This window comes from Anabrus simplex, chromosome 1 (genome assembly GCF_040414725.1).
Source record: "Anabrus simplex isolate iqAnaSimp1 chromosome 1, ASM4041472v1, whole genome shotgun sequence".
In the NCBI taxonomy this organism is placed as follows: domain Eukaryota; kingdom Metazoa; phylum Arthropoda; class Insecta; order Orthoptera; family Tettigoniidae; genus Anabrus; species Anabrus simplex.
Genome location: NC_090265.1, coordinates 383,504,146 through 383,745,467, shown reverse-complemented (window position 1 = coordinate 383,745,467; position 241,322 = coordinate 383,504,146). Strand labels below are relative to the sequence as shown.

Here is a 241,322-nt window from a genome sequence, read left to right as displayed (position 1 = left end):
TAATTTCAACGATTTAAATCCCTCATATCTTTGATTAATGTTAAAACTTATGGCACATTTTATATTAGTCTTTGTAAATGTTCTTTTCTCAGTTTAATAAAATTTATATTTGTAAAAGTTTAAAAATATCATTCTTCTAATTTATTAGTGACGTTGTATTCCTCTTATATTTGAAATCCCTACTTATAAATGCTTCATTTAATGCCCATTAATGCGGACGCACCATCGGCCCGTTTTGCTTTAAAGTCTAGTCGTGGTTACTGTGAAGTAGGGCTGATGGGACTTCGATTCTAGGGTTGTTCTTCGAGGATCTCATCATGCATTTTCCATTCAGCTAATGCACTTACGAATTATTATTATTATTATTATTATTATTATTATTATTATTATTATTATTATTATTATTATTATTATTATTATTATTATTATTATTATTATTATTATTATTATTATTATTATTATTATTATTATTATTATTATTATACACTGAAGCCCTAGACAGGTGCAATATTATCTGCGCACTTTTTAGTGATAGATTTACACCCTTGTGCAGAAGCGGTCGACTTTGGTTATCTTCGAGATTCGCATTGGCAACCTTTGAAACAAAAACTAAGAATCGCTTATCATCGCTGTGCGCCATCTGGCGTACACTTTAAGTACTCGTACTGTTGTTGTTTTGCACAGCAAAGCCAAACTATAGAATTCATGCTAGGAACACTTTTCGCAACGGGAAATGTTAGGGGAGAGTCCTACAGTACCGGCCACCTTAACTTTTTCCCTTATAAAAAATAAAATGCTCTACGGTATGAGATTTTCCTACAATAATCTTGTACTTTACTAAATGCTTTTTCAATGTAAGGGTGTGATTTCCCTAAAATCTTACCGAAAGTTAATAATATTTAAAAATACAACAAAGCTTAATTTCCATGGACTACAAAAACCTTCTTCCAGTACCGGCCAGTTACTATTTTCTAAGATATATATGTCTAATACATTACTTATATCAAACAAACACAGAAAGAACTCGACAACACATAATTATTGGAATTGGCATCCACTAAATTCAAGTTTGGTTTATTTTTTGCAATAATTACAAATAAAATACAAAATGTTCCCGTGGTCTACACATCCAACATGCGCACAGTCTTTGCATTTGGTACACTGCACCCATTCTTCATCCAATGACTCACGACAAATAATGCATGATGTGTCTTCTTCCATTTCCTTAGTATTTACATAATAATCACAATAAAACTGCTTTCCGGCAGTTTTGTTTTCTTTGTTGAATTGGTGAGGTACTTTTTAATGCTCGGCCAAAGCGAATGCTAACTGTACATTTTTTTCCTGCCCAGGGACATAAAGATTTTCTAGATCCTTCATATAAGTAACCAACTGATTTTACATATGGTAATAAAAGGATTTTTTAATTCTTCCCATCTGAGGAGTTAGATCCACAGCCACACCCACACTAAGAGCTCTCAGACGATCTCCTAACGTACTTCTTGGCGCATAAAAGCCTCAGCAGCTTGCCTTGCAGTCATTTTGTTATAAATAATTTAGTTCAGTGCCATCTTCATCCCGTCCTCGATCCACTTTCATTTTATTTTACCCCCTTTCTCTGTCATTTCACTCTGGAAAGTGATAAGAAGTGGATATAATTTTATTTCTTTAAAAGTCCTATTGGCCGGTACTGGAAGACATATGGTTGGCGGGTACTGTACGACACTCACATGAAGGAACTTCCCCAGCTGGAGATTGTTTAAGAGACGATGTCGTGAAACTCTTACCAGCTATAGCGTCCTCAAAGAATGTATATAATATATAAGTAAAAACAAAATCAACAGCTTACCTGGAAATGGACTACCTGGGGCTTGAAAATAACTTTTCGCGCGCGATCGTAAGCCGGCCAATGTACAAAACTCACATCTCACACAAGACTTAACGCTAAACGAAACCCCCAAAGTATGACACGCGGGAATGTAGCATCCTTCATATGCCACCTGTAAGCTACTGCCATATAACACCTAAAACGAGAAACAGCAATGGCCGGTACTGCCAGCCGGCCGGTACTGTAGGACTCTCCCCTATATAGTATTAAATATTGTGTGTGTGACACACTTGTTTGCTTAAAATAATAAAGGTTTATAAAATTCATATCGATCGATCATATTATCGATTCAATTCAGATTTCATTTCCATTCAGTTGGCAGTATTAACGGAAACCTTCTTACTTCTCCAACGAGTACAAAAATCTATCACTAAAAAGTGCGCGGATAATATATACTCTATTGCAATAATACTGTGCACGTTACCGTAAGCAATGCAAGCTCTGAAAGATCGTTTTAATCGTTGCATCTTATAAAACATGGTTGAGGACAACCATGATGGAAAGTAAACTTGTTGGATTGCGTTGTTGTTCATTCATAAAGACATTATTTTAGACCCACATCAAGTGAAGGAGTGGTTTGCCAAAACTGGAAAACAAAGGATGGTTTTGTAAACAGGAATAAATGCGACATTTATTACTGGATATCCTTATCGTCAACTGGGGTTATTTTGTAACAAGATGGGTTACTTTGAGTTGAGATGCAGCATTAGTTTCCTGAAAGAGAACTATTCAGTACTTTATCCGCCAATATAATATTACAGTTTCACACCCTGTAATTTCCCCCCCCCCCCACATGGCACTACAGCCCTTGAATGGCCTTGGCCTACCAAGCGACCGCTGCTCAGCCCGAAGACCTGCAGATTACGAGGTGTCGTGTGGTCAGCACGAAGAATCCTCTCGGCCGTTATTCTTGGCTTTCTAGACCGGGGCCACTATCTCACTGTCAGATAGCTCCCCAATTCTAATCACGTAGGCTGAGTGGACCTCGAACCAGCCCTCAGGTCCAGGTAAAAATCCCTGACCTGGCCGGGAATCGAGCTCGGGGCCTCTGGGTAAGAGGCAGACATGCTACCCCTACACCACGGGGCCGGCACACCCTGTAGTACCAAACTGTAATTATCAGTAAGGCTTCGAATTCGAGAAAGAAGAGTTCTGTGTCACAATCTTATCTAACCTGTCACAAAGAAGCCATGATTGACGGTGGTTCCTTGTAGTCTACTTTCTGGCATCCCTGTCCAATTTTAGACTCTATTAATGAAAACGATAGAAAGTTTCAGAGGCTGTTGAGGAAGTGGCAAGAGAATATCTGAACTAACGTAACATTTGTTTGGTGGCTCTAATTTTATGCATATCATATATTGTCTGTCTGTGTGTGAAGTCATCCTGAAGGTTGGGTGGATCCTCACCCTCTCGTTCACTGACTGCACTGTATGAAGTTCCTGGGTGGATAAGGTGTACTAGGCAAAGTGAGGAGTGAGGTGGTTAGCCATTGCTTTCCTTTACACTATACGCAGAGCATATTAAGTGGAGAAAGTGATGTGTTATTTTGTACAAGTGATTTATTTATTTCTTGGTTATTTTATTGGGATTATTGTTAGGTTATTAGTATTTCTATTTCTCTGGTTTACTTTTTATCTAGCTAAAATTAGTTATCCAGTTTTGTGTTATAGATAAGTTATTTGTACTTACGAAATAATTATGTTCCTTGGCTCCTTTATAGTGGAGTCTATTTTGTTTTATGTTGTTTATCTTAATGAGTGTAACATCTGTGGGTCAATGGTAGTGTGTCAGCTGTTTGATCTCAAGTCCACGGGTTCAAAAACCGGTAGACGTAGTCGAGTTTTGAAGGCTCTATAAAAGAAAATCCTCGGAACTCCATGTCTTACGATTTTGACGTGTTAAAGATCTCTGGTGCCAAATTTGGTGTTTACCCTGAAAAATTTAAAACTCAGCCATAGGTCACCCAGTATAGTTTTGGTTCACTAATGTGATCTGGCCAAGTAACGGAACGGGGAAATTGCCACTCGCGTAGTCTAGATGGCGTCATCTCAATATGGCTGCACCTGGAAGCTGAGGCCATACTTGTACTTGAAATTCCCCACCCCTGTTGTTTGCAAATAAAGCATATTGGTTGACTTCAGTAATTCATTGGTTTACTTCAGGTGTTTAGAAGCACTTTCAGATGCCTTCAAAGTGTAAGGTTAATTATCTTTTTATGATGATCCGGAATCCCGGACTTCTGCCAAATTTTCACATCTGCTAGGGCTCATTGTCAAAGTTACCACACCCCCCATCAAAAGCTGTTCCCTGGATGTGCCCCTGAATCTTGTGGCAACCTCCGTGTGGGGGAAATTGTAATCGTAGTATTATATGGATAATTCATGGAGTGCAATGCAAGTAAATATTATAGCTTATGGAATCAATCCAACCATCAGAATTCGAGACTGATGTGGCACAGTCAGTAGAAGTTGACAAAGCGAAAAAGAACAGATATAACCTTTCTTATAACCTTCTTATAACCTTTCTTATAAATATATAAATATTACCTCAAGAGCCTTGAAGTTGTAGGAGATTTTTTTTTTGCTAGTGGCTTTACGTCGCACCGACACAGATAGGTCTTATCGCGACGATGGGATAGGAAAGTCCTAGGAGTTAGAAGGAAGCGGCCGTGGCCTTAATTAATGTACAGCCCTAGCATTTGCCTGGTGGAAAAAGGGAAACCATGTAAAACCACCTTCAGGGCTGCCGACAGTGGAATTCGAACCCACTACCTCCCGGATGCAAGCTCACAGCCACGCGCCCATAACCGGATGGCAAACTCGCCCAGTATGTGGGAGTTTTGGTCATTGCTATAGGTTAGCGACTTCTTTCTTTACCGAAGGAGTTGGCTATGCAGCTCGGTCCGTGTAGCTATTACGTTTCATTCAGGAGGTGATGAGTTTGAACCCCACTATTGGCAGCTCTGAGGGTGGCTTTCCATGGTTTCCCATTTTCACATCAGGAAAATGCTGAGGCTGTACATTAATTACGGCCATGGTCGCTTACATACCAGTCTCTTCCCATCGTCGCCAAAAACCTGAGAGCCCTCCATGTGTCCATAATTGCTAAGGCATCGAATGTGATATGACACCATAGTTAGCCCGTTCGAGTCACTTTGGATGAAAAATGTTCACCATCAAAATTTTGTCCAACAGAATAGGAGAAGTCGTTCTATACAATTTCTTATCACTAGATTGCGTGCTAAAAGCTTGAATACAGTTCCAAACCTCTCAGAGGCATACCCAAGGAGGAGGGGGTTACTGGGGGTTAGACTCCCCCCCACACAAGGACATTTTACAAAAAAGAAAATAAACAAACTGACAATAAGCAATAAACTAAATCAACATTCAATAGCGAACCCATAATTCTACGATGAGAAAAATATTTTTTATTTTTCTCAATATTTATTTCAAATCAACAAGCTACTTTTATTTTTGAGGGCACCCATGTTGCGCTCCTAGAGCCTCGATGTCGCGTGGGAACGATCTCACCCGCGGCAAGCTCGTGAAATACCGTGACACCTCGGCGGACTTCGAGTGCCCGATAATTCTTCAAATTCACGGAATTCTGCGTGACGAGAGATTTTGGCAACACAGTAAATAAAGAAATAAATAATCTAAATTATTCTTAAACTCTACGTGAAGACAGAACCCCCATGGTAAAATATAAAGGCAGTTAAGCCTAAGTACAAATCCGCGTCAGATCAGTGGACTAGCTCCACGTGCCAAGGTCAATGGATGAAGAAAACCCGCGAAACGCCCGGGCAGAAATAATTCATTTCACCTGTTGCGAGTGTGGTAAAATTATGAGATTAACATCCAAATAAATCACAAGTCTGTCCGGAATTCTGGAACAAGTTTCATGAAAATCGGTCTATTGGACGCGAAATTAGCAGATTACGCAATCAAGCTTAGTAGTGTGTGTAGCGTCCCTCATAAGACTATAAAAGGAACCCCCCACTGCATATTTTTCAGTGTCGATCTGGTTTTTGAAGCGGCGGTAGCTTACGCCCGTCGTCAGCATAAAATTGTACGACATTGATCTATGAATAACTTAGTACATGTTCGTGGCTGAGGTCCACATCTTCGGTTAGAAAGGGAAGGTGATAGAAATTTTTCTGAACTTTTTGCCGACAAACTGTGAAAGCATAGGCGTCTGTTAAAGTACACAGCAGATTTTATTGTATCACCTCATATGCGTTTGAAAGTGGTAAGAGAGTTGGGAAGCTAGTCAGAGTAGTTCTGATTTCGTTATCTGTTGAACATCTGTTGTGTTGGGGTGACAGAGACAACCCTGGGAAGAAAGTAGACAGTCGCAGTTGACTGCAGAACGAGGGAGGTTAGTGGTACAAATAATAACGAGGAAAGTGCGTGATTTGTGTTGTAATTTAATATCGTGTGAAAAAGGCAGTGTTTGTAAGATCGATATGTTGGAGAAGATGATGTTATTTGTACTAATGTGCGGCTAAAAGCACGAGGTCAGCTGGCGACAATGTAGCCAGAATACTGGAAATGACGCCATTTGCAGGTCTGTCTATATTTGTATTATGTTGTAGTTAGATTTTATTGTCTGTCCCAACAAATTTTTCAAGATGATTGTCGGGTTGATATTTGTAATTATCAGGCGAAAAGTGTTATAATTTTTGGTCAGCGTGTGAAAATATTAGTTTGTAAATTTCACGTCAAGAAACTGTAAAATGCGACGTTTAAATCTGGTGTTAATGTTCTATGAGATATTGTCCAAAGTGAGGAAAATGAGGAAAGCTATAATGGTAAAATAGTCGTGGCGAATGTCTTAATTTCAAATATCAGTTGAATTCAGAAATGTTTGTCAATAATAATAATAATAATAATAATAATAATAATAATAATAATAATAATAATGTCTACCGCGGGATAAAGAAATTTTTCTATGTTTAAAGTGCATTTAACCAGTATGTTTTACAAGGATCGCAGGCATTTAGAAAATTCCAGTGAAATTCGATAGAGTTATATTTATTCATGGGAAGTACAATTTTGGGACATCGTGTATGTCGATGATGCGGAAAATCGCGGTGTGTTTTTGTATTCTCGAGGTCAGAAAGTTGTAGTAACAATCAAATAAAGAGGTGTATTTTATATCGGTTATTGTTTTCACCAGAGGATTGAAATATGAAAAGGGTCTTGGAAATATAAGAAAAATGGATTGAGAGCGAAGAATTTATATATGTGGAGATGAGAGGGATAGGAATATTGAAGGTGAAAGGGAGTCTGGATTTTAAGTGATACCGCTGGGATAAGGCGAGGAGAATGAGTTTGAGACAGGCTATGTTTGCCGAGAAAGTATTTGGGAAACAGGCTGTATTGTGACAGGCTGTAGTGTGTTCCGCTACCAATCCGAAATTTGAGACGACTACTGTGTGAGGCACCGTAGATTTCTAGTAAGATCCCAAGTGAAAACGACTCTAGTAAAGGTTAAAAATCTTGGTAGTAAAAGTCAGGTGACTAGTTACGTAAAGCCCGTATGAACATTAAGATAATGTGACCTCAAGGATAAAAGAGCATTTAGAATACATGGTTGGTGTTGTATTGAATTTCGTTTCACTGGATATGTCATTGATATAAATATTTGGAATTGACGGTCGGCGATTTGAGAGTTTCCAATGCGGTGGTAATGATTATTATTTTGAATACATCCACTAAATGGTAGACGTTATTGCTTCCCTAAACACTTCATTGCACAGGTTGAGATTGTGTTTGAGTTGGAGAATTGTTCGTCACGTATATTCATTTTCGAGTTCACGTATTGTAACGAGATGGAGACTTACTGCATTTTCCGACTTGCATTCGTTTAATAGTAAGAGACGTGGTTCCGTGTGTATTGAAAAGTCAGATTTGGTTTTAAATTGTTAGTTCGCCTGATATGCTAGGGGATGCGTATTTACGACCCATTTTTACGCCCGACCATAGATTTAGGACGTCACATGTTATCCTTGGAGTTACTGATGATGAGACGTCCTAGTTCACGCCCAACGATAGAATTTGGAAGGTATCATGTACATAGAGATTAGTGTTAGAATGTACAGATTTTAAGTGAGCCCGACGATAGGTCTGGGATGTCGGCTGTACATACTCAAGTCTCAGATTAGATGTTTCTTTTGTTTTTGTGAAGTGACCTGGGCGAAGGTAGCATCTACAGTAAAATATGAAATATGAAGAGGGTTAGATCGATAATAATGAGGCCAACGAGTGCGTAGCTCCAACAGCTGGAAGGTGTTCCCTAAGATAACGGGGCCGCTATCGGCAAATGAGGGTTGTCCAAATATTGGATATCGATCTGATGGTGATTAAATATTTTACTGTAATTCTCCATGCGTGTTGAGTTTTAATGACTTCGATATGTTATTTTATTTTACGGACTTAATTGTTTTGTCGGTCTGACGTCCGTTTCGCTTTGATAGTGTGCATATTGACACTCAGTGTATTAGTGCGAGACTTGAGCTGCGAATGTGGTTTCGATTCGTCAGCCAGTAATATTATTTTATTTTCAATCTTTGTCGTACTTTCATTTTATACGTAGTTGAATTCGATTAAGTAATCACTTTATAGGTAGTGTGTTGGGACAAACAATAAGTAGATGGATCTGTAATGGTAGTCATTGTTTTTTTTTAAGGAAAGAATTCCTCAAAGTTGTATTTTTAAATGTGGACTGGTAATTTTATCAAGCGTAACATAACCATTTCTAACCTGAAAATCGGTTTGATAATACTTTTCAAGTGATTTACCACTTTTTAATTAACTTCAGTGTTTGGCATTTCTTCTAAATGCGTGATGAATAAGTGTTTCCTGCATTTCGCAGCTTTGTTCCTTCAGAACGACGTAACGTAAGATCCTCGTGGATCATGTTGTTGTGGTTCCTTCCGAACAGCTGTTTGGGTGATGCACATTTAGCATCGGGATTACCTTATCACTTAAGGGTGTCATGAATGACAAATACATGGTGGAATTTTATTTCAATTGTGAATGATGCTGTTAACTCGTAGTGAACACCACGCTTTCCCATAATATTTCGCAACCTATCCAAAGCAACTGATAGTCAATTTGGTTCGATTAAGGGTCCATTCGGCGGGTGTTCCGTATCCGTAAAGGGTATTCGACTGGTGGATAACCTTAATTGAGAGGAAATCAGGCGTTCTATTTGTTGAAAGTCAGATTTTCCACGGATCGTGTGGATTAATTCTCAGTTCTCGTTTGGAGTAATGGGTGCTCCGTTTTCAGGTCTTCCCTTTTTCAGCTTTTCAGTTTCGTTGTCCACTAATGTATTAATTTCTCCGAAGCAACTCTTCGATATTGTGAGAAATAAATCAACGCTATGCAATGTGACTGCGTTTGAAACATTCAATTATAAATAATTTATAATTTTCTTTATCTCAAGGATTTATATTAAAATAATAATGTTGTCGTGTCATTTCGATTTTAATAAAAGTTAGCAAGCACATATTTGCTCCTCATTTCAAGTAGTTAGGCTCTCTTCTGAACCCCATCGTTTGGGTAAGATCGTGACCGAATTTATTCCCGCAACGACCCATGATTTAAGAGTTCTATATTGTTCTACCGTAGCAGCTGTGGCCGACCAACGATGGAATGGTAAGTTCAAGAGTTCAATAGATATGTTGAATCTCCTTTCTAAGAAGCCTTGGAAGTTGGATTTTAGAACTAAGCATACCATTTTCTGTAAACTTGTTGACCTTGATGGTATTGTTCTTGTTTTGTATTTTAATATAAGATATTTTAGTGTACTGCAATCTGAATGTTAACACAATTCACTTGTCAGTGTCCTTGTTATGACAAGCCAAGCATGCGCACCTTCAATGTGTTTTGTCATAATTTTGAAACTATGATCTCCCTCCCCCATCGGCCGATCCTGGCCACGCTACTGAAACCTCTCCACAGTGTTAATACGGAGTAAGGGCATATGGCGCTGTTGATGGCTATTCGTCCGTTGGATGGAGACGTTAAGCTTTGAGCAAGACCCCATCCCATGTGCTGACACCAGGTTTCACCCTCTTCCTACATCATTATCATCATCTCACACCCAGATGTGCGGGTCGTCAAATAGAAAGACTTCCACCAGACAAGCCGAACATGTCCTCGGATACTCCCGGCACTAAAAGCCACACGCTAATTATTTTTTTGTTAGTGGCTTTACGTCGCACTGACACAGATAGGTCTTATGCCTTTAACAGCACTGCCAACTCGCCCAGTACGCTAAGTAATAAACTTGTCTTAGTTGGTGCAATGTTAAACCACTCGAAAAAGAAGGAAATCGTCTTATTCATCCACTTCTGCAACAAACTAAGAATCGGCAAAGGTATCAATCATATTGTTACCCGCACAGCACTGGAGGAATCATTCTGGTTGAGATATCATTTACATTCATCTTCATATCAATATACTTAATACCCTGTAAATAACATTTAAAAAAAATTCATATTTCATTTCCTTTGTTCATAACTGATGTGGAATGTTAATTTATAAATTTGTTGTACTATTTTAAATTCTTACGGTCACCTGTAATTTCAGGCAGATTAACAAATTTAAAAATAGCGTATTTGTGATTATAGCAGCCATTTTCTGTAACATAAACACATATAATAGATGTAGACATGATAATAATCTTTTGGGCTTTTATTGTGTCAAGAAAACAAGGTGAAATTTGTTTCACAGAGAACTTTGCTCCGTGCTTTCAGAAGAAAATCTTGACTGTTCATAAGCAAGACTTCTCCAATAATGAAGGCTTGAATTTATGAATGGTTTACCGTTGGTCTATAGTAAGTGGTACTCTCATTCATCACTAGATGGCTCATTGTATGCTGGCCTTCCAAGTGGGAGCTGATGACACCGTCAATTTTTTTTTTTTTTTTTTTGCTAGGGGCTTTACGTCGCACTGACGCAGACAAGTCTTATGGTGACGATGGGATAGGAAAGGCCTAGGAGTTGGAAGGAAGCGGCCGTGGCCTTAATTAAGGTACAGCCCCAGCATTTGCCTGGTGTGAAAATGGGAAACCACGGAAAACCATCTTACGGGCTGCCGATAGTGGGATTCGAACCTACTATCTCCCGGATGCAAGCTCACAGCCGGGCGCCTGTATGCGCACGGCCAACTCGCCCGGTCGTCTAAGTTCTAATTGAGATGTTTCTTGTTACACAGTATGTGTGTTGTGAAGTAAGAGCAAGGTTATCAGAAGAATCAGGGATGAATGTGGTAAAAAATGAAATGGTGTATGGCTTTTAGTGCCGGGAGTGTCCGAGGACAAGTTCGGCTCGCCAGATGCAGGTCTTTCGATTTGACTCCCGTAGGTGACCTGCGCGTCGTGATGAGGATGAAATGATGATGAAGACGACACATACACCAAGCCCCCGTGCCAGCGAAATTAACCAATTAAGGTTAAAATTCCCGACCCTGCCGTGAATCGAACCCGGGACCCCTGTGACCAAAGGCCTGCACGCTAACCATTTAGCCATGGAGCCGGACGATGAATGTGGTAAAAGAAATAAATAGAAATAAAAATAATAAAATAAAATAAATAAAGGCCAACGACTCACAGGATAGAGAATAGAACAGAGTTGAAGAATATAAACTGTGTAGGAAAAACAGAGAATAAAGAGGGGGAGTTAGTCGGGGGAGGGGGCATAACAGTGTACACAACATACAGCCTGGAATACAGCGGTGGTTCGTGACATTTTACTCTGGCAGGGCTGTGCCACCATCTCTTCCCCCTCTCCAATTGGTTCAGTTTTAAGTGACCAGCAACATGGTACTTTTGGATGAATAATAATGTCCACCTCTGTGGTGTAGTGATTAGTGTGATTAGCGGCCACCGCTGGAGTCCCAGGTTCGATTCCCGGCTCCGCCATGAAATTTGAAAAGTGGCACGAGGGCTAGAACGGGGTCCATTCTGCCTCGGAGGGTCAACTGAGAAGAGGGGGTTCGATTCCCACCTCAACCATCCTTGAAGTGGTTTTCTGTGGTTTCCCACTTCTCCTTCAAGCCAATGCTGGGTTGATACCTAACTTAAGGTCACGGGCGCTTCCTTCCCTCTTCCTTGTCTACCCCTTTCAAGCTTCCCATCCCTCTACAAGGCACCTGTTCAGCATAGCAGGTGAGGCCGCCTGGGCGAGGTACTGGTCCTCCTCTCCAGCTGTATCCCCCAACCCAAAGTCTCACGCTCCAGGACACTGCCCTTGTGGTGGTAGAGGTGGAATCCCTGCTGAGTCTGAGGGAAAAGCCAACCCTGGACGGTAAACGGATTATGAAGAAAGAAAGAGGGAAAGAAAGAAAGAAAGAAAGAAAGAAAGAAATAATAATTATAACAATATTATTATTATTATTATTATTATTATTATTATTATTATTATTATTATTATTCGATGACACATGCTGAATAGAAATCTGCTTGCACTACAACATTAATGAATTAATTAATTAATTACACTACAATGGCATTTTTGCACATATATTAGCAGGCTAACAGCTAATGCAATCCCTACTGCTATGGCACCGCACTGTTTCACTGATCACAATCACAAGTGATAATAATGACATTCATTAAAACAAATAAACAGTGCACTCCCGATTTTATCCCTACTTACTCAAATTTCAAAGCATGAAAGCATATTTAACAATTTGACCACCCTACAAATAGTGCCGTCACGTTATGGTTACATTTTGAATATTTATTTTAGCTCTTTTATAGAACTGAATTGTTTAAATAGTCATTATAATGGAATTCATTTTTTTAAATGTTTTTGAATTAATCTCTAACAAGAATTAAATGCAAGACATGGGGAAAAAGCCCAGGTAAAATGCAAAGTGATTAGCGATGTTGCAAAGGGCTCCGTCATTCAGCACTTACACCTACCTGCACTCTTCCTTCTCCGTTACAAGCTCATATCATCCTTCCAGGCTCCTCCCACACTCCACACACTTGCTAATTCTAGGGACCTACTGAGGGCTCTGCCGGACAGACCATACACCCACCTGCACTCTTCTTTCCCCTGACAAGCCCATATTGTCCTTCCAGGCTCCTCCCACACCTTATACACTTGCTAAGTCTAGGGACCTACTGAGGGCTCTCGTGCCACAGTCTGGTCACCTCAAGACTAAAGAGAAAACATTGTGCTTGCTGGACAGCAGCCACAGTGTGAAATCCTTTGCCATTTCCTTGAAAATAGAAAATCAAAATGTTTACAGCCAAGATAATAAAGATAACATTGTATAACTGAATAGCACACCTCATGTTCAACTTCACTACATTTGTCCATATCTTTATGTACTGGTAAACAATTACAGAGTTAAATAACGTTACATGTTTTTTTAAACGGTGGTGGGGCGGTGCCCAAAAGCCCTCCATGCATGAACTGCCACTGTTGATATGAATCCATCTGGTGATGAGAAGAGTACGAATTTGGAAAACACCAAAATGAAATAACAATAGTAAGGGACGTAAATCCTTAATGGGTGGCAACGACATGTTACTTAATTGATAGCCAGTATCCCTGTTGAAATTGTTAGGATTTTTACGTATTTCCAAAGCTTCCTGTATTATTCTAGACCTATAGTGTTTAGTGTGGGTAAGAGCTCGAACATCTTGGAACACGACATCAATACCTGATGATACGGCATAGTCAGCTATTGCAGACTTGTCTCACTGATTGAGACAGATATTTTGTTGGTGTTCCTTGATACAAGTTCCAATGGACTGGCATGTTTGGCCAATGTATATCTTGCCACAAGTGCAGGGAATTTTGTACACCCCAGGGTGTAGTAGTGGGGACAATTTGTCCTTGTCAACCTCATGGTGAGTGTTGTGAGAATGCCCTTTTTTGTGCTGGATGGTGGTGAGAATATGCATGGAGATAGTAATTTGTGTGAGTAGGCTTATGATAGATGATATGGTAGACATTATGCCCTAAGGAGCCATCTGTTTTCTTTCTTACTAGAACATCCAAGAAAGGAAGGCATCCATCTAACTCCATCTCCATTTGGTAGAGGATGCTGCTGATTTAGGGGGTTTAGAAATAGATGAAGTTTCTCAGGACCTTTAGTCCAGACCATAAATGTATCATCAACATACCTCCACCAAATCATAGGTTTGAAGGGCATTGAAGCAATATCCTCTTCCTCAAAATGCTCCATAAAGAAATTAGCCACTACCGGCAAAAGGGGATTTCCCATAGCCACACCCTCCGTCTGTGCTTCTCAGTCTTAAGTGCCATATTCCTAAAAATGGTAGTTTCAAGTAGTTATCTACTCTGCTCAGCCATAGATGTCTTTATTAGTATGAAGCTTATGCATTTTGATTTTGTCAGTTCCACCATCAACAGTTTCTTCCACAGAATTAGTCATAAGGAGAGGACTTACTAGTGTGAAGCTGTGGTTATCAATTCTGGAAGCAGCCAGGAATCAAAGCAGCCAACTCATCACTTTCACTATTCAAGACAGTTGTATTAAATCATCTCCTTTATTTTTTTTCCCCTCCTTCAATTTGAAGGATGCTGTTTTGAGGGTGTTATCCTTAGAGGAGAAAGAAAGAGAGGGGTTGGATTTTTGATCCCACAAATAGTGAGGAAAACATACAGTCAGCCTTGTGCAGAGCCCTGCATGCTGCAGTAAGGCTAAATATTCCAGAGGGTGCCTAGTATCTGGAAGTGGGCATCTGGTGGCCACTCACCCAGTAGCAATTCATCACCTTGCTGCAACCCGAAGCATGTAACTGGGGGAGAATGAAAATAAAAACAAAAAAACACACACTAGTGCGTGCATACTCGACAGTAACAGAAATGAAATTTCAAGGGTGTGAGAATAGAAGTGGAAAAAACAATAATGAAGAAAACAGAGTACAGAATCCTCTCAGACAACTTGGTGGTGGGACACACCTTATTAGTCTCATTCTATTCCGAGTCCAATTCATCATAGATAACCTTGAGGTGGCACATGAGCCTTCACACCAACTTTAATGTCTTGGTGTCCTTAGAGAGAGGGTTTTTTTTTTGTTTGTTTGTTTCTTCTTCATCTTTAGCAGGTTAGGCTTTAAAAAAATGTCGTTGAAGAGCCAAGATCTAAATTATCATCTAAAGGCTTAGTGAAAGTTTACATCAATATTAACTCTGGAATTTTCCACATCTGTTGCTGAATATACCACCAGCAAGCAATCTTCTTCATTAGTCTTAGAAGCAAACAATTGACACATTTATAGAAAAAAATAATTCTATGCAGAAAAGCATATACTTTATTTTAATTGGCTTTACGTCGCACCGACACAGATAGGTCTTATGGTGATGGTGGGACAGGAAAGGGCTAGGACTGGGAAGGAAGCAGCCGTGGCTTTAAATAAGGCACAGCCCCAGCATTTGCCTGGTGTGAAAATGGGAAACTAAGGAAAACCATCTTCAGGGCTGCCGACAGTGGGGTTCGAACCCACTATCTCCTGAATACTGGATACTGGCCGCACTTAAGCGACGCAGCTATCAACCTCGGTGCATATACTTTTGAATGGAATGAATATTAAAATTACATCTTTTGATAAGGATAGAGACTGCATTGAACACAGAGGTTACAAACAGAAGTCTTTTTATAGACAATACATGATTTTACACTTCAAGATCAATGTCAATAATTTATATCACAACAACTGAAAAATCTTGAGGTCGTCATCATCATTTCCCGTTTCCAGCTTCCTGGGTCAGGTTATGAATCAAGGACCTCCATAGCTGCCTGTCTCTCCACCACTCTTCTAATTTTGTAAGTACATCTTCTGGTTTTCCTCCATAGCAAGGACCTCCATAGCTGCCTGTCTCACCACCACTCTTCGACTTTTGTTAGTACATCTTCTGGTTTTCCTCCCCTCTTCTCTATGTACTCCCACACTGAATCTGTCCGTCCCTTTTGGGGCCTTCCTCCTCGTGGTCTCCTTCCTGATAACTTCTCTGGAAAAGCTTTTCTTTTCTTTTTTTTTTTTTTGGCACTCTTTTCTCCCATTCTCATCATATGCCCATACCACTTTAGCTTTGTGAATGGGAGAGTGAGTGAAAAACTTGAGATATATTGGCTAAATCAAGTACTTCAAACCTTTGAATATCAGACAATCTTACATAAAGAGGAGGGAAGGTCAAAGTTGGTTTATGCAAATTCAATACTTTATTGTCTGTTATATTTCTTACAATAAATAAAAGATTTTCATTGGACATTTCACATATTGAGACACATAAAACACCTAAATATGAATTTTAAGCATAAAAGTCTGTACTGGGACATTCTACAATGAATATCAGTGATATCCTGACTTGTTGTGCCACACCTTAGCTAACAAATAAAACATAATTATTAAGACATGTATTGAAGGGCCAGGCTGAGTGTAATTTTCATCATATTGCCTTTTCAGATGTAATAAATGCTGAGTGTAATTTTAATTATATTGCCTCTTCAAATGTAATCTCCTAAATCAGTTTCACTTCCAAATGATGAAGAACCAAAGTTTAGAATATCAATAAAGGAATTTAGAGTTTGCAGCCAACATAAGTTACATTTAAGAAGAAAGGGATAAATTCTGTATAAGTGTTCAGTGTTTATTTGCTTCAACATTATGAAAAGTAAACTGATAGCACATTAAAAAGTATACAAATTTAAATTAATAATGCAGACTTTGTATTTCATAAGTCTTTTTTGTTAATATAACATACAATATAATTTATTTATAGGGAAGGGACTGCCTGACCACAGCAGTAAAGGCGTGCTCGGTTCACTCGGAAGGACATGGGTTCAATTCCCTGTCAGGAAGCCAAAAAATTTAAGTAACATGATTTCCACTTCCAGAGGTGCACATGGGTCTGAGGTTCACTCATCCTACTGTATACCAAAAATGAGAACCAGGTTAGTTCCTTGGGGCAAAGCCAGCTGGGCGTAGAGCTAACCACTTTACCCCACTAAGTGCCAAGGTTACAGATAGTGGATTTACCTTCCACCCATCCAGGCAGTGGCGGCTCGTGATAAAATCGTCCTACGTGCTACAAAAAAACGCTAAATACGCTGTTTTCAGTCTTCAGTGCAAACAGGATCTTGGAAATATAGATCCTCACTAAGAACACTAGTTTAATTTCACTTGATATACACTGTAGTGGATAAATAATTGGATAAATCTCCGTATGAACTTTAACACTAACACAGTGATAGAAAAACACGCACCAACAATATAACCGCGAGATCCAACACCGCAGAAAGCAACTGAAAGAGCTGCCAACCAACTGAATCATTGAGACCTCCTCTATTACCAGCATAATTTACCTTATAAAGCGGTATAACATTTAGGGTCAGTCCAAGATTCTTTGACTCACGTACGAATTCCTTATATTTGACACAAAAGGAAGATGGATATTGGTTGGTTACCTTAATAACAACGTTATGTTTGCGATAGATTGTCCCCAGTTACGCTGTACATTTGAGCCCAGACGATGCTGCTCTCTAGTGGCAGAATCGCTTATTACGTTCAACATCAGGGTAGCAGGAGGCATCGAACACTTCTACCCCCTTGCGGGAGGGCAAGTAACTATAGACGGGATCAGTGAAAGTTGATCCCGGTTGATGGTATACTCCACCGGCTACGGGGAGTGTTGCAAGCTTGGCTGCGCCTGCGTATTGCTTCCTCCAGGCTACAGGCCAGAGCTCATTTCACATGAGCACGAGAGGAGTTCCCCGGGAGAACAGAGCTAGGTGTTCGACAGATCTCGTCCTGATTTTCACAAAACACAAATTCATACCGTACTCAAAACAAAGAAAAGGCACCAGGATAATTGTAATGATAATAATGAATTCCTTACAGTTCCAAGCTACGTGCTGGAGCCCGGTAGCACGTATTGACCGGCCGCCACTGCATCCAGGACCTTCATGGCTTGTACGGAGATGACTTTGCTATTTATAGGGAACTTTATTTAGAAGGCATATATAGTGAATGAATCTTATTAGGCACTCAATTTTCATAACATGGTAATTGACAATATTTTGACATTTATAATTATGTTTCTGTTTAATCTTATAAGTCACCCTGTATTGTAATAGGGGCTGCCTAGATGAAGTACCAGTAGTTAATTCATTCTTGATTCACCTGGAAGGACAAGGGTTCAATTCCCCATCAGAAAGTCAAACAAATTAAAAAATGAGATTTCTGCTTCTGGAGAGGCACATGGCCCTGAGGTTCACTCAACCTACACCAAAAATTGAATACCAGGTTAATTCTTGGGGGCAAAGGCAACTGGGCATACAGCTAACTAATCTGTCCAGCAGAGTGCTAAGGTTCGAACAGTGGAAGCCTTTACCTCCAAGGACCTTTGTAGCCTGCATGGAGAGAGCTTTTCTTTTGCTTTGTATGTAATTTCTTTATTATTTGAAAATTAATGTAGAGACTGAAGTACTGGTATACTGTTTCTTTATTTTTCAGGTCCTATTCAAAACTGATGATGTTTATTGAAAGATATTTCAACCAATGTCTGCTGGGCTGAATGGTTCAAACAATAGAAGTGCCAACCTTCCGAGCCTAAGTTAACAAATTCGATCCTGGCTCAGACCAGTGATATTTGAAGTTTTGTTGGTTTTTATTATTATTATTATTATTATTATTATTATTATTCTTATTCTTATTCTTATTATTATTATTATTATTATTATTATATTCAGTGGTCCAGCACCTCCCAGTGCCATAAAAGTTCACATGTGCTGTTGGCTATGTGTGGTCTGGTGTTATCATGCAACAACACGGCACCTGTTGAGAGAACTCCAGGCCATTTTCAGTGAATTGCTATCTGCAATCAGTCCAGAGTGTCAAAGTAAACAGCAGCATTCACTTTCATTCTCCTAGTGAAGAAATCAATCATCTGGACCATCCTGCCTATAGCCTTGACTTGGCACCCAATCATTTTTCATTTCTTCAGACTGTTGAAAAAGCACATAGGCGGTAAGCAATTTAACAATGATATGGCTGTTCAGCCTGCCATCATGATGTGACTTCAGGGACTGGATGCAGAGTTCTTCCATACCGACATGTATGCATTGCTGTACCAATGGAACAAGTGCTTAGATGAGAATGATGACTACATTGAATAATAATGCATATCAGTGCCTTACTACTGTGTATTATTATTTCTTCTCCACGCATGCTCTGGTTACCTTATTTATTGAAGTGCCAAAGGCAGGCATTTATACAAATGGAAGTATATAACTTTCCTAGAGGACTGTCACTGTATTGTAGCATGAAGGAAGCTTGCAGTGATGTCTCAGTGGTGTACTAGCTGCCAGCATCTTGGAAAGGTGTGACAATTCAACAGACAAGCTCACACCCTCATTGAGGTGAAATGCTGGTAACTTCACTATGAAAAAAGCCTAAAGTACTTCAGTACTTTAAAGAACAGCTTATTTTTTAAATCTTAGTATAAATACTAGGTACACAAAGATTCATAAAATGCTAGTGTTTTTTCTACAACAAAACAGAAAAAAAAGACAATTCTTTGGCACAAAGAGCCCACTAACGGCATTAGCTTGCCAAGTGGGCTGCTGCACAGCCAGGTAGACTGGAGATATTGCAGTGCCAGGCAGTCAATGTGACCATAGTCTAAGCTGTATCGCTTTGTTTTTGTGATAAAGTCCTCTGTTCCTTGTATCATGCAGCTCGTCCTTTGGTCTCAAGGCTGAGTGAGCCCCATACCAACCATCAGTACAGACCTTGGGGGAGGCAGGTTTCGAACCCAGTATCTCTGGGTAATACATAGATATGCTATCCTTACACCAACGGGCTGAATTAAACTTCTACAAACACCTTCAAAACAATACTAAAATTATGAGCATATTTCATTTTAAAAATATTATTTTAAATAAATCTAGCATGCAGTCATTTTTCATATTCCTTGTAATAATATTCATGTTCTAACATTGATTTCATTTACTTGTACCGTATTTCTACTGCCAACTTTGTTATTGAACTTCCCTTGGTCTATTCTTATTCTTTTCAAACCCTAAGGGTATGAGATTTGTGAGACTTCCACTGTTCAATCTTTTCTGGCCCTTCTGCCCTTAAATTCCATTCTCTTTCTAAAAGTTGTAGCTATTCTTCTTTCTCCCTCAGCTGATGCTCTGAGAACTGATAGCCTTGTTAGTTTGTCCTTTAAACCAACAATCATCATATCTGATTATAGATTCTATTCATTCTATACAAACTTTTGGCTGTGAATAATAACTTCAGCACTTAAATCAAATTTACTTGTTTCAAATCCTGGCCATAGTGATTTACAGGAGTTGTTTGCCATCCCTAGTATGGGAGTATCTTTCTCAACTAAAACCCCAGCTAAGTTGAGATGTACCGGTATACATAATAGCAGGTGCCTCTAAAACACTGTTTATTGGACACTTCTACAACAAAATATGAGATTGTTGACAATGATATATGTCTGTAGCAATTAAAAATGTAAGAATCTGGCAACTGTCATAAATGTTCTTACATATATTATGAAGTTAGAATAACACATATTTTAATATTTCAGCCCCTCTTGTTTTGAGAGTCTTCCTGATAATGCATTCTTGACTGAATATTTTGATACTATAGGACTAGACTAACTCCATCTTAGAAAAGTACGTTAACCACTTACCCAAAAGTCATCATACTCCACACTACTCATTAGGCAAGATTAGGCATTACGCATTTCAGCTTGACTATACCTTAAAAGTATAATATTAACACTCACATTATTTCCTTTTAGTAACTCTAAATTTGTATATTTAGCACTACTTCTACTTTGAAAACAAAACTTTATACAATGTACTGTGTGTGAATGTTGTTTTCTTCTCTGAAGTACTCCTTTCACAGTAGGAAAGTTACAGTAGTACATCAGCAATACATTCTTTATTCAGAATGAAAATGTACGTGAAAACAACACAAAAGAGAGCCATATTAATAGGAGTACAACCAAGACTTGAGTGATATGATGCATCCAGAATAACCTGAAAAAGTCAAGTACATCTTAGTGTTGGCATTGGCACTCTGAAAAGTGACAACTTATTATAACTGAGGTGCCTAGTATCAAACACGGACATGTGCCACCTATATCAAAATTGAGTTAAGGATCGATCATTATGGTATTTTTAATGCTCTCTCTGAATTAGTGGCTCGTATCTTTCATAAACGAGCATTTGTACTTTATTTTTATCATAGAAATATGCAGTTTCTTTCATAGTCGGACACCTCCAAACGTAGTTTCTATCAAAAATGGACATGCCCGTTTCAGCCAATCAGATTGCTACAAGTGATATCAAACTGTCATGGCAACTGTTCGTTTACATTCTCTTGTCGGTGCGTGCTCGGAAGTTTAGTGTTCATGCTTTTTTCAGCATTTTACTTATAAATATTTGAGAAAATATTTTCCTTTAATATGGAAGACAATGTTTCAGAGTGTCCTGAACTTGCATATGTATAATGAAGATAGAGAAGTGGAATTGCAAGTAAAGGAAGCCTACTTTCGGCACATTTTTAATACCAGGTTCAGTTCAGGGTTTTCTTCTCCAGGCACAGATGACTGCACTACATGCTTGGAACTAGAGCAATGTATTAAGTTTGAAAAGAATGAACAGGAAAGATCAACCTTTAATTTTGAAGAGAACTATCCACAAAAAACGAGCAGAGAATTTTTATCGACATCTGAGGGAAAAAGAGGAGGACCGTTTTTTTAATGTCCTATGATTACCAAAAGAGCCTTGTTTTATCCTAATTAAGTGATCATTCAGCTCATTATTCCAGACAACTCTACTTTTACAATCTGTCTGTTGTAACAGGCACCTCTGAAAGCAAACTGCGCCCTGACAATGTGTCTGTTTATACGTGGCTTGAGAATGAGGCAAAGAAATTAGAACAGGTATTTCCAATTATTCAACACTCATATTTGCCCTCAGATAGGATTTTTGGACTCATTGAGAAAGACCTGAAGAAGATGACGACCATAATAAGTCCAGATGAATATCATGAGGTGTTCAAAAGGTTCAGCACAGTGAAAGTGACTGGACAAACCTGGGAACCACTGAATAGGAAAGAACAATTACAGATTTATCTTAAATCAACTTCATTTCAAGATTTCACAGTGTAAAGAAACTGTACTCAGTTGCACAAAAAGAGGTAATTTTGTAGTTAAAAGTGAGGTAGGCTACTATTTGGGCACATGTATTGAGTGCAAGATCACAAATGCAATACAGGCAAGTCTAATGTTTTGAATCCTTTACGCATTGATATTGGCATGAATGAAAACCCACAGAAACTTCAAGATGTTGATAAATTACGAGGTAAGGGCTTCAGAAATAGAAGAAATTAAATGCCTCTCTTAAGTGGCATGTTGAAGTCAATAATAAAAACAGTTGTAGTGAAAATGAACAAGCTGTTAATGATTACGAATGTGATTGTTTTGAAGAAGTACAGTGAATCAAGAACTGAAATGAATGTTAAAATTGTTAAAGTATAAGAATAACCCTATTTTTTTCTTTCATATTTTCATTAAATATCTTTTAAAACAGAAGTTTACTTTCGTGTCATCCTGCAACTTTCATTCCAAATATTGAGATAGTTTGTTTCAAAAGTGGACAATTACATGGATTTTTGTATCAAAAATGGACAAAAGCCAATGTTAGTTTAAAAAATGGACATTGTCGTATTTAAACGTGCTTTACATTGCCTTAGAATGAAATTCTTAAGTGTCGACCATGGTTTTCTTGTTCGTAGGGTTGGCAATATGGCACACAAAAATTTTCACACTCATATTGGTTGGTTAACATAGAGAAACAAAAATGTGGCTCCACTGAAAACTTAACAAAATTGCTTTTGTCCATGTTTGATACTAGGCACCTCAACTTATTATTAAATTAATACTACAGAATAGCACTATTCCAAGTCAATTGTTGGAAATTTCTATGAAAGTTATATTTAAGGATCTGCTAACAAGAACACATGTGAAAAATATAATTGGACAGCATTAAGCAGAAAGAAACCAGCCCCAAAAATTATAAAAAATATGAGTTAGTGGTATGTTTGAGTGTGGTTTGCCATTGCCTATTTTCATCAAAAGGAGCTAGTCCTAGATCCATTCATCATTAAATACCATAATATTCTTGTTAGAATATGTTCTTTGTATGAAATTAGATGTTCTCAATATGAAATACAACATTTCTATTTCAGGAAGAAAGAATGAGGTAGTCACAACTTTCAGTTTTATAGAAAAGGGACACTTTTCTATTCAATTAAGGCCAGTGATTCTTTTAACCATTTTATTTCAATGCAAAGGAACCATTGATTTAACTTTGACTTCTGTTTTATCAGAATCTACTCCAAGATGGTTGGTTCCTTTCTGAATAATAATTAGTAATTAAGTATTCATTTCTGATTAATGTTGTCTAATTAAATGCTGGATTGTGGTAGTGTTGATTGTTGTTTTAAGAGGAAGTACAGTATAACATAGCAACCATCCTCAAAAGATGGATCCTCCATTTGACTCAATTTTATCTGTTAAACCTGTGCGTTAAATTTACATTTTCAAAATCAGTGTATGATTTTATGTCTGGTCTTAGAGAATTAAGTTATGAAGGGCAAGATAATGCATTTGTAAATCTGGAAAAGGCCTTTAATAATATTGACTGAACCACGTTTTTTAAAGGTTGCTAATAATATTGATTGAAGCAAGCTCTTTAAGATTCCAGTGATGATCAACATCGGGTACCGAGAAAGAAAGATTATCTACAATCTGTACTAACATCTGACTGTAATGATAAGAACTGTTGTGCGTGATTATTTTGAACATCATTCTTTCTCAGTGGAAATGTATGATTACCTCCTTGTCATTCATTCAGCTGTTTCAGTTCACAGTGAGATTCATAAAGTTCAGTCCAAAATCAACAGTGCTGTGTATATATCGGATATGTACTGTGTATTCCATTGAACTTATTTTTCAGACCTGAATAAATGTACTTTATTGTTCTTATGATAGCTGTATACAATTTGCATGTAACATCCATCACGATACTGTGCAAATACAACGTACCTACATAAATTAAACGTCGAATTACTACTATTCCAGAAAATCCCTGTACAGTAGCCTATATCACTACCTAGCACAAGTCATTCAAATTAATGTTTTAAAACGTGACCTCAATTTAACATCACTCTATTTAATGCATCAACTACATTCTGAACAAACTATGGTGTTATAATGAGGGATAACTATATCGCCAAAAGAGAAGGACCATCGTGAAGGGTGTGAAAATGAAGGAGCTCCCAGGCCTTGCAAATCTAACACTGTTGGGGTTGGAAGATAACAAGAGTTGACCAATGGAGGTGAGATAGGAAAGATTAACACAAGGAGCCTCACAAAAGTAAGTGTAAGCAATGCCAGACTCACCTAGGGGAACCATGATCACCAACCCACACTCCCAAGTTCAGAGCACTTGATCACCCTTTCAGTCACCTCTTATGACAGGCAGGGTATACAAGGGGTGTATTCTATGCCCTCATCCACATGCTGTTGTTGTGGTAAATATGCTGGTAATCTCTCTGACATGGTGAACTCATCGATTCTCTACTTTGTACCGAGTGAGTTGGCCGTGTGGTTAGGGTAGCGCAACTGTAAGCTTGCATTCGGGAAAGACTGGATTCGAACCCCACTGTCGGCAGCCCTGAAAACGGTTTTCTGTGGTTTCCCATTTTCACACCAAGCAGATGCTGGGGCTGTACTTAAATTAAGGCCACAGCCGCTTCCTTTTACTCCTAACCCTTTCCTATCGCATCATCATCATAAGACTTATCTGTGTCGGTGCGACATAAAAGCAAATTGAAAAAAAAAACTCTCTTCTTTATTCCCGAGATGTATCTTCAATCGAAAAATGTGAAAAGTTCATCATGATCAATTTTTCCATTACTATTTTCTTTTTTCAGCCAAACGGATCCAACAACAAGCCCTTGTAGACATATTGTTAGAGGTATTTGATACTTTTAACAGAGGTACAAAATTGTATACTGATATCATATAGTATATCTGTAATAATCATGATTTATACTGAATAACCCATTGACTGTCAATGCCAAACTGGCCAACTGTGTAGGCCCTATTGTCTCCTCTACTTAGGATATCCATTAACATTTTCTTCGACTATTTCTCTTAAATGTTTTGAGAAATTTTTGCAAAATGCACTTTGACATCCCACTTTGGATATGAGAGCATATGATGACAAAGTGGATTCAAGATCTAGTGGAAATCCATCTTGACCAAATAAACATTACCATTTTAAATTCACTTATTTGTAGCTTGTTTCCCTTTGCCCATGCTTCTAACTTGCTGATGATTTCCTATAGGTCTTTCAGGCTGATTTAACCAAATACCATGTCATCAATGGTACAGCAATTTATTTGATAGTACGGCAGCCATCGTGGGTACCAGTATCTTTTAATGATTATGATCGTACAGAGTACAATTATATTCAAAATGAAATAATTCTACTGACTTTTTAAGAAATTATGGAATTTTTTTCAGGATATTCAGATGGTTGATAAGGTTTTTGTACAAATTGCACCTCCTAACTTTCTGTAGTTCAGGAGGTTGAGTTTTGTGAAAGTTACACATTAGCATTTTATAGTATATACATTTATCAAAGAAGACATTCATAAGGTCTTAATATTCTTAATATTTAAATTATTTAAATAAATTGATCTTAATAATTAGTTTCCAACTTTATTTAGTGACATTTGGTCTTCCAGTGTGGTCTTACTAACATAGCAGCTTCTCACAAAATTTGCCCAGGTCTATGTTTGGATCTGTCACAAATCAAGACCAGCCTGAAGGAGTGAAAGAGTGTTCTTTCAACCTTCAGAACTGAACTGAGTTATCTTAGAAGTGGTTCCTGGGGTTCTTCACTTCAATCCAGGCAAATGATGTGATGATTTCAAATTCTACTGGTAGGCTTTCCACTTCAAGCCCTGGTTAAGAATAGAAAAACAATGAAGAGACCACACCACAACACCCAATATCATACAGACTTTACTCATACTAAGTATAATGTTTCAATCCTGTTACATGCAGTTGCAACAAGAACTGTGATATTGTGCAGCAAGTATTTTTTTTTTTTTTTTTCAAAAAGAATGTAATCTTCAAACTTACTTTTTCATTCTCCTCCTTGCTTGGGGCAGGGAACTGGGATGTTGATTGAAATTAAAGCTTCTTATACCTAAGATGTAGCTCTCAAGAACAGCAGGCCACTCTATGTCTTTGACATCAAAATTAAAATTATGACGATCTTCTGCATTCAGGATGTTAAAGAGGCTACGCATATTATCATCCTTGAAATGCCATTGGTTTGTTGTGAAGAACTCAAAGTCCTTAGAAGTTCTTTGAATTTTCAACTGCATAGATACCAATCTATAAACAGAGATCAAATATTCCTTATAGAATTCCTTAGATAACTCATGTTTTTTCAAAATCTAACTCTACTTGAACTTAGCCAAACAAGTAGCAAGTCAAGTACTGTTCAGACACCTACTTCACACACACACATATAGATTTAGCACCTATCCCATATTTCAGGCAAAAATGATGTGCCACATATTATCTGTTGTTCTTTATTTTTCAATAACAAAATTTAATAACAATGATTCAGTAGAGAAAAAATTAGAGGGAAGTTTCTTGCAATTTTATGTGAAGCTCTAAAATATCTCCACTACTCCTATGAAAAAAAATGAAATGGTGTATGGCTTTTAGTGCCGGGAGTGCCTGAAGACATGTTCGGCTCGCCAGGTGCAGGTCTTTCGAGTTGAGTCCCGTAGGCGACCTGCGCGTCGTGATGAGGATGAAGTGATGATGAAGACAACACATACACCCAGCCCCCGTGTCATTGGAATTAACCAATTAAGGTTAAAATCCCCGACCCGGCCGGGAATCGAACCCGGGACCCTCTGAACCGAAGGCCAGTACGCTGACTGTTCAGCCAACGAGTCGGACACTACTCCTATGATTTATGTGAAGACAATGCTGCAGCAAAGCTACAAAATTTCAGTTTGAAAACAAGAATTCGTTTTTCTTGTCTGAAAGGGGCAGTCAAAATGTCTTCAGTTAACCAAAGAGGTGAAGAGTTCTGCATTTTTGGAGACATCCTGTTGTACATCCTGGAAAGTGGTGAAAACACAATGCAGAAGTGGGTAGACGAGTTTGCAAAGCTCATTGAAGTACATGAAGAACTTGTGCTTAGTGTACCTGGTTCAAATGCGTTTGTTGAGCATTTATTCTCCTTGATGGCAATTAAGTGGACTGATACAAGAAATAGAAATACAAGTTTAGTGTCTCTAATAAAGAGTGAACTTCTAATTTCAACAAATATGAAAATATCAGGTCAAGAATTCCATACCATAATCAAATCTAATTCTGATGTTTAAAGGGAGCAAAGTAAAACCAATGTAATTTAAATCTGTTCTGAAATAAGCAGTATCCATTATTTCTATGGAATGTCTGGTATTTTCACTGACATTTTCCTTATTTCATTTAGTAAAAGATGGCAACCCTGCACACATGCTAAGTATTTTTGGCACACGTTTTCTGGATAGATTTGTGTACGGGGGTGAGGAGAAAGGAGGAAGCTCTCCTGATTCCGGTAGTGCTGCCAACTGAATGGAAATGAAATATGAATTGAATCGATAATATGATCGATTGATATGAAGTTTCTAAACTGTTATTATCTTAAGCCAACAACTGTGTCACACATACATTACATAACATTTCTCGATGTGAATCTTGTTCCTAGCATGAATTCTATAGTTTGGCTTTGCTGTGTAAACAACAACAATACTAGTACATAAAGTGTATGCCAGATGTCGCATAGCTATGCATACACGACTCATAGTTTGTGTTTCAAAGGTTGCCAGTACGAATCTCGAAGATTGCCGAGGTCTAACGATTCAGCACTAGGGTGTAAATCTATCCAGAAAAAAGTGTGCCGATAATAATCAGGTCTGTTTTAAAAATCTCAAATTCTTGGCATCATCCAAGGCAAGTCATCTAGAATCATGCAACAGAAAGTTGCCAATCACAATCTCAAAACTAATAAAAATTAAATAATTGTAGGAAAAGACTAGAAAGAAAGTTACCCTCTTTTATAATGAGTGCTTTAAACTTATAGTCCATGTCAGGTCTGAAAAGCTGCATTGTTCAGTGTTTGAATCATGACACTGATAGTAGCCTGAAAAGGTAACTTATTTCAAGCCTTGACATATCATTCTCTCTATGTCCAAATAATGGGATATGAAGATAAAGTTGGAATTCAAGAGGACAAGTTGGGGCAAATATTTGTTTATAGGGATTGGAATAACTTACCAAGGGAGATGTTCAATAAGTTTCGAAATTATTGAAGAAAAGACTAGGTAAACAACAGATAGGGAATCTGCCATCTGGGTAGCTGCCCTAAATGCAGATCAATGATGATTGATTGCAATATTTACAAAATATCTATGGTCATATGTTCCGAAGCCTTGAAGCAACCTGAGACACATTCTCAACAATGACGCAGACATTCCGAGGCGTCTGCATACCAAGCCGACCAATCAATGGATTGAACTACGATTCCTTCAAGGAAGTATCAAGAAATATAAATAAATAAATATGTTCCACAATAACATAGGTTAGTTTCTACACACATAACTTCACAGGAATGATGACCAAATATGTTCCAAACCTCCAATATACAGTAGCTCAAGAACAACAATTATAAGGAAAGCAGTAGGGAACACTGAAGATAAAAAATAAAATTTTAAAAAGGCAGATTCAAATCTGGCAAAGGTAGTAGGAGGTTTGAAGTCTATTTGACACTCCATGTTGCACAATGTTGGCATGTAAAAAATCTCTGGTGACATATTTGGTTTTTATCAGACAAAGTTAATTAAAAACTCAGTCATAAAATCTATTTCTCTGTCATCTAGAAGATCAAAACTGAACATCAGAGTTAATTTTCACCAAGAACTGATGATGACTCCAAGGGAGTCGAAACCAGTTTTCTTATAATTTAATATATTTTTGCAATGTGTTGAAAGGTGGAACATCCCTCAAACTCTACATTATTAGTTAAACGTCAACACGGAAATGAAGATCATAACTTACAAACATCAGAGTTGACTTGCAGGCAGCCTAAATGGTGTCAAAATCAAAATGCCTGCACCCCGTAGTTGAGGCCATACGATTCTTATTGTCTTCAGAGGCATGAGAGAGACAGAATTTTGTACTGAAAAGAGATTGTTAACATACCAGATACTAGTAAATCTATCAATATTTAGGTACTACTGTATTAAATGCTGACTGACTGTGCTCAAATTCAATTAGCAGTCTTGGCCTTAGGAAGCAAGCACATTATCAGCCAAGTCACACAGCCAACATCAATCGAATGATCTTTGAATATTAGGAATGTGGAGTCGAAATTGATGATGAGCTACTCCAGATCTGATGGTGTTGGATTAGAAACGATTTGGACCAGAAAGTAAGTGAAAAGATGAGGACACTCACACACAATAAAAAGGTCTGTGGTGGTTGTAGGATTAATAAATTGTTGACTGAAACCTTCAGTGAATAAATACAATTTTTTGAGTGTTTTACTACTGTATTAATCTCATAAACCAAATCAGCTTGAAAACGTATAAGAGAAATATCTCTTCTCTCCCATTTGTTAACTTATAAGGGCTTAAAAGCACATAGTGTACCTGTATAAGGTCTTGCAAATGATATCCTAACAATAGACAATTATGTATAGAAAGGAAAATGTAAGGAACCCACGATAGGATAAGTAGCCTACATGACATGTCAGTGTGGGAAGAAGGAACAACAGGAGGAGGAGGTGAGGATAAACATGAAAATATGAAAGGACAAGGACAATCTCCATATCTTCATACACTGTAGTTGTCAGATAGATAGGCTGTCTCCTTATCCATCCTAGATTTTCTACAGCTATTCCTTCTCAATTCCTGATGAGATTGTTTCTGCTTCCCAGTTTCATGAAGAAGGTAGGTATCGATGCTCATCTCAGCAGCTCTTCAGTCACGATGTGGGGATTGTAGTGTAAGAAGAAAGCCAGATAAGGACAGAAAATAAAGGAAATAAATAAAAATTAATACAGGTAGTCAAAGCCTAGAAGCATACAATGAACAAACAAGAAGGAAACAATCCCAACAGTAATGGAAAAGAATATACAAGTGACCATTCAAGTCATAGATAGAAATGATAGAAATACCCACTCATTCACAACACTCCCACACGTGCAAGCATACACATTCACCCACATACACCTGTACTTGCACCCATCCTTCTTGCAATTCTACTTTATACAAGTTATATACATCGCATATGGGTTTCTATTTACATATACATTTTCTTTACGTCACGGAGGAAGTGAGGAAAAGGAAGCAACTTTACCTCAGATGGTAGAAGGTTCCAGGGGTACGAGCAACCCTTGCGTAAAACCCATTTAAATATGAGGTTGTTCTAGCGAAGGGAGGGACAAGAGTAACTCCTTGGTCTCTTTTAACAGAGCGGTAATTAAGCTGCAGGTGGTGGAAAGGGGAGAGATGTGTGTTGTCTGTGTTGTCTGGGCCATCTAGTGAGAAAATAAAATATTTTACTTTGCACAACTTATTTAAAAAACAAGAGAAAAATATGAATATGAACATTGTGTAATTTTTGTGTATTCCTTTCGGTATTCAGTAATTAACAGTAGCTTTTATCTGTTAGGGTGTTGTAGGATAAAAATAGAATACGTCTAAGTAATATTATAGTGTAGTAGTATATTAATTACCTAATTGTCGTGTGATCTTTGAGCACTATCCTATACAATATTTCTTTTCGTTCATTTCTTTCTTTCTTTTTTTTTTGCACAAAGCAAGTTATTTTATTTTTCATTTCCATTTTGACCATAAAGAATGGCTAAAGAGTGCAAGTGTAGGAACTGTGGGTGTGGCGAGGCATTGAGGGGTATGAGGGAGGAGTTGGAGAGTTTGAGGAAGATAATTAGGATTCTCACAGAAGATAGGAATGAAGGTAGGCCTCCCTCAAACAATGTACAGGTCACAGCAGGTGTAAAAGAGGGATGGGAAGGAAAGGGGAGAACTGTAGAAGACAGGTGGTCTAATGTTCTAAGGGGGGAGGAGATTGCAGGCTAAGAGTTCTTTTCAGGATCAGAATTCAGGACAGGTGTCTGTGAGAAATCGGCACGAGCCACTCGAGGTAGAGCAACAGAGGGAAGATGAGGAACAGGGAACTTTTGCTGAGATGTGTGGAAGTACGAGGAAGGGAAAAGGTAGGAAAGGGAAATGTAGAGTAGAGGATAGGAAAAGACAGGTGGAACAGGGGAAGGAGAAAAGGAGGAGGAAGTAACTTCTGCAGCTATCAGGAAAGATAGGGCTGACCAGGAGGGGAGGGGATCAAAGGAGGTGGGTAGGGTTGAGGCTCTGGTCATAGGGGATTCCATCATTAGACACGTGGGGAAAGTGTGTGGAGGAAAGGGAAACAGGGTAGAGTGTTGTCCAGGAATTAGGTTGAAGCAGATGCTGAGAAAAGTATAAGAGAAAGAGGAGGGGAAAGAGAAGGTGGTAGTGTTTCACATTGGTACCAACAACGTAAGGCAAGCTAATATAAGTACCAACATAGTTGGGGATGTGTGGGATCTGGTAAATGCAACAGGGGTGAAGTTTAAGGAAGCGGAGATTGTTATCAGTGTAATACTGTGTAGGAGGGATACTGACTGGAGTGTGACTGGGGGTTTAAATGGGTATGTGGGAAACTGGGAGTGAAATTTCTAGATCCTAATGGATGGGTAGGAGATAGGGATCTGCGCTCAGATGGCCTTCACTTAAACTGCAGTGGTACGTATAAGTTAGGAAATTTGTGTAGAAGGGTAATAGGTACATTCAGCGAAACGGGGTTATCTAGGAAGCAGTGATGAGGGTACAGAGATCTGGAAGTCAAGTAGGGATGACATAAAAATGTTAGTGTTGAACTGTAGAAGTATTGTATTTAATAGATATATATTTACCAGATATTGTAATAGGAGTTGAACCATGGCTGAGAAATGATATAATGGATGCAGAAATTTTCTCACGGAACTGGAGTGTGTACCGTAGAGATAGGATAGGAATGGTGGGAGGGGGAGTATTCATTCTGGTGAAAGAAGAATTTGTAAGCTACAAAAAAGTGAAGGATGAGAAACATGAAATTCTAGGTGTAAGGCTCATTTCTAAAGATAATTGGCAACTTGATGTCTTTGGAGTGTACAGACCAGAAAAGGGTAGCGCTGATGCTGATTCAGAATTATTTGATACGATAATCAGCTATGTGGGAAACGATATGGAAAGGAATGTGATTGTAGTGGGAGATCTTAATTTACCAAATGTCAATAGGGAAGGAAATGCAAACGACAGAAAGCATGACCAACAAATGGCTAATAAGCTAATATGCAAAGGACAGCTGGTTCAGAAAGTGACGGAACCAACTAGTGGGGAAAATATTCTGGACGTGGTGCTGATAAAACCAGATGAGCTCTATAGAGAAACCGAAGTAATAGATGGTATTAGTGATCACAAAGCTGTTTTTATCATAGTTAAAAATAAATGTGATAGAAAGGAAGGTTTTAAAAGTAGGACTATTAGGCAGTACCATATGGCTGATAAAGCAGGCATGAGGCAGTTTTTAAAAAGTAATTATGATTGGTGGAAAACGGTAAATAAGAATGTAAACAGACTCTGGGATGGGTTTAAAGAAATTGTTGAGGAATGTGCAAACAGGTTTGTACCTTTAAAGGTTGTAAGGAATGTGTAAACAGGTTTGTACCTTTAAAGGTTGTAAGGAATGATAAACACCCACCTTATTATAATAGAGAAATAAAGAGACTAAGAAGGAAGTGCAGATTGGAAAGAAATAGAGTTAGAAATGGGTGTGGAAGTAAAGAGAAATTGAAGGAACTTGATAGGAAATTGAATCTAGCAAAGAAGGCAGCTAAGGATAACATAAAGGCAAGCATAATTGGCAGTCATACAAATTTTAGTGAAAAATGTAAGGGAATGTATAGGTACTTAAAGGTAGAAACAGGTTCCAAGAAGGACATTCCAGGAATAATTAATGAACAAAGAGAGTGTGTATGCGAGGATCTTCAAAAGGCAGAAGTATTGAGTCAGCAGTATGTAAAGATTGTTGGCTACAAGATGAGGTGACTAATGCTAAAGAAGTATTAAAATTTACATATGATAACAATGACATTTACAATAAGATAAAAAAGTTCAAAACTAGAAAAGCGGCTGGAATTGATAAGATTTCTGGGGATATACTAAAAACAATGGGTTGGGATATAGTACCATATCTGAAGTACTTATTTGATTATTATTTGGTTGAGGGAGCTATACCAAATGAATGGAGAGTTGCTATAGTAGCCCCTGTGTATAAAGAAAGGGGTGATAGACATAAAGCTGAAAATTACAGGCCACTATGTTTGATATGCGTTGCATGTAAGCTTTGGGAAGGCAAATTTCTGATTACATTAGACATGTTTGCCAAATTAATAACTGGTTCGATAGAAGGCAATTCGGTTTTAGGAAAGGTTATTCCACTGAAGTTCAACTTGTAGGATTCCAGCAAGATGTAGCAGATATTTTGGATTCTGGAGGTCAAATGGACTATATCGCGATTGACCTGTCTAAAGCATGTGATAGGGTGGATCATGGAAGACTAATGGCAAAAATGAGTGCAATTGGACTAGACAAAAGAGTGACTGAATGTGTTGCTATATTTCTAGAAAATAGATCTCAGAGAATTAGAGTAGGTGAAGCTTTATCTGACCCTGCAATAATTAAGAGGGGAATTCCTCAAGGCAGTATTATTGGACCTTTGTGTTTTACTAGCAAGATACCCGTGCTTCGCTACGGTATTATACTGAAATTTATAATTAAATGCTTATTGTTTTAGATACATAATCCGCCGAAATTCGCGATCTGACTCGTTTTCTGTGAGAATCCACCAAAATTCCCGATCTGACTGGTTTTCTATTATTTTACAGCAGGTTTCCTCCCATATTGCAATCTTCCTTTCCAGCAATCGATTTCGTACTTCGCAGGCTAGGCTCAGGTATTCCTCCTGGTCAGTTGGGTCCGTAAATCTTTGCCATCTTTTCCTTTAATCATTTTTTATATGGATAAAATCCTTCAGGAGATCCGGCGTGGTGTCATATTGGGTGCCTTGGCGGCACTAAACCCGCGGCCGGACTGCATTCTTAGTCATTACCCGTCCAGGAGCCGTTACCAGCGCGGTCCGCACATTTGACGACGGTCCGGAACATTATTATTATTATTATTATTATTATTATTATTATTATTATTATTATTATTATTATTATTATTATTATGTGTTGCTGGAATGGCTGATGACAGGGAAAACCGGAGTAACCGGAGAAAAGCCTGTCCCTCCTCCATTTTGTCCAGCACGAATGTCACATGGAGTGACCGGGATTTGAACCACGGAACCCAGCTCTGAGAGGCCGGCGCGCTGCCGCCTGAGCAACGGAGGATCCTTATAAGTACATTAATAACAGTAAAATCAATTGGTCTCACCTCCTTCTACACCCCACCGCCGTTAAGTTTATTTACCGCCACCCCCTCCCAAAAAAAAAATTAAAAGAAGGCTTGTTTCTTTATGTTTAAGGGAGATTCCAAACACCAATGTTCACGTCTATTACCTTCAGTTTTGAGATATAAGTATCCCCATAAAAGTAATTTACTTTTTTCACTTCATTTCACACTACTCCCCCCCCCCCCCACCTAAGTGAACTTTCCCGCATTGTTTCTTTAATAGTAAAAGATCTTCTAAATACCAATTATCACGACTCTAACTTCTTCAGTATTTGATTTATGTGTCCGCATGAAAGGAATTCAACTCCTTTACACTCCCGCCCTCCAAGATGGTTTCCCGCCCAAAACGCGTTTTTCTTTGTTTTTAAAGGAGATCCAAATACGAATATTCACGTCTGTAACAACCTTAGTTTTTATTAGATGTATGTATTTTCATACAATTAAGCAAATTAATTTTTCAATTCTTTCACCCCCACCCCCCGCTTCATTGGATTTTAAGAGAATACGTGTTTCTTTACTTTTAAAGCAGATTGAAAATATCAAATTTCACGTCTGTAACACCTTCATTTTTGATATATCAGTAGCCTAATTAAAAGAATTCAACGCCATTTTCAGTCACTTTTACGCCCCCTCCACCCAAGTGATATTTCCGAAAACTAAAAATACACGTTTCTTTATGTTTAATAGAGATAAAAAATACCATTTTTCACTTCTGTAACATGTTAAAGTTTTTAGATATACTGTAAAAATTCTCATTTTAAAATTTCACCCCTTTGGAGTTCCCCTTAAGTGGAGTTTCCAAAAACAAATCGCCTATGTTTCTTTACATTTACAGGAGATTCCAAACACCCACTTTTTACGTCTGTAACATTTTACGTTTCCAAGATATTCTGTAGATATAGTCTTTCAAAAAATTCACCCCAATTTGTCACTCCTGTTTAACCGCCATTAATTGGATTTTCCAAAAACTAAAAAATATGTGTTTCTTTATTTTTAAAGGAGATCCCATATACAAATTTTCAGTTCTGTAATATCTTTCGTTTCTGACATATATGTATCCTCATTAAAGGCATTCAACCCATTTTTCACCCTTTTACACCCCTCCTATTGGGATTTACAGGAAACAAAAATACGTGTTCCTTTATTTTTAGAGGAGATTCTAACTACCAATTTTTACATCTGTAAATTTTAAAGTTTTAAGATGTAGACACACTCATTCTAAAAAATTCACCACCCTTTTCACCCCCCAATATTTGGATTTTCCAAAAACCAAAAAATACGTGTTTCTTTACTTTTAAAGTAGATCCCAAATACCAATTTTCAGGTCTGTAATATCTTCAGGTTCTGAAATATAAGTAGCCTCGTTAAAGGCATTCAACCTATTATTCACCCTTTTACACCCTTCCTATTGGGATTTTCCGAAAACAAAAGAATACGTGTTTATTTTTAAAGGAGATTCTAAATACCAATTTTTACATCTATAAACTTTAAAAGTTTTGAGATATAGGTACACTAATTTTAAAAAATCACCCTTTTTCAACCCCCCCCATTAATTGGATTTTCCAAAAACAAAAAAATACGTGTTTCTTTTTAAAAGGAGATCCCAAACACCAATTTTCAGGTCTGTAATATCTTCAGGTTCTGAAATATAAGTAGCCTCATTCAAGGCATTCAACCGCTTTTTCACCCTTTTCCACCCTTCCAATTGGGATTTTCCGAAAACAAAAAAATACGTGTTTCTTTATTTTTAAAGGAGATTCTAAATGCCAATTTTTACATCTTTAAACTTTAAAAGTTTTGAGATATAGATAGACTCATTTTAAAAATTCACCCCCTTTTCACACCCACCATTAATTGGATTTTCCAAAAACAAAATATACGTATTTATTTTTAAAGGAGATCCTAAACACCAATTTTCAGGTCTGTAATATCTTCAGTTTCTGAGATATAAGTATCCTCATTAAAGTCATTCAACCACGTTTTCACCCCTTTTCACCCCTCCTATTGGGATTTTCCGAAAAGAAAAAAATATGTGTTTCTTTGTTTTTAATGAAGATTCTAAGTACCAATTTCTACATCTGTAAACTTTAAAAGTTTTGAGATATAGACACACCCATTTTAAAATTTCACCCCCCTTTTCACCCCCTTAGCGACGGAATATCCAAAAATCCTCTCTTAGCGAGCACCTACATCTTAATATGAATATATCTCCAAAATTTCATTTCTTTATGTCCAGTAGTTTTGGCTCGGCGATGATGAATCAGTCAGTCAGTCAGTCAGTCAGTCAGTCAGTCAGGACAAGCTACTTTATGTATATATAGATTATATAAATAAATGATTTGAGTAAAGGAGTGGAATCAGAGGTAAGGCTTTTTGTGGATGATGTTATTCTCTATAGAGTAATAAATAAGTTACAAGATTGTGAGCAACTGCAAAATGACCTCGACAATGTTATGAGATGGACAGTAGGCAATGGTATGATGATAAACGGGGTTAAAAGTCAGGTTGTGAGTTTCACAAATAGGAAAAGTCGTCTGAGTTTTAATTACTGCGTTGATGGGGTAAGTATCTGGGTGTTAATATAAGGAAAGATCTTCATTGGGGTAATCACACAAATGGGATTGTAAATAAAGGATACTGATGTTTGCACATGCTTATGAGGGTGTTTAGGGGTTGTAGCAAGGATGTAAAGGAGAGAGCATATAAGTCTCTGGTAAGACCCCAACTAGATTATGGTTCCAGTGTGTGGGACCCTCACCAGGATTACTTGATTCAAGAACTGGAAAAAATCCAAAGAAAAGCAGCTCGATTTGTTCTGAGTGATTTCCAACAAAAGAGTAGCATTACAAAAATGTTGCAAAGTTTGGGCTTGGAAGAACTGGGAGAAAGAAGACAAGCTGCTCGACTGAGTGGTATGTTACAAACCATCACTCTAATTTTTGTTCCGTATTGAAAACAGCAATCTCACTTAATTTACAAAAGGTGTATATTTCTTATCCCACCTATTCAATACAATCAGTTGCATGTAAATATCAGCTAGGATGCCCGAAATTGGGTCACCCATCGCTATGCCATTCTGTTTATAGATTTTCTTATTAAAAGTGAAATAGTTGTTTTCTAAAACAAAATTTAATAGTGTCATGAATTCGTCGATCTCCATTTTACTGAGGCCACTATGTTTACAGATGTTATTATAGATGATGTTGATAGTGTCTCTGGTCGGGATGTTTGAGTACATGTTAATCACATCAAAGTAGCACACTGTATGATAAGGTTGTAAGTTGAACTTATTTAGGATCTCACAAAAATCAATGGAATTCTTTAATGGTTGCTTGTTATTAAATGTGTAATGTTTCTTAAGGAAGCCATGAATATACTTAGAAGCTTTATAGGTTGGACTGTTTCGGCAGTTGATGATGGGCCGTATTGCGATGTCATTCTTATAGGGCTCTTGCTATAGGGATGTTTGATTCTTGTTTATGAGTCTTTGTTGATCTTGTGCGTTAAAAAGAAATGTAGATTTCTTTAGTAATGTCTTTAAATTACATTGTATTTTTGCTATCGGGTCCTTATTAACTACCGTGTAACTATTACTATTTTAAAAAATCTTCTGTTTTTTGAATATATGTTTCTTTATCTAGTAGAACTATTGACCCCCTTTGTCGGCTTTAGTTACAACGATGTTGTTGTTTTCTATCTTGGTTTTCAAGTTTTGTATTAATGTGTGTTGATCAGGATCAAATTTAGTATTCAGATCTTCTGCTAATCTTGGAAGTTTTTTCTTTAATTCTGTTTTTATGTCGTTTGGTATTTCATAAGGTAGTTTGGAAGCATTGGTTTCTATTTCGGCTGCTGTGTTTATGATGTCTACCTCTTTATTCTTGGTAGGCCAATTATACTTGGGACCCTTGTTCAAAAGCTCTATCTCTTTATCTGAAAACTGTGTGTCTGTCAAATTTACTACTGTAGGATTGTTGGTATGTAATGGATTTATCTTCTGTTTGTCTGTATTTTGCTTAGAATGTTGTGTTTGAGATACTCTTAATTAAACAGAACGGCCTAGTGATGGGTGACCCAATTTCAGGCATCCTAGCTGATATTTACATGGACACGATTGAACATACAAAAATCAGAACAAATATTAAAGGGATTTGTTTATGGTTGAGGTACGTGGATGACACTTTCGTAATAATTGCACTGATGTTATTGAATAGGTGGTATAATAAATATACTCCTTTTGTGAACTAAGTGAATGGTATGTTCCGAGCTGTCAGCGGAGAAATGGCGTGGAATGACATTAGTAGACTAATAAGTTTGAGTGGCGTCTTTAAAAGTAGGAAAGAACACAGTATGAAGATAAAGTTGGAATACAAGGGGGCAAATTGGGGCAAATATTCATTTATAGAAAGGGGAGTTAGGGACTGGAATAACTTACCAAGGGAGATGTTCAGTAAGTTTCCAATGTCATTGAAATCTTTTAAGAAAAGGCTAGGAAAACAACAGATAGGGAATCTGCCACTTGGGTGACTGCCCTAAATGCAGATCAGTATTGATTGATTGATAATAGTAGACTTTTCTCCTATCAGTATAATTATATTTGCTAATAAATTAAACACTCCAGTGGAATTATCACAGTTACAGCCTATTGATCGACACTCAGTACTTGGAGAAAACTCTTCTTCTCTAGGCTACACTGCACTCACAATAGAACCAAATTCAACAATAAAACATCACATTTTTTTTAAATCATGTTAATAATGCATTACACTCTGATATCTTGATTCCTTCTCTTGAGATCAATCACAAAGAACTTCTGTTTCTTCAACAAGATTGTTTACATCTACTTTGGGATGGGTGAAAGTTGCAAAATAACAAGTAGCTGGACCTTCAAGCTTGTTGAGTTTACTAATACTGTAAATCATTGTTAATAATATATAACAATGGTTTCAGTTTTAACCTAGTATATACCACTGACTACTTTTATGGCTTTTGGAGACATCAAGGTGCCAGAATTTTGTCCTCCAGGAGTTCTTTAATGTGCCAGTAAATCTACAAATATGAGGCTGACATATTTGATGGATGAGCCGAGATTGAACCCGTCAAATTGAGCCGAGTAGGCCGGCGCTCTACCACCTGAGCAAATCGGGCCTTACCTTTTCTGCCTATGGGTTTATGTATTCAATGTTTTGATGAGATACTAGAGATGTAGAAGAAAAACATGTTAAATAATTAACCAATGAAGACAAAATTGAAATACTTATCAGACGAATAAGCTTGAGCAGAGCTTTTAAAAGTAGGGAAGATCATAATATGAAGATAATATTAATGAGGTTTCACTATTCGCAGGAAGAGAATTGTTTTCTATAGCCACATTGCCCTATGAATCCTACAAGGTTGAGCAATAGGATCTTTAATTACTTTCTCAACAAAAAAACTAAGGATGCATGGTTCACCGAGGTAGAGAGAGACTTGCAAGAAGTGGGGATAACACAGGAAGATATCCAGAAATGTATTTCATTGAAGAAGAAACTCCAAGAGCATCATGGTTTCCAAGAAAAGCCGAAACTAAAAACTGGCAAAACATGGACTGAAATGAGGAAGGAACAGCATAGGATTCGAATGCAGGAATACTGGGCAAAAGTTAAAGCCCAAGCACAAGGGTAAGGAAAAGAACCGCTGAAATAATGTGGTTTGTAGATGGCTGAAATGACAGCAAGAAGAAGAGGTTTCACTGTATTTTAAAGGTGGCAACTCTCAACTAAAATATTAGATATTAGGATGTTACATTCATAGCCCACCTCTCTCTTTTCTCCCTAATTTTTCTCCAGGAATCCGGACTGCTCTTCATTCTTCTTCCTTTACTTTCCACAATGGGAATAATATTCTCTGTCATCCTAATATTCTGTAAGTTATTCAGAGCACAAAACTACATGAAGTACTAGCCTACCATAGTTCAAGAACAATTGACATAAACTGAGGGTAAATTTTATCGTGAAGTCATGAGCTGAAATTATCCTTTTTTATTGGTATAAGGTGAATTTTGGAACAATAAGCACCATTGATAAGGTGAGTTTGGTGACAGATTTCTAGGGGAAAAGGCAATTTCTGATGCCTACTTTTGTGGTAAAATTGTCACAAATCTAACCAAGAAGGCAGTGCTATCTCTAACTCATCTTTTATTTTTCAATTAGATGATGAGTTTTGGAATGGACCACCTCAAATAATAGTTTAATTTAGTGGATCATAAAACTCTTGATAACCCATTATAGTAGGAATGTGAAAGGAGCACATAATAGGATATACAAAATGACAGTTAATGAGGGAAGAAGGAGCAGCAGAAGAGGTGAAGAGAACAAGCATGACAGTTTAAAAAAAAGGATAAGTACATTATCTACAGCAGGCTAAGGTGAAGAAAAAAACCTTGAATCACGTTCTATAAACATCTATATAGCCCAGAAATCGTGCCTTATTTGGCAAGCAGTTTGCTAGTGATATAAAGTGAACAGAAGGAAAGACAACAATTAAAATAGGAGAGGCATAGATGATGTAACTCAAGTCAGAGTGAAGGGTGAGAGAGAAAAGGAAGGAGACCAGAGAACAGGATACTACTAACAAAACAGTATTTGAAAATTCATACCGTTAAAGAATGTGGAGAGCCCTGCAGAAAATACTTATGGAATATATTGCTTTTCTGGCTTTGATTTGAGGACTATGCAGTTTGACTTGGCGGCTTAAACTGTATTTCGTACTTTTTTGTGTGGAGTGTCTGTTTAAGCAAGATATTCAGTAGCCCTGAGATGTCTTAATATTAATGGTAATATGAACACAAGTGATAGGGAATCTGCCATCTGGGTGACAGCACTAAATGCAGATCATTGATGATTGAACTTAATGGTGCACTCATACCGTGAACAACATTGTTGTTTCATTTACCCCTTAGTCCCACTTCCTGATATGGAGTTCGAGATGAGGTGAGATGAAATTATAAGGCAATTTTTTCTTTTTTTATGGCCCGATTCTCTTCTTGTCACCAATTGCAATCGAGGAGCTAATGAAGATGAAATGATTGATAGTGAATGAAATTGGGTAAGGAGGCTGAACAAATCTGCTGTAGCCTATGAATAAGAACTGTCCTGGCCTTTGCCTGAGAGTGAAAATGGGATACCACAGAAAACCATTCTCAGGACAGCCAACTATGAGGTTCAAAACCACTCATTTCCCGAATGTAGAGGTTGGCTCCATAGCCGTGGTGTGTTAACACACATGGCCACTCCGCTCGGTAGAGAACAACATACCAAATAGTAATTAATATAACCTTACAGTTGGGCCCATTAAATGGGCATTGAACCACCTCTAGTGCTGTTCAACTGTTTGCACAAGAACATTGCAGACACAAGAGTCTAAATGACAGAAACTCATGCTCCATCAGTTACAGACCTGTCCTCCCTCATTCATCGAGTGCAATCTGTCTGAATGCGTGTTTCACTCATACCTCAGTCACTTTCATATTTTCATCAAAGATAAGACTGAGCCAGATCAATGAAAGTAACAAAACTACTCTAGTCCATACCAGAAGACATAGTGCACTGTAAACACTAGGTCTTGCCAGCAAAGGTGTATATTAATTATAATTAATTAAATATTCAGATTTTTAAAAGCTTAGTAATACTTAACCTGTACATCTTTTATTAAATGAGCATATTAATTTTTTTGCAAGTAAACAGGGTCTACTCTATAAATACTACAATTCCTTGAATATATTCATGATTTGTTTGTTAAAATTATTTAAAGTCTTATCTTATATCAACAACATATTGTGCCGTTTCACAATTCTTTATAAGAGCTAGAGCAACCAAGATGGAGTCTCTGCGGTCAAAATCTCGAATAAAATACATTTAACGTCAGTACGGGCCAAATTATAAGTCTTTTCGTCAGTCGGTTACAGTAATAGCCGCGTTTAGAAGGCGCAGAAAAAAATGACAGATGGACATAATTTGAAACCATTATTCAAGAAAAAAGATGCTCATCTTTTACTATCTAATCTGACTTCGGTGTATTAACAGGACGCAAAACTCAATTTTAAAGGAATTATTCAGCGGAGCGATATATTGGAGATTTGAAAACGAAGATTAGTTCCCGACTACACTCTATTTGGCAGAGATCAAGATTTAAACGCCGCGGGAGATTTAATACGAGAAACAATAAGAGATAAGATATACTACTGTGGAACTACGTCACGCAGTGACGCAAGCCCTTGATGAAATTTGCCCGACACCGGTTAACATTGAAAGACACTTACCGAACAGTAATTGAATGCATTTAGGTGGATAAAAGACGGCGGAAAGAAATTTATTTTCAGATCAGAATATACCAAGTATATATCTTAGACAATTCTGGACTATTCATTCATTTAACTGTGTTCCAGTAAAAAGAAAAACTGTGCAATCTGAGCAACGCAAGAACTCTAGTACTTGAAAAATGTCAGCAATGAGTCAAACATTCTATCATTGTTCTGTTCCATACGCACGAGTCTTCATCATGGGTCTGTAAGGAAGCAAGGCGATGCTGCTTGGATCCTGACGAGGCGAGACGATGTTGGCTATCCCGGATGACCAGTGAGCGATGATGAGAAGCCACGATGTACCCAACCACTTGTGGAGGAACCAGATGACCAGTTCATAGTCTCAGATGACCGGAGAGGAGGAAACGCCGAGACCATCTTGAGCAAAGTTAAGTCCAATATCCAAGTCGTTTTCGTAAGTAAGAAGATATTGTTTTCTTTATTTTGCTTAGTAATATTTATTGGTGCGAACACAGTGCGTAAACAAACATCTAGCTAAATTGATTGGAAGTAGGTACTCATCCGTACGAAACGTCAATTCCATTTGTAGGCGTGGTCACCAAGTGATGTTCGTTCGTAATGTTTTCCAGAGATATGCGTGAAGAGATCGCTAAAATTATTATTATTATTATTATCAGTGATGTGTAAGAATGAAGTAGGCATTTATATCTGCGTGTCATAAACTTAAGCAACGTCAAATTGTACGAGATCATGCATAGGATTTGTGTTATGAAGGAATGGCAGTAGACTATTCCAAGTTACGTTAAATTTGGTACTATGACCGTAGTAAATAAAGTAGGCATTTTAGTAATGTCGCGGCACGTTCATGTGCAAGCCAAGGTAATGAATTGCGTGATAAAGTGATAGTGTGGTTATATGAAATAAGAATAATAATTATCGCGTCACGAATATGATATAGAGTTGTTGATGATGTATAATGGTTGTAGTTATTGTTTCTTCGAGAGAGAGTCATAGTTGCATGAAATAAGGTCTCGTGATTTCAAATGTTATAATTGAGAAGATCACTGATTTCTCGCCAATTCCAGGCAATGATTTTTAGCCTACGCATTTTATCTAGCTCAGGACATGATCTCAGGACGTCGAGTGCAATGTTTCTTTTATCCATATTAAGTTACTTGGAGAAGCAAATGTTTACTCTGGATAGTTTGGAGCCTTCACTGATTCGATTAGGAAGATCTCGAGAACTCACTGAATAATTACACTTCTGTATGAATTTCAATCTATAGGCCGATCGCTGGTGACCTAGGTTTTCGAAGGAGAATCATTTTCTTTTAGCTGGAGATATTGTCATCCGATTAAGTAGATTTTCCATTGGTAGCATGTGTTATTATAACCCTGTATGACCAGTGTGATGACGTTTCTTGCCATTTCGTACGCACGTAGTCTATGTCAATAAGATAAGGTCATATTACCTTAAATTCATGAATTAAATCTTGCGAAGATGTTACTTATTGGATGATTACGACTTACAATGGACGTAGCTTAACTCATGATGTGTAACATAAGGAAATATGAGTGTCTAAAAAAGCAACTAAATAGGCAGAGAGCAATATTTAAGACGTAAAACGTATATGTGTGTACTTGTCAGAACAACGCAAGAAGAGTTTAGAATATCCTCATTGATAGTCTTAAAGCTACGGACAGTCAATCAGTCAGTTGAATTTTAAGTACTGTGATAGTTTTTTTTAGAATAAATATCAAGTATTAGTTAACATAATCTGATGCGATGTCCAAGGACGGTTGACTTAAACAAATAGAACTCCATTTCTTGACTGAAGAATGGCTCAGAAAGTCCACATGTGTTTCTTTATTTCTTAAAATAATACAACTAGAAGGACTATAAATAATAGTTGATAAGAGTTTTCTTTTCTTTTCTGTGGATGCATCCTACATTTTCAATGTAAATAATTTTCATGTTTTATTTTCTTGCCAAGAAGGCACGTGTAAATACTATTAGCTGTATCCCATTCAATTTATTTATTCATCACCCAACTCGCTAGGTGAATTGAAAGAGAAGGATAGGGCAGTTTATTTTTAAGAATCTTCCCACATGTGTCATGTCATTTACAATATTAATTGATGATTTCGGAGATGAATGAGTACTAAGAAAGGAAGCTATTTAAGCCGAGAAGACATTCAATCACTTAGGGTGAAGTGAAAAGACGTGATTTTTCCAACGTTATCGACGGATATGGATTACTAGGTCGACGATGAGTCAGTCAATACTAAGGTTACTTCATTAGTAAAATTTTGAACTAATTGCTTGAATATCTGATTTAATATTTAAATAAATTTTGAATGGTGAAACCTAAAAACTCTTTCTCTGTGTTCTTAGCATAAGGTTTAGTTGTAAGATTGTAGTAGTAACGATCGACGACGATTTTCTTAAGAATTAATGAGAATGGTACCTAGCTAAATACGAGTAAGAGACGTCTTTCTGCGTTAGTTAGGGAATACCGTTGTTTGACCTGGTCGTTTTTCCGTTGCGGAACTCACACCCGTAGAACTCAGTCACCCGATTTATTGAAGTTAGAGCTAGTCTGGATCTCTTGTGTCCCTGCCCGGACGCGGGAACGGTGCAAGTAGAAAATGTCGCCCATACGTGTGGCAATTCGAGAAAGACACCGTGGTCAAGAACCGTTGGTCGCCATAGAAAATGGCGCCTCAACGTGATGCGAATGGAGGAAAACGCCATGGGAACTGTTGGTTGCAAACCAAACAGAATTTTTTTTTTGAGATACTCATGTATGTGGAAATTCAAGAGAAAGTCGTCGTGGGAAGTCAAGAGAAAGAATACGACACAGAACTGTGAAGAGGTCGATTCCCATATGTAACAATAAGAATGAGGAAAACATCGGGAAACCTAGTAAGAAGATGACAGAGATGATAGTCGAATGACGGGTCTTCGGTGCAATATTAGAGTAAAACGGGAGAATTTACTCAAGAAGTGGGTAAGACGAAGGAGATATTTTAGAAACTAATGGATGAGGAATTATTGTTGGTAACAGCAGGATGATTGCATGGAAATGAAGATGTTGTACGGTAATTTCTTTACTGGACTGTTAGGCGTTATAATCTTATGGGATCGAAGTGGACACAGCAAGATATTAGACTGTGAGAACAAGTAGATGCCCAGTATAGATAATGGAACAGGAGAAAGAAGAAATGGATGGTTGCTCTGAAGAGGATAGCAGCAAATGGCTGATAGCAGTCAGAAATAGGAAAGAAGGATAGATTATTGCTAATATGTCAATTTATTTAGATGTAACTTAGATGTAAGAGATAGATTGTAAGAGGTTATTTGAGTTATTTTCAGTTAAGAATTGGAGTCATAAGTACATGAACAAGTACCTCATATTTCCTAGTGTGATTGGGTCAACATCGTGAGCTGAATCGGATCCAAGTAGTGTAGCCTGCCTGTGTATTTGCTGAATATATATATTGTTGATTGGAGTAGTGGGAGAGACATTGTTGGAGAACTTGAGTTGTGGAGAATTTAGGGAAAACCATAGAGTTTATTAGGATTTTTAGAATTTAGAATACTAATTGAATATCAATATGACGACGTTAAGCCATTTGAAAGCTCAATTTGAGGAGTATCAAAGGGAACAACGAGAAGAACAAGAACAGTATCGGAAAGACCAAGAAGAGAAACAAGAGAAATATCAAAAAGAGCAGGAAGAGAAAGAAAGAAGACAGAAAGAAGAGCGCCAGGGATTGTTGCAGGCTATAAAGGAAATGATGGAAGAAAACAGAAAGCGCGATGAAGAAGCTAAAAAAGAGAGATTAGAAGAGAATAGAAAGCGCGATGAAGAAGCTAGAAAGCGCGATGAAGAAGCTAAAAAAGAGAGATTAGAAGAGAATAGAAAGCGTGATGAAGAAGCTAGAAAGCGCGATGAAGAAGCTAAAAAAGAGAGAATAGAAAGCGTGATGAAGAAGCTAGAAAGCGCGATGAAGAAGCTAGAAAGGAGAGGTTGGAAGAGAACAGAAGACGCGACGAGGAAGCTAAGAAAGAGAGGCAGGAAGAAATGAGAAAGCAGGAGGAAAGGTTAAAGGAGATCATGGAAAGGATGGATAAACGTGATGAAGAATCCAAGAAAGAGAGACAAGAACGAGAGGAGAAGGAGAAGAAGCAGGAAGAAGAGAGGAAGAGAGAGAAGCAAGAGCAAGAGGAACGATACCAAAGATTTAGGGAGAGACAGGAGGAAAGACATAGAGAAATGATGGAGGAAATAAGGAGAGGTCAGCAAGAACAAAAAGAAGAAATGAATAAATATCAGGAGAAGATGGAGGAGATGAAAGAAGAGATCAAGAACAATATAGATGAATGGAAATCTGAAATTAGTGGAAGTATGGAGGAGAAGAACCGAGAGATACGAGAAGAAATAAACGAAATTAGGAGAGAGATGACAGGGAACAGTAACTATCTCCAATCTTTAAAAGAGAATGTAATAAAGGATCTATCAGATAATATGGAAAGGTTAAGCCTAGATTCCCAAGAAAAGTGGAGATTATGTGAGGAAAGTATAGGAAAACTAGGTGAGGACGTGCTAACCACGAGTACAAGTCTGGAAAAGAAGTACGACCAGGCTGCAAACCAAATTGGAAGCAGAATAACGGAAATAAGAGAGGAAATAGAACAACATAAGGATGAATTAAACCAAAGAATAACGAAATCTGAAGAAGGGCTTAGACAAATGCAAGCTCAGTTACAAGAAATTCGGGAGGAAGGAACAGGAAAGACTATTATGATGTCTAGTAGCGAGCGGAACAGAGGAGTGGAGTTTCAAATAAATGAAAGAGAAGTGACACCCATACCAGCCACACGTTCTAACCACAGTATGGGGGAGACAAATGTGGATAACGGAAACAGTGGTTATCCTACGATTATTAATGTCATAAAGACCTTCGATGATAGACCGAAGCACTTTAATAATTCCACCAGTATTTCGCCCAAACGTTTCCTTAGGGAAATGGAGGATTACTTCAAGGAACATGGCATCGCTGAGGAGAAGAAATTGAAAATAGTGGAAAAGCATTTAGATGCTAATCCAAGCTTATGGTTCCAAGCATTTAAATATACTTTCCATGAGTATAGTGACTTTAAAACGGCGTTCTTACAGAAATTTTGGAGTCCGGAGTTGCAGCAGAATTTACGCTTAGAGTTGTACTCTCGCAAGTATGCTACGAACGGTCAAACAGGGTTTAGTGATTATTTCGCTTTCCAGTTTCATCGTTTTCAAGACCTTGATTCGCCACCCAGTGAGCTCGAAGCGATCAAAACGATACAACGACAATTTCCGTCCGATATACAAAGGTTACTGGCTACTGCTAACCCAACTACGGCAGTGCAAATGGAAACGACACTCAGACAGATCGATATGACTACAGCACCACACCCTCAAAGAATGATTAGGAACGCTTACAGTGAAGAAACGGTTAATGTGCTCACACAGGAAAACGTCGATGGAAATACCCCTGAAGAAAGAGTAAAAATGAACAGGAAGAGACAATGGGGAAACCAGGAGAATGGAAGGAGAGATGAAGAAAGATGCTATTGCAGGAAAGGGTCCTACAACCAAGAAGCATATAGGGAAAATAGAGCATATAGACCCAACATGCGGTACAGGAACCCGTACAGAGAAAACAGAGGAAGAAATAATTTTAGAGGAAGATATGGTTACGGAAGAAGAAATACGAGAGATGACCAAGCAAGGGAAACCTATAATCGGAGACCTACACGCGATGTAAATGAGGACCGGAACGAAAAGATCAAGTGGGAAAAAGCAATTAGAGAACAGGACGTCAACGCTGATGTAGAGGGAGCGGAGAGTCTGGAGTTGCAAAGGTACAAAAGGAAGAAACAGGAAGAACAGATCCTCGATCCGAACGTGAGAGAATTCGAATGTAGAAGAGAAAGTGAAAAGATAACAAGCAAAAAAAAAAAACGCCGATTTTGAATTAGAAGGTGAGGTTGAGAATATAAAGAACGCATTGGATTCCAAAATTTATAGTTATTTCATAACACAGGTGGATTCGTGGGAAATCGATTCGGAAGAACTGATGAAGGATTTGACAGTACATCACATAAAGAGAAAGTATGAATTGCCTATTATCGTAGCAAGAGTTGGAGAGATGAAAGTACGTTGTTTAGTTGATTCTGGGGCTAGCATCAGTGTGCTTTCGAAGGAATTATTCCAAGATATGAGTAGAAGAATGAAATTATTAACCATCCCAGTTTCGAAAATTAAAATAAGAGGGATAATTCCAGATAAAACAGTGGAATGCAATATACAAACATATTTGGAAATAAATATTGGAAACCGGCATTTTGAGCATCCATTCATAGTCATGAACAAGATTAAATATAATATTATACTAGGGATAGACTTCATGACGGTAACTGGAATGACGATCGATATGGAGAAACAAGAAATAAGGTTCCCTATATCTGACGAACACACCAGGGAAAACCAAGAACGGATTAAGATCAATGACAACATTAGGATCATAGATAACAAGGAGGTATCGGAAGAAGAAAACGTACCATCCGAAGAGCATCCGAACTTTCACTTAGAGGAAGGAGAGATATCTCTGGCGGACGAAAACATTGTTGCGAGCATAGAAAGGGTAATGGCTATGGAGGAGGAAGAAGACCTGCCGAACATAGCGGAAGCAGTGGCGAATGCTAAAATTTCCACGAGCGAAAAATCAAAACTTCATGGAATCTTACAGGAATACTCGGATTTATTTAAGAATAAACCAGGACAGATTCCAAATTTTAAATATAAATTAATAGTGAACGATTGGACGCCCTATAAAGGCAAACTCTATGGAATTCCGGAGAAACACTTCCCAGAAGTGAAGAAGATCATAAAGGAAATGGAAGACGATGGCATTATAATGAAGACATCAAGTCCGTATTTGAATCCCTTGGTAATTGTCGTAAAAAGCAACGGGAAACTCCGTTTGTGCCTTGACGCTCGTTTTTTGAACGGTCGATTGATTCCAGAGTATAATCAAACTCCAAAAATAAAGGATATTATTCAGAAATTCCGTGACATGAGGTATTTTTCAACCATGGACTTTACATCCTCATATCATCACATCGTTCTGGAGGAAAAATCCCGATTGTTAACCGGATTTATGTTTGATAATCAGACATATATCTACTGTCGTCTCCCATTCGGATTAAGAAATAGTTGTGCTGTTTTGGTGAGAGCATTAGACAGAAATTTAACGCCGGAAGTAAAGGAGTTTTTAACTTACTATGTGGACGATCTAATTCTCGCAACTAAAACATTTACGGAGCATTGTGACAAGCTCGAGAAGTTGTTTCGAAACTTAAGAGCCACGGGATTTAAGATCAACCTTTCAAAATCGAAATTCTGTCAAGAAGAGGTCCTATTCGTCGGTCACATGATAGACGGTACAGGAGTACGGCCTAACCCAGTTAAGATCCAAGCCATATGCGATTTTCCCCGACCAAAGCGTATAAAGCACGTCAGACAATTTCTTGGTATGGCGCAGTTTTTCTCTAACCATTGTCAAGGATATACCCAGACCGCCGCGCCTTTGCAGGATTTGTTAAAGATCAACAACAGGTGGAAATGGGATGAAAAGGCAGAAAGAGCATTCCAAGAACTAAAGACCTTGTTAACAAAAAGCATTAAATTAGGCTATCCTAACTATGAAAAAGAATTTATAATACAGTCAGACGCATCTAATGTTGGCATCGGAGCTTGTTTATACCAAGAAGAAGAAGGAACACCTCCCAAAAGGATATATCTAGCATTCACTAGCCGAAAATTAAGGAGCCACGAGGTTAACTATACTACGACAGAACAGGAGCTATTAGCAATCATTTACGCCTTACAGCAATGGAGAAAAACTATTTATGGATACCCAATAACGGTCAGATCAGACCATAAGGCATTAACATTTGGACTGAAAGCTGCAATGACTAATGAGCGGATAACAAGGTGGATGTTGTTCACGCAGCAGTTCCAGATAAAAATAGAGTATTGTAAGGGAAAAGAAAACATCCTTGCTGACGCCCTAAGTCGTAACCCTGTGGAGAAAGAGGAAGTAATTCATAGAATTGAATTGGTCCCGGACGATGAAGAAACATTAGAGAAACTACAGAACCTAGTACACTTGCAGCGTCAAGACGAAAGGTTGAAACAAATCATAGATAAATTGGAAGATAGAAATTGTGAAAGTGAAACAAAATTGAGAATTACGAAAATCTACAGCTTAGAGCAAGGCATACTAATGGCTAGATCAGGTAAAGGTCATAAGAGGATACGAATAGTACTACCTTCGATGTTATACAAGGAAGTAATCTGGCACATACACAGAATTACAGGTCACGGTGGCGTGGAAAAGGTAACACAAGTAATACTCGAAAAATTTACTTGGAAAGGTATTCGAAGAACGGTGAGGAATACTGTGAGAACATGCGACATATGCCAAAAGGTTAAACATGGCAGTGGTACAGTAAGACACGAACCTAGAGCTATACTACTTCATAAAGCTCGAGAACTATATGCTATAGATATCTTTGGTAGACTCCCAACTGCCAGAAGGGGACACAAGTACATAGTTGTAGTGATGGATGTGTTCTCTAAATATGTGTCGTTGCAACCAATTCAACGCGCCAACACAAAGCAGGTATTACAACGTCTAATCAAAAACACCTTACCTAACATGGGAAAGCCTGAGAAATTACTGTCAGACAGAGGGACACAATTTACGTCGCTTCAATTCAGAGAAACCATGGAAGAGTTAGGAATTAAACACATTCTTTGCTCGGTGAGACATCCAGCGTCCAATCCTGTTGAAAAATGCATGAAAGAAAGCGAAATTCTGTCGAATCTATTGTCCAAACCAACACTGGAAGTGGTTAGAGGTAATAGGAATAATAGAAGACAGCATGAATAACACAATACATGAATCCAGCGGACAGATACCTAAAATTATTCATCATAGTGTTAAACCTGAAAGACCTTGGGACGCAGTTGTTCACCTACCTGCTGAACCTGACTTAGATATCGACGAAATTAACAAACTGGTTCGCGAGAGGCTGTACAGACAAGCACAGAGAAGGTTAAGGAGGGTACAGCATAAGAAATTCAAACCTGAGTTGAAGAAAGGCGACCTGGTATTAATAAAGAAACCCGCAATTTCCAGTGTAACGAACAAAGTCTTTGCGAAATTCCTGCATTTATTTGAAGGACCATTTAGGATTAACCGTTCATTCAGAAATAATGCATACGAAATTCACGACTTAAATGGAAACAGTAAAGGAGTACATAACAGTGCAAACATCAAGTTATATTTCAAAGAATAGGAAAGGGGCAAACCATCTCAAGTGATGACGAGTCAAAGAAGTACAGATTGAAGCCACTTACAGCATGAATAAACAAATTGTTCCAAAGAAAGGAGTAATAATGCAAGAAAAGAACTCATAAAGAATAGTGAAAAGTCCCATTATAAAAAGGAAGACGAATATAATAAATATATAGCAAGCCATATATTTCTTTCAACGTAGGGGAAGTTAATGTGCCGTTTCACAATTCTTTATAAGAGCTAGAGCAACCAAGATGGAGTCTCTGCGGTCAAAATCTCGAATAAAATACATTTAACGTCAGTACGGGCCAAATTATAAGTCTTTTCGTCAGTCGGTTACAGTAATAGCCGCGTTTAGAAGGCGCAGAAAAAAATGACAGATGGACATTATTTGAAACCATTATTCAAGAAAAAAGATGCTCATCTTTTACTATCTAATCTGACTTCGGTGTATTAACAGGACGCAAAACTCAATTTTAAAGGAATTATTCAGCGGAGCGATATATTGGAGATTTGAAAACGAAGATTAGTTCCCGACTACACTCTATTTGGCAGAGATCAAGATTTAAACGCCGCGGGAGATTTAATACGAGAAACAATAAGAGATAAGATATACTACTGTGGAACTACGTCACGCAGTGACGCAAGCCCTTGATGAAATCTGCCCGACACCGGTTAACATTGAAAGACACTTACCGAACAGTAATTGAATGCATTTAGGTGGATAAAAGACGGCGGAAAGAAATTTATTTTCAGATCAGAATATACCAAGTATATATCTTAGACAATTCTGGACTATTCATTCATTTAACTGTGTTCCAGTAAAAAGAAAAACTGTGCAATCTGAGCAACGCAAGAACTCTAGTACTTGAAAAATGTCAGCAATGAGTCAAACATTCTATCATTGTTCTGTTCCATACGCACGAGTCTTCATCATGGGTCTGTAAGGAAGCAAGGCGATGCTGCTTGGATCCTGACGAGGCGAGACGATGTTGGCTATCCCGGATGACCAGTGAGCGATGATGAGAAGCCACGATGTACCCAACCACTTGTGGAGGAACCAGATGACCAGTTCATAGTCTCAGATGACCGGAGAGGAGGAAACGCCGAGACCATCTTGAGCAAAGTTAAGTCCAATATCCAAGTCGTTTTCGTAAGTAAGAAGATATTGTTTTCTTTATTTTGCTTAGTAATATTTATTGGTGCGAACACAGTGCGTAAACAAACATCTAGCTAAATTGATTGGAAGTAGGTACTCATCCGTACGAAACGTCAATTCCATTTGTAGGCGTGGTCACCAAGTGATGTTCGTTCGTAATGTTTTCCAGAGATATGCGTGAAGAGATCGCTAAAATTATTATTATTATTATTATCAGTGATGTGTAAGAATGAAGTAGGCATTTATATCTGCGTGTCATAAACTTAAGCAACGTCAAATTGTACGAGATCATGCATAGGATTTGTGTTATGAAGGAATGGCAGTAGACTATTCCAAGTTACGTTAAATTTGGTACTATGACCGTAGTAAATAAAGTAGGCATTTTAGTAATGTCGCGGCACGTTCATGTGCAAGCCAAGGTAATGAATTGCGTGATAAAGTGATAGTGTGGTTATATGAAATAAGAATAATAATTATCGCGTCACGAATATGATATAGAGTTGTTGATGATGTATAATGGTTGTAGTTATTGTTTCTTCGAGAGAGAGTCATAGTTGCATGAAATAAGGTCTCGTGATTTCAAATGTTATAATTGAGAAGATCACTGATTTCTCGCCAATTCCAGGCAATGATTTTTAGCCTACGCATTTTATCTAGCTCAGGACATGATTTCAGGACGTCGAGTGCAATGTTTCTTTTATCCATATTAAGTTACTTGGAGAAGCAAATGTTTACTCTGGATAGTTTGGAGCCTTCACTGATTCGATTAGGAAGATCTCGAGAACTCACTGAATAATTACACTTCTGTATGAATTTCAATCTATAGGCCGATCGCTGGTGACCTAGGTTTTCGAAGGAGAATCATTTTCTTTTAGCTGGAGATATTGTCATCCGATTAAGTAGATTTTCCATTGGTAGCATGTGTTATTATAACCCTGTATGACCAGTGTGATGACGTTTCTTGCCATTTCGTACGCACGTAGTCTATGTCAATAAGATAAGGTCATATTACCTTAAATTCATGAATTAAATCTTGCGAAGATGTTACTTATTGGATGATTACGACTTACAATGGACGTAGCTTAACTCATGATGTGTAACATAAGGAAATATGAGTGTCTAAAAAAGCAACTAAATAGGCAGAGAGCAATATTAGAGACGTAAAACGTATATGTGTGTACTTGTCAGAACAACGCAAGAAGAGTTTAGAATATCCTCATTGATAGTCTTAAAGCTACGGACAGTCAATCAGTCAGTTGAATTTTAAGTACTGTGATAGTTTTTTTTAGAATAAATATCAAGTATTAGTTAACATAATCTGATGCGATGTCCAAGGACGGTTGACTTAAACAAATAGAACTCCATTTCTTGACTGAAGAATGGCTCAGAAAGTCCACATGTGTTTCTTTATTTCTCAAAATAATACAACTAGAAGGACTATAAATAATAGTTGATAAGAGTTTTCTTTTCTTTTCTGTGGATGCATCCTACATTTTCAATGTAAATAATTTTCATGTTTTATTTTCTTGCCAAGAAGGCACGTGTAAATACTATTAGCTGTATCCCATTCAATTTATTTATTCATCACCCAACTCGCTAGGTGAATTGAAAGAGAAGGATAGGGCAGATTATTTTTAAGAATCTTCCCACATGTGTCATGTCATTTACAATATTAATTGATGATTTCGGAGATGAATGAGTACTAAGAAAGGAAGCTATTTAAGCCGAGAAGACATTCAATCACTTAGGGTGAAGTGAAAAGACGTGATTTTTCCAACGTTATCGACGGATATGGATTACTAGGTCGACGATGAGTCAGTCAATACTAAGGTTACTTCATTAGTAAAATTTTGAACTAATTGCTTGAATATCTGATTTAATATTTAAATAAATTTTGAATGGTGAAACCTAAAAACTCTTTCTCTGTGTTCTTAGCATAAGGTTTAGTTGTAAGATTGTAGTAGTAACGATCGACGACGATTTTCTTAAGAATTAATGAGAATGGTACCTAGCTAAATACGAGTAAGAGACGTCTTTCTGCGTTAGTTAGGGAATACCGTTGTTTGACCTGGTCGTTTTTCCGTTGCGGAACTCACACCCGTAGAACTCAGTCACCCGATTTATTGAAGTTAGAGCTAGTCTGGATCTCTTGTGTCCCTGCCCGGACGCGGGAACGGTGCAATATTCTAAAGTTTCTCAAGATATTTTTCTTAATCTTCACCATACAATTGTATTCCAATGTTTACACTACTGTATGTCTAACCTCTTAGTCCTGTACCCTGACCCATGTTTACACTACCTACTACTGTAATTATCCTTTTAAAAATTAAACTACTTATGTCAAAGTAAAGAGCCTGCAGCTAGTTATTCAAGTTATTACCATGCAAAATTTCATGTAAAAGTCTTCAATAGTTTTTTAATTATGAGAGCAACAATGAGTAAAATTGAAAGTTATGAAAAAATGAACAAGCATAAGGCATAGTGGGATCAGAGTGACCTATAAGAACATGTACATTTGAAATAGTGGAGATAACAAGAAACTTCATCAGATTAAAGAAGAAAGAATATTCTATAAAGAAAATATTATATAGGAAAATGCAGTATTTTTACCCTACTACCCACCCAAAGAAACAAAAAAAAAAAAACCACACATACCGGTACATGCATATGAAAAAAAAACACACACGCACGCACACGCGCGCGCGCACACACACACACACACACACACAGAGAGAGAGAGAGAGAGAGAGAGTTGATCCTAGATCAAGGCGTAAAACTGATTCTAGATCACGCTGATCCTCAAATTTGTGTTGTATAAACGTTGATCTGAGATCATTTTTCCTTAATCTCGCATCAAAACTGATCTAACAAATTCCTTGTATCAAGCCTTGTGATCCGGATCAAGTAGTGTTCTTGTATTGTAGGCCGCATTTATCAACGTGAAAAGATAAAAGGCTTTTGTAGTGAAAAATAGTCCTGTAACAATAATCATGGTACGAAAATAAAAAAGAGTTTCTGCATTATTACTGGTATTTAATCTGATGAAGGGAATTTTATCACGATTCTCTCTTTGAATTACAGATGTCTGACTTTTCCGATTTTTCTTCAGATGACGATAATGAAGAATTTCGGCAGTCTCTTCGAGTATTCCACGAAAGAGGAAACCCATTCTTAGAACTTAGCAACAAAGCTTTTAAAACGAGATTCCGTCTAACCAAACACATTGTTGAAGTTATGAAAGGTAGACTTCGCGACTCTCTAATGAGACGAATGAATAGAAACCAGCCACTTACTCCAATGTTCCAGGGATTTATGGCCGGTTTCTGGAATGACAGTTATCTGTAGATGCGTAGTTATCAGTGACTTAACATGATAATACATTTAAAATGAGTTTCCGAAACAACAGTTATTGGTGCGCAACAACTGGTAACTGCAGCTAGTGCTGTTAGAACTGATTCCAACAAATTAGTTTCATAAACATTAGTAAGCGATAATGAACTGACTATAATATATTTACAGTCATTCATTGTAGTTTTAACATGCTTCGGTGTGCTGAAGTTGACAATATTTCAGTCAGTACGTTTACTTCCATGTTATCACTGGCTTTAGTCACTGATTCCACCTATATGGTGTCAGTCTGTCCCAGCTGTTTTGGTTACGATCTCTTCGTAGCATGGCGCCTCTACTGTAGATATATCTTCCAATATGGGAAATGAATCGTCAAATAAAATAGAACTTGAATCAAATGGATTTTCATCAGGCTCAAATTGATCTTTCACTGCAGCTATAATATTAAGATTTCTTTCGTCAGACTTTGAATCATGAGTCCCACCAACAGTTAGTGAACACCCAATCTGAAATTATGGAGTATTAATCATTAATATTTACATTTGTACTAAATAATAAATATCTTAGGCACTGGTATGCATTTAATATAAGCCTGCTGAATAACAAATACAGATTCTTCGTTGTTTTTTAAATGTTATTATATCTTTTAACCGGTGACGTGAGGTCTCATAGACTGGACTTCTTTAATTAAAAATCTTGCAGGGAGCTGTAGTTTGTTACCTGCTTATCTGTGGACTTCACGTCAGCAGTTACGAGAGTATTTTTGTCAATGCATGTTGCGTGGTCAGTGTAAGTAAAACATCTCAAATGACTAGTCCATTGCAGTTATTAAGAAATACAAATCCTCAGTTCGAGGAGTACATTAGGGAACTAGTAATGAAAAATGTAGTGGCATGGCTATTTTCTTTTGGCTATTGGAGATTGCAGTTTGTAACACTTTCATGTTGTTCAATTTGTACCATGAACGTTTTTCATTTATATTAGTATTATTTTTGTTTACGCTTGTGTTCTGGATCAGTGAAAAGTGATATGTTTGATAATTGCGGTGTATTTGTATAATTTTACTGACGACAATGATCAAGATGAAATTTAAGATGATATCTGCGTACTGGGAAAAAGAAAGAAGGGGAAATATAACTAATTTTTGCATTATTAGATCAGATATGTTCATATTATGAGATATTATTACATGCTAAATCAGACTGATTGAAATGACTGTGTACATGTTTGTAAACCAGTTCTCATTACAGAAAACTTCTGCTAGGGAAATAACGTGACTTTACTACCAACATACTCCTGATTAGTATGAATTTCCCACGTTGTTTATGACGTTGCCAAGCAAAATTCTATGATGATGGATCAAAGTTGATCCGGATCATGAAATCGGAGATCAATGTTATACAACACATACAATCCTTGGAAAGGATCATTTTCTGATCTCGAATCAAAATTGATCTCGGATCAGCTATGTTTATACAACCGGCCCTAACTCTATTTACGCAAACAGATTTTTCGCTCTAGGAGTGACTCTAATTAAAGTTCATGTAGGTGAAAAGTTGTAAAACATGAGTGGGAAAAGGAAAGAAATGTATGGGAAAAGAAATGGCCCATCAGTTGATTGAACTTTCAGAATCACATACAAAATTATGGGATTGTCCCCTAAAAGAGTACAGGAACTGACAACAAGAAGGTAAATCAATAAAGGCTATTATAGAACTTTGGAAGTTAGTCTGGATGGAGTTACTAGAAAACTGTTATCATTGTTAAGTGAATTCATAAACAAGGAAGATGAAATAACACCAGACTGGGGATGGATTAAATGGTGCGACATCAGAAAGAACACATGGGTTTTTTTTCTTAAAAGGGTATGGTTTCATCACATATATTTTAAATGCAAAGCATCATTAGTGATAATAATGAATGGTATCAAATCGAATTTTCCAGGTAAAGGAATATTAAGACGATCTTTTCCAGAGCTGTTAACCACAGACAATGAACGATATGCCACCATCAGGTATGTGACTGTTACATCCCACATCCACTTACAAAAAATACATTTTCTAAGCAAGTTGACTACAACAATAGTTGCAGGGATGCATCTTCTATGGTCCTACATGTCTACCTTGAATTTGCAAGTCAGCACTAGCTAGGGCTCTGTCTGATGGTCACTAGAACAGTGAATACAGGTAGCTGAGCAACCTATCTAGCACTGTCCTACCTGCCTCTACCTTTGTTCTATTGAAAGTAAATTAAATTCTCCCACAGTGTCCTTGTGCCTACATATAGGTAAAGACCAGTCTAGCTAGATATTTCTCTACAGTGTACGGGTGCCTTTAAGGCCTCAAAATCATCATAACTATCAATTATCCTAAATAACTGAAACTAATAATGTTAATAAACACAAATTACATCAGTGCTATTGTTTTCATTTCTGTACAGTTTTCTTTAAGTAACTAAAGTTATTCTTTGTAAGAGTGTGATTAGTTAGAATATCTTTTAAATTATAAAATTACTTACTTGGGTTTTTTGCCTGAAAGTCGAAAGAATAAATCCAGTATATGTGCATTAAGCACATGCAAGATAAATATACACAGCATGTTGAATATCCGGTTAGAATTGCACCGTAAATCAGGATACCAGACTGCATCATTCAGGGGATGTTTACGCAAGTAACCATAGCAAAGGGCCACAAAATTCTTCCAAAGAATGGGCTTCTGCAGACCTGTACAACAGTTGTAAACAGTAATATCCTTAGATGGCTCTCTGGCTCTATGCCATGCTGCACAGATCAGGAGGTTTATGACCATGTCCACCGGAATCATATCAGCCACTTTGCCACCGTGACAGTACGCTGTGCGAAACAACCCCAGTCCTCCTGCTCCTAAGAGACCTGCTGGTCCTGCCCAGCCGTCCACCCATCCTGGAACAGGCTCACACCTGGCTGACAACACTGCAACACCAGATACAGAAATATCAGAAAAATATTAATAAAATCTAATGAAACAAACTTAAATTTGAGATTTTAATCAGTCACCCACCTAAATTTAACAAGCTGTTAAACACTCTGAATGAATAATTTGAAATGAATAAAGCTCATTTAACTTCAAGAAACTTGAGAATTTATCAGCTGAATTCAAATAAACTGTCAATTTTTTCTCAAACTTCACTAACTCATAGGGTTTGGTAACAATGGAATAGGAATGGTCTAGGACTAGAAGAGTAGAATCCACAGCCTTAATTAAGCTACAGTCCTGATATTTGCCTGGTGTAAAAATAGAAAACCACTAAAAGCCATCTTCAGGACTGCTAGATATATAACATCCAGGGATTTTCATCACTGCTTGTGAGGAGCAGGATAGATTTTACAACCACAAAACATGCAGATGATTTATGCATGTGAGATAAGGCAAGGCAAGGCAAGGCAAGGGGAGGCAAAGATGGTGTGCACAAATAAATGAAGATGGAAACAAGCCAATAGTGGTTTTCTTTTTAATTCACCACTGATCTGCATTTAAAGCTGGTGTCCTGGTGGCATATTCCGTATTAATTATTTACCTAGTCTTTTCTTAAATTAATGGTTTCAATGAAATTTGAAATTTATCAAACATCTCCCTTAGTAAATTATTCCAATCTCTAATTCCTCTCTCTATAAACGAATACTTGCCCCAATTCGTCCTATTGAATTCCAACTTTTAAAAACTCCATTCAAGCTTATTTGTCTATCAGTGTCATTCTACACCATCTCTCCACTGACAACTCAGTCAAGCAGCTCTCTCCTTACTCCCAAGTCTTCCCAGCCCAGAATTTTCATAACACTATTAATTTGTTGGGGATTACACAGAAAAAATCATGCTACTTTCCTTTCGATCTTTTCGAGTTCTCAAATCAAGTAATCCATACACTGGAACCATACTCTAATTGGGGTCTTACCAGCGATTTACACATCCTCTCATTTACAACTAGAGATAGGAATTAAGTATCGTAACACGATAATGTATCCTGATTCATTACAGTTAACTGTTCCAAAAATATTAAATAATAATAATAATAATAATAATAATAATAATAATAATAATAATAATAATAATAATAATAATAATAATAATAATAATAATAATAATAATAATAATAATAATTTTAAAAAAGTAACTGTCTCAGCGAAAGTGAATGAAAGTGAAACCAAGGGAAGGGAAGGGAAGGGAGTTTTTTGATCGGCTAACAGATATTATGTTCCTTAAGGGAGCACAGCAGCTCACTTAAGCATTTTGTAACAGCTTAGGGGTAGAACTGACATTCCTACTCTGTTACTTGTTGGTTAGTTACAGATATTCTTTAGTTATTTGCAGTGCATTGTATTAGGCTAAAAACACTTCTATGTGGGTTTTGCACTTTACCTTTCATGTTTCACGTGTGTTGTGGACAATGAGCAAAAGTCAGGAAACAAGTCCTCTATGGTAATTTCCACTGTCGCAAACCATGCAAATAAATTTGCCTGATGCGATTTATGTGGACAAAAACTTGGTTACAGGGAAATGGTTCCTAATTTGAAGGAATTTGTTGAAAGAAGACACCCAATAATAATAATAATAATAATAATAATAATAATAATAATAATAATAATAATAATAATAATAATAATAATAATAATAATCCTCAAAATTCTACCAGTGCATATATTTACAATAGTGTTCATGGTACTCAAATATTAGGTGCTGAAATCTCCCTGTGGGTGGGAGCAGTAGAATAACACCCACGGCATCCCCTGCCTCTTATATGAGGTGACTAAAAAGGGCCCAAGAGGCTCTCAGCTTGGGAGTGTGGGTTGGCAACCTCGGGGCTTCTGGCATTGCTTCCACTTACTTATGCCAGACTCCTCACTTTCATCTATCCTATCTGACCACCCTTGGTCAACTCTTGTTCTTTTCTGACCCCGACGCTATTACATTGCGAGGCTTAGAGAGTCTTGCATTTTCACGCCCATCATGGCCCTCGCCTTTCTTTGGCCAGCATGTACATCATCTAAAGCATAAATTCACAGCTATAGAACAGGACATTGAGATCTTGGAGAACTTAGGAAAAGGAAGTTTGCTGGATGTTACGGAGGGTTGCTATATAGACCTGGAACAGTATTTTAATCCAAACCTTAATTTAAATGAAATTTCTGAAAAATCAAATATTCTATATGATTTCCTTATCGTGTTTTTAAAAAATGTACATATCCCGGTCAATAAGACGGTGTTTCATATTACGCGTAATAGCTTTACTAGTTGATTTTTACGACCACGCCCTCCGGAGCTCCAACAAGTTGCTGTTCCTCAGTTGCTCCTCCCACTTTCCCCTATTTCCCCCTTTGGATCCCGACCAACCTTGGACACTTGATTACTATCACAACACTGCTTGATAGGCTTCATTGTGCTTTGCATGGATAGTGATCTTTTGAGGTGAGTCACGTAAAAAGTTCATGTTATAAGACGTAATTTTATATATTGCCTCTTCAGTTAAGTGATAGTTTATTACATTCCTATTATCACAGGTCCGCATTGAACTGGGAACGTTGTACTTGTTAACATCTTAAAGGACCGATTGCTCATTTCCACCTCACTAGGATTGCTCCATTAAAGTGACTCTGAAGATTTTATTGAAGTATTTTACTACGATTCTACGTCATGTTTTAAGAAGTATGATAAATTAAGCTAATGTTTCTCAAGACTATTTTATTTTAAGTTGTTGTTCTTTTAAATCCACGTTATTTTATAAGTGAGCAAACCGGTTTGCATATGTTTTCATCAATTTATGGTTTAAGACTCGCAAGTCTCGGACTTGTAGAAAATATGGACTTAGAGACAGTATAATCATAACACAGTTTTAAGTTGTTAATACGGTTTTAAATTGTGTTCAATTTGACGTAGATAAACTTACGTGATTGCCAATTTTTCCATGAACCTATATCAGCTGATGATGACGCAGAGGGGCGTCAAAACTAGTTCTGATTGAAATATATGTAATAATTTCATCTAAACAACGGTTTTTATGTATTGAATAAGGTGGATCAAAATTATAATAAAATTTGTAATCTTGGTTCAATATGGACAAACAATGAAGTTTATTAATTTAACTCAAAAATGCTTAACAAGAAAATCATGAATACCTGTCAAAATGATAAATTAAAGGAGTTCATATTTTTATGGTTCACGCAACAGAGACCAGTCAGGACCAGTTTTTAAAAAAACCCAAGATGTTACCTGAACTGATTGATGAGGAGGGTAAATAGTTTAAAGCCAGTGCAGGATGGCTAGAAAAGTGGGAAAAATAGGTACAGCGTTGTCAAGTAAATGTTTGTCGGGAAAAGTTACCTGCCAATGTCGATGCTGCAGACATTTAGAAAACAAAACTGGATGAATTTCTGCAAGGATACAGTAAAGATCAGATTTTAAATGTGGATAAGTCAGGTTTGAATTTTAAAATGTCTAAAAAGTCAGTTGCTTCAAGAAATGAAAAGAGTGCTCCTGGGCACAAAATGAACAAAAAAGAGTGACAGTTTTCCTCTGCAGTAATGCTTCTGGAACTGACCAACTGTGACCTATCTAAAAAACCTAAGGCTTAGAAAATTTCGGCAAATGCTCTTCCTATCTTTTATCAAAACAAAAAATGTTCCTCAATGTCCACTGCCTTGTTCACTGAATGGCTTAGAGATAAATTTGTCCCCTGTGTTAAATCTTCCCAGGAAAGCAGTGTTGTTAATCAATAATGCACCTACACACCCATAGAGTCTGTAGGATGGTAACATTATTGTTCAGTTTTTACCTGCAAATATTACAAGTCTGATCCAACCCCTAGACCAAGGTGTAGTAGAATGCTACAAAAGGCACTATTGGTCATTATTTTTTAGATACATGTTGCAAGTATTCTGAAATCTTGAAAAGTATCAGCAAGAAAAATGTGGTATACTGATATACTCAATCCTGGGAGAAAATAAACTCGTCAACCCTGGAAAAATGTTGGAATAAACTTTTTGATGGGATTTTAATTGAGGACAACACTGAGAGTAGAGCCTCCATGTCTAAGGTGGCAGCGTACTGGCCTCTCAATGCTGGGTTCCGTGGTACAACTCCTGGTCACCCCATGTGAGATTTGTGCTGGACAAAGCAGAGGCGGGACAGGATTTTCTCCGGGTGCTCCAGTTTTCCCTGTCATCTTTTATTCCAGCAACACTCTCCAATATCATTTCATCTGTCATTCATTAATCATTGCCCCAGAGGAATGCGACAGGCTCCGCCAGCCAGCACAACATCTATCCTCGCCGCTAGATGGGGGCTTCATTCATTCCATTCCTGACCCGGTCAAATGACTGGAAACAGACTGTGGATTTTCATTACAACACTCAGAGAGATGAATACCATGCGACCTAATTTTACAAATACCAGGATGTGAAAAGATCAACAAAGGTGAAATAAGTGAATAGGTAAATGGTGATGACACACAACAACAATGCAGCAGGCGACAAAGAAGATGACATAGCCAAAATCACCACAGATGAGATATTCAATGCCTTCAAGGTAAGAGATTTAAATACAGTATTGGGTGGTAAAATTAGGCTGGATAGAACATGAGTTTTCTCACAAACTCTTTTTGTATTGTGATTGACCTGTCTAAAGCATTTGATAGGGTGGATCATGGGAGACTACTGGCAAAAATGAGTGCAATTGGACTAGACAAAAGAGTGACTGAATGTGTTGCTATATTTCTAGAAAATAGATCTCAGAGAATTAGAGTAGGTGAAGTTTTATCTGACCCTGTAATAGTTAAGAGGGGAATTCCTCAAGGCAGTATTATCGGACCTTTATGTTTTCTTATATATATAAATGATATGAGTAAAGGAGTGGAATCAGAGGTAAGGCTTTTTGCAGATGATATTATTCTCTATAGAGTAATAAATAAGTTACAAGATTGTGAGCAACTGCAACATGACCTCGATAATGTTGTGAGATGGACAGTAGGCAATGGTATGTTGATAAACGGGGTTAAAAGTCAGGTTGTGAGTTTCACAAATAGGAAAGTCCTCTCAGTTTTAATTACTGCGTTGATGGGATGAAAGTTCCTTTTGGGGATCATTGTAAGTATCTAGGTGTTAATATAAGGAAAGATCTTCATTGGGGTATTCACATAAATGGGATTGTAAATAAAGGGTACAGATCTCTGCACATGGTTATGAGGGTATTATGGAGTTGTAGTAAGGATGTAAAGGAGAGGGCATATAAGTCTTTGGTAAGACCCCAACTAGAGTATGGTTCCAGTGTATGGGACCCTCACCAGAATTACCTGATTCAAGAACTGGAAAAAATCCAAAGAAAAGCAGCTCGATTTGTTCTGGGTGGTTTCCAACAAAAGAGTAGCGTTACAAAAATGTTGCAAAGTTTGGGCTGGGAAGAACTGGGAGAAAGAAGAAGAGCTGCTCGAATAAGTGGTATGTTCCGAGCTGTCAGCAGAGAGATAGCGTGGAATGACATTAGTAGACGAATTTGAGTGGCGTTTATAAAAGTAGGAAATGTCACAATATGAAGATAAAGTTGGAATTCAAGAGGACAAACTGGGGCAAATATTAATTTATAGGAAGGGGAGTTAGGGATTGGAATAACTTACCAAGGGAGATGTTCAATAAATTTCCAATTTCTTTGAAATCATTTAGGAAAAGGTGAGGAAAAAATAGGTAGGGAATCTGCCACCTGGGTGACTGCCCTAAATGCAGATCAGTATTGATTGATTGATTGATAGATGGATGGATAGATTGATTGATTGATTGATATATTGATTGATTGATTGATATATTGATAGATTGTATGATTGATTGATTGATAGATTGATCAATTGATCGATTGATTGATTGATTGATTGATTGATTGATTGATTGATTGATTGATTGATTGATTGATTGATTGATTGATTGATTGATTGATTGATTGATTGATTGATTGATTGATTGATTGATTGATTGATTGATTGATTGATTGATTGATTGATTGATTGATTGATTGATTGATTGATTGATTGATTGATTGATTGATTATATACTAGGTAGCATTACATATTGTCAAAAGATGTGACGAAGCCTTCTGACATTCTGCTAATGAAACGGTGGCGTGACATAGTGACTAAAAAGTGATGGGAAAGAAACAACAAAAGAAAATAGAAGACTTTTGCAGAAAAAATATATAGGGTCTACTGTATATTTACAAACATCATTTTGTAAATACAGTTGAGTAGTTTGGGTTTTCAGTATTAAAATACTTTGTCAACAATGCACTATATATTTAGCCTATTGTCTTCATTTACATTCATCTAAACCTTCAAAAAACAATATTTAACCTCTAAAAATTGTATTTGAATTATTATCCAAAATTTTGATTATCAAAAAAGTCCCCCCCTCCCCCTCGTTTTGGTTAACAGATTCTGTATACAGAGGAAGAAGCTGGACACACAACTTCCACAGTTGTATACCACATATTTCCAGCCTTTGTCTATGGCAGACAATGCTGATTTTGTAGCCCTTAGTATTGGATTTACAGTGCGAGTTAGCTATGTGGATTGGGGCCATATAGCTGTTAGCTTATATTTGGGAGATGGTGGGTTCGAACCCCACTGTCCACAGCTCTGAAGATGGTTTTCCATGGTTTCCCATTTTCTTATCAGACAAATGCTGGCTGGGGCTGTTCCTTAATTGAAGCCATGGTCACTTCCATCCTAATTCTGTCTTATCCCAAGATCAATCTCTGTCAGTACAACGTAAAAAACAAACAGGTAAAAATATGCTGAATTAAACCCAGCTTTGTTCTGCCTCATAGAAGAATTATTTCCTCATCTCTCCTTCTGGCAGTATATGACCAGTGTTTGACACTCATCTGTCAAGATATTATATACTGCCATGTCCCAGTGTCTGTTTAACTAAGGATCCCTTGGATATCTAGGAATACACAGAGATTACTAGCTGTCACTACACATTTTATAAGTGAAGATTTTGAGTGTAAATGGGTTATTGCAAAAATTTCTTGGAATAGTTAAGAATGTGAATGACGAGCTGGTGAAAGAGACAGTATTGTTGAATAAAGCGAGATGGAGGTATAGAACTGCTATTTATGTACTAAGGTGTGGCTAGGGGTTGCAAAAGGCAGCAGGTATAGTGATTGCTCCTCTAAAAATTGATCTGCAATTTGTATTATGTTACTTTTATATCCTAACACTCCAAAATTATACTATCAGTGTAATGGAGATACTGCAACATGATACTAGAAAGTAACCATTTGTCCATCTCTATTTACATCCTTACTACAAACCCTAAATACTCTCATCTATATATATAAAATAACTTGTCCTGACTGACTGACTGACTGACTGACTGACTGACTGACTGACTGACTGACTGACTGACTGACTGACTGACTGACTGACTGACTGACTGATTCATCATCGCCCAGCCAAAACTACTGGACATAATGAAATGAAATTTTGGGGATACATTCATATTAAGATGTAGATGCTCGCTAAGAGAGGATTTTTGGATATTCCGTCGCTAAGGGGGTGAAAAGGGGGGTGAAATTTTAAAATGAGTGAATCTATATCTCAAAACTTTAAAAGTTTACAAATGTAAAAATTGGTAGTTAGAATCTTCTTAAAAAATAAGGAAATACGTATTTTTTTGTTTTCAGAAAATCCCAATAGGAGGTGTAAAAAGGGGTGAAAAAGGGGTTGAATGCCTTTAATCAGGATACCGGTACTTATATCTCAGAAACTGAAGGTATTACAGACCTGAAAATTGATACTTTTGATCTCTTTTAAAAATAAAGAAATACATATTTTTTTGTTTTTGGAAAATCCAATTAATGGGAGTGTGAAAAGGGGGGTGAATTTTAAAATCATTGTATCTATATCACAAAACTTTGAAAGTTTACAGATGTAAAAATTGGTATTTAGAATCTTCATTAAAAATAAAGAAACACGTATATTTTTGTTTTCGCAAAATCTCAATAGGAAAGGTGGAAAGAGGTGAAAAATTTCTTCAATGCATTTAATGAGGATACTTATATCTCAGAAACTGAATATATTACAGACCTGAAAATTGGTGTTTTGGATCTTCTTTAAAAATAAAAAGCACGTATTTTTTGTTTTTGGAAAATCCAATTAATGGGGGGGAGGGTGAGAGGGGGTGAATTTTTAAAAGGAGTGTATCTATATCACAAAACTTTTAAAGTTTATAGATGTAAAAAATTAGTATTTAGAATCTCCTTTAAAAATAAAGAAACACGTATATTTTTGTTTTCGGAAAATCCCAATAGGAAGGGTGGAAAAGGGTGAAAATGTGTTGAATGCCTTTAATGAGGCTAATTATATTTCAGAACCTGAAGATATTACAGACCTGAAAATTGGTATTTAAGATCTACTTTAAAATAATAAAGAAACAGGTATTTTTCGTTTTTGGACAATCCAAATAATGGGGGGTGAAAAGGGGAGTGAATTTTTAAAATGAGTGTATCTACATCCTAAAATTTTAAACGTTTACAGATGTGAAAATTGGTATTTTGAATCTCCTTTAAAAATAAAGAAACATGTATTTTTTGTTTTCGGAAAATCCCAATAGGAGGGGTGTAAAAGGGTGAATAATGGGTTGAATGCCTTTAATGAGGATACATATATCTCAGAAACTGAAGATATTACAGAACTGAAAATTTGTATATGGGATCTCCTTTAAAAATAAAGAAGCACATATTTTTTTGTTTTTGGAAAATCCAATTAATGGCGGTTAAACAGGAGTGACATATTTGGGTGAATTTTTTGAAAGACAGTATCTACAGAATATCTGAGAAAAGTAGAATGTTACAGACGTAAAAAGTAATATTTGGAATCTTCTGTAAATGTAAAGAAACATAGGCGATTTGTTTTTGGAAATTCCACTTAAGGGGAACTAAAAAGGGGGTTAAATTTTAAAATGAGAAGTTATACAGTATATCTCAAGAAACTTAACATGTGACAGAAGTGAAAAATGGTTTTTTTATCTCCATAAAAATAAGGAAACGATTATTTTTAGTTTTCGGATATAGCACTTGGGTGGGGGGTAAAAGTGACTGAAAATGGCATTGAATTATTTTAATTAGGCTACTGTTATCTCAAAAATGAAGATGTTACAGACGTGAAATGTGATATTTGGAATCTGCTTTAAAAGTAAAGAAGCACGAATTCTCGGAAAATCCAATGAAGGGGGGGGGGGGGGGGTGAAAGAATTGAAAATTTAATTGACTTAATTGTATGAGAATATTTACATCTAATAAAAACTAAAGTTGTTAGGGCCTACAGATGTGAAAATTGGTATTTGGATCTCCTGTAAAGACAAAGAAAAGCCCGTTTTGTGGGGGGGGGGGGATCATCTTGGGAGGCGTGAGTGAAAACGAGTTGAATTCCTTTCATGAGGACACACATAAATCAAAAACTGAAGAAGTTACAGTCGTGATAATTGGTATTTAGAAGATCCTTTACTATTAAAGAAACAAGTATTTTTTGCCGGAAATTCACTTGAGGGGTGTGGGGGAGTGTGAAAGTGAAAAAAGGTTAATTATTTTAATCTGAAAACTGAAGGTAATAGACGTAGACAATGGTGTTTGGAATCTCTTTTAAACATAAAGAAACAAGCCTTCTTTTAGTTTTTTTGGGGGGGGGGTACATAAACTTAACAGCGGTGGGGAGTAAAAGGAGTTGAGACCAATTGATTTTACTGTTCATAATGTATTTATAAGGAGCCTCCGTTGCTCAGGCGGCCGCGCGCCGTCCTCTCACAGCTGGGTTCCGTGGTTCAAATCCCGGTCTCTCCATGTGGCATTTGTGCTGGACAAAACGGAGGCGGGACAGGTTTTTCTCCGGATACTCCAGTTTTCCCTGTCATCATTCATTCCAGCAACACTGTCCAATATAATTTCATTTCATTTGTCATCCATTAATCATTACCCCAGAGGAGTGCGACAGGTTTCGGCTGCCGGCACAATTCCTATTGTCGCCGCTAGATGGGGGCTTTATTCATTCCATTCCTGACCCTGTCGAATGACTGGAAACAGGCTGTAGATTTTCGATGTACTTATTCTGATCATAAACCGATCATTTTTAATCTTTCCTGGGTTCGTTTTCAAGAGCCATCTTTCCCTTCGGAGAACGTTCTTAGATTACAGTACCTTCTCCTGGCATATAAATAAAAATATAAACACATTTGAAATAAACGATAGGAATGAGATTGACCGTCCTGTTTTTCACCTCTATAATAAGGTCAATAATGCATGGAAGTATGTCATTTGTATGGCCAGAAATCCCCCACACTTGCCTACGCGCGACAATGGTGCTGGTCACATTCTCAACAATGACAATGGTAGCAGATGTAATTTACTGCCAAGTAGCGGTCTTGCATCTTGCTGTTGGGTCCAGAACAACTATAATAATAATAATAATAATAATAATAATAATAATAATAATAATAATAATAATAATAATAATAATGTTCTGGACCATCGTCAAATGTGCGGACCGCACTGGAAACGGGTCCTGGACGGGTAATGACTAAGAATGCAGTCCGGCTGCGGGTTCAGAACCACCAAGGCACCCAAGATGACAACACGCCGGATCTCCTGAAGGATTTCATCCATATTAAAAATGCTTACAGGGAAAGATGGCAAAGATTTAGGGACGCAACTGACCAGATGGAATACCTGGACCTAGCCCGGGAAGTACGAAATCGATTGCTGGAAAGAAAGATTCAAAAATGGAGGGAGACTTGCCATAATCTATTAGAAAACGAGTCAGATAGTGAATTTTGGTGGATTCTCGCAGAAAACGAGTCACATCGTGAATTTTGGCGGATTATATTTCTAAAACAATAAGCATTCAATTATAAATTTCAGTATAATACCGTAGCGAAGCACGGGTACCTTGCTAGTAACAATATAAAGAGACCTGTAACCTTTATTTACAAACCTCAATGTGATTATTTTACATCAATGAAGCTTTCCTTATATTAACATTTAGGTACTTAATATGATCCCCATGGGATACTTTTACCCTATTAACAAAGTAATTGAAACTGAGAGGAGTGAAACAACCTGACTTTTTACCCCACTTACCATTGTCTGCTATCCATCTCAGTCCTTTACAATCCTGTAACTTATTAATTCAGAACTACATCATCTGTAAAAATCTGTATCTTTGATTCCCGTTCTTTACTTATATAATTTATACAGTATATACAGTATAAGAAAACATAAAGGTCCAATAGTATTGCCTTGTTGAACCCCCTCTTAATCACTACAGGATCAGATAATGCTTCACCTACTTTAATTCTCAGAGTTCTGTTTTATGGAAATGTAGCCACCCATTCAATCACTCTTTTGTATAGTCTAATAGCCCTTATTTTCATCAGTAGTCTACCATGATCTATCAAAAACCTTGGATAGGTCAACAAGCATTTAAACTCTGGAATGGTGGACTTGCATTCAAGTGCCTACGCATTAGAATATATACACACAGGTCTGTCCACAAACTGTGGATTTGTTCAATAACAGGTACAGGCATAAAGTTAGGCCTATCTGTGGGGGGTTTTTCCTTCAGAAATACTATGTAATTAATTTAATCCAATTACCCTCCAGGCTTGTTTTTCAGTCAGGGATCCCACCTCTACTGTCTCAAGGGCAGTGTCCTGGAGTGTGAGGCATTTGGTCTGGGATACAGCTGGGGAGAAGGACCAGTACCTTACCCAGGTGGCCTCACCAGCTATGCTGAACAGGGGACCTTGTGGGGGATGGGAAGATTGCGAGGGACAGACAACACTGAAAGGCATAACGGTCTATAATGATGATGGATGTATGTACGTATTGTACCGGGAAATGATTATGGGGCCACAGCATGGGAAGGATCTCAGGTTGTGTGCGGTTACTATTGGAGCAGGTACAGAGAAGGATAAATTTGCAGGGTGAATAATAGATGGTAACTAAAATTTTTGACAATATTTATTGATATTCTCAAGTAAATCACCCTGCTGTTGATTTATCAAAATTAAATTTTCAATCAATCTTTTCAGAATGCAAAAATGAAATATATACGCTGTTATATTCTGAGACATCCACTTGAAGTTAATAATGTCCAAAATGAATACCAATTTTCTGAGTTCTCAAACACCCTACAGTTCATCTAGGATCTCTTATATAGACTCAAATTCAAAATAACACTTTGTACATAGAACTTCATTTAAAGAAATTTCTAGATTGCATAGAAATTAAGTCCATCACTTGTGATGCGAACCTAAAGTTTTTCTAAGATTATTAAACATAACACTAACTTACACTTCCTTTAACAATCTGATAGTTCAAATAAATATTTTCTATCACTTGCTGAAAACTCCTACAGTTCATCTAAACCAATTATATAAGACGGTGCACTTATTTTATGGCAAGCCCTATAGTTCATCTAAGTGAAATGACTTCAATTTACACAAACTTTAAAGAGAAATCTACAGTTCAAAATAAGACCTGAAGTCTTCTTGAATGACCTCCTACAATTATTATAAACAGTATGATTAGAATCCACACGAATCACTATTCTTTTGACGAATGTAGCACTGTAAATGATCGAGTGCTTTATTAAAAAGTCAGTTAGTGTCTAAGTGTAATTACTCACTCAAAACTATATGAAATACACTTATTTCACCTGTAATCTGCTCATAAGGATTGATGAAGTACTGTCCTGCGGCTTGGTGACTGGAACTTTCAGCAGCGTGCAGCCCGAACTTGAACTCGGCACCAGCAGTGTAACACGTTCCATTCCATGAAGATACCACATTATCATCCCTCGTAGAAACCACGATCAATCCCTCGCTGGATACCACGAATATCCCACGAAGAAACCACGATTAATCCGATGCTGGAGATGACGTTCTACGTAATGTAATATCACGACACTTTCCGATGTTCTTTTAAAGAGAAGTGTTGAAATACAGAAAGTTCAATTGGCACAATATAACGAGCTGTAGGACTCGTAATTATCATTAATGAGTTGTATTTTACATTGACATAAGTCTTAATGCACAGTTTCTACTCGTACTTTGGTTCTACGATATTAAATGCGTGACTCAGAATATCACAGTCTATGCTACAGTTTGACCAAGGACCAAGGGGGAAGTTTTCATTCCCCTTCCCAAAGGGAAGAGGTGGGCCACCTAGAAGGTAACGCCTACTCTCTGGCCAGGAGATTTGGCGGGGTTTGAGATTTTAAGGAGTTGGATGAGGGGGAAACGGTGTTGTGTTTAGTTGGAGATTTTGGGGGGCTGGCCTCTTGGCTAAGGGGTGTAGTTCTGCTCTCGTGCTTTTTATTGGGTTTTACATACATACATTGGTTATACATTGGTTATACATTGGTTACATTAGGTTGGATACATGTTACATATATTGTGGATTACAGTTTTTATAGTTACTTATCTGGTACTAGGGAGTAGGAGGGGAAGAATTTGGTGGTAGAATGAGGTAATGTTGGCTAGGGATGTGAGTAGAAGGTGGAGAAGATTGGTATTGCGCTGTGGATTTGGGAGATGGTGTTGGGGACGGGGCTGGTTGTGAGGTGGGTTTGGGTGGTTGTGAGTTTTAGGAGGGGAGCGAGATGGTTCTACTCGGTGTTGCTTCCCGAAGAGCTGGATCCCGTGTTGAATGAGCCTTTGCGCGTCTTCGGGTTGCTGGAGAAGGAGCCGCACCATGTAGGTGGGCCCGGCTGTGTTGTGGATCCCGGATGCTTTTTTGAGGTTAAGTCCTGAGCGTCGTATCTCTTGTGAGATGATTTCAGATGGTATGGTTGGATTGATTCCTCTGACGATGCAGCTGGCGTTGGGCTGGGGCGCTGGTGGTGGCAGTGGCGAATTGTTTCCATTGGACTTGGGCGATGGCAGGATTTGTCCGTTGGACTCGGGAGCTGGAGGTGGTGATGGCGTCTGTCTTGCAGTTTCTGTAGTCATGGTGGTGGCGTCTTCTTCTTCACTTGGTTACCTGAATGGGATAGGCTGGGTAGGGGGTGGGGTAGACATCATTATGGGAGTGGAGTGGGTCATTACTGAGGTGGTTATGGGAGTATTGCGGGATGTGTGGGTGGGAGTAGTAACCATGGTGGTAGTGATGGTGGTAATGGTAGTGGTAAGTGGGTACGTTATCGGGTGGGATGGTGGGGTATATGGTGGAGGTGGCCTTGTTGCTGGTTGTTGGAATTGTCGGGGTGGCTTGGCTCCCGGGTCCAGTTCCAAGTCGTTTACCATATGGGGCAGACATGGTTCAGCGAAGCGTGGTATTCCGTTTATGTAAATGCCCCACCTTATGGCCTTTTGTACTGCTTCATCTGTGGCAAGTTGTATGAGGACTCGGTCGGTGGGTCTAAAGTCCACTAGAATTCGGCTTAGGTTTGTGACAGGTACACCTTCGTTCTTGAGGTACTTCAGTAGGGCTGCATCGGTGAAGGAGAGATCTATGCCTGGTAGTACACAGTTAGTCATGGTGGGGGAGGCCGACTTCCAGTTTGGTGTCTGGCCTGGTTATGTTTTATTGGCACGGCTAGGGTACAAAGATAGAGGTGTTGTGTTCCCTAGCCGTATTAAAAGCAGCGTAGATCGTTTCTCGATTGTGGAGAGGCGATGTACAGTTTGAACCGTAAGTCAAGTTAATGCAGTAATGATCTGAGGTCGTTTTCAAAATGGAAAGCACAGTCTTTTACTCACAGTTTATAAAAAAATGAATTGAACACTATCACAGTTCATAATAATCACTGATTATGTCTTAAATTCAATCACAGAATAACTATCACGGTCCGTGAAACACTCGAGAAAATGCAATTAATATCACTCCTATAACAGTCTCTTGAATACTAATGTTCACAGCTTAAGAGGTTTTTATGAATGAGTTTGCATGACACAAGTTTGTATGACCTAATATTGCCATAAAATGTCCTTAACATTCAGTTTGTTTCTTATGGTAATAATCGAAAGTTCGAGAAAATACGATAAAAATAGTCACATTTAGTGACTATTATTGAATATTCGAGTGGAATGGTATTTCAAACACTTCACAATCGTAATTGTATACGAGAAATGTGTCTCAAAATTAATGACATCATAAACTGAAAGTTCACTTTATCACGCACAATGCTGTCACTGTCAATGATCATGACAAAGTTAAAAAATATGAGAGATTAACGAAGTCCACAATACTGTCGAATGGTAAATTAAACACTGGTATTCTCAAATATACTTCAATGCACAGTCTCTATCGTAAATTCACTTAGTTAAGACACTCGTAAATCTCATACAACGAAAACTCAGTTTGAGAAAACTTTACAACATCTCACACGTTACGACGCGGTTGAAAACTTCACTTATTACGACTTCGCACAAATTCAAAGTTCTAGAATATAACTTCCATATCTCTCGCGAAGCGGGACGGAGCATAATGACGTCTAGTCATGATCGAGTTGTAGAGTTTAAGACACACACACACACTGACTGTACCCTCGGGTCGTCGACCTATTTATATCCGGCTGGAAGCAAGCTCTCCGAGTCAGGCGACAGAGGGGTGGTTATACATTCCAAACTTCAATTCATCATATCTTTTAAGCCACTAGGCGGATTAATCTCAAATTTGCAACGTCTCACGTATAAAATGTGAGCCACAAGTTGGTGTTAGTCTCATATTTATCAGTCAAGTCATTGAGAAGTATAATAATTATTTGCCCCCTGTCATGCTGTCTTCCTCACACAGAGCAGTAGATATGAGAACGTTCTCTCGTACAACTGTTCGGACATTGTAACTTAGCCGTTCTTTCATGAATAAAGATTTTATAACACGTATGTGCCAGGGCCTATGCCTTCCTGGTACAGTATGTAAACAAGGAAGGGGAAAGGAAGCGGCCGTGGCCTTAAGTTAGGTGTCATCCTAGCATTTGTCTGAAGAAGAAGTGGAAACCACGAAAAACTACTTTGAGGATGGTTGAGGTGGGAATTGAACTCCCCTATACTGACCCCAATTCAGTCCTTGTACCACTTTTCAAATTTTGTGGCAGAGCCAGGAATTGAACCTGGGCCTTGGGGGGAAGGGGCAGAGAGGCGGGCATTAATCACACTAACCACAGAGGCGGACAAATACTGCACTGTGTAATACATTATTGAAAACAAGAAAAATGTGACAATTACAATTAATGTCAAATAATAAGCTAATAAGTCTGAGTATTTTGAATAGTTTCCACTGTTCTACTGAAGAATTTGAAGACAGACTCAGATCTAATGGCATATTGATGTGGTATTGTATATTCAGCATCAGTCTTATACTGAATTTTCTTACTCCGACAGTCACAAAATCATCTATAACATCTCCAAAGTTTAAGTTTGATGCTACTTCATGTTCTACCAGCAAACTAGGTAAATAGTTCAGTTTCTATTCTCCAAAAGTGGATCTTAAAGTGATTCTTTGTGAGGGACTGTTTACTGAAACTTCTTTCACCAGAAGTTATAAAATTGGCAAGGTGCAAAGCAATCTTACAGTTATGTACAGTTTTAGAAATATAGACCGGAGCTTGGCTTGATAGAGTGCAAGTGGAAAGCACTTGTTTCCAGATTTATTGACTGTATATTTGAGGTGTTTTAGTTCATCTTTTACTCTTTTGCTCACATGTTTAGGGTATATTTGAGATGAGGTTGCTTCTAATAATTATTAGATATAATATAATTAGTTCATTAAACTTCCTGGCCCCTTGAAATCCTAGCCCCCCCCAACAAATGACCACTTTTCTTCCCCCATTTTTTAAAGTGGCCCTGCATAGACACACACATTATAAAACTTTAGTAGAGACAGAACTATACTGGCACTTGGCTGAAATCAGGTTAAGTAGATGCGATATTGAGTGATTTCTTAGTATGTACATTATGATGTTGCCATTAATGCTATTCCAGGGTTAAGTATCCTATGAATGACTCTCTATTATATTTTTTCCTGTGAGTAATAATGAATTAATTTTACCTATAGAGGGCCTGACAATGGCCACTGGAAGGTTCTTGCTCTCTGTAAGCAGCACACTCTCAGCTAGAGCCTTCGTGAAAGTGTAAGTGTTAGGGCGGTTACCAATGATCCTGAAACATGAAATATGACTTCCATTAAAGAATTGAAGAGAAACTTACACAGTACCATACACACACTTTTCCATATTCATTATTTCAGGAAACGATTAATTCTATTAGTCTTCTCCTAATGAGACAAATTAAACCACCAAAATAACACATTACAAATTAAACAAATTCTGAATAATGTCTTCATTTTTACCTGATTTGCCTTGAAAATATTCATCACTCTAGTTATGGAAAAAAAAAAGGACAATCAATATGATCTGTTGCTAAAATATTTATAGATTGCTTAATTTATTACCCTGCTTGAAATGACAGGTGTATTCACTAATGCATGTGTCTGTGGTGGGTGATAGTGTAATATATAGGGCCCAGATTCCTATGGAATTATATTTTCCATTCCTTTAGGCCTACTTGTAGACTACTGATAAAAGAAATGGTGGCAAATTGTTGTTCTGATATGGTTATACCCATGTTCCATTTGACATAGTTTTACATATTATATGAAGAATAACAATTTTGTACATATCAAGATAGTCACTTTTAAAAAACCTAAAAATTGTGTCAGCTTGTTTAATTTTCAGACTATAGTAAAATAACTAGCAAATTTCATCTCATATAGAATATATTTCAATTGCTACAATTGGCTTTAGAGAATAGTCCCTTTAAAACTGGGATTTTATCCCTTTGTCTGTGAAATACAGTAGGTCTGAGTGCCTCAACTGCATAACACAGTACTAATCCTTCCTCAGAATCTGGGATGGCTAGGTGCCTTTCACTGGTCATTTAACCTTTGTTACAAATTTAAAGTAGGCTATTAGTTAGGGGTTCGGGTAGGGTGTCAGGGGAACATGATTTGTAACATCTAGTATGTAAACGTTAATTTGGTAGATAGGATGCCAATGGTCGCACAGCATACCCTGAGACCTTAGCTACTCAGGGTATGTCAAATCGAAGTTATTCTCCATCTGTAGGCATAGCCATGTATTAAACCGTTTGGTGACTTCTCAAAACAAAGTGAATAGCGGTGTGTCCGTGTGTCGTTGTGAGGTACGCTGACTACCGCGGTCATTTGAGCATGTTGTACGTAAATCAGCACATCCCATGAGACATCTTAACGAGGTTCAAATCACAAGGGCCATCACTTTGATCCTGGAAGGATGGACTTTTCGTCGTGTTGCTGTGGATCTCAGTGTCTCTCCATCAGTTATTCAATGCTTGTGGAATCACTACAATGAGACAGGACAGTTCACAAGGAGGGTTGGACAAGTTAGTGGATGCATGACAACCTTACAGGATGACCAATATCTGACCATCTGTGCATTGCGGCGTCGTTCAGCAACTGCCAGAGAACTGCAACAAGACCTCAGGAGGATCAATGGAGTCACAGTGTCTGACCAGACAGTAAGGAACAGGTTAAGAGAAGTGTCTTTATGACCCAGACATCCTGTTTGAGTGCCCCGTTTAATGCAGCAGCATCACGCAGCTTGCCTTCTGTTTGCCCGCACCCATATCAACTGGCAACTTCGCCAATGGAAACCTATGTTGTTCACAGACGAGTCCAGATTTCCCCAGACACAGTGTGATGGATGTCAACGTGTATGAAGACGCCGTGGTGAACAGTACATGCCAAATGTTGTCCAGGAATGCGACAGATTTGGACAAGTTCTGTGTTGGCGTGGGATGGATCAGTATTGATGGCCATATGGATCTTGTCATCGTCCGTGGTAATCTTACCGCTGCGGGGTACATCGAGCAGATACTGCTACAGCATGTGTTGGTTGCTGCATACGGTGTTGGCCCTGAATTTGTACTCATGCATGACAATGCCAGGGCTCATGTAGCGCGCATCACCAAAGCTGTCTTGCGAGAACTGGACATTCAAGAGATGGAATGGCCAGCAGTGAGTCCCGATCTTAATTCTATTGAGCATGTATGGGATAGGCTTGATAGAAGTGTTGTGGGCTTCCTGTTCCACCACAGACTCTCCAAGACCTCGAGCAGGCTCTCATTGAAGAATGGAACCTGATACAGCAACGTGACCTCCGTCGACTTAAACGGAGCATGCCACATAGGTGCCAAGCTGTGATAAATGCTCATGGAGGATATACACCATACTGAAGCTCTTCAACTGTGATCAAAATCCACCCTGAAGGACTGTTATCACTTTGTTTTTCCCCCTATTTGGACATTTCCATTCGTGTTCTGAAAATGAATGTGAATCCATCGATGTTCTTTTGTATACTTCAACGGTAAAGAATAAAGGTTTAGTTAGTAATATACCTGGGTGTGAGGTATTGTTTTGTGGAGCATGGCATTCTGTTCTGTTAACTTATGTGAAGCGGGCTTGCTAGAAACAGCTCAAATTACATTTAGTCCTCAGTGAAAACTAAAATCACGGTCAAGTACGAGGAAAGTTTTACAATAGACAGGAAAGTGGTAAATTGCCAAGTATGTAGCAAAACTATAGGGTGTTCCATGAAGTCACAACTTGGCCAAAATTTATGTAGTGCATCGTACACAAGCAATAAACATCATGTGTCTCCTAGGCAGGTACTCTCAACTGAAATGGGATAGTCAGGTTCAAAAAGTAAGGTTTTTAAAGATTGTTGGCTGTAACTCGATCTGAGTATATATAACTTCTTCCTGCATAAGGTTATCAGATCAACTCAGTTTATGGATGTGTTTGCGATGACTAAACAGACCAATCTTGGCATAAAACATACGCCCACACAAATCACACTGAATGGATGGAGGAGGGCGGGGTTGTAACTGACAGAGCTTTCTTGCTTGTCGCTTGGCCTCTTGATGTCTGCAGTGTTCTCTTTCGAACAAGTTGACAGCAGTGGATATAGTGTTCCACCACAGTAAATGGTCCACAGTACATTTTTCCAATGTCTGTATATTTATTCCAGTTGTCTTCTAGATGTGTTTCAGCTGGTCATTAAAAATGCTTAAGAGGGGCTCCATGAGGTCTCGGAGCAAAGTTCACCATAAAGAATTTGGCGGGGAAGCCTGATATCATTCATGTGGTGAACATGGCTTAACCATCTCAGTTGATGAACGATGATTGTTGCCTTGTTGAGAACTGCCGTGTTGGTCACATAGTTCTCCCACTTAATATTCAAGATATATCTCATTTTTTGATGGTGGAAACACTCAAGTTTTTTGATATCACAACGGCAGAGTAGCCTGGAAATGACAACACCTCTGTACACCATGAGTTTGGTATGCAGTTTTAGGTTGTTATTCATGAAGACTCTGTGCATTAACCATCCAAATGCTGCATGAGCAGCCTTAATTCTTTTATCAACATCTTGTTCGCAGGTACACCGTTTAGACAAGATGCTACAAAGATAAGAAAAGTGATCAACCTGCTCCAGTGTTGTGTCTAAGATGGAGATACTGAACTCACTGAACTCAGGAAGAGTCAATCCTGGGGCAGGTTGTGCAAGTACCTTTGCTTTTTTTACGATAATGGCAAGACCAAAGTGATCACATGCAGTTTTAAAGCAGTTGACTGCCTGTTGTAGTTCTGCAGTTGTTAGAGTAGGAGATGCGGTGTCATCAGCATACTGCAGTTCTGTCACCCTGGTAACCAGAGTATGTCTTTGTGAGCGAAGTCTTGCCAGATTGAACAGGCCTCCATCAAAACAAAACTTAATCTCCATGCATAAGTTGTTTGTAGATGATTCATGCAGTATGGCAGCCATGTACAGTGCAAAGAGTGTAGGAGCAAGCACACAGCCTTGTTTCAATGGGAACGAATCTGATACTGAGTTACCATGAAAAACCTGTCCAGACATGCCATCATGAAGAGCTTGAACCAATAACCAATAACGTTCAGGACATCCAAAATGTCTCAATACTTCTTACAAAGGAGATCTTCATACTGAATCAAAGGCTTTTTCCAGATTATAGAAAACTAAATACAGAGGCTGCTGTTGCTATCTGCATATTTCCTGAAGCTGTCTAGCACAGAAGATCATATCTGTTGTGCCTCTGGAGGTTTGTAAACCGCATTGAGACTCAGGCAAAATCCTCTCTGAGATAACTTGGAGCTGCTTTAATCAAATTCTTGCGAGAATTTTACCTGCAATTGACAAAAGCAATATACCACGGTAGTTCACACATTCGCTACAATCGCCTTTCTTAAAGATAGTGATGATGGTAGCATTCTTCAAGTCATCAGGTATTTCTCGAGTTTCCCAAATCAAGGGGATGAGTCTGAAAAGTCTCTAGTCTTCAAGGGTATACCTTCATGTTGTATCAGTTCCAGAGGGATGTTATCAGGACCAGGAGCCTTCCTTGGTTTTAGTTGATTGAGTACTTTGGTGTAGTCTGTGTATATGGGTGGAACTGCCATCCATGGTTGTTGGGGCTGCTGAGGGACATTACAAAGAAAGTCCTCAGTGACACTGGAGGTATGATTTAGAAGCGCAGAGAAATGTTCCTCCAATGCTCTAAAATTTCTCCATTATGTTAAAATGATGAAGTTGTCAGATATCTCCTTTATGCCAGCATAGAAGTTTTGCAGGTCACGTGCATCAGATAGTCTTTGCAGATCTTCAGCTTTTTGTTGCCACTAGGTATTCTTGATTTCCCTAATTTGTGCCTGACATTTTCCTTTAAGTTCCAAGAAATGTGATTTCTTCACATTTGAAGACAGATCTTGAAGGAAAGATAGATTGGGCTTCCCGTCTGGCATTGATCAGACACTTGATTTCTTCATTATTTTCATCAAATCAGTCTTGTCGTTTTTTCCTCACAAAACCAATTGTTTCCTCAGCTAACTCAGCGATGACCTTCTGAAGCGGGGCCCACTCCTGATTCGTACTATCACTGTTGACTGGATGACTAGCCAGTTTGTTTGAGATTGCGTTTCTGTAATCCGTAGCAATTGATTCAATTTGAAGTTTAGAAATATCAAATTTCTTTTTGGGCAGGTTGTGGATGTCTGTTTGGTTTGCAACAGATTGAAGTTCTCATCCGGTAAAAAAGAGGCTTATGATCTGTCTAGCAGTCATCGACATTTATTGTGGGCCTGTAACAAGGACATCTTTTTTATCACATTAGCTGGTGATGATATAGTCAAGGATGTTTTTTTTTTTTTTTTAGGGGCTTTACGTCGCACCGACACAGATAGGTCTTATGGCGACGATGGGATAGGAAAGGTCTAGGAGTTGGAAGGAAGCGGCCGTGGCCTTAATTAAGGTACAGCCCCAGCATTTGCCTGGTGTGAAAATGGGAAACCACGGAAAACCATTTTCAGGGCTGCCGATAGTGGGAGTCAAGGATGTGCCAGTGCTTTGAGCGAGGATGCATCCAAATGGTCTTGTAGCGATTAGGCAGGTGGAACTGAGTATTAGTAATAAAGAGTTCATGTTCAGCACATAGACCAAGGAGCAGTAGACCATTGGGATTACAGTTGCCAAGTCCATGTTTTCCCATCACATTGCCCCATAATTGGTGATCATTACCAACTCTGGCGTTGAAATTGCCAAGTAGTAAGAGCTTGTCTCTTGGTGGCACTTTGGTGATGGTAGTGCTCAGCAGGTTGTAGAATTGGTCTTTAGCTTCTACATCTGCATCCAAGGTATCCAGCATATGCAGAGATGAGTGTCATAGATTTAGCTCCAGAGAGTGGGATTCGGAGAGACATATTTCTTTCGCTGATAGCAGTTGGAGTTAAATGATAATCATTCACCAATGTGGTCTTCACAGCGAATTCAGCACCATGAATGCGGTGTTCTCCCTCATCTTTTCCCTCCCAGAAGATTGTGTAACCTGAGCTAAACTCTGTAAGTTAACCTTCGCTGGGCAGTCTGGTTTCACTTAAGGCAGCAATATCAATATTCATTCATCCAAGCTCATGGGTGACAAAGTGCTGTTCTTTTCTCAGGTCTGTAATTGTCTTTCAAATCAAGTAAGGCTCGAACATTCCAGGTTCCTATAATCAAAGTTTTGGTAATCTTCATTTTTGACTGCATAAGGGGTGACCCACTCGGTGCGGCCTCCCAGCCGGCTAAGAGTGTGACTACCGATGTTTAGCCCACATTTTCTAGGGCCTTCCCCAATCAGGGTGGGCAGCAGTGATCCTAAATAGGCCTGCCCAATCACAGATGCAGATCCAAGTTCCTGAGTAGTCACGGGGTCTCAGACAGACGACCATCACACATCTGCTGCCAACATGCAGGTCCGAACTAGAGGCTTCCAGTTTCACCCCTAAACCGGCCTCCACCATCCTTATCCCATTGCCGTTGGACTTGAGTTGAAGGGCGTGACAGCAGGAAAAAGTGCCACAAGCAGGATTTTGTTTAAGGTGGATCGCAGCTTGCAAGAAAGTGACCCTCACACTATGATCTTGGAACTATACCCTGCGGCACAAATGAAATGCAATGAATGCAACGGACTGCTACAGACTCGAAGTACCAATGAGTTATGCCTTCACAGCCAGTCTGTCTGACATGACCTCATCCGCCTTCATGACCATTGAGAACCACAAAAAGGAGTTTCCTCCGTCCGTTTTGCCGTTGGGCCAGATACAGAGAGGATGGGTTCCAGTGTCATTTCCTACACTGAGTGGACCATCATCCCACCCAAAGGGGCTCATCTGCCCAAAGCCATTGGCCTATACCGGGGGTCGAGTCATTTACCGCTGCTCGACACTTGGCGTTAGCAGTTTTTACAGCTGGTTGCCAAACCAGCCAACCCTCCTCCTTTCCCATTCTGGACTTGGGACTGGACAATGATGGAGTTTTTTTTTTTTTTTTTAAAGATATGTACTAGGCAATAGTAGCTGCAAACATTCCATGGAACAAACTTCAGGTGCCAAAATATTGTTCAATTCTGAAGGCATAACTTTCAAAGGAAACTTAGTTTTTGTTTATTCAAAATATTGGCCACCAGCTTCTACGCATTTCAACCAACTTTCAGGTAAGTTGTGAATACAATGCCAGAAAAACTGCTTGTCTTTTGTGGCAAACCATTCATCGAGCCATTTTCCAACTTCCTCGAAATTGCTGAAGTTGCTGCCTGCGAGCATGTGCCCCATTGATGAAAAGAGGTGATAGTCAGATGGCGCTAGGTTGGGGAAGTACGGCGAGTGAGGAAGGATGTCCCATCCAAGCGATTTCAAGGTGTCTTTAACTGGTTTTGCTGTGTGAGACGGCACATTGTCGTGTAAGAAAATCACTTTGCCATGTCTTCTGGAACATTCCGGTCGTCTTTCGATCAATGCGTGATTTGAATTAATCATTTGCTGGTGATAGCGTTGAGTTTAAGTTGGGTGATCATCCAGTAACACCTGCATTTGCTCGTCTTCGCACTGTTGTGTTCTACCAGAGCGCACTGTTGTTCACATTGAAATAACCATGTTTAAATTGTTGAAACCTCTCACATGTCTAATTGATGGAGCGTGTTTCCTATATGTTTCTACCAGCAAATGATGACTTTCCACAGCCTTTTTCTTTTGATTAAATAACAAAATCAATGCATGCCACAAATGTTCCTTTTCAGGCGCAAACGTCGACATGATCACTGAACGATACAACACAGACGCTAGTGTTTGACGGACTCAAATTGTGTGTGTTGGTAGATTAATGTCAGATGAACAAACTGATATTTGTGTCAAATTCATATGCTGCATACTGTTTGCTGGCGGCATCTCTTAGTGAAACCGGAAAAGACTTATGCATTCACCTGTACATATTTTATGAATATTACATATTTTACAAATAATATGTATTTCATTGGTATTTAAATGTACATATTTCACACTTTAATATTACATAAAAATGCGGGCTCTAATTATATACTGTGTGTGAATGAAGAGGAGTTTAATAATATGAACCCAAACATCCATTCCTTGAGCTTGAGGAATTAACCACAAGCAGTTAAAATCCCTGACCCAGCTAGGAATCAAACCTGCGGTTCTCTGAATTGAAGGCCACTTTGCTGGCCATTCAGCCAAGGAATCAGATATATTATTATTATTATTATTATTATTATTATTATTATTATTATTATTATTATTATTATTATTATTATTATTATTATTATTATTATTATCAATTTTCTTGGTTCACGGTACTTACAGGGGTTAGACAAGGCTGTAATCTTTCACCTTTGCTGTTCGTAGTTTACATGGTTCATCTGCTGAAAGGTATAAAATGGCAGGGAGGGATTCAGTTAGGTGGAAATGTAAGCAGTTTGGCCTATGCTGACGACTTGGTCTTAATGCCAGATTGTGCCAAAAGCCTGCAGTCTAATATCTTGGAACTTGAAAATAGGTGCAATGAGTATGGTATGAAAATTAGCCTCTTGAAGACTAAATTGATGTCAGTAGGTAAGAAATTCAACAGAATTGAATGTCAGATTGGTAATACAAAGCTAGAACAGGTCGATAATTTCAAGTATTTACGTTGTGTGTTCTCCCAGGATTGTAATATAGTAAGTGAGATTGAGTCAAGGTGTAGTAAAGCTAATGCAGCGAGTTCACAGTTGCGATCAACAGTATTCTGTAAGAAGGAAGTCAGCTCCCAGACGAAACTATCTTTACATCGGTCTGTTTTCAGACCAACTTTGCTTTATGGGAGCGAAAGCTGGGTGGACTCAGGATATCTTATTCATAAGTTAGAAGTAACAGACATGAAAGTAGCAAGAATGATTGCTGGTACAAACAGGTGGGAACAATGGCAGGACGGTACTCGGAATGAAGAGATAAAGGCTAATTTAGGAATGAACTCGACGGATGAAGCTGTACACATAAACTGGTTTCGGTGGTGGGGTCATGTGAGGCGAATGGAGGAGGATAGGTTACCTAGGAGAATAATGGACTCTGCTATGGAGGGTAAGAGAAGTAGAGGGAGACCAAGACGACAATGGTTAGACTCGGTTTCTAACGATTTAAAGATAAGAGGTATAGAACTAAATGAGGCCACAACACTAGTTGCAAATCGAGGATTGTGGCGACGTTTAGTAAATTCACAGAGGCTTGCAGACTGAACGCTGAAAGGCATAATAGTCTATAATGATAATGTATGTATGTATGTATGTTATTATCATTATCTACATTTTCTCCGGTTTCCCTGAGATTACTATCAAAGCCTGCTGAAACTCTATTAATCTTATGATTTTCTTCAGTTATGGATCCTTCAAATTCCTATTCAGCATTTTCCTCACAATACTGCAGGTTTCTAAAACCACTATCTTCTGCAGCTCAGTGTTGATTTTCTTCTGAAAGTTTAACTGATGAAGTGCATCATACAGCTGATGGGGAATTTGTTCTAATACTCCCACTGCTATTGGAATGACAGTTCTATCCTGATGCCAGATATCTGTTATTTAGTTTGCCAAAGGCAGTTACTCATGGACCTTTTCCCATATCATCTTCTGAATGTCCGCAGGAGTAATTGGGATTGTTATGTCTTGGACTGGCTGGGAATCAAACCTGGGGCCTCCAGATAAGAGGCAGGTATGCTACCTCTATACTACAAGGTTGGTTATTGCTTGTCTGACAACCTATAATCTAAAATATGTGACATTCATCTAAGCAGCATGGTGGTGGTGGTGGTGGTGGTGGTGGTGGTGGTGGTGGTGGTGGTGGTGGTGGTGGTTGTGGTGATTATTGTTTTAAGAGGAAGTACAACTAGGCAACCATCCTCTATATAACACTAATCAGAGATAAAAAATGGAAGGGGTTCGACACTTCAAAAAATGAAGTTATCACCCCAAGGAAGACAAGGGCCACAAAGGGCGTGAAAATGAAACACTCCCTAGGCCTCCATACGTAATACCGTCGGGGTCTGAAAAGAACAAGAGTTGACCAAGGGAGGTTGGATAGGGCAGATTGAAAGTGAGGAGCCTTGAACAAGTAAGTGGAAATACCAGGACTCAGCTGAGAGCCCCATGGTCGTCAACCCACGCTCCAAAGTTCAGAGCACCTGAGGCCCCTTATAGTCGCCCCCTTTTTTTTTTTTTTTTTTTTTTTTTTGCCAGTTGCTTTACGTCACACCGACACAGATAGGTCTTGTAGCGACGATGGGACAGGAAAGGGCTAGGAGTGGGAAGGAAGCGGCCATGGCCTTAATTATGGTACAGCCCCAGCATTTGCCTGGTGTGAATATGGGAAACCACGGAAAACCATTTTCAGGGCTGCCGACAGTGGGGTTCGAACCTACTATCTCCCGTTAGTCGCCTCTTACGACAGGCAGGGGATGACGTGGGTGCTATTCTACTGCCCCCACCCACAGGGGGACTAAGCAGCATACTTCTTGTCTCAGTCCATAGCAAGAAAGCCTACCCCAAGAAGGGCTATGGAGAATGTAGTTCTAACATTATCTAGTAGTATAATTTCCTTAAACTCTTCTGTGATTAAACTATCATATCCTTAAACATGCATCTGAAAACCTCACTCTCTCTCTTATTTTCTTCCTCATCTGTTTTACTGCTGTTCATTAATATCCTACCACAATGGGACAGATGCAACAGTTGTGGTCAACTAGCTGATATGTTCATTATTACTTGTCATTGTGAGATATTGGGTGATATGAATAAAAATGAGATGTAACTCGGAGACAAGTCTCGAAGGAAGATTGAGACGGAAGTCACTTGCGAGACAGAACTCGTCATGTATATGAATAAAGTTTGTTTCTCGCTAACGAGACTTGTCTCCTTCCGCTTGATATAAGTCTCGCACACTGGCTCTAGTATCTGTCAGCTGACGAGTGAATTACTACAAAAAGTGGTTTTGTTGGAACAGATGAAAGTGTTAGATTTACAAGCGAAAAAGATTGAAAAGTGACAGTATGTTCTTAAAAAAAAACAGAAGAACTCATTTCAGTGCAAAAATAGATTTTGCAACTGCAAATGGAAAATCTTTTACACGAAAGGGAGAAAAGAGCAGAACAAACAAGTACAACCGAAATGGAACACCCACCGATATTTTTTTCATTTAGAATAGTTCTTGACAGACTTTTCTTCTTCTTCAGTTATGTTTAACTTGGGAGCCTATTCTGCAAACTATAGGCTACCTTTTGTATTAATCCATATTCAATAATCACTAGTTCTTATTTCAATTCTTTCTAGGCTTACATAAACGTAGTGGCTCGTACACTTGGTATACTTGAACCCCAGCTTGGGAACGACTGATTTAAGGTTTCTTTTCCTGTAAGTTTCCTTCAAGATATTGTGTAAGAAGTTACATTGTATTTATCATCACATTCAGGATCCACATAGAAATGCATAATTTTCTGCGGTCATTGAAAGTCATTCAAACACTTTTTAAACACGCTTCGTACTTCATTCTTCACGAATATGAGGAGTTTATTGATCATACCTGTGCATAGCTAGGGGTGTTTCTGCATATAATGTACTTTTTCTACAATTTGTTTTATGTCGCACCGACATAGGTCTTATGGCGACGATGGGATAGGTTTAGGAGTGGGATGGAAACGACCGTGGCCTTAAGGTACAGTCCCAGCATTTGCCTGGTGAGAAAATGGGAAACCACGGAAAACGATATTCAGGGTTCCCGACAGTGGGGCTTGAACCCACTACCTCCCGGATGTAAGCTCACAGCCGCGCGCCCCTAACCACACAGCCAACTCACCCGGTATATAATATACAACCAATACCTATATACTGTTGCATAAACTGTCTAAATTTCAAACTTCAAAACATAGAAATAATACAAAATGCTATCCATATTCATTAACGAATATAACTAACAAGGGAGTTGTTTGATTTGGACCGGACAAATTGCAATGGAACTTAGTAACATGATGAGCTAAGACATCCGGAACTCAATGGTGATAACCATTCTGCCGTGAAATAACATTTTCGTACCAGTATTTATTGACAGTAAATTTTTGCTCCAGTTTTAAATGGAACGTGGTGTGTAGATGGCAGCTATTTCAATGAAACATGGTAGGATGGTCAATTAAGACATCAGAACATTGCTGCATGATTGACGTTGTTATATAGGTTACCCGCAGTGTTACAAAATGAATCACTCTCAACAAGAATCCGAAAGTTTAAGGCTATTTATAACATGCAAGTTTATATACAAATGACGAGGATTTCATATTACATATTTTAGCCTCAATTGTAAACGACAAAGAAGTATTAAAAGCCTAATATTTTGAAATATGAATATACAGTGCATGTTAGTAAAATGGGTTTGACGAACAAGACATTCTGTTCATGTTGTCAAAATCTAATTTTCACTCTATAGCGCACTGTTTAATGTACTGTAACTTTAAAATAGAACTATCAGTGCATTTCTACAGTGCATGCGCGAGGTCAATACAGCTGCAAACCACCCAGCTGTTCTTTAGCAATTAATTATAACAATGTCGTTGATTTTATGACGAAGTGAATATCAGCAATAAATTTAAGACAGGTAGATTGACAATTCATGGAAGTTTCATCGAAATCTGTCTGATCCAAACCAAATGCTTCCCTCGTAGTATTCGGCGCAAGTGAGATTTTGGTGCGATGGTTGAGAAAGAGCAGCACTCATAGCGGCAGCAAATCATTGGCCGAATAACGTCATTATGCGAATCTGTTAAATGTTGTGAAACCAGTTACAGCATATTTTTTTCAAGGGCACGAGCCGCCAGTTGAAACTTTTAAATAAACTTAGAAACAGTGCAATCGAAAAAGGCATGGGCAGGGAATTTTGCAGCACTTAAATGTAAATGGGATAGCTTTCATCAGGACCAAAGATACTCGCACATTCGTTCAATACCATTTGGCCAACATGTGATAGAGAGCGATAATTTTCAGACTTGAAAAAATATCCTTGCAGATATCAAAATGTGAATAATAATAATAATAATAATAATAATAATAATAATAATAATAATAATAATAATAATAATAATAATAGGTAATAACTTCGTGTGGCTATTTCTAGCCTGGTACAGCCCTTGTAAGGCAAACCCTCCGACGAGGATGGGTGTCATCTGTCGTGTTATAGTAGTGGAGGATAGTGTTGTGTGTGAGTTGCAGGAATGTTGAGGATTTAAGGTTAAAATCTCTGACCCGACAGCGAATCGAACCCGGGGGCCCCCTGAACCGAAAAGTAACACGCTGACCATTCAGCTAAGGAGCAGGACAAAGTGAATAATGAAAACCTTGAATAACTGTAAGTCATATCTTAAACATAGCTATGTTTTGTTTCGGCCTTTTCCGTGATTGTGAATTAATTTTATTTATAAAACTAGCAAATGTACCCATGCTTCGCAATGGTATTCTACATTGTATACGGATATCGACGTAAAGACTGTGCGTGCAGTACATGAGATTGTTTTAAAATTGCATGTCTCTTAGCCTTATCCGAGAAATAGCATGGGGAGGTCCCCATACGTTGTTTCCAATGTAAAGTGAGGGTTGCGGTGTTGTGATAGTAACGGCAGGCTCACTTGCCTACTGCCATTCACAATCGAGTTGGCAAGTTTACATTATAATTGCAGGCCCCATTGCCTACTGCGTGGTCACAATCGATTTGGGGAGTTTTAGTTACAATGACAGACCCATTTCCTACTTTCAGACAGATTACAGTTGAGGAGTTTTTATTATAATAGCAGGCAACTTCCCTACCACCAGTCAAAATTGAGTTGTGCAGTTATCATCACAATGACAGGCTCTTTTTACTGCTGCCAGCCAGCTTACTGTCAGTCACACAGAATTAGTGAGTTTCCATGAAAATAGCAGGCCACTGTGCCTAATGCTAGTCAAATTTTAGATTGAAACATTTGTTTATAATGGCGGGCACCCTGGCCTAGAGCCAAACACAATAGGGTAGGGGACTTTCGAACGAAACTGCACGATCCCTTGACTTCTGCAAGACAAATCGAGAAGTGAATTATTCATTAAAATGGTAGGCCCTCCTTACTACTGCCAGTTACACAGGAGTTGGAGAAGGACCCCATTCCTACTGCCAGCAGTCAAAGTCGTTGTAGGGAGTACTGATTACAATAGCAGACACACCCTTTCTCGATCGCTACAAATCGACATCAATGAATATATATAGATGGACATATGAAAGTATATGCATGCTTACAATATTGCAGACCTTCATTTACAGATTAACTGCTGCTAAACGGTACGTCATATTGACAAAGGATTGTACCGTAAGGCGCAGTTTTAGCGATCTAAATGGCTGGTCCTATGATATTTTCTCACATCTCATCTATTCATGGGTCAGATTGAGTCAGAAACGTTGAATAGGTTGAAATTTGTGTAAGATTATCTTACATAGCATTACTTTTCGGATAATTATGTGACATAGCATTTGGCTCATATATGGGTACTGGGTGGGCCAATGTTCGTGTAGAGTTTGATCATACTATCTTTCCTGTAAGTGATTGAAAGTATGAATTATATAGGTAAAGAGTCCAAATTTACTTAAAATCGAGAAATAGAGACGAATCTAACGTATAAGCGATACAGATACGACAAAAAGTCATAAGACCTAGGTTGAAGATCACTCCTAATTCAACGAAGATTGTGCCATCCGTTATGTGATAGGACTTCCTGTTTATCCCACGAAATACCTCGAAACGAAGGTCTGTACCATCATTAAAATTGCTTCCATATTTTGGTATTCTTCGGGGATAAAAAATTAAAGATCTGTCAAGTTTTTCGTTCGTTACAGGCTGAGACGTATAATTTTGCCAAATTTCAATTTTCTTGCTTGTCTGGCAGATTATGCTGCAATCTGGATTTTGGGTAAGGCGGTAAAAATTATGACTTTCAGGAAATGAAACCAAAAAATATGCAGACGATCATTATTACCCCTCAAACGGGTATCTGTACGAAAATTTCACAAAAATAGTTAATGTACAGGCACACACAGTCGTTACGATTTTATTTATATAGATAGATAAGGAATCTGCTCCACGTACAACACATTTTGGCTACGTCCGCTGGACTTAACCTGCAAAACCAACCGTCCATGATATCTCACGTATTAATCCTCCTGTCGAAAAATTCACATGAGAACAAAAGTTTTAGAAATGGATTTCCATTAAGGATTGTAGATTTCGATTAATTTCGGATGTGCATATTTTGAGGAAGTCCAAAATCATGGTTCCGGTTTCGGATAAACCCCCAGTAAATTTGGGTATTCAGAATAATATTGGCCCTAAAACCTACACAAGGACAGGTGGATTCTAAATATCAAGTTTGGTAGAAGTATATTCAGTATTTTTCAAGTTATAAACACTCATACAATTAAACCGACAAACAGACACCAAAGTTAATGCAGATGGTCATTATTACAACTGAAACGGATAACTGTATGGAAATTCCGCCAAAATAGCCAATGTATAGACAGACGGTCGTTGCGATTATATTTTGTGATAGTACATATATCACACCCCCGAATTATATGTAGAAGTTATAGATATTATTGTCAGTATCCGATTTATTATTATTATTATTATTATTATTATTATTATTATTATTATTATTATTATTATTATTATTATTATTATTATTATTATTATTTCATTTGTATATTTTGCCATTTATATTGGTAAGCTGGAAGATATCCACATATGTAGGTATGAGTAATTTGTTTTGCACGAGTGGGAAAAGCATTGCTTTAATAACTCTGGTAATTTGAATGAGTCATATGGCTACCCCAGTGTTTGTTGTGATGTACTTGTGTCGGGAAATTCATGAGTCATGTATATATCCCAGCCTGATGAGATGAGCTTGTTGTTTTATTAGGAAAATTTGGTGACTCATGGAATATACCCCAGAGTTTGTTATTGTCTTGGGAGGAAGAAGTAGTTCAGGGCTTGGGCTTGAGAAGAGGATCACTCATGATTGGCTGGCAAGCACCAATCCAGACGTATCATCTGAGAGGAGGGGGATGTTTATGTCTATAAAGGTTGATCATACGGCGGCAACCTGGAACATTGTAAGGGTGATTGTAGAGGTGATTGTAAAGGAACGAGAAGGAAGATAACTACAACCAGTGACATTGTATAAGAGAACTACAACTGACGCACTGTACGGGAAGGAAGTAGTGCTGATACACGGTACTGGAGTGACACGGCAGCAATGGACTGGACTTCAAACGTTCGTGGAGCGTAGTCTTGTTATGTTCGTGGAAAGTGGTTGATTGTGGAGAGTGCTTGCGCATTAAGTATTGTAGCACTTGTGGCGGCCTAGCATTATATGTTGGTGAAAGCTATCTCAGACTTTCCATAAATTTATATTGCGGATCGACAGATGTGTGTATATATCTTTACAACAAGTGTTAAAATATGTGAACACAGTAGTACAAGGTACAGTATCTGTGTGATGTGATAACTGCCGATTATGAGAATCGGTAAGTCGAATTGATATAGAGACATTGAAGGGTATTTATCTTCATACATGTACATTGTTCATCGGACCATCTACAAATGGTAGCTTAGTTCTCGCTTTCGTTTTCCCACTGTTTTCATTATTATTATTATTGTTGTAAATATGGAGTCTTCCAGCAATATTTTATGTGTGTATTATATGTATAATGTTGTATGTTGATGAGGTGCTCATGCACGGAATTTGTTGAGAATATAGGTAGCTATTTTAGAATCAGTGTTATTGATGAACCTAGGTGCAGTTCCTACCTAATTAGTCGTTTTCAGGAGGTTAGGTAAGGCCTGCAGCAGATGTGTCAGTACGCAGCATTATGTACACGCCCTGGGATATACAGTTTATCATGCTCTTATCTAAATTCGAGGGATCCATTCTGGTGAACTCTGGCGCCCATACTACGGACATTTCGGTTAATTATGCTTATTAATTTTATTAAGTTTTTGAGTAATTTTATTTATATATTTTTATTCATGATTTTAATTAGTATTCATTCATCAAATAGTTACAATTTATATAGATGACAGATAAGCATGGGCACGTTTGAAAGTGCAAACCTTCATTTTGAGATTTACTGCTCCTAAACGGTACATCATACCAACAAACGGTTTGCACCCTCAGACGTCGCTTTTATCGCTCTACATGTTTGGTGTTAAAACATTTTCTCGTATCTCACATATTTATGGGTTCGATTGAGTTACGTTATTTGAATGGGGTGAAATCTGGGTACATTTTCATCATTTTACATTATTTTTCACATACTTATGTGGAAGCTAGAATAATGAAATTGGGTTCGCATGTAGCCATTGGTCGTGTTAATGTGCGTGCCAAATTCGATGACTCTACCTTTCCTATAAGTGTGTCAAAGTAAGTAATACACGTGTAAAAAGCACAAAATTTACGAACCATCGAAATATACAGCCAAATCTACCCTATAAGTGAGAGAGAGAGAGACGACAAAATATCACAGGACCAAACTTGTAGATCACTCGAAATTAAACGGAGATCGTGCCATCCGTTTTGTGATAGGACTTAGCCGCGAAATACCTCGAAACGAAGGTCTGCACAGTCATTAAATTGCCTATACTTCAATATTATTCGGCATAGAAAGTGAAATTTTTAAAGATCTTGGAAGTTTTCCGTAGGTTACTGGCTAAAACGTATACATTTCCTTAATTTCAATTATTCAGCTCGTGTGGCAGATTGTGAGGCAATCTTGATTTTGGGCGAGGGGGGGGGGGGGGGGGGGGGGGGTGAAATTTAGGACTTCCAGGAAACTATAGCTAAAAATATGCAGGTGGTCATTATTACCCCTTAAACGGAAAGCTGTACGAAAATTTTGCCAAAATAGTCAATGCACAGGCACACAGTCGTTACGATATGATTTATCTAGATAGATAAGTAATCTGCTCCACGTATAACACCTTTTGGGCTATGTCCGCTAGACTTAGCCTGAAAACCGACCTTTCATGTTATCTACCTTATTAATCCTCCCGTTGAAAAATGCATATGACAAAAAGAAATTAGAATTGGATTTCCAAACAGTTTGATCGATTTCCAGTCAGGTTGGTCTTGTACTCTATATATTGTGGGAGAGTAAAAATCATTTCAGTCTCCTATAAAACCCCAATCCATTCCAGGAATTTGAAATGGTATAAACCTTAGCACCTACCCTTGGAGGGGTGGATGCTAAATATAAAGTTTGGTTCAAATATCTCAGTAGTTTTCAAGTTGTAAGAAATACGCTTTACGCGCACCCGCTCTTGCGTTAAGTGCGGTGGGACTTGTACCGAAACACGGTCCGTTAATGTTATCTCCGTTATTAATCCTGGTATCGAAATGATGCACATGAGAAAAAAAAGTTTAGAAATTAATTTCCATTAAGGCAGGTAGATTTCCATTAAGTTTGGTTATGTATACAAATCCCAGCGGACTTAATTTCGTATAAACCCCCAATTACTTCAGGGATTTAGAAACAATATTTGCCCTAAAACCTACCCAAGGACAGGTGGATTCTAAATATGAAGTTTGGTGGAAATATATCCAGTAGTTTTCAAGTTATAGAGAGACAAACAGACAAACAAACAAACAAACAAACAAACAAACAGACAAACAAACACACAAACAAACAAACTAACTAACAGACATGAAGAAAACCTACCCTTGGACAGATAGATGCTATATATAAAGTTTGGTTCAAATATCTTCAGTAGTTTTCAAGTTGTAAGAAATACGCTTTACACGCACCCGCTCTTGCGTTAAGTCCGCTGGGATTTGTACCGAAAAACGGTCCGTTAATGATATCTCCCTTATTAAATCCTGTTATCAAAATGATGCACATGAGAAAAAAAGGTTTAGAAATTAATTTTCATTAAGGCAGGTAGATTTCCATTAAGTTTGGTTGTGTATACTTTGAGGGAGTGCAAATTCACGGTTTCGGTTTTGTAAAAATCCCCACTCTGTTCAGGGATTTAGAAACGATATTTGCGCTAAAACCTACCCAAGGATAGGTGGATTCTAAATATGAAGTTTGGTGGAAATATATCCAGTAGTTTTCAAGTTATAGAAGGACAGACAAACAGACAAACAGACAAACAAACAGACAAACAGACACCAAAGCTAAAAATTATGCAGATGGTCATTATTGCACCTGAAACGGATAACTGTACAGAAATTTCGCCAAAATAATCAATGTACAGACACACGGTCGTTACGATTTTATTTATATAGATATTAGTCGTATTTTGTGAATAGAAAAAAAAATGTCAATGTACAGAAAAAATCACAAATGTAGAATGGATTAAGAATAATTAAATTAATTTAATAATTACTAAGAAAATTATTTGAATTGTATGTTGCACAGTTTTGCATATTTCTAGTTTGATTTTGAACATTTTAGACTTTATGATGCATGTAAATCCTATCACAAATAGCTATCATCATCATCATCTTTATCATTATCGTTATATGAAAATGTCTCGTGTATTCGCTCCAGAAAATGTGCTGACCATTCCACATTTTCTTTCTGGTAATGGTGGAGATCTTTATAACCATGTTCGAGAGAATTTTTTCGTGGTTTATAAAATTTTCTTCTCCGTTGTAAAACCATCATAAACTCCGCCATCACGTTTTCAGCCTGATTCTATCGGCTTGAGTCACCTTCTGGGCTGTCTCAAGAAATTCTGAGACCAGTCTCCATTCAGAGAGACTAAACTCCAATTTATTCATATACATTTGGAGATGTGTCTCCGAGAGAATCCGCTAATGAGTTGTGTCTCAAGGAGCAAAGGTCACTGCTGAGACATCGCTTTTTTATTCATATACATTTGAGACATGTCTTAATATTTATGAGACAAGAGATACGTCTCCGGTTTATTCATATCACCCATTGAGTCTTGCAGCTCATTTACCCCAGTGATAAGCTGGCTCACGCTTAGCAGCATGTTTTGCCTCTTCATAGCTTCACAGTCTAGCACTCTCAAGGAATGTCATCATGAAGGTCTTTTTTTAGTCTTCCTTGGATGCACCTGCCTGGTAGTTGACCGTCACTCAGCTCAGTCATCAAACTGCCATGATGAAGCCTATGGCCTATTCACATGATCTGTTGCTATGTAATCTGTTCCAGCAGCTTCTGCCTCTGTTTGTACTGTACATTATCTAATACCTCAGTATTGGCCATCCTTCTTGTCCAACATACTTTCTCCATTTGACACCAAGCTCACAAGCTTCTAGCCTATTGACAGAGTACAATGCTACAAACCAAGCATGCTTTAATTATATATTTATGTAGGTGGAGAGACATTACTTTGCTGCAACAGGGATTGTTGTATTGAAGACATGAATATTTCAAAACACATACAAGATGAATAATGAATGAGAAGTGTGAATGAAGAGGAGTATATTAAGATGAACACAAACATCCATTCCCTAAGTTAGAGGAATTAACCATAAGTGGTTAAAATCCCTGTCCCAGCCAGGAATCAAACCTGGGGCTCTCTGAACTGTAGGTGACCTCACTGACCATTCAACCAAGGAGACAGAAATATTACTATTATCATTATCCATGTTTTCTCAGGTTTCCCTTGAGACTTTTACAATTTGTCATATTCATTTGGGCATAAAATTCAATTATGTTTCAATGGAGTTCTTAAGAGTCGCAGCCATACATGTTACACCCACCATTTGATCATATCCCAACATGTGACAAATCTGGCAAAAACCAGCAGGCCATTGCAGAAGTGGAATGATGTTATCCCTTAAGAAGTTAGACCAGAGTACCTTGCACAGATGTGGGATGTCTTATGCAAATACAATCCTCAAGATGTTACTTTCTAGGTCATCATCCGACAAGGATTCACCTGACATGTTTGCATAAGACAAGCATGATTTTGTCAGAAAATACAAAATATCTACTGTGACATGTCGCAATGGTTTTGTTAACTCCTTCCATGTTGCATTCAATGGAACTGTTCCAGGGTCACGACTACGAGGCTGATCTTGGATGTTCATGTTTCTATCCTTAAATGTTTCACTCATCTCTAACACTTAAAACATCCATGCACATTAAAGTCCTTGGTAAATTTCAGTAGCAAGAAGTTCCTCTTTAACAAGGAATTCAATAACAGCACATTGTCAAAATGAAGCATTATTGTCAGCCATTTTGTAACAACTGCCTGTGCTAGAACAATAGTTACTTATGAAAGGAAAATACATCAACACACTGTGGTAAATCTATAGATTGTGATGATGCACTTGATGATACTACAATATATGGATGGATTATGATTTCTTAAATTGTTGGTCGTTAATTTCCATATTACCTTCGTACAAACCATTGACTCAAGAAACCAGGGCTATATCATAAATTTTTGGAGCCTGGGGTGAAAGTATATTATGAGCCAATTTCATCCTTGACATGAATAAATAAAGTAGCTCATTAATAACTGAGTTAGTAAAAACGAAGAAATTTATTGAGAATTTTAGCTAAATCTTTCCATTATTGTTGGGATTTACCATATTTTGGACATCAGTGTTAATAGAATTAATGTCTATTCCAATTTTAACACTGTAATTTTAAATGTTAATCTGTTCATTGTGTTCACAAATGTCTTTCTGTTAATGTATTTTACTACTTAATATTAAGATTAAAATGAAGTACAAATTAGTTATAAGTAAAATTAATAATATTATGTCTTAACCTTGAGAAGGGTTATAAAGGCTGAGGATGCTTGGATGTCGAGCAAAACATGCCCCTGTTAATGTAATATTGTAGTAAATTGATTTTCTAGCAACAAAAAACGATTATGTATTGAATAGGTGGAAAACAAAAATTAAAATTGTATGCAAATTATAGCAAAAATCAATACGGGTCTAAACATGAGAATAGTTACATGCAACATACCACTTAGTCAAGCAGGTCATCTCCTTAGTCCCAAGTCTCCTAAGTGCTGTTTTCCTTGGGATCTTTTCCAGTTCATGAATCACATAATCCTGGTGTGGGTCCCATGCACTGGAACCATACACTAATTGGGGTCTTACCAGAGACTTATATGCTCTCACAACATTGTCGAGATCTTTTTTTTGTAATCGCTCACAATCCTGTAACTTGTTTATCTGTATATATATAAAATAACTTGTCCTGACTGACCAACCGACCGACTGACTGACTGACCTATTATCAGCCTAAATAAGGAACACTTTTATTTGTTGATATCCTGGAACAATATTTTGTTGTGAATTAATAGAATTAATAAAATGAGCTATATGTGTAATGTGATACCGGTAACGTGCATATAAAATGGTGAAATGCTTGAAATGTTATGTGAGATAAAATTATATCATGGTACTGATCAATAGATAGAGAAATGTCCAAGTATACATACAGTATATTGCAATGGGACTATAAATATAGTACCACATCAATTTTTACAATAATGGTTAAAATATTACACTTTACATAAACATTAAAATTTCACTATGATAAGAGTATAAAATGCTGGTCTGAATATAAAGTCCAGATGCTTCTAGTGAATTCTATTGTTCAATTACATCTTCTGTCAAGTTAATATTTGGTAAATTGAGATCATCTGCTACAATAACATTTCTTTCTGTGTAATTCGCCTCATAACTGATTATCTTATCAGAAAATATTACATCAGCATCAGCCCTGCCTTTGCCAGGTCTGTACAATTAATTAATTTCGTGTGGCTGTTTCTAGCCGAGTGCAGCTCCTTGGAAGGCAGACCCTCCATGAGGGTGGGCGGCATCTGCCATATGTAGGTAACTGCGTGTTATTGTGGTGGAGGATAGTGTTATGTGTAGTGTGTGAGTTGCAGGGATGTTGGGGACAGCACAAACACCCAGCCCCCGGGCCACTGGAATTAACCAATGAAGGTTAAAATCCTCGACCTGGCCGGGAATCGAACCCGGGACCCTCTGAACCGAAGGCCAGTACCCTGACCATTCAGCCAACGAGTCGGACAGGTCTGTACATATCAAAAGCATCAAGTTGCCTGTTATCATTAGATACGAACATTCTTGTTTTGTGGATGTCATAGGTAATGCTTTTGTTATTTGAAGCTTTGAGAAACTACACTCCTATATACAACTCTAATAGGAGACATTTCTCTGACTGTATCAAGGCTCTGACTGCATTAATGTAGTCATTATTGGATCTTTTGTAGGATCCTGCAAGCATTAATCTGCTGGATGAGTGATTATACCACTGTAGTTTGCCTAGTCCTAAACCCTTAAATTTTTTAACATGAAGTCTATTTGTTATTAGTCTTTAATACTCAGATTAGAGGTTGTATAGTAACAGTAATGATCTGTTCTCCAATTCCAAATTTTAATACTGAGGAAGATGTTACTAGCTCATACATGGTGGCACATAAATAGTTCATATCATCCCTGTTCTGCCAAAACGGCAAATGTGACAATGCTCTTCCTATCCATTATTTCCCTTAAGACTGGTCGTGCCTTCCAGCCATATATTGATATGCGGTCCATCAGAACAATTTTCGTTGATTTCATTTTCCTATGCGCTTGTGTAAAGGAAAATGAACTTTACTGTACCATACTGAAGGAATGTATGTTTGCATGACGTTTGCCCACTCCTAGAGTGTGATGTATTTAAGGTTCATTTTCCTTTACACACGCGCATAGGAAATGAACTCAATGAAAAATGTTCTGATGGACCACGTATCAATATATGGCTGGAAGGCATGACCAGTCTTAAGGGAAATAATGGATAGGAAGAGCATTGTCACATTCACCGTTTTGGCAGAACAGGGACGATATATTTAATCCCTCATAAAAAATGTATATTACAAAGTAAAGCATTTATACTTCACATACAGGTACACTGGTCTTTAGAAATACAACTATCTATATTACATGGTCATTGAGACCTCCATGTGGTGTACAACCTCCTCAAACAGTGGTGGTGGGCTCTCAGGAGCACAGGAGCACGTGAACACCCAGTTTTAATACATATTTACGCATTCATGGATAATTTAAAACTTTCCTTTCTTTCGACCTGATTTCGACAATTGATCGAAAGCATTCGACTTATATCGAAGCTCCTTTACACCGACAGTTGTTCGTTTTGACTGACAGTGCAGCGAGCACACTGGATAATGCGCTATTGTGCTGAAGATTATACGCATGCACAAAGCAGGCGACATCATGGTTTTCTGCACTGATATTCCCATTAGCGAAGAGCACAGTAAGATAAGTGCCTTGTCTAGAACCACCCTCAACCCAGTGGCAGTATTACAGTTGACCACAAGGGTCCGCCACCTCCCCTATTACGGTTAGCCACAGCCTCCCAGGAGCTACTATTGCATTACATTACCGACAGATTTTGCTAGTACCCTAATTCTGAATAGGCATTTTCTAGCTCGTTGTGAACAGGTGTTTGTAATCGCGGGAAGAAGTTTGCTTTACCTTGTGACTGGAAAATATTTTCAAGTTAAATTAATTTAAGTGTTGTGTTTTGCTTCTGTGTTTGTATGGTTTGTGACCGTGGTATCCTTTGTGTAAGAGGAAATGAATTCGCTTCAGATTATTTTAACCAATGAAATATTAACCTATCAGGATAAGTTAGAAATTAAAAGGCTTGAACCGGACAGACCAGATTTGATTATCGAAAAAGTTACAAAAACTGACAAACGCGAGTATAGGCGTAGGTTTAAGAGAGAAGCGTACGAAACATGCAAGTGGCTCTGTGGATGTAGATCTAGGAATGCGCTTTTTTGTTTGCCTTGTTTATTGTTCAGCAAAGAAAGAAGTGTGTGGAATTCAGCTGGGTGCAGAGACCTTGCTCATTTGAGTGGAAAAATAAATAAACATGAAAATTCTCATGCACACAAAAATGCGAATATTGAATTCTCTATGCTAGGCCGTGTCAATATCACCATGCAGCTGGATTCCGCTTACCTTGATTAAGAAACATAATGAGCAAGTCGATGCAAATAGGTATATACTTTCGAGATTAATCGACTGTGTTAAGTTTTTTGGAGCTTTTGAACTGTCACTGCGTGGCCACGATGAAAGTGATACTTGTGATAATCCTGGGATTTTCAGGGGACTAGTAAACTTTGTAAGCTCTACTGACAATGCAATAAAAGAGCATTTGGAAAGTGCTACCGTTTTTAAAGGTACTTCCCACACTATTCAAAATGAACTTCTTGATTGCATGTTGAGCGTGTGCAGAGATGAAATATCTAATGCGATTCATGCCGCTCATTATTTGGCAGTTATGGCTGATGAAACAACAGATGTTTCTACATTGCAACAAATGGTAATTGTTTATAGATATGAAGTTGAAGGGGTTCCGGTTGAAAGGTACTGGGGTTTTGTCAACCCGAATGCTCAAGACGCGGAGTCTATTTTTGGAATTGTTCATGCAGAATTAGAACGCCAAGTGGGGAGTCACAGACAGAAGGTTATTGGACAATGCTATGACAGAGCGGCAGTATTAAGTGGGGGTAGAAATGGGGTGCAGGCCAGAATAAGAGAGATTTACCTTCAAGCGTATTACATCCATTGTTATGCTCATCAGTTCAATTTAATTTTACGGAAAGCGGCATCTATAAATAGATATACTAACAATTTGTTGGTTATTTTGATCCACCTTTTCAATACAAATTATTAATTATTAATTAATTAGTTATATAATTATATAATATATATAATTATATAATTATATATATTATATCATAGCATAGTTCAATACGGGTCTAATAATGAGATTAGTTACATGTAATGTAATCTATAAATAGTTCGTGTAGGATCTTTTTTTCCAACTTAACAGCCTTTCCAGCATTCTTTTCTCGATCAGCGCAGAGAACGAAAGTTTTGGATTCGCTGGTAGAGAAGAGGCTTCCGAAGACTATAACCACCAGATGGAATTTCTCAGCTCGTTTAGTCCAAACCGTATGAGAACACAGACAATTTAATAGAATGTCTCGAAGAAATTCGAAATTCATCTCATATTGACGACGTTACGAGGTGGGAGAGCTCCGGGCTTCTGTACAGTTTGAGAGATACGGAATTTATGTTTTGGCTACAATTCTTTCACCGTTTGATGCCACATGCAGACATTCTTTTCAAATTACTACAGCACAGAAATATAGATGCAGTTAAAGTGAAAGAACATATTTTAGAATTCCGAAGGCATGTTGAGAAAGTCAGGGACTGCACTACTGACATGGACGCTGATATATCCTCCAATGATCAACTCGCTCAAAAGAGGCAAAAAAACTCAGATCGTTCAGTAGCTGCTAAAGAAGTATGTGATGTAATAACTGTTCACATGGAACAATGATTTTCATTCCGTTCTCACTTACTGGCTTCTAGTCTGGTTGATGTGCATGCGTTTGGTGTCTATTCAGACTCTTTTCCAGAAAGAGAACTAAATACAGTGGCGCATATGTATCCCTGCCTAAATAAGACACAGCTGAAGACTGAGCTAGAAGTATTGTATATGAGAAATGACTTTCAGAAAGCTGAATTGTTGTCACAACCCCAATGACGACAGCGGAGCCTGAGAGGTGTTTTTCTACTTTGAAACGAATTAAAACGTTTCTGAGGAACACCATGACTGGAGAACGACTGTCAGTGCTGGCTATGCTTGCTATTGAGAAGAGATTTGTCAACAACATCAGTGACTTCAATCGTAAAGTGATTGAGAAATTTGCGCGATTGAAGGACAGAAGGATTGCTTTCCTGTACAAATAATCAGCATTTACGTGAGTTGCTAATCTAAATCCTATCATTTAAATAAGCATGATCTAGTGTTGTTGGTTGTACTGCATGCTAAATTGTTTAGATAGTGGCTATAATTTGCAAAATGAGAATAATTACCATGTGATACAGTAGAACCCTGACTAACCAAGATAATGTGGAGACTATTAGAGTCAATTCATAAATAATTACTTTAAAAAAATTACCGGTAAATGCGGTACACATTCCTTCTATGCTTATTGTCATACCCAGGTGAACTTCGTGCTGTTTAAAAACCAGGAATAGTGCTCGCGTCCTTCAGTGTTCGCAGTGCGGAAAAGCTATTATGAATTTTACTATTGTTCTACACTAAGACAGCCGGCCCGCGGTGTAGAGGTAGCATGCCTGCCTCTTACCCGTAGGCCCCGGGTTCGATTCCCAGCCAGGTCAGGGATTTTAACCTGGATCTGAAGGATGGTTCGAGGTCCACTTAGCCTACGTGATTACAATTGAGGAGCTATCTGACGGTGAGACGGCGGTCAAAAAAAGCCAAGAATAACGGCCGAGAGGATTCGTCGTGCTAACCACATGACACCTCGTAATCTGCAGACCACCGGGCTGAGCAGCAGTCACTTGGTAGGCCATGGGGTTGGGTTTGGTTTGGTTCTACACTAACACCAATTGAACTTTGTGCTGTTTAAAAACCATGAATAGTGGTTGCATCCTTCAATATTCGCAGTGTAGTAAAGTTGTTGTGAATTTTACTTTTGTTCTAGACTAACAAATTAGTCTCGTATAAAATTTATCCTCTGTTACAGAGGTTCTGCCAAATTATTTGTGAAGAAGGAACCATACAAGGAACTGTTAGTGAAATGATTTATGCACCTATATTACTTTTTTGCTGATTTGAGATATGAACAAAAATGTTGTTGTGAACCCCCTAAAAATGTTGTCACAAGCCGCCACTGTCCTCAAGGCAAGTGGACATATCCTGACAACTTTCTGACACAGATCTGCATTAATTCCACTGCATAAATACACAATCTAAGCATGCATTTTCGTAACAGTTCAGGGCATTAACAAATTTGCTGCTATGTAACTTACACATTCCCACCCCTAAGAACTGAAAATGAAAAAAATATCAATTGAGAGAGAGACAAATGGAGATGAAGTGACAATGTGAACTCTGAAGATATTTCAACAAAACAGTAGATATGTGTTAAATTCAAAATAGCTTGCAGCACCAGTTAGATGTTTATTCAATTTTTAAATGTTTCAACTGGTCTTGCATCAACCTTTGAATTAAGAACAGCCTTCGGCTTCAACATCAAACTCTTATGAAGTACAGTAGTCCAACATTCCATTCTTTTCTGTTTTCTCTTCTCACATCTATTTCTCCCTGTCAATGCCATTTCACAGTCACACCATTTAACTTCACACCTTTACAACTTATGAAATTCCAATTTTCGTTTTGCAGTATTCTATATTATCTTAATATAACACCTTTCCTTCCTAAATACTTTTAAAATTGCCATTAATATTTAACAGGCAGGCTTTAATAATATTAAAAAATAATCTACTCACACTGGTGTTATTGTCTTGATGAGTTTATCATCCATCCACTCTATGCACTGCATAATTTTCTCAGGGTCATATGGGGGAGGATAGATCACCTCCTTCACTTCATCCTTGTCACAGTTGCAGTAAGCAGTTGAAACATAGATCAGGGCCTGGTGTAAATAAATAAATAATTAAATAAATAAATAAATAAATAAATAAATAAATAAATAAATAAATAAATAAATAAATAAATAAATAAATAAATGTATGAATGAATAATAATAGTAATAGTAATAATGATGATGATGATGATGATGATCATGCTAGTAAGCTGCTAAGGTAGAGCTGGACAGAAGAACGTAAGAAAAATTTCAGTAAGAGGATGAAGAGATTTTGGGAAGAGAAGAAAGCAAAATCATCAGCTAAATAAATTCAAGTGTGCTCTTCAGCTGGGCATAACGATGTGAAAAAAAGATGATGATGATGATAATAATATTAATAATAATAATAGTAATAATAATAATAATAATGGCGTAGGGATGTGGCGAACCCATCGCCCAGCCACCCGAGTATTGGCGGGAAAACCATAACTATTCGGGTAAAGAGGAAATGCCTGCCCGCAGCCGGAGAACATCTTGAGGCCCTCCAGGGCTAACAACCTTGGTTGTATGTAGAATGAGCAATTTGCTCCAAGCTAAGCTAAAGCTTCTCAAGCATGATGGTAAAACAAAGACACGAAGTTAATACCCCAGGTGGCAACTTTCCAAAGAAATCCACCATTGCCGACAAGCGACGCATGCATCCCGTTCGGATGCTGGGGGGGATGCAACATCATGCTAAAGACGAGTCGGAGCGTCTTGGAAATCCTGAACAGTCACGAAAGCTGAAACCCATATCTTAGACTTTTTTGGCAACATTCAACATAAACAGTTTAATACAAACTGGTAAGATGAAACAGCTGACCAATGCCCTCCACGAAAATAAAATCGTAATAATTGCTCTGCAAGAAACTCGCTTCACTGACGAAGATACGTTTGAGTCTGAAGGGTATCGGTTCTTCAAGAGCAGATCCCATAAGAGAGTAATGAAAAACACCCCTATCTTCGGTACAGCTTTTGCTGTCAACACCAGAATTCTTAGGTCAGTCTCAAATTTTGAAGCTGTTAATGATAGGTTATGCCTACTATCCCTGCGTTGTGCAAATAAAACATATACGCTAGTCAATGCACATGCTCCAACTAATGAACAAAACAAAAAAGACCTGGAAGGCACAGATAGATTCTGGAACATCCTGGATGCCAGATTAGCGAAAATCCCAAAGCACCACGTCAAGATCCTATTGGGTGATTTTAATGCACAGGTAGGACGTGAACGGAAACACAGGAAAGTTGTTGGGCTCTACCCAGCACACAAAAGAATCAACAAGAATGGAGAACGCGTCGTTGAACTATGTGATAACCACAACCTCCAACTGATGTCAACACACTTTCGTCACTTACCAAGAAAACAGATGACATGGAGATGCCCAAACAAAACAATAGGAGAATTCCAAATAGACCATGTTGCTATATCTCAAAGATACAGTCCGGAAATCATGAACGTTACCGTAAAAAAGGGAATAAACATAGACTCAGATCACTATGTATCAGTAATCAAGTTTCGGCCAATCCCTCTCAACAAAAATAAGAACGAACCTACCACAATTCGCTTTGACACAAAAAAGCTCAGAGAAAGAGAGAATGAATTCAAAGAACTTGCCCAACCAGTGGAAAAAGACTTCAACAGCACAAGAAAGCAGATGATACAAGCTGCAAAAGGAGTGGGGGAAATCAAGAAGAGGAAGAGGCACACGTGGTGGAACGATAACTGCAAGAAGACCTTAGGGGATCGTCTGAATGCCTGGAAAAAGTATTACACCTCAAAAAAAGAAGAAGATTGGAAGATGTACAAAACACAACAAGCACAAACAGCAAAAATAATTCGCAGTGAGAAACGCAAGTATGAAAAGGAACTACTGGACAAGATTGAGCAAGACTTTCATAGAGGTGAATACTTCAGAAATTTTAAAAAGAAGGTACAAGGATACAAGGCACCTTCCCTTTGCTTTCTAAGGAAAGATAGAACTCTTGCAACATCAAATGAAGAAAACTGCAAAATCTTAGCGAAGTATTTTAACGACCTTCTAAACTGTGAAAAACCAGCCAACCCCATCAAAACAAACAAACCAGTGAGCCAAAACCTGCCATCTTCTCCACCAAATTGCGACGAAATCAAACGCCACATAAAGAGACTGAAAAATAACAAGGCTCCTGGTGAAGACTCCATGATTGCAGAACTGTGGAAACATGCCCCGGAAGAAGCAATTGACAGCCTACACCAAACCATTGTAGATATATGGGAAAAAGAACAACTACTAGAGGACTGGAAGCTAGCCTTGATCCATCCTTTACACAAGAAAGGAAATATAAGAGATGTGAACAATTACCGTGGAGTTTCTCTTCTGCCAGTAGCCTACAAGATCCTGTCACTATCCATCCTTGAAAGACTAGAACAGCAAATTGAGCACAAACTCGGGGAATACCAAGCAGGTTTTCGGAAAGGCCGATCAAGTGCAGAACAAATACTTAACCTAAAAACCGTAATAAGATACCATATGCTGAGAGGTCGAACCTATGTATCTACATTTGTAGACTTCAGGAAAGCATACGACTCCATCGACCGTGATGTGTTGCTTAACATCCTTGCAGAAATGGGAGTCGATGAGAAATTGCTGGCGATAATAAGGGCAACACTAACTAATACCAAATCCAAAGTAAAATTCCAAGGATGTCTCTCTGAACCCTTTGAGATCAAGACAGGCGTTCGACAGGGAGATGGGCTGTCACCTCTTTTGTTCAACTGCATACTTGAGAAGGTAATACAGGAGTGGCGAAAGACGTTAAAAGAAAGAAACCTTTACAAACCCGTAAGGACTGGGACAAAGAAAAATGGAGTGGAAATAGATTGCTTAGCGTTCGCTGATGATATAGCCCTTATGGCAGAAAATTTCGAAAGTGCAACAGAACAGATCAATGTGTTGAAGGAAGTAGCAGAACAAACAGGTCTACAAATTTCCTTTCAAAAGACAGAAGTAATGTCAAATATCAAAGATGATACGGCACAACTAAGCACCAAATATGGAACGATAAACCGTGTTAGTAAATTTAAATACCTTGGGGAATGGATTCAGCAAAATGGACTTGACAAAGAGGCCATAGCAGCCAGAATCAAGAAAATGGAAGTCACTTTCCAAACCACCCGCAACATTTACAACAAAAAGTGCTTTTCCCTGAACACAAAAATTCGTCACTACAACACTGTCATCAAACCAGTATCACTGTATGCATCTGAATGCCTTATCCTGTCCGAGAAATGTTTGCTTGCAGATTTAGAGAGGAAAGAAAGAAAGATCCTACACACCATACTTGGTCCAAACTACAAAAATGGCATCTACATTAGAAAATCCAGGCAAGAAGTATACTCTAAGATAGAGAAGATCACGGACACAATGCGTAAAGGCAGAGTTCGCTTCTACGGTCATATACGATGGATGATCGACTCTCGATGGACGAAACGTATCTTCAGTATATTTGACGCAAAACCATAAACGGCAATGCCATGGTACGTTAATGTCAAGAAAGATCTTAAAGAACCGGGCCTACAAGCAGAAGATGCACAAGACCGAAATCTTTTCAGAGCAGCCACCAAGACTTTTGGGACTTTCCGGGACGAAAAATGGGCAACTGGTGCTAAATGGACAGAAGAACGTCGTGCTAAACACAGTGAGCTAATGAAGATGATGTGGATCAAGCGAAAGATGAACAAATGCCAGAATGTAAAGTGAGGCTTATCGTGGTCCCTAGTTGGCCGATTAGCGAAGTTGAATGAATGAATGAATGAATAATAATAATAATAATAATAATAATAATAATAAACCTTCATCATTGGAGGCAGATCACTAACTAAAACTTTAGGAAAACAAGAAAGGAAACTCCTTAGGAAAATCTTTGGCCCAGTATGCATAGAATGGGTGTGGATGGAAAGGAATCTTGTGAATTATACCAGACTTCTGAGAGAAAAAAATCAGACACCATTAGAAAAAGATGACTGAAATTTTATGGCCATATTCAAAGAATGATCAATGAAAGACATGTTATAAAGTGAGAACATCCAATATATTTATTTTAAATGGACTTTACATGAATTGTTTAGATACAGCAGTGACATGGAACATGTTTTGAAAACTGGACCTACCATTGATATACAGTATATGATCAACCCTTGTCACTGACTGACTTGCAGCATTCCACTTAAAGGTTGGGAAAGCACAATTTCATTGAAATGGAATGTCGTATGGCTTTTAGTGCCGGGATATCCCAGGACGGGTTTGGCTCGCCAGGTGCAGGTCTTTCTATGTGACGCCTGTAGGCGAACTGCGCGTCGTGATGAGGATGAAATGATGATGAAGACAACACATACACCCAGCCCCCGTGCCATTGGAATTAACCAATTAAGGTTAAAATCCCCGACCCGGCCGGGAATCGAACCCGGGACCCTCTGAACCGAAGGCCATTACGCTGACCGTTCAGCCAACGAGTCGGACACAATTTTATTAATATCAATGAAAATAAAAAATAAGCTTGTACTTTTACATGGCTGTTGATATTGTAATCATTGCCAAAAGTTCTCCATTTTCTTGAGGATTCCAAACCACAGGGACATGATTTCTTCAGAAATCCCATGTGCAATGCCTAGGATTCTAACTGCGGCCATCTTGGTGAGAAGCCAGTGACTAAGCTATTCGGCTTAAAAGCACCATGCAACATCTAGTTCATATGTACAGTATTAGCTGCTATTCGAAAACCTTTTCCACAAGAAAACAATGGAACATTTACCTTTAGATGATGTACAAAGCAACTGGTACTGAAAAGGTAGATGATCTGTAGAAGATAGGAATTAGATTTCAAAATGTGATCATCATCCATAGGACTAATATCAAACATCCCCTACAAAGCATTTATGACCTACAAATCTTTCAAAATGACCTAATACCGGTAGTCTAAATTGACTCAGTAGAAATTTTTTAAACTCTGTTAATAATTCTCATAATTATTCTCATAGTTATTTGAATTCAAGTAGGCCCACCAATGTAGAAGACTGTATACTGCATTATTTATTTAATCTGTATCAATTTTATATAGGCTAAATGATTGCACAATTATTTTAACTTAGGTATGTAGTTTCCAACAATTAGTTCCAGTTAATTGTTACTGTTCACTTTTGCTTACTGTAGTTAAGTATACAGCAATATACACTTTATGTAAGGTAAGTAAGTTTTAAAAATGGAAAGTTAGGTGACTGTCAGCTAAAAGAGCTTTCTTTATACATAGAAAATATCTACTTCACCTCAACTGAAACAACAGGGGCATACAATACAAAGTACCACTGGTCACTAAATTGCTGTCATCTGCTGCCAGGTGTGAGAATTGTACTCTTGATAGAAGTAGTAGGTAGTAGTAAACATTTTATTCACAGCTACATGAACCTTGGGTATGGAGCACATGATTGCAAAGGGATAATTGGGCTTGTCCATTACATAGGGGTGAATATTTTAAAATGGAAACAACGAATGTGTAGGGTGGGGAATAAAGTTAAAATAAGTATCAGACATGGCTGCTAATGACAAAAATGTGTTGTTCAAATTATGAAATATCAATGGAAATGAAAAACCATGGCATTAATGGGGATTTCTGGATTAAATTCTATTAAAATGCCCCCAAAATGAAACAAATATACAAAATTACTCTAAAGAGACAAAAAATGCACAAAGAGCAACCATGTCTTATAATGCCAGTACTCTATCTATATATATAAAGTAGCTTGTCCTGACTGACTGACTGACTGACTGACTGATTCATCATCGCCGAGCCAAAACTACTGGACATAAAGAAATGAAATTTTGGGGATATATTCATATTAAGATGCAGGTGCTCGCTAAGAGAGGGTTTTTGGATATTCCGTCGCTAAGGGGGTGAAAAAGGGGGGTGAAATTTTAAAATGAGTGTGTCTATATCTCAAAACTTTAAAAGTTTACAGATGTGAAAATTGGTATTTAGAATCTTCTTTAAAAATAAGGAAACACGTATTTTTTTGTTTTCAGAAAATCCCAATAGGAGGGGTGAAAAAGGGTGAAAAAGGGGTTGAATGCCTTTAATCAGGATACCGGTACCTATATCTCAGAAACTGAAGATATTACAGACCTCAAAATTGGTACTTTTGATCTCTTTCAAAAATAAAGAAACACATATTTTTTTGTTTTTGGAAAATCCAATTAATGCGAGGGTGAAAAGGGGGGTGAATTTTTAAAATGAGTGCATCTATATCTCAAAACTTTTAAAGTTTAGAGATGTAAACATTGGTATTTAGAATCTTCATTAATAATAAAGGAACATGTATTTTTTTGTTTTCGGAAAATCCCAATAAGAGGGGAGAAAAGGGGTGAAAAAGGGGTAGAATGCCTTTAAAGAGAATACTTATATCTTAGAAACTGAAGATATTACAGACCTGAAAATTGGTATTTGGGATCTCCTTTAAAAATAAAGAAACGCGTATTTTTTTGTTTTTAGAAAATCCAATTAATGGTAGGGAGTAAAAGGGGGATGATTTTTTAATATGAGTGTATCTATACCTCAAAACTTTTAAAGTTTATAGATGTAAACATTGGTATTTAGAATATCCTTTAAAAATAAAGAAACACGTATTTTTTGTTTTTGGAAAATCCAATTAATCGGAGGGTGAAAAGGGGGTGAATTTTTAAAATGAGTGAATCTATATCTCCAAACTTTTAAAGTTTGCAGATGTAAAAATTGGTATTTAGAATCTTCATTAAAAATAAAGAAACACGTATTTTTTTGTTTTCGGAAAATCGCAATAGGAGGAGTGAAAAGGGGTGAAAAAGCGGTTGAATCCTTTAATGAGGCTACTTATATCTCAGAAACTGAAGATATTACAGATCTGAAAATTGGTGTTTGGGATCTCTTTTAAAAATAAGGAAACACGTATTTTTTTGTTTTTGGAAAATCCAATTAATGGGGGGGTGAAAAGGGGGTGATTTTTTAAAATGAGTGTATCTATATCTCAAAACTTTATAGTTTATAGACGTAAAAATTGGTATTTAGAATCTCCTTTAGAAATAAAGAAACACGTATTCTTTTGTTTTCGGAAAATCCCAATAGGAAGGGTGTAAAAGGGTGAGTAATGGGTTGAAAGCCTTTAATGAGGCACTTATATTTCAGAACCTGAAGATATTACAGAACTGAAAATTTGTATTTGGGATCTACTTTAAAAGTAAAGAAACACGTATTTTTTTCGTTTTTGGAAAATCCAAATATTGGGGGGTGAAAAGGGGGGGGGGTGAATTTTTAAAATGAGTGTGTCTACATCTTAAAACTTTAAAATTTACAGATGTAAAATTGGTACTTAGATTCTCCTCTAAAAATAAAGAACACGTCTTTTTTTGTTTCCTTAAATCCCAATAGGAGGGGTTTAAAAGGGTGAAAAATGGGTTGAATGCCTTTAATAAGGATACATATATCTCAGAAACGAAAGATATTACAGAACTGAAAATTTGTATATGGGATCTCCTTTAAAAATAAAGAAACGCGTATGTTTTAGTTTTTGGAAAATCCAATTAATGGCGGTTAAACAGGAGTGACAAAATGGGGTGAATTTTTTGAAAGACTATATCTACAGAATATCTTGGAAACGTAAAATGTTACAGACGTAAAAAGTGGGTGTTTGGAATCTCCTGTAAATGTAAAGAAACATAGGTGATTTGTTTTGGGAAACTCCACTTAAGGGGAACTCAAAAGGGGTGAAAATTTAAAATGAGAATTTTTACAGTATATCTCAAAAAATTAACATGTTACAGAAGTGAAAAATGGTATTTTTTATCTCTATTAAACATAAAGAAACGTGTATTTTTAGTTTTCGGAGATACCACTTGGGTGGAGCGGGGGGGGGGGGGTGTAAAAGTGACTGAAATTGGTGTTGAATTCTTTTAATTAGGCTACTGATATCTCAAATATGAAGATGTTACAGACGTGAAATTTGATATTTGGAATCTGCTTTTAAAGTAAAGAAACACGTATTGTCGGAAAATGCAATGAAGGGGGGGGGGGGTGAAAGAATTGAAAAATTAATTGACTTAATTGTATGAGAATACATACATCTAATAAAAACTAAAGTTCTTACAGACGTGATAATTCGTATTTGGATCTCCTTTAAAAACAAAGAAAAACGCGTTTGGGGGTGGGGGGGGGGAACCATCTTGGAGGGCGGGAGTGTAAAGGAGTTGAATTCCTTTAATGAGGACACATAAATCAAAAACTGAAGAATTTTGAGTCGTGATAATTGGTATTTAGAAGATCCTTTACTATTAAAGAAACAAGTATTTTTTGCGGGAAAATTCACTTGGGGAGAGGGGGAGTAGTGTGAAATGAAGTGCAAAAAGTAAATTATTTTTATGGGGATAGTTATATCTCAAAGCTGAAGGTAATAGACGTGAACATTGGTGTTTGGAATCTCCCATAAACATAAAGAAACAAGCCTTCTTTTAATTTTTCGTGGGGGGGGGGGGGGGGTGGCGGTAAATACACTTAACGGCGGTGGGGTGTAGAAGGAGGCGAGACCAATTGATTTTACTGTTATTAATGTACTTATAAGGATCCTCCGGTGCTCAGACGCAAGCGTGCCGGCCTCTCACAGCTGGGTTCCGTGGTTCAAATCCCGTTCGCTCCATGTGTCATTCGTGCTGGACAAAACGGAGGCGGGACAGGTTTTTCTCCGGATACTCCGGTTTTCCCTGTCATTAGCCATTCCAGCAACACATAATAATAATAATAATAATAATAATAATAATAATAATAATAATAATAATGTTCCGGACCGTCGTCAAATGTGCGGACCGCGCTGGAAACGGCTCCTGGACGGGTAATGACTAAGAATGCAGCCTGGCCGCGGGTTCAGTGCCGCCAAGGCACCCAATATGACACCACGCTGGATCTCCTGAAGGATTTTATCCATATTAAAAATGATTATAGTAAAAGATGGCACAGATTTACGGACCCAACTGACCGGGAGGAATACCTGAGCCTAACCCGGGAAGTACGAAATCGATTGCTGAAAAGGAAGATTGAAAAATGGGAGGAAACGTGCCGTAAAATAATAGAAAACGAGTCAGATCGGGAATTTTGGTGGATTCTCGCAGAAAACGAGTCAGATCGCGAATTTCGGAGGATTATATATCTAAAACAATAAGTATTCAATTATAAATTTCAGTATAATACCGTAGCGAAGCACGGGTATCTTGCTAGTCTATATATATAAAATAGCTTGTCCTGACTGACTGACTGACTGACTGACTGACTGACTGACTGACTGACTGACTGACTGACTGACTGACTGACTGATTCATCATCGCCCAGCCAAAACTACTGGACATAATGAAATGAAATTTTGGGGATACATTCATATTAAGATGTAGGTGCTCGCTAAGAGAGGATTTTTGGATATTCCGTCGCTAAGGGGGTGAAAAGGGGGGTGAAATTTTAAAATGAGTGAATCTATATCTCAAAACTTTAAAAGTTTACAAATGTAAAAATTGGTAGTTAGAATCTTCTTAAAAAATAAGGAAATACGTATTTTTTTGTTTTCAGAAAATCCCAATAGGAGGTGTAAAAAGGGGTGAAAAAGGGGTTGAATGCCTTTAATCAGGATACCGGTACTTATATCTCAGAAACTGAAGGTATTACAGACCTGAAAATTGATACTTTTGATCTCTTTTAAAAATAAAGAAATACATATTTTTTTGTTTTTGGAAAATCCAATTAATGGGAGTGTGAAAAGGGGGGTGAATTTTAAAATCAGTGTATCTATATCACAAAACTTTGAAAGTTTACAGATGTAAAAATTGGTATTTAGAATCTTCATTAAAAATAAAGAAACACGTATATTTTTGTTTTAGCAAAATCTCAATAGGAAAGGTGGAAAGAGGTGAAAAATGGCTTGAATGCATTTAATGAGGATACTCATATCTCAGAAACTGAATATATTACAGACCTGAAAATTGGTGTTTTGGATCTTCTTTAAAAATAAAAAACATGTATTTTTTGTTTTTGGAAAATCCAATTAATGGGGGGGGAGGGTGAGAGGGGGTGAATTTTTAAAAGGAGTGTATCTATATCACAAAACTTTTAAAGTTTATAGATGTAAAAAATTAGTATTTAGAATCTCCTTTAAAAATAAAGAAACACGTATATTTTTGTTTTCGGAAAATCCCAATAGGAAGGGTGGAAAAGGGTGAAAATGTGTTGAATGCCTTTAATGAGGCTAATTATATTTCAGAACCTGAAGATATTACTGTACAGACCTGAAAATTGGTATTTGGGATCTATTTTAAAATAATAAAGAAACAGGCATTTTTCGTTTTTGGACAATCCAAATAATGGGGGGTGAAAAGGGAAGTGAATTTTTAAAATGAGTGTATCTACATCCTAAAATTTACAGATGTGAAAATTGGTATTTTGAATCTCCTTTAAAAATAAAGAAACATGTATTTTTTGTTTTTGGAAAATCCCAATAGGAGGGGTGTAAAAGGGTGAATAATGGGTTGAATACCTTTAATGAGGATACATATATCTCAGAAACTGAAGATATTACAGAACTGAAAATTTGTATATGGGATCTCCTTTAAAAATAAAGAAACACGTATTTTTTTGTTTTTGGAAAATCCAATTAATGGCGGTTAAGCAGGAGTGACATATTTGGGTGAATTTTTTGAAAGACAGTATCTACAGAATATCTGAGAAAAGTAGAATATTACAGACGTAAAAAGTAATATTTGGAATCTTCTGTAAATGTAAAGAAACATAGGCGATTTGTTTTTGGAAACTCCACTCAAGGGGAACTAAAAAGGGGGTTAAATTTTAAAATGAGAAGTTATACAGTATATCTCAAGAAACTTAACATGTGACAGAAGTGAAAAATGGTATTTTTATCTCCATAAAAATAAGGGAACGATTATTTTTAGTTTTCGGATATAGCACTTGGGGGGGGGGGGGGTAATAGTGACTGAAAATGGTATTGAATTATTTTAATTAGGCTACTGTTATCTCAAAAATGAAGATGTTACAGACGTGAAATGTGATATTTGGAATCTGCTTTAAAAGTAAAGAAGCACGAATTCTCGGAAAATCCAATGAAGGGGGGGGGGGAGGTGAAAGAATTGAAAAATTAATTGACTTAATTGTATGAGAATACTTACATCTAATAAAAACTAAAGTTGTTAGGGCCTACAGACGTGAAAATTGGTATTTGGATCTCCTTTAAAGACAAAGAAAAGCCCGTTTTGTGGGGGGAGGGGTCATCTTGGGAGGCGTGAGTGAAAACGAGTTGAATTCCTTTCATGAGGACACACATAAATCAAAAACTGAAGAAGTTACAGTCGTGATAATTGGTATTTAGAAGATCCTTTACTATTAAAGAAACAAGTATTTTTTGCCGGAAAATTCACTTGAGGGGGTGGGGGAGTGTGAAAGTTAAAAAAAGTTAATTATTTTAATCTGAAAACTGAAGGTAATAGACGTAGACAATGGTGTTTGGAATCTCTTTTAAACATAAAGAAACAAGCCTTCTTTTAGTTTTTTTTTTTGGGGGGGGGGTTTACATAAACTTAACAGCGGTGGGGAGTAAAAGGAGTTGAGACCAATTGATTTTACTGTTCATAATGTATTTATAAGGAGCCTCCGTTGCTCAGGCGGCCGCGCGCCGTCCTCTCACAGCTGGGTTCCGTGGTTCAAATCCCGGTCTCTTCATGTGGCATTTGTGCTGGACAAAACGGAGGCGGGACAGGTTTTTCTCCGGATACTCCAGTTTTCCTTGTCATCATTCATTCCAGCAACACTGTCCAATATAATTTCATTTCATTTGTCATCCATTAATCATTGCCCCAGAGGAGTGCGACAGGTTTCGGCTGCCGGCACAATTCCTATTGTCGCCGCTAGTGGGGGCTTTATTCATTCCATTCCTGACCCTGTCGAATGACTGGAAACAGGCTGTAGATTTTCGATGTACTTATTCTGATCATAAACCGATCATTTTTAATCTTTCCTGGGTTCGTTTTCAAGAGCCATCTTTCCCTTCGGAGAACGTTCTTAGATTACAGTACCTTCTCCTGGCATATAAATAAAAATATAAACACATTTGAAATAAACGATAGGAATGAGATTGACCGTCCAGTTTTTCACCTCTATAATAAGGTCAATAATGCATGGAAGTATGTCATTCGTATGGCCAGAAATCCCCCACACTTGCCTACGCGCGACAATGGTGCTGGTCACATTCTCAACAATGACAATGGTAGCAGATGTAATTTACTGACAAGTAGCGGTCTTGCCTCTTGCTGTTGGGTCCAGAACATCTATAATAATAATAATAATAATAATAATAATAATAATAATAATAATAATAATAATAATAATAATAATAATAATAATAATAATAATAATAATGTTCTGGACCATCGTCAAATGTGCGGACCGCACTGGAAACGGGTCCTGGACGGGTAATGACTAAGAATGCAGTCCGGCTGCGGGTTCAGAACCGCCAAGGCACCCAAGACGACAACACGCCGGATCTCCTGAAGGATTTCATGCATATTAAAAATGCTTACAGGGAAAGATGGCAAAGATTTAGGGACGCAACTGACCAGGTGGAATACCTGGACCTAGCCCGGGAAGTACGAAATCGATTGCTGGAAAGAAAGATTCAAAAATGGTGGGAGACTTGCCATAATCTATTAGAAAACGAGTCAGATCGTGAATTTTGGCGGATTCTCGCAGAAAACGAGTCACATCGCGAATTTCGGCGGATTATATTTCTAAAACAATAAGCATTCAATTATAAATTTCAGTATAATACCGTAGCGAAGCACGGGTACCTTGCTAGTCTATATATATAAAGTAACTTGTCCTGACTGATTCATCATCGCCGAGCCAAAACTACTGGACATACAGAAATTAAATTTTGGGGATACATTCATATTAACATGTAGGTGCTCGCTAAAACAGGATTTTTGGATATTCCGTCGCTAAGGGGGTGAAAAGGGGGGGGGGTGAAATTTTAAAATGAGTGTATCTATATCTCAAAACTTTAAAAGTTTACGAATGTAAACATTGGCATTTAGAATCTTCTTTAAAAGTAAGGAAATACGTATTTTTTTGTTTTCAGAAAATCCCAATAGGAAGGGTGAAAAAGGGGTTGAATGCCTTTAATCAGGATACCGGTACTCATATCTCAGAAACTGAACATATTACAGACCTGAAAATTTGTACTTTTCATCTCTTTTAAAAATAAAGAAACACGTTTTTTTTGTTTTAGGAAAATCCAATTAATGGGAGGGTGAAAAGGGGGTGAATTTTTATAATGAGTGTATCTATATCTCAAAATTTTGAAAGTTTACAGATGTAAAATTTTTTATTTAGTATCTTCATTAAAAATAAAGAAACACGTACTTTTTGTTTTCGGAAAATCCCAATAGGAGGGATGAAAAGGGGTGAAAAACGGGTTGAATGCCTTTAATGAGGATACATATATCTCAGAAACTGGAGATATTACAGACCTGAAAATTGGTGTTTGGGATCTCCTTTAAAAATTTGTTTTTGGAAAATCCAATTAATGGGGGTGAAAAGGGGGTGAATTTTTAAAATGTCTGTATCTATATCTCAAAACTTTAAAAGTCTGCACATGTAAAAATTGATATTTAGAATCTCCTTTAAAAATAAAGGAACACGTATTTTTTTGTGTTCTGTAAATCCCAATAGGAGGGGTGTAAAAGGGTATATAATGGGTTGAATGCCTTTAATGAGGATACATATATCTCAGAAACTGAAGATATTACAGAACTGAAAATTTGTATATGGGATCTTCTTTAAAAATAAAGAAACACGTGTTTTTTTGTTTTTGGAAAATCCAATTAATGGCGGTTAAACAGGAGTGACAAATTGGGGTGAACTTTTTGAAAGATTATGTCTACAGAATACCTGAGAAAAGTAAAATGTTACAGACATAAAAAGTGGTATTTGGAATCTCCTGTAAATGTAAAGAGACATAGGTGATTTTTTTTTGGAAACTCCACTTAAGGGGAACTAAAAAGGGGGTGAAATTTTAAAATGAGAATTTGTACAGTATATCTAAAAAAACTTAACATGTTACAGAAGTGAAAAATGGTATTTTTTATCTCTATTAAAAATCAAGAAACGTGTATTTTTAGTTTTCCGAAATACCACTTGGGTGGAAAGGGGGGGGGGAAGTGTCTGAAAATGGTGTTGAATTATTTTAATTAGGCTACTGATATCTCAAGAATGAAGATGTTACAGACGTGAAATTTAGTATTTGGAATCTGCTTTAAAAGTAAAGAAACACGTATTCTCGGAAAATCCAATGAAGTGGGGGGGGGGGTGAAAGAATTGAAAAATTAATTGACTTAATTGTATGAGAATACTTTCATCTAATAAAAACTAAAGTTGTTACAGACGTGAAAATTGTTATTTGTATCTCCTTTAAAAACAAAGAAAAACACGTTTTGGGGGGAAATCATCTTGGGGGGCGGGAGTAAAATGGAGTTGAACTCCTTTCATGAGGACACAGATATCAAAAACTGAAGAAGTTAGAGTCGTGATAATTGGTATTTAGAAGATCCTTTACTATTGAAGAAACAAGTTTTTTGCCGGAAAATTCACTTGGGGGGGGGGGGAGGAGTGTGAAAAGGAGTGAAATAAAGTTAATTATTTTTAAGGGGATACTTATATCCCCAAGCTGAAGGTAATAGACGTGAACATTGGTGTTTGGAATCTCCTTTAAACATAAAGAAACATGCCTTCTTTACATTTTTTGTGGGGGGGGGGGGCGTAAATAATCTTGACAGTGGTGGGGTGTAAAAGGAGGTGAGTCCAGTTGATTTTATTGTTCATAATGTACTTATAAGGAGCCTCCGTTGCTCAGGTGGCAGCGCGCCGGCCTCTCACAGCTCGGTTCCGTGGTTCAAATCCCAGTCACTCCACGTGACATTCGTGCTGGACAAACCAGAGGCGAGACAGATTTTCTCCGGATACTCCGGTTTTTCCTGTCATCATTCATTCCAGCACACTGTCCAATATCATTTCATTTCATTTGCAATTCATTATCCATTGCCCCAGAGGAGTGCGACAGGCTTCGGCAGCCGGCACAATTCCAATTGTCGCCGCTAGATGGGGGCTTTATTCATTCCATTCCTGACCCTGTCGAATGACTGGAAACAGGCTGTAGATTTTCGATGTACTTATTCTGATCATAAACCGATCATTTTTAATCTTTCCTGGGTTCGTTTTCAAGAGCCATCTTTTTCTTCGGAGAACATTCTTAGATTACAGTAGATTCTCCTGGCATATAATTAAAAATTTAAACACCTTTGAATTAAACGATAGGAATGAGATTGACCGTCCAATTGTTCACCTCTATAATAAGGTCAATAATACACGGAAGTATGTCATTCGTATCGCCAGAAATCCCGCACACTTGCCTACGCGCGACAATGGTGCTGGTCACAATGTCAACAATGACAATGGCAGCAGATGTAATTTACCGCCAAGTAGCGGTCTTGCTTCTTGCTATGGGGTCCAGAACATCTATAATAATAATAATAATAATAATAATAATAATAATAATAATAATAATAATAATAATAATAATAATAATAATAATAATAATAATAATAATAATAATAATAATAATGTTCTGGACTGTCGCCAAATGTGCGGATCGCGCTGGAAACGGGTCCTGGACGGGTAATGACTAGGAATGCAGTCCGGCCGCGGGTTCAAGACAAAACCACGCCGGATCTCCTCAAGGATTTAATCCATATTAAAAATGCTTATAGGAAAAGATGGCAAAGATTTAGGGACCCAACTGACCGGGTGGAATACCTGGACCTAGCCCGGGAAGTACGAAATCGATTGCTGGAAAGAAAGATTGAAAAATGGAAGGAAACTTGCCGTAATCTATTAGAAAACGAGTCAGATCGCGAATTTTGGCGGATTTTCTCAGAAAACCAGTCAGATCGTGAATTTCGGCTGATTATATATAAAACAATAAGCATTCAATTATAAATTTCAGTATAATACCGTAGCAAAGCACGGGTATCTTGCTAGTTAATCATAAAACATGTGAATACTAAAGCATCTAGGTGAAATTATTGACCTAGCAGGGTTAAATCAGCAAGCTAACAAAGAAAGAATTGCAGAAATTCAGAGAGCATTTGACATTACTTGAAACAGATACAATAAGAGAACTATACCCAAAAAGGCAAAGTTACTACATTACAACACGGTAGTTAAAACAGAAGCACTTTATGCATCTGAAACTTAATTGGTGACAGATCTCGAATCAAAATGATCGCAAAACAAGAAAGAAAAATCCTCAGGAAAATCTTAGGTCCAAAGTGCAAAAATGGAATTTGGATGAAAAAGAACTCACATAAATCTATCAAGTTAGAGAAATAATCGCATATACAATCAGGAAATGGGGATTACATTTTATGGTCACTTTATAGAATCGATGATAACAGGCTCACAAAGAAAAAATTTGAACTTAGCCTTATCAATGACAAATTGCAATAATTGGTTAAAAGAAATCAGTGAAGACCTAGATTAATGAAGAAACCATTCAAGATAGAATAAAATTCAGGACCTTAATTGACAAATACAAATTTTCTGTCAAGCCCACCCAACTAAATACAGAATGGACTGAACAACGTAAAAAGGAACACAGAGAGGATGAAGAGGTATTGGGAAGGGAAGGAAAAACCAAAAAAAAGTGCTAATAAGTTCAAACGCGCTACTTAGTTGGGCATAACAAATCAAGAAGAAAACACCTATGTATCTGTGTTTCATGAAAAAAAGATGAAATTTCATAAAAATCCTAGTCCTAACTGTCAGAGTTCACAAAATGATTAAAGCAGACTTTTAACTTGCAATGGGAGCAGCAAATGAGGAATGAACTCTGAACACTCTATCCTATTCAAAATCAAATCACTTCAGTGTGATAAACCATTTATCATCATCATCATTGTCATCGTCGCCATTGTCATGGGTCATGGGGGTGAAGCTGATTCTTGCATGTGGTGCCCCTGCATAGGTACATGGATTAGAATTTCCAGTACTGAAATGATCATCAGCAATCCAGAAGCAAATCAGTGAGAAATCCGGATGATTAATAAAATTATCCCTTTTCAGCACCAAAACTGACAATCATTTTGATCACTATTGAAGGTCTTTCACCTAACAAGGAAGAGTTATTCAGATGAGCAATGACCAGGAATGTGACCTAATATGCATACAGGTACAGTAACTCACCGAGACCTGAATCTTTGCCAGCTTCAAAAATCAAGGGCATAAGTTCAGTGGTTGAACATCCTCACCGACAATATGGCAATGCTATCTTTGCCAAACCTATCAATCAAATCAAATCAGTCAATACTGATCTGCATTTAGTGCAGTCGCCCAGGTGGCAGATTCCCCATCTGTTGCTTTCCTAGCCTTTTCCTAAATGATTTCAAAGAAATTGGAAATTTATTGAACGTCTCCCTTGGTAAGTTATTCCAATCCCTAACTCCCCTTCCTATAAATGAATATTTGCCCCCGTTTGTCCTCTTGAATTCCAACTTTATCTTCATATTGTGATCTTACCTACTTTTATAAACGCCATTCAAACTTATTCGTCTACTAATGTCATTCCACGCCAACTCTCTGCTGACAGCTCGGAACATACCGGTACCACTTAGTCGAGCAGCTCTTCTTCTTTCTCTCAATTCTTCCCAACCCAAACATTGCAACATTTTTGTAACACTACTCTTTTGTCGGAAATCACCCAGAACAAATCAAGCTGCCAGGTAATCCTGGTGAGTGTCCCATACACTGGTACCATATTCTAGTTGGGGTCTTACCAGAGACTTATATGCCCTCTCCTTTACATCCTTACTACAACCCCTAAACACCTTCATAACCAGAGATCTGTACCCTTTATTTACAATCCCATTTATGTGATTACCCCAATGAAGATCTTTCAGACCAAGGGGAAGACCACCGGACAGATGGGATAAAGACATCCGGAAGATTACTGGGATCAATTGGCAGAACATCGCTCAAGACCGTCCCAGATGGAGAGACCTCATGAAAACCTACCTTGCTTCGGACTTAAAGAGGCCACATCGTAAAAACGATTGAATATGGCTGATAGTGATAGTGATAGATACTTGCAATGATCCCCAAAAGGAACTTTCACACCATCAACGCAGTAATTAAAACTGAGAGGACTTTTCCTATTTGTGAAACTCATAACCTGACTTTTAACCCCGTTTATCATCATACCATTGCCTGCTGTCCATCTCACAACATTTTCGAGGTCACGCTGCAGTTGCTCACAATCTTGTAACTTATTTATCACTCTATAGAGAATAACATCATCCGCAAAAAGCCTTACCTCCGATTCCACTCCTTTACTCATATCATTTATATATATAAGAAAACATAAAGGTCCGATAATACTGCCTTGAGGAATTCCCCTCTTAATTATTACAGGGTCAGATAAAGCTTCACCTACTCTAATTCTCTGAGATCTATTTTCTAGAAATATAGCAACCCATTCAGTCACTCTTTTGTCTAGTCCAATTGCACTCATTTTTGCCAGTAGTCTCCCATGATCCACCCTATCAAATGCTTTAGACAGGTCAGTCGCGATACAGTCCATTTGACCTCCAGAATCCAAGATATCTGCTATATCTTGCTGGAATCCTACAGGTTGAACTTCAGTGGAATAACCTTTCCTAAAACCGAATTGCCTTCTATCGAACCAGTTATTAATTTGGCAAACACGTCTGATATAATCAGAAAGAATGCTTTCCCAAAGCTTACATACAATGCATGTTAAACTTACTGGCCTGTAATTTTCAGCTTTATGTCTATCACCCTTTCCTTTATACACAGGGGCTACTATAGCAACTCTCCATTCATCTGGTATAGCTCCTCCGACCAAACAATAATCAAATAAGTACTTCAGATATGGTACTATATCCCAACCCATTGTCTTTAGTATATCCCCAGAAATCTGATCAATTCCAGCTGCTTTTCTAGTTTTCAACTTTTGTATCTTATTGTAAATGTCATTGTTATCATATGTAAATTTTATTACTTCTTTGTCCTTAGTCTCCTCCTCTATCTCGACATTTTCCTTATAACCAACAATCTTTACATACTGCTGACTGAATACTTCTGCCTTTTGAAGATCCTCACATACACACTCCCCTTGTTCATTAATTATTCCTGGAATGTCCTTCTTGGAACCTGTTTCTGCCTTAAAATACCTCTACATACCCTTCCATTTTTCACTAAAATTCGTATGACTAACATCCAGGTCCTCTTTACAGGAATTTCAGTTGTAGATGGCATTGAAACTCTCACAGTAGAGCTTAGTAATTGTTCAGTAACATCAGTTTATAGGCATCCAGGTACTGAATTTAGATTTGTAGAGCTCAGTTTTTGACTCAAATAAATAAATAAATAAATAAATAAATAAATAAATAAATAAATAAATAAATAAATAAATAAATAAATAAATAAATAAATTAATTAATTAATTAATTAATTAATTGTTGTCATTGTTGCTATCATCATCATCATCATCATCATCATCATAATGTTGTTGTTGTTGTTGTTGTTGTTGTTGTTGTTGTTGTTGTTGTTGTTGTTGTTGTTGTTGTTGTTGTTGTTGTTGTTGTTCAATCAATCAATCAATCAATACTGATCTGCATTTAGGGCAGCCGCCCAGGTGGCAGATTCCCTATCTGTTGCTTTCCTAGCCTTTTCCTAAATGATTTCAAAGAAATTGGAAATTTATTGAACATCTCCCTTGGTAAGTTATTCCAATCCCTAACTCCCCTTCCTATAAATGAATATTTGCCCCAGTTTGTCCTCTTGAATTCCAACTTTATCTTCATATTGTGATCTTTCCTACTTTTATAAACGCCATTCAAACTTATTCGTCTACTAATGTCATTCCACGCCATCTCTCCACTGACAGCTCGGTATATACCACTTACAAGTAACTATTCTCATTTTGGTTCCGTATTGAAGTTGACGTATGTCTCAAATATTATTACAATATTATAAGTCCACCTGTTCAATACAATGCAATATGATCCACTATTTCATATGGTCAAATTTTTTTATACATAATACATGTATTATGTATTATGTATTATGTATTATGTATTATGTATTATGTATTATGTATAAAAAATGTTGACCATATGAAATAGTGGATCATATTGCATTGTATTGAACAGGTGGACTTATAATATTGTAATAATATTTGAGACATATACCACTTAGTCGAGCAGCTCTTCTTCTTTCTCTCAATTCTTCCCAACCCAAACATTGCAACATTTTTTTAACGCTACTCTTTTGTTGGAAATCACCCAGAACAAATCGAACTGCTTTTCTTTGGATTTTTTCCAGTTCTTGAATCAGGTAATCCTGTGAGGGTCCCATACACTGGAACCATACTCTAGTTGGGGTCTTACCAGAGACTTATATGCACTCTCCTTTACATCCTTACTACAACCCCTAAACACCCTCATAACCATGTGCAGAGATCTATACCCTTTATTTACAATCCCATTTATGTGATTACCCCAATGAAGATCTTTCCTTATATTAACACCTAGATACTTACAATGATCCCCAAAAGGAACTTTCACACCATCAACGCAGTAATTAAAACTGAGAGGACTTTTCCTATTTGTGAAACTCATAACCTGACTTTTAACCCCGTTTATCAACATACCATTGCCTGCTGTCCATCTCACAACATTTTTGAGGTCACGTTTCAGTTGCTCACAATCTTGTAACTTATTTATCACTCTATAGAGAATAACATCATCCGCAAAAAGCCTTACCTCCGATTCCACTCCTTTACTCATATCATTTATATATATAAGAAAACATAAAGGTACGATAATACTGCCTGGAGGAATTCCCCTCTTAATTATTACAGGGTCAGATAAAGCTTCACCTACTCTAATTCTCTGAGATCTATTTTCTAGAAATATAGCAACCCATTCAGTCACTCTTTTGTCTAGTCCAATTGCACTCATTTTTGCCAGTAGTCTCCCATGATCCACCCTATCAAATGCTTTAGACAGGTCAATCGCGATACAGTCCATTTGACCTCCAGAATCCAAAATATCTGCTATATCTTGCTGGAATCCTACAAGTTGAACTTCAGTGGAATAACCTTTCCTAAAACCGAATTGCCTTCTATCGAACCAGTTATTAATTTCACAAACATGTCTAATATAATCAGAAAGAATGCTTTCCCAAAGCTTACATACAATGCATGTCAAACTTACTGGCCTGTAATTTTCAGCTTTATGTCTATCACCCTTTCCTTTATACACAGGGGCTACTATAGCAACTCTCCATTCATCTGGTATAGCTCCTCCGACCAAACAATAATCAAATAAGTACTTCAGATATGGTACTATATCCCAACCCATTGTCTTTAGTATATCCCCAGAAATCTGATCAATTCCAGCCGCTTTTCTAGTTTTCAACTTTTGTATCTTATTGTAAATGTCATTGTTATCATATGTAAATTTTAATACTTCATTGGCCTTAGTCTCCTCCTCTATCTCGACATTATCCTTGTAACCAACAATCTTTACATACTGCTGACTGAATACTTCTGCCTTTTGAAGATCCTCACATACACACTCCCCTTGTTCATTAATTATTCCTGGGATGTCCTTCTTGGAACCTGTTTCTGCCTTAAAATACCTCTACATACCCTTCCATTTTTCACTAAAATTTGTGTGGCCACCAATTATGCTTGCCATCATTTTATCCTTAGCTGCCTTCTTTGCTAGATTCAATTTCCTATTTAGTTCCTTCAATTTCTCCTTACTTCCACTGCCATTACTAACTCTATTTCTTTCCAGTCTGCACCTCCTTCTTAGTCTCTTTATTTCTCTATTATAATAAGGTGGGTCTTTACCATTCCTTACCACCCTTAAAGGTACAAACCTGTTTTCGCATTCCTCAACAATTTCTTTAAACCCATCCCAGAGTCTGTTTACATTTTTATATACCGTTTTCCACCGATCATAGTTACTTTTTAGAAACTGCCTCATGCCTGCTTTATCAGCTATATGGTACTGCCTAACAGTCCTACTTTTAAGACCTTCCTTTCTATCACGTTTATTTTTAACTACCACAAAAACAGCTTCATGATCACTAATACCATCTACTACTTCAGTTTCCCTATAGAGCTCATCTGGTTTTATCAGCACGACATCCAGGATAGTTTTCCCTCTGGTTGGTTCCATCACTCTCTGAATCAGCTGTCCTTCCCATATTAACTTATTTTCCATTTGTTGGGCATGCTTTCTGTCGTTCGCATTTCCTTCCCAATTGACATCTGGCAAATTCAGAACTCCCGCTACAATCACATTTCTTTCCATGTCGTTTCCCACATAGCTGACTATCCTGTCAAATAATTGCGAATCCGCATCAGTGCTACCCTTTCCCGATCTGTACACTCCAAATATATCAAGTTGCCTATTATCTTTAGAAATGAGCCTTACACCTAGAATTTTAGTTTGCAGACAAACTGGAAGAGGACGGTAGAGGAAATATGAAATTGCTATACAGAGTAGTGAAAAACAAGCGAAGGGATCAAGAGACCATAAAAGCAATAGAACGTGATGATGGAACTCTGGCACAAGAAGAGGGAGAAATTAAACAAGAACTCAAGATCTATTTCGAAAAGCTGCTGAATGGAGATACAGAAAACGTAACAATGGATAGAGGAGAGCCAAGTCGAGGAACCACAACTGAACCACCAATTACATGGCTTGAGGTTGAAAATGCGCTCAAGAGCATGAAGAAAGGAAAGGCAGTGGGCATAGACGAACTAAGTGCAGATATGCTGAAAGCAGCAGGAATTCCAGGAATCCAGTGGCTCTACAGACTGCTCAACAAGATATGGGAGGAAAATACTATTCCTGAGGACTGGAAGATGGGCATCATTGTACCTCTGTTCAAGAAAGGAAGCCGACGAAAATGTACTAATTACCGTGGTATCACACTACTGTCTCATGTCCTGAAAATATTGGAAAAAATAATAGAGACCAGAATCAGAGATATTGTTGAATCAATTTTGGAAGAAGAGCAGTATGGTTTCAGACCAGGAAGGTCAAGTACAGACCTTATATTTGCAATTAGGATGTTAATGGAAAAATACTGTGAGAAGAACAAGCCTTTATTTTTAATATTTTTGGACATTGAGAAAGCATACGATAGTGTACCAAGGGAAAGAATTTGGCAATGCATGAAAGAACTTCAAGTGCGAGACAGCCTCATAGACAAAGTGAAAATGTTGTATAGTGGGAACAGAAGCTGTATTCAAGTAGGATGTGGTTTGTCGGACTGGTTTGAAACAAAGAGAGGAGTGCAGCAGGGCAGCTCATTGTCACCACTTCTATTTATTATCGTAATGGATGTAGTAATGAAATCTATTAAAAGGAAAGAACATGGAGATATCCAAGCCTTCACATTTGCAGATAATGTTGCGATCTGGAGTGACTCAGAAGAGGAATTGGGAGAGAGAATACAAAGCTGGAATGAGGAGTTTAAGAAATATGGTTTAAACATCAGCAAGACCAAGACTGTGGTGATGAAAGTGTACGGGAAAGGAGCAGAACCAATAGTCATGTTAAATGAAGCTCAACTGGACAGCTTTCCAGTTTTCAAATACTTGGGTAGCGTTATATCAAATGACAACCTAGCAAAACATGAGGTGAACAATCGAATCAATAAGGCAACACAATTTTACCACCAGGTAAGACACCTGCTGTGGGATGAGCAAATACCCATGAAAACAAAAATGGCATTGTACAAGTCCTATTATACACCAATTCTTACATACAGTCTCGAAACCACAACACTGACCAATAGAGACAATTCCAAACTTCAGGCAGCTGAAATGAAATTCCTACGCACTATGATCCAGAAAACCAGGAAAGACAAGATTAGGAATGAGAAATTTAGAGAAGAAGTAGGAATAGATGATTCTCTCCTCAATAAGATTCAGATATCAAGACTGAAGTGGTTTGGTCACATGAAGAGGATGCCAGTAAACAGAACTGCAAGGAAGGAATTTGACAGAAAGGTAGAAGGAAGACGACCTGTGGGAAGGCCACGAAGGAAATGGATAGATTTAGTTAAGAGCAATGTACTGCTGAGAGGTCATGATTGGGACAAGTTGGTGGAGGAAGAATGGTACAAGGACAGGATGAGATGGAGGAGGCTCATATACCACACCCGGGAAACTGGAGATGGTTTAGGATGATTATGATGACCTAGAATTTCATGTGTTTCATCTTTAACTTTTTTGTAGCTTGTTGTTGTTGTTGTTGTTGTTGCTGTTGCTGTTGTTGTTGTTGTTGTTGTTGTTGCTGTTGTTGTTGTTCAGGATGATCATATGTCAGATGTATAATCACTATTAAGGAACACACATTGAATTGCCATGTCATATCCCACAAAAAGGTTGAGAAGAAAAAAATATTTAAATCCAAATTTCAGTGTTTAGTTTCTAATGTTAAGTATGAGTGCATTGTCTTGAAATGTTTAATTGGGCAGTGGCTTAGTTTGACATGTGATAATCTTCAACTAGTCTCTGCCTTCTACATTGATTTTTAATTCTAATAAGTAAAAGAGGATTCCATAAGGCTGAATGGTCAACTAGTCATGTTAGAACAGAGGGAAAGTTCCTTCTACCTACTGTAGGCTGGGTAAATTTTATTGAACTTCACACAACAATCCAGATTCTGTAAAATACATGATATGGTTAAAATTAACAATGTATTTTCACAAAATTTCTCTGAAGTCAGTAGAAATAATGACTATATCTTAATGAAATACCTCTGTAATTCTGCAATAATAACATCCCTCCAAGAATGTGGCCTAGACAACAAGACCTGGCAGATCATCCAAAGTACACTCACTGGTACATCTTCCAAAGTGAAATTCAGATCTCAGATTTCTGAAGCCTTTCAAATCCAGACAGGAGTTTGGAAAGGAGATGGACTATCACCACTACTTTTCAACTGTGATCTCAAGAGGGTCATCCGGGAATGAAGACATGTTCTCCATTCTAAAGAATTCCTAATGGAGTTCAAATAGGATGAACTCAAACTGGTATCAATATTGATTGCCTTGCTTTTTCAGATGACCTTGATCTCCTTACTTCCTCTCATGAACTAGCTACTCAACAAATCAATTACCTGCATGAATGTGCAGTTAAGATTGGCCTCAAAATCTCCTACACCAAAACCTACTTAATCTCTAACATCATAACAATGCTTCACCACTTCTGACTACCATGGTAGAATCTTGAAAGTGGAAAGATTCAAATACCTTGTTGAATGGGTTGAAACCAACAATTCTGAGAAGTTCATCACCTTAAGTGTATCTCTTGATATGCAAACATTAGGCATTATCGAACTGTAATTAGACCTAAAGCATAATATGCAGCAGAAAGTCATTTTGAACATATAGCCTGCTTAAAAAACTGGTAATTAAGGAAAGGAGGATTCTCTGTAAAATTCTTGGTCCCAACCTCAAAGATGGCGTTTACAGACTTTGGAGCAATTTAGAAATATACACCCACACCGAAAAGATAACAAGTGTGATCTGGAACAGAAAGATAACTTTTTACCCTCACCTCTTCAGATTGTCAGCTGAAAGAATCTATTAGTATTTGTTACCCTGCTACAGAAGTCTCAAATTGATTTCTACTAGGTTGGTGGAGATGATAAGGATCATCTAAAGTATGGAATTACAGAAACAGATATTTAATTCTGAGCACCATTCAAACACAAACTTAGACAGGTTCATCAAAAAGAAATCCCAACTCTACTGAAGCATGTCCATTCTGATGCATGGAAGAAAGCACACTCCAAAAGGATGAAAACGCGAGCCCGCAAGAATACAAACAGTTGAGATTTCGCGGTCTTTAGTGGCCCTAACAATGAATAATAATAATAATAAAAAATGTGTGTGGGTATTGCTAGCCTGCTGCAGCCCTTGTAAGGCAGACCCTCTGACAAGAATACAGTAGGTGGTATCTGCTGTGAATAGGAAATTGTGTGTTACTGTGGAGGAGGATTGTGTCGTGTCTATTATATGAATTACAGGGATGTTCGGGACACCACAAACACTCAGTCCCTGATCCAAAGGAATTAACTGTTTAAAATTTCTCGACCCAGTCGGGAATTAAACCTGGGACCTGGAGAACAGATGGTGACCACATCTGTAGAAAGTATAGGGAAATTTAGTATATCTGTAAGTCCATAATGCTGTCACAAACTATACTAACCTACCATCATACCATAATCATTGCAGTACTTAGTATATGAATTGGTATTTTTCCACAAGCATTGTCGTGCCTGAGGCATACTCAGCACCAAAGAATCCAGCTGGTTTGGGGGCAAATGATTCCATTCTTGGATGGCAGCTTCAGTCAGTTACTGAATGTTAGTAGGAGGTAGAACAGTGGGCAGTTTCTCTATTCAGTTCACACCATGCTTGTTTAACACAGATCACATCCATAGAATATGCTGGCCACACAATCTGCTGTTTTACCGTGTGTCTCAAGGAACTGATTGACCACTATGGCTCAGTGGGCACAAGCATTATCATCTGTTAGTGTAAAGCCCTGCTCCACAGTGGCTGCAAATTTTGCAACTACAGGTTGGAAGGTAATGTCTCTGTAGACCAGACCAGGCATGTTACTCTGGATAGGAATTAGAGGCATTCATCAACTAAACATGATCCCACCCCAAAACATGACAGAACTCCCTTGCTGGTGATGGGTCCTCAGCATAAAGGACTCATTCCATCTCTCACCAGATCACCTCCGGACTCTAATGCTTCTGTTGTATGGGCGTAAGCTTATGGTGACCTCATGAGAAGAGAGTGTATGCTTCCACTGTTCTTGTGAATTGGTGCCCACCCCATATGAGCTGTCCTATGGATCGATTTAAGAGGAGCTTTTGACACAATCCTTGTTGATATGTTTTCCATTGTACAGCCATTTTTGCACTCTCTGGATATCCAAATTCGCAATAAGCTGAGAGCAAATGAAGGCAACTGCCATGTAGGCAACTTAGTATTGTAATATATGAATTTTTTCTCTTTTATTCTTTTTTTTTGATGAGCATTGTATAATAATCTAAACAGAAATTACTAGTAATGTGAAGTTCCAGAATTTCCAGTCGGCATTAAATATATTCAACTACAAAGTTATATAAAACATTTTAAGATTATAAAATGGTCGTCTATCAGTACATCTATGAAATAGGAACAGATCGGTGAGACGACACATTTAGAACCAAGATAAAGCATGGTAGAAGTGTTCATTCCTGCTACTGACCTCATTGGAATTGTGATATTTCTGCAGAAAAAATGGTGACAAGTGGTGATTTTACCTCAGATTCTCTTAGATGTTAACATGTGGTCATTTAGATGAAAATCCAGCAGCTAGCTACTATGGTAATCATGCCTTTATCTCCTAAAATATTGAAGTCTTACTTTTATTTCTTGCAGAAATATCACAATTCACTTGTAGTCGGTGGCAGAAATGGGTACTCTTGCCATGCTGACATCAATCATACATATGCTGTCTCTACAGCACTGACCTTACAAGTGATGATGTTGAACTGACAAACTATTGGACAAATATCAAACCTGACTTGGGTTTAGCATCACTAGGTGTCTCATACATTGGCTTACAGTGCATACTGCAAACATGTTTGGGGGAAAGCAGCAGGTTTTGTTCTGGGTGATTTCCGACAACGAGTAGTGTTACAAAATGTTGCAAACTTTGGGCTGGGAAGACTTGGAAGTGCTCGATTAAGTGGTACGTGATTACTTCAGAAGACGGGAGGCTGCATCAGCCATTGCTCCACCAAGGACACAGTAGATTTGTCGTCAACAACAAGATTTCGGGGAAGTTCTTTTAATAATAGTATGACAGTAATCAGCTTCAGGGATCCTACATAAACTGAATTCAAGAGACACTTTTAAAAATTAAAATAAACAACATTTGCCTTGGAAAGAGCTAATGAAGAGAACATCCTTGTAAAAAAATAGAACAGTGACAAAGAAAAATTAATTTTCAAAAACTTTTCATTAGTGGACAACTAGAAAATCATACATCATAGTGGAAAAAGTGCTGGGAACAAAAACATTTTTTAACTTCTGTTCAAATGAATAGAAATACTTTTAATGTAGGTTAAAATAAGTAAATCCATTTTCCTTCGCATTTCACTGCCCTGTTCAACCATCCACATTGATTTTAATTATTTTAATTTTTTAAATTTACATAGATTTTAAGCAAATCAAGGTACTCATTAAGATGTTTTTAAGAAGATGATATACTTTGTAATTTCTCCTAAGTGTTGTAATAGAGATGAGGATGTTCCAAATGGAATGAAACATGTACTGTAAATGATTAATTGATTTGCTTAAAGTAAATATAAGTATCAAAAAGGTGGAAATTTACTGTTATTGATTCAATGTAAGTGGTACGTTCTGAGCTGCTAGTGGAGAGATGGTGTGGAATGACATTAGTAGATGAATAACCTCAAGTGGAGTTTTTAAAATTAGGAACCCCATTGTCGGCAGCCCTGAAGATGGTTTTCCGTAGTTTCCCATTTTCACACTAGGCAAATGCTGGAGTTGTACCTTAATTAAGGTCACGGCCGCTTCCTTCCCATTCCTAAGCCTTTCCTATCCCATCGTCGCCATAAGACCTATCTGTATCGGTGCGACATAAAGCAAAATAGCAAAATAAAAGTAGGAAAGTTCATAATATGAAGATAAAGTTGGAATTCAAGAAGACAAATTGGGCAAATATTCATTTATAGGACAAGGAATAAGGGATTGAAATAATTTATTAAGGGAAATGTTCAATAAATTTCCAATTCTTTGAAATCATTTTTAAGGAAAGGCTAGGTAAGTAACTGATAAGGAATCTGCCACCTGGGCAACAGCCTGAAATGCAGATGACTGATTGGTTATTGTTACTTTTAAGAGGCCAAACAGAGATATCATTATCCACAACAAAGAGTATTTTCTTATGCTTTGTGGTTATCACCTACTATATTAACAAGTTGCTAATCAAGCAAATTGGCTTCACGGTTGGATTACACGGATGTGAACTTGCATTCAATAGATAATGGGTTCAAAACCCACTGTCGATAGCCTTGAAGATAGTTCTCCATGATTTTCTATTTTCACACCAGGCAAATGCTGAGGATGTACTTTAAATTAAGACCATCGAAAAATTTCTATGATGTTAAAATAGACTCAAATAACTGGTTTAAATTCAGACACTGACCTTAAGTTTAAGCATATGATGACAAAGTTTGACGAGCTGCTTGGTGCCAATCAAGTTGATGGTGACAGCTAACTTAAGAGTTTCATTGAATTTGATCATGGCTGCAGCGTGGAACACTACCGACACAGTCTCAATGAGAAGTTTCTGGTCGGACTTGCTGATACCCAACTCAGGCTCTGCCACATCACCTATTATTGGGACAATCTTGTTAAGATCCTCAGGCCGCGCCTTGCGAAGTCGATGAAGAATCTGAAATATGTAACATGCCAACAATACATGCTTCAGTTTCAGTTCCTTTGCAATAACAGTGAGGAAGCTGAAATAACTTTAAGATTTTTGTGTTGGAAGAGTGATGTAGATTAGGGTACCTGATATTATCCTGTACATTTGGACAATGTCTAGGTACTGGGTACCCATTCATTCAAAACCCGATTCTTGTATTATATGGGTACTCATTTGTTAAAATTTTGCAATCTATAATCTTGCGATAATGAAGAGTATGAATGAAGACCTGATAGTTTGAAATTTTCACACTAACTCAAAAAACAACATAGTAATATTTGTTAAAAAATACAGTAAAGTTCATCTAATTTAACAAGGCTGTGATACATAAATAACATTTGAGTGCTGATGTAATATAGTTTTTCTTTTTCTCATATATCCACCAGTTATAGGGAATAAATATATTCTCCCCCATGAGTTGGAATAATTGATTTAAGTCATAGACTATTTTTTAGTCTTTAGGATAAGGTCTTTTATTTAAAAAATATTACTTAGGCCTACTCTTTAACCTGATGGCCACACATTAATATATTTCATAAACAAAACTAAGGCATAACAGACTAGTAGTTAAATATTCTAACCAGTGGACAAATCTATCAAAAAGTTGAGTTGACTATTTTTGAACATACTGTAAACAAACCAAGTACTTTTACAAAAATATATATTTTTAGATTAAGGAAATGAGATTCTCAATTTAGTCTTTCATAAAAGCTCAGTTTCTATATGAAAATATAACTTAATTAATGTTCTCTGGGCACAAAGAGCTATGTTTACAAGAGAAATGTGGTGGAGCAGGGAAGCACTCTTGCAGGGGGAATGCGAACCAAATGCATTGCTGGGAATACACACAAGCAACTTAGGGTTCGACTGATACTATGTGTAACAGGTAATCCGGTACTCGAGTTTCTGGTATTTGTATCCAATGAAACAGATACCTGGGTACCATAGGATATCTACTTTTACGTGAAATCTGAACCACTGGGTTATGACCATTTGTTTAAAAAATTCTAAATGCATTGTCCAGAATTCAAACTACAGCCTCTTGGTGAAAGTCCAGTGATGGTGTCAGCTTTCATACTGCTCCACTGAGATTTTATTTACCTTAATGATATTTCAAGTTTTTTAAATATTCGTCTACTGTACTTTGTCTGATTACATACATCAGGTTTCTCATTCTATATATGGTCCAATGTTGATTAACTCACATACTCAAACAGGGACATAACCAGGGGGGGTTATGGGGGGTTATAACAATACCCCCACCCCACATGGAATTTTTACAAAAATAAACAAACAAATAATAAACAACAGACTAAACAAACATTCAGAGACATAACTGTAAAATCAACAGATATGTTGATCTATTTTTTTGAGAAGCCTCAAAAATTGAATTTTAGATTGTAAACTGAACATACAATTTGCTGTAAGACTGCTGACCTTGATCATTTTCTTTGTGTTCTGTATTTTAATGTAAGATTGTGTAGGGTACCAGTATACTGCAATCTGAATATCAACTTGTATCAGTGTCAGTGGCGACGCGTTCTATATGTTCAGTGGTTCAGTGAACCCCCTAGAAATACGGTAGATAACTTTCAGTAAAATGATTAATCAAGAGCTTATTCCTTTAATTACCTCATTATATTCGCGCACCTAGCACTGATTTCGACACCAACACTGGTTGCTCTCTGGAACCAGCGAAGAGGTTAAATTTCAGGACTGCTGGCATGGGGCTGTGGGATGTAAGGTGGGTGCGCATGGTGAGGGGCTGTGAGGAGCAAGGAAAACGTAGCCCAGGAATCACTGGCGAGTGGAACAGTGATAGACACGAGCAGCTCCGAAATCAGCCGAAGCACTGTCACAACGCGCGGTTAAAATTCGCAGTAAGTGGTAGGTTTTGAATGGATTTTAATTTCATGATTTTACGATTCTGAGGTAATTAACCGCAATGAGCCAGAATATTTTGGTAATTACGGTTTGCATAGCAGCAACAGGCATGCATAGCCTAAGTTTGTATAATTCATTACACTTTTCATTAGTAATATGCATTTTCTGAAAGGTAAACAGCAAAGTAGGTCAAAACACAAGAAACAATAGTCTGCCTAACACACTCTTGAAGCAGTTATTCCTATGCAAGCAACTCTTCAAAATCAGAGGAATTTGGATCAGCTTAAAGTAATTGCACCTCATATTCTCTGTCTTTCAATCTTCATTGTTTGGTAACTTCTTCGAGCTGAAGCTGTGTGCCTTCAAAGCCAATCAAGCAATTTTACATCTGTGTAACTATCAAGTAACAATAGATCTGAACATGTTATTTTCCACAGCAGTGAACCCCCAGACATTTCATCCACACGCCGCCACCAATCGGTGTTCTTATAATGACAAGTCATGCATGCGCGAACCACTCACGGACCTTCATTATGTTTTATCAGTAATAATATTACACCTTAGAACTATGACCAGAAAGGTTCTGTGATCGAAGGTTTAGTATTGCAAGAACTACATATATCAAGATATTTTCATTCTAAGTGATGGTTCATGTTTGTGGGTTACTGTAGTCACGTCCTAGTGAACCACGGGCAACGGCTGAGTGGCCTAGTAAGTGGTTCCGAGAGTTGGGATACCAGTTGCTACGGAATGGGAGTGGGCATCTCGGACATATTCTGAGTCATGGCCCAACTTATGCGCAGGCGGCTAGGACTATACAATTCACCGGTGGTCCGTAACCCGTTAAAGGAGAGATCGTACTTCATGAATTTACCGAGCTCAGAACATTTTATGCAAGCCTCGGACAGAGGCTTGCAGACTGAACACTGAAAGGCATAACAGTCTATAATGATAATGTATGTATGTATGTATGTATGTATGTATGTATGTATGTATGTATGTATGTATGTATGTATGTATGTATTATCCGCACACTTTATCTTGGTGCATTTTGTGTACGGGGGTGAGGAGCAAGGAGGGAGCTGTCCCGGTATCGATAGTGCTGCCTGGTGCTGCCAACCGAATGAAAATGAAATCTGAATTGAATCGAGAATATGATCGATCGATATGAAATTTCTAAACCGTTATCATCTTAAGCCAACAACTATGTCACATACACATTATATAACATTATAAAACATTTCTCGATGCGAATCTTGTTCCTAGCATGAATTCTTGTTGTGTAAACAACAACAGTACTAGTATGTAAAGTGTACGCCAGATGTCGCACAACGATGCTTAAGCGATTCATAGTTTGTGTTTCAAAGGTTGCCAGTACGAATCTCGAAGATCGCCGAGTTGACCGATTCAGCACTAGGGTGTAAATGCACCAAGATAAAGTGTGCGGATAATATGTATGTATGTATGTATGTATGTATGTATGTATGTATGTATGTATGTATGATACATATGCTGTGGGTCAGTATTTCTCCTCTCAACATTGCCACATAGAGGTATTTCGAGGTGCAACGATGTTATGTTTTATGTTAATTTGTAATAGACTAAAATGTTTATAAGCTATAAATTTCATTTTTGTTCCGTATTGAAGTGCAGTTATAAGAAATGAATTGACAAGAGGCACCTTTTCAATACAATATATCAGTCTTGGGACTAGTTTCAGCCACTTAGTGGCCATCTTCAGCCAAAATAAGATTAAATAGATTATGTGATAACTAAAACATATATATACAAGACAAAGAAAATGTTGCAGGAATAATTACCTATAACATTAAAATACATATAAAACAAAAATTATGGTTGTGATCTTCTTGTCATAATATGATGTCTTTAAGTAGGGTTAGGACCTCAGGCAATAAAGTAAATCTGGAAATGATAGCCAGAATTACGAATGAATAAACAAAAAGAAAAGAAATTAAAAAGGAGATAAACATTATTTATGAGACTCACCTCTATAGTGAAATGTACAGTATATCTAATGTCTGATGTGGAACACATACGTCTTTATCCCCTTTCCCTCCTCTCCCTATTCCCTTTGTTTCCATTGCCTGCTTCCTACAACAGGTCAGAGCTTCTTTCCATGACCTGCCTGCTTCATCCAGCATGTCAGTGTGTGGAGGTCTCACTGTCAAAGTTTGAAGCCATAAGTTGGTCATCAACCAAAAGAAAATGTAAGAAAGCCCATAATTTTAAGACTCTTCAGGCTTAAATGAAATAGTGTCACTCTTAAAAACAGAAAGATGATGATGATGCTTGTTGTTTAAAGGGGCCTAACATCAACGGTCATCGGCCCCTAAAAGACAGAAAGAGGGTAGGTCGAAGTATATAGGAAGGTTGAAGTTGATGACGTTTGATGATATGCCAGATATAAAACTTTAAGTATGATCACTAGGGGGAGGATTTCTATGACCTAAAAATGTTTGAAATATGTATGCATTTATGACCTAAAAACATAAAAATGTGACCTATAAAATTTTAAATATTACTTAATGAATAGCATCTACGTTACATAGAAACACTTTCATTATGATTGCTACAGACTACAATCAAATTAGAATTTAAAAAGTTTTAATTCTCTGAAATCTTTAACCCAAAATCAACTAAAATGATGAATATATCATGAACTCGTTAAGGTTACATTACATACTCCTAGGCAAGAACGGACTCTGTGGAAGACATAAACACTACAGTTACTTTCACTGTTCAATATTCAATGTTTTAATTTATACACTAAACATATGTTGTTTGAATGAAACTTTCATACCTGATCTAGTCTCCATTTTCAGAATTGTTGCAATTTATGATCACATGCATCTTAAGATTGTCGAATGAGAATCCCCTCCTGTTGTTGCTGAGTATTGTCTTGTAGTAAGAAAAACTTCTTTTGACATCACATGATGTAAGGGGAGAGTACTTGAATAGAGTTAAATCACTTGGAGAAAATTCCTGGAAATTTGCAAATGAAGGGTTTCCACAAAGAATGTCACTTATTCCATGCCGGTACACAAGTCCGCTATTTTTTTCCAGTACATTTTCTAATTTTCTACACACCCTAGATGCTATTGTTCCTTTTGCATGCTTTAATTCCTGTTCAATGCACTTTATACAATATCCAGTGCATTGCTTAGTTCTGCACCTGAAACTTCCAGTTGTGTGATTGCTCCAGATAAAGAATTAAAATTGGACTTTATGTAAGCCAGGTCCACTTTTAATGTAGTGCTTGAAAATAAATCTTGAGTGGTTTTTATGGAGGACGGTTCTGCAGGATCAAAAGACTTCACGATCTCCACGACATCTTTGTTGCAATAGTACACTGCGGCATCAAGCCAAGTTCCCCATTGCATTATAACTGGCTTGGGAGGTAGGGGTATTGAAGGTGCTTCTCCTTGAAATTTCTGAACATGAAGTAGAGCTTTGACAAACACTTTCTTACAGTTTGATATTAATTTATCAACTTCAGGGTAGCTACTTCTAACTTCTTCAGCTGCCCTATGCAAGGCATGTGCAAGACATGTCACATGTATAATTTTCGGGTATAGCATTTTAAGCCCCTTGGCTGCCTTCACCATACACGGAGCAGTGTCAGTTACAAATAGAAAAATGTGCTCTCTCTTTGCCCCGTTTGGCCACAACAGATTTATTGAATTGTCGAAGAGAACTGCAATGGTGGAATGGTTTGTCTTCTCTACCACTTCACATGTCAGGAGGAACGTATCTCCAGGCCGGTCTTCCTTCAGCGTGCCAACGATCACATTTGCTACATATCTTCCATCCACATCTGTGGTCTCGTCCATTGAAACCCATATCTCACTGTCTCCCACGTCACGCCTTATTATATCCAACATCTCTTCATAACAAGGGGTCAGATAGTCCTTCCTGAGAGGAGATTCATTGGGAACAGGACACTTTGTATATTTTTCAAGAAACTGTCTGAAGCTTCGGCTGTTAAGTTTCTTTAAAGAAATATTAGATGAAACCATCATCTTGCAGAGATCTTGTGAAATTTGTGAACACTGTGAAAATGATGTCGGGGTTTTGAATAGCAGATGTTACCTATTTTCGAGTGCAGAATATCTAGTTACACAATTCTTATGTTTTACAGTATTACAATGTTGTTGCACAGAGAAGCGTTTCTCGGCAGTAACTTTTACCTAACACAATTTACAGAATAATATCACTCCATCCATACTGAATATGTTTTCACAGAACTTGCAAACAAAACTTTGCAACTTCCCACAAATTGAGACTTTCGTTTTAGGCATATTGAAAGGAACTGAATGACTGAAGCTCCCTAATGACCAAGGTCATTCAGTGTGTTGAAAGTGGAAGAGGGAAGGGCGAAGGAGAGAGGTAAGAACAATGACAAATAACTGCAGAATTACCTCTGCTTCCATGTAAACAATAGCCCGGTTTCCATGAATTGACCCAGCTAGCAAACAATAGCTCCTACCTGTTAGAAACATTCCATACACTACTTTAGAATGGTTCTTCAGAAGTATATTCCAGTCTATCCTGAAGAATAATTTCTGGAGCTTATTCTAATTTTTATAAAATGAAATTCAAATGAAAATTACCAAAATATGCCATTATAATGATATTTTATTCAAAATATGCCATAAAACTTAAGAAAGCCTAAATATGCATTTATATGGCCAATAAAACCTGTTTCATTTTGATTATCATGCTTGGAAACATGTTGAAAATACAAGACTATAAGATATAATGTTAAGGGAAAAATATGACTTGTCATGGAAATCCGCCCCCTAATGATCACTTTGTAATTTACTCACCGGAGACTTGATGAGTTCAGCGAGACGGGTTGCCACATTCTGTCCTCTCTTTGGCCTCATCAGCAAGTAGATGTTCTTGATGCCAGGACATGACCAGAGCAACTTCTCCACTAGAACTTTGCCCAAGAAACCAGTGCCGCCCGTGATAAAGATAGAACTGTCCTTGTAGAACTCGGCCACTGGCATGTAGTCGGAATGTTCAGGATGTATTGTCATATTGGGAAGAGATGTTGGAATTAAAAATAGAAAACTATATGTTAATGGCTCTGATTAGCACTATTATTGTAAAAGTGGTTCTTTAGAACTTAATACTGCTTAGCACACAAAAGCCTTGAACCACTCTCCAGACTTGATAATTAATATATTTTCTTCAGTACTCCTAGCAGATCATCACGATGTTATTAGTCAAAAGGAACTCTGAATTCATCATGCAGATGTGTCAATTCATCAATGTCCCTTATATCTGCAACAAAGACAAAAATATTATAAGCAGAGGAAAAAAGTTACCTACCAATACTCCTACCCACAAATCACCTAATATTTGAAATGGGCAAAATACTTCACTGTTCGTGAGACCTTGAAGTTGCGGAAATAATAAGAAAATTAAAAAATACCAACAGTAGTGATGTGTATGGTGTTAGTGATAACCTACTTAAGAGTCTGGCTGTGCATTTAGTTCCATACCTGTATATTACAAAGTTTATCAACAAATCGTTAAGTGAAGGTATTGTTCCACGTGAATTAAAAATTGCCAAGGTCATCCTGTGTATAAATGGTCTGATAAATATGATCTAATAACTACAGACCTATATCGGTCCTTCCCATTGTATCTAAAATACTAGAGATAATGGTCGAAGATAGGCTATTAAAATACCTACAATGTAATGACTATATTTATCCATATCAGTATGGATTTTTGCCTAACTCTAGTACCTACAATGCTGTGAAAGACATTATTATTAAGCTACAGGAATCCTTAGACTCATGTATGGTAGCATCAGGCCTCTTTATAGATCTTCAGAAAGCAATTGACACGGTTGACCATTACATTTAGCTACTGAAGTTGGAAGCAGCAGGGGTTAGAGGTTTAGCACTTAACTGGTTTACAGATTATCTCAGAGACAGGGTACAGTTTGTTAGTTGTATGGGAGCAGAAAGCACATTGCAGACTATAAGAACTGGTGTGCCTCAAGGTTCTGTTCTGGGACCAATATTATTTCTCGTATTTGTCAACGATATTGGGAACTTGCTGCTTTTTGGCAAATTGTCATTATTTGTTGATGACACAAATATATTTTACACAGGGAATTGTGTATATAATCTTGGAGAAAAGATGCAACATGACATATCTTTAATTCAGACCTGGTTTACTATCAACCGACTAAGAATTAATAATACTAAAACTAACTTTATCACATTTTACAAACCATTATGTACATTTCCTCTGGACATCAACTTAAGTTTCTATGACCAAGTGATACCTCGAGTTCACTCAACCAGATTTCTAGAACTTAGCACAGATGAGTCGCTAATTTGGGAGAATCACATCACAATGCTGTGTGATAAAATAACTCCTGCTATTGGTGTACTCAGCCAATTAAAATACAAAGTTTCTCGTGGACTGTTGAAGGGTATTTATCATGCACTAATTGAAAGCCACCTGAATTACATGATTCATACCTGGGCATGTTGCAGTAGAGAACAATTTGAAAAGGTCAGTCTCTTACATAAAAGACCACTGAAAATACTAAACTTACCCACCTTAACAGAAACCATACAATTCTACCAGTATTGTAATGTGCTGTCACTTGATGGTCTCCGTAAGAAAGCTTCAGCTATTATGTTGTATAAATTGAAAAATGGACAAGCTCATTCCAACACACTTTGCAACTTGAATTCTGATAGACACTGACTGACAGAGCAAATGCAACACCAAGAAGGAGTGGTTCGAAAGGGATGAAAGTTGGGGAAAAAACAGAGACGGCACGGACGAATAATTGATGTTTATTTCAAACCGATATGCAGGTTACACAATGCGCACGGCATCGACTCAGTAGGATGTAGGACCACCGCGAGCGGCGATGCACGCAGAAACACGTCGAGGTACAGAGTCAATAAGAGTGCGGATGGTGTCCTGAGGGATGGTTCTCCATTCTCTGTCAACCATTTGCCACAGTTGGTCGTCCGTACGAGGCTGGGGCAGAGTTTGCAAACGGCGTCCAATGAGATCCCACACGTGTTCGATTGGTGAGAGATCCGGAGAGTACGCTGGCCACGGAAGCATCTGTACACCTCGTAGAGCCTGTTGGGAGATGCGAGCAGTGTGTGGGCGGGCATTATCCTGCTGAAACAGAGCATTGGGCAGCCCCTGAAGGTACGGGTACGGGAGTGCCACCGGCCGCAGCACATGCTGCACGTAGCGGTGGGCATTTAACGTGCCTTGAATACGCACTAGAGGTGACGTGGAATCATACGCAATAGCGCCCCAAACCATGATGCCGCGTTGTCTAGCGGTAGGGCGCTCCACAGTTACTGCCGGATTTGACCTTTCTCCACGCCGACGCCACACTCGTCTGCGGTGACTATCACTGACAGAACAGAAGCGTGACTCATCGGAGAACACGACGTTCCGCCATTCCCTCATCCAAGTCGCTCTAGCCCGGCACCATGCCAGGCGTGCACGTCTATGCTGTGGAGTCAATGGTAGTCTTCTGAGCGGACGCCGGGAGTGCAGGCCTCCTTCAACCAATCGACGGGAAATTGTTCTGGTCGATATTGGAACAGCCAGGGTGTCTTGCACATGCTGAAGAATGGCGGTTGACGTGGCGTGCGGGGCTGCCACCGCTTGGCGGCGGATGCGCCGATCCTCGCGTGCTGACGTCGCTCGGGCTGCGCCTGGACCCCTCGCACGTGCCACATGTCCCTGCGCCAACCATCTTCGCCACAGGCGCTGCACCGTGGACACATCCCTATGGGTATCGGCTGCGATTTGACGAAGCGACCAACCTGCCCTTCTCAGCCCGATCACCATACCCCTCGTAAAGTCGTCTGTCTGCTGGAAATGCCTCCGTTGACGGCGACCTGGCATTCTTAGCTATACACGTGTCCTGTGGCACACGACAACACGTTCTACAATGACTGTCGGCTGAGAAATCACGGTACGAAGTGGGCCACTCGCCAACGCCGTGTCCCATTTATCGTTCGCTACGTGCGCAGCACAGCGGCACATTTCACATCATGAGCATACCTCAGTGACGTCAGTCTACCCTGCAATTGGCATAAAGTTCTGACCACTCCTTCTTGGTGTTGCATTTGCTCTGTCAGTCAGTGTACATTCATACAGTACAAGAGGATCTACTAAAATTCACTGTAAATCATCAAAGTCTGCTAAGTATGGCACTAATTCTTTATGGCATTACTCTGTAAGGTTTTTCAATAGCCTTCCTGAGTGTATTCAAGAAGCCACTAAATTACCCATCTTTAAAACCAAGCTTGTTAATTTTCTAAAAGTAAAAATGTCAAGCCTATAGAGTACTGATTTAGTATACATATCACTGCTGTTCATATTTGGTTTATATCACTATGATACCCTAATATTATAATTCTTTGTAGTGTATTATATTTTTGTCCTAGAAGCTGATGTTCTCAAATCTAATGTCTGTTGCCAACTGTAATTAATTGTACTGCACCATTGTACTGCCTTGGATCAGGTGCCTGTTTTGAAATAAATAAATAAATAAATAAATAAATAAATAAATAAATAAATAAAAAAGGAAAATAATATAAGATTCTCTAGTTGATGTCACTGTCTTTATCCTCTTTAGCCTCACTGGTGTTAGAGGAGGCAGAGATTTGAGCCACTTGTTAAGGTGTAGTTCTATTGTGGTAGTAATGGTGGTTTTAAGGGAACAGCCAACAAGATTACCAGCCTCTCTTAATGTTAACACAAGGAGACAGAGGAATGTGGTGGTGATTGTCTTAAAGGAAAGTACAACTTTAATAGCGAAAAGAAGAAAAGGTTGGACCATTAAGAGTGAAAGTATAGTAGAACCTCTGTTAACCAAAACAAAAGGGGAAAGGTGGTTTTAGATAATGAAAATTTGGATAACAATTATCATTGTTGTAGTTAAGTAATATTTTTTGACATTTTAGATTAAAGTAAATGAAGGCAAAACATATGTCAACAAAACATTTTAATATACCCAAACTACTGTAGGCCTACATTTTCAGAACAAACCATGTTCCATAGTGCATATACTTATGCTGTATATATTGCACTGCTGGTCCTGCGGTGTAGGTGTAGCATGCCTGCCTCTTACCTGGAGGCCCCGGGTTCGATTCCCAACCAGGTCAGGGAATTTTTACCTGGATCTGAGGGCTGGTTTGAGGTCTATTCAACCTACGTGATTACAGTTGAGGAGCTATCTGATGGAACGGTTGCGGCCCCGGTCTAAAAAGCCAAGTATAATGGCCAAGAGGATTTGTCGTGCTGACCACATGTGACCTCATAATCTGCAGGCCTTCGGGCTAAGCAGCGGTCGTTTGGTAGGTCAAGGCCCTTCGGGGCTGTTGCACCATGGGGTTTGGGGGTACATATTGCACTACTTATTTGGAAGAAAAAGTCTTCTTTCTTCTGTTTTTTCTTTTCACGTTTTCTTGCCGCTATGTCACACCATCGTTTCATTAGCAGAATGTCGGGGGGGTTTGATTCGTCACATCACAAACTGAGTTGGTAATAGAGAAGGGAAGGAGGCACTCGAGGTCAGAGTCCACACATTCCACTACACATTCCCTTTGTCATAACTTAACATAGCAAACAATAGACCTAATGAAAGAGCCAAAAAGAAACTGTACTCGTCCCCTTTGCCATAACTTAACATAGCAAACAATGGAACTAATGCAAGAGGTAAAACAAATTGAGAGAGAAGGGAAGGAGGCACTCAAGGTCAGAGTCCACGCATTCCACTACTCATCCCCTTTGTCATAACATAACATAATATAACAATGTTCCTTCAATTCATTTTTATCAAAAATATATATTTTCTGTCGTTTCAATTAAAGGGTATTTCAATTAAAAGAAGGGCTCTCTAGGCCCAGCTAATTGAATATTATTGGGGTCAGAGAGAAACAGAGGTCGAATAGAGGTGGCGTCCCCTTCCATATCAACTGTTGTCCTCAGAGGGTTAGGTCATGATTCTCAGTGCTGTCAGAGACGTAAGATTTGCAGGAGGGCTGGTATGTGGTTAAAAGGGTACATGCAGCTCACCTCCACTGAGGGTGTGCCTGAAAAGACCTGTACCATCTCGAGGAATACAAGGACACAAGTTTGCTTCATTTACAATACCAGAAAAGTTTGAATTGGGAAGATGAAAGCGAGGATTCTGACACAAGTGGAAGCAGACTCAACTAGAGATGCCATGGTTGCTACAACACACTTTCAGGTTGAGAGCTCCTTAGTGGTCGCTCCTTTCAGTAGCAATTCAATCAGGCCAGATCTCCTGGTTTGGCACCTTGGAAAAATCATAACACCAGTGGTCATAAAAAGTGCAAATGAAAGTAACTAGCAAATATAAAGAGTACACTCAGTCAGGCTCATCTACACTCCTCATGCTGGTAAAGATACCGCCCCTGCAGCTTCAGTGTCATAGATTCTAATATTCTATACAAATGGTTCAGGCTTCAAATCTGTGAGGGCCGGGCTGAGTGGCTCAGACGGTTGAGGTGCTGACCTTCTGACCCCAACTTACTGTAGCAGGTTCGATCCTGGCTCAGTACGGTGGTATTTGAAGGTGCTCAAATACGTCAGCCTCATGTCGGTAGATTTACTGGCACGTAAAAGAACTCCGGCGAGACAAAATTCCGGCACCTTGGCGTCTCCGAAAACCGTAAAAGAGTAGTTAGTGGGACGTAAAACAAATAACATTAACATTAAATTACAAATCTGTGAGGGACCGTGAGACTATCGTAGAGCACCAATATTTCTGCGTCGGAAGTTCTCCCGCATGAGCATCTTCCGGAACAGGGACAATATTTCACTTGGAAGACAGCTGTTATACTCACATGTGAATGAGTACCTGTGATGGTAATAATGATGGTGACAGGCAGAGGATTCTGCAGATATATTCTATTCCCTACATAGAGGGAATAAGAGAATGAGGTCTGCAATCTTAAAAAGTAGGAGTATCAGGAATGATATGTTCTTCAAAATTCAGACTAGAATGTCTAGAACAGAATGGGTAATCAATAAATTGAATTGTGTACAAACAATCTGATCAGACCTATTTCCATTGCTCTGTATAAAAAACAAAGTCAGTCAGCTCTTAGAAAGTTGTTGGGTTACAAAGGACTATGTCAGGATCTCTGCTCCATTGGAAAAAAAGAAAAAAAAAATCTAGGCCTGGAAAATCTTATATTGTTATGGTCAGAAATGAATAAGAGTTGACCAAGAGAAGTCAGTTAGGAAGATGGGCCTGGCAAATTAAGTTGGGCCTGAAATCCGGTAATTATTACATACCTCTCATAAACTGTGAGCTCTTGGAGGTACAGGCTTTCTCTAAGGGTATTTCAGTCTACCGAACAATGGTGTATATATTATGGTTGAATTGTGTACACATAATCTTATCAATCTATCAATCAGTCATCCATGATCTGCATTTAGAGTTGTCACCCAGGTGGCAGATTCCCTATCAATTGTTTGCCTAGCTTTTTCTTAAACGTTTTCAGACAACTTTGAAATTTATCGAAAATTTCCCGTGATAATTTATTCCAATCCCTTACTCCTCATCCTATAAATAAGTATTTGCCACAATTTGTCCTCTTGAATTCCAACTTTATCTTCATATTATGATCTTTCCTACTTTTAGAAGCTCTGCTCAAGCTTATTCATCTGCTAATGTCATTCAATACCATCTCTCCTCTGACAGCTCGAAACATACCACAGAGTCAAGCATGTCATCTCTTTACTCCCTAATCTTCTAATTCTTCTGTTACCTTTACACGTCCGACTCGTTGGCTGAATGGTCGGCATACTGGCCTTCGGTTCAAAGGATCCCAGGTTCAATTCCCAGCAAGGGATTTTAACCTTCATTGGTTAATTCCAGTGGCTCGGGAGCTGGGTGTTTGTGCTGTCCCCAATATCTCTGCAACTCACACACCACACATAACTCTATCCTCCACCACAATAACACGCAGTCACTTAAACATAGCAGATGCCGCCCACCCTCATCGGAGGATCTGCCTTACAAGAGCTGCACTCGGCTAGAAGTAGCTACATGAAATGAATTATTAATTACCTTTACACTGTTTAATAACCATTTACAAATAATTTATAAGGATACAAGACAATCATAGTCAGTTAACTCAAGTTGCTAAAGGATCTCTGCTCTCTTGGTAAATAAAGATGTTCCATCAACATCGTTCACTGAACAATCTTTTGAAAAACCGTATACCATATACCAACATGTCTGTTTATAATAATGCAACTGTGAAGGAAAGAGTGGCAAGCAGGTCTCTTGAGAAATACAAGATGTATTAAATAAGTGCTATAGTAATTAATGTGTAGTGTATTTATAGTAAGCGTATGAGTTTGATGTATTTACATTATCTGAGTCAAAACAATTTTGTTTACTCTTCGACCATATCATTAGCCAGATATTGCCTTCTTCTTGGTGATTTGCATTCAAAACATTATGAAAAATTTGCCAGAAGCCTGAAGTTTCGAGTTCTATCGTTAGTTAATTCTGCCAGCTTCTGTTAGATGGTCAAGACGTTTGCCTTCTGACCGGAAGTGATAAACAAAATAAGCTTGAAAATCTTATTCAGCCTCTATTTAGAAATGAGCATTTTGTACACATTAATTCACACCAGAATTTTTGAAAGACAAGAAGTAAATTCCGCAGGTCATTTAGTGGCTGATGACCTAAATGTTTGGATCCTTAAAACAATGATCATCATCATCATCATCATCTTTACTCACTTCACCTTACCCTTTTGAGATGCCCCATTCAGAAAGGGAACAGTACTTCAAGTACTTTTGCTTTGGCTTCCGTTCCCCCATGGTTAATGAGTTAGACAAACAACGCACTCTCGTTCACACTGTGAGGGTTACACTTAGGCGTTATATCTTTCCAGGAATGAGGAGCGTAATAACCGAGTTGGCATTGTTACTCAATTCTCGCGAAGGCGATTGCGGTTCGAATCCCGACCAGTGTACATGGGATTCGGATTCCATGTAAAACTGGAGCTCCCACGGCTATGATAACGATTTCAGCAGTCACTTAAAACTAATAGCTCATTAGCTTTTACGTAGTATGAAAGTCCAAATTTCAAATCCTGTCAAATCCTATCTATGTCTGATTCCTATATGGTGGTGGTGGTGGTGATTATTGTTTCAAGAGGAAGTACAACTAGGCAACCATCCTCTATATAACACTAATCAGAGGGAAATATGGAAGGGATCCGACACTTTGAAAAATGAAGATATCGGCCAAAAAAAAAGACAAGGGCCACGAAGGGCGTGAAAATGAAAGACTCCCTAGCCCTCGCAAACCTAATAGCGTCGGGGTCGGAAAAGAACAAGAGTTGACCAAGAGAGGTCGGATAGGAGAGATCAAAGTGAGGAGCCTGGCACAAGTAAGTGGAAACAATGCTAGGACTCAGCTAAGGGCCCCGTGGTCGCCAACCCACGCTCCAAATTTCAGAGCCCCTGGGGCCCTTTTAGTTGCCTCTTACGACAGGCAGGGGATACCGTGGGTGTTATTCTACCGCCCCCACCCACAGAGGGATCTGATTCCTAGAATAATGTTATGTTGGTGGTGGTGATTGTTGTTTTAAGGGACAAAACAAAGAGAATGCCAAGTCAGGAGAAAGGAGCCCGACCCTTTGAAGAGACCTGATGGTCCTGCGGCTGATTTAAAAATTAAAATCCAACTAATATCTAATGTTTCTTGATAAGTAAATCACATTTATGGTAGGACAGTATTTTCAAAGCAAATCGGGAGCATCCCTCGAAACTAATTTACTTCTTTGGCTTTATGTATCAAAGGCAAAAACGTATGCAAGACTAGTGACCACATTGTAACTATCCCCTAAAACAGGTAAATACTACATTTGTTACTAGATTTAATATACATTTTTGGTGTTATCAGGTATTCCTTAAAACACTGACAACACTATCATGGGATCATTGGACAAGCAGTAATTAAACTCTTAACTTTGCTAGTAAAAGAGATATTTTCACTTACATATTAGTTTAAACTTTGTTTGTGAACTTGACTGCATTGACGTTTGAAGTCCACCAGCTAAACTTCCGAGAATACACATAAAGTAAGAAAACGAGAAGCACTAATTCGTCAGTGGATGGTGTCAGATGTTTAAATCATGGTGAGCAACTATGAACTCTGATATAATCCATACAGCTCAATGTGGCACTATATATGTCGAGTCCTCTGTCTGAAGGCTGGATAGGTTGTCGGTAGTTCCATCAGCAGGCCGGCCCCGTGGTGTAGGGGTAGGGTGCCTGCCTCTTACCCGGAGGCCCCGGATTCGATTCCCGGCCAGGTCAGGGATTTTTACCTGGACCTGAGGGCTGATTCGCGGTCCACTCAACCTAAGTGATAAGAATTTTGAGGAGCTATCTGACGGTGGCCGAGAGGATTTGTCGTGCTGACCACACGACACCTCGTAATCTGCAGGCCTTCGGGCTGAGCAGCGGTCACTTGGTAGGCCAAGGCCCTTCAAGGGCTGTAGTGCCACGGGGTTTGGTTTGGTTTAGTTCCATCAGCAGCTGCACAGAAAGCCTGGGTGTCTCTGAAGAGATGTTCAAGGGAAAAGAGGAGTGATGTAGTTTCCCACTGCTTTTCCACTGAACCTGATAGTGTTATTATATGTACTCCAAGCTCACTGAAATGTATATGCTAAACTAACTGGCCCTACAAAGCACATTTTCATACCATTTATTATAGAGTCTGACTGTAAGAATAATATTAATGCTATTGGTTTCATGTCCCATTAACAACTTTGATGGTACTTGGAGATGCCAAGGGGTCGAAATGTTGCGCCATAGAGGTTCTTTTATGTGCCATTAAATCTACCGATATAAGACTGGCATATTTGAACACCTTCAAAGAGCACCGGACTGAGCCGACTGGGGCTCAAAAGGCCAGCAATCTTCTGCTTGAGCCACTCAGCCTGGTCAGTTGTATAAATAATGGCTTTACAAGCAGAGTTAACTCCCTCTTCAGCCCTGGGATCACAAAATCGCGGGTTCAAGATCAGCAGAGTTTGTCGAATTTTTGAAGGGTGGAAAAGCTGTTCATTCGGCACTCCATGTCATATGATCTCGACATGGGGAAGATCTTTGGTGATGTGATACATTTGGTGTTTACTCGACAAAGTTAATACGTAGCCACAGGTCACTCAACAGAGTTGTGGTTTTTGTGCCACCTGGTAAGATAAAATGGAACAACAAAATTGATATTCAGGAAGCCTAAATGGGATCAAATAAAAACTCCTGAACATGTTAGCTGAGGAAATTCAATTATTATTATTATTATTATTATTATTATTATTATTATTATTATTATTATTGTTGTTGTTGTTGTTGTTATTGTAGCCTCCGTGGCTCAGGCGGCAGCGCGTTGGCCTCTCACCGCTGGGTTCCGTGTTTCAAATCCCACTCACTCCATATGAGATTTGTGCCAGACAAAGTGGGGGCGGGACAAGCTTTTCTCCAGGTACTCTGGTTTTCCCTGTCAGCTTTCATTCCAGCAACACTCTTCACTATCATTTCATTTCATCTGTCAGTCATTAATCATTGCCCCAGAGGAGTGTGACAGGCTTTGGCAGCCGGCTCAATTTCTATCTTCGCCGCAAGATGGGGGCTTCATTCATTCCATCCCTGACCCGGTTACTAACTGGAAAACAGGTCGTAGGTTTTCATTTTCATTATTATTATTATTATTATTATTATTATTATTATTATTATTAGAGACTGGATTGTTTAGGCACCTGAAGTTGTCAAAATAGGCACACACAAAAGTATGAGTGAATGATATTGTATAAGTTCCTCACATGTGCACTTTTCTCAGAAACAATTGAACTTATAATGTTCGTCTTTTTCAAGTTGTTTAACATCGCAGTAACAATGGAAGGTTTTCGGTGAAGCAAGGATGGAGAACAGCTAGGATTGGGAAGGTAGCGGCCGTGGCCTTAATTAAGGTACAGCCTGATATGAAAATGGAAAACTACGGGAAACTGCTTTATTAGTGACTGTTCACTTTCATGTAGGTATTACACACTACTACAAGCTATTTCTTCAAACTCTCCTATTAGATGGAATAGAACAATAATTTATATTATCGCACATTACCACAAGGTGTTTTCTCTTACAAATTATCCGTGTTCGGACTCTGCGTCCTATCAGACAAAATAGTTTTCAATGCTGAAAAATACTTTTCTATATCAGGCGATGTAATGAAAGGTTATTTAAAACAAGGCAATGTAGATGGACTTGTGTCTACGGTTAATGAGAGATTATCACTCACCTTTGGAAAATGTATCGTATTTTTCTGGAATCCTAGATTTCCACATATATCACATTTGCACTCTTTACTTATAGCACTTCCCACTTCATCTGAAACAGCTTCAGTTAAGCTCACCATTTCTATTTCTTCAACGATATTAATTGAAAAGAGGCCTTCATTTTAAAAAAAAGTTGTTTTACGACTTTCGGTAATTCAGCACAAATGGGTTGCTATTAAAATTTGACCGTTCCTGACGCTCGTATGGGTGTACAGTTCTTTCAGGTCGCGAACTGGTGCGGCGTCTTCTCAAGAGAGTGCGGCTACCACTTCAGATATCTTTTCAAAATTATTCTAATGCTACAGAGTAGCAGAGATCCATGTATTCCACCTGGTTATGGAGGGAACGCGAATTCAGGAGTAATTTCCTTGAAGGTCTGAATTTGAGAAGGAACTTTGAGAAATATCTCCGTAACACTGAAATTAATTTGTCTCCATCTGGAAACAAAGTGCGCACCTCGCCTGTGAGATGGCGTCATCGTCTAAGAGGCCCGAAGACATTTTAGTAGTAGTAGTAGTAGTAGTAGTAGTACAGTATGAATAATTTTAGGGTAGATAATTTGTTAAGCTTTGCGACTCGTTTTCATATACGGTACGGTGCAGCATCCGTTACGAAAAGAGGGACATCACTATGACGAATACCTTGTGGTTAGACATAGCTTAGAACACTCGTAAATAACTGACCAATTGTTGAACCGTTAACTTCCATCAATCAGGTACTCAGGTGTTAGCAGAAATATTTTCCACCTTTCATTTCCACAGGTTCCATCATTCCTGTAATTATGTTGGCGATGTATCTTCCCACCACGTCCATTGTTTCATCTATTGAGATCCATATTTTCTTTCCACCAACTTCGCGCTGAATATTTTGAACTTACTTACAGACAAGTAATTTTTGTGCTATGTTGATTCACTTGGTACACTTTCGTCAGTATATTTTTGTAAGAACTTTTTCAACGACTGGTTTTCAAAATTCCAAAAAGGAATTCCGGAATCCAGCAAAGCGTTTCACAAGTCTAAAGAAAGCTGTATGCCAGATGTTGCAACAGTTGTTGCAGAGTCTTCTTTTGTCCGCTCTTTGTGGCAAGTGCAGATTTATGCTTCGCCGTAGAAATATACCGTATTAAATGGTTTTTTGTTTTGTTTTGACGATTCACCGCTTTTTCACAAAGTTTAGACACGTATACAGTAAAATAACTCCGTCTGTTGAAAACACAATAGCACCGAACTTCAGTGGCGAAGCTATTAGTTAATTAATGGGTAGGCAGGAAATCTTACCTTAAAGTTTCTTGTAGAGTAGTTCCAAACCTCGAGTTGTCTTGGTTGCAAAATGGTCAATCACACGGTCCTTCAATACTTGATCACTCATCAATTTCTTCACGAGCATTTTTTCGATAGAAATCTTTCATTGTTCATTGAAATACGCAAGTATGTTTTTATCCTCTTCAGAGTGCTCATACTCCCTTCATAGGAAGCCGTGACCATAGGAAATGTTAATATTAAAGGAATCAATTTTGACACTTCCACATAGCCTACACTGGTTCGAGGTCATCGAGGACAATATAATGTAAAAGTTTTAGGGGACAAATGTTTGTCTATATCGGAATAAATGTTAATCAATTCACTTTCCAGTCTTTCCCTATTAAAAACGCGGTAAATGAACAGTCTTATGTTCAGTTTAATAGCAGGGAAGCTCTCTTTGTAAACTATGAACTGAGTTGGATCCAACAACTCAAACTGGATGCTTTCAAAATCGCCAAACCGTATTTCCATTTGCATAATTAAGGTGTCAAGAACTTAATATGTTAACATTTTGAGCTTTCGGAGTGTCCTGTCATTTACACTTATCTCGTTATTTATTTTGCGACATTTTACAACGCAAAATGATACTGTATTTTCTGATCGCAGGACCTTGAGGATACCAGTGGTTTTTCTAATTTCAGTATTGCACAGAATTACATCAGATGTGCTTTTATGTTGTGGTAGAGCAACGAGATGGTCTCTATATATATATAAAAAAAATTCTCTATAGAGATAGAGCAAATAAATTAATTGGGTCTTCTTGTGTATGGCAAGCAACCCAACAGCTGAATTGTACGACTCACTGTCCCAATCCTCATCATTCTCTGCCATGTCTTCAAAAACCTGTTTTAGATCATCATAGTGTGAAAATATTGTGTGGACTGCTCTCGAATGAAAGCTCCAATGGGTAGCGCATGCTTTTGGAAGTCTGAATCCTTTGGATTCTAGAAGATGAGCTCTTTTTGAGGATATACTAAAAAATGAATGAAACGCTGTCAGATTATGAAAGAAGAGCCTGACTGATATTATTGTCTCGTTTTACACAACTAACAGTCCATATCTGAAGTATCACAAATACAGCCAATAATGCATTGATTGCCTTCTAATTCAAAAGAAAAACACACACTTAACAATAGGGTACTTCATTGTCACCTTCGCGCGGGGAGTTACTACACTCTCAAATAGCAAGGAGGCTTGCCTCTCTGGGGTCTAGACCTTGAGGAGAGAGGAGTGCGGGCGGTAAACCAACCCTTCCTTCACCACCCCGCGCCATTCTCAAGCTGACGGAAGGGAAATAAAACAAAAAGTCCTGGGTGAGACAAGTTACAGACTGCCTCCCTGTCAGAACAAGTAGTCTGTTGTCGCCATCTAATGGGGCGATCGCGAAGCACATCATCTGCTGTCATCATGTAGCACATATCAAAAACAGTTCATTGTTGATTTAACACAATAACAACAGCAGATGCATTTGTTACGATATTTATGTTTAATCGTATTTCTTAGGGTAGGCATTGCCTCAACTGCCTCCAAGTAGTTTCGCCACTGCCGAACTTTCAAATGTAACCATCAAGTGCATCAAGTTCACTACTCAATGGTCTACTTAACTTCTACAAGCAGAGGGGAAGGGGCAATGCTGAGAAAAGATAAGCGACCGCCACCAAACAGCTTTTACCAATCACAAGCGCCCGCTTTCATCAAGGAAGATTAAATGCATTATTACTCTAAACCTGCGTTTATTAACTTCGGATTAGTGCTTTAACTCGTTCTTGCGGGTCACGTGTTTTACCAAGCTATTTCGGCGGAGGATTGACTAACACCATATTAACCTTCTCCGGAAACAGCTACAGTAGGTCTACCAATCAAGAAGGCAGTGACTGAAAATTAGAGGTTAATGAACAAACTTTCACGCGGATCTTTTGTTTCTATTTTTGCGCGGTATTTTGTTTTCTTCCATAGCTCCGAGGTAACCGGTATTAGTTTTATGTGATAGGCTTGATAGCAGTGATTGGAAAAATTTAAGAGGTTAGGAAGAGATCTAGTGGTGATTATTGTTTTAAGAGGAAGTGCAACGGGACAACCGTCCTCTCTTAACACTACCCAGAAGAGAAATTGAAGAGGTCCGACACTTCGAAAGAATGAAGGTATCGTCAAAATAAAGGGAAGGGTCACGAAGGGCCCAAACCTTGCAAACCGAATACAATTTAGGTTGGAAGAAAACAAGGATTGACCAAAGAAGGTCGGATACGATTGAAAGCGAGGAGCTCGATAGCCTACCAGACTCATCTAGGGAAACCATGGTCTACAACCTACGCTCCCAAGTAGAGAGCCCCTGGTGCCCCTTATGGTCGGCTCGTATGACTTAAGAAGAGAAACAGAGGCACAGAATGGTAGGAAGATGATACGTCTGGTAGACTTCATGAATAACTCGTGGACGTTTTTCAACTGCAGGAAATGTCATGTATCTTTCTTTGTTTACGTTTTTTCTATTTGGTTTTACGTCGCATTGACACAGGTACGTCTTTTGGCGACGATGGGGTAGGGGAGAGCTAGGAGTAGGAAGAAAGCGACCGTGGCCTTAATTAAGGTACAGCCCCAGCGTTTTCTTGCTGTGAAAATAGGAAACCACGGAAAACCATCTTCAGGCCAGGGACACCATTTAACATATCTAAATGAAACAACTCTGCATCCAACGTGTGATATTTTACAGCAGTCATTTTCTTTTAGCCCCGAGTTGGAACAGTTTAACCCAGGTGAAAAGAGGTGTTAACTCAACGCTTAAACTATTGTTACAACTAGCCCCTGTTGATGAAAGTTAATTGATAGCCAAACTCAGAGTAAAAATTGTGTAACACAAGGTTAAGGTTTAACCACTTTTGATAACATCGGGCCTAGGAGACATAACTAGCCTTAGGTATTCCGGGAATGTCTTTATATTTACCAGGGTTGGAGAATTTGTGATTTACTGATCTCTTACCGACACCATTACGGGCAGTCAGTATTATATTCCTAGATAAGAGAATATTAGAACAGCATATTTATGTATTGACGAGTTCATCATATCTAAATAACGAGAAAAGTGAAAAAAATATCAATCTATAGCTTTAAAAAACAAAGAGAGGCACTCTTATAAGATACAACAAAGGCTAAAGTAGGCAAAATAAAAATTGGCCCTGTAATTCCCAAATATGCCGAAACATGTCTACTGTATATAACTCTTTCATATATCAACCTAGCGAAAAAAAAGAGGGTGTTTCGCTAAACATCCAAGCTCTAATTATTATTACTAGCAAAGGCGAAGATTAGACTGAGGCCGATTCATGAAAGTAATAAATTGTTGTAGCTTATACAACCTAGAGTACTCCAAGCACGTTATCTCACCGGACATCGATCTGGGCTTCACCGTTGCATTAAATAATCACTAAACATGCGATCTTCGAACATTCTTACTAACGGCCTGAGGAAAGGTCATTTAAACGAGCCGGTGTGAGGTAATTACATGGCCCGAGAATACTGGGATGCAACCAACTCAGTTGGTAGAACACACGCGCCAGACTGAGATCTTCAGTTGAGCGGTAAGTCCGTGGTTTGAACCGCTCCTTCGGTTAATGAGGTGATTAGTCTTAGTGGATTCTCCTCAAGTTTTCGATCGAACTTTACAAATACGACTAAACATTCCATATTCCCTATCACAACTACACGCTATCTAACACGAATCATGCACATAATATACGAAGCTGATTCCGACGGAGAATCTGCCTGAAACATGAGCTACAGTCGGCTGGTGGCCTTACATTCATATTTGTGATCTTATAACAGTTATTTTATGAATGCAACTTGAAAATTAGTTGTAACTTACATTGGGATTTGTTTCTTAGCAACGTAACCGATTGTCACAGGAGAGAAAACTAAAGTGTTACTTAATATTCGATGGTTTATACCGGACGCATTTACCCCCTCTGGGTGGGGGACGCAGACGACGAATACATCCACGGTATCCCCTACCTGTCGTAAGAGACGACTAAAAGGGGCGACCGAGGGATGATTGTATTGGAACCATGAACCTACTTGTGACTAGTACCACCACGCGGGGAACACTATGGGTCGCTTTTACTTGAGCGTAGTACCACTATGTTAGATACCAAATAGGTTTGTGATTAGTAGCAAAGAGTGCGTTGTCGGCTTCTACAGTACCTGTGATTAGTACCACTTTAGGAGCGACACCAGTGGCGTATACTGAGGGTTACCAAGACTACCGGTAAAGCCCAAACCTCAATTGAAACGGTGGAAGTTTAAAGCGCATTTTAATGTAAGCATCTGACACATTGTTCCATTTTCAATCTTGAAAGCAGTGAGAAAAAACGTCGTACGTATTTTTGAGAGCTAAGCATCGGAGACTGGTATCGCAGCTCAGACTCTCGTCCCTCTCCCCTCTACTCACCCATAGCGGCTTGCTGCTGTATATTGGATAGGAGCTGGGCCGGGAGGATAGGTGTGCTGTATAGGCTTCGGTCCGTCAAGTCGCCACTACTATCAACTATGCGTTACTCATCGTATATACTTCCTCATCTCATACTTCTGACTTAATCATATAGATAACAGAGTGCTGGTATTTCACTCCCGTTTCCTTCTACACCCTTGTAGGAATACACCGCAGGGCTGCTGTTGTAGGAGCAATATAGTTTTATTTTTATAGGTACAGCTGCTAAAATGAAATCCAGTCTTTCAGGTTCTCCTTTGTTGGTTGGAATCGAACCCGTGATCATGGGTCAGACACCACCACTGATCTACCGAGGAAGCTAATAAGCCAGTGAACGACGGGTACGACCGCTGTAAAATTCAGCATTTGTATTTAATAATAATAATAATAATAATAATAATAATAATAATAATAATAATAATAATAATAGTGCATGGCATCTGTGTAGGGTTGGTGGTGTCCTAATGAGGATAAAATGAATGGCGAAGACGTCATAAATACCCAGTCCCCAAGCCAGGGGAATTAACAGTATGAGGAGGTTGATTCTGAATCCGGAGCCAGCGGACCAAAGGCAAGCATTCTATCCATTTAGCCACAAAGCCGGACTTTAATTTGCTAAACCTTCGGCTACCATCTCCACTGATCAGGGGTTGAGCATTGGCAACAGCAGAGGCCAGAACAATAGCTTGTGAAGCAGATTTCACAACACAGCAGGCTTTTCCGTTGGCTATTGGCTACAGCTCAAAACGCTGAAGGATTGACGTTCATTAAACCTACCATCAAAAAGGGTATAGTAAGTCTACTGGTAGCCCACGTCTTGATCCCAGCATAAGGCACTGACAATCAATCAATCAGTCATCACTGATCTACAGTTAGGGTAGTCGTCCAGGTGACACATCCCCTAGTCTTTTCTTAAATAATTGCAAATAATTTGGAAATTTATTGAACATCTCCCTTGGTAAATTATTCCAATCCATAACACCTCTTCCTATGAACGAATATTTGCCCCAATTTTTCCTCTTGAATTCCAACTTTATCTTCATACTTCTTTCCTACTTCTAAAAACACCCCTCAAGCTCATTCGTCTGCTTATATCATTCCACGCCATCTCTCTACTGACAGCTCGAAACATACCACATAGTCGAGCATCTCGTCTCCTTACTCCCAAGTCTTCCCAGCCCAAAGTTTGTGAAGTTTTCGTAACACTACACCTTTGTGGAAAAACACCCAGAACAAATCATGCTGCTTTCCTCTGAATCATTTCCAGTTCCCGTATCACGTAGTCCTGGCGAGGATCCCGTAGACTGGGGTCTTACCAGAGACTTAAACGCCCTCTCCTTTGCATCCTTACTACACCCCCTAAATACTCTCATACGCATAACCATGTGGAGAGATCTGTAGCCTTTCGTGACAACCTCCTTAATATGATTTCCGCAATATACCTTGCCCTGTACAATTCCTTTGTATCTAGTCAAACAATCAGCAGTAGCAACGTTAATATTACGAGGAATTACCTCCAGAAGACCAGAGATGAATGCTAGTCGAGATGTGATGCTCGCCATGTCAGTTATTTGTCCTATACCAGACGTAAAGTTTATAGGAGCTTTAATATACTTAAATTTGCCTTGTGGGTGGGGGCAGTAGAATAACACCCACGATATATCCTGCCTGTCGCAAGAGGCGACTAAAAGGGGCTCCAGGGACTCTTAACTTGGGAGCGTGGGTTGGCGACCACGGGGTCTTTAGCTGAGCCCTGGCATTGCTTGTGCCAGGCTCCTCACTTTCATCTGTCCTACCCGACCTCAGTTGATAAACTCTTGTTCATTTCAGACCCCGACGGTATTAGGTCACGAGGCCTAGGGAGTCTTTCATTTTCATACCCGTAGTGGACTTTTTCTTTCTTTGGCCGATACCTTCCTTTTTTCTAATTGTCGGATCCCATCTACTCCCCTCCCCCCACCCTCTGATTAGTGTTATCGGAGGATGATTGCTCAGTTGCACATTCACGACCACCGCTGTGACAATCATGGTGCGGCACCACATTCTCTATGCGGTCCGTCCTTAATGTTATAAGTGGCGGCTGCAATAATATCCTACTTTGAAGGGGGTATGCGAAGTAGCTCCTTTGGGAAGAGCTTTCGCATTACTGGCCATCCGCATGGGCGTTTGCAAGACTACTTTTTATTTCTTTATTCTCTCTCGACCGCGCGTCAATTTTTTTATTTCATTATCTTCTCCATTTTCTACCTTGAAAGCCTTGCAGGCGGCCATGGACCGGGGGTGACAGTGGCTCTTGAGCGGCAGTGGTCTGGCGCCGGGGATGCCTTGGTACGACCGCGACAGAGTAACCAGTGCCGAAAGGAGATATGGGATTGCCTGGTGGGTTTAGGGAGGTTTCTCATAACTTCTCCTTTACGGAGGGGTGGAAGTAGCTGGCAGAAGACTAGCCTTTGCACCTCAAGTTATTCTGTACTCTTGTACTAGGCTATGTTCCTGCGTTAGTACTCGCTTGTCGGTCATTTGTCCAAACAGGTAGGTCACCACGGGCTGTGAGGCGGGGCGGAGCCTCACGGCACCCCCCCTCCCCCCCACCATCCAGAAAAAATAGGTACATACTAACACAGCTTTATTCTCTTTATCTCACCTAGAAAAAGGCAAACCTTGTCGAGCTGGGTTGAGCGATGACCGTCCGACCAGGCTTCCGGTGATTTCCATCTCTTCGGATCGTTGGTGAAGCACGAAGATGAACGTCATGACATGGCTTCAGAAAATGGAAGCAGATTTCTTTCTTAACCAACATCGATGTCTTGATGTAGAGGAACAAGAGCTAGGATAAGAATAGTGAGTATGTTGAATAGCAATGTGTACTACCACGTATTATTTTATCTGTCTGTAAAATAAAGTTTCTCCTTGCAAGATCTTGTTTCCTTATTTTTTTAAAGGTACATTTACTTATAAAACATCATGCCCGTCATCGTTGAAGGGTCTGCCTTACAAAGGCTGCACCATTCTCAGTAATATAACACACAAAATACACCCTGGGGTGTACAAAATTTCCTGTACTTGCGGCAAGGTATACATTGGCCAAACATTCCGGTTCCATTGGTACTCGTATCAAGGAATACCAACGTAATATCCGTCTCAACCAGCCAGACAAATAAGCAATAGCTGAGCGCGCCCTGTCAACGGGTCATGATGTCGCATTCCAAGATGTTCGACTACTACTAACATGTTTTCATTCCTTTCTTGAAGGAGGAGGTGAGCTTCTTAGACGGTCACGCCGTCTCTCAGACCAGGAGATGCTTGGAGAAAGTGAGGGGATAGGCGTTCGTTGCCTATACTAGGAACTGTCTCGGCATTCACCTTAAGGGGCCCATTCACAGTCGAGCGGGTTGGCGAGCCCGTTCGTGACCTTGGTCGCACTGACCGGCTCGAAGGTGTATGGGGGGTTGTTGAGGGTTGGGCTCGAGGTTGGGTCCGTGTTGGCGGTTCGACTGCTAAACCAGCGAACCCGACCGGTTCGCCAACCCGTCAGTGTGTGTATGGCCACTACCTGACCGCTCACTGCGGTTTCGTCTGTAGCTTAATTTGGTTTCTGTGTGAGTTAATTAGGCCTACCTCAAATAACAATGACTTTTGAGAAGAATAAGCAGTTCCGGGAAGAATTTATTGAAATGTACAGGGCGAGTCCTGGAGCTTTCCCAGCCTTCCGTCACGCAATGCCTTCCATGTGTTAGTGCGACATTCGAACACTAATAATAATAACAATAACAACAACAATAATAATAGTAATAATAGTAATTTGAAGAAGAAGAATCCATGGTCTCCCAATACTCACGTACAAATATTATTAGCCTATAGACCATTGTGCTATGACGTATATGACTCTCGCGCCTCTGCACTTAACTTGTTAATACTGTAAGTATGTATCATACATTACTACAGTAGTGGCATTTTCTGTATTTCATAATTAGTAGTGAAATAGCATTTCCCAAACTAATCACTTTCAAAAGAATATTACGTTTGTTTTATAAAAACGATCTTATAATACATCACAATCAAAATTGCGTAGGCCCACTTACGTGCAAATATTCCGACTGCAACGTATCGAAGATTGCCCAAGACGTCTCAGGAATGATTTTTCCAAGTAGCTGAGGAGATATTACACTGCTAAATTTCAGGTCTTCATAGCTTCTCCCTGTCGCTAGAAATCGCAATGTTACAATTAACCTCTCTTCAGCACAGATGGTATCTGTCATGTGTGTCTCCTGTTTCTCTATGTTTGGCCGAATCAACTCCAACAATTTTTCGCAAAAACTGTCGCTATCCATACGCAGAAAGTTCTTATAATCTGCAGGCTCTTGTACGCACAGAGTTCTTAATAGGCTGACGTGTGAAAATCCTGGTTTATCTCTCAACCATTCCTTCATTCACACACGTTCCTTCTTCTTTACATCATTGCACAAATTCTGCAACAGCTACAGCCACTTTGGAATGTTTTCGTCGGGTCATAACAAAAACACTTTTTTGCTAGTGGCTTTACGTCGCACCGACACAGATAGGTCTTATGGCGACGATGGGATAGGAAAGGCCTAGGAGTTGGAAGGAAGCGGCCGTGGCCTTAATTAAGGTACAGTCCCAGCATTTGCCTCGTGTGAAAATGGAAAACCAAGGGAAAACCATCTTCAGGGCTGCCGACAGTGGGATTCGAACCCACTTTCTCTATAACAAAAACTAGGCAATGCACATACTATTTGCAATACAGACTGGCGGACTGGTCCGCCAACGGGTTCGCCAGTGTATGGTCACCGTCGAGCCAGTCGGGTTCGGGGTGTGGATTTTATACATGGACGGGCTCGCCAACCGGCTCGACTGTGAATGGGCCCCTTAGAGCAGGAGAACGGACCAGCCGTGGCCACTTGTAGGCCCAGACTCACCCTGCATCCGCCGACCAGATGTTTGAGCTCTTACCTACACTAAACACTGCAGGTCTGGGATTATACGGGAAACTGTAAAACGTAAAAATCCTGACAATTTCAATAGGGACACTCTCTGTCACTTAAGTAATACATGGTTGCCAGCCATTAAGGATATTTTTAAATAGGTAGTTCTCTTTCCTGTCCTTTCACTATTATTATTTCTTTCCGATTTTTTTTCCAAATTCGTATTCTCCTAATCACGAGATGGTTCACACTGCGCACAGGGAGCCATCTAGTGACGAAGGAGAGTACCACTTACAATAGACCACGCCCGACTTGATGCGTCGCTCTAGGTAGCGCAGCGAGGGATCCACTCGGCCGTGTAACATAACGGTAAAGCATTCTTAAGTTCAAGTGATTCAAACCTTCATTCATTTTTAGAGAAGTCTTGTTCGTAAACAGACGAGATTATCTTTTGAAGACGCAGAACAAAATTCTATCGTATCTGCATACAAACTATTATTATCTATGTAATATCATAATTTATTGTGCAAAATTTGAATCACCAGTATACTGTATTTCAAGGAAAGTGTGTGTTTGGTGGTTACTTACACTATTGCCTGTATTTCATGTACACCATCCTTTAATTGGTCAGTTTCATTCGTAAATGGTCTGAAGGAATGCAGTTTATCAAGTTTCTATTGACTCAAGGGGTAGTATAACTGGGCAACCACCCTAGCCAAAATTTGAAAAGTTCCAACAATGCTTAGAATGAATGTATTGTCCAAAGAATTACAAGCACCATAAATAGCTTGACAATGAAAGACTCCCCAGGCCTCGGAAACCTAACACTGTCAGGACAGAAAAAGAACAACAGTTGAGCAAGGGAGGCCGGATAATATGAAAGCGAATAGCCTGACACAAATAAACGGGCAATGTCAGGCTCAAAAATGAAAGCCTCTGGGACCCCTTTTAGCTCCCTTTTACGGTAGGCTCGAGATACCGTGAGTGTATTCTACCGGTCCCACCCACAGGGGGAAAGTGACATTATTGTTGCTATTATTATTCCTGTCCTATTACTAAATTCATTAATCAGCCCGTACCGTAGTTAGGTCTAGTTTTGCGGCTGAATATTCTTTCTAACGCCAACGCTGTGTGATGGGACGTCATCAGTATTACGTGTTTATGTTGTGGATGGTAGTGTGATGTGTTTAGTGCATATGAAGATAATAATAATAATAATAATAATAATAATAATAATAATAATAATAATAATAATACCAGGGGTTCCCCGGCTATTTAAACTACGGGCCTTCTCTAAGGCCATCTATGCCAACGTACTTGAACTTGTAAACTCCCAAAGAATTTCGTCTTCTGCAGTTAGATGGCTCTAACACCGATTTGCTAGCTCATTCGCACGCACTAAAAACGAATCTAGAACTTAGGATTTTTTAATTTTTTTTTATTACTACCGAAGTTGTCAACACTTCAGCTGGTTCCTCCTCTACTGTAATCTAACTATCAGATGCTTGTAAATATGTTCTTTAGCCAATTGAAAACGGGGTTATGTACAGGAATCCAGTCTATCAGCAAAGTGTAGTTCAATGTAATCGGGAAGCTTCCCCTTACAGAACTACACAAGCAGGGCACTTTAGGGTCGTCTTGTCTGAATTGCTCCAGTGCCTGGGAGGCAGGGGCGCGGCCTTCTTGAAGAATATCCAGCGATAAAATGTATTGGCTGAATTTTCCTAAACATGTGATAGCGCCTGCGGGTAGTTTGAGGGGAAGGTTTTAGCCGTTTTCTTTTAATGTAATTTTGTGAACTGGCGGTTTAAATGTAGGATTTTCGGCGATGTCTGAGGACTCTGTTTCAATTCCATATCGGGAAATATGTAATGTAAGGGAAAGAAGGGTGGTGATCCTCTGGCGTCTCCTGTGAGCTTGCATCCGGGAGATACTAGGTTCGAATCCCACTATCGGCAGCCCTGAAGATGGTTTTCCGTGGTTTCCCATTTTCACACCAGGCAAATGCTGGGGCTGTACCTTAATTAAGGCCACGGCCACTTCCTTCCAACTCCTAGGCCTCTCCTATCCCATCGTCGCCATAAGACCTATCTGTGTCGGTGCGACATAAAGCCCCTAGCAAAAAAAAAAAAAAAGTTCCCACTATACGAGGAACACCGCGGGATAGTGCGCGTCCCTGTGGTTAGTACACGTGTGTGATGAACACCGTGGGTTTGCGTTGCCTGTAAATGGTGGGTAGTACCATACTGTGTGGAATGCCGCGAGTCTACGCTACTTTCGATTAGTACCGCAACATGACAAATACCATGGTTCTACTTTCCCAGCGATAAGTACCATTATGAGGGGCCGATGACTTGGATTTTGGACCCCTTTAGACTACAAGCATCATCGATTCAGTATATGCTATAGAGGCAGTCCCTTGGTCAGTAATACTATTGTTTCACGTCCGTTTCTGTGAATGCGAGACATTGCGGGTCGGATCCACTGATTGTTTTAAATTCATATCCATCCATTAATTCGCCCTCACGTTTTGAATTCTGGTCAGTGGAGGATTTTGGACTTTAAATTTGTCATTCCATTTCGTCTCATTTCGTACCATTAGGGGTCGATGACGTCGATGTTAGGCCCCTTCAAACAACAAACATCATCATCATCATCATCATCAGGATTATTGTTTTAAGAAGAAGTACAACTAGGCAACCATCCTCTATACAGGGTGTTAGGTGTATACGTGCAGATATTAAGCTAGTCGGCTAAGAAAAATACATCTCATAATATATGCTATGTACTTTTTACCTTGTCCTATTAGTTTGCCCATAACTGAGCCAAATATTTCAGGACCTAATGTGTTTTGAACGGCCGTAGCAGGATACGCCGGTGATGTCATTCTGTCCACGCGTAGCGGAAGTACAGTAGCCGAGTATAGGGCTTGTTGAACCTGTTTCTTATCGCAGGCCAACACATGTTGTTGTGCACTTCCCCTAAAGGCTTGGCAAGTAGAAGAGGATGACTCACGTGCCAGGTCACTTGCTGTACTCGAAAACTGGTGTAGGGTACTCTGTGTGAAAAGTACACAGAATCCTTACAGTGACGTCGAAGATCCGTACAAGCACATACGTGCGAATCAAGTGTTGTGTATTTGTGTGCGATTTTTAAGACGTCAATGGCATTACTCAGTGATCCAAGCTGACAAAATGAAAGGAAATGGTTAATAAGTAAATGAAATATGGGCGCAACATTTCTGTGCTGTTATTGCGACAGTCTACGACGAATTTCTGACAATAGACAATGCGGGTTGTCTATGCTTATTCATAAACTTTTTAGGTCATTGAAAGGACGGTGGACACTGAAAGAAAAGGCTATAAGTATTCAGTGAAATTGTTATTAATGAGACAAATTTCAAAAACCGTAGTTGCATCCATCGTGAACATTGCTCGAAGGAAAAAGACCTGCTGTGGAATTGCCGCCGGGCATTTCTAATAGAAGGCTTATTCTTCTTTTTCCTAATCTGTTTACCCTCCAGGGTTGGTTTTTCATGGGACTCAGCAAGGGATCCCACCTCTACCGCCTCAAGGGTAGTGTCTTGGAGCGTGAGACATTGGATCGGGGATACAACTGGGGAGAATGACCAGTACTTCACCCAGGCGTCCTCACCTGCTATGCTGAACAGGGGCCTTGTGGGGGTATGGGAAGATTGGAAAGGATAGACAAGGAAGAGGGAAGGAAGCGGCCGTGGCCTTAAGTTAGGTACCATCCCGGCATTTGCCTGGAGAAGGGGGGAACTACGGGAAACAACTTTCAGGATGGCTGAGGTGGGAATCGGACCACCTCTACTCATTTGACCTCCCGAGGCTAAGTGGACCCCGTTCCAGCCCTCGTACCACTTTTCAAATTTCTTGTCAGAGCTGGAAATCGAACCCGAGCTTCGGGGGTGGCAGCTAATCACACTAACCACTGCACCACAGAGGCGAACGGAAGGCTTATTACTGAACAGTAAGTACCGATAGGTAAAATGATGACTGTAATGGACCCGTTTAATTAGAACTTCCGTAAAAATAATATTACTACTACTACTACTACTACTAATAATAATAATAATAATATCTTTACGTTCCACTAACTAATTTTCACGGTTTTCGGAGACGCTGAAATGCCAGAATATTTTTTTTGTCGCAGTATTTTTTAATGCAAATAAATCTACAGACACGAGACTGACGTATTTGAGCACCTTCAAATACCACCGGACTGAGCCAAGACCAAGCCTCCCAAGTTGGGTTCAGAAGACCAGCACTTTACGCAGTGCTGCACCAATCATCTTGCCGGGCTGAATGGCTCAGACGGTTGAGGCACTGGCCTTCTGAGTCCAGTCTTGACAAGGTGCTCAAATACGTCAGCCTTGTGTCAGTAGATTTACTGGTACGTGAAGAACTCCTATCGTACTAAATTCCTGCAAATCCGCGTCTCCGAAAACCGTGAAAAGTGGTTAGTGGGACATAAAGCCAATGACATTATTATCATCATCTTACCTGCACAGTTCATAGGGGTATCTTACCTAGAGTTCCTCATAGGTACGTTATTAGAGCTTTCAGAGGACGCTCCGTTTCGACTACGCCGAAACATGTGGTTTTTACACGATGGTCCACCACCTGATATAAGCCGCTTACTGCGTGATCATTTGGATCAGTCCTTTGGTCTATGGCGAATAGGACGACATGGACCCATCAATTGGCCCGCCAGATCTCCAATGGATATTACGGAAGACTGGATTCGGAGAAGTGATTTTCTTTTGTTAGTTGCTTTACGTCGCACCAACACAGAGAGGTCTTATGGCGACAATCGGACAAGAAAGGCCTAGGAATGGTAAGAAAGTGGTCGTGGCCTTAATTAAGGTTCAACCCCCACAATGCCTGGTGTGAACTTGGGAAACCACGGAAAACCATCTTCAGGGCTGCCGACATTGGGGTTCGAAGCCCCAATCTCCCGGATGTGAGTTCACAGCTGTGCGCTCCTAACCGCATGGCCAACTCGCCGGGTACGGAGAAGTGAAGCCTGCAGAGTAGTCCAGGGAGGTCACTTGAACAATTGCTACGTGTTTCACATTGGCATGTCAGATGTTACACCATTTCTGCAGCGTATTGAGTTGGGAGTTCAGTTCTCAATCGATGTAGTATTTTGAGTCTCGATAGTTCGATATTCTCATAAATCCGAGCAGAAAAATTGAAGTAGCGGTAACAAAAATTATAAATCTAGAGTTTCAGTTCGCGATTGCCTTGTACGTGGCGCAAGCTGAACACAACACACGGAAGACGTGCTTGTTAAAACGCTAGATATTGACCTTGAACACAGCATGGCAGTTCTTCATTCTACACTGTACTGGTTTGGGTACATTGCGTGTGTGTGTCTGTTGGTGTGCATGTTTGATGTTTATACACAAAACCTGTTTGTCACACTTTGTCCTCTAGTGCTATCGCAAAGAGACCTGGTTCTGGTCTTACGCATACTATCCTGTAGTAAACTACTGCGAGCGATGTAGGCACGGGTGAAGTACATTTCATCTTGTTTCCGCCTACACCACGCATATTTTACTATTTTCTTCCCTGCCTTTCAGCTCCTAATGACCTGATAATACCGGTAATGTTATTTGCTTTACGTCCCACTAACTACTCTTACTGTTTCTGGAGGCGCTGAGGTGCTGTAATATAGTCTCGCAGGAGTTCTTTTTACGCGCCAGTAAATCTACCGACACGAGGCTGACTTATCTGAGCATCTTCGAATACCATCGGACTGAGCCAAGATCGAGCCTGCCAAGTAGGGGTCAGAAGGCCAGCGCCTCAACCGTCTGAGCCACTCTGCCCGGCAGCAAAAATTATTATTATTATTATTATTATTATTATTATTATTATTATTATTATTATTATTATTATTATTATTATTATTATTACCGGGCGAGTTGGCCGTGCGGTTAGAGACGCTGGGCTGAGAGCTTGCATCCCGGAGATAATGGGTTCGAATCCCACTGTCGGCAGCCCAGAAGATGGTTTTCCGTGGTTTCCCATTTTCACACCAGACAAATGCTAGGGCTGTACCTAAATTAAGGCCACGGCCGCCTCCTTCCAACTCCTAGGCCTTTGCTATCCCATCGTCCTATAAGACCTATCTGTATCGGTGCGTCGCACCGACACAGATAGGTTTTATGGCGACAGATATAACTAAGGACTAGGATCGGGAAGGAAGCAACCGTGGTCTTAATTAAGGTACAGCCCTAGCATTTGCCTGGTGTGAACATGAAAAACCACGGAAAATCATCTTTAAAGCTGCCGACAGAGGGATTCGAAGCCAGTACATCCCGAATATTGGATACTGTTCGAACTTTAGCGACTGCTACTATCAAGCTCGGTGATGATTTAAGAGTGGATTTCTGCCGCTGGTTAATTGATCAAGCACTCAATCCAGAATTTCTGTCAAGTGTATTAGTGACACATAAGGCAATTTTTATAGAAAGAGTGTTTAATATTTAGTATACCAAGGCAACCTCTAGCACCGGCTCTCAGTTAATATCTGGATGGATGCAGTGAGAAGTCTGTCTCTTTAACCAATCGTCTTTTTATTAGCGTTATTTTGCTTTACGTCCCACATACTATTTATACCGTTTTCTGAGACGCTGAGGTGACGAAATTTCATATCGCAGGAGTTCATTTACGTGCCAGTATTTCTACGACACGAGACTGACGTATGTGTGCCCCATCAAATATCATCAGACTGAGCCAAGATTGAACCTGCCAAGTTGGAGATCGGAAGATAAGGACCTCAACGGTCTCAGACACTCAGACCGGTACCAATCACCTTACTTGCATAAATTTGATCGGTGTAGCTTTCCTTATGGTGACGATGGGACGGGAAAGGGCTAGTATCGGAAAGGAAGCGATCGTGGCATTCATGACGTTACAGCCCCAGCATTTGCCTGGTGTGAACATGGTAAACCACGGTAAACCACCTTTAGGGCTGCCGACAGAGGGGTTGGAACCCACTATATCCCACTCATGAGCTGTGGAATATCCCCATTCAATAGGACAAGGCAGTTTCCAGCACCGGTTCTAATTAATATCAGGATGGGTGTAGTTGGAGGTCGGTTACATCTTTTTATTAATGTTATCTTGCTCCTGTACAGTAGATACAGTACGTTACTGGAGCTTTCAGAGGAAGTGTCGCTTCGACTACGCCGAACCACGTGGATTTTACACGATGGTGCAGACATTTCCTCAACGGTAGACAGGACGATGTGGAACTATCAATTGGCCAGCCCTTATTCCAGTGGATTGTTATGCCTGGGGGGACATGAGAAACAAAGTATACCGAACTGAGGTAACCACTTCGGATGACCTCCGTGAACGTATGTTTAAGCACCAGAGGATATTCTGAACCACAGTGGTGTCTTGGCTCGAATGACAAGTTGCTTTACGTCGCACCGACACAGATAGGTATTATAGCGATGACGGGGCAGGTAAGGGTTAGGAGTGGGAAGGAAGCAACCATGGCCTTAATTAAGGTACAGCCCCAGCATTTGCCTCGTGTGAAAATTGGAAACCACGGAAAACCATATTCAGGGCTACCGACAGTGGGGTACGAACCCACTATCTCCCGAATACTGGATACTGGTAGCACTTAAGCGACTGCAGCTATCGAGCTCGGTGTACCAGTAAATGTACCGACACGAGGCTGACGTATTTGAGCACCTTCAAATACCACTGAACGGGGCCAGGTTCGAACATGCGAAGTTGGAGTCAAAAGGCTGGCACCTCAACCGTTTTAGCCACTCAACCAGGCAGGAAGCATGAAATGTAGGTACGTTTAATTTACTTAGTTGTATAATATGTCCATTTTTCGTTTGAAACAAAACGTTCGATGTGCTTCGATAATTCAATTCTGATTCTACTCATATGGATATCCTATGCCATGCATTTGTTCGTTGGCGCAAGGAACTGTCTTCCTTCTTCTACCTTTACGCAATGCACAACGGGGATCGTACCGCATTTCACGTCCCGGCGTGCGTATCCCAACCAATAATTATATCACACGCTCGTACAGGTCGCGCACCGACACAGGTTTTCAGGTCATTTCCATACTCACTAGACCACAGGGCTGACGACCACAGATATCCCTATCCCCTAAAGGACGTAACAGCAAATGAACCAGTATTAACGCTGAGAATTCAATACATCTCCAGGGTCCGAAACCGATAACTAGTGTTGTCTGAAACCCCTAAGACGGAAATTGAATACTAACAACATCAAACCAGTCTGGCGATAATGTAACGTAACATGTTGTAGACTGGTAGCCTTCAGCTGTTACCGTAGGTCAGTTGCTCGTAAACATAAAACCAGTTTGGCAAGTATATTACGTAACATCTCGTGGCATTGAATAGGGAGCGCTCAGCTGTCACAGTAGTCCATTTGCTCTTAAACATAAACAGAACAGAAACCAGTTTGGCAGGGATGGCGCGTGACTTGCCTGTTATCAAAGGAAAGCTATTCATTCACAAGAACAAGGCATACTACCTATTCTAAAAACATCGTACCCCTTTGCTCTCGAAAATAACTTCCGAGGATTACTAAAAGTTTGATATATAGTGGTTCGTCACATCGTTCTCTATTGCTACAATAAATATCTGCACGTATACACCTAACATCCTGTATAACACTAATCAGAGAAAAAAAAGAAGGGATCCGACACTTCGAAAAATGAAGATATCGGCCAAAGGAAGACAAGGGCCACGAAGGACGTAAAAATGAAAGACTCCCTAGCCCTCGAAAACCTAATAGCGTCGGGGTCGGAAAAGAACAAGAGTTGACCAAGGGAGGTCGGTTAGGATAGATGAAAGTGAGCAGCCTGGCACAAGTAAGTGGAAACAATGCCAGGACTCAGCTGAGGGCCCCATGGTCGCCAAACCCACGCTCTAAAGTTCAGAGCCCCTGGGGCCCCTTTTAGTCGCCTCTTATGACAGGCAGGGGATACCGTGGGTGTTATTCTACCACCCCCACCCACAGGGGTGTCATCATCATCACCGGGCGCATTTTACAATTATAACTCGAACTGGAGCACTATTGGTTAGGCTGTGGGATCGAATTTCAGATGATCAACCTTTAGATCTTAGTTGAGTGGGCGGAGTGTGTAGAATCCATCCATCCATCCATCCATCCATGATATCTCCTGGCAGTTCTTACTTATGCCAGTCTCCTCACTTTTATATTTCCTACCTGACCTCCCTTAGTCAACTTTTGTTCTTTTACGACCCCGGCGGTATTAGGTTTGTGAATCCTAGGATGTCTTCAATTTTCACACCCTTCGTGCCCTCTGCTTTCTTTCGCCGAAACCTTCATTCTTCGAAGGATCAGGCCTCTTTCTCTTCCGATTAATGTTAAGAGAGGCTGGTTGCCCATTTTTACTTCCTCTTAATAATCATCACCACGACTGTCCGCATACCAGCTCCTGTGGGTGGGGGCGGTAGAATAACACCTGTCGTAAGAGACGACTAAAAGGGGCCCCAGGGGTTGCTAACTTGGGAGCGTGGGTTGGCAATTACGGGGCCCTCAGATGAATACTGGCATTGCTTCCACTTACTTGTGCCAGGCTCCTCATTTTCATCTATCCTATCCGACCTCCCTTGGTCAACTCTTGTTCTTTTCCGACCGCAACGGTATTAGATTTGCGAATCCTAGGGTAACTTTCATTTTTACACCTTTCGTGGCCCTTGTCTTTCTTTGGTCGATACCTTCATTTTTCGAAGTGTCGGATCCCTTCCATATTTTCTCTCTGATTAGTGTTATTTGGAGGATGGTTGCCTAGTTGTACTTCTTCTTAAAACAATAATAACAACCACCACCTCGTCCGCATACCTTTTCCTACTGTGTGTGGTAGAATAACACTCACGGTATCCCCTGCCTGTCATAAGAGGCGACTAAAAGGGGCCCCAGGGTCTCCTAACTTCGGAGCGTGGTTTGGCAACCACGGGGCCCTCAGATGAATCCTAGCATTGCTTTTACTTTGCCAGGCTCCTCACTTTCATGTATCCTATCCGACTTCCCTTGGTCAGTTCTAGTTCTTTTCCGACCCCAACGGTATTACGTATGGTGGCCTAGGGAGTCTTTCATTTTCACCCCCTTCGTGGCCCTTGTCTTCCTTTGGCCGATACCTTCAGTTTTTGAAAGTGTCGGACCTCTTTCTGTTTTGCTCTATGATTAGCGTTAATAGAGGACGAGGATGGTTGCCTAGTTGTACTTCCTCTTAAAACAATAATCACCACCACCACCAATCACTGTTAATAGAGGATGGTTGCCTAGTAGTAATTCCTCTTAAAATAATCACCAACACTCTGCAAACCTTTGTTGCTTTCATATTGTCAAAGCGAAGGACAAGACTGAAACAAATAAATGAAAGCAACAAACGTGTTCTAGCCTTCTTTTTACAAGTTTCTTTACGTCGTATCGACACAGACAGATCTTACTGGCGACGATGGGAGTGGGAAGGAAGCGGCCCTTGGGAGCGCACAGTGGACTAGGAATCAAATCTAGCTGGACAAAAGTCGTTTTGAGAAGTTAATTGAAATAATATTTTACCCTATGCATTTCGTTTATTACTGTCGTAACTACACTAGCCTGAGTTTTTGATTCTCACTGTCATAAATCAAGATAAAATAAACACTGAAGTTGCGATGCGTCAGCCGCTTCCGATAGCGTGCCTCTTGATGCGTTACTCCGCGTTAGTTTTCAAGGGACTCTCTTTGTGGTAACACGGTGAAAAAGAAACGCATTAGTTTAATCTTGGTATTAGGTTGTTACAGTGGGTAAGCACTTCTATTTGTAATGTCTATAATAACTATAGGAATTATATTCGTTGCGTTATACAGAGTCAATTGTAACCAATTAAAAAGTAATGAAATGGTCACTTTCAAGTTCATTAAAACAACTTGTAAGAATTCATCCCTATTCAAGGCCACAACATGTAGCCTATAGTGTATTCTTCAGTTTCCATCCTTAAATACTGTGCATATTCACGTCTTTTTGATAAAATATATAATATTGTTAGAGGACTAACTCCGCAGTTGTGGCGGTGTATTGTGAAAAGACGGGAACTCTTCGAGGACGTATTGCGTATTAAGGCTTCTACTGTAGCATTATATTACTTTTTAGTGCACAAACATGACCTCGATAACTCTTCGAAGGACATTTTAAGGACTATTAAAAATCTCAGTGCTTTTAAGTGTAATTCTGGTATAAAATGGAAGCAATGCGGTGGAAAGAAAGCTCGTTTTCTTACAAAATGCAGTGCATGGCTAGAGGGAGGATTACAATTATAATTATTTAATAAAGACGAGGGACTTGCAATGGAGAAATCTGGTCCTTCAAGAATGGGAAGACTAAGGAAGTTTTTTATTAGCTACCGAGGTATCACTTAGGTCAAGGGATACTGCAGGGATTCTAAAGGATATTGTGGAATCATCACCGCAATGGGCTACGGGGTATAAGGGTCGCTTCACACTAGGCGACTGGAATCAGCGATCAACCGCCGGTGTTTGTGAAAGATTGTTTTAAATCGAGCTGTTGTCACTGGGCTACTCAGTAGCCGAGCTACAGAAAGAAGCCCAGCGACCGACCTAGCAGTAGCTCCGGTCGCCGAGGCAGATTCAGTAACCCGGTTGGCGACAGCTGGTGAACCATTGTTTTGTATTGGAGTCTTCACACTAGGCTACTCTGTAGCCCAGCTACTCATCCTCTTTGCGTTCCATTCAGAACATCCTTCAGTGTCATTGTGCATTTCAAGTTCCATCTCGTTACGTATTCCGTTTCAGAATATTACAAACTATACTAAATAAATATATTACATTCAGAATGAATGATTTAATCATACAAACAGAGCAGCGTCCATCTGGAACTTAAACTGTGACGAATAGGCTATAGTAATGAAGTTGAGAAAAGAAATGCATAGTATGAACTAAAGCCACAGTTTTTCATTGACTTTAAAGAAGGAACATCCCAGAAAAGGAACGAGCTTTGTAATTAAAATATTACAAATATAAGCGACAACACTTTTATTTAATGGTCAATATAACTGAGATTTTGCTGTCCGACTTGTTTGGCTGTATGCTCAGCACAACGTCCTTTATTCCAGAGAGTCCTGACTTCGATTCCGGATCGAGTCGGGATTTTTTCTTTTTTTACAATTTGCTTTAGGTAGCACCGACACAGATACGTCTAATGGCGACGAGGGTGTAGGAAAAGAATACGAGTGGGAAGGAGGCAACTGTGTCCTTAATTAAAGTACAGTCCTAGCACTTGCCTGTGTGAAAATTAGAAACCACGGATAACTATCTTATATAGATGATGGTTGTCTAGTCTTAAAACAATAATCACCACCACCAATCACCATAAGACGTTAGAGAACCCCTGCGAGACAAAATTCCAGCATCTCAATACCTCTGAAAGCCGTAAATATAGTTAATGGGACGTAAGGCCATTATTATTATTAGTATTAAAGATGACAATGCATAGGGCCTGGGAGAACCAGGAAACGAGTACGTCACGACAAGCCGTTGACAGAGAGGCTGTCCGCGTAGGTGCTTCAGAATCTCAGATACAACATGAGAGGTCGACAGAAATGTAATGAAAGGAAATGGCGTATGGCTTTTAGTCCCGGGAGTGTCCGAGGACATCTTCGGCTCACCAGGTGCAGGTCTTTTGATTTGATTCCTGTAGGCAACCTGCGCGTCATGATGAGGATGAAATGATGATGAAGGCAACACATACACGCAGCCCCCGTGGCAGTGAAATTAACTAATAATGGTTAAAAATTCCCGACCGTGCCGGGAATCGAATCCGGGGCCCCTGTTACCAAAGGCCACCACGCTAACCATTTAGCCATGGCGCCGGACGACAGAAATGTAATCATACACATTTTAAGTTATAGTTCCGTCAACGACAGGTACAGCAGCTAGTCGATGTTTAAAAGGAGGTCAAGGAGACAATAAGTGAATGATTGAAGTTCAGGACGTCGTATCATTCGTATTTCAAAATCAACGAGTTCAATTCTTACAGAATATGATCTGTATGTTTCTATGAATTTTCCCGCCATTTGTGGACTATTGCGATGACATTCATAGAATAGTGGTTTAGCCGCCTAATTAGGTCGATCCGATCACTGTACACCGGTCGGAGAGCAAGTTTCCAGCTGATTGGATTGAACAGCCAGGGAAAAGTTAAAACATTACACGAGAGAGAGAGAGAGAGAGAGAGAGAGAGAGAGAGAGATATCAAAGCCAACTTTAACTAGTATATGACGGCCGATGACTTATATGTTAGACCCCCTTTAAACAACAAGCATCATCATTATCATCATCATCATCACCACCACCACCACTAGTACATGACGGTGAAGGGAATAATAATAATAATAATAATAATAATAATAATAATAAATATTATTTATTCTCCAAGGAAGATAGCCTTATTTTACCTAAAAGTATATCAGAGCTATGGTTTATAACAATACAATATTACATGTGATTAATGCAATACCTAGTAGAACAAAATACTGCAAAGAATATTACAATGAGTTAAAAACAGAGTTAGAAACAGAGTTAGAAACAGATAAAAGCTGAAGTGCAACACCTTTTCACAAATTTATCAGAAACTGGAGGGGAAAGTTTACATTGCAGTAACGCAGGTGTCCTAACAGACTGTAAAGGGTACATACATTACATTCCATTGTTGAATGAAGACAGTGATCACTACTCAACAAACTTGAACTTTTTCCCCATAATATTAAAAAAAGGCTGATCTTAACTAATTTCCATGCGCTGACCACGAAAATGACAGTGAAATGTTCGTAACACGTCACGTTTTTGTTTTATAGAATTTAAATGATACACTGAATAAATCAGGATTTTTGATCTATTAAAATTATTTTGTTTTCATTTTTGTATGAAACTTTTCAAGGGTAGCTTAGATATGATAGAACTGGTATATTAGTAACTGACCAGATTTTAAGACATGAAAACTACTCTTCATGCAATAAAATAGAAAAATATACCTTATTTTATATGAACTGGAATCTTCACTTTGTAAAAACTAGCAATAATCGCCCATTATGGGAGGATTCCATCTTCCTCGATACCGTTGCTCCATTGTAGCAATGTCTTGGTGAAATCGCTCACCCTACTCATCACTTACAGCCCCAAAGTTCTCAGGATAGAAGTCCAAATGTGAATGTAAGAAGTGGATCTTCAGTGACATGCGGCAGGCCATTTCTTTGTAGTTTCTTGGTAACGTCTCTATTAATTGGCGATACTTTTCTTCCTTGTGATTTCCTAAAAATCCTCTGAAAACGGACGCAAAAGATTCTCGTGCTCGTAATTCCTTAGGGTTAAGTTTTTTCTCAAAAATGCTGTCCTACAAAAGTTTTCTAATTTGTGGACCGACAAATATGCCTTCTTTAAGTTAGCATCACTGATTTTAGGGAACAGATTCTTTAAGTATTGAAAGGCCTCTTCACTCTTATCTAGAGCTTTCACAAAAATTTTAATTAGCTATAGTTTTATATGGGGCTGCCTGGCCGAGGCGGTAAAGGCGTGCTCGGTTCGCCCGGAAGGACGTGGGTTCGAATCCCCGTCAGGAAGTCGTAAAATTTAAGAAACGAGATTTCCACTTCCGGAGGTGCATACGGCCCTGAGGTTCACTCAGCCTACACCAAAATGAGTACCAGGTTAATTCCTGGGGGCAAAGGCGGCCGGGCGTAGAGCTAACCACTCTACCCCATCACGTGCCGTGGTTAACAATGGTGGAAGCCTTTACCTTCCACTCCTCCAAGGGCCTTCATGGCCTGTACGGAGGTGACTTTGCTTAGTTTTATATGCAGAGGCGGAAGAAGTACTTTTCTACGTTGGACTAGTGGAGGATATTTCATATTATATTCACCAGAAATATAACCTTTTCTGATAGGCCAGTCCTTCACCACATAATACTGTGCTGTTGCTCGACTGTCCCACAAACAAAAAACAACAAAACTTAGTAAACACTCCTTGTAATCCATGGAACAAAGCTATTACTTTAAAATCGCTACAAATTGCCCAGCGATGTTCATTATAATTTACTGCATTCAAAATTTGTGACATGTTTTCATAAGTTTCTTTCATAGCGACTGAATGAGCCACTGGAATGGAAGGTTTTGTATTGCCATTGTGTAATAAAATTGCTTTTAAGATTAGTTTTTATTAATTGATGAACAGTCTCCATTCTTCTGGATTGTATTCAATATCTAATTCATCCATCAGCCCGATCACATTTTTGCTCACACAAACAGAATTTTCCATTGCAAAATAAGTAGTCAGCTTATTTCGTTTTCTGAACACTGAAATCTTGGTATCTCTTGCTAATAAGTTCCATCCTTGTAATCTAGAACCTAATAGTTCAGCATATTGCTTGGAAAGACCTAAATCCTTATCCCTAACTAGATTATTAACTTCTGCCTGTCGTAACAGATGAGGTGTTTTATGATGTTCGGGAATGTAGATAGGATCAGTGGAAGTTGAAAGGTAGTCTGAGGATTCTGATTGTTCGTGTTCCCCTGGAATGACATAATCTTGATGGGGGGGAGGGATAGGGACGGGAAGCTCTGAACAATTTGGCACGGGTCTTGTGGCTGATGGCAGATTGATACACAATGTTACCTTTAGTTTTCCTTGAAAATCCCTCTGTTTTGGTAATACAGAAGTAACAATTTTCCAGATGACTAGTAGGCTGTCGCCAAATCATTGCAACAGCAAAGATATATTGTTATTTTTCCCCCTCAATCACTCTGTTAACTTCACGTAACATGTCACACAACACACGTGTGGTGCCTAATTTTTATATTGTATTTTACAGGCAAAATGCAAGTAATATGCTTCTTTTTGCATTGCTCGACGTTGTGATTTCAGAGTTAATTCCCCACAAACATAGCAGAAATTATTTGGAGAATGTTTGCATGAACGACGATTGCGATCCATTTAACACTATTGCAGAATAACTAGTACCGCTCACAACACTTCCACCATTAGAACTAAACGTTTCTTGTCTCACAATACAACAGCAAACAACCGTATTTTCACAATACAACGGCAAGCAACCATTTGTTATAGCCGGATGTGCCTACCCTCCGTGCAGAAGCATAATAAGGGTAATAAAAGTTATAGCCGGATGTGCCTACCCTCCATGAAGACGCATAATAAAGACAATAAAACAAAAAACCGCCGCGAAGGGTAACACTCATTCAAACCACAAAAGATAAAGTATGTTCCAAATGGTACTTTAAAAGAAAGTTATACGAATTTGTGTAAACGATCTATGTTAAAGAACATAACCTCTTGCAGAGTGGGTAGGTTTTAACATATTTTTATACGATTCGCTAGCTAAAAAATATGTGTTTATAAAAAATGTGACGTGTAGGCAATTTTCCAAGGCCATACTCGTAATCAGGACATACATGTACGTATGTTATGAAAACCTTGTTGAGTAGTGTAATTATGTAACCATCTACTGTTATCAGATGCAGAAAATAATTGAGTATTGTAATTAAATAATGGCGTGGGCTAGGGAAGTACCTTACGTCTCACAAGCTCGCAACTTACGATAGATAATGTGATGACCTCGAAACTCAGCTGAGTTTGCTTTCACTTCTACTTATGTCAAGCTCCGCTCTTTCACCCTGTCTATCCAACTTCCCTTGGCCAATTCTTGTTCTCCTCCGACTTCGGCGGTATTAGGTTTACAAGGTCTGTTAAGTTTTATTTTCACCTGAAATAACCTTTCCCTTTCTGACGACTTCAGCTGCGCAGTCGGTTAGTCGTTCTGTTTCTAAGACAAAGTGTTCGAATCCAGCTGAAGTTGGAAGTATATTATATTATATTATATTATATTATATTATATTATATTATATTATATTATATTATATTATATTATATTATATTATATTATATTATATTATATTTGCCTTTATTTGTAGTGGCGAAGTTAGGACTCATGGTCCTCTCTTACACTTAACCACACTTCATTAACATTGTACATCTGAGAGCAATATTCATAATCTTATCTTAAAACTACCATTCCAAACTAGAAACAAAATATGAAACAAAATAACATAAACTCTATAAATATTCTTAGTCATGTCTTAAAACTATCGTTACAAATTAAAAGTTGATTGACACTAAATACCATAAGCACAGTAAACGTACATTCATACACACATTCACTCTACCAGATTCATTCAGCCTGGCGGCACACATCGAGGAGATGCTCACGGCAAGACAACTTGAAGGAATTTAAGGATTTTATGGCTCTAATGTTGTGGGGGAGAGAATTCCATATTCTAGCTCCATTTGCAACAAAGGAACGGCTAAATGCTGCTGACCTGCTGAGAGGGATAGCAAGTGTACTGCCAGAGCGTGTGTTATGCTGGTGGAAAGAGGATAGGAAATTGAGTTGTGAAGATAAGTAGTATGGGATATTCTCTTTTAATACTCGAAAGATTAATACTGCCACGTGGAGGTTTCTATATTGTTCAAATTTTAGAAGGGAAAGTTGTCGATAATAAGGGGTAACATGAACATCATAGCGTAAGGAAAAGATAAATCTAATACACGAGTTCATAGCACGTTGTAATCGGTTTAGTTGTTCTCTCATGGCATCAAATAGTACTACGTCACAGTAGGAAAATATAGGGAGGATAAGAGTATTTATAAGCCTAATTCTCATGTTTAGTGGCAGCATATTTTGATGATATTTTAGTGGGTGAAGGGACGCGTACACTTTTCTACAGATATTTGTAATGTGCTCTCCCCAGTTAAGATTCTCGTTTATAATTACACCAAGATTTCTTACCGAGTTTTCGTACGGAATAATTTTACCAGATAAAGTTAGTGGAGGAATGTTTTTGTTTTTTGCCGCACTGATTTCTTTCGTCTGCCCAACAATAATAGCTTTAGATTTTGATGGATTAATTAAAATACAGTTTTCATGAGCGTATGCACAGATATTATTTAAGTCAGAGTTCATATAACCTATTGCTTGATTGATGTCTGAAATTTTGGAATGATAATAGATTTGTAGATCGTCAGCATACAAGTGGTATTTACAGTGTCTTAGCCGTGTCGATATATCGTTAATATTGCACCCTACGGGTCAGGGTAACCACAGTAATTCCCAACTAGTCAGTTATATTTATCTCAGGGTATCCATGCCTCCAGAAAAATGGTTAAATTTTTCTATGTTTGGTTTAACGTGTGTTCGAAGAGAAATAACGGTATCATACGCGGTTCGGAATTACATAATTCAACGCTCAGTAGTAGTTTAGAGAACGCAAACTTCAGTCAACCTTAAAAAAATATATCCGCACAACGAGAACCTTACTCACTAAGTACAACTATTGATTACCAGTATAAATGAAAACTCATTTCATTATATAAAAAACTAATCAAGAAACACATTTATTAAATTGTCAAGATTCGCAAAAGAAATGGTTAATGTCAAACATGGCTCATAAGCTTTCAATTATCAATCTAATAAATAAATATTTTAATTATTGAATCAAATATTTAAGGTCAGCGCTGCCTAATTCCTAAACTAAGCTTACATCTTAACATTCTAGGTTACGTATTCCTGAAATGAATTATCTTCCCATTAAAATTTACATCTGGTCACTTACGTATACTACATCACAGTCTTCAGATCACAGTCAAAATTCGGTATATCAATAAATTATTCCATCACTCACGGTGTTAATTATATACCTTCATCAAAAAATACAACCATAACATTGTTTAAGTTACCGCAGAAATGACCTGAATTTGAATAATGTATCCTGAATATAAATATCAGTGACCTAATTTACATTGAAAATTATCTGAGTTCGTTGGTGCAGATTATAGTGAAGTAAATGAAATATTGAATGACGCACTAAGTTCCTCGGTCCGATTGCCATTTAAATTACGGCTCCTAACTAAGTATTCGCTCTAATAATATTTCATATTAACAAAACATCGATGATATCCTACGTAAATGTCAAATAATTTCCCTACTCTAGCTAAATAATTTCTTATGTATCGTATTCCAGCTCGATATACATGTAGCCAGTGAGCATTTTTCATATATAGGTGTGCTAATGCCAACACAAAGATATTTCAACACTACATTATCATACTACTTCATACAAGCTTGTTCTTCCATGCAATAACCATTCATTCAGAATATGATATAATCATGTACTCATTTACCCATCACCGGTTGTTATTATTGTCAAACCACTTTCACACTTCATTAAAATATACGTAATTTTATTGTCCATACCTTGCTATGGTTCCTCCCTGGGGCATACTTATATTTTGTAGTCGCTTTACATGTGCTCCAACATCGCACATAAAATATATCATATACGTTGTACTTCCTGTTAATCTGCGCAATATATTATTTTAAATACTATACACACATCCATTATCTCACTATTAACCTTCAATATTAATTAAACACAACGATACGTATCTCATCAATAGCGCAGAATTCGTTCCTCAAAACGCATTTTATCATACAATTCCATATATAACCCCAAATCCAGTTTCTTTCCTTTCAATAAAATCACACAGCAAAGAGTATGGTAACTTAACTTAACCAATTCAACATGCGTCCCTCTGTGACGTAACAGGGTTTGACTAGTACTACATCACTCATGGATCTTTCTAACTAACCGGGATTCTTTGAAAACTGCTGTTACACTATGTCGTATTTTTAAATCGTATTCCTTCATCCTTGGATAAAATAATGAAGTAAACACGTTACCATTCCGTGACAAGATATCGTCTTAAATATTTCACACTGCACTTTCTTATATTCACAGCACACTTAATTATCTCACGCTTAGGCTATTCAGATCTACTGTATATACTGGTAATACTCTACATAATAAATTATACTACTTAATACTATTACTTAGCTCGCCATTCAATATCTCGGGCCTTAGTTGCTCTTCGGTGTGGTCGTAGTCCTTGGATCGGGAACTGGGCAGGATCTCCACCACTGATATCTCAGGTAGAGTGACCTCCTCCACACGGGTCGGGTGGTTTTAACGGCCAGGATGACATCTCCCTCCAGGTTGGTCTATGCCGATTTAGCAAGCCATCATCTGTTCAGCAACACAGTAGACAATATGCGTTGATTCTGAAAAATATAAATTCGTCATGGTTCTGCGTAGAATATATATATTTTATGGTGATTGCTTCTTATTTAGGTTTTCCTTGCGATTATTTTCACTAAATGTGGCTCAATCTCGAGCTCTCGCGTCTCAATCAAGTTCTGGTTTTCAAACGACTTTGCGTCTAAGTATCTGGACGTATTTTTTCAAAGCTTGAGGATTTTATTCCCTCTTTACAGTATTTCGACGTTTATTTACTCGATTCGCTCAATAATTCCGTTCTCTCAGCTTAATACTTCACGCTAAATATTGCCAATCTCGCTTATTTTCAAGAGCGATGTTCGGGATATCTTGTTCTCACCGCGTCAATTTTTTAAGTCAGTTTTTTTAATAATCTGTTTGATCCTTCTTATTTTTTTAAAAACAATTCTATCGATTCTACACCATTGTACACCGCCTTCAAAGTGGTAGGTTTAAGTTAGTCATGGCCTCCTAGCAAACATCAATATCGATATCCTATTATACATTTCTTTGCCTTGGCTGGCCTCTACCTTCCGTAGGCGCCATTTTTAATACGTCCAGTAAATGCATTTTTTAAAAACAATTCTATCGATTCTACACCATTGTACACCGCCTTCAAAGTGGTAGGTTTAAGTTAGTCATGGCCTCCTAGCAAACATCAATATCGATATCCTATTATACATTTCTTTGCCTTGGCTGGCCTCTACCTTCCGTAGGCGCCATTTTTAATACGTCCAGTAAATGCATCGGGTACAATATAGATAACAAAGAGAAGTGGTCCAAGTACAGAGCCTTGTGGTACTCCTGAAAATTTCATTACCCATTCGGATGACCTATTCTGAATAATTACGCGTTGTTTTCGTTACGTAAGATATGAGAGAAAGAATTCTAGAGCTGTCTGTCCAAGGTGAAGCGATTTCAATTTAGCAACCAGTACGTCTATATTTACTGTGTCAAAAGCACTGCTAAAATCAAGAGGTGTAAGTAACGTCACCTGCCTTTCGTCCATAGCGCGTCTCATGTCGTCTGTAACTTTCAGCAGGGCAGTGGTCGTACTGTGTCCCTTTTTGAAACCCGATTGTAAAGGGTCAAGTAGTTTGTATTTATTTAAATAGTCGGTTAATTGCACGTGTGCTATGCGTTCAAGAGGCTTGGAGAGAGATGAAAGTATACAAACAGGTCGATAATCTGTTATAAGTACAGGTGAGGAAGTTTTGGGAACAGAATTTATAATGGCATTTTTCCACATTTTTGGAAAGAGGCCACTTGTGAGGCACGTGTTGTATATATGAGTAATGGCAGGAAGAATAATGTCAATGATGTGTTATATTATGAGTATGGGTATTTTCATCAGGTTCTACAGCCGATGATGTGATTGATAATACCTCGCGTTTCACATCAATCTCTGTGACTTCGCGTAATTCAAAGAATGGCCTATTTGGTGCACCTCGCGTTTCACATCAATCTCTGTGACTTCGCGTAATTCAAAGAATGGCCTATTTGGTGGTGGCTGGTTCAGAAGAGATTTTATAGTCTGTGATATTGTGTGTATTTCCGGTTTAATTTTTACTTCAAAAAAATGAGCATTCAATCTCTCCAGAGAGATGTCTGGATTACATGGCTGGGGCAAAGCTTTCCCAATTCCAATGGAACGAAGTTGTTTCCAAGTGTTTGACACATTTAAATTTCCAACCAGGTGATTGTAAAAAGAAAATTTCTAATTTCGAATTATTACTTTAATTCTATTCCGAAGTGTCCGATACTGTTCAAGCGCTCTGGAAGAGTGTGTGCGTCTGTAGAGCCGGTGCAACGCGTCACGGTGAGACATCATTTGTTTAATGTCATCGGTCAGCCATGGAGAAGGAGGTCGGGAGACTGGCCGTACGCTTAGGTGCATGTTTATCAAGGAGACCAAGTATAAGTGAACTTAAAGTTTCAACTTTCTTATCGATACCGTTTATATTTTTTACGTCATCCCAAGGACTATTCAAGGCGTCAACTCTCAGATGATCTAAGTTTATATGTTTAATGTCCCTGAATGTGATGTATCTGGACTTATACTTCGGTACTTTGAGCGAGTAAGATAAGTATATTAAGTCATGTGACGATATGCTAGGGGTAGGAATTTGTCCATGTGATACTATTTTCTGTGGGTTGTTAGTGACCATTAAGTCAATTAGTGTATGTGAAGATGAGGTATGATTTGTTGGTTTTAGTGGAAGTATTGTCATGTCACACGTCTGGAAAATACTTAAGAGTTGCTTTGTATCTCCAGCCTGTTCCAGTAAATTAGTATTGAAGTCTCCAAATATTAAAATATGTTCATAAGCAGGTCTTTGCAGGATGTCTTCAATGTCTGAGAGGTGACCTACTCGTGGTGACCGATAAAAAACTCCTATTAGGGCTTTAACTGTTGTCACAGTTATCTCGGCAAAAATGAACTCAGGTCTCGGGTCAGCACAGTGGTCAGATGTGCATACGATTAGGGTGTTTAAATACGACAATCCCATGCCGTTAGCTTCCAGTACGTTATGAACCCCTGCGGGACAAAATCCTGGCACCTCTTCGAGTATGGGTTGGTTGAATACATCCACGGTATCCTCTGCCGGTCGTAAGAGGCGACTGAAAGTGGGGGGCTTGGGTTGGCGACCACGGCTCCCCTAACTGTGTCTGATGCTGCTCTCACTTAGTTTTGTCAGGCTCCTCACTTTCATCTTTCCTTTTTTTGAACAACTCTTGTTGTTTTCCGAATCCGAAGTTTGCGAGGCGTAAGGATTCTTTCATTTCCACGCCCTTCACGGCCCTTCCCTTACCTTTTGCCGATATCTTCACTTTTCGAAGTGTCGAACCTCTTCCTTTTTCCCTTCTGATCAGTGTTAATAAAGGATGGTTGCCTATTTATACTTCCTCTTTAAACAACAATCACCATCAACATCATCACCCCTAGCAGATCGATGTCTCTTCAAATCTACACCAATTTAAAGGACGATAAACAAATAATAGTATTATACTTCTCTTTCTTCAAATAATTGTCTCTCTTTTGGAGGGGGGAACCAGAACTCTCCCTCGTTTCCCTTCAATTAATGTTAAAATATTAACACGTTTTTTTCACCCCTAAGACAGTCCTCCACTATTAACACCTTTTCAACCATTAGCGGTTTTAAGTGATACCGAGGTGTCGGAATTTTGTGCTAAAATGTTATTTAATTTACCTTGAAATTCATTGGCTCGGATAACTCGTTTTTAAGCATTTAACTATAGGCGTTGACGGAAAAAGGAATGAGATTCATGGATAACAACGAGGTTTAAGGTACTAGTTCAGAACTCTTTGTTGACTAATGTGATTATCCACTTTACGAAATTGATTTATGTCCATTAGTGGGGTATTTGAAAACAGCACAAAATTAGTGAACTGGGTTTGGTTCAAGGCATGTTGGACAATAGATGAAATTAAAATCATGAAAACAGTCATGACACAAGAAACAAAACTTTTCAGTAAGAGTTTCTTAGCAACGTCTTCATTTAAAGAAGATTCTGTTCTGCATTTATTGGAATTGAATGAACATTACTTGCTCATAATTACCTCCGGATGCTGCGATAACCTGTTCACTGAACTTTTTATTGTTCTCAGTTCCCTTACGGGAACCATTGACGAAGAAAGGCTGGAAACAAGAAGCACTGAAAAAGGCGTTTTCTATCTTGACCACAGACCTCATTTTCTACAGCTACTTATCGAAAGCTACCCTATTTTACTGGCATATGTTCATCATCATCATCATCATCATCTGTTTACCCACCAGGGTCGGTTTTTCCCTCGGACACAGCGAGAGATCCCACCTCTACCGCCTCAAGGGCAGTGTCCTGGAGCTTCAGACTCTTGGTTGGGGATACAACTGGGGAGAATGACCAGTACCTCGCCCAGGCGGCCTCTCCTGCTATGGTGAACAGGGGCCTTGTGGAGGGATGGGAAGATTGGAAGGGATAGGCAAGGAAGAGGGAAGGAAGCGGCCGTGGCCTTATGTTAGGTACCATCCAGGCATTCGCCTGGAGGAGAAGTAGGAAACCACGGAAAACCACTTCCAGGATGGCTGAGGTGGGAATCGAACCCACCTCTACTCAGTTGACCTCCCGAGGCTGAGTGGACCCCGTTCCAGCCCTCATACCACTTTTCAAATTTCGTGGCAGAGCCGGGAATCGAACCCGGGCCTCCGGGGGTGGCAGCTAATCACGCTAACCACTACACCACAGAGGCGGACACTGGCATATGTTACCCATCACAAATAATAGAGAAAACAGAAAAAAGAAAATATAGAAACAAAGAAGATGCGAATAGTTGGAAAATATCCAGAAGATAAAATAATGAGCTAAGAAGGGAGGCAGTGAAAGCACGAAAGCGATGGCTAAAAGAACATGGTGATATAGATGACCTGGACGGAAGAGGGTAGCATGACCTATTTTATAAGGAGGTGCGGAGAATTACGTAGGATAAATTCACAATGAGCTATGGAGGAAGAGGAACTGAAGATAATGATGGTAATACCGTATATTGTATAAGTAGGAATAAATGCAGAAGAGACGGAAAGTATATTAAAAAAACTTACATAGAACAAGAGAGAAACCAAACCTAACAGTTGAATGGCTGGATGAGATGGACACAGAAGAAAGAGGTTCTCCAATCTTGCTTTCTGAAGTAGAACAAGCTATGGAGAAAATGAGGAGAGGTAAATCGAAAAAAAATGGGTGATCTTCCTATAGAATTACTTCAGTGTATGGACGAAGAAGTCATAGCAAAATTGACAGGTTTTGTCAAGGCTGTGATGGTTCCAATCCCCAAGAAATCAGGTACCAGAAGTGCACAGAATATCGAACAATAAGTATAATCTCTAATGATGGCAAAATCCTGTTGAGGGTAATAAATCGCAGATTAGTACATGTAATGGAAGAGAATGTAGGAGAAAAGGAATTTGGTTTTAGGAAATGAAGCTGTACAAGAGACGCTATTGGACTAATCACAATGATAGGTGAAAGGTACATTGAAAGAGAAAAAGTAATGAGTTTGTGCTTCACAGATATAGAAAAAGCCTTTGACCGAGTGGAATGGGACAAGATGATGGACATCCTAAAATCAAATAATGTGAACTGGAATGGCAGAAGACAAATTAAGGAGTTGTACATGAGGCACAAAGCAACCATGAATTTAGGAAATGGTATGCGAGAATGGTTTGAAATAGGAATAGGAGAAAGACAAGGCTGCTGCCTTTCGCCAACTCTGTTCACAGTATATATTGAAGACCTCATAAGGAAGACATTGGGAGAAGAAAGGAGTGAGCTTAGGAGGTCAGAAGATCACCGGTATCAGGTTTGCTGACGACATGGCACTGCTTGGAGAAGACACCATATTACCGGTACTTCAAAACACACTATCTAGACTAGAAAAAGAAATGCAAGGGTATGAAATCAAAATACCGCCTCTGTGGTGTAGTGGTTAGTGTGATTAGCTGCCACCCCCGGAGGCCCGGGTTCGATTCCCGGCTCTGCCACGAAATTTGAAAAGTGGTACGAGGGCTGGAACGGGGTCCACTCAGCCTCGGGAGGTCAACTGAGTAGAGGTGGGTTCGATTCCCACCTCAGCCATCCTGGAAGTGGTTTTCCGTGGTTTCCCACTTCTCCTCCAGGCGAATGCCGGGATGGTACCTAACTTCAGGCCACGGCCGCTTCCTTCCCTCTTCCTTGTCTATCCCTTCCAATCTTCCCATCCCTCCACCAGGCCCCTGTTCAGCATAGCAGGTGAGGCCGCCTGGGCGAGGTACTGGTCATACTCCCCAGTTGTATCCCCCGACCAAGAGTCTGAAGCTCCAGGACACTGCCCTTGAGGCGGTAGAGGTGGGATCCCTCGCCGAGTCCGAGGGAAAAACCGAACCTGGAGGGTAAACAGATGATGATGATGATGATGAAATCAAAATAAACACACAAAAACTAAGGTGAGGAGAGTATATGACAAAGAAAATATGAAGGTAAAAACAACAGCAGGTCAAGTTGAACAGGTTGCACAGTACAGATATTTGTAGAGTGAGAAAAATAAATAAAAACAAGAATTGTTATGGCAAAACAAGCTTATTATGGGGACAACGATTGGCTAAATACTTAATGTGGAGTAGTTTTCTGTACGGCTGTAAAAGCTGGACATTGAAGAAAGAAATGAAAGGAACTGAAGCATTCAAGATGTGGGTTTGGAGGAGAATGGAGAAAATAAAATGAGCGGATAAAGTGAAAAACAGTATAGTACTGGAAAAAATCAAGGAACAAAGAACTCTCCTAAATCTGCTTAAAAAGAAGAAAGCGAGCTGGATGGTATATGTAACCTCCGTGGCTCAGGCGGCAGCACGCCGGCCTCTCACGGCTGAGTTCCGTGGTTCAAATACCGGTTACTCCATGTAAGATTTGTGTTGGAAAAAGCGGAGGTGGGACATGTTTTTTTCTCCGGGTACTCCGGTTTTCCCTGTCATATTTCATTCCAGCAACACTCTACAATACCATTTCATTTCATATGCCATTCATTAATCATTGCCCCCGAGGCTTTGGCAGCCAGCACAATTCCTATCCTCGCCGCTAGATGGGGGCTTCATTCATTCCATTTCTGATCCGGTCAAATGACTGGAAACAGGTTGTGGATTTTTAGCTGGATGGGACATATATTGAGGGATAATCTAATCTAACAACATTTCTTGAAGGTACATTGAAAGGGAAAAATAAACTAGGAAGGAAAAGAATAGCAATGCTGAACGACGTAAAAAGGGGAAGATACCAAATTGCCCCAGCAGTTGGCCTGGGACAGGAGCAAATGGAGACAGCTATGGTGTAAGGAACCTGCCAATAGGCAGAACACCCCATGATGATGATGATGATGATGATACCCCATTCACAAGACATTTTTCTTTAGGTCGATGCAATGTTTTCTCGGTTTCTTGAAGGACTGCAGCAAATAAAAGGAAATTGAAAGATTCATCCTACGTAATCAAGCAACGTTCCAGAAAATGTATTTTTTAAAGTTGTCTGAGAAGGGGACAGCAGGTTTTTGATAACAGTAACAAATAATGAAAGAAATCTTGTTCATGTAAAGTTATTTTATCGTTCCTTGCTGGGCTATAATAAATTCACAGATTCTTCATATCTACCACACCAGTCATTGCTAGAAATTGGGCTTCTGAAATTTTGCTCCTTCGAAACTTAAGAATGGCCTTCCTAACATTCATTGTGAAAGTAAAACGTATTTGGGGACACTTGAGTAAGTACATCCGTCTGCGAATACTGATTTTCAAGGTAAGTTATAGCTTACGGATTCACACATCGCCCCAAGTGAAAGAAAACAAAGAGTGTAGCAACCGCGGCAGGCTGCATTCCTGAAACACACTTGATCCCAAGTTCATTGTACAAAGACGTGAAATCATAGCTCTGGACTTCATGTATACATTCTCAACACTTCATCCAAAACTATCCTCAGAACAGAGAGCATTTCTGCAAATTTAATACTCGCTATAACTGTTACAATAATTCATTCATTATTCGTTCCGACCATGTGTGGGTAATGTTTACACAAGCTATGTGACCTTCGCTCAAATTCATGTCTTTTTCTTTTTACTATCACTAGAGGTTCTTAGGTCTTTGATTCTCCCTTCTCACTCTTTCATCTAGATGTTCCGCGGCTTTGCGAATTGTTTTTCGTTTGCATCCCTCATTACCGCAATACCCCACCGAAAGGCTTATTTTTGCAGTATCTTCGGCAACCACTTCTTATAAGATTTAATGTAGTCCCCTTTGCAGAAATGGCTTTTTTTTTTTTTTTTTTTTTCAATTTTCTTGCAGGATGAGTATGTTATGAGCCAGCCTCTCCGGGTTCATCCTCTTAATGTGTCCATAGCAAGCTAGTCTCTAGTTCCTCATGTATGTATGTATGTATGTATGTATGTATGTATGTATGTATGTATGTATGTATGTATGTATGCATGTATTGCATTCGCCCCCTACTCATAGGGTGTCCGGCGATACATCTACAGGGCCGTTACCTGGGTTGAAATCAGGTGGGCATCAAATATATATAAATAACTTGGCGGCATAAAGAGTAGGAGAGTAAGGGTATCATAACTACAATAGAATGAGAACAATACTTTAAAATTTTACACAAATCAAAGGGGTCTATTGAATCCTGATGATGATGAAGAATGATGCATGTATACAAGGCGAGTACATGAATGGATTTTCAATCGTTTCGGATAGTTGATCAATTTTATATTTGAGGGATAAGACCGAGTACTACCATTCATTAAGGAACTACATCATGACTTCACGTGTACGGAATATTGAGCATTAATCACTGAAGCTATTCCCAATTCTTCTGGGCAAACAAAATCATAATACTCATATGTAAACACATCTGAGTGACACCTTAATCTAAGACAAATTGATTTCCCATTGAAATAACCTTAAATAATATAATACAAACAACACAAGCTTCAGAGGTCTTTTGTTCGGATCGAACGCCACCCGTATAGCCAAACTCGCCGCACCAATGGGAGGCAGCATTGTCGACACTGAACGACATCACAACACAAAAAACACATAAACATTCACGAGAAATACAAAATTTATATACACAATACAGGTGAAACACTGGTCAACTGTTCCAACATTTTGAGACTGCTGTTCACACGCCTAGAGCCAGACCTGGATCCAGACGTCTGCAGGGAACCTGAAACCTCTACTAATCTATATATATAAAATAACTTGTCCTGACTGACTGACTGACTGACTGACTGACTGACTGACTGACTGACTGACTGACTGACTGACTGACTGACTGATTCATCATCGCCGAGCCAAAACTACTGGACATAATGAAATGAAATTTTGGGGATACATTCATACTAAGATGTAGGTGCTCGCTAAGAGAGGATTTTTGGATATTCCATCGCTAAGGGGGTGAAAAGGGGGTGAAATTTTAAAATGATTGTATCTATATCTCAAAACTTTAATAGTTTACAGATGTAAAAATTAGCATTTACAATCGTCTTTAAAAATAAGGAAACACGTATTTTTTTGTTTTCAGAAAATCCTAATAGGAGGGGTGAAAAAGGGTGATAAAGGGGTTGAATGCCTTGAATCAGGATACCGGTACTTATATCTCAGAAACTGAACATATTACAGACCTGAAAATTTGTACTTTTGATCTCTTCTAAAAATAAAGAAACAGGTATTTTTTTATTTTTGGAAAATCCAATTAATGGGAGGGTGAAAAGGGGGGTGAATTTTTAAAATGAGTGTATCTATATCTCAAAACTTTGAAAGTTTACAGATGTAAAAATTGGTATTTAGAATATTCATTAAAAATAAAGAAACACGTATTTTTTGTTTTCGGAAAATCCCATTAGGAGGGGTGAAAACGGGGGAAAAACGGGTTGAATGACTTTCAAGAGGATATTACTGACCTGAAAATTGGTGTTTGGGATATCCTTTAAAAATAAACACGATTTTTTTTGTTTTTGGAAAATACAATTAATGGAGGGAGGGGGGTGAAAAGGGGATGAATATTTAAAATGAGTATATCTATATCTCAAAACTTTTAAAGATTATAGATGTAAAAATTTGTGTTTATAATCTCCCTCAGAAATAAAGACACACGTACTTTTTTGTTTTCGGAAAATCCTTATACTGTAATAAGGGTGGAAAAGGGTGAAAAATGGGTTGAATGCCTTTAATGAGGCTACTTTTATTTCAGAACCTGAAGATATTACAGACCTGAAAATTGGTATTTGGGATCTACTTTCAAAATAAGGAAACAGGTATTTTTTCGTTTTTGGAAAATCCAAATATGGGGGGTGAAAAGGGGGGTGAATTTTTAAAATGAGTGTATCTACAGCTTAAAATTTGATAAGTTTACAGATGTAAGTTTTGGTATTTAAAACCTCCTTTAAAAATAAAGAAACATGTATTTTTTGTTTTCGGAAAATCCCAATAGGAGGGGTGAAAAGGGTGAATAATGGGTTGAATGCCATTATTTTAATTAAGTTACTGATATCTCAAAAATGAAGATGTTACAGACGTGAAATTTGATATTTGGATTCTGCTTTAAAGTAAAGAAACACGTATTCTCGAAAAATCCAATGAGGGGGGGGGGGGGGTGAAAGAATTGAAAAATTAATTGACTTAATTAATTGACTTAATTTTATGAGAATACTTACGTCTAATAAAAACTGAAGTTGTTACAGACGTGAAAATTGGTATTTGGATATCCTTTAGAAACAAAGAAAAACGCGTTTTTTGAGGGGGGGGGGGGGTAATCATCTTGGGGGGCGGGATTGAAAAGGGGTTGAATTCCTTTCATGAGGTCACACAAATCAAAAACTGAGGAAGTTAGAGTCGTGATAATTGGTATTTAGAAGATCCTTTACTATTAAAGAAACAAGGTTTTTGCCAAAACATTCAATTGGGGGGAGGGGAGGAGTGTGAAAGGAAGTAAAAAAGTGAATTATTTTTATGGGGATACTTATATCTCAAAACTGAAGGTAATAGACGTGAACATTGGTGTTTGGAATCTCCTTTAAACATAAAGAAACATGCCGTTCTGTTATTTTTTGTGGGGGGTGGGGGAATAAACTTAACGGTGGTGGGGTGTAAAAGGAGGTGAGAATAGTTGATTTTACTGTTCATAATGTACTTATAAGGAGCCTCCGTTGCTCAGGTGGCAGCTGGGTTATGTGGTTCAAATCCCGGTCACTCCATGAGACATTCGTGCTGGACAAAACGGAGCCGGGACAGGGTTTTCTCCGGATAATCCGGTTTTCCCTGTCATCATTCATTCCAGCAACACTGTCCAATATCATTTCATTTCATTTGTCATTCATTATCCATTGCCCCAGAGGAGTGCGACAGGCTTCGGCAGCCGGCACAATTCCTATTGCCGCCGCCAGATGGGGGCTTTATTCATTCTATCCCTGAACCTGTCGAATGACTGGAAACAGGCTGTAGATTTCCGATGTACTTATTCTGATCATAAACAGATCATTTTTTTATCTTTCCTGGTTTCGTTTTCAACAACCACCTTTTTCTTCGGAGAACGTTCTTAGATTACAGTACATTCTCCTGGCATATAAATAAAAATGTAAACACCTTTGAAATAAACTATAGGAATGAGATTGACCGTCCAATTGTTCACTTCTCTAATAAGGTCAACAATGCACGGAATATGTCATTCGTATCACCAGAAATCCCGCACACTTGGCTACGCGCGACAATGGTACTGGTCATATTGTTAACGATGACAGTGGCAGCAGATGTAATTTACCGCCAAGTAGCGGTCTTGCATCTTGCTATGGGGTCCAGAACATCTATAATAATAATAATAATAATAATAATAATAATAATAATAATAATAATAATAATAATAATAATGTTCTGGACCGTCGTCAAATGTGCAGACCGCGCTGGAAACGGGTCCTGGACGGGTAATGACTAAGAATCCAGTCCAGCCCCGGGTTCAGTACCGCCAAGGCACCCAAGAGCACTGGCGTAGCCAAGGTGGAGGCCCAATGGGGCCGGCCCCCCCCCCCAAAAAATATTTCCTGAAACTAGAGCGAGGATCAGCCGTTGTTTTACGTACGGTACGAACAACTTAAAAACGTACGCCGAAATGTTAAGTTAACGGAGCGACAAGAATCTACTAGCAGGGCTCAATAGGGCCATACATAAATCTCTATATTTGTACTGCTTGAATGAAAGGAAGACACTTAGGATTGTGATGCGCGGGGATATTTTCCTGTAGAGGCCTCAGTATTGAGAATGTAACCGTGTGTTGACAAATGTCAAGACATGAAGAAAGGGGCAATTAGCAAGGGATTATTCAGTAGGGGGCAGAAACGTGACCATCGAGATAACGGGGGGGGGGGGGCACGTCCAGAAACAGTTGCAAGCTTACAACATCGTGTCAGCTTTTGCATATCGGTTCCAGGAAACAACAATGTCCAAGGGATCCTCGGATTGTACCGTGGTTGAGAGATGTGCTGTGTTTAAGTTGCAGCGTTGGGCAGACTGTGACAGGATTGTGAGCTGCACGTTAGTTCCTCATTTTGTGCCATATAAGTAACTTTTTTTTGAAGAGGGACCGTTTTGTCACTGAGAAGCCAACACTATGTGCATCCTCGGTAAGTTATGAAAAAGTTTTTAATTATTTTTACAGTAGCAAGAAAATCGCGGAGTCGAGCCTAAGTTCGATAGGTAGGCCTATATATTTTGTCAAATGCCCGGGGACTAATTGGAACCTGAAATGGCACCATCAAAAGTGCGGGTAACTCTTTTGTAATTGGCGGGCGTGATAACTCAGTCCCAATGGTTCTATCTTCTCATCAGGACGGCCCAGGCTTGAATCGCAGTCGATACATGAAACATTTTTAAAATGGGAAGTCACGTTCTATTGATACGGATTCTACTTAAAAAAATTAGATCCCGCCCCTTACCTTTCCTTACACTTTTGAGCCAGAACTGCATCATTTATGGTGGCGTATTTGGAGTATCCAACCATTCTTCGGACTTACCTTGTACCTTAAATGGTGAGTGGATGCAGTGGCATACCCACAAAATAATTTCAGGCCAGTAGTGTGGATACAACTTTTCCTTGGAAGGGGTTGTGGAAAGATTTTTTATTTTTTATTTAGAATTTGCTTTACGTCGCACGTAGGTCTTATGGCGACGATGGGAAAGGAAAGGGCTGAGAGTGGGAAGAAGCGGCCGTGGCCTTAATTAAGGTACAGCCCCAGCATTTGCCTGGTGTGATAATGGCAAACCACAGAAAACCATCTTTAGGGCTGCCGATAGTGGTGTTTGAACCCACTCTCTCCCGGATGCAAGCACACAGCTGTGCGCCCCTAACCGTACGGCCAACTCGCCCGGTGGATATAAAAAGAAAGCCGGTCCTACCGAGTGCGATGATTGTTACCATGTACAATTATAGCTTCTGTACTCTTAACATACACCGGCTGCATTATTGAAACTGTTCGTAAAATTGATAATATCGTTCTTCGTTTGTGAGGAAGTAGAATCTTTATTTAATTTGTCTTCTTAAAAAAGGAGCCACTTTGGTACTACACTCCGTGAAGGTGACTACCTTCCAGGCCGTAGATATTTCGATTACGGGAGACTCAAGGAAAATTCTACTGCACCCAAAAACAAGGTTGTATTCTCCCCATCCCATGCCTTTCTTAACTCTGTCAGTGTCGGGAATCGAATGCAGGATGCCTGAAGTCAAATTCGAATATAAGGAGACCTAAAGATAACCAGCCGGCCCCACAGTGTAGGGGTAGCGTGCCTGCCTCTTACCGGAGGCACCGGGTTCGATTGCCGGCCAGGTCAAGGACTTTTACCTGGATCTGAGGGCTGGTACGAGGTACACTCAGCCCACGTATTTATAATTGAGGAGCTATCTGACGGTGAGATGGCGGCCCCGGTCTAGAAAGCCAAGAATAACGGTGGAGAGGATTCGTCGAGCTGACCACAAGACACCTCATAATCTGCAGGCCTCGGGGCTAAACAGCCGTCGCTTCGTAGGCGATGGCGCTTCGGGGCTGTTACGTCATGGAGTTTGGTTTAGAAAAATGAACAGAGAAGGAAGCGACACCCCTGCATGGCTCCTTAGCTTCCAGCTAGTTCTTCTGTCCGGCCTCGTGCATTTAGGACAGTAAGAAAACGTACGCCTTAATAAATACTCCTCATAAAAGCTTTATAAAAATACTAACTGCATCTATTCATAACAATAATCACAAACGCCTTCTTTTCATGTGGCTCAGTAGGTTGTGCCTCTGTCCTTCTGAGTCCGAGTTCGCAGGTTCAAATCCCGGCTTGGATTGGTAACCCTTAAAACGGTGTTGAAATGGCAACAGCTCAGTGTCGTTGGTTTCTGACACGTTAATAAAAACTATACATACGAATATTAGCGTCACAAAACTCTAACTTTATACTACTATATTCTGTATCCCAGGCTTGTGAGGAAAGTAATTAACAATTTACTTTACGTCGCACCGACACAGATAGGTCTTATGGCGACGGTGGGATAGGAAAGGCTTAGAAGTGGGAAGGAAGCGGCCGTGACCTTAATTAAGGTCAGCTCCAGCATTTGCTTGGTGTGGAAATTGGAAACCACGGGAAAACATTTTCAGGGCTGCCGACAGTGGGGTTCGAATCCACCTCCCGGATGCAAGCTCACAGCTGCGTGGCCCTAACCGCGTTGGAAACTAATAGGACAAGGTAAACCCTACATAGCTTGTGTTGTAACGCGTATTTTTCTTTACCAACTAACAAAAGAACTATACTCATACGCTTTACATTATTTATTTATTTATTTATTTATTTATTTATTTATTTATTTATTTATTTATTTATTTATTTATTTGTTTGTTTGTTTGTTTGTTTAGTTATTAGTGCCTTCAGTACAGTGGCGAAGTTAGGGCTCCAGGCCCTCTCGTACACTTAACCACATACTAATCAGAATCTTAAATAAAATACTGAGATACTTAAAATAGTTAAAACTGCATAAATTAATAGAATTGAAAATAAATTTAAATACATTACTTACTAAATTAATATTGAAAACTCTTAAAAAATGGCTAATCCTCAGGAACGCACACATTCATACTTCAACCATTCAGTCAGCTGTCCTCGGCAGGTAGTCTCGGCAGGTGACCTTAAATCGTGATTTAAAAAAGCTAGTTTCTCTGACCTGAACTGGCAGGGAATTACATAATCTGGCGACAGTCACCACAAATTATCTATTAATTTTATTTGTGCGGTGCAGTGAAGTAGAAAGAATGAATCTAGAACGTGTATTTAAGTTGTGAAATTATGATAAAAAGATGAATTTAGAAGAAATATACATTGGCTGACTTTCAGCTACCACTCTGATCACCATCGTTAAAGTGTGTAGCTGGCGACGTTTATCATACATCAGCCATGAGACAGCCTGTTAGTATGGGGTGATATGAGCATCGTACCCGATATTGTAAATAAATCGCAGGCAGGAATTCAGTGCTCGTTGAAGTTTAAGTGTTTCTTCTCTCGTCATGTCAACTAAAACAACGTCACAATAATCAAGAATAGGGAGAATGAGTGTCTGTATTCGTTTGGCCTGTATCTCAAATGGAAATACATCTCTCTGCCGTTTAAGAGGGTGAAGAAGTCAAAAATCTTTTTACGTATTTGTTTCGTGTGATCACACCAATCAACTGCTTCATTCATCATTACGCCGGGATTTTAAACCGTTTTACTGTAGGAAATAATTCAGTAGGATAGGCGGGATTGCGACATTGTTTGAGCAGCTCAGTAATTTTCGTGATCCAATTATAATTGTCTGAGTTTTTTTGCAGTTTAGTATAAGAGAGCTTCGTTGTGCATATACAGTACACTGAGTCGTCGGAGGTCCCTGTTAATATCTTCTTGTCTTGCAGTGTCGATATATTTGAAGATCGTCAGCACAGAGGTCATGCGTGTTAATTCCTGTCACAGATGGTATGTCATTGATAAAAATACAGAAAATTAGGGGCCGTAGAATACTTAAGATGCGGTTAGATTCGAAGTCTGTGTCATCTAGGGCTTGTTTATAATGTCGAAATAACGAGTCACGGTGGGCCATCATTCTCTTGCCTTCATCATCTAGCCATGGACAAGAAGGGCGAGAAACCTGTATTCGACGCGCGCGCGTGTTTGTATATCTTTGTCGAATTATTTGTATAAAATGTCACTTCTTTATTGCTTATCACATGACCATTATTATAATAACACTAGCTGATGTACCCGTGCTTCGCTACGGAATTCTACATTGTATACAGAATTCTAGGCTAGGTAGTGTACACGTTGTGAGCAAGATCGTATTAAATTGCATAGCTCTTAACGTTACCCTAGAAACACGACGGGGAGTCACTAAACGTCTTTTCTCATATGAAGACTGTGTTAGGGAATTTTCATTGTAATGATAGGCCCGCTTGCCTACCATCAGTCACCACCAGGTTGGGGAGTTTTCATTATAATGGCCGACAATCACTCTCCACCAGCCATTTTACATCCTCAGAAAGACTGTCTTAGTGTTTTTTCCAACTGAAATGAACATAGGTCATTGCAATGACGTCAGTAGGAATGGCGCGATTAAAAGCAATACTTTCATATGAAATACTCCATCAAATGAAAGACCACACACTTTCTCACTTTTAACGAACAGTACTATGCTGGAATTCTAGAGCTAGAATGACCAAGTCGCAGACAGTTCTGATCCGTGAACACTCTTCGTCTTTTTTCTGCGGTGCGGGGGCGAGTGAGGGGGGGGGGGAGGCGAATAGTGGAGAGTCCCAGGGCAAAAACTATGCCTTTTTACTAATCTGTTTCCGAGGAGTACCCGATGAGTCGGAAAATCTCAATTCACTACAATGGGAACGGAAAAACCTATGTGATTTGGAGGCATTTATTTCCTCCAAGCCAGAGGAGAAGCCCCCTCTTCACTGCTAATTTGGAATTAAATGAATGTAGAATTTAATAAAAGTGAAGAGGAAGAAGCTTTTCTTAAGAAACGGCTCTTTTCAGGGTTGACTTTTGAGTTATTTAGTGAATTGTGGTGGTATAATTGGAAATAGGCTTAAATAGTAATTCTAGACCAGGTCATACTACTGCTATAATTTGAAATAGGCTTAAATAGTAATTCTAGACCAGGTCATACTACTATTACTACTAAGTTAGCCTCTGTCGTAAGTGTGCATACAGCTCATTCAAAACAACGCGTCAGAGTAAGTTTCGAATAACTGGAATACTATGATGAACCAGTGGGTTACGTACCTGCAGTATCAGAAAATGTATGAACCAGAGGAAAATGAAAATGAAAAACTACAACCTGCTTTCCAGTCATTGACCGGGTCAGGAATGTAATAAATGAAGCATATATATATATATATATAGGCTGTTAGTACGATGGGTTCGCCACTCCCAAAGTGATTTATTAATGACTGATAGATGCTATGAAATGAGAATGGAGAGTGTTGCTGGAATGAAAGATGACAGGGAAAACCGGAGTACCCGGAGAAAAACATGTCCCGCCTCCGCTTTGTCCAGCACAAATCTCACATGGAGTGACCGGGATTTGAACCACGGTTACCAGCGGTGAGAGGCCGACGCGCTGCCATCTGAGCCACGGAGGCTACATGAACCAGAGGAATGGCATGCTAAAGAAGAAAGTTTTCCAACTCCCCAGCTATTTCCCGCTATTGTTCAGTCGGGCTGTTATACTCGGTACGCAGTAGTAATCCCATCTATCGGAGTTGAGCGGGACCATAAGAAACGAAGAACAGCACAACAAACAATAGTCAATGTAAAGTTATTGTTGATCAGTAACAAACAATGATCAATGTAAAGTTAATTTTGATCAGTGTTATGCGCTTTCGATATTGTAGGCCTTCTGAAATATCACTCGTATCATAGTCGGTACAGTAAAACTGAATGAAACATAAATGATCGGAAATTGTATTGTCTATAACTTTTGTTATGTAGTACTTTTCGATAGCACCAATAACATAGGTACCGGTATTTAAAAATTAAATTTTAGGCGCCTTCCCCTAAACTACCATTTCATCTCGAGCGAATAAAATTATTTACAGCCTAGACTGTAGTTTCTTATTCCCCGACTCTATATAGCGGTTTTCATTAAATTCTGTTTACCCATTTTCTCGTGGCTCGGCATTGATATGGACTTAGCAACAAAACTACAAATTCATTAATATCTGTGTTATCAGAGCCGGTACGGTAAAAATGTATAAGACATAATTGATTGGAAAATTAATTCTATATAACTTTAGTTATATAGTATTTATCGATAGGACCGCTAATAATATAAATATTCGAGAATTAAATTTAAGGCCTTCCCCTAAACTACCATTTCACTCGGCATGAATAAAATTATTTATAGCCTAGATTATAGCGGTTCATCCCCCGACTTTACATACCGATTTTCATTAAATTATCTTCAGCCGTTTTCTCGTGATGCGTGTACATACATACAGACAGACAGAAATTACGGAAAAGTAAAAAGTACATTTTCTTGTTACTATGAACATGACCGATACAGAAATACCATTATTTTCAAATTCTGAGCAATGTACAGACAAAACTCTTATTTTATATATATAGATTACCGTATTTATTCTAAACCAGAATATTGCATCCTTACTCAAACTGTTTATTCTTGCATTCATTTCACTTGTACTCGGAATATAATTATGAAATGCTGCAGTTATGTTGGGATGGGAGTAACAGATGTAGCCGGGGGACGGGGGTGGGGGGTGTCGTACAAGCAAGTCCAGACACCCCAGGAGTTTTAACGAATGTACTTTTATTGAGCATTTTATATATAATGTGCATTAATATTAGCTTACAGAGTCCGACTCATTGGCTGAATGATCAGTGTTGAGGCCTTCGGTTAAGACGGTTCCGTGTTCGATTCCCGGCTGGGTCAGGGATTTTAATCGCGTCTGATTAATTCTTCTGGCTGGGGACTAGGTGTTTGTCCCTACATATTCATATTCATACAACATACTACACTACCAACCACCAAAGAAACACACAACACTGATTACATCCCTCTATATAGGGTTGGCGTCGGGAAAGACATCCGGCCGTAAAATAGGGCCAAATCCACATGTGCGACACAGTTCGCACCCGCGACCCCACAGATGTGGGGAAAAAGAGGAGGAGGAGGAAGGAGAAGAAGAAGAAGAAGAATAAACTTACTATTGTCTTCCGGAATCCGCACGAATCCACCACTCTTACTTGGATCCAAGGACACCCATTTCCTTTTTTCGGTATTCTACACCACCTAAACTATGGAAGTTTGGACACCTATCACAATAAAATTCTGGATGAATGCCCCCCCCCCCAAACTGAAATCCTGGCTACGCTACTGCCCAAGAGGGCACCACGCCGGATCTCCTCAAAGATTTGATCCATATTAAAATTTCTTATAGGAAAAGATGGCAAAGATTAAGGGACCCAACTGACCGGGTGGAATACCTGGACCTAGCCTGGGAAGTACGAAATCGATTGCTGGAAGGAAATATTGAAAAATGGGAAGAAACTTGCCGTAATCTATTAGAAAACGAGTCAGATCGCGAACTTTGGCGGATTCTCTCAGATAACCAGTCAGATCGCGAATTTCGGCGGTTTATATATAAAACAGTAAGCTTTCAATTATAAATTTCAGTATAATACCGTAGCGAAGCACGGGTATCTTGCTAGTGATTTTATATGCAAGGAAACAATAAAGAAAAAGAAAACCGGGTCACCGATTTCCGAAGTCTATCTAAATCAGCCGAGGAAATCAATCAATAGGACTACCCGCAGGGACGAATACGCGACGATTACAATTTCACGGAGTGTAATCTAAGGCACAGAAAAATAGGAGGCGGGTCGCTCGTAAATACGGGTTCCCCGGTCTGCCACCCTCTCGACATGGCGGTGGTTACAGAGGGACAACCTACCGCTGTAAAGAGAGAAAAACTTCGCCCCTTTAAAATATCACTTCGCAACATAAAATAACTCCCTCATTACAGTGAGGTGATTCATAATTCATCTCTCAATTCATATGCCTCCACATGTGTACAAACTCTATTTGACTTCAAAAATTTCACACCGTGAGTCCTGGCTTCAAATCCATCCTTATTTCGTCTCCTGACGCATTTGTCAGCAAACTATTTCCTTATCTACGCACACAATCTTTCACACAGCTGGTCCAATAGTCAAAAAGGAAACACAAAAATCTGAATACCTAAACACCGGCTTCTTTTATTATTATTGTTATTGTTACCGTGTTTTGGTGGTAGTTATGCATGAAAGAAGGTGCGGGGTGGTGAACGGGTCTCAAGCTACTAAAGTGAAATTAATTTTAAAATTTAACAAGGTTATATTTTCTTTTCAAAATTAGGTAACAACAAATAGAACAGGTACTTAGTAGCCGAAACACGATTGACAAATACATTTACATAGGTACCCCATTTGGGGTTTCAAAAGTCAGAAACATAATTCTTGAGCAATGAGCCCAACCTTACAATGAACACCATACAACAAAGGGGCCGAAAACCCCCAAACATGCCAGAAACATCTGCTTCCAATTACATCCAAAAGCCTCCTTGAGGCAGAAACACAATTTTCAAAAAGGGCAACTTCCCCCTAAAATACAAGCCTATCATAGGCCACTCCGAACTCCACCTTTAAGCCGTCCTCAAAGGACATATACACAGGGGCAAAATACCCAACCTACTGAGGTCTGTTAAATAACAAGAAGATTAATACATGACCTCTAAAATACAATTTGAGAGGAGGCGAACTTGCACTCCTAATACACTTTGCTTAAGACCTACTTGGCACTAGGCCGTTAATACAAGGGCTAATCCCATACTACAGAGGTGACTTAATAGCAATTTACATTACATTACGGAAGAATTGGTTGAGAAAAATAAGTTCACCTCAGGACGATGTGAGTGGGAGCTCGAGAGGGTTAAGCACTCTCTATCCCGATATGTCGTTTTAAAAGAGAATATATGAAAAGAGTAGTTACATTTTAGGAAAAGGTTACATGGTTGAACGCTTAGAACCCGCCCCGAAAGTTAAACTGCTGAGCTAGCAAAGAAAGAAGTTATTAATCGGCCATTACCTTGTTGTTGACCGCTGCCGAAGAAAGAGGCGCTTCCCGCCCCCTGCTATGTACTTAACACACTGAAAGATGGAACACAAGTGGCCCGGAGACCCGAAAATCAGCAGTTTATATCCTCTCGCGGAAGGTTCTAGGCGTTAGGGGAAAGAAAACACCCTCCCACAAACTCTTTATTGGGTAGGACCCCGCAACAGATTCAAGTTGGGGGAAGATACACCAGATTGGTCAGAAATTAATAGAAGAAATTCGGGATTGGATACATTCATAACAAGGGGAAGAAAGGGGTAAATATTGCCAACTTAAACAATGACAGAAAGAAATTTAACAAAGAACAAACTCTTGAAATTAAATTTTCTCCAAAAAAATAGTTCTTTGACTCCGCACTAGGTTGCACTATTGTAGATCTTCAGTAGTGTCCTCTAGAAGAGAAAGTTCACACTTCTTACTTCAAGCGAAACAAAAACACATCAAAAGTGACACAGTTCTAAAACTCCAAAATTTACAGGTAGTGACATCTTCTGAGAAGGTAGAAAATTAATAACGTCAATAAAGTTCAGACTTCCTCCAGCAGAGGAGTTTTAACTGGCGCGCATTTAAATTAGCGGCGTGGAGGTGTACCACCCGGTACAGACCTCCCCCCCCAAAAGTTCCTCCAAGGGGTAACACAGAAGAACATAAACTTTTGTTTGAAAATAAGGTCCAAGTTTTGATGCTGATATTAAAATAAATTGCAGAAGTATTAGAGAAATTTCTTAATTCAGTTCCAAAATTTTTGTTGTAATTGGTAACGTAAGGTTTTTATGTTTGTAGAAGGCGAATTTCTGAAGATAATCTTTTAAAAGGTGATGAAAAATTTTGCAATGTCCACCAAATTTGTTGTTGAATTCCCAAGTGTAGTCATCTCTTATAGTGACTGTCCATGTAGTTGATGTAGGCTAAGTTGGATGGCCAGACCGGCCGTTGCAGCTTGCGTCCAAAGGAGGCCGCTCGGACCCCTCAAGTACCCTGAGATACCGCTCGCCCGCACTATGAGGGGAGCAGAGGTGTTGAAGCACGCCGCGCCCGCGGTGAACATATACAGGCCGCGGGCAAGTAGCAGGTCGTGCGCCGCACATCAGCCTTGGCCGGGAGGAGAGCTCCGGCTCGCCGTGCACACGTCGTCCTCGCTGGGGCCGAGGGGGCCCGTCCTCTGCTCCAGTAGCTGCACGGCGTCGCGCGGCTGCGGGGGCACTGAAACATTAAAGCTTGGCGGCAGAATTGTGTTGGACTATCATCTTCTTTGAGGGTACAGGCTTGTGGAGAGGTTGAGGGGCCAGCGGCGTGCAAATATCCATGGCATAAGTTAAGCCACTGTGTAATGTGGAGCAGGAGACGGGAGCGTGGTAATGGCCGAGGCAAGCACAGAATGGCAGTTTAACGGATCGGGGAAGGTTTTACAAGAGGCTTACATATAAGACAAAATATTATAGAAGGGGCAGAAAGCCTTAAAAGTTGAACTCAAAAAAAAAATATAACCTTCATATTCCTTTCAAATTATATGAAGCAAGTTGACACAAAATTTACACTGGTTTCACCTGTGACAGATGAACCCTAAATATCCTCTCGGTGGCTGGATTGCTTAATAACAACGTAACCGGGGTGAGGAAATCGAGAATTATACAAGGCCCATGAAATCTGGGGGCAAGCTTGCCCGCGGGAACAAAATTTTTGACCATTACTTGGTCACCTACCTTTAAAGGGGTGGGTCTCCGTCCACGATCATACCTTTCCCTAACCTTTTCATGAGATACTTTAAGATTAGCTTTAGCCTTCTTCCAAAGATCTTTAATGTTGTCCGGATCTATTGTCTCGGGCAAAATGTCACTCAGAGACCAGAGGTTAGAGAGCGGCGTGTTGGGAACAAACTTAAACATCAAAGAAGCTGGAGTAAACTTGTGAGATTCATGAACCGCCGAATTCAAAGCAAAAGCTATCCAATGCAGGGACGTGTCCCACCTGGAATGATCTTCATGATGATAGGCAATAAGTGCGGACCTGAGATTACGGTTAACCCGTTCAGCCAGAGATGGTTGAGGGTAATAAGCAGAAGTAGTTACATGAGAGATTGATAAGTCAAAACAGAATTTACGAAATAAATTAGATGTAAAAGCCTTAGCATTATCAGATACAATATATTGACACGGACCAAAAGAAGCAAAAATAGAATTTAAGCAGGTAATGGTAGACTGAGCGGTAGCCAGCTTAGTCGGAAATAACCAAGAAAATCTGGTAAAACCATCTACGCACACAAAGATGAACTTGTTAGCATTACCCTTTGACTGGGGGAAGGGTCCTACATAATCGATATACAGGCGTTCCATGGGGCGCGACGCTTGATGCGAAGACAAAAGGCCTACCTTGGTGGACATGGTGGGTTTACTGAGCAAACAAGATTTACAAGCTTTTACAAGTTCACGGATTTCACCGTCCATCCCTTTCCAGATGAACATTTCACGAATCTTTTCACGAGTTTTAAAGATTCCAAGATGCCCTCCTAATGGGGTCTCATGATAGTACTTGAAGATCATAGGCACAAGAACAGCTGGAACGACAACCTTCATCATCTTGTCATGCCTCGAAGGGCAACATAAAACACCATTCCTCACAACATAAGGGACAACATGTTCCCCAGAAGAAAGGGTTTCCATTATCGGAGCCAGCGTCGGATCTTCATGTTGGTATTTCTCGATATCCCTAAAGAGCATGGGGGCATCAGTTAAGATGGCATTAACACCAGATAGTATGGACTCGGAAGGTGATGAACTATCGACCGATTCGTGGGTCTCGACGTCGTTATGAAACATACGGCTGAGTCCATCAGCAACAACATTTTCGGTACCTCTGATATGTCTAACATCAAACTGGAAGGCGGAAATACGAATAGCCCAGCGGGCTATACGACCAGTACGACGCGGCCTACCTAAGACCCAGCTTAGGGCTTGATTATCTGTTTCCAGGTCGAATTTGACATGTTCCAGATAGAGACGGAACTTTTCTAAGGCAAATAAGACTGCCAACCCTTCGAGCTCATAGATGGAATACTTGGCTTCTTGAGCCGATAGAGTCCTAGATGCATAGGCGATGGGTCGCCTCCCTAGTTCAGTCTCTTGAAGAAGGACTGCAGCTACAGCTGACGATGACGCGTCCGTTTGGACGATGAATTTCTTTGAGAAATCAGGCATAGCAAGGACAGGGGCATTACAGAGAGCTAATTTCAGATCTTCAAAAGCGGCTTGTTGAGAAGGTCCCCACTCGAATTTGATGCCTTTCCTACGAAGAAGGTTTAAGGGCGCCGCTCTATTAGCAAAGTTAGGAATGAACTTTCTGAAGAAATTCACCATACCAATGAACCTGGCGATACCTTTAATGTCCTTGGGAGGTTTAAAATCACGGATGGCCTGTGTTCTAGAATGATCGACTGCTACACCATCGGGTGACACAATATGCCCTAGGAATGACATAGAGGGCTTAGCAAAGGCGACCTTGGACAACTTAACGGTTAACCCAGCCTTACGAAGGCGATCGAGAACTTCTCGCAGATGATCTAGATGTTCTTCAAAAGTCTCTGAAAATACGACGACATCATCTAAATAGTGATATAAGTACTCGAATTTGATGTCGGAGAAAACCCTATCTAGTAGCCTAGTGAGCACAGCTGCTCCCGTAGGGAGCCCGAAAGGCACGCGGTTGTATTCATATAAATTCCAGTCCGTGGCAAACGCTGTAAGGTGTTTAGACTCTTCGGCAAGGGGAATTTGATTATAGGCCTGATTTAAGTCCAAGATGGTGAAGAACTTGGCCTTACGAAACCATGAAAAACAAGAATGAAGGTCAGGAAGGGGCACAGATTGCAACACCACCTTCCGATTGAGAGCCCTGTAATCAATGACAGGCCTGAAGCCTCCTTGGGGTTTCGGGACTAGAAAAATAGGCGATGAATACGCCGACTTAGAGGGCCTAATAATACCATCCTTCAACATCTGATCGATAATTTCTTTCAGAGCCTTCATTTTAGGTGGAGATAGCCTATACGGTGGAAAACGAACAGGAATCGAATCCGTGACCTCAATTTTGTATTCAATAAGGTCAGTAACACCAAGAGTATCAGAGAACACCTCGGGAAACGACTGACACAGTTTGCGAATACTATCAGCCTGCTCCTCAGGTAGATGTGTAAGGTCTAACAACATCTCATCCTGGGTAGGCGAAATAGAAGAACATGACACAGAATTACACTTTAATAGTGGTATTTTACAACTAGAAGCAAATTTGAATGTGCACGACCTAGACTGGAGATCGAGCACAAGACCAGTGTGAGAAATAAAGTCAGCTCCCAATATAATGGGGCAAGACAATTGCTTGGCCACAAACAATTTAATTTTCCATGTAAACTTAAAAATACGAATCTTGACCAGTAAGGAACCTAGAATTTCTAATGGAGATGAATTAGCCGAAATATATTGAACAGGGGAAGAGACATAGTCAGGAAGTTTACAAACCGATTTCAATTTAGAATACCATTCAGCCGAAATAATCGAACAAACACTCCCTGAATCTAAGAGAGCTGTTATAGGCTCGTTATTTAACTCAATCTTAAGAAAAGGAACAGGTGCGGGGGTATCCGCCGCAATCCTAAGGCATTCTTTAGGGCATTCAAAAGATGAATTTGAAGGCTGATCGTTCTCTGCATTTACAACCTGTTTACTAGGGGCTGAGTCTCGGGAAGATGGATTAGTCGACTCAGCCAGAGCCACTAGTCACTTTTTATTATTGGCATAGGTGGAATTTGCACCAGAAGTTGAGCAGGAGGGGGTGCTATTTGAGTTGGGACAATTCTTGGCAATATGTGAGAAAGCCCCACATTTAAAACAGCCTTGTGATGACCCGGCTCCATTCCTTGTCCCACTTGACTTGATCAGCGGACACATGTTGCGCAGATGGTCAGGCGACCCGCAAGCATAACATTTATGGGGATTGACTGGTCGGCGAGGTGGAGGCCGAGTGTTACTAAAGGAAGGCGGGGGTTCTTTCGCGACACGCAAAGAATCGGCGTATCTAACTCCTTCCGCTGAGACGGCCAATGCTTCAAGTTCAGAGAAGGTTTGCGGGCACGCCGCGAAACACAAATATGACCTATAGGGGGGTGAAATTCCCTCTACAATAGCCTGTACAATCTGATCTTCAGGAAAATGAAGGGCAAACACCCTAGTATAAAACTTAATGTCCTGTATGAAATCAGCCAAGTTTTCATCCAAGCGCTGTACACGATAATAGTACTTCTGAATAAGGGAGGACCTGGCCCTAGCCGGGATGAAGTTAGCTAGCAAATGGGCATGGAAATCCTCAATAGAAGATTGCTCGGCAATGGCTCTAACTATTTTGTCAGAGAGAATACCAATAGCATACGGATAGATAATTTGCAAGATTTGACATGGAGAAAGAGAAAAAACAAGGGCATGATCCTGAAATTCCACTAGAAATCTTAAAAATGAAATTACGTCACTGGTGGTATTAACGGAAAACTTAGATATACCTCTGAGCAACATTGCCAATGGATGAGGCAAGCTACTAAACCCGGGTGACATAGCAGGTAAAGGTTTCAATGGCAAGGAAGTAAATTCAGAACGGATGTTACTCAGCGATGCACGGCGTTCAGACTCGTTGTCCAATGGGGCAGAGATAGTTTGAGCAGCAACGGTTATCCTATTAACTTCTCCCTTAGCAGGTTCTTCCTCGCTACCTACATTCACTATGGTGGGTTGATCAGATTTGGGAGGAACTTCCCCAGTTAACAATTGAGTGACCTTACTAGATAATTCGGAAATATTTTCCAGGAGCGTACCAGCTTCCTTCCTCTGAACGTCATTCAGTTTTAGAGACAACAGATCGTTAACCCTATTCGAAAAATGATATAGCCTGCCTTGCACACGCTTAATTTGATTAGGAGACGGATCATTTTCATCAAAAAAACTAACTACAGGTGCGGGGTGGTGAACGGGTCTCAAGCTACTAAAGTGAAATTAATTTTAAAATTTAACAAGGTTATATTTTCTTTTCAAAATTAGGTAACAACAAATAGAACAGGTACTTAGTAGCCGAAACACGATTGACAAATACATTTACATAGGTACCCCATTTGGGGTTTCAAAAGTCAGAAACATAATTCTTGAGCAATGAGCCCAACCTTACAATGAACACCATACAACAAAGGGGCCGAAAACCCCCAAACATGCCAGAAACATCTGCTTCCAATTACATCCAAAAGCCTCCTTGAGGCAGAAACACAATTTTCAAAAAGGGCAACTTCCCCCTAAAATACAAGCCTATCATAGGCCACTCCGAACTCCACCTTTAAGCCGTCCTCAAAGGACATATACACAGGGGCAAAATACCCAACCTACTGAGGTCTGTTAAATAACAAGAAGATTAATACATGACCTCTAAAATACAATTTGAGAGGAGGCGAACTTGCACTCCTAATACACTTTGCTTAAGACCTACTTGGCACTAGGCCGTTAATACAAGGGCTAATCCCATACTACAGAGGTGACTTAATAGCAATTTACATTACATTACGGAAGAATTGGTTGAGAAAAATAAGTTCACCTCAGGACGATGTGAGTGGGAGCTCGAGAGGGTTAAGCACTCTCTATCCCGATATGTCGTTTTAAAAGAGAATATATGAAAAGAGTAGTTACATTTTAGGAAAAGGTTACATGGTTGAACGCTTAGAACCCGCCCCGAAAGTTAAACTGCTGAGCTAGCAAAGAAAGAAGTTATTAATCGGCCATTACCTTGTTGTTGACCGCTGCCGAAGAAAGAGGCGCTTCCCGCCCCCTGCTATGTACTTAACACACTGAAAGATGGAACACAAGTGGCCCGGAGACCCGAAAATCAGCAGTTTATATCCTCTCGCGGAAGGTTCTAGGCGTTAGGGGAAAGAAAACACCCTCCCACAAACTCTTTATTGGGTAGGACCCCGCAACAGATTCAAGTTGGGGGAAGATACACCAGATTGGTCAGAAATTAATAGAAGAAATTCGGGATTGGATACATTCATAACAAGGGGAAGAAAGGGGTAAATATTGCCAACTTAAACAATGACAGAAAGAAATTTAACAAAGAACAAACTCTTGAAATTAAATTTTCTCCAAAAAAATAGTTCTTTGACTCCGCACTAGGTTGCACTATTGTAGATCTTCAGTAGTGTCCTCTAGAAGAGAAAGTTCACACTTCTTACTTCAAGCGAAACAAAAACACATCAAAAGTGACACAGTTCTAAAACTCCAAAATTTACAGGTAGTGACATCTTCTGAGAAGGTAGAAAATTAATAACGTCAATAAAGTTCAGACTTCCTCCAGCAGAGGAGTTTTAACTGGCGCGCATTTAAATTAGCGGCGTGGAGGTGTACCACCCGGTACAGTTATTATTATCATGGATCTTTTAAAATGGGCCTATAATCTTTACATGATGGTCCTACTTGACTTACATGGTTACCAATTCGTCACTTTACCCTTACGTCATGACAACTGAAACACATACGTTAATTAAAAACAAGCACAATAATAATTTTAGACGATTCAAAGTGTACTTAGGGTCCTACAGTTACCGAAACAACGTTAAAAAACGACACAGTAACAAAAAAATGAATATGGGCTCTAGCTAAATATGTCATTGGAGGTCATGGTTCGGCTCTCTGGGCGATTTCATAGCTACATTTCTTTCACACACCTTAATATACACTAATAGTACTCGGCATGCATCATAGTGCCGCCGGTTGAATACCAGCCCCTCTTATACAATCCATCCCCAAAACTAATAAAACTAACCATTATACTGAAAACAACTACACAGAAACGTAACCCCAAATAAAACGAAAAGAAAAGCAAACTTCCCCACAAACAAATTTACCCATATCTACAAGTTAAGTCACTCAGACTTGTTACTAAAATAACTCTGTGCTATGCCTTTGCACATTTACAATTTAATAAACTAAAATCCCTATCAGTTAATAGCTACAGCATTATAAAAGAAATTTTCCGTACCCCTTACGTCATACATGATAGAATGGTTTTAGTCAGCCTTATTATGCCTGGATAACACCTTGGTCAGCTACGGGATGCCATCATATGGGTTTAGTGCTGGTTCATGTCCACGTTGATGACACGATTCCATCTGATGGCTGCGACTGCTAATTTCCATCGTCCTTGGCACTGGAAATCTTCAGTATCTAGCCACAGATACACACACAGTTAGTACTCGTTCCGTTCGTATGCATCACCGCGCACTAATCGACCTGCTCTTTTATTAAGTGTCCAGGAATCAAATAAATTAATACAGGGTATTTCGACACGTACCGTACAACTTATTCATTGCTCGATTCTGAGTTAAACCCTGTATCATATACCGTAGTAATGCTTGCACTATGACGTCTCCCTTCTTTGTCTCGGACGACGGGCGTAATAATAATAATAATAATAATAATAATAATAATAATAATAATAATAATAATAATAATAATAATAATAATAATATGTCCACGAGTTGAAATTATAGCTCGAAACTCGTGAAAATTTAACTGCGTACTTAATTGTATCCCGCGTCTTAGTTCACTTCATATTCCACTCGAATTAAGCCGTTTTACCTATTCTCTGTTTTAACAGTACACAAGACAAAGGAACTTGGAGCTCGATCTGGACATACATCTGTCCCTCGCGAGAAAAAACACCGACTGCCCTGGGGTGACGCTTCTGAAGCCTTATGTTAACTGAGAAGCTTCCCCTCTCAAAATTTCTATACACCCTGTTCTCGGTGTGTTTGAGGCACAATAGTGCGACCACCAGGTGACCAGTAATCTTATAATACAGATAAGGCATACCCGTGCGAAACCCGATTGTGGAATCTCCTGTAGGCTAATAAATAAATACATTTCTTCAACTTCCCCCTCGCTCACAGGATTCCGCTTGTCAATAGACTGTGAAGACATATAACACATGGCCCCTGTAATATTCCGCTGTTATGTTATCATCTATTATTCCTTCTTTTAGCCAAGGATTATTACCAAAAAGGACGCTACAAACTCTAAATAAATTATCAAATCACGAAAAGCTCTTTTGAATCATAGCGCAGTGCAGTGTTATACATTTCGGTGATTCTTTCATTATAGAGGACGAAGTTGGTCATGCTGATTTCAAGATGCTCCCATATTTCGATGCTAAAAAGTGTACCTCTCCCACTCGGCAACAACTTCTCCCTTATTTTAAGCTCCGGGATTCCCTAGCTCGGCCACACCCGTGGCGTCCCAAGCTTCGAGGTCCCGCAAACTTGCTTCCAGACAAAGAAATGCGCGTCCCCTTGATCACCAGGCCTTGGTTCATGATCCTGTCGGGTACAGTGTGTGTGTATGTATGTATGTATGTATGTATGTATGTATGTATGTATGTATGTATGTATGTATGTATGTATGTATGTATGTATGTATGTATGTATGTATGTATGTATGTATGTATCAGTGGCGTATCCTGGAATCTCCACTGAGGCATGCAACTAGTAACCATGCAGTTAACACAACGTATTAAGTAAATTTCAATTCTACTCACCCTAATTACATGTAGGTGAACTCGAGCCAAACAGTTTTACTGTAAGTTTCTGGATTGAGCGTGCGTACACAATTCTTGTTTTCTGTTTTTAAATTTACGAGGGTTCGCCTCTGTGGTGTAGTGGTTAGTGTAATTAGCTGCCACCCCCGGAGGCCCGGGTTCGATTCCCGGCTTTGCCACGAAATTTGAAAAGTGGTACGAGGGCTGGAACGGAGACCACTCAGCCTCGGGAGGTCAACTGAGTAGAGGTGGGTTCGATTCCCACCTCAGCCGTCCTCGAAGTGGTTTTCCGTGGTTTCCCACTTCTCCTCCAGGCAAATGCCGGGATGGTACCTAACTTCAGGCCACGGCCGCTTCCTTCCCTCTTCCTTGTCTATCCCTTCCAATCTTCCCATCCCCCGCAAGGCCCCTGTTCAGCATAGCAGGTGAGGCGAGGTACTGGTCATCCTCCCCAGTTGTATCCCCCCACCCAGAGTCTGAAGCTCCAGTACACTGCCCTTGAGGAGGTAGAGGAGGGATCCCTCACTGAGTCCGAGGGAAAAGCCAACCCAGGAGGGTAAGCAGATTAAGAAGAAGAAGAGGAATAAATTTACGAGGGAAGGTTGAGGTCTCCCGGCTTTAACTATTTGAATCTTTTCATCAAACGAACGGCCAGTAAATGGCTTTTCAAACTGATTTACAATTATATCCGTTTTAGACTCATCCATCGTTAATACCACATCTGCGCAAGATATAATAAAACACCTAAAATACAATGAATAACTCACTAGTTAGCCACAACTCAAGCACTGGAGGTAAGTCACCCCAGTGGCATTGGTCAGTTTCGTCACGTTGGGTTCTCGCTGGGGGGTGATCTGTGGGTCCCGTTCGCTGTAAAGATGCCGACTTTCTCCACGTTGCTAACAGATGGCAGAGGGTAGCACGGATATAGGGTGACAAATTCTGACCAAGTTTCAATTGCAGCGACATCGTTCGGAGGGTTTCAGAACTACGTCTGCCACCGAATGCAATTTTAAGATTGAATGCCTTTCTTCCTGAACTCGTCCATTCGCTGTCTCTTTCTTCCTAGAGTGGTGTAGACGGCGAGACTACACCAGCACCACACGTTGTCAAGCAACGGAACCAGTACAGTTGCGCGGACATTTTGAACTTCTGAGAGATGAAATCGTTAATATTCGACTTGAAACAACCTAAAATCGTACATCAGACAGTTCTTTGTGTTATCATAACGCATGCAATGAATGCCTTGCATTCAAGGAGAATACGCGTCTGGTATGTATGTATGTATGTATGTATGTATGTATGTATGTACTAGCAAGATACCCGTGCTTCGCTACGGTATTATACTGAAATTTATAATTGGATGCTTTACGTTTTATATATAAACCGCCCAAATTCGCGATCTGACTCGTTTTCTGAGAGAATCCGCAAAAATTTGTGATCTGACTCGTTTTCTGAGAGATTACGGCAAAGTTCCTCCCATTTTTCAATCTTTCTTTCCAGCAATCGATTTCGTACTTCCCGGGCTACGTCCAGGTATTCCACCCCGTCAGTTGGATCCCTAAATCTTTGCTATCTTTTCCTACAAGCATTTTTAGTATGGATCAAATCCTTGAGGAGATCCGGCGAGGTGTCGTTGCCTTGGCGGTACTGAAACCGCGGCCGGACTGCATTCCTAGTCATTACCCGTCCAGGATACATTTCCAGCGTGGTCCGCACATTTTGACGACGGTCCAAGACATTATTATTATTATTATTATTATTATTATTATTATTGTTATTATTCTGGACCCCACAGCAAGGCGCAAGACGGCTACTTGGCGGTAAATTACATCTGCTGCCATTGTCATTGCTGAAAATGTGACCAGCACCATTGTCGCGGTTAGGCAAGCGCGCGGTATTTCTGGCGATACGAATGACATACTTCCGTGCATTACTGACTTTACTATAGAGGTGAACAATTGCACTATCAATCTCATTCCTATCATTTATTTCAAATGTGTTTAAATTTTTATTTATATGCCAGGAGAATCTACTGTAATCTAAGAACATTCTCCAAAGGAAAAGATGGCTCTTGAAAACGAACCCAGGAAAGATTAAAAATGATCGGTTTGTGATCAGAATAAGTACATCGAAAATCCACAGCCTGTTTCCAGTCATTCGACCGGGTCAGGAATGGAATGAATAAAGCCCCCATCTAGCGGCGAGGATAGGAATTGTGCCGGCTGACGAGGCCTGTCGCACTCCTCTGGGTCAATGATTACTGAATGACAAATGAAATGAAATGATATTGGAGAGTGTTGCCGGAATGAATGATGACAGGGAAAACCGGAGTACCCGGAGAAAATCCTGTCCCGCCTCCGCTTTGTCCAGCACAAATCTCACTTTGAGTGATCGGGATTTGAAGCACGGAACCCAGCGGTGAGAGCCGGCGCGCTGTGCGTGAGCCTCGGAGGCTCCTTATAAGTACATTATGAACAGTAAAATCAATTGGCCTCACCTCTTTTTTCACCCCACCGCCGTTAACTTGATTCCGCCCCCCCCCCCAAAAAGGAGGCGCGTTTCTCTTTGTACCAAATACCAATGTTCACGTCTGTTACTTTCAGTTTTGAGATATAAGTATCCCCATAAAAATAATTCACTTTTTTCACTTCCTTTCACACTCATCCCCCCCCCCCAATTGAATTTTCCGGCAAAAAATACTTGTTTCTTTAATAGTAAAGGATCTTCCAAATACCAATTATCACGACTCTAACTTCTTCAGTTTTTGATTTATTTGTCCTCATGAAAGGAATTCAACTCGTTTTCACTCCCGGCCCCCAAGATGGTTTCCCCACAAATACGCGTTTTTCTTTGTTTTAAAGGAGATCCAAATACCAATTTCCACGTCTGTAACAACTTTAGTTTTATTAGATGTATGTATCCTCATACAATTAATTTTTCAATTATTTCACCCCACCCCCCGTTTCATTGGAATTTCCGAGACTACGTCATACTTTACTTTTAAAGCAGATTCCAAATATCAAATTTCACGTCTGTAACATCTTCATTTTTGAGACATCAGTACACTAATTGAAATGAAATGTCGTATGGCTTTTAGTGCCGGGATATCCCAGGACGGTTTGGCTCGCTAGGTGCAGGTCTTTCATTTTGACATCCGTAGGTGACCTGCGCGTCGTGTTGAGGATGAAAATGATGATGAAGACAACACATACACCCAGCCCCCGGGCCATTGGAATTAACCAATTAAGGTTAAAATCCCCGACCCAGCCGGGAATCGAGCCCGGGACCCTCTGAACCAAAGGCCAGTACGCTGACCGTTCAGCCAACGAGTCGGACAGTACACTAATTAAAAGAATTCAACACCATTTTCCGCCCCCCTTCCACCCAAGTGGTATTTGCGAAAACTAAAAATACACGTTCCTTTATTTTTAATAGAGATAAAAAATACTATTTTTCACTTCTGTAACATGTTAAATTTTTTGAGATATACTGTAGATATTCTCATTTTAAAATTTCCCCCGTTTTTTAGTTCCCCTCAAGTGGAGTTTCCAAAAACTAATCACCTATGTTTCTTTACATTTACAGGAGATTCCAAATATCCACTTTTTACGTCTGTAACATTTTACGTTTCTCAGATATTCTGTAGATATAGCCTTTCAAAAAATGCACATCAGTTTGTCACTCCTGTTTAACCGCCATTAATTGGATTTTCCAAAAACAAAAAATACGTGTTTCTTTATTTTTAAAGGAGATCCCATATACAAATTTTCAGTTCTGTAATATCTTCAGTTTCTGAGATGTAAGTATCCTCATTAAAGGCATTCAACCCATTATTCACCCTTTTACACCCTTCCTATTGGGATTTACAGAAAACAAAAAAAATACGTTTTCCTTTATTTTTAAATGAGATTCTAAATACCAATTTTTACATCTGTAAACTTTTAAATTTTAAAAATGTAAACACACACATTTTAAAATTTCACCCCCCTTTTCACCCCCCATATTTGGATTTTCCAAAAGAGAAAAAATACCTATTTCTTTATTTTTTAAGTAGATCCCAAATACCAATTTTCAGGTCTGTAATATCTTCAGGTTCTGAAATATAACTAGCCTCATTAAAGACATTCAACCCATTTTTCACCCTTTTCCACCCTTCCTATTGGGATTTTCCGAAAACAAAAAATGCGTGTTTCTATATTTTTAAAGGAGATTCTAAATACGAATTTTTCATCTATAAACTTTAAAAGTTTTGAGCCATAGATACACTCATTTTACAAATTCACCCCCTCTTCACCCCCAATAATTGGATTTTCCAAAAACAAAAAATACGTGTTTCTTTATTTTTAAAGGATATACCAATTTTCAGGTCTGTAATACCTTCAGGTTCTGAAATATAAGTATCCTGATTAAAGTCATTCAACCCCTTTTTCACCCCTTTTCACCCCTCATATTGGGATTTTCCGAAAACAAAAAAGTACGTGTTTCTTTATTTTTAATGACCGAGCTCGATAGCTGCAGTCGCTTAAGTGCGGCTAGTATCCAGTAATCGGGAGATAGTGGGTTCGAGCCCCACTGTCGGCAGCCCTGAAGATGGCTTTCCGTGGTTTCCCATTTTCACACCAGGCAAATGCCGGGGCTGTACCTTAAATAAGGCCACGGCCGCTTCCTTCAAATTCCTAGGCCTTTCCTATCCCATCGTCGCCATAAGACATATCTGTGTTGGTGCGACTTAAAGCAAATAGCAAAAAAAGAAAAAAAATTAATGAGTATTCTAAATACCAACATCTGTAATTTTTCAAATTTTTGAGATATAGATACACTCATTTTAAAAATTACCCCCCCCCCTTTTCACCCTCCCATGAATTGGATTTTCCAAAAACAAAAAATACGTGTCTCTTAATTTTTATAAGAGATCAAATGTACCAATTTTCAGGTCTGTAATATCTTCAGTTTCTGAAATATAAGTACCGGTATCCTGATTAAAGACATTCAACTCCTTTTTCACATTTTCACACGTTTTCACCCCTCCTATTGGGATTTTCTGAAAACAAAAAATACGTATTTCCTTATTTTTAAAGGATTCTAAATACCAATTTTTACATCTGTCAGCTTTTGAAGTTTTGAGATATAGATACGCTCATTTTAAAATTTCACCCCCTTTTCACCCCCTTAGCGACGGAATATCCAAAAGTCCTCTTTTAGCGAGCACCTACATCTTAATGTGAATATATCCCCAAATTTTCATTTCTTATGTCCAGTACTTTTGGCTCGGCGATGATGAATCAGTCAGTCAGTCAGTCAGTCAGTCAGTCAGTCAGTCAGTCAGTCAGTCAGTCAGTCAGTCCCTCAGTCAGTCAGTCAGTCAGTCAGTCAGTCAGTCAGGACAAGTTATTTTATATGTATGTATGTATGTATGTATGTATGTTGAGTATCATCCCGAAGGCTGGTTTGATCTTCAGGAGCACCGCCATCAGCTGCCAGAGATGACCGAGGCATCACTGAGGAGGCATACTAGGAAAATGATTTAGCAGTTGTACTTCCTCTTAAGACAATGATCACCACCACTACCATTAGATGACGAAGATAAAGTAGAGCTGTGATTACACCAGATTTAAATACATATAACATAAAGTGTTTGTGATAGATTTCCGTAATTGCATAATTAAAAATTATATACGGTACGGATCAGAAGCTGTCATGAAGTGGCAACTATCCGTAACCTCAGCTCTTGATGGGGTAGAGTGGTTAGCTCTACGCCCGGCCGCCTTTGCCCCCAGGAATTAACCTGGTACTCATTTTTGGTGTAGGCTGAGTGAACCTCAGGGCCATATGCACCTTCGGAAGTAGAAATCTCGTTTCTTAAATTTTAGGACTTCCTGACCGGGATTCGAACCCTCATCCTTCCGTGCGAACCGAGCACGCCTTTACCGCCTCGGCCAGGCAGCCCCTCCTGACAATTTCTAAACACATAAATATTTTTTCTATGATACTTCTTTTATTATGATTAGTAATGTTATAGCTACAACATGTATTAGAATCAGTGAAATCCATCCAGTAAATTTTTTTTCATGAAGTTATTTTCAAGTACTAATTTTTAAATTAATTTTCATTTTAATTTGTTTAACTTAACCAATGAAGCTGAATAATTCTAGCATATATTCTTTTTCTGTATGAATCATAGGGCCTAAATTGATGCAAAATTATCAGAGTTATCAGAGAAACGGTTCTGGAAAACAAAAATTGCGGGAAACGAGCAAGGGTTTTCTTGGATAAATAGGTCTTCACGTCGGTCATAACTCCGAAATTATTGGGAATATGAACAAACATTTTGCACTGCTGTTATAAAGAGAAAAGTTCATTTTAAAATGAAATACTGAAATTTCGCATTTTTTGGTCAAAAAACCGACTCTGGAGGGTAAACAGATGAAGTAGAATAGAATAGAATAGAATAGAATAGAATACTTTCATCCCCTAGTTTCGGATCGCCGGGAACTGAGGATAGAGTAATCATTTATTGCAATACAGATGAGTTTTGATACATGCATGGTGCTGTTATAATTAAATGATCCAGTTACCACCTTAAATATTACAATTACGCATGCTCACTACTTACACCCGATCTGTTACTTGTAGTTTCCAAGACTTTTAATTTTTGTCCTAGACGTTAACATTGTTATATACCAGGTGGATCACCAGCCCCTTATTTATTGGAGGTAGATAACCCAACTAACGCGTATATCGCAGTCATCTGAAAAATATTAGTACCTGTTTCTTTATGGCCTTAGTACAACCATACCGTTTATATAATGCTCGCGAATATGGTAGAAATCATTAACGGCAGTGTTATTTCTATTACTTGAATTATAATGAATGTGTAAAACGCACACAGCTGCGATTAACACTATCTTACGTTTGGATAGAAAGTGTCTATGAGGACTACAGAGTCCTTACAACGCACTGCAGCTTGCGGTAGCTAAGGTGGTTACATCACGCATTGCTGCTGTGTGGCAGTAGGTTCGATCCGCAGGCTGGTACACGTTCTTTTTTCTTTCTTTCGAATAACGCCGTTTACAGTGACTGTAATATGGCCGCATATCATCCTGTTCCTTGTTCTACTTACCCTCCAGGATTGGTTTTTCCCTCGGACTCAGCGAGGGATCCCATTTCTACCACCTCAAGGGCAGTGTCCTGAAGCTTCAGACTCTGGGTCAGGGGACACAACTGGGGAGGATGACCAGTACCTTGCCCAGGTGGCCTCACCTGCTATGCTGCACAGGGGCCTTGGTGGGGGATGGGAAGATTGGATGGGATAGACGAGGATGAGGGAAGGAAGCGGCCGTGGCCTTAACTTAGGTACCATCCCGGCATTTGCCTGGAGGAGAAGTAGGAAACCACGGAAAACCACTTCCAGGATGGCTGAGGTGGGAATCGAACCCACCTCTACTCAGCTGACCTCCTGAGGCTGAGTTGACCCCGTTCCAGCCCTCGTACCACTTTTCAAATTTTCGTGGCAGAGCCGGGAATCGAACCCGGGCTTCCGGGGATGGCAGCTAATCACACTAACCACTACACCACAAAGGCGGACTCATCCTGTTCCAAAGAGTGAATTTTTATTTGATCCTGAAAAGGATCGTTTTTATCCGATGTTTCATAGCCAGGTTGGACTGCTACATGATCGTCTGTAGGTAGGAAGTAGGGTGCTCTGCATAATCAGAGTAACAAGTGTTCGAAATGTTGACCACTTTACAGTGTTCATTTAACATTTTACCATTACGGAGCACGTGGCATACATATTAATTCGACCATACCGTCTCCATAAATTAGCAACAATTCAACGTACCCTTCATAGGAATACATTTTCAGGAAATTAATAAGTGCTGTGATGTGACCTGGTAGGTGTGGATTATTATTTGCGTGCGTTGGACTCGGGGAGTTGTTGATTCGAATCCTATGCTGTCCGTCCTGGAAATGGTTTTCCTTGGTTTCCCATTTTCACCACCAGGAAAATGCCGGGACGGTACCTTAATAAAAGACCAAGGCCGATTTCTTTCCCAATCCTTTCCCCATCGACCCTTAGGAGAAAGACGCCAAATCAGAGCATAGCCAATACCAAAGAAGTGAAAAAATGAAAATCCACAGCCTGTTTCCAGTCATCCGACCGGGTCAGGAATTGAATGAATGAAGCCCCCATCTAGCGGCGAGGATAGGGATTATGCTGGCTGCCGAAGCCTGTCGCACACGTCTGGGGCAATGATTAATGGCTGACAGATGAAATGAAATGACATTGGGGAGTGTTGCGGGAATTAAATATGACAGGAAAAACCGGAGCACCCAGAGAAAATTCTATCCCGCCTCCACTTTGTTCAGCAAAAATCTCACACGGAGTGACCGGCATAACCTATTCATTCAATCGTATTACGGGTACCTGTATTATTTCGAGGCGCAATAAATCACATGTTTGCAGAATGATCCTTAGTATTTGGCGCGAAATTGTGCATAGTAGTTTTTCCTTGTCCGCCTCTGTGGTGTAGCGGTTAGTGTGATTAGCTGCCACCCCCGGAGGCCCGGGTTCCATTCCCGGCTCTGCCACGAAAATTTAAAAAGTGGTACGAGGGCTGGAACGGGATCCACTCAGCATTGGGAGGTCAACTGAGTAGAGGTGGGTTCGATTCCCACCTCAGCCATCCTGGAAGTGGTTTTCTGTGGTTTCCCACTTCTCCTCCAGGCAAATGCCGGAATGGTACCTAACTTAAGGCCACGGCCGCTTCCTTCCCTCTTCCTTGCCTGTCCCTTCCAAACTTCCCATCCCTCCACAAGGCCCCTGTTCAGCGTAGCAGGTGAGGCCGCCTGGGCGAGGTACTGGTCATTCTCCCCAGTTTCATCGGCGGTAGAGGTGGGATCCCTCGCTGACTCTGAGGGAAAAACCGACCCTGGAGAGTAAACACATGAAGAAGATGAACAATGTATCAATAAATGTATGCTCTCAGTCTACAGCTACGGAACCCTAGCAGCTGAGGAAGAAATATTTCATCTATTGTAACCTAAGCAAGTTTACGTGCAATTAACACATAGTTACCTTAAACGACAACGACAACAATACAACCATTATATTAAAAGTTGACTTTGTGCTTGCTTTCTTTGATTGCCTTTTGCCACATATTTTTTACCATTTCGAAAAATTTGCTGTCCTACCCGGTGCGATCCGTTTTTTGTTTAACAATTTTATAACTGTATAAAATTATTTCCCTTGTTCTATTTTTGCTTTATCACCACTAGCCAGGTAATTGATTTGAAGTGATTCTGTGTCAATACATACTTTCAACAAATGTGCCTCCTACATTAATTCTCGACATAACAAACAGCATTTTTCTTCATTTTTCTCTCTTAGACCCTTATTCTTATACATACGATTTGTTCTAAGCCAGTCTCTGTACTTCCAGGGAGGATTGCTATGTTATCAGTGAAGGCCAATCAATTTACACTAAGCCGTTTGTGCTTTGAATCTAATTTTGTCTCATGATATAGACCCCATTCGCCTCTGTGGTGTAGTGGTTGGTGTGATTAGCTGCCAACCCCGGAGGCCCGAGTTCGATTCCCGACTCTGCCACGAAATTTGAAATGTGGTACGAGAGCTGGAGCGGGGTCCACTGAGTAGAGGTAAGTTCGATTCCGACCTGAGCCATCCTGGAAGTGGTTTTCCGTGGTTTCCCACTTCTCCTCCAGGCAAATGCCGCGATGGTACCTAACTTAAGGCCACGGCCGCTTTCTTCCCACTTCCTTGTCTATCCCTTCCAATCTTCCCATCCCCCCCCACAAGGCCCCTGTTCAGCAAAGCAGGTAAGGCTGTCTGGGCGAGATACTGGTCATCCTCACCAGTTGTATCCCCCGACCCAGAGTTTGAAGCTCCAAGACACTGCCCTTGAGGCGGTAGAGGTGGGATCCCTCGCTGAGTCCGAGGGGAAAACCGACCCTGGAGGGTAACCAGATTAAGAAGAAGAAATATAATATAATATAATATAATATAATATAATATAATATAATATAATATAATATAATATAATATAATATAATATAAAGATCGTTTTAACTGTTGCTCAATCGCAGTCTTCCTGATTCTTTACATTATCAAAGTTGTTATACAAATTTTAACGATTTGTCTTGGAAATACACTGGTCTTTAGGAGGTCATTTAACACGAAATCTATACTCAGGCCAATTACCCCTTACATATTCCAACAATAAAGCAGTAATATTCATAATTAATTAATTTTTCAGTTGAATTTGTACTTGCACAGACCTGTAGGTCTATTAATAACCGTTTTATTAATATTGCTGTCATGTTAGTTTTCTGCTCATTGATGGATCCTTTTTGCTAGTTGCTTTACGTCGCACCGACACAGATAGGTCTTATGGCGACGATGGGAGAGGAAAGGGCTAGGAGTGGGAAGGTACAGCCCCAGCATTTGCCTGGTGTGAAAATGGGAAACCACGGAAAACCATCTTCAGGGCTGCCGACAGTGGGGTTCGAACCTACTGTCTCCCGAATACTGGATACTGGCCGCACTTAAGCGACTGCAGCTATCGAGCTCGGTAATGGATCCTTTAATACTTGGTAAAACCACAGAGACGGTCTTTCTGAGGATGTAAAAAGGGTGGTGGAGAATGAGTGTCTGCCATTGTAGTGAAAACTGCCCAACTCGATTGTAACTGGCAGTACACAAGGTGTCCTGACATTGCAATGAAAATTCCCTAACCCGATCTTCACATGAGAAGCGACGTATGGCGTCTTCCCTGCCGTGTTTCTGGGGTAACGCTAAGAACTATGCAATTTAATAAAGTCTTACTCACAACGTGTACATTACTTCATCTAGAATTCTATATACAACTAGCGAATGTACCCGTGCTTCGCTACGGTATTCTACATTGTATTCGAATATCGAAGTAAATAGTGTACATGCAGTAAATAAGATAGTTTTAAAATTGCATGTCTCTTAGCGTTATCCGAGAAAGAGCATGGGGAGGTCCCCGTACGTTTCCAATGTAAAGTGTTTGTTACGGATTTGTGATATAACGGCAGGCTCACTTGCCTACTGGCATTCACAATCAGGTTGGGAAGTTTACATTATAATTGCAGGCCCCATTGCCTACTATGCGGACAGAATCGATTTGGGGAGTTTTCGTTAAAATGGCAGCCCCCCTTTCCTACCTCCAGACAGATTACAGTTTTCATTATAATGGCAGGCAATTACCCTACTATCACTCGAAATTGAGTTGTGCAGTTATCATTATAATGACAGGCCCCTTTTCCTACTGCCAGCCAGCGTACTGCCAGTCACACCAAGTTGGTGAGTTTCCATCAAAATAGCAGGCCACTATGCCTAATGCCAGTCACATTTTAGATGAGTACATTTCTTTATAATGGCGGGCACCCTTGCCTACTGCCAAACACAATCGGGTAGGGGAGTTTTAAACAAAACTGCATGCTCACTTACCTTCTGCAAGTCAAATCGAGAAGGGAACTATTCATTACAATTGTAGGCCTTCCTTACTAATGACAGTTACACAGGAGTTGGAGAAGGAACCCTTTCCTACTGCCAGTCAAAGTCGGTGTGGGGAGTACCGATTACAATAGCAGACCGACCCTTTCTCGATCGCTAAATCGACATCAGTGAATATATATAGATCGACATACGAAAGTATATGCGTGTTTACAATATTGAAGACCTTCATTTACAGATTAACTGCTACTAAACGTACGTCATATCGACAAAGGATTATACCATAAGACACGCCGGATTTAGTGGCCTAAATGGCTGGTCCAATGATATGTCATCTATTCTTGGGTCAGATTTAGAAACGTGGAACAGGGTAAAGGTTTTGTAAGATCATCTCACATTACATTACTTTTCGGATAATAATGTGACAGGTACATACGTAGCATTTGGCTCACATATGGCTACTGAGTGGGCCAATTTTCGTGAAGAGTTTGATGATTCTGTATTTCATATAAGTAATTGAAAGTATGAATAATGCATGTGAAAATTCCAAATTGACTTAACATCGATTAATAGAGAAAAATCAAACGTAAAAGGGATACAGATACGGCATAAAGTCATAAGACCAAGGTTGTAGATCATTCCAAATTGAACGGAGATTGTGCAATCCGTTACGTGATAGGAATTTCCGAAGGTCTGCACCATCATTAAAATTGCCTGCATATTTCGATATTCTTCGGGGATAAAAAATGAAAAATTTAATGATATAGGATTTTTCATTCGTTACGGGCTAAATTGTCAAATTTCAATTATCTTCTTATTCTTCTGGCAGATTATGCCACAATGTGGATTTTGGGCGAGGCGGGTAAAAATTAGGACTTTCAGGAAATCAAAAATTATGGAGATTGTTATTATTACCCCTTAAACGGAAAGCTGTACGAAAATTTCGCCAAAATAGTCAGTGTAGAGGTACACAGTCGTTACGATTTGATTTATATAGATAAGGAATCTGCTCCATGTAAAACACCTTTTGGGCTATGTCCGCTGGACTTAACCTGCAAAAGTGACCATTCATGATATCTCCCTTATTAATCCTCCTGACGAAAAAATGCACATGAAAAAAAAAGGTTTAGAGGTGGAATTCCATCAGGTTTGGTCGATTTCCAGTCAGGTTGGTCTTGTTCTGTATATATTGTGGAAGAGTAAAATCACCATTTCGGTTCCTTATAAACCGCCAGTCCATTCCGGAACATGAAATGTTATTTAGGTTTAAAACCTACCTTTGGACAGGTGGATGCTAAATATAAATTTTGTTTCGAATGTCTTCAGTAGTTTTCAAGTTGTAAGGAATACGCTTTACACGCACCCGCTCGTGAGTTAAGTCCGATGGGACTTGTACAGAAAAACGGTCCTTTAATGATATCTCCCTTATTGATCCTCGTATCGAAATGATGCACATGAGAAAAAAAGGTTTAGACATTAATTTCTACCAAGGTAGGTAGACTTCCATAAACTTTTGTTGTGTATATTTTTTGGAAGTGCAAAATCACTGTTTCGGTTTCGTATAAACCCCCAGTTAGTTCAGGGATTTAGAAACAATATTTGCCCTGAAACCTATCAAGGACAGGTGTATTCTAAATACGAATCTTGGTGGAAATGCATCCAGTAGTTTCTAGCATTCACGTACATACGGCGTAATTAAGGAAGAAAATAATACAGTTAAGAATGTTGAAACTAATAGAAAATGGATTATAACTGAGGACAGCCGGATAACGACAAATAAATAAATGCCGTGAGTTATGGATATAATAAAGCGCTAACAGAGGAGAAATTTAGGTTCAGTGATTCTTAGGTAAACAAATATGAAGATGACTAATGGTGTTATTACTTAATCTATTCGAGGGCGGTTATAACCTCCAACGATATTCCGCCAATATCCCGCAGATGAGCCGATTGATGCCTCTCTTGCCATCTACCCAAGGAACAACCACGAATTTAAAAGCATGATGAGGAAAATGGCAATACGTTACTTCCCTGCTGGCATGCAGTCAGAGACGTTGCCATGGTAACCTGTAGGTTCGTTGTCGGTCTGTCGGTCACTAAATGCAGAGCATGATACCAGCAGAAAATTGTAAATTTCTCCGTCATGTGAAGAGTAAGGTAAATTATGAACATAACGAAAGTTGTTTATAATGAAGAGACGTTTCACGTACGGTAAACGAAGTTTACAGAAAATCAATAGTATAAGAGAAAATAGAGGAAAACCACTGTGGTTTTCCTATAAACACCCCGTCTATTCAAAGATTTTAAAATTATATGCATATCGGAACCTTTCCTGGGATGAGTATACTCTAAATATGAAGTTTGGCTGAGATCTATCCAGCCGTTTCGACGTGATGGTGGGAAAACCACTCTGGTTTTCCTATAAACCCCCCGTCTATTCAAGGATTTTAAAATGATATGCATATCTAAACCTTCCCCGGGATTAGTATACTCTAAATACAATGTTTGGTTGAGATCCATCCAGCCGTTTCGACGTGATGGTGGAAAAACCATTCTGATTTTCCTATAAACCCCCCATATATTCAAATATTTTAAAATGATATGCATATGGAAAACTTCCCCGCGATGAGTATCCTATAAATATGAAGTTTGGTTGAGATCTATCTAGCCGTTTCGACGTGATGGTGGAAAAACCATTCTGGTTTTCCTATAAACCCCCTGTCTATTCAAGGATTTTAAAATGATATGCATATCAAAACCTTCTCCGGGATGAGTATACCCTAAATATGAAGTTTGGTTGAGATCTATCCAGCCGTTTCGACGTGATGGTGGAACAGACAAACAGACAGACAAACAGAAACAATTTTATTTATATAGATTTTTACACTCGTTCTTCACCCCCTTTCCATCCCCGCCCAAAGGAGTCCTATGAGTCCCTTACACAACAGTATATTTTTTTCCCAGATATTAAGTCTTATTTGTACCTATTTTGGTTGACAGCTATGCCCAAACGTACATGCATAATCTCACTGCTCTAGAATCCTGGAGCTGACGTTGCCATGGTTTTGGCAGTTCATTTCTTTATCCGATTCCTAGAGCAGGGGTAGTGTGGTGCCAATATCTCCGTAACGGTTGGTTTTAGGGCCTTAAAACATGGTTTTCGGGCCCGTAGGGCTTACCGAGTTTTGTTCTTTGCGTCAAGAGGATTAGATTGAGCTTTGTCTCGTCCTTATACGACAAATTCGATATTTTGCCTATCTATCTATATAAATAAAATTGTTTCTGTTTGTCTGTTTGTCTGTCTGTTTGTCTGTTCCACCATCACGTCGAAACGGCTGGATAGATCTCAACCAAACTTCATATTTAGAGTATACTGACCCCGGGGAAGGTTTCGATATGCATATCATTTTAAAATCTTTGAAAAGACGGGGGTTTTATAGGAAAAACGGTTTTCCTCCATTTTCTCTTATACTATTATAGGCAAAATATCGAATTTGTCGTATAAGGACGAGACAAAGCTCAATTTAATCCTCTTGACGCAAAGAACAAAACTCGGTAAGCCCTACGGGCCCGAAAACCATGTTTTAAGGCCCTAAAACCAACCGTTACGGAGATATTGGCACCACACTACCCCTGCTCTAGGAATCGGATAAAGAAATGAACTGCCGTAACCATGGCAACGTCAGCTCCAGGATTCTAGAGCAGTGAGATTATGCATGTACGTTTGGGCATAGCTGTCAACCAAAATAGGTACAAATAAGACTTAATATCTGGGAAAAAAATATACTGTTGTGTAAGGCACTCATAGGACTCCTTTGGGCGGGGATGGAAAGGGGGTGAAGAACGAGTGTAAAAATCTATATAAATAAAATTGTTTCTGTTTGTCTGTCTGTTTGTCTGTTCCACCATCACGTCGAAACGGCTGGATAGATCTCAACCAAACTTCATATTTAGGGTATACTCATCCCGGAGAAGGTTTTGATATGCATATCATTTTAAAATCCTTGAATAGACAGGGGGTTTATAGGAAAACCAGAATGGTTTTTCCACCATCACGTCGAAACGGCTGGATAGATCTCAACCAAACTTCATATTTTGAGGATACTCATCGCGGGGAAGTTTTCCATATGCATATCATTTTAAAATATTTGAATATATGGGGGGTTTATAGGAAAATCAGAATGGTTTTTCCACCATCACGTCGAAACGGCTGGATGGATCTCAACCAAACATTGTATTTAGAGTATACCAATCCCGGGGAAGGTTTAGATATGCATATCATTTTAAAATCCTTGAATAGACGGGGGGTTTATAGGAAAACCAGAGTGGTTTTCCCACCATCACGTCGAAACGGCTGGATAGATCTTAACCAAACTTCATATTTAGAGGATACTCATCGCGGGGAAGTTTTCCATATGCATATCATTTTAAAATATTTGAATATATGGGGGGTTTATAGGAAAATCAGAATGGTTTTTCCACCATCACGTCGAAACGGCTGGATGGATCTCAACCAAACATTGTATTTAGAGTATACTAATCCCGGGAAGGTTTAGATATGCATACCATTTTAAAATCCTTGAATAGACGGGGGTTTATAGGAAAACCAGAGTGGTTTTCCCACCATCACGTCGAAACGGCTGGATAGATCTCAGCCAAACTTCATATTTAGAGTATACTCATCCCAGGAAAGGTTCCGATATGCATATAATTTTAAAATCTTTGAATAGACGGGGTGTTTATAGGAAAACCACAGTGGTTTTCCTCTATTTTCTCTTATACTATTGATTTTCTGTAAACTTCGTTTACCGTACGTGAAACGTCTCTTCATTATAAACAACTTTCGTTATGTTCATAATTTACCTTACTCTTCACATGACGGAGAAATTTACAATTTTCTGCTGGTATCATGCTCTGCATTTAGTGACCGACAGACCGACAACGAACCTACAGGTTACCATGGCAACGTCTCTGACTGCATGCCAGTAGGGAAGTAACGTATTGCCATTTTCCTCATCATGCTTTTAAATTCGTGGTTGTTCCTTGGGTAGATGGCAAGAGGCATCAATCGGCTCATCTGCGGGATATTGGCGGAATATCGTTGGAGGTTATAACCGCCCTCGAATAGATTAAGTAATAACACCATTAGTCATCTTCATATTTGTTTACCTAAGAATCACTGAACCTAAATTTCTCCTCTGTTAGCGCTTTATTATATCCATAACTCACGGCATTTATTTATTTGTCGTTATCCGGCTGTCCTCAGTTATAATCCATTTTCTATTAGTTTCAACATTCTTAACTGTATTATTTTCTTCCTTAATTACGCCGTATGTACGTGAATGCTAGAAACTACTGGATGCATTTCCACCAAGATTCGTATTTAGAATACACCTGTCCTTGATAGGTTTCAGGGCAAATATTGTTTCTAAATCCCTGAACTAACTGGGGGTTTATACGAAACCGAAACAGTGATTTTGCACTTCCAAAAAATATACACAACAAAAGTTTATGGAAGTCTACCTACCTTGGTAGAAATTAATGTCTAAACCTTTTTTTCTCATGTGCATCATTTCGATACGAGGATCAATAAGGGAGATATCATTAAAGGACCGTTTTTCTGTACAAGTCCCATCGGACTTAACTCACGAGCGGGTGCGTGTAAAGCGTATTCCTTACAACTTGAAAACTACTGAAGACATTCGAAACAAAATTTATATTTAGCATCCACCTGTCCAAAGGTAGGTTTTAAACCTAAATAACATTTCATGTTCCGGAATGGACTGGCGGTTTATAAGGAACCGAAATGGTGATTTTACTCTTCCACAATATATACAGAACAAGACCAACCTGACTGGAAATCGACCAAACCTGATGGAATTCCACCTCTAAACCTTTTTTTTTCATGTGCATTTTTTCGTCAGGAGGATTAATAAGGGAGATATCATGAATGGTCACTTTTGCAGGTTAAGTCCAGCGGACATAGCCCAAAAGGTGTTTTACATGGAGCAGATTCCTTATCTATATAAATCAAATCGTAACGACTGTGTACCTCTACACTGACTATTTTGGCGAAATTTTCGTACAGCTTTCCGTTTAAGGGGTAATAATAACAATCTCCATAATTTTTTATTTCCTGAAAGTCCTAATTTTTACCCGCCTCGCCCAAAATCCACATTGTGGCATAATCTGCCAGAAGAATAAGAAGATAATTGAAATTTGACAATTTAGCCTGTAACGAATGAAAAATCCTATATCATTAAATTTTTCATTTTTTATCCCCGAAGAATATCGAAATATGCAGGCAATTTTAATGATGGTGCAGACCTTCGGAAATTCCTATCACGTAACGGATTGCACAATCTCCGTTCAATTTGGAATGATCTACAACCTTGGTCTTATGACTTTATGCCGTATCTGTATCCCTTTTACGTTTGATTTTTCTCTATTAATCGATGTTAAGTCAATTTGGAATTTTCACATGCATTATTCATACTTTCAATTACTTATATGAAATACAGAATCATCAAACTCTTCACGAAAATTGGCCCACTCAGTAGCCATATGTGAGCCAAATGCTACGTATGTACCTGTCACATTATTATCCGAAAAGTAATGTAATGTGAGATGATCTTACAAAACCTTTACCCTGTTCCACGTTTCTAAATCTGACCCAAGAATAGATGACATATCATTGGACCAGCCATTTAGGCCACTAAATCCGGCGTGTCTTATGGTATAATCCTTTGTCGATATGACGTACGTTTAGTAGCAGTTAATCTGTAAATGAAGGTCTTCAATATTGTAAACACGCATATACTTTCGTATGTCGATCTATATATATTCACTGATGTCGATTTAGCGATCGAGAAAGGGTCGGTCTGCTATTGTAATCAGTACTCCCCACACCGACTTTGACTGGCAGTAGGAAAGGGTTCCTTCTCCAACTCCTGTGTAACTGTCATTAGTAAGGAAGGCCTACAATTGTAATGAATAGCTCCCTTCTCGATTTGACTTGCAGAAGGTAAGTGAGCATGCAGTTTTGTTTAAAACTCCCCTACCCGATTGTGTTTGGCAGTAGGCAAGGGTGCCCGCCATTATAAAGAAATGTACTCATCTAAAATGTGACTGGCATTAGGCATAGTGGCCTGCTATTTTGATGGAAACTCACCAACTTGGTGTGACTGGCAGTACGCTGGCTGGCAGTAGGAAAAGGGGCCTGTCATTATAATGATAACTGCACAACTCAATTTCGAGTGATAGTAGGGTAATTGCCTGCAATTATAATAAAAACTGTAATCTGTCTGGAGGTAGGAAAGGGGGGCTGCCATTTTAACGAAAACTCCCCAAATCGATTCTGTCCGCATAGTAGGCAATGGGGCCTGCAATTATAATGTAAACTTCCCAACCTGATTGTGAATGCCAGTAGGCAAGTGAGCCTGCCGTTATATCACAAATCCGTAACAAACACTTTACATTGGAAACGTACGGGGACCTCTCCATGCTTCTTCTCGAGAACACTTTAAGAGACATGCAATTTTAAAACTATCTTATTTACTGCATGTACACTATTTACTTCGATATTCGAATACAATGTAGAATACCGTAGCGAAGCACGGGTACATTCGCTAGTAATAGTATAAGAGAAAATGGAGGAAAACCGTTTTTCCTATAAAACCCCCGTCTTTTCAAAGATTTTAAAATGATATGCATATCGAAACCTTCCCCGGGGTCAGTATACTCTAAATATGAAGTTTGGTTGAGATCTATCCAGCCGTTTCGACGTGATGGTGGAACAGACAAACAGACAGACAAACAGACAAACAGAAACAATTTTATTTATATAGATAGATTTATATAGATGTAGAATTCCGCAACGAAGCACGGGTACATCAGCTAGTTGTTCTATAATTGTGTAAGATCCGCGTCAGTAGATTTACTGACCCGTGCTTCATGGTAAAATGGTGGTCTTTTACGACAATAATAATTTAAGGGACACTTAACTCGTATTATTATTATTATTATTATTATTATTATTATTATTATTATTATTATTATTATTATAAGTCTCATTACCTACTTTTTACGGTTTTTGGAGACGCCAAGGTGCCGGAATTTTGCCCTACAAAGCACCTTTAAATACGAGCGGACTGAACCGTGATTGAACCCGCCAGCTCGGGCTCAGAAATCATTGTTTGAGCCACTTACCCTACCTATATTATTATTATTATTATTATTATTATTATTATTATTATTATTATTATTATTATTATTATTATTATTATTATTATTTCTATGGGCTTTACGTCGCACCGACACAGATAGGTCTTATGGCGACGATGGGATAGGAAAGACCAAGGAGTTGGAAGGAAGCGGCCGTGGCCTTAATTAAGGTACAGCCCCAGCATTTGCCTGGTGTGAAAATGGGAAACCACGGAAAACCATTTTCAGGGCTGCCGATAGTGGGATTCGAACCTACTATCTCCCGGATGCAAGCTCACAGCCGCCTCTACGCGCACGGCCAACTCGCCCGGTATATTATTATTATTATTATTATTATTATTATTATTATTATTATTATTATTATTATTATTATTATTATTATTATTATTATGAGAATTCTTCATCATACCTCGAGAACTTGATGGAGTCGTTGCTGACGGAGGTGCCTTCACTAGTTCCACCAGCGTACTGAGTGGTGACGACAATGGGTTGAGAATTTTACAGGGATCACTATACCGTACTCCCCAAGGACATTAGTCTTGTTGCCCCTCTTCGATCGTTGCGCGATAACCTCCCACCGCTCGTCTGGTTCCTCCTCTTGTTTCAACATGTATGTCTTTCTCCTTGTCTTAAAGCCTGTTATTTATGTGACATTTTGTTTCCTTAAGAAGACATGCTCATTTTGCCTCTTTATCTTACTAAAATAATTATATCCATTATTATAACAAAGAATCGAGTACCGTTCTGCACTCCCAGTTGTACAAAATATTTTGAACATGCTAGGACATAATCGATTTTGCAGAACCCCATACAGCCGGAGGAGTTAATAAATAACGGCACTGTCATATAATTACCCAACTGAAATGGTGTAAACTCCACCACCACATACGTAAAATCTGCCAAGTCGATAAAGTCCGCCAGTCTATACTTCAGCATAAATTGACTTCGAGCGCTTTCCAGACTGGGGACTGGTTATGAAACTTCGAATCAACACACTGAGGGCTGTCAATGAAACTTCATAGGTGTGGTTTGAGATGTTTGCTCAGTTTAAGTTAAAAAGCTGTTTGAACAATACACTGTTGCTTTTCTTTTTCTAATTTTGTATCCGTGAAAAAAGAGTTCAAATCAGTTTCATTTCAATCTAGTTGTTACTGAGTGCAAATAATGCGCACGAAAATGTGCTTTTGTTTGTATTAATTTCAACAAATTCGTGCTTTTGAAGAATCTTTTTTTACAATTTGTTTTATGTCACACCGACCCAGATAGGTCTTATGCCGACGATGGGATAGGAAAGGCTTAGGAGTGGGAAGGAAGCGGCCGTGGCCTTAATTAAGGTACATCCCCGGCATTTGCCTAGTGTGAAAATGGGAAACCACGGAAAACCATCTTCAGAGCTGCCGACAGCGGGGTTCGAACCCACTATCTCCCGGATGCAAGCTCACAGCTGCGCGCCTCTAACTGCACGGCCAACTCGCCCGGTTTGGAGAAAATAGTCACTGTAACTGCAAATAGGGATGCTTTTTACCAGCCAGACAGCATCTACACAAACACAGTTCTAGCTGGAAAACATGTCTTCGTCAGTAGTTTAGTAGTCACTTCTCTTTGCCAAAAACATTGCTCCAGTGCTATTTCTAGCTTTATCCGTGTATTTAGGAGCCTGGTGATGATGATGATGATGATGATGATGATGATGGTGGTGGTGGTGGTGGTGGTGGTGGTGGTGGTGGTGGTGGTGGTGATTGTTGTTCTTGTAAAGAGCCTAGCATCCAGGTCATCGGCGATACTTCAAAGTCTCTGTTGGCCGATACTACGGCTGCCTGTCCTTTAACGTTACATACCTAGTTAATGAGAGATCTTCAGAAGTGAATAAAAAAATGAAATATACGTAAACATACCGTATTTACTCCCTTCTCTCGGCCGTTGACATATCGTCACATACATTTTACCTCCACCAAGGTTCTGTCGGGATGTACGTCGGTGTCTCCACGAAACTAATAAAGTATAACTAATGTATATATTTGTTCCGTTTAGTTTTCAAAGTCATTTTGTAGAGAGCAGTCCTGGGTGAGGTTGCGAAAGTTTTCTCAAAAGTCAGTTGCACTATAATTATGCACGTGATTAAGCTATATTTATGCTGAGTCTCAGACTCTCTGAGGAACTTGTTCTACTTTATGCCGAATCTTCGAGATGTACAGAACTCAAGTAATTACTCGGCTAGCATTAATTCGTAGATACGTGAACACGAGTAGCCTTAATGGACTTGAATTTCTATCCAAATTCTTTCACTTAAGATCAGCATGCAATTTGTCGTTATTTCTCTATAAGAATTTTAACTTTACCGACCCAATTAATGAGGGTTCTCCAGAAGGAGAAAGAAATAAGTTACGTATGCGTATTCTAGGCCGACCCCGCGGTGTAAGGGGTAGCGTGCCTGCCTCTCCTTGGGTTCGATTCCCAGCCAGGTCACGGATTTTTACCTGGATCTGAGGGCTGGTTTGAGGTCCACTCAGCCTACGTGATTACAATTTCGACACCTCATAATATGCAGGCCTTTGGGCTGAGCAGCGGTCGCCTGGTAGGCCATGGCCCTTCGGGGCTGTTGCGCCATGCGCTTTTTTTTTGTGGTTTAATGTGTATCCTAGATACTAAGCGTAAATTCGTGTCCATGCCCCGAGTTTATACAGGTCTTTTCAGGTACTCCTCGGGGGTGAGCCTCATTTACCTGTTTCGACCACCTGCTAACCCTCCTGCCAAACATAAATTACTGGCGTACAGATAATCGAACCCAGGCCTCCGAGGACGGCATCTAATAGCGCTGACCGTTCCAATGAGCTGTACGGCGCACCTTCCTCATGAAGGAAACTGGAACATGTCCATAACTTGGCACTGCGACCTTGCAGACATAATTGAGAATGAGCGCACTCTCAACAGTTATACAGGACACATGAGCCGATGACCTAGATGTTAGGCTCCTTTAAACAACAAGCATAAGCATTATCATGATGATGATGATCATCATCACAGTTATGCATGAAGAGATTCGCTACCCTATTCACTTTACTTCAAATTGACTAATGACATATCATAATCATTATAAAATATCAAAGCCATTTCTTGACAGTGCTGATGTAGTTATTTTATTATTATTATTATTATTATTATTATTATTATTATTATTATTATTATTATTATTATTATTGGTTATATACAGTCGTATCAGCACACACTTTATTAAAACATAACCGGTTTTCCGACACTAAGGTCCATCATCAGTGTTAAAATTTAAATTTAAATTTCACATAAGTGTGTCGTCAAAATGAGTTAAAATGAGTTTAAATTTTAGCCCTGTTGACATCAACTGTAAAAATAAGAAGAAAAAAAGTGTAAAATTATAAAATTTATACTTATAAACTTACAATGTTGTTGTAAAAGGTATGGACATACCATATGGAGGGCTGGCTTTTCCTCGTGCTCAAGCTGTTGGTCGAGTACTAACAAACGTCCAGCTGTAACTACGGAACCGCGCTGCAAGCACCTGATGTTACGTCACCTCAAGGTTTCGTTGGAAGCACATGATACTACCGCGTCGTCAACAAAACAGGTTTACCAATGGGAGGTCCACTATCAGGTTTCTTAGCCAATATTTATTTAAATAATCTTGAGAAAACTATCTTGAACACATATCAGAAAGAAATAAAATTATGGTCCGTTTTGTTGACGACACGGTAGTATTTTTAAATGGAGACCTCATTACTCCTGAAACATTTCTGGGTTGTTTGAATTTGCTTGACAGCACATTAAATTCACTAGGGAGAAAGAAATCGATAAAAAGTTAAATTTCTTGGACCTCACATTAACAAAAAACAACAATAGGATAGATTTCGATATTTTTAGGAAACCCACACAGGCCATCATCACCATCAATAAAAATTCCAACCACCCAGGAACTCACAAACAAGCAGCTTACAACAGCTACATTAATAGATTACTAAAACTTCCCTTAAGTAGGACACACTCTCCTCTACAAGTGGACTCCAATCTTCCCGCAGCAACGTCTGTTCTTTTTTTTGTAAGTCGGGTGACACCACAACTATACCTACTGCATCCTTCCGACGGTAATCAAGCATATAGGCTGGCACCAAGTCGGAAGTCGGCCTCCCCAACATGTACACCCTTATCGTCCGTGATGTCAATCCTGCTCTCTCCAATGACGACATCTACACGGAACTCCGCTCAACAGGCATCCATACCGCCTCCAGACTCTACGCCGGACCAGACCCATCGCCTGATATTCCTTCTTCCGACGACTACTTCAACCTTCTAGATAATGGAGCATGCATTCACCGCCATCTCCACCGAGTCGAAGCTACTCCTCCGAACATCATGGCTCAACTACTCCTCGAAACACCTGATACGTCTGTCACAGCCGATTTGTCTGTAGCAACCGCGCCACCTCCATCTACAACACTGTTCCATCCTTCGTCGTCTAGCTCCACCACAACCACCACCACTTCTGCTCACACCTCCTCCAACATTCCTATAACCACTTCAGTTATGTCCCATCCTTTCCCCCTTATGGCATCTCCTCTGCCCATCTCTCCCACCACTGACCAACTTCGCCCCGAGTGCACCTTACTTCAGCCACCTGCCGAGGGAAATGCCACCGAAGCGCCTGCAGACACGGCCCGTCCACCGTCGTCACTGCCGCCATCCGACAGCCCAACAACCTACAGTTGCGTCGTTTGCGGTGTGGACCCTAGCATATCATCTGAAGACATCGTCCATGAACTCCGTCATGCAGGATTACCAGTGCGCCGAGCGTTCCGGATCTTCAACGCAGATGGACCCACGTATTTAATGAGACTCCACCTTCCTACACTCCACGACGCTCAGCGACTTATCCACCATGGTATACAGCTCTACGGCCGCCACCACCGGGATGAACAGTCTCGTTCTCCTCCTCAACCTTTAACCCGTCCTGCCACACCTCGTCGCCGTCCCCGACCTACACCTCCGCCTCAACCACCTAGTCCACATATCCGACCTTATCCACAACCACCACGCTACTTTTCGCCACCATCGCCAACATCTCACCTCCTCAGCCTCCTACTCACTTCTCCTGTTAATTTCTCCTCCTTCTATCACATCCTTGCACTTCACCTTTTCCCTTGCAACTTTGGTTAAATCTTCCCTTATTTGCATCTCTGTTATACATGTCTTTGTATTATTTTGTAAATCTGCCATAAAGCGCTGTATACCCTACACGTCCTTATACTCATCTCCTTTACTTATTCAAACCGCTATTACCCATCTCCCTCTTCTCTCAATTCTTCCCAACCCCGTCTAATCTCCTGGCCAGAGAGAGGGCGTTACCCTTTAGGTGGCCCGCCCCACCCCTTCAGGATGGGGAATGAAAACAAGAAAACGTACGTCCCTTGAGTAATGAAAACAAACTGAAAGAAATTAGAATAATAAAACAAATTGCTAAAGCAAATGGCTACAACCCAGAAATGAAAGACAATATTATACACTGACTGACAGAGCAAATGCAACACCAAGAAGGAGTGGTCAGAACTTTATGCCAATTGCAGGGTAGACTGACGTCACTGAGGTATGCTCATGATGTGAAATGCGCCGCTGTGCTGCGCACGTAGCGAACGATAAATGGGACACGGCGTTGGCGAATGGCCCACTTCGTACCGTGATTTCTCAGCCGACAGTCATTGTAGAACGTGTTGTCGTGTGCCACAGGACACGTGTATAGCTAAGAATGCCAGGCCGCCGTCAACGGAGGCATTTCCAGCAGAGAGACGACTTTACGAGGGGTATGGTGATCGGGCTGAGAAGGGCAGGTTGGTCGCTTCGTCAAATCGCAGCCGATACCCATAGGGATGTGTCCACGGTGCAGCGCCTGTGGCGAAGATGGTTGGCGCAGGGACATATGGCACGTGCGAGGGGTCCAGGCGCACCCCAAGTGACGTCAGCACGCGAGGATCGGCGCATCCGCCGCCAAGCGGTGGCAGCCCCGCACGCCACGTCAACCGCCATTCTTCAGCATGTGCAAGACACCCTGGCTGTTCCAATATCGACCAGAACAATTTCCCGTCGATTGGTTGAAGGAGGCCTGCACTTCCGGCGTCCGCTCATAAGACTACCATTGACTCCACAGCATAGACGTGCACGCCTGGCATGGTGCCGGGCTAGAGCGACTTGGATGAGGGAATGGCGGAACGTCGTGTTCTCCGATGCGTCACGCTTCTGTTCTGTCAGTGATATTCACCGCAGACGAGTGTGGCGTCGGCGTGGAGAAAGGTCAAATCCGGCAGTAACTGTGGAGCGCCCTACCGCTAGACAACGCGGCATCATGGTTTGGGGCGCTATTGCGTATGATTCCACGTCACCTCTAGTACGTATTCAAGGCACGTTAAATGCCCACCGCTACGTGCAGCATGTGCTGCGGCCGGTGGCCCAATGCTCTGTTTCAGCAGGATAATGTCCATCCACACACTGCTCGCATCTCCCAACAGGCTCTACGAGGTGTACAGATGCCTCCGTGGCCAGCGTACTCTCCGGATCTCTCACCAATCGAACACGTGTGGGATCTCATTGGACGCCGTTTGCAAACTCTGCCCCAGCCTCGTACGGACGACCAACTGTGGCAAATGGATGACAGAGAATGGAGAACCATCCCTCAGGACACCATCCGCACTCTTATTGACTCTGTACCTCGACGTGTTTCTGCGTGCATCGCCGCTCGCGGTGGTCCTACATCCTACTGAGTCGATGCCGTGCGCATTGTGTAACCTGCATATCGGTTTGAAATAAACATCAATTATTCGTCCGTGCCGTCTCTGTTTTTTTCCCAACTTTCATCCCTTTCGAACCACTCCTTCTTGGTGTTGCATTTGCTCTGTCAGTCAGTGTACGTAAGAAAGAAAACGGAGAAAAAAA

The 241,322-nt window shown here is 39.3% G+C and overlaps 1 protein-coding gene across 5 annotated transcripts; it reads right to left on the bottom strand.

Annotated features, from left to right (window-relative positions):
* Window positions 1-17,923: 17,923 nt before the first annotated feature.
* Window positions 17,924-238,535, bottom strand: LOC136856816 (putative fatty acyl-CoA reductase CG5065). 5 transcript variants are annotated; one of them, XM_067134952.2, is made up of 8 exons: window positions 238,472-238,535; window positions 141,758-142,220; window positions 134,745-134,993; window positions 105,180-105,325; window positions 76,891-77,000; window positions 59,348-59,780; window positions 26,131-26,388; window positions 17,924-20,947 (listed from the first exon to the last, which is right to left on the bottom strand). In XM_067134952.2, exons 2-8 carry the CDS (start codon window positions 141,971-141,973, stop codon window positions 20,854-20,856), a joined length of 1,506 nt encoding a protein of 501 aa, XP_066991053.2. In that variant the 5' UTR covers window positions 141,974-142,220; window positions 238,472-238,535; the 3' UTR covers window positions 17,924-20,853. The 5 variants fall into 5 exon arrangements, with proteins under 5 accessions (XP_066991053.2, XP_068081073.1, XP_068081074.1 ...); XM_068224972.1 differs by lacking the exon at window positions 238,472-238,535 and adding an exon at window positions 237,816-237,871; XM_068224973.1 differs by lacking the exon at window positions 238,472-238,535 and adding an exon at window positions 184,065-184,272.
* Window positions 238,536-241,322: the final 2,787 nt, after the last annotated feature.

Bases quoted from the DNA above. Each gene is read 5' to 3' on its own strand.
- LOC136856816 (XM_067134952.2), bottom strand. From the start codon at position 141,973: ATGACAATACATCCTGAACATTCCGACTACATGCCAGTGGCCGAGTTC. The intron at 134,994-141,757 runs GTGAGTAAATTA...TACATATTTCAG, and splicing joins CTGAACTCATCAAGTCTCCG to ATTCTTCATCGACTTCGCAA. The intron at 26,389-59,347 runs GTAAGTAATTTT...CTCTGTTTATAG, and splicing joins CTTTCAGGCAAAAAACCCAA to ATTGGTATCTATGCAGTTGA.